Genomic DNA, 271,498 nt, shown 5'->3' with positions numbered 1-271,498 from the left:
CGCCTGCCCGCGGCCGCGCCGCGTTGGACGAAAGGAGAGTGTGCACCTGGGCCTCCAGCGGCCGCGGCAGACACAGGCCTTCTAGTCCCGCCCAGCAGGGAAGGAGACCTGACATGGCGCGTGGGCACCATGGTGCGGGCGGGTGTCACGTCGTCTGAGGGCCGTGTTTTGGGGGACGATCTGAGTTACGGTGGTCTTTTTCTGAAATGTGCCCACCAAGGAACTCGGTCAAATGACTGTCTTTTCACACCACCCACACAGGACCGGTGGCCCGGAAGAGGAGAGCTCTGGTGCTCAGCCCTGGGGAAGGGCTTTGTCAACTCCGCCGTGACGGGGTGATGCCCCTGGTGCCGTCCGTAAGAGCCCAGGCCACCCCCAAAGGCCACGGCTCCCAACCTCATGTGACCGCCTTCTGGTCAGTGGGATGTGAACAGAGAGGTGTATGAACTTCCAAAGCATGTCTGGAATGCACATGTGATGGCAGGCGCTGGGGCAGCCATGCCAGACCCCGAGGCAAAGGCCTCAGGTTAAGGAGCAGAGCACCAGCCTGCAACCCTAAGAACTGCCCTCTCAGATGTGCCCCACCTTCTGTCCCGGCTGCCGATGGGCCCTTCGTTGCAGCCGCTGAGCCTGTATCCTAACAGGCCATGGGTGTCGCTTTGGCAGCAGCAAGCCACCTAGTGGGGAGTGTGAGGGCCAGCCGAGAGGAACTGCAGTGAGAAGCAAGATGACTCCTGCTACGGGGCCCAAAAGCACAGGATAGAAAACTGAAAACAGACGGAGAGTTGGAAGCCTATACAAGGCCAGGTTAGGTCCCCAGGCCCCAGCCTCCCGGCTCCGCTCGTTGACACTCGCCACCCAGCAGGAGGCGCAGGGCGTGACATCCGGAGAGGTTCCTCTGGGAGGCCCCACGCTGCCCAGGGAGGCACGTGACCGCTTCTGCACATGTGGGGGGGGGGGGGGAACGGGCCACCTCGTGGCTGCTGCAGCCAGGCGCTCCCCGTAGTCGAGGCCCTGCCGGGTCCGCTCTGAGGACATCGACTGACGATGCGAAGGACCCTGGCATCCTGACCCCAGGGTGTCCCTCGTCCTGACCCAACCAGCAGGGATGCCTCCCAGCCAAAAGCCCCCTCCACCAACTCTGCCTGTGTTTCCGTGGTGGGTGGGCTCGGTGCCTCACTCTGGGGCGTGAGAGGGTCCAGGGTCCCCACCTGGAGGGACAGCTCAGTCAGAGTGAGGGAGAGGCCGGCAGACCAACGGGAAGTGCGTTTGGGAGAAGAGACGTTGTGGGGAACAGAATCAGAACTACAGTTAAAACTCTCTGGACGACATCAGGAAACATGGCCACCGTGAAAAGTGAAAGCAGGACACTCGGGTAACCGAGACTTCTCGGCGTGGAGTCACAGGCATTCACGTGCATCCCCCAGGAAGCAGGACAGAAGGAAGAGGAGAGGCAGAAACGGGTGGGAGGGGGAAGAGCCTGTCCCCAGGAGCCGCTGCTGACGGCCCCGCGTCCCAGAGAGGCCGGTGGGTGCGGGAGAAGCTGCAACAAGCCCGGGGAGGGAGGGCTGCATCTCCAGGCTGAAGGCCCGGCGTCCGAGGGGCAGCGGGTCCTGAGGCCCCCAGGAGGGAAGGCCGGGCCACGCGGCTTCTCAGCGGGCGGGGTCGTGGCCATCGTCCGAGGGAGTTCTGTGCTCTGACCGGCCACGCTGGGGCCAGCGTGGAAGAAAGGACAAAAGAAGTTACTTCCGGTACAGCCTGTCTCTGGAAGCTTCCACAGAATGTGTGCTGCCAATCAAGGGGCAGACAGAGAGGGGGAGTGTGTGTGTCCGGGAAGGGGGACCCACCGTGTGCGGCGTGGAGAGCCGTGGGGCCGGGGGTCTGCGGGGGAGACAGGCCCATCAGGACTTGACGGGGGAGAGGACACTGAGGGCCACCGTTGGCGGGGCTCAGCGACAGGTACGTAGAAAGCAAAATGTATGTGTTTAACTCCACAAAGAATGCAGACATTTTAGGGGAAAACGTAACCGGGGATTGGCAGAAGCTGGCATTTGCTGGTCAGGACGAGGTCAGGCCGCGTGTCTGTCCTGTGGTGCGTCTGCTCCGGGAATGGGCCTGGGCTGCAGGTGGGGGTCCCGGCGGTGCCCCAGGGAGACAGGACTGGGGGGAGTGAGGGTGGAGGCTGGCACCGCGGACACCGCCACTGGCCAGCTTCCCAGGGCGGAGGCCGGAGGGAGGCTGCTCCTTCCTGCTGGCCACCTGCGGGCCGCCTGCCTCGTGCTCCACGTTGCCTCCTGCTGGCGCAGCAGATGGGCTGAGGCCCCTGGAGCAGAGTCTGCCCCAGATTCCAGCCCCAGGGTTCCCCCCCTCTGTAGGGACGCTGAGTCCCATTTGGGTTGGGGATGGGGCTGCCACCACCCCTGGGGCAGCTGAGCGTCTCAGGTGGGACGGCCACTGGTGGTGGGCGAGAGGGGGCCGCACTGTGGTACTGGGAGGCTCGGTTCTCCTGGTCCCTCTCTGGCTGGCTGTGTGCAGGGACGCCTCCGGGGGGCCTTGGGGGTGGGACTGTTCCCACAAGGGCGGGGCCAGCAACCAGCAGGCACCTCTGGGGGCAGGGAATGGGGCCCCAGGGACAGCAGGCTGCCCCCGCACAGGACAGTGCGCAGACGCAGGCTGGCCCCATCCTGCCTGCCTGGCTAATGTCGTCCCCCCTCCCTCCCCAAAGGCCAGGAAGCTACAGGACGAAGTCACGGAGCAGAAGTCAGGACGACCCTGAGCAGCAGCTCGGCGCTCGGGGACCTTCCGCCAGGCCCACCGGCACCACAGCCTCAGAGTGTATTTTCTAACACAAAGTGTTAAGCACCCGAAACCGTTTATAAATACTAATGAGAAAGCGTCACGTGCACGGACAGAGATGTCTCTGGCCTGGAAGCCAGCCCGGTGCGGGGGCCTCCCTTGGGGGTGCGGGGCGCCCCAGGGCGGGCTCTTCCCCCTGTGCTCAGCGCAGGCAGCCTGCCGTCTTGTTCTTGTCTTTGCTTTTTCTGCCTGTGTTACTTTTTCGGGGGCCGTGAAAGCTTCCAGCCACCTTGAAAGGAGGAAGAGAACTCCGCAAACCAGCAACCGTCACCAGCGTGGCCAGGGTGTCCCTGGCTGTTACTTCCGCGCAGCGGGGAGACCCCCTTGCAGACTCCTGCTGCGAGATGAGTCCACGAGGGGCCCTGGGTGAGCTCTGCCCCCCCCCCCAGCGGTGTCGTCCTCTGCCCGTCCCCCTTCCTGGTGGCGGACCCCCGTCGGGCTCGGCCGCCCCTCCCGTGTTCTCTCAGGCCGGCTGGCTATGTGGGGCTCGGCGGCCGCCCCGAGCGCACGGCCCCGGGAGAGGCGCCTCCTCTGCCCAGCCCCCTGGGCCCTCGCCATCCATGCTGTCGCCATCCGTGCTGCGGGGGCTGCCCGCCCCTCCCCCAGGGGCCCGGCTCCCGTCACGCCGCCCTTTTGAAAAAGCTCTTTGCTCCAAGAAGCCTAGAAACAGAGCGTGGGGAAAAGTCAGCCGTGTTAGATGGTTCAAAAGGAAAAGCGGGAAGAATTGAGTGCAGGCCCCGGCGGGGCAGCTCAGGGGGTGAGCGAGTTGTCCCCACCCACCACGGTGGCGGGTTTGCGCCCCGGGCGGCACGAACAAGAACCAGCCAAGGAGTCGTCAGTACGTGGTGCAGCAGGTCGCGGTCTCTCTCTCTCTCAAATCAATAAAGCATCAGAGTCAGCCTGCGGCGGTGGCAACCGGCTCGAACTTCCTCCCCCCCCCCCACGTTCGCTCATCTCGCTGGCTTGTTTGTGTGGCAGGGACCCCACTTCCCCCTCGTTAGCCTCCGGTTTTGTGCGCCTTTCATTCTGTTGGCGGCGGCGGCCCCTGTCACCTCCTGATCGGGCAGCTGCTGTCGGTGTCCCTCTGCGCCACCTTCCCCAACCCCCTCTGTCCCCAGCCTCCCCTGTGCTGTGCACAGGCCGGGCCAGTCCCATGTCCTTACGCCCGCGGTTGCCTGATGCTGTGCGACAAGCCGCATGGTGGCCCCCAGGGCTCCCTGCGTGCCCCTCCGTGGGGTCCTTCTGCCGGGAGCTGAGACTCGACCGTGCAGGGTGGAAACTTCCAGGCCCTCCTCAGGCTTAGGCTGCAGGCGAGGAGCACAGCAGGGTTGCCTGGGCCGGTGCCCGCACTCCCCCACAGGCGGGCGGGCTGCCTGGGTGCCCCTCGCGGCCGTGGCCGGGCGGCCCAGGGTGGGCACCTGGCCCACCTGCCCAGGCTGCCCGCTCCCTGTCGTTGGCGAGAGAGCTCCGTTTCTGACCAAGCAGTCTGAACCCACAGGGGCGGGTTTCTCCTCTGTGCACGTTGGAACAAACAGCAGCAGACGGCAAAGCGGGCCCGTTGAGGACCTGGCGGGGGCCCGGGAGCCTCTGCATGGGGGCGTTGCCGACACACTGCCCCTGGGCCCTCTCAGTGACCCCTCAGCCGGGGCTCTGCATGTGTGCGCCTTGGCGCGGGGAGCAGGCTCCTCCGTAGAAACAACTGGCACCGAGCAGGGGCTGCAGGGGAACGGTTTTGAAACTAAAGCAGTTACTTGGGGAAAAGATGCCCCACCCTGAAAGTATTCTTGCTCAGATGCCTGCAGACTCCAGGCTCCCAGATCTGGGCCCGCCAGGGATGCAGGGCCACTGCGGGGCACCACCCCCCTCAGGGGATGCAGGAGGGCAGCAATTGCGGGGGGTGGCGGTGGCTCACTAGGCACCAGCCCCCTCCCAGGGCCCCTGAGTGTCTCCACCAGCCCCACGAAAGGCCAGCAGGGCAGATGCCGCACAGGTTGTGGCAGAGGCCCCGGCCTGTGGGTCCCGCTGCCGGCCCAGCGGTGACGGTGGCGGTGGCAGTGCGGGTGATGGGGGTGACGGGGGTGGGCCCATGCACCCCCCCCCGCCCCCGCCGCTGGCCCTGAGCCTAGGATGGCTGCCCACACGTGGCAGCAGGTGCTCCCCAGGCTCTGGTTCTCAGGGGCCTCATCTGTCCTCCCCCTTCCAGCAACTGCCCGGCGTGGCACTTGCTGTGAGGTGGCCTGTGTCCGAACAGGAGGGCCCAGCCCGGTCCTCACACCTGTGGCCGGTGGGCACTGGCTCTGCACCGTGGTCTCTGAACGGTGGCTCATGCCTTTGGACCAGACAGCTTTGGTTCCATCCCAGAAGCACGCGGCCGTGTGCAAGGAGCCGGGCCTGGGCGAGGCCAGCCCAGGTGAGCTCCAGTAAGAGGAAGTGGGAACGGGCCCAGGGATGCGAGGGAGGGGGCGGTGGGGCCGGGGGCGCCAGCCACCCGGCCAGGCGACCGTAGCATCTTCCCTTCCAGACGGGGCCACGGGAGAGACAGAATGGGACATGACAAAGGCATGACGATGTAGCAGCGAGACGACTGGGCTCGGAGGGCTCTCCAGTAGCTTCGGGGGCCAGGACGGGGGACATGGGATGGGGACTCCGAGAAAGTCTCCTGAAAGACTGGAGGAGGCGGGCCTGTGTCCCTCCGGCGCCTGCTGGAGCCCGGGCCTGCGGAGGGCGCAGCTGGCTCTCCTCCCACTCCCCCGCCAGCGCCTCCCCCGCCAGCGCCTCGGCTGGGGCTGGGCAGATGCTCCCCAGGCCTCGCTCCCCAGTCCCGAACAGCTTGGGGCGGTGCGGCGCCTCGAGGTCCCCGTGGCCTCCCTCGGCTCCGCCCCGGCTCCTCTCGGACGGCCCTGCGCCCCGCGGCCGCCTGAGGGCGAACACGAGCGCCGCCGCGGCGGCGGCCCCACGGTCCCAGGCGGCGCCAGGGGTGGCGGCCATGACGCAGGGCGTGGCCGGGCGGGGCAGGGCGGGGCCTGGCAGCGGGCGGCGTCCGGGTCGCCAGGACAACCGGCCGCAGGCCAGCCTCCGGTGCCCAGTCAGGCGCAGCAAGCCCGGCTCAGGGGGCCGGGCGGGGCCGGGCCGGGATCCGGGCAAGGTCACTGCAACAGGCTGGGCCCTGCGCGCAAGTGCTCGCGAAAGTCGGGAACTTTGCGCGGAAGGTGCGCACGAGCAGGTCCTGGGGGGGTTCGGCGTCCACTCGGCGCTTCCATGTCCCACTCCCCGCCGCGGGCCAGCTGTGTTCGCCAGGGTCCCGCTCTCCCTACCCCGAGTCCCCGCACACGGTGAGCGGGCCGCATGGCGCTCCGGCTCCTCCGGCCTCGGCGGGGTCCCATGGAGCCCGCTGTTTCCCCAGCAACCCAGGACGGCAGGGTCGCGACTGGGACTTAGAGGCGGGATCACACTCCCTAATCCTGGGGCGGCCTCCCTGGGCGCACAGGGCACCCAGGGTCCTGCGCGCTCCCTTCCCTCACTCAGGGGGGCCTAGTCCACGGGATCCGCCAAGTGCCCCCTACACTGCGAGGGAAAGACTGGGCCTCGCGGCGCGCACACTCGTGTCCCTTCGGCGCCCGCGCCGCCTTGGCCCAGCCCGGCCGGCTTCCTGCTCGCTCCGCCGGGACTTCCTCCCCGCAGTGCCGGGTGGCCACTGGGCGCCAGACCCGGAGGCGGTGGCCCGGGGTACGGGCATGGGGGGCGGAGAGCGGAGGAGGAGACCTGGGGCCGGTGGGAGGGGCCCCGGAAGGCCCCGGGCAGGGGTGTGGGAGGGGCCCTGGAGCTGGGCCAGGCAAGGTCCCCCACTGCCCCTATGCTCTCGCACTTGGTCCCTTTCCGCAGACGCGCACGGCCCGCGCACCCAGAGGCCGGGCGCAAACCCTGCTCGGTCGCAGGAGCTGCGCAGTGCGTCTGCACGCCCCGCTCTGGAGGCGGCGCGGCCCCCGCGCGCGCCTGTGGTGCCAGGTTCCGGGACAGCGAAGCGGCGGGTGTCCCGCGCGCCCCCCGCGCCCCCGGCCCGCGCTCGGTGGCTGGCCGAGCGGGGCTTTGTGACGTCAGGCGGCCGGCGGCGTCACGCGCGGGCTGACCCGGCGGCGGCGGCAGCGGCGGCGGGCGGGCGGGGCGGCCGGGACGCGGGAGCATGGAGCCGCGCGCCGGCTGCCGGCTGCCCGTGCGGGTGGAGCAGGTCGTCAATGGCGCGCTGCTGGTCACCGTGAGCTGCGGCCAGCGAAGCTTCGCCGGGATCCTGCTGGACTGCACGAAAAAGTGAGCGCGGCGGGAGGCTCGGGCCCCGGACACCCCCTGATCCCCGTGGGACCCTCCCCCCCACCCCCCGCCGTGCCCAGGACTAGACCTGGGTCCCGAGCAGCGCCGGCGCCCGCTTTCGGTTTCCCCAGCCCAGGTTTCGGGGCGCACGAGCGCGACCGCCACTCAGGGGCGAAAGTGGCTCTCAAAGTCGTTGCTACTTTTGGGCCGGGGGCGGGTGGGGCCTGGGCGCGGGCCACGGAGCCGAGTCTCGGCCCGGAACTCACTCCGCGCATCTGCCGTAATTAGCGCACTTTTCTTTGTTAAGGCGCGCTGTTGAATTCGGCTGTTTTCTGAATTGTCATCCGTTGGGGGCGGGGGCCGGGTTCCGATGCGCAGGACTTGCCCTGTCAGTTACTCAGCCGGCGCTGCCCTGTCCGTTGTCACGGCGCCCCGGGCTGCTCGCAGCCACCGGGCGAGGTTGCCATTGGTGGCCCGCAGTCGTGTCTGGCGGTGGCATTTGAAACGTGCGGGGGGAGGAGCCCGGCAGAGCGGGAGGGACGGTTCGAGTTGTGCAGGGCTCCGGGGAGGGTCCCCCGCAGGCCCCGGGCAGGTCCGCGCAGAGCCGCACCTGTGCTGCGGGCGCCTGCTGCGGGAGAGTCTCCTGGATACCGCGTCACATGGTGGCGAGCTGTCGGCAGATCAGTGATGAGGCATTAACCAGGCGCTAATGTCTGGGCGCTGCTGCTGCTGCTGCTGCTGCTGCTGCTGCTGGGCCTCTGCCCGCCCGCCCGCCAGCTCACAGTGGGCGCCGGTGTGGCTCTCCGTCCGGAGGCCAGGCTTTTCCCCGCGGCCGTGGAGGTGGCCGCCACTCTTCCTCGTCACCCTGCTGACATTATCTCTTCAGGAGATGTGCCAGAAGCCATTTATGCACAAGTCATGTGACCCAACATAAGGCCTCCTGGCGACTGTCGTCCTGCACCGAGGTGGCTTCGAAGAGAGTGCCCAGTGGGACCCAGTGACACCTGGGGGCCGCAGTGTGGCGGCCGAGCGGTGCCCTGGGATGTCCCCTGCCGCCACTTTCTCTCTCGGGCAGGGCTGCACCCGGGCCTGCCCCTGGCCCTGCCCGGGGTCTGTGCGGGGCCCCGAGGCCCTGCCCATCCGCCTTCCTGGAGAGGGCGCTGGCGCAGAGGCCCCCCCGGCCCGCGTCCGGGGCTCCCGGACACGGGGCAGGGGGCTGGGAACGCCCTGACTCGTGGCGGGGGCGTCCGTGAGGCGACGGGCACCCTCCCTGAGGCCTGCACGTACCCTGGTTTGGAGACCGCGCTTCCCCACCCCCGTCCCCACCCACGTGGGAGGGAGGCAGGCCCGGCCGGGGTCTGGCAGCTGGAGGCCACGTGGGCGTCAACCTCCTGCGGCCACGCTCCGCTGTAACCGGAGCCACCGCAGAGCCAGGGCCTGGGCCTCGGTGGACGCAGCTCCGCTCCGCGGGGCCTCTTCCTGGCGTGAGCCGCTCCCCCACTGCCCGTGCCCTGTTCTCATGGAGAACCTGAGCTGACCCTGGCCGCCTGGCCCTCAGCCCCCCGAGGCTGGGGCCGGGCCCAGCTGCACTGCTCCGGTGCCGGCCCATCTGCCCCCTTTGCGGGCTCCCCAGGGTCCCCGGCCCACATCTCTACCCGCAGCCTACGAGCTGCGCTGTTCAGGCGGACAGCCTGCGTGTCGGGCCGAGTCCAGCAGCCTGGTGATTCCGACAGTGTCGGGCTGGCCTCAGGCCTCAGCGCCCGCAGCGCCGGCTGGCCTTCCCCGAGGCCAGTTACCGCTCAGTGCCTGGTGCCCCGAGTTGACGTGTGACCATCAGGGCAAGAGCATGTGTCCGCCCCCACTGGGGACCCGCAGGTCCCAGAGCAGCGGGTCGCGCTGGGTGCCCGGGCGCAGCAGCTGGGCAGACGCCAATGACCTCCGTGGGTCACACCCAGACCTGCGGGCCAGGTGCCCTGTGCGGGAACACACCGCATGTCTGCTGGAACAGAGGTTTCCCACGGGAGGGGCCGTTCCCACTGGCTCCTGGGGCCCGGCGACCGGTGTTACTGTCTGAGTGCAGGGGAGGTGGGTTCTCCTCCCAGAACTCTGGCAGAGGGGTGAGGACGCAGCGTCCTGGTGTGCTCTTCGCAGGTGCATGCGCAAAGTGGGCCTGCGCCGCGCGCCGCCTCCTGCCTGGCACCCCTCCCACCAGGAACGGGCTGCCCTGCTGCTGCGTGGCCTCCCCGAGACCCCAGGCAGCTCGGAGCACCCGCCCGCCCCTGTGCTGACCTGTGTCGCGCCGGCCGCGTGCCAGCAAGCGGGCCGCCCGGGTGCGAGAACGGTGCCCTCGGTGGGTGCTCTGCCCCAGCCTGTGGCGGGCGGCCCTGCTCTGTCTCTCCAGGCCGCGGCGCAGGGTGGGCGGGCGTTTTGTGGGCAGTTTGAGGGCGGGCCTCTGGCCGAGGACCTCGGGCGCGGTGGCGCTGGCTGAGGGGTGGCCCGAGGACAGCAGAGGTGAAGGACGGCCTCAGAGACTGTGGCAGGGAGGGCTGGTGGCCTGCCAGGCCGAGCCCGCCCGGGCCTCCCGCCTTGAGTCTAGGCCGGTGTCTCTCAGACCTGCCCAGGGTGCCATGACCACGCAGGCGCCTGCCCCACTGCTGGAAGGGGACCAGGCCCCCGGGCAGGAGAGTGGCCCCGCGCTGTGCTGGGCCTACCCCGGCCTGAGTGGAGGCTGGGCCACGGGGCTGCTTCCAGGACGACCCGCTGGACAGACACCTGGCCCGGCCGCACCGGGCACACACCGCCCCTCCCCGGGAGAAGCCGCAGAGGCTGAGAGTGAGGGGCCCCGTGTGTCATAGGGTGGTGTGACCTGCAGCCAATGGGCAGGTGCCACCCCAGGGGGCTGGACCCACGCATCTGGCTGCAGAGCTTCTGCCAGGAGGTGGTGAGGGGGCATGTGGCTGGGACCTGGCCTCGCATTGCTGGGGGTCCTTGGAGGGCTGAGCGGAATGCGGTCGGCTGAGCTTCATTGAAACGATACTGATGACTCTCAAGCCTTTTGGTCCAGGCCTCCAGGGCCAGCTGCGACCACCTGGCCCCACGGCTCCCCTGGTGACCCTGGGGGAGGGGCGGGCTGCCCTGTGCGGCTCCCCCACCAATGTGTTTCCCCGCCTCCTCGAGCAGAGCGGGCCTGGGGCCTCTGTGCCCCGGCAGACCTGGGACCCCCGCGGGTGCCGCCAGCCTGGCCGGGACCCTGTCCCCGGGTACAGGACAGCGCAGCACAGCCTGCCTCGTGGGGAGCCCCAGTTCCCCCGCGGCGGACAGGCTGCCGAGGCCCTTCCTGGAGAGAGGGGCCCGGAGTCAGTGCAGCTGGGACGTGAGCGCAGGCTGCTGGGCTCCCGGTCCCTCTGAGCCTCGCTCCTGTCCCTGACCTGGAATCGCGGTGGCATGCCCCTCAGGGGCTGGCGAAAGGGCTGAAACCCTGGCTGCCTGGGCACCCGCGCTGGGACCCAACACTGGGAATGGGGCCGTCCTGCCCTCCGGCCGCTGTTTACCCACCAGGCCGGCGTGGGTGTGGCCTGGGCAGGGCAGCCGCCCCGGGAAGGAAGTATGGCTGCCTGTCATGCCCGAGTCACGGGGCCTTCCCTGCCGGCGCGGGGCCTTCCACAGGGCTGCCGCTGCTGTGGGAAGGACCCCCCCGGGGCCAGCACGCCGGGGCCGGGGCCGGGCAGGGAGGGGCCCGCCGCCACGGGGGGCCCACACTGCCCTCTGGCTCAGGCCGGGGTCTCTGGCCATGGAGCCTGTGTTTGCCCTAAATGTGCAAGGCGGCCCCTGAGGGGCATGTATCCTAAGGGGGGCAAACCCCTCCCTGGACTGGAGCTGTGGGGACCTTGGGGGTCGGGCGAGTCACCCCACCCGCCACGGCCCAACCTGTGTGTGGGGGCGGTCGCCCCAGAGCCTCCCCGCCCCGGGCCGGCCGGCCCAGCGCAGGGTCCTGCGAGGGATTCTGGGGCGGGGGGCAGAGGGGCTGCCCAGGCTCCCACTCTGGGGGTGGGGGTTGGCTCCAGCATAGGCAGGCAGTTTGGGGGTACAGGCCAGGGGATGGGGGGCCCGTGAGGCGTGGAGACCAAGGCGGGCTGTGGGCCGGGCCCGGTGGTCTGGGAGGGCGGCGCAGCGCAGCTGCGGGTGAAGGGGAGGGCGTCCCAGCGAGCCCGCCATCGCCTGAACGCCGGCAGCGGCGGGGGGACGGGCTTTCGGGGAGGCCTTGGGAGCGATGCTCAGGCCAGAGGTGCTGGGTGGACCCCCCAGACTATGGACCCCCTAACTGTGGGCCTCCTGGTCTGATGGGAAAAATAAGAAAATTGAAAGCTTGTTGAGAGTCCCAGGCTTTTGCTGCGGCCTTGAGCGGCGCAGACAGTGGCCGCGTTCACAGGGCAGAGGTGCCCCGCAGTGCGCGGCGTGACCGCGTGGCAGTCCGCGCCAGGGAGGTGACAGGCCAGGGCCCAGGCGCCTGCCCCGCGGCCTCGTTGCCGGCTCTGCGTCCTGTCCCCGTGCCCTGCCTGGCCACGCCTCCTGCTGAGGGTCAGGCGCCCCCGGCCCCGGGTGCTCGGGGCGCGCTGGAGTTAGCGACGCTGTGGGCTGTCGGCCCCTCCCAGCACCCCGCGCCCTCCGGCCGGCAGTCAGTGGGGACGCCATCTGCAGGTAGCAAAGCACCTGTCGGTCCGAAAAGGAAGGGAAAGATGCCACGTTCCCAGCCCCGGTTGCTTGTCGCTTGCCTAAACGTCTATTTCTGTGCTGAAAAGTAACACAGATTGTTACTTTTCAATGGGGCGGTCTTACAGATTGAATCACACTTGTTTCAAAGTGACACACGCTCGTGGCAGAGGAAGGCGCGGGCCCCGGGCCTGTTTTCTGCGTTTGGAGCCAGGCCGGTGTTTGCGGCCACCCCACGGGCCGCTCTGAGCCACTGGCCCAGCGCGTGGCCCCGAGCAAGACACGATCGGGCCTGGGGGGCCCAGCGCCCCCCGGGAGAGAGCAGGCCCCTGGGCCGGCAGGTCCCGCGGTGGCGGGGTGTTGGGGCGCTGGCTGTACCTCACGCCGCAGCTGGGCCCTCCCAGGAGGTGGGCCTCCCGCCTTCTCAAGAGCCCTGCCCTTGCTGCTCCCCGTCCCGGGGCCAGAGGCCCTGACCGAGGGGCTGGGGGTCCCCGGGGCTGTGATGGGCCAGGGCGGCTTGGGGACCCCCTGACCTGAGGGCGGCGGGGACAGTCAGGGCCAACTCCCCATTCAGAGCAGAGTGGGCTCCGGCCCAGGGGCCCGGCTCGGCAGCTGAGCCCTGTCCCCTAGATACGCACCAGGCCCCTGGGATGGGTCCGGTGGCCGTCCTGGGCCCTGGGACTGGGGACCCCCCAGGGGCCCACCTGGGGTCCTCCCGCTGGGAGCAGCCGTGGGCTGTGAGCGCGGGCCCTGGCCATGGGCCCGGCCCCCGCGGCGGCCAGGCCGGCCCCAGACCTTCGGGCACCGGGCCTGGGCCCGCGTCCCCTGGCGCCAGGTGTGGCCCCTCGCTGAGCTCGGGGCTGGCCACCTGGCCCCTGCGCTCACCCTCCCCCGGGACCCCCGCGCGGCGGGCGTGGCGGGCCCCTCGCCCTCCTGACCGTCCGTTCTGTCTCCCCTCCAGGTCCGGGCTCTTCGGCCTGCCTCCGTCCGCTCCGCTGCCCCAGGCCGAGGACGCCCCCGTCAACGGCTGCCCGGGCCCGGCTGCCGTGGAGGAGGACCCAGAGGCCGTGCAGCTGGGGGCTGGGCCCCCGCCGTGGCCCCCCTGCCCGGAGCTGCCCCCAGCCCTGGTGCCGCTGCCCGCCGGAAGCCGGCCCCCCTTCCCGCCGTACTTTGAGGGCGCCCCCTTCCCACCCCCGCTCTGGCTGAGGAACACTTACCATCAGTGGGTACCGCAGCCGCCCCCCCGGGCCATCAAGAGGACGAGGCGGCGCCTGTCCCGCAACCGTGACCTGGGCCGGCTGACCCTGAGCCCCATCTGCCTGCGGCCGCGGCGGGTGCTCTGTGAGAAGTGCAAGAGCACCCTGAGCCCCCCAGAAGCCAGCCCCACACCCCCGACCACCCCCCGGCCTCGCCGGAGACTGGGCAGCGGCCCCGACCCAGACAGGGAGCCCCGCAAGCCGGGGGACCCTGAGAGCGGGGGCGATGCAGTGGCCGCAGCCCCCGCACGGAGGAGCAAGAGGGAGCGGCGGGAGGAGGCGCAGGCGCGGGTGGCACGCAGCCCGGCCATCCGCATCTCCTACAGCACGCCGCAGGGCGCCGGCGAGGTGGTGCAGATCCCGCCCCGCGTGCACGGCTCCCTGGGGCCCTTCTGCCCCCCGCCGGCCCCGCCCGGCGCCCAGGAGCCCAAGGCAGCTCAGGACAGGCCGGCCGGTGGGCCCTCCGCCTCCATTCCCAAGCTGAAGCTGACGCGGCCCGTGCCCCCCTGTGCCACCCCGCCGCCCCCCAAGATCCGCCTGAAGCCGCACCGCCTGGGGGCTGGCGAGCAGGAGCCGGTGTACAAGGCGGAGCTGGTGGAGGAGCTCAACGGCCGCGGGCAAGGCCCCTGGGCCGGCCCGCCCGTCCCCCCGGCCCGTGGCCCTGCCCGCCCTGTGGTGGTGGACCTGTGCTCAGAGAGTTCTGGCGAGGAGGACGACAGCGTCAGGAGGAGCCCCCAGGGCGAACACGGGCGCGGCCGCCCGGCCTCGCTCGCCAGCTGCCCCGGGAGCCGAGCCGACTCGGCCCGGGAGTCGGCGAGCAGCGGCGGCGGCCCGGACGGGTCCAGAGCATCCAGCGTGGAAGCGACGTCCCCGGACGCGCGTGACCCGTGCCCTGGCGACGGAGGGCCAGGGCCGTCCTCGTCCAAGGAGGCGGGGCCGACGGTCCCGCCCCTGACGGTCCGGCTGCACACGCAGAGCCTCTCCAAGTGCGTCACCGAGGACGGGAGGACCGTGGCCGTGGGGGACATCGTGTGGGGTAAGATTCATGGTTTTCCTTGGTGGCCAGCGCGTGTGCTTGACATCAGTCTTAGCCAGAAGGAGGACGGGGCGCCCTCTTGGCAAGAAGCGAAGGTCTCATGGTTCGGTTCTCCAACTACGTCGTTCTTGTCCATTTCCAAACTCTCCCCTTTCTCTGAATGTTTCAAACTGAGATTTAACCGTAAGAAGAAGGGGATGTATCGGAGAGCCGTAACAGAGGCCGCCGATGCCGCGCGACACGCGGCCCCGGAAATCAGGGAGCTCCTGTCCCAGTTTGAAACGTGAGTGGGGCTCCCTGGCCAGGTGAGTGTGCGCATGGAGGGCAGCCCCTCCGGCCACCGCGAGCCGCGCCTGCGTCTCTGTCTCCCTGCTCCGGGTCGGGGGGGTGGGATGGGGGAGTCCTCAGCCACTGGCCTCGCTGCTCCGAGGGGCCTTCCAGAACACTGCCCTGCGTGGCGGCCAGGCCACCCGCCGCGCCGAGCCCAGACGTGCTTGGCAGGGGGCCAGCCGTCAGCGGCGCTTTCCAACCAGAGCTGGCTCGAGGGTTGGGGCCATTTTCCAAAGTGCCCTGAAGGAGCGCCTGACCCCGTGTGAGACTTTGGGAGAAAGGGACGCGGTTTTCAAAGAGGCGGTTCAGCTGGTGGGGGCGCGGGGGCGCACGGGTGCGGTCCCTCTCTTGCGACCACTCGGGGCAGCACCGCTTCCTGCCCCCTCCGGCTCGCGCACAGTAGTCAGGCTGGCGGGGGGGGGGGTCCCCCCGAGCTGCCTGCCCTCGGGTGCGGCCCCTACCCCTCTGCCCGCCGCCAGGGTGGGCTCTCCCTGCTTCTGGAGTGTCTCCCTTCAGGAGAACCGCACAGGCTCTCCTGCCACGCCCCCTGGAAGGACGCTCTGTGAGCTGGGGGTTGTCACCATGTGGGGCAGGCTCCGTGGGGGACGTCCAGCAACAGGCCGCCTTCCGAGGACCCCTCCCTGCTGTGGCCTGGCTCAGGCTCCTGGGCTGCGGCCACGCCCTGTGGCCTGGGGACCGTCCGCTGGACCTCCTCTCTCTGCTCTCCTTGCCACCCCGGCCCACCCCTCTGCTCACAAGGCCCCTCCTGCCGTTGGCCTGGTCTGGGGGCAGCGTGGAGGGGCCCCCCCGTGTGTGCCCCTTGGTCATCGCGGGTGTGGTGAGCAGGTCAGACCTCTTCCAGTCACGGCGGGAAGTGACAGGGACAGCGAGCCCGCGCAGCGTCACCCACGTGAAGCCTGCAGCCCTGAGCCCAGCGGGAGAGCCTGGTGCGTGGATCCGGGGCCGGCCGCGGGCCAGAGGCCGGAGGGAGAATCCTCTGGGCAGGCTGGCCGGCTGAGCGCCTGGGCCCACAGACGGGCTTCTCCCGAGTCGTCTTCCTTCCGGCTCTGGGTTCGGGGGCCCCGCCAGGCCCCCAGCAGTGGCGGTGGCTCTGGGAGCACCTGAGCACCCAGTGTCCTCGCCTGATTGGCTTTCTGGTTTTGTGTCTTGAGGACTGGACTGAGCGAGCGGACGCCCTCACCAGCCAGGCGGCCCTGCCAACACCCGCGAGCCCCGGCTTCCTGCTCTGCGCGGCCTCCCGGCGGGAAGGGGACCCGGACTCCCTTTGGCGGGGAAGGCGGGGCTTCCACAGGGGAGGCGAAGGCGCCTCCCCGAACCAGCGGGCAGAGTGCCCCCACGGTCCACGCCCCACAGGCCTGTGAGCAACGCACAGACGGGACGTGAGCTGGACAGGCCCTTGAGCCACCGTCTGGCCTCCTGAGAACCAGGGGGCCCCCACCCCACCAGCTGCAGCGATGGGCTGCCCGTGGGCAGAGGACTTGGGGCTCACACGGCACAGAGCCCTCCTGGCCTGCCTTGAGCGGGGCAGCTCCAGGCGCTGGATTATCTACCTCCCTGAGCTGGCCACTCCCTCGCGGCCAGCCCCATCCCGTTAGCTTCCTGTGGCCTCGGTCTCAAATGACTGCACTCTGGGCAGCTAGAAACAGCAGAAACTTACTCTCGCAGTTCTGGAGGCCGGAAGTCCAACATCAAGGTGCCGGCCGGCGGCGCTCGCCACGGAGGCTCCCCGCGGCCGCTCTCCAGCTCCCGGGGGCGGGCGGGGGGCTGCCGGGCCGTGGCCTCTCTCCTTCCGGGCTGAAACTCCCTCGGCCTCCTTCCTATGAGCACCCCCGGACAGCGTTCGTGGGCCGCCTGGGCGACCTGCTCTTCGCAGAACCCCTCGTGGAACCTCCCCTGCGGCACCTTCCCCGCGGAAGGTCACGGGCTCTGTTTCTGGATTTGGGACCTGCTGTCTCGGGGCGCCACTCACCGCCTGCGTCCTGGCCCTGCTCTGCAGCCCCGCCGGGGACCGCCTGGACCAGGGAGGGGTCAGAGGTGGTTAAGTGGACCGGCGTGTGCGGCGAGGGGGGACCGCTGCTCCAAGAGGACCCGCTGCCCCGCAGGCTGGCCGCGCCCTGGATGTGGGGGTCCTGGCAGCGTGCAGCCGCCCGGCTTTCGGCTCCATGATGGCGGCTTCTCCTGGGACGTGAAGGCACAGCCCCGGGGACACTGGGAGGGCGGCAGGCGCGCGGGCTTGGCCCGGCCTCTGTGGATGGGCGCTCGCCGGCCAGATGAGAGCGGAAGCGTCCAGGCCCTGTCTGCAGGTGCTTTCTTAAATGTGTTCTTTCCCTGAGCTGCACGCCCCAAACTAGCTGCTTTTTTCTTCCCACTCTGAATAAAGATGTATTTCTGCTTCTGAAGACGGTTTCCAACCGACGTCCATGCTGCGTTCAGAGAGTTCAGGTCCCTGTAATTATTTTGTTCCCGAAGGGACCAAAGCCTGTGATTCTGGCCCAACTGTGGGCGCGCAGGCCCCGCTCCCAGCACCGTCCCGCGCCGCCTCCGGGCGGCGCCGCCAGCGTCCGGGAGGGCTGGGCCGCCAGGTGGGCGCGGCGGTGCCCGGGGAGCCTCCCTGGGTGTTTGCGCTTGTCTTCAGGGAAGCAGGTCCCTGGGAGCCGGGGCTTCGGGCTGCCCTTGCCTTCCAGGCCTTCCGGGCCGCCTGCCGCCCCCTGCTGCGGGGGCCCGACCTCAGGACGCAGCGCCCTGCCCGCCGGGTCGTCATTGCCTCCTGGTCTCTACCACACGCTCCGGACTCTCACCGCCGGCCCAGCAGGCGCCTGCCGCCCCTGAGGGGCGCCTGCCCTGGGCTCAGGCAGTCCCAGCGCTCGGGAGGGGCCGGCTGCGCTGTCCTGCCAGTGACCCGTTGTCCCTGGAGGTGCTGCAGCCGTTCTCCACGGTCCCGCGGGGACGCTGGTCACCGCGCCCGTCAGACGCGGCCTCACTGACGGACAGGCTTCGTCTGAGTGGGTCCCCGACGCCGGCCCCGCGGGAGCGGTGCCCTGGGTCCTGAGCACGCGTGCGCCACACCCACGTGGCCTGCGCAGCGCCGCCCCCACTGGGCACGGAAAGCAGCCGCGCCCGCTCTGTCCCAGGGCCGTGCATCCGGGGGGGCCCTCGGCGGCTGCCGGGGACGCCCGTCCGTGTCCCTGCCCGAGGGTGGGGGCGGGCGCCGGGCCCCAGCGCCGGCCTTTGCCGGCCTGGGACGCCTGTCCGTTCTCACTCCCGACCACAGCGGCACGGTCCCTCGCACAGAAACCGCCTGCTGTCACTGTGTCAGGGAAGCTGTGGCTTGGGACACAGGCCCGGGTAGTTCTGCTCTTCAGCTCTGGAAGCAGCAAGTCGGTCGCTGTCTGGGGCCTTGGGCTCGGGCCGGCCTCCCGCCCCCCACCCCCACTGCCGCAGGTCCACGCGGCCCAGGCCCCACCGTGGGGAAGGGGGTCCCCGCCCCCGCCCCCATCTTCTCAACCAGCCCCAGCCAGGGACTCAGGGCTGGGGGGAGCAGCCTCAGCCAGACCTCACAGCGGGGTCCCTGGTGGGGACCTTGGCCACGGGGCACTCCTGGAAGGGGACGTGCCCCTGGGAGCCCGGCGGGGCCCGCGAGGGCCGGGCAGGGAGGCGGGGCCGTGGGCCTGCGTGTGCCCTGGCAGAGCCTCGGGCGCGGGAGGCAGGGCCCTGCTGGGAGGCGCTGGGCCGGGCTGTCGGCCCAGAGCGGGCGAGGCTGCGGGGGGCCGTGTCAGGTGGGCCCCCTGGGCCCCGGCGGAAGCGGGGTACGGTGCCGCCCCCACGGACGTGCAGGGGGCGGGGCCTCCTGCCAGGACGGGCTGAGCACCGTGGGGGCGGCTGTCAGGGAACGGGAACGTGTCCCTTGGGGGCCGTGGCCATGGATGGGGCGCTGGCCGTCCTGCAGACCCCAGGGGAGGGGCGAGGAGGCCTCGCTGGGTGGCAGGGCCGCTTCCTGGGCAGAGGAAAGCCCCTGGAAAAAACAGCCTGGCCCTGAAAGGCCACCTGCCCGGCGTGGCAGTGGGCCCATGAGGGCGGGCGGGAGGGACAGCGGGGCCCCCCGGGGTGTCCCACAGCAGCGCCGTGCGGGGCGGGTGTGCTGGCGTGGGCGGGGAGGGGGGTGAGCCGGCAGAGGCTCAGTCTCACTGAGGGACGTTTCCCGGCCCCTCGGTTCCCAGGAAGGCCTGGGGAAATTCCGGCTTTGTCCGCAGTTTCTAAGAAGGCTGTGTCCTCGGGGAGGCCCCACTGAGCCAGCGCCCCGGCAGCTGGCAGGGCGGGCAGGGAGGGCGGGCCGGAGCCGAGTAGTGACCGGCCCTGCTCCGGCAGTTTGACGGGATGGTTCTCTTTGGGAAGCACCGGGACGCGCCTGTGTGCCGGACGGGACCCCCTCCCAAGGCCCGTGGTGCATCTTTCCCGTGAGGATCACGGCCGACGGAGGCTGAATGCTGTCCCCAGAGGTCGCGCTGCCGACAGAGGACTTGGCGGGTTGATGGCCTCCGGGCTGTGCCCCTCTCTGCCGCCAGGCTGGGCCGCCGGGGCCTGGCGCCCCTGTGAGACACCGAGGCACAGGGTGGCGGGTGGCTGGGCGGGTCCCCTGCGGTGGCTCCCCGTCCAGCGGCCCCGGCGGCGACCCCGGGGCCCCTCCTCGCCGGGCCTTGCACGCAGCCCTGGCCGCCAGGGAGGTGTGGGAGGCCTGAGGCACCCAGCTCCCCGCACCCGTGGGGAGGGGGGCCCCACGCCCGCAGCCCGGAGGCACCCCAGACGCCCTCCCTCCGAGAACACTGGGTGCTTGTACTTCTGGCCCCCGGGGACGCTGGGCCGTGCTTGGCTGGAGGGCATTCTCTCGGGGACCCTGAGTCGGAGCCTCCGCGGGACCAGGGACAGGCAGCTGGTGGCCGGCAGGAGCCCAGCCCTCGGGCACTTGTCAGGGTGATGCTCGCTCCGGCGTCCGCCCTGTCCCGTGGCCGCGGCCTGGTGTTGTTGGAAGGCCTGGGGAGGTCAGTGCCTTGTCCCGCCTCCCCCTTCCCTGGGCGCCCCCTGGGCAGGGCTGGTCCCGCCCGGAGGGCCTGTGGGCGGGCACTGCCCCCTCGGCTCTGGGTGGGCCCCGGGGCCCTGGCCGCAGCGGCGCGGGGTGTTGGGCTTCCCTGTGCGTCCCGCCCAGGGCTCGCCTTGGAGCGGAAGGCCTTTGGTTGCTATTTCACATGGACGTCAGAGTAAGACGTTCTCCGACAGGATCTCTGTCCCCAGAATTTTTACTGTGCCGGTGTCATGCGTGTTCAGATTTTAACGTGATTAATGGGAGGATTTCTGTGCGTAATCCTGGGAGCCACTGAGCCTGCCGTCCCTTGTTTCCTGATTTTCCCACTGAGGCATCGTCTCCCGACCTTTCTCTGTGGAGGTCGGAGGCTTTGCCGCCTTGCACCCCATGTCCCCTGCCAGCCGAGCGCAGTTCAGGCCAGGCCAAGGCTCGGGGTCACACTGAAGACCCGTGGGGGTGCACAGGGTTACCTTTTACGTCTGTGCAACCCTGCTCTCTGCAGAGCTGAACTGGCCTCGGGGGTGGCTGCTGAGTGTTTCCATCCTTATCTCTTGTCTGTCCCCAGCCCCCTAAGAGAAATTGAAATCTGTCGCGGAGGCAGATACGCAAGGCGTTCCTTTCAGTTTATGGTCACTGTGTGAACAAACTTCCCCAAACCAGCGCCTGAAGCTGGTTTGCTGCTCCTCCTGGTCTTCGCGCTCCGGGGCTGTGGTCCTGGGGCGTCCCCTGGCTCCTCCCCTGCCCGAGCCGCCGCGGGGCCCAGAACAGGCTGGGCGGTGGCCGCCCCGCCCCCACCGGCCCCTGCCTGTGGCTGCTGTCCCGCGGGGTGAGGGGGGAGCCCCGGGACCACCAGGATGTTGCCGGGGCAGCTCCCGGCTTCCCAGAGGGCCAGTCGGAAGCGGGGGCTGCCTGCGGGCTGGGCCGGGCCTGGCAGGGACTGCTCCTGCCCCTGGGGGCCTGGCCGGCGGGTGGGGCAGCTGCGGCCCCTCCCCCCCAGCCCGGCCCTGGGAGTGGAGGCTGAGGCCCCTGCTCGCCTGGCCTCTCCTGTCCTGCTTCCTGTTTCCTGGGCCCCCGCTTCCCCGCCCCCGGGAGCCTCCTGGTCACGCGTGGCCTCGCAGACCTGGCGGCCTCCCTCCCACCTGACCGGTGGGGGTGGAGGGTTCGCTGGAGAATGCCTTTCCTGGCCGAAAGCCAGGCTGCTCCCTTTGGGGAAGTTGGCCTTGCGACGCGGGGCTGGGCTGCCTGTCCCTCCCGGCAGCCAGGTCTGCCGGGCTCGCGGTGCCTTCCGGAGACCCGGCGGTCCGATGCAGCCGGGGGCTCGCGGGCTCCCCCAAGCCGTGGGGAGGGGAGGGGGCGAGCCTGGCAGGAGGGCGCCCCCTGGCCGGGGGGGGAGAGTCTCTCTGGGGCGTCAGTCACAGTGCCCCTCGTGCGCACACACCGGCGTCCCTTGGACCCTGAACCAGGGCCACGTGCACAGGCATTAGCTTCCCCAAGCCCCGGCCGGGAGCCTCCGGACCCGGGGCGGCAGGCTCAGGGCGAGCCCTGGGGACCGGGCCCTCGAGCCTCAGGATCCCGCCCCTTCCTCCGGACAGTGCAGGGCCGCTGGTGGGGGGTGGGTCAAGGCGCCCCGGCCCAGGCTGGGAGCAGCAGCCCCGCGTGGCCCCGCCGTGGGCACCCAGGGGTGGGGCTGGGGCTGGGAGGCCGGGGGAGAGACTGAGAAGACACCTGCGGGTGCTCAGGCCCATGCGTGGACCCCGAGGGGCCTGTACCCAGCCCGTGACCCTGTGGTAACCTCTGCCCTTTCTGCTTCCCACAAGGTCACCGACGATGAGGGCACAGCTGTTGTCCGCGGCGTTTGACTTCGGGGCGCCCTCCGTCCTCCACAACCCCCGTTCCGTCCGAGGGACCCTGCGTGCCTCCTGGCCGTCTGTGCAGACACGCGCCAGGCCTGCGGCGGCCGGCGTGGCCCCGCTGCCCGGGAGGAGCAGTCGGCCGGCTGGAAGGACAGAACCCCGGAGCACGCGGCTCCTGGCGGCCGCGCGCCCTTCTCCGGACTCTGACAGCGTTAGTTTTTCCAGGAAGGGCTGCCCTGCGGGCTCTGGGACAACCGATCGCCTCCAGCCCTCGGTGTGAGCGGGGGGGCGGTGAGGGGGTCTCTGTGCACTTGAGCAACGGGGGCCCGCCCTCCCGCTCGCTTCAGAGCTTGGGCCCCACGGGCCACCCTGTCCCCGAGGTGCCCAGAGGCGCCCGGACAGATGCGTGAAGCTGTGACTTTGAAAACAGACTTCACTGTCGAAAGGGAACAACTTCGCTCTGCTGTTTGTAAGAGTGTGTTCCTTTTCCCTTCTTGTCACTTTGAAGACCAAGAGAAGTCCGAAGGAAGAAGAGTGGGCGCTCTTCTCTCTCTTTGTTCGGTGCCAGGAGGACGCGGGAAGGACGCCCTCCGTGCAGGGGCGCTGCCAGGGCACCCCCCCCCCCTGGGGATGCCCCCCCGGGGGTGCCGGGCAGACAGCAGGTCTGATTAAAAGGGAAGGCAGCTTTTTTTTTTTTTAAAAGGCTTTGTGACTATTTCTTTAAGCAGCAAATTAATCATGTTTTCTGTCAGTTTGATTTCATGGCGCTGACACCTTGCCTGGCTGTGTGGTCACCATCCATCCCAGGAGCTGGGGGGGCGGGACCCTGACCTGGGGGACGCCTGGGTGCAGGGCAGCCAGGGGGCTCCTTCCCCTGCCCAGCCACCGCGCCCGAGGCCCGGCACAGCAGTGCGGGAAGCGGGGGGGCTTCCCTGGGGTGCGGGCCCCCAGGAGGGGCCTGGGGGAGGGCAGGCGCAGGCTGGCCTGGCCAGGGGCTGGGGACGGGGTGTCCCTCTGCCAGGGACAAGCATGGCCAGGGCAGGCGGGGCCGGCAGCTCAGCGCGGTGCTGCCCTGGGGGCGGCGTGAGGCCAGGCGTCAGCGGGGCCGGTGGAAGCCGTCCAGGGCCCTCCCTGCCCGGCCCCGCACGCAAGCGGCCCACCCCGCGTCCCCTCTGCGCAGGGCTCTGGCGCCCTAGCCTTCCCGGGCCCTTGGCGGGGGGCCTGTGGTCCCGGGAGATGCAGGGCTGTCTTCTTGGGAGCAGCCCCAGCTCCCCCTGCTGCCCACGGGGAGGCCGCCTCCTCCGCTGCCCTCAGACCCCATGCCCGCGTTCGATCTCAAAGCCCCCGAGAGTCGCCGTCCCCACGGGGCAGGGTCCTGCTGTCCTTGCCCCGCCCCCAAGAACGAGCAGGGCTTTATTAGAGAAAGGCTGGGGATGGGGTGCTGTCCCCGGGGGTCTCACGACACCCCTGGTCCTCCCCGAAGGCCCGGGTGCCTCTGAGCAGCCCCTCGGAGTGGGTGCAGCAGGGAGTCCTCGCTGGCCTGTGGCCATCCCGTTGTGAGGGTCCCTCTTCGTGGCCAAAAGCCCCCGCCTCCCTGCAGGCTGGCGGGGGCCTCTCGGGTGTGAGGTGGTGGCCTGGCCCCCCACCTCGCTGCCCTAGGGGTCGGCCCTCCCTGCCCCCCCCCCGGTGCCCTTCCCCAGTTCCTCAGTCCCCTCGTTCTCACCGCGGGGACGCGACCTAGGCTCGCAATGGCCCAGGAGCGGGGAGACCCTGCCGCCCCTCAGCCCGGGCAGGATTGGCCTGACGTCCCCCCGGGAGCCCCTGTCTGGGCCGAGCAGACCCACATACCTGGTGCCTGTCCCTCTGCCCCTGCTGGCCAGCATCTCTCCAGTACCAGCTGGGCAGGGGTCTCGGGTTGGGGACCGTGACCTGGCCGTTTGGGGCAGTGAGGCAGGGGGAGGGGGCCCTGGGCCCTGAGGATCCGGGGGCTGCGTGGCGGGGGAGGGGCGGCACAGAAGAGAAGGCGGGCCCCGCGCCCCCCAGAGCCTCCCCGCAAGGCCCCCCATGAGGAACCCCACCTGCCTCCTGCTCCTGGGGGAGCGGGGGGCACGGCAGACGCCATGGAGCCCTCGCTGTGACCTGTGAGCTGCCACAGCCCCCGGCCGCCCCAGCCGGCTCCTGACCTCCCGCCCTCTCTGCTGAGTTTAAGACCCCAAAGCCCAGGCACCCCGGCTGGTCAGCACCGTCCCTTTGCTGAAAGTTTCTTTTTCTCGGATTGAAAAGCAACCCCTGTAGGTGGTAGAACATGAGTGAGCAGAAGAGCAGAAAAGAAAGTAAAGGCCCCCGCAGACTGAACTTGCCCCCTGCTCCCCGGGCTGAACCACATGGCTCCGCGCTCCTGGCCGGGCGCCGCCTGGGGCTCCATCCACTGTCCTTCCGTGGCCTCCCAGTCCCGGGGGCGCCCACCTGCCCCTACCGGGCCAGAGTGCGTCCAGCGGCGTCTCCACCCTCGGCCGGGGTGGGGGCCCGGGCCTGGACCTGAGAGGGGCCACCCTCTGTTGGGAGGGTCATCGGCGTGTGCCTCTGCGGCTCCTCCAGAAACCTGCGGCGGCTTCCGGGGCTGCAGACGAGCCGGGGCGGGGCGGCTGCCGCTGCCCTGGGCAGACCGACCCTGGCCCCTCACCAGCCCCCCGGCCCCCGTCCTGGGTCGATGGTGCGGCAGCGCCCGCCCGGCGCAGCCTTGCGGGGCCCCGGTCGGTGTGAGGCCGCCGCCCGGCCAGCCTCCTGCCCCGCCTACCTGCCCGCGCAGGCACCCTGGCAGCGGTGGCTGGTTTATTTTTAGCCCTGCCCGATGCCAGGATTGGCCTTCCCACCTCCGAGGTCAGAAGGGGGCGGGCGTGGCCCTCAGGCCTCTGGCAGGGTGGCCAGCACCCTTGACCTCGGGCTTCTGCGGAATGGCCAGGCGCCGGGTGCTGCTGGCCACGGGGACAGGCCGGACAACAGGCTGCCCACCTTCCTGGGGGCGGCCGGGGTGGGGCCCTCCACGCCCACACGGGGGCGGGGGCCAGCATCTTCTTTTGTAGACAGGGTCCCCGAGGCTGAGGCCTGAGTCCGGCGGCCTCCCCTGGGGGACACGGCGGGGCGGGCGGTGTGTCACCCAGCTTCAGCACCCAGTGCTGCAGACGGGTGCTTCCCAGTCTGCAAGCTGGGAGCCCGAGGTCAAGGCGTGGGCTCACCCAGAGTTTGGAAGGGGCCCGTCTGCATGGTGGAGGGAGGGAACCCGCTCCTCTCCCGAGGACCGAGGACACGGGCCCCCATGGGGACCCCACGCTCCCGGCCTCACCTAACCCTAAGGCCCGCCCCCAGATGCCCTCGCCCGGGGCTGTGCTGCGGCCTGAGGACCGAGGGCACAGGCGTCCGTCGCGTGCGGGCGGGTGCGGGTGAGCTGGGCCCGGGGGGCACAGACGGCGGGCAGGATGGAGGGTGCAGGGGACTGTCCTCCACAAGGAGGGCAGGGGCCTCTGGGGGGACACAGCCAGGGCCCTGCCCAGGCCACCGGCTCCCCCTGCCCTTCTCCCCCAGCCCTGCCCCGGGCCCCTGCAATCCCCGCTCGGCTGCCAGCCTCCCTCCAGGGAGTGGCTGGCCTGGGCCTTCCGACGGAGCCACGCGCCTGTGGGGACCGGGCCTGGCCCTGTCACTCGGCGCCCTGCCTCTGTCCACACTGTGCGAGCGTGGCCGTCGCTTCTTTCGCGGCCGAGCGCCTGCCGCGGCCCGGGCAGGCCACACCTGCTCGTCAACACTCTGCTGGCAGCGTGGCGGTATCCCCTCGGGCTGTTACAGCGACGGCTGCCCGGCCCACAGGCCGTGCTGGCTCAGCCGCTCACGAAGGTGTCACTGCCTTGACTTGTCCCTGGCCCCCAGCTGTGGTCTGAAGAGCAGGACACCGGCTTCTGGCTGTCCGCCCCGCGGCCCCCCGCCCCACCTCCAGAATCTGGCCTCTCCCCCTGTCCGCAGCGGCTGCCAGGGCCGCGGGTGGGGGTGGACTGAGGAGGCCCCGGATGTCCCACCCTGTCCCCCATGCGGGAAAGCCCGAGCCAGGGCCTCTCTCCCCACATCCTGCGGTCCTCCCAGGAACCCCTGTGGCAGTCTGTGGATATTTCTCATAATTAATAAACTTTTATACATGAACAGACTTTCTGTTTAGAGCAGGAGAGCTGGGCTGGGGGCTGAGTTCCTGCCCCCAGCACTGGTGTGGCAGCTGCCTGCCCTTAGGTCCTGAGCAGGCACGGATACCTTGTTACTCATCGGCATAGACACATTGTTACTCATCAGCACAGATATGTTGTTACTCATCGGCATGGATACATTGTTACTCATTTGCTCCAGGTTCCCTGTGTGGTACCCTTAGCGGGTTTTGACAAATGTGAACTCCATCACCTCAGTCTCATAGGCGCTTCGCTGCCCTAGACCCCCCGGACACCTGTTCACTGACGCCCTCGAGGGAACAGAGACGTGGGGCACCGCAGGGGAGTCCAGCTATTCTGGAAGAGGTATCGAAATGCCGTGAAGCGGGTGTGTGCCATGGTGACGGTCAGAGCCTGGCTCCTGGCCGCCGTGGTTGGAGGCGGTGCGAGCGGACGTCGGCACGGTCCCCGGCGGCCCACCGTGAGGCGGGCCACCCGCGCTGGCCACGGGAGGAAACGCCGCGTTCCCCGGGAGGTCCGTTTCTCGCTGGAAGGGGTCACTGTTTCCTGTCCAGGATCCCCGACCCCTGAGAAGGGACCCCAGGCCTGGAAACCACGCTGAAGGTGGGAGAGCCCGCAGGAACGGACAGTGTGTTGCCCAAGCCAAAGCCGCCGGTGCCGAGGGCCGCCGCCCCTCAGCCACCCCGGTGAATTCACTTCTCACGTTGATGAAACGGGTTAATTAGGAGTTGATTAGCCTCTGCTAGAGGGAGCGTAATTAATTACCGCCCATCCTCACAGGAAGATGAAGCTTGCATTTCAATGCCTGGCTGAGACCCTGAGAGCTGGGGGCGGTGCAGGCCCCAGGTGCTGGGGCACCATCAGCTCCCCCACACAGCTTGGGGTCCCTCATGTGCCCCGTGTGGGGGCCACAGTGCCCAGCAGACTCGGCAGAGCCGGGCAAGTATGCAGGGCAGGTGAGGGCTGCCCCAGGCCCGGCCCTCGGCTCCGCCTCCAGCACCCCCAACCTCGTGTGCTCCTTCCATTTTCTGCCCCCCTGGCCTGACCTCCTTCCCCCGGCCTGGACCCCAGAGCTCACAGCAGGCCCCTCCCTGTGGCCCCTTCAGGCCAACAGCTTTCCCGGGTCCCCCTCCCAGGGGACACACAGGGCGTCGAGTCTCCCTGCCAGCCCCCCTCACAGAGGGCTGGGGAGGCTTGGAGGGGCCCCACAGACTCAAGGCAGGAGCCCCAGGGATCCCCCAGCTCTGCAGCTTGCTCTCGCCCCCGAGCCGCGGAGGGTGCCTGGGCTGCGTGGCCCAGAGCAGGGCCGGCCTCGGAGGCGCCGCCGCCGCGGCGGAGGAATGTGCTTCAGGCGCCCTGTCCTCTGCTGGCCTCAGGGCTCCAGTGACGGAGGCAAGCCGGCTTGGGCCTCGGGGCCCTGGTGACCTCAGATCTCAGCCCCGCCGACCCTGGCGCCAGGCGTGCGGGGCGAGGCAGGCAGGCCCGGCTGTCCCAGGCTGGGCCGCCCCTGCAGGGCGCTCCAGGGCCTGGTGCTGGCCTTCCCCCCACAGCCAGGGTCTGGGGCTGGCGCCAGCCCCTCCCTCTGTGCCTCCAGGGCACGGCCGGGCTTCTCACCCTCCGGCCCTCCAGGCCCTGCCTGGCTTCCCCCAGCACGTGGACACTGGCTCCACACCCGAGGGCACAGGGAGGGTGGAGGGGACGCGGCTGCCCGCACAGGGCCTTGGTGGTGGTCCAAGCAGAGGCCCAGGACTGAGCCCGGCGTGGGCAGTGAGGCCTCTGGTTGCCCTTGGGCAGGGGGGGCACGCGGGGCTCCAGCCCTGCCCCGGCCCCCAGCTCTGAGTCCGGACAGCAGGCGGCTCAGGGAGGGGATGAGTGAGGGTTGTCGGCGCGTGGCTGGGGGACAGGAAGGCAGGGAGGGGCCTCCTCCCTCACTCAGGGTCCGGGCGGCCGAGCCTGAGCTCACGGGGACTCCGGTGCGGGTGGCCGGCGTCTGCCCCTGCCGTTCTCTCAGGTCCCTCCCCGCTGCCCGCTGCCGCCCCCCCGGCCCACCGGGCATCTCCCTGAACCCAGCTGTGCCCCCTGCAGCCCACGCCCCAGGCAGGCTCTGGGGGCTCGCCCAGCACATGCTGCAGGCCCCTGAGACTCTGCAATGCCAGGATGGTGACAGCGTTTCCTAGGAAACCACAGCCAGCTGCCAGCAGCCTGCCTGTGTGGGGGTGGGGCGGGGCTCTGGCTGGCGCAGGCCGGGACCGGGCACGGGGCGTGTCTGTGCCCGTGGGGGGCGTGCCCGTTGTTCGTCCGCGAGGGGTCTCTGCGCGGGTGTGGCGCCGGTGTGCCTCCGTGCCTGGGGTCCGCGCGGCCGTCCCTCCCAGCGCCCCTCTTGCCGTGTCCGTGGGTGAGGCTGGCTCAGCACACCCCGGCTGCCCGGCGGGCTCCTGGAGGCCAGCGACGGCAGGCAGGGCTGGGGGCCTGGCCGCGGGGCTCCTGGCAGGAAGCAGGCGCTGCCTCTGGTCCTGGGTGTGGTCCTGGAGGCCCACTGCCCCTTGGCTCCCTGGCAGCCTCCCAGCCCCCCTTGTCCAAATATCTCCTGGGCTCCTGTCCGGACACCTAGGAGGCTGGAACGGCTCTGGGTCAACTTGGGGGGGCAGGTCACCCTGGAGACCCCCGGCCCCTCCTCCACCTCCCTCCATTTGTGGGTAAGTGACTGGGTAGCACGAGGCTGCCCTTCGCTGTGCCAGCTGGGGGCCCAGCGAGGGCGGGAGAGGAGAACGACTTGTCCCGGGGGCCCCGGGCCTGCTCTGTGCCCTGTGGCCTGCGGGCGTGAGGGCTCACCCGGGAGACCGGGAGCCACGGCGGCCCCACAGGGCCCTGCACCCAGCAGGCCGCAGGCCCGGCAGGGGCGCGGCGGTGCCGGCTTCTGTGAGGCACCGAGTCCTGAGTCGTGCCCCGCGCAGGTGGCGGGGGCTCACCTGTGCCCTGCGGCCCTTCCAGCCCGACGGCGCCCACAGAGGCCCGGCGGCCCCAGCGGAGGGGCTGGCCTCCGGGCGGGGGCCCGTCGTCCTCGGGGGGCTGTGCCGCGCAGCGGGCCAGTCTCAGGTTGCCTGGGAACTGGAAGGGAAGGAGCCCCCCCACAAGCCTACACCACCCCCCCACCCCGTCAGTCCCTGTGGAGCCCCGTGCGGCCCCAGCAACAGCCTGTGTGGACAGCCAGGCCTCAAGAGCGACGGCCCCGCGTGCAGGCTTTCGCCTTCGCTCCCTGGAGCAGGTCTGCCGGGGCGGCAAACGGGAGAATGGAAACACGCAGCTCACTGTTGGCGTCTTAAACAAGGGCGCTTTCCCCCGAGCCCGCTGTGGAGGGCGGGGGCGAGGTAGGGTGGCGTCCTGGATGGAAGGGAAGGCGGTGGGGGGGCTCCCCTTGCGGAGCCTCCGCCTGGGCGGCCATGGGGAGGGGGCTGGGCCTGGCGGCCCCCTCGGCGCAGGCGGGAGGGTGTCCTCCGTTCTGCAGGCCGGGGCGTGGGGAGGCTGTGTTGCTGGACAGGAGCTGGCAGAGCCCCATGGGTGTGGGGGGATGGGGCAGGGCAGCGCGCCCCCCTCCCCAAGGATGAGGACAGGCCCTGGGCTCCATGACCTGCAGCGGGGCGGGGCGCGGTGGCAGGACCCAGCACCCTCCCTGGAGGGGCCCGGCTCAGCTGCCGCGGCGGGTCCTGGGCAAGCGGCCTCGCGGGGACGGGCAGGGGGGCGCCCCCCAGCCGCGGGTGGCCGAGCCGCCCCCCCCCTGGGATTCACAGGGCTGGCGGGGCCCTCCCGGGGCGGCCCGTCCCCTCCTCTCCCCCTGCCACTGCCCGCTGCCCGAAGGGCTCCCAGGCAGGGGAGGGGTGAGGCCCTGGCCCTGGCCAGCCAGGAAGCCCCCGCTACCACGTGCAGGCGGGCAGCAGGGCCAGGCAGGCAGGAGGGGGCGGGACCCCAGCTCCTCGGCTTCTCTGTGCCGACCCCCGGCCCAGGAAGGAGCCTGGCTGGGGCGGGGGGGGGCAGGTAGTGGGCAGGGCCCCGCACTGGGTCAGATGCTGAGGAAGCCTCCGGTGCGGAACTTTCTGGAAACAAGGAGGCCTGGGCAGGGCCTCTGACTGGAAGGCTGGGATGGCCTCCCAGCTCCCTGCTGCCTCAGGCAGAAGAGGACAGACAGACAGATTCCAGAGACGCAGAGGAGCTGGGAGCGGGAGGGGCGGGGGAGGGGTGCTGCGGCCGCTGGAAGGGCCCGGGCTGGGTGCCAAGAGCCTCCCTGAGCCTGGACCCTGGCCTGGACCCCAGTCCTGCCAGCCAGCAGGCAGGGAAGAGCCTGTGGAGGGCGGAGGGGCACCTGGGGGGACAAATGGGGGTGCCCAGGGCCCTGCCTGAGGGGCACCGTGGGAATGTCCTCCTCCTGGGCGCTGGTGGGCACTGGGCCCCGGGGTTTGCCAGCGGCTCTGGCCAAACCAGCTGCCTCCCCAGCAGTGCCATGAGAGAGGGGCCCTCAGAGGCAGGGGTACCGGAGGGCGCTGCGGACACGGAGCTGGCCCCCCGGCCTCCTGGGGTAGCGGGGAAGGGGCTGGAGGGGCGAGGGGTTGGGGAGGGGAGCAGGGGGGTGGGTGCTCGCTCTCACTCCATCCAGCAGTGAGCGGGAGGGCCCCGCGTGAGCTCTGAGTGCGGGGGGCAGCCGGGGTCTGCCCGGCCCTGCCCCCACCCGCGGCCTCCGGCTTGGGCCCTCCCCTCAGCCTTTCGTCAGGGACCCCAGGGCGCCAGGGTGACGGCACCGTCCTGCGGGTCCTGCCCTCGCACAGCTCAGGCAAGGGGCGCGTTCCTGCGTCCCCAGCAGGGCCAAGCTCAGAGCTCCAGAAACCTCCTCTTCTCCTCGGCGGCCCCACCTCCTTCCCCTCCCCCCCACCCGCACCCCTGGGCGAGGCCAGGATGTGGGGCGGCTGGAAAAGCCGGTTCCGTGGGGCTCCTGCCCCTGGCCGGCCTGTGCTAACAGGTGGCTCCTGGGCGCAGGAATGCGGAGATCAGCGGCTGCCCCAGGGGAGGCCGCGGGCGCTGCGGGCTCAGCAGGCGCCCTGACCCCAGGCAGCCTTCCCTGCCCCGGCCCTGCCTCGGCAACAGCCAGGGGACTCTGGCCCCCTGGCAGGGCTCCAGCCACCGGAGGTCAGGGCAGTGCCGGGCGGGGAGGCCTGGGCCGGGGACCCTGGGGAGGCCAGGAGTCACGGGGCAACGAGCTGAGGGCCCACCCACAGCGGAGGCTGGAAGCAAACTGCCTGTCAGATTTCTGAATAAAATACAGTGCAAGTGGTGGTTCCCGGGTCAGACAGGGGGGCGGGGGGCTGCTGACACCAGCCACGCGGCCCGCCCGGCACAGAGCAGGGCAGTTCACGGCACAGGGCCGATCCCCAGGCCAAGTTCAATGCGCTCGGAAGCGGGAGCCATTTGACCACAGGAAGGAAGGGGCCCCCGAGAAGCGGGAGGAGCCCCCGGCCCCAGCGCGGAGCCTCCAGGGCCGCCCTCTGCCCTCTGCCCTCTGCCCTCTGCCCTCCGGGCCCGCCCCGGGCCGCCCCGGGCCCCAGAACTCTTCCGGGGAGTCTCCTGGCCTTGTTGGGCACTGCCTGTTTTAAAAATAAATTATACATTTTAATGAAATAAAGCTGCTCAACTGCAGAGAAAGTGAAAACACAAAGCGATGTTTTCACCGGGGGAAAAACAGAGACCAGCACAGGCCCTGGGGGTGGGGGGCACAGCTGGGCAGCCGCGGGGTGTCCGGGCATCATCCAGGGGTCTGCCCACCCACAGAGTGCCAGGGGGACCCCGAGGCGGTGGGCGGGGGCTGCTGTGCGGCCCCGGGCCCCGTGAAGACCTGGACGCGGGGTGAAACAGGCGCAGGTGAGTGCAGGGCGGGGGGCAGCCGGGTGCAGGCGGGGCGCTGCGGCTGCAGCCGGGAGAGCACGGCCCACGCTGTGCCCCCGGACACACCCTGCCTTTGAGTGATATGTGGCCTAGGGGGCGGTCAGCCCCACAGTGGGACCCCTCTTTAGCCTGCGCTGCGCTCAGTCCGCGACACAGCCAGCCCTTCTAAACAGGTGCGCGATTCCAGGTGCCGCTCCTGAAATGCTCCTGTGCCAGGAGCCCGGCCCAGCCGGCACCCCTGACGCGGGGGTGGCCCCGCTGGCCTTTCCCAGGAGCCAGGAGGATGCCGGGGCTGGCCAGCTGCTCGCCCGCCCGGAGCAGAGGCCCTCGTCAGAGGCTGCCCCTCAGCCGGCTTCCCAGCCAGCGCCCAACTCGGCCGAGGGCTGTGTAGGGGCAAAGGCGTCCACCCCTCCCAGCGCCCTGGCTGGGGTCTTGGGGAAGGACGCAGCAGTACCTTGTCAGGCCCCTCCCAGCGCCCAGAAGGCCCCCCCCCGACGCCCCCGGGGGCCAAGCCCCCCGCAGGCACCCTGGGCGGAGGGGAGCCTCTGAGTGTCAGGGGCCCTGGGAGAGAAGGGAGGCGCGGGCCCGCCAGTGGAGCGCACTTCAGCCTTCCTGTGACGTCCAGGCGAGGTCTTTGGTGAAGGGACGGGGGGACCGGTCACTCTGATGCCACCGAGACAGTCACCCCGGGGTCTGGACCTGGAGCCCGGACCGGCTTCCCGTGCGCCCCAGGCTCCGTTCCCCTGAGCCCCCTCCCCAGACAGCGGCTGCGGAACAGAGGGGTCCCCAGACCCTGGGGGGAGCTGAGCACGCCCGGCTGAGCTCTGCTCTAGGGCCTGCCGGCCGCTGAGCCGAGGCAGGGGACCAGCCCTGCCTCTGAGCCTGCCCGTCTGCCCGCCGCTCGCAGGCCTGCGGAGCAGAGTTCACAGTGGCTTCAGGGGGAACGTTGTCTTGGGAGACGGTGCAGAGGGACCACCAGGGCCGCGTGGGGGTGGGGCAGGGCTCTGCTCAGGGCCCAGGAAGGGGGCAAGGGGCAGGGGCACGTGGGCGTGACGGGCAGGGGTGGGGGGTGAATCAGGATGCTGAGCCAGAGGAGGGGGTACGGGAAGGGGACCGGGCAGGCCCCGGGCACTAGGGCCCATCCCCCTGGGGTGTGCTGGGGGCTGGGGCCCACGGAGTTGGCGGCGCAGCACCGGGGGCGTGGAGCCTGCGGCCCTGGGCAGGAAACCGTGAACCCAAAGGCCCAGCACCGAGAGGGGAACCCGCAACCCCAGCCCTCGGGACAGCAACGCGTGTCCCCGGCGACCTGGGCCTTGGAAGCGGTTGAGCGCAGCCTTCGGGGCCGGCACAGGCGCCCAGCGCGCCCAGGGCCTCCGCCACCACCCCGCACGCAGCCCCGGGCCCCGAGCCTCCGCGGGGCGGGCGCCGCCAGGGTGGGGCGCGCGCGCCCTCTGCTGGCTGCGCTGTAGCAGACAGGTGCCACTGCCCGGGGCCTGTCAGGGCCTCTGCGCCGGATCCAAGCCCCTTCGCGTTCCCCGCATCCCCAGGACCAGCCGGCACAGCTGCCCGGGGCCCTGGAGCCAGAGGGGGTCCTAGGAAGGAGGGGCTGAGATGCCAGATGCCACTCGGCCATTTCCAAGCAGGTGGCCCTGGGCCGAGCTCAGAAGGAGGGACGCTTCCTGCCTCAGTTTCCCTTCCGGACACATGGCTCACAGTCCCCGTCCTGGGGCGTGGGGCGAGTCCGCTGCGTGGAGGTCTTGCCAAGGTCATGTGGGCCCCTGCTTGTACACGGTACCCCTCTGGGGACAATTTCCCAGGACCCGATCACCAGCCCTGCCCAGGGACTTTGAGGGCGGGGCATCTGGGTGCTGCGGACGTTCAGACCCATAGCCCCTCCCTGCCCAGGAGCGGCCTGCGTGGGCGGGGTCCCGGGGGAGGGGCTGCGGGTCCGGGCAGAGCTTAGGCCGCGGCCCGGAGGTCCCCAGACAGGCAGGCGCAGCGCCTTCTGCCCGAGCATTTTGAAAACCAAGTAGCATTCGTTCACCCGCAGAACATTTGCTAAATCAAGGCGGGGGATGGCCTCGGGGTGGAGGCCGGGGACAGGGCCTCTTTCTGGGTCTGAGCCCCCAGAGCTGGAGTCCAGGCAGGGACCAGAGCGGGTGTCTCGGGACAAAGGCCAGGTGCCCTGCACTGGGGCCGGTCCAGGGACTGGGGGCTGGAGCAGGAGGCTGGCGGCCGAGTCCCCAAGACACCTCCAGGCCCTGCGCCCAGCGCCCCCTCCTGTGGTCCCTGGGCCCCGGCAATGGCCACACCGGCCTCCAGAGCCTGGGAAGGGGTCCCCGACTCAGGAGAGTCCTGGTGCCGAGTGCTTGGGCGAGGGCATTCAGGGGAGACGCTCAGAGATGCTGAGGCGCCACCCGCTGGTGCCCTTCCCATGGGGGGCGAGGCCCCGTGGGAAGGCCCGGCACCCATGACAGGGCCATTGGCTACGTGGGGCCCTCGGAAACGCGAAGTCCTGCTGAGCAGGCAGCGGGGCCACGAAGGTGAGCGTGTGCGCGGGGATTGCTGCGGGGCGTCCAGGTGGCCGCTGACGGGGTGCAGTCTTGGTCCCCCCAGCCCCTGGCCAGGCTGCTCCCCCGAGGGCCTGGGGAGGGTCTCTAGAATGCAGGTGGCGCTGGGGGGTTGGGAGACACGCCTGCCTGGGGCCCCATGGGGCTCCTTCCCCGCGGAGGGCTCGCCCCCCCGGGAAGGGTTGTCCTTCGGCGCTGGGGCCTGGGGGCCGCAGACCGTGGCTCGCCCAGGCGCACGGCCTCCCTGCACCTCAAGGCCGGGCGCAGCCTGAGGCGTCAGCCATCACCCCGCTCCCTGTTAGCGTCTTAAACAAGGGCGCTTCCCCCCGAGCCCGCTGTGGAGGGCGGGGGCGAGCTAGGGTGGCGTCCTGGAGCTGAGGATGGAAGGGAAGGCGGTGGGGGGGCTCCCCTCGTGGAGCCTCCGCCTGGGTGGCGATGGGGAGGGGCCTGGGCCCCGCGCGCCCCGTCCCAGCTGAGAGCGGAGCGGGCTCACGGCCAGGTCTGATTCGCCGTCAGGCGGGGTGTCCTGTGCAGCCCAGGGCTGGGGAGGGACCGGGGGCAGGTGGAAGGGGCCAAGCGGCAGCGAGGAAGGCATCATGGCCTCCGTGCCTGGGTCCCTCTGTGCTGTCCCTGTGACAACTTGTTTCCATAGCAACCGTGATGCTCACGAGGAGATGGCAATGGGATGGTCCAAGAGCAGGTGGACGCATGTGGACGCACGTGGACGCCCCCCACCAAGAGCCTGTGCTGGGGAAGCTGCCAGCCTCTGGAACCTCCCAGCCCCTCCGTACCCGGCTGCCCGGGCTTCCTGACCTACATTCTAGGGGGCCAGTGGGCGGCAGAGGCCGGCCCTGAGCCCAGCGCCAGCCCAGAGCTCAGGGCCGCATGCTCTGTCCTGGCCGTGGCCTGGTGGGGCCGGCCCAGCCTCCCTGACCCTGGCAGATGGGCTGGGCGGCACAGCCTCCTCCCTGCGTCCTGGCTTCAGAGCTCTGACAATGCGGCCTGTCTGGGGGGCCTGTTAAATGGCCCCCAACCTCTCCAGTTCTTAGCGCTCTCTCCTCACACGGGAGTTAGAGGGTCACAGTGAAAAGCAAGGCGCCTCTTCCCTGTAACAGAAGGGGAAACTGAGGCAGAGCAGCTCACCCAGGATGATGCCTGAGCTCTCCACCTGGGGCCCGTCTCCCTTTAGAACATGCTTCCCTGCTGCAGCCTGAGCCGCCCACCCCCAGCACACACGGCTCCCCGACCCGGTCTCCCCCAAGCGTGGGGGGGCGGGGTGGGCCGGGCAGGCCTGTGGCCGAGAGCTGCCGCCCCGCCAGCCACGCAGCAGAGTGGGCCTGTGGGACCTCGGGGAGGGGGGCCCGCGTTTACAGGCCACGCTGCACGCAGCGTCTGGGGAGCGCCCGGCAGCCCCGCCCCCCCAGGCCCCCTGCGTGGGCCCAGAAAGCCCGGTCAGGGAGCCTTCCTCCTGCCCGCCACTGGGGGCGCCGCAGGGCCCAGGAGCAGAGGGGCTTCCGGCCGGAGCCCCACCCCAGCCTGGTTCTGCGGGAAACGCCTGCAGCCACAGAGGGGCATTTCCAGCCCCGCCCGGGGGCTGGTGAGCTCGGGACCGGGGCCACGCTCGGATGTCAGTGTGTCTGACGTCAGACCGGCAATACCAGCTCTGCTGCGGCCCCGGGGGCGGGGTCACCCGGAGGCCTCTCCGGCGGGCGCTGTGGGCCCCTCGGTGATTAGAAGAGCTGAGGACTCCCGACCCCGCAGAGCGCAGAGGCGGACTCTGCCCACCCCAAGGTGGCAGCCACCCTAACAGCTGCGGGACTCCCCCCTCCCCCGTGGCGACTCTGGAGAGGGCCGAGCGGTGGCCTCAGCGCCTGGTGGGTGAACGGGGGCCACGTGGCCCCATCCCTCTCACTCCCTGGGAGCGGCGCTGGGTGGGGGGGCCTTGCCAGACCGCACGGTGTGCCCCAGTGGGTCAGCGGGTGCAGCCCCGGAAGGAGGGGTCTGTCCCACAGAGCCTGCTGCCATGCACATGTCTGCCAGTAGAGGGCGCCCTGCATGCATGTGAAGGCGCCCTGCAAGCCCTTTTGGGGACACCATGAGCCCCACCTGACCGGGCCTTCCTCCCACGCCCCCAAATGCCCCAGAACCCACAGCACCAAGCCCTGTGGGTGCTGCCGCCGAAGGCATGGGAGTTTAGAGAAAGAAGCCAGTGTCCCGCCCAGAGGCCACCCTCTGGGTCACTTCCGCTCAGGCGTCCTCACTGAGGGGCAGCTTGTCTGCCCTCGGGTTGCGCCTCCACCTCCCGGGGCCCAGCCCCGAGCACTGGGGGCGCCTGGGCAGCGCTGTGCGCAGGGGCCGCGACGGCACCTTGGCCCAGGGCCCCGTCGGGGCGCCGCCTCTCGCCGCTGCCGCAGTCAGCGCTCCGCCCGCACCCTGGAGCCTGAGTGGCTCCGCACGAGGCTTGTCCTCCTGACCTGGGCCCTCAGCGCGGGGACAGGGTGGGGGGTGCCCCCAGCCCGGCCGGGCTGTCTCCGCCCCAGCACGGCTCCCCACGTGGCCACGGCTGTGGACTATCTCCCACTCTGCTTGAGGCCCGGCCGCGCGCCATCCCAGGCCCCGCAGGCCGGCGGTTCTCGGCTTCCCGGGCCAGGACGGCCGGGCTCCCAGGACGGGGCTGCCCTGGCCGCACCTGTGGGCTGGGCGTCGGCCTGGAGGTCCTCTCGCAGGGCTGGGCCCACACCCAGACCAACGCTCCAGACGGCGCCGGGGGCTGACCGCAGATGCCGGGGCTGTGGGCACAGGGGCTGGGGCTGTGCTCCAGGGAGGCGGTGTCTGGAGTTTCCTGTGGCCACTGCAACAAATGACCACAGCTCAGTGGCTCCAAAAATACACTTTGGCCTCTTGCAGTCCTGGAGGTCAGAGGTCCGGCAGGGTCTCCCCGGCTACGTCAGGAGCACGCGTGCTGGCCTCCCCCGCCCCCCCACCCCCCGAGGGTGGCAGCTGCCGGGCTGCTGCCTCCTGGCCTGCGACCCCTTCTCTCCCAGCCAGTGGGAGTCTCTCTCGGAACCCGTCTCTGCAGCCACGTCGCCCCCGAGACTCCCCCCGCCGCTTCCTGCCCTGCAGGGACCCCGGGATGGCCCCGGGCCCACCGGGACCACCCGGGACAGTCTCGCTGCCTTGAAGTCGGCTGACTGTCAGCCTCGTTCCACCCACAACCTTGACTGACTTTGCCGCCTATGGTGATACGCTTTCAGGTCAAGGACGTGGACGCCTTGGGGGCCCCATTTCCCCATGAGGAGGGGTCTCCGCCCTATTCACCAAGCGGGTGTGGGGTGTTGGCCACGCCCCCGGCCTCCCATCTGGAGCTGAGACTCTGAGCCACCTGCCGCCCCGTGAGGCACCCGGGGCGTCAGGGGGCCAACAGCACCTCCGGTGGGCGGGGGAGGAGCAGCGGCGAGAGCACCAGGCTCGGGCCAGACCTGCTCGCAGGTGGGAGCCCCCTCGGTATAGTCCTGTGAGCACCCAGCAGGGCTGCAGCCGGACTCGGCATCAGCACCTCCCCGCCGCCGCCCGCCTCCTCTCCTCCCCAGGCCCGGCCGGGCGGCGCAGGCTGCCCCCGCTGGGGTCTGGGCGTCCACAGGACCCTCGCCTCCCAGGACCCTCCTCCTCAGCCCCAGCCCCAGTGGCAGGGCCTTCCCCAAGGAGGAGGCCTGCCCAGGAGGGACCAGGGGCAGGCGCCACGTTGCCAAAGGCCCCAGCGCAGCGGTTTGGGCCCCGGTGTGGGTTTGGAGCCAGTTCAAAGGCTCGGCAGATGTGCCGCGAGGGGACGAGCTGAAGGCCTGTCCACACCGCGGTGCAGGAAAGCCACCGCGCCTCGGGTCGCCTGACCGCAGGCTGGGCCGGGGCGCTGCCTGCGCCTGCGAGGGGCCCGTGTCGGTCGAGGGCAGCCTGGGCCGGGTGCGGAGGCGCGCAGAGCACGCGCGGTGCTCCCAGGCACCCCCACCCCGGCCTGAGGGGCCGTCGCACTGTCCCTCCGTGTGGCCAGGCCCTTGTCCTCAGGGTCAGCGGGCCCTCCTGCCTTCCTCTCCCGCCTGCGCCTGGCCAGCGTCGGTGGCGTTGGGACAGGAGGGGACCGCCCCACGTCCGTGGAACCTGGGGCCCCCCCGGGGGTGAGCCGTGGCAGGAGGAGTGGTCACGGCCAGAGCCGTCGTTGGCCGCACCGCCCGCCGGGCCCTGCCTGCCCCTTGTCCCCTGTGCGTCCCCTCTGGGCCCAGCGCCCTCGCTCAGGCGCCACGGCCCCCAGACGCCTCCCTCCCCGCCCCTCCCCACGCCGTGGCCTCCCTGCCTTTGCTGCCCTGAGGGGACGGCAGTGCGGGGTGTCGGGGGCGGGCGGGGGTCTGCGAGGGAGCTGGTCGCCAGGCTCGGGTGGGCCTTGTGGCCACGGTGCCCACAGAGCCCCCACCTCTGTCCTGGGAGGGGCGTGTGTGTCCTCGCCGTCCGCTGACACGGGGCTGACGTGGGGCCTGCGCCCCCCTGCCTGGTCGCCCCGGGGCTGGCGCCGCCCTCGCCGGTGGGAGGCGGACGGACCCGGTTACGGAGGCGCCCCCGGGAGGGACGGCGGCGGCCGGTGAAACCAGGGCAGGCGGCAGCGCGTCTCTGGGGGGCTGGTTCATTAGCCACTTCTAGATTAGACCGGGGACGGCGCAGGGCCCTGGGCCCCAGTCACGCTCCAGCCCCGCCGCGCTGCGGCTGCCGCTCAGGCCTGGCCGCCCCGGGGGACGGTGGTGGCGGCTTTGTGGGGCAGACGCGCGGGGGGGGGGGGGGTCGGCCTTCGGTCGGGAAAGGCAGGGCGGTGCGGGGGGCGGGAGCGGCTTGGTCACGGAGACCCGGGCCGGCCCCCCACTCCTGGTGCCTTGGGCGAGCCGGACGCTGGCCCACCCGGGGGGGCCTGGGCTGTCGCCCGCCTCCCGCCGTTCTCCTCCCCCCAGACCTGAGCAGCGTCCAGGGCTGTCGGGGGCAGGGAGCTTGCCCGCAGGGGCAGCTGAGTGCGGGGGGCACCCAGGTGGGGGAGGCGGCCTCTCTCCTGGTTCGGGGCTGCTCCAAGCCTCCTGCTCAGGGCAAGGTGGGGTGGGGACAGGCAGAGCTGCTGCTGCGGGGCCGGGCCAGGGCGAGGACGCGGTCGGGAGGCAGGCGGGCCCAACAAGCAGGCGGGGCCGGGCCTGGGCGGGCACAGCCCCTGGGGCTGACGGGGACACTCGGACGTGAGGCCCCCGGCCCGCCTTCGGGCTGGGGCACGGGGAAGGGTCTGAGGAGACGGAGGCGTGGCCCAGGCAGGCGTCGCTCCTCAGGGGCGCCCCGCCCTGCACCCCAGGGGAGACCCCTCACACTCTTTGACTCGTCTCCTCTGGGTCTCCCCTTGACTGGGCCCGTGCTCCCCAAGGGCAGGTCCTCCTCATCCCCCAGGCTCAGCCCCGACACCCGCAGGTGGTCTGGGCAGCGAGGGAAGCTGGAGGCGGGGCGGCCGGGGGCGGGGCAGGGAGCGCACACCCAGCTGCCGCCCAGAGGAGGGAGGAGCGGGTGGGGGTGCCGCGCCCATCCAGGGGCCACCAGCACCCCACCCTGTCCCCAGGAGGCCGCGCCTGGGCTGCTGGGCTCCTGGTGAGCCAGCTCTGGCCGCCGCTCAGGCATCTGTGCTGTGCCCGCGGCCCGGAGGGGCCGAGGCCTAGAGGGCCGCGTCCCTCGCCTGGGTCACCAGCCCCGAGGCGTAGTGCAGGCCCAAACGGCGCCACCTGCTGTGCCTGGGCCCTGGGCCGCCTGCGGCTGCTAGGCCGGGGCCCAGCGAGAGCCCACACCGGCTCCTGTCCAGCGCCCTCTGGCTCCGCTGTTCGGCCCGGCCGGCAGACCTCCCTCTGGGTGCCCTCACGCCAAGACAGCTCCCCGACACGTGTGCTCCGGGCAGGGTGACGGGGGCCGCCCGGAGGCCACCCAGGCGCCCGCCCACATGCCCTGGAAGCGCCGCCCGGGTGCTCTGCCAGCTCCTCTGGTTTCCTGGCTGTGGTGGAAACCAGCTTGTTCTGTCTGAGCCTGGACCCAGCCCAGGTTTCGGGAGGCGTGCCCCCCCCCAGGAAAGCCTGAGCCTCCCGCCTCCCGCTGGGCTGGGGAAGGCCCCCCTCCCGCGGGGCCGGGATCCTCCGTGCAGAGCTCTCCGCGGGCCCACCGCTGGGCGGGGCGAGAGAAGCTGAGGCTGGCCCCGGGCCTCTTGCCTGGGCTCCTGGCCCCCGGGCCTCGCGGCTGCAGACAAGCCCCAGTGTGTCTATGGCCCTGTCCGAGAGCTGGGGGCTTGCCCCCAGAGCGTGGGAGGGACCGGATGGGGGTGCAGCTTGTGGGGGGGCCCGCCTGGGACCGCCCGGAGCGCCAGGACTCTTTTCCCTGTGAGAGTGGTGCCCACACGGGCCCCGGCGCGGACAGCGGCGTGGGCCTGGCTCTGAGCAGGCCCGTCTGGTTCCCTCCTCTGGCCAGAAGCCCGGGAGCCGGCTGCCCAGCCCCGAGGCGGCCGGCCCTGCAGACGCCCCGCTGGGGGAGGGCCCTGACGCCGGCCTGGGTCTGTGCCACCCGTTGGCCCGGAGCTGGGGCTCGGGCCTGGCCTCCGGGCCTCCGTTCCTTCCTGTGGAACGGCGCAGCGGCCGGCCACGCCGTGCCGGGTCGGGCGCGGGGCAGCGCGGGCAGCGCGGCTGCAGGCCGAGCGGGGTCGGAGGCCGCCCTCCACGCCGAGCCTCTGCTGGCCGGCCCTGCGCCCGCTTGGGCCTGCCACGCTTTCTGCTCCGTGTGTCCAGTCTGCAGCTCGCCGACCCCCGCCTGGGGCCTCATCTGGAAGCCCCCTTGGTCTCCCTGCAAGGACCTCACCCACCCCTGAGGCCCCCATGTGCTGAAGACTCAGGTGCCCCCCGAGGGCACCCGGCAGTGAGAAGAGCTCTTGACGGCAGACGCGAGAGTGGAGGCCGGAACCCTGGCCTTCCCACGGTGCAGCTGGGATGCCCGTTTTGAAATGGTAAACACCACGTCCTTTCTGAAGAAGTTGCTGGTGCTGCCCTGCCAGCGCATAGGGTGCGCGGGCCCATGGAGGGGCAGCCCCGAAAACCCGCCCTCTGCCCTCCTCTGGGCCACGCGAGGCCTCCACCCTCCAGGAAGGAAAGCTCAAGATGCTCCCCGGGAGCCCGCGGGCGCTCAGGCCTGGCTGCCAGGGCTCAGGCCCCGTCCAGGATCTGCCCCGGCCGTGGAGACCGCCCCAAAGATCCCACCCTGTCCTGGCTGGAGGTCCAGGGGAAAGGGGCCTCCCCAAGTGCCCCCCTTGGCCTCGCCCCTCCCCGTGCCAGGAAAGCTGAGGGGTCGGGGCCATTTGCAGTGGGTGCCCCAGGAGAGCGGGTCACTCTTCCTGCCAGGCCTGCAGGGGCAGCACCTGGGTCACCGAGGAAGCCCTCAGCCTCAGGGGCGAGGCCACCTGTCCCCCACACTCTGGACGGGGACAGGAGGCTTCACCGTGTGGCTGGACAGCCCCTCGCCCTCCGCGCAACTTTGACAGCCAGCCCGAGGCGATTCCTGGCCTCCTCTGAACGGCACCTCGTGGCAGCTGGGGACCTCACGGGGCTGCAAGACAGCCCCAGATGCGAGCAAGTGGAAGGCCCCTCCTGCCCGCGGCTGCCACCGGCCCTGGTCGTACCCTGTTGTCCTCTGAGCCGGGGCCGCTGCGGACAGCGGGCAGGGTCAGGGCGCACGGCCGTGACGCCTGGGGCAGCCCTGCTGCCGGGGGCCTCGAGCAGCAGGTCGCGGTCCTGTGCAGGCCGGGCGGTCGCCACGGCGCCCAGTGGTTTTCCTGATGAAGGAACGATCCAGAAGAAGGAGGGCCGAAGGGAGGGGAGGAGAGGCAGCAGCCTGCTGGTTTGGGAGGTGACTCTGAAGGGCGGCTTTCACGCAGGGTCTGCGCCTTTGCCCGCCCCGCCCCCGCGGCCCGGCGCGCCCCGCCCCGCTCCTGCCGCAGCCCAGCCCCCCGCAGCCGGCTGTCGTCCAGCGCCCCAGATTCGGCTTCTGGAAATACACGCGCAATTAAATCCGAAGGCCCAGAGTGCCGCCCGGAGGGAAAGCGGCGACCTCATTACCCGGCTCCCAGCGGCAGCCGCGCCAGCCGGCCTGGCCCAGCCCCCAGCCCGCGTGGGGCAGCTCTGGGAGGTGGCGGCTCCCTCCCAAGCGGTGCCCTGGCTGGGAGGGGGGCCGGGGGGCGGGGCGGCCTGGGGCAGCCTGGAAGCGTCTTCACAGGGGGCGACAGCCCCTCCTGGGGACACGGGTGGCCTGGCAAGCCACCGCTGTGCACCCTGGTCACCGAGGGAGCGGGGAGCGGTGCTGGGCGAGGCCAGCCCTGGGGGCGCCGGGCTCTGAGGGCCAGGCCGTCTGGGCCCTCGGGACTGGAGAGGAGAGGCTGCTCCTGGGAGGCCCGGGCCGCCGGCAGTGGGCAGGGGCGCCTGGCAGGGACCACGGGCAAGGCCCCAACGCGGGGGCAGCTGCAGGGTCAGAGCCCCCCCCCCGGAGGCGAGAGCTGGCCAGCCCTGCAGGGGGTCATGGGCACCTTCTGCCCCATCTGGACGGGTTGGGACTCTGAGGATATTTGTGTCTCAGGCTGAGCCAGAAAAGGGGGAGGGAGAGGAGGGAGGAGGGGGAGGACGAGGGAGGGGAGCCGGGCCGGCACCTGCAGAACTGCACCCTGGGACTTGGGGCGGCAGCTCCGAGGGGCAGGGCCCCGTGGGTCTGCCCGCCCCTGCGACGCCCCGGCCCCGTGAGCCCCCTGCTTCCCCGCGGCAGCAGGGTGTGGCTGGGCGGGCACGGCGGCCGGCAGACATGTCACAGCCCAGGCAGAGCTGGGCCTTTGGCCACCTGCCCCGGGCAACCGGACACTCCCGGCAGGTGTGTGTGGCCCGTTGTCCGGGAGGAGCCGTGCCAGGTGCCGTCCTGGACAGGGCCGGCCCCACGACCCCACGTCCCCAGTCCCCTGCCCTGCGCTGGGCTCCCGGGGCTGCAGCCTCAAGCCGGGCCCCCTCCTTTGCCAAGTGTCCTCTGCACGGCCCCTCGGTGGGCTCGCCTGGCGTCAGCGTCCCTCCTCAGTGACGCAGCTGTTCGTCAGTCCTGCAGAGCGTCTGGCAGACAGACACCACATCCCCCCAACGTCCAGAGCCAGAGTGGCCTGGTGACACATCGGCAGGGCCCAGTTAGCCGGGCCCCGGGACTGCTGGCCGCCAGGCGCCTGCCCGCGCTGGGGGCAGGCAGCGTCCCCGCCCCATGAGGCGCCTGCCCCGTGTGCATGCGAGAGCCGGGTGAGGTGCGTGAGGCGGAGGGTGCTGGGGGCAGAGTCCACACACTGGCCGCGGGCCTGGTGGGGCCGGGGCCGGGGACGTGTGAACGGGACCTGCTTGTCCCAAGGAGGCGCAGGAGGATGTGGGAGGCCGTTCTGGGCAGAGCGCAAAGCCCGTGCCAGGAGAGGCCCGAGGCAGGAGTAGAGGCCGGCAGGGGCGGGTGGGCCGGCGTGGGCCATGGGGGTCCCTGCCGACCCCAGGGGCCAGGGCGCAGCGGAGTTTAGGGCCAGCAGGTGGGGGCGGGGCCTGCAGGGGCCGGCGGGCGCGTCCCGTGGTTCACCTCTCAGCCCCACTGCCCTGGTAAGGATGCCAGGTGGCTCAGGGAAATACTTTAAGGGTCCTTTTGGTTCTGAAAAGAAATCCCAGGGCACTGTCCAGACCAGCGGTCAAGTCGTCGTGGCCCTGGATAAAGGGCGGCTCCCAGGGCCAGAGGTTCGGAAGGCCGAGCTGCGGGTGCCCTCCGTGGCCGGGGGGCGGCGGGGAGCGGGCCCGGCCGCCTGCTCCGGGAGAAACGGCCCCCCGTGCTCGTTGACCGCCTTTGGCGGCGAGAGAGGCTGAGACCCTCACTTGAGACATTTGCTTTATTTTACTTAAATTGTTCTATCCTGTCTTTGGCTATTTTCTTTTGGGATCTCTGTCTTTTTCAGTAGTTTTGGAGCTCTTTGCTGCAAATATTTTTTTCCTGTTTATCACTCGGTTTTTAATGTGCTGAAGGTATTTTTACATATAAAGTGCTCTTTTCTCCAAGTAACTAACCAATTACCCCGGGGTGTTTATTGCTTATTCACTCGTTGTGGAAGAAAGTTCTCCGTCACAGCCACAGGCGTGGGGCAGGCCGGAAGGGAGCCCTGAGGACTGTGGGTCCCCAGAGGCGGGCAGCTGGGACCCCCCGGCCTGAAGGAGCAGAGTCCGGCCAGGAAGTTGCTCCCCAGGCCCCTCTGCAGGACCCAATCTGAAGGTGGGGCTCAGAGCCGCGTGGAGACATGGGGGACCTGCTCAGAGCCGCTGGTGCACATCAAGCAGATGAAAAAAAGAGTAAGGCAATTATTAATTGCCGGGAAAATAGAAGGTGACGTCGCTAAGGAAATACGATCAGGTGGCCTTTCGGAGCTCCGGTCCGAATGGCAGCGGCCTCCTCTAGTAACACAAACGCTAGTTTTGATTCTAGAAAAAGTTGTGCCATAGCCCATAAAAGCCGGGGAAAGAGACATTCACGGACGTGTGTGGTGGCGGAGGCAGCCTAAGCGACTCCCTCTTCCGGAACAGGGGTCAGCGGATTGTAGCTGACGCCAAAAGCCTGAGCAATGATCGGGCACGCGATTTAGAAAGGTCCCGATAAGCACCCGAAAAAGCGTCTAAAAGGAGCTGAGCGTGGCAGCCTCTGGGGAGCTGTGGTTTTCTAGAAATAAGAGGAGTTAAGCAAGGGACACAGCATTTTGTTAGAAAACTGGTCAGTTTTCCCTTTTAAAATTAAATATGTTTTACTCTGGTTCTGGCTGGTGCGGCTCAGTGGACTGAGCGGCCTGCAGACCAAAGGGTCGCTGGCTGGATTCCCAGTCAGGACACAGGCCTGGGTTGCGGGCCCGGCCCCCAGCAGGGGGCGCGCGAGAGGCAACCACATACTGATGTTTCTCTCCCTCTTTCTCCTCCCTTCCCCTCTCTAAAAATAAATTTAAAAAATTTAAAAATATTAAATATGTATTACTTTGATTCAAATGATGGTTCATGGACATTAAGTGGTATCAAATGGCTTTTGTAGAGTCTCATTGGACTCTACAAAATTCCACATTTCCACATTACACATTTCCACAAATGGAAATATGTATCGTATTTCTCATTTAACCTCTTGATATGATGGAATTATTGATATGATTTAGATTTTATCATTTTAACTCGCTCTTGCCTTCAAGGCATAAGCGCAATGTATGTGATGGAGTGTTAATTTAAGGTAGTGACTACATACAATTTGCTGAGAATTTATTTGGAATTCTCATCTGTTTTCATAATCGAGGTTGTCTTATACTTTTTAAAATATTTTATTTACTTGTTTTTGGAGAGAGAGAGAGAGACACTGATGTGAGGAACGCAGATCGTTTGCCTCTTGCACACACCCGACCGAGGACAGAACTCACAGCCCAGGCCTGCGCCCGGACCGGGAATCAAACCGGCGACCCTTCGGTCCGCGGGCGGACGCCCAGCCCACTGAGCCGCACTGGCCAGGGCTGTGCTGTGATGTTTTTGTAACACCACTTTGCCAAGGTTTGGGGAAGCTTTCCATATTTTAAAAAATCAGTTAACTTGTATGGCTTTGGAATCATCTGTTCCTTAAAAGTCGGAAATAACCCATGAAATTGTGCTGATCTGGCACCATTTCTGGGAATAATTCTTTGGCCACCCGTTCAGTTCTTTCCGTAGTTACTCAGATATTGACGTTTTCAAGTTTCCTGTTGAGACAGTCCTGGAAAAGCACATTTTTCTAGAAAATCGCCCCTTTCTTGGAGAAGTACAAATTTATCTTACTAGTGCTGCATTATTTCTCTTATAACTTGTGCTATGGTGCTGTTTTTAGGAATTGTTTTTGAGGTTTAATTCTGTTTGGTAACAATCGTCCAGGCTGCGGGCCTGGGACCGCCAGCGCTGGTTGTCGTGCAGCGTCTGCTACAGGCTGGGGGACTGTCCCCAGCGGCCCCCCGTGTGTCCTGGGGGCCCAAGCCCCAGACAGACGGGGGGCCGCTGGAGCCCTCGGGGTGCAACCTGAGGTCTGCTGGGCCCAGGCTGCGGTGCCGGGACCCGCCAGGGCCTGCTGGCCGGTGGCCTGGCCTTCTGGAGTGAGGGGTCTCTGCAACCTGCAGGTCCCCAGAGGTCCCACCGCGATCCATACGCCGTGCACAGCTGCAGGGGAGGGGCTCGCTGGCAGCCGCGGGGCCTGTCGGTGGAGAGATGGGGTCAGCAGCGACCGCTGCGTCTGTCAGCCGCTGGGTGAGCCCGCGCCTGCGAAGCCCGGCTTCCCCACGACTCTCGACACCCGACATCCATCACGGCAGCTTCAGGTCTTCGTCCACCAGGAGGGGCGTGGGGCTGCTGTCCGAGCCTCCCCTCGCCCACGGAGGCCCCCCGCCCAGCCCCGCTCAGAGCCAAGAGAGTGGACGTGGAGGCGGTCGCCCACAGTCTGGGAGGGGCCGCAGCACCGGCAGCCCCCAAGTGCCAGGCAGCAGACCCCTGGGCCCTGGAGCGGCGTCCGCGCTCAGGCCGGCAGCTGGTTCTCACGCAGCTCTGTTCCCTGCCCCGTCTCCAACTCAGCCTCTGCGGCCGGGCTCCTGGGGGTGTCTCAGCCCCTCTGCCCCCACCTCCGTCAGGCCCCCGCCCCGCCCCGCCCCGCCCCGGACCGTCCTTGTAACAGCACGCGCGACCGACCAAGCGGCCCCAGTGCCCTCGTGGCCTTGGGGAAGCCGAGGCTCCACCGGGCGCCCAGCTGCTCCGGCCCCACCAGCCGGGAGGTGGGCTTCACCTCTGCTGCTCTGGACCCTGCCCCCGACGCCGCCCACTGCCAGCCTCTCCCCGGCCCGCAGGACACGGGCGGGGACAGTCAGTGGGGCTCCGAGAGCGGACAGTGCCCTCTCGGGTCCGGCTTCCCGTGACACAGTCACATGGACGCCCGTGCAGCCCGAGCCAAGCTGGACACCCGAGACACCCCTTCCCACACCCCCCCTCAGCTCCGCCAGCCTGACGGCAAAGAGGCACCAGAGGAACCAGGGGCCCGGAGGCGGGCCACGGCCATCGGGGGCCCGGGGAGGGACGACCACGCCAGCGTGGGCTCGTCGCCCTTCAGGTCACCCCCAAATGTTGCTCCTTCAAAAAGGCCACCCAGACCCCCAGCCGGGCCACATTGCCGTACGGAGCGTCCAGCGCCCCCACATTTATCACGCCTGCTGTTTTGCACATGGGTCTCTCCCCCCGGCCGCCCCGAGCCCCCCGGCGGGACGCGACTGTCGGCTCCGCACCCCGTGGCGGCCCTGCCACGGCGCCGGGCGGGAGGGTGTGTGCTTTGCATTTTCTCGGTCGCGACTGCGGCGCCCTGTCCAGTGCTGGTGGGGAGCCCTGAGCCTGGCCTCCGCAGGATGACCCGGGGCTCAGACGCCCCTGCACGCCTCGGGGAGCGAGCTGACGCCATGTGCCGTTCGGGGAGCGGAGCCCTAGAAGCGTCCCTGGAACCCAACCTGCAAACCCTGAGACGCCCCCCTGCCCCGTCGGGGGGGGGCCAGGCTGGAAGCAGGCCTGTTTCCGGGAGCCCGTGGTGGGAGCGCGTGGCAGCGCTCGAGGCCGAAGGTCCTGGAGGGAGGTTCAGAAACCCTGGCGGCAGGCGGGGGCGCTGGCACCAGGCCAGGGGCCTGCAGGGGGCGCCCGCTCCCTCGCGGACAGGACCTGGGTCGTGGCTCCCAGTGCCTCTTGGGCAGCCAGCGTTAAATCCTTCCTCATAGGAGTTCTGAGAATTGCTCCACAGGAAAGAACAGGGGCCTTGAAAGTCGCTTTAGGCCCGAAACGGATGCGTCCAGCTGGGCCAAAGGTTGTTCATGCAGGGACGTCCTCTGCTCTGAGGCAAGGAGAGGGCGGCGCGGGGGAGCGAAGCCCGCGTCGGCCGCAGCCGGCGGAAAGCGCCGCCCCAGCCCAGAGGAGCCGCCGTGCCAGAGCCCCGGGCACAGGGGCCTGGACGGTCCTCAGAGGCCTGAGTGGGGCCCACGTGCCGGGCGGGCTCAGCACCACCGGGCAGGTGGGGAGGCTGACGCCACCCCCAGGCTGCCTGTGTGCGGGGACCTGTGGGGACGGGCAGGCCCTGCGGCGGGGGGTGTGCGACAAGCCCAGGGGCAGGGCCCCACCGCCCAGTCCGGCCTCTTCAGGGGCCTTGGAGGGATTTCAGAGCCAAAGCCCGGGAAGCGGGGCATGTCCGGCACCGCGGCCCGGGACCGGGCTCTCTGTCAGGTGCACGGACGAGAGGCCGCACCAGTGTGGGGTCTGTCTCCCGCAGGACGGATGGCCCACCGGCTGGTGCTCAGGGGCAGGGACGCTGAGCGGGGCGGCCCCGGGGGGGTCACCGAGCCACCCCCCGAGCCAGGATGTGCGTGCGCTCCGCTTCCTGCACGGTCGCTGTCGGGGAGACAGAAAGCAGATTGGGGGTCGCTGGGGCGGGGGAGGCAAGATCAGGGGAGGGTAAACGAGGGGGCTCTTTTCGGGTGTCGAGGGGTGAAGCCCCTCAACAGCTGGCTGTGAAGAGGGTCGCCCGTGTCCGTGAATCAACCGAGCCCCCGAGTTGTACCCTTTCGATGCGTGGATGGCAGAGCCTGTGAACTATCTTACACGAAAGCTGTTTTTTTATAAAAGAGACTGTCTCAAGCAAAAGGGCATTTTTCTCCGGGCCGGCGGGGCGAGGGCAGGATCCCATGGCAGGACCCCGTCTCCAAACGGCAGCCCGGCCCCACCCCCGGCGCCCGGCCCGACCTCGCCCTCGAGCGAGGCGGCCTGCACGTGGAGGCTGCCTGAGCCGCCGCCTCGCCGGCCGCGGGGGCCCAGCCGGCCTCGCGCGCTGTGCGGGCCCCCTCCGCGCCAGCCTGCGAGCCTGGGGCCGCTCGGCGCACTGGCTGCGCGGAGTCATGGAAATTTCCCACGATATTTAGGCCAAGATGAGTCAACGACAAAGGGAGTCTTTTTTTAGATTTCTCCCTTGTAACTGACTTAAAAGGTCAATTATTAAGAAGAACGTTTCCAGGAGCAAAGCTTTCCACCCGAGGGAGCTGTTGCCCGGTGTCGCTGTGGGGGGTGGGGCGGGGCCGGCTGCATCATCCCTGCACTGTTAGGAGCTGAAAAGGTGTCAGTGGTAATTCTGCGGTTTCCCCCTTTTCTGCCAGGAGTGTCGCTGGCCCTGTACTCCTCAGTCACAGGGAAGCTTCCAGAAAGCGGCCCCACGAACGGCAGCACTCCCTGAAACTCAGGGCTGCCCGCCTGTCCGCCCCACTCGTTGCCGTGACCTTGGAGGCCAGCCCTCTCGCCTCGGCCTGCGTCCCGGGCTCAGGCCCTCCCCGGCTGCTGGGGGCTCTGGCGGGCCCTGCCCGGCCACCCCCCAGGGAGGGCCCGGCCCAGGCTCCGCTCTGGGCTGTCGAGAGGGCGAACTTGTTCTTCGTCGACGTTCTCTGAATCTCAGATAAAAATCAAGTGTGCGCCCCGGTGGGTGCGACTCCGTGGACTGAGCCCCGGCCCGTGAACCACAGGGTCGCTGGTTCGGTTCCCAGGCAGGGCACAGGCCTGGGGTGCAGGCCAGGCCCCCAGCAGGGGGCGCATGAGAGGCGACCACACACGGACGTTTCTCTCCCTCTCTTTCTCCCTCCCTTCCCCTCTCTCTAAAAATAAATAAAACCTTTAAAAAAATGGAATGTTCCAATTTTTCCAGGACTTGGCCTCCCAAGTGCCTGGGTGACCCCTGCGTGGAGGCTGTGAGTTCAGGAGGTGGAGCAGAGAGGTCGAGCGGGGAGGCTGGTGGACGCTGAGAGCCCCCACAGAGGGCGCAGTCCCACCTGGCCGCCTGCGCCGGCTTCCTCCTGGGCCCACGCAGGTTGTGTGGGCACCCGGGGAGGCGCAGGTCTGCGGAGGGAGCCCAGGCCGGGAGCAGGAGCAGGGCCCGCGCGGAAGGTGGGCCCCGGGGCACAGGCCAGGCCCCAGGCCGGGCCCACCCCCAGAGACGACGGCGCTCCCCGCCCCGGTGGAGCCGGCCGTCGGCCCCCGCGGCCGCTGAGCCGGCCGCGGCCACTCCGGAGGAGCGCCGGGTCTTTTCAGGCACATTCCGAAGGCAGCCCCGTGGCCCCGAGCGCGGTGGACAGTGTGGGCCGCAGGGCGGGCCCTGCCCTCCCCCAGGGCCTCGGCACCACCCACGCGGCCGGGGCAGCGATCGCCCCAGCCACCGGACACTGGGCGCGATTGGGCCCCCGAAGGGGCCACTCCGGCTGTGGTCGCTGCAGCTGCTGGCCCCCTCCTGACGCAGAGAGGGCGCGGCTCCCAGGGCAGGGAGACTCCAGCGGCGGGAACAGGGACGTCCTCCCCGGACGGACGGAGGGAGCGCGCATCCCAGGCAGGGCATCCTGGGAGTGAGGTGGTGACTCACATCGCCACCAGCGGGGCCACGGAAGGACCTCCGGAGGCGGCCACCAGCCGAGGAAACCCCGGGAAAGGGGCGTTTACGAAACCACCGCGGCTGGCGCCTGCGCCTGCGCCCTGGGGCCTGGGCGCGGGGCCCTGCTTGGTGCACAGAGGGGCTGCGGGAGGCCCCCTCAGCCACCGCAGACCCTGCCGGGAGGGGGCCAACGGGGAGCTGCGAGCCCGGGCCCCAGCACGGGCCTCCCCCGGCCCTGAGGGTGGGGCGGCCGCCCCTCCCCGCACCTGCGGACCCAGCCCCCCCGCGCCCACCTGCGCTGGCCACGCTCCCCTCCCCGCCCCCGCGCACCTGCCGGGAAATGCTGGCCTCCCAGGAGCCTGTGGCCCCGTGTCATGGCTGACGGCCACACGCCTGGGCCTGTGGGCCCTTCACAGTCAGACTCACCCCCCAGGGCAGCCCTCCCGGGACCGTGAAATGCGGGGCTGGGCCTGCCCCGGGGCAGACGGGCAACATGGCCGGAGCTCCCGGCTGCAGGCACTCAGCCTGCACTCCCTCACTCCCGGACCGACTGCCTGGGCCCACGGAGCCGGTCACGCCGAGATCCGAAGTGATGTAAGGAGGTCAGGGGGACTGGGGCCCCGGGCTAGGCGGGGTCCTCGGTCCTCGTGGCCAGAGCCAGGCCCCCGCCTCCTGGGGCCTCAGTGTCCTTGACCGTCCCGAGGGGACAGGCGAGGCTGCGCAGGCAGCTGCCTGGTGGTGGTCTCGGTCCCGGCCACGCAGGCTGGTTCCTGGAGGAGAGTGACAGGCCCTGAAGCCCAGGTCGCTCCCCAGCCCACAGGGCGGGGCCCAGCCGCTGAGGTCCCCGGGGGCCTCCAGAGGCGCCGCGCTCACTCAGGAGCCCCTCCCGGCCATGGCAGGCGCTGTGGCCGGGCTAGGCCGGGAGGACGGGGAGCACGTTCCTGGGCACCACTCAGCCTGTCTGCGGCTCAGGCCCATTCAGTGCTGGACGCGTGGCTGCTGAGCTCCAGGCCCCGGACACAGAGGACGGAGCCTCGGCCGGGGGTCCGGGGTGGGGAGGTCCTCGGGAACAGCGCCGCTGCCTTGGAAAGCGGCCCCGGCCAGGCGGCCCTGGGGTTTCCAGTGAGCATAGCCCGGCGTCCGGGCGGGAGGCGGAGAGAGGGCAGGCAGGCGGCAGCCCTCCGCCCTGGGCTGCAGGCCCCGCCGCGGCCGAGGGCACCTTCCAGCCGTGTCTGCCAGGCGGGAGGCTGGCGGACCGTCCTGCCGGCTCCGGCGGCAGAGTGGGAGCCTGGCTCCCCGGGTGCTGTGCATTTCCGCGTCTCTCTGCCTCCAGGGGTGCTGCAGGGGAGGCTGAGGAGGAAGCCGGCAGCAGGGGCAGGCAGCCAGTTATTTTAAATGGAAACCTTTTTCTAAGTGATTTTGAAGTTAATGAAAAACAGCACAATGCTTTCCGGGCTAGGAAATGACTTCTATACATCACTTTGTTTTCCCTACTTCGTTAAACGCAGACTTGAGAATAAAAGATGTGGGATCAACAAGGGGTAATTTACTGTTATTATCCATCTTAGGGAGCAACTCTTCCCTAAACAGAGCGGCGCCCCGACAGTTGAAGCCACAGCGCAAGCAAGGGGCACGCCGCGGCCAGGGGTGCAGGATGAGCACCAGCGGGGCTGTCTCTCCGACCAGCCCCGTCCTGGGAGGGGAACCCCTGTGCGCAGCCGCCGATGAAGGCAAGCGCACGCTTGATGGGCACCTGGGAGGAGGGAGGGGGCAGGCCACTGGGGGCGCAGCTGGGAGGCGGGTGCTCCAGGCAGCTCCCCTCCCCGGCATCTGCTTCCTGCGTGTGCCTGGGCCACGCTGGCCCAGCCCACAGTCCCAGGGAGCTCCGGGAAAGGGGCCCAGGGCCTGTGAGGACTGCCCCTTCCAGCAGCATCCTGGGGTTTGGATCTGCCCCCCAAGGCCACCCACGCCCCCAGCTGCCAGTGCGCACTCCAGTCTCTGCTACGGGGCTCCTGGGTTCTGGAGGACGCCCAGTGCCCCCCACCATGCCGACACCAGTGTCCCACAGGACCTCCCTGCTGCTGGGGCCGGCCCGGCTGACCGCCTCCCTCCTGCCCTCTCAGCCCCAGCCTCACAGGGAGCTGGGGGGCCCCGGCAGGGGGAGGGGACATCGCCCAGGGCGTTTCCACTTGGGAAAATGCTGAAGACACAGCAGTTCACTCCCAGGCGCACGTGAGCCTCTACACGTGTTCCTGCACCACACACATGTGTGGGCACCTACATGTGTACCCACACATGTGTAGACACAGCACCACATGAGCACACACGCCTTGGCACAGCTCTCTTGCGGACCCCTTGGCCCGCCCCACTCCTTCCTGGAGGGGCGGGGGGATGGGGCCTGCACAGGGCCCGGGGGCCCAGGGACACGGAGCTGGGCCGGGGGTCCGTCCCCGGCCCCACCTGTCCCCATGACCTGCTCCAGAAGCCCCGCCGGTAACCAATGGAGACCCTGGAGGCCACACAGACCCACCGGGTTGCTGGGGGCGGACTAGCCCGGGTGTTGCTGGGGGGCACTTCGGGGGGCACAGAGCCAGGGGGGCCAGGCTGCACCGGGGGCTGGGGAGGGGAGCAGGGAGGTGGCTCCCCGGGGGCCAGGAAGCCTGCAGGGAGGGGGGCCCGGGCGGCCCCTCTGGACCTCGGCAGCGCGGGGAGGTGAAGGTCGGGCCACATTCTCTGTGGACGCTGGGATTCTGACATCAGATTTTCCGTGTTCCGCTTGGGGGCGGGGCCGGCCGCCAGAAGGGAGCCGCGGGGCCGGGCCGGCCGAGGGCCCCAGAGGGCCCTGTCCTGGGATGTCAGCGGCCAGAGGCCCAAGGCGGGCGGGCTGCGTCGGGCCCCTGGGCCCAGGCTGCCGGAGTCCGGCCGGCCGTCCCCTGTGCAACGTCCTCGTCCCAGCTCCGGGCCCTGCTGAGTCACGTGGGGGCTGGGGTAGGGACTCTAAAAATAGCCAGTGCTGGGGCCGGCATCCAAGTTATTCTTAGCCTGGGACAGAGCCGCTCCTCCAGGCCACCGCCCCTCCCTGAGCCCCCCGGGCAGGCGGTGGGGCCGCCGGGGCCGCCGGCACCCCGACTCACATCGTTTAAGCCGGTCCCTCCCTCACGGGGCCCAGGGGCTGAAGCCCCACTGCCTGGCTTCCTCCCCTTCTCCCACGGGGCCTGGGGGGCTCCTGGCCCACAGGTCAGAGCACCGCCCCCCCCACCCCCCGCCCGCAGACGCGCCGAACGGAAACGTGGCCCCTTGTTTGCATATGATTGAGAATGTCAAGACAGGCGTGGGCTGCTCCGGAGCCCGGTGTCCAGTCCGCTGCCCAAGCCGCACCCCGAAAGCCGGCCCTGCACCCTGTCCCCGCGGGTTGTTTCCCTCACCCAAGGAGACGGGGCACAGCCAGGGGCCTCGGGGCCAGCGCTGCCTCAGGGGCGTGGGTGTGTTTCCAGGGAGAAGGCGCAGCCAGGCCAGGAGCTCTCCTGGTGAACCGGGCCAGTCACGTGGTGCCGGGGGCCCTGGGGCAGCCACTTCTGCTCAGGAAAGAAGCGGGTGGCCCCCAGGCAGCTCCCTAAGGGCCAGGCCCCAGTAAGAGCCTGTGCTGGGGGCCCCAGGACGGGACTGGCCCAGGGGCCTGCCTGCCATTCGCGCCTCCCGGAGCCGGCCGGGCCACCCCCCCCACCCACGGGGGCCGCTCTGCAGTTAAGGCTCCGTCCACAGGTCGGTGCCAGAAGGTGCTTGCGCCACAGCCAGCCTCTGGGCTCAGAGGGGAATGTGCCGGGCAGGCCGGCACGTCTGAAAGGGCGAGCGGGGTCCAGGGCGGCGGCTGGCGGGGCCCCTCCAGTCCCCACGGTCAGCCTGGCCCGCAGGAAGCCCCCGGGGAAACGCCTCCACCGGGAATGTCCCTGGGCCGGCTGGGGGCTGCTGTGACTTCCAAACGCGAGCAAGGTGGGCCTCAAGGCGGAAGCCCTCGAGCCACTGAGGCCGAGGGTGTCCGACAGCCTGGAGGCAGCTCCTGGGGGGGGATGGTGCAGTGGCCTCGCGGTCGCTCCCAGGGGCTCCGTCCGGAAGCGCGGGCGGCGGTCCTGGGACTGGCGGCCCACAGCTGAGCTGCGGCTGCACCCCGGGCGCCAGGGCCTGCCCTTCCCCGGTTTACGGAGGAGGCGACGAGGCGGAGGGCCGCGTGCCCACCCCGGACCCACCGGGGGCCTTCCCAGGGGCCGCCGCCACTCGAAGAGAAGGGACCAGGGCCACCCCTGCCTCCTGGAGCTGGCGGCCAAAGGAGGCTTTTCCTTGTGAAGACGCAATTTGTGGGCTGGAGGGAGCTGCACCCGGGCCCTCGCCTCTCTGCCTGGAAGTCTCCACGCCAGTAGTGAGCCTGCGCCCCTGGCACGGAGCCGTGCGCACATGGGGCAGCTCTCCAGCCGTCCCTCTGGTGAGCAGGTGTGGCTCTGCGGGGAAGGCCGGTGGCATACACTCGAGCTGACACCCAAGAGTGCAGGGCCAGCCTGCGCACCTGGAGACACCAGACGGGCAGGCGCGATGGGGCAGGCGGGGCGGCTGGGGCGCCAGCTGGGCACCATCGGGAACAAGTCTGCCAGGGGCGGGGGCTGCGAGGACGCCGCGCTGCTGGCGGCACGTGTTGGGGGCAGCGGCGTGTGAACGTCCCGCTTGCCCTCGACCGGCTGTGTTCCTCCCCAGGCCTGGGCCTGGGTCCCTGGAGCAGGTGATGTGAGGCCCCCTGGGGGCTCTGGGTGGGGTGGGGGGTTCCGGCCCAGAGCCCGCTCTCCGGGGAGGCCACCGGCCAAGAGCCGGGCCCCACACGGGGGGATCCGGCGCCCAAGGTGGGCAGGTTCCTGGCCGGGGAGCGAGTGGCCGGCTGGCAGAGGAGCTGTCGCGGGCACTGCGGCGCCGCTCTGGGGTCCTGCCTGCTCAGTGTCCCCTTGGGAGTGCAGTCGGGTTGGGGTGTTGGGGGTGCCTGGCCGGAGCCCTTCGGAGGCTGGAGAGGGGCCCTCGGCTCTGCACACACCCCTGCTGCCGCCGTCTGAGCGGAGAGGAGCCTCCGTCTGACCGTGGGGCTGCCGTCATGGTGGGGGGCGTTCATCTTCAGGTGTGAGACCCTGGGGAGCCCCGGGACCCTGGGCCGGGGCTGCTGCGAGCCGGGCACACTCTGCCCTACGGTGCAGCAGTTTCCCTTCGTCCCCACCACTGCCGGCGCCTCAGGTCCAGCCAGGCACCTCCGGGCAGGTGACTTGGAGGCCTGGGAGTGTTGGAGGTTGTCCAGCCCCAGCAAGGACCCTGGTCGGGGTCCCAGCGGTGGTTGCGGGGAGACGAGGCACGTGGGCACGGCAGGCAGACGCGGGAGGCGGGGCATCCAGGACAGAGCTCTCCTCTCCTCTCCGAGTCCCGGCCCGAGGTGGGCCCTGCTGGACACGCACGCCTTGGCCTGTGCCCAGCACCCACTTGGCACCTACATGGCCGGCCGGAGGCCCGGGTACCCGGCTCTGCCAGGGAGGATTTGGGCCGCCTGGCCCGATGGCCAGCCTCTCTGTTCCCTCCCTCCGAGAAATGGCATGTTCCTAAAACCTTCCGCTTCACAGCTGCTTTTACTTTTTAAGTCAGTGCTTAAAATAGCCTGGAGCAGGCCCTCCGCTGCGCTGGTCCGAGGTCAGAGCAGTCGGCCGCGCGCCCTCACTGGGCCCCGGGAGGCGGCCCCTGTGCCCGAGTGCACGTCTTCCCGTGCCGCGGGTCACGGCGCAGACGGTCTGAAAGCCAAGCAAAGGCAGGGCTGCTCCCACGCAGTCACTCTCTCTCCCGTGTGCCTGGGGAGGGCGCGGCGTGAAGATGCTGCAGCTTCCTTTCTGCCGCAGCCGGAGACGCAGCCGGAGACAGGGCCCCGCCGGGACACGGCTGTCCTCAGAACGGTCCCGGGGGCCCGGTCCGCTGTGGCGCCCCACTTCATGGAGGCTGGCAGGGGCCGCGGTTGCCCGGAGTCACCCAGAGCTGAGGGGAAGGCCGCACTCCGCCCCGCCCTGCCAAGGCTGCGTCCCTCGCGGAAAGGCCCAGAGGCCACCGGCCCCTTGGGGGGACACTGCGTCTCCAGAACCCCAGTGGTCTTCCCATCAGTCATAGAGAGCGAGGCCGCCCCCGGGGAGGCCCCGTGCCCCCCTCCGGCCCCAGGGCTCACTTCCTGAGGGCAGCGTTCTGGGCCGGAGACAAGCGGACAACTGCGCCCGGGGATGTGAGGGGCCCCGTCGCGCTTCCTGGCTCCCCTTAGGACACCCCCCGCCCCAGCCAGGCCTGGGCTCTGTGGCTGCAGGAGACAGGCGGGCTGGCCCCTCACTGGGCTGGTCACCCGTGGCCCCTGGGTACCAAGGAGCCTGACTCCCCGGTGACGGGGAACAAGTGGCACCAGGGCCGGCTTAGAGCAGGAGGAACGGGCCAGACCCACGCCAGCTGTGACCGGACGTTGGCCAGATGCCACCGGCCACGAGGGGCCGAGCATCTGCCAGCAAGCGGTCCACGGGCTCACAGCGGGAGGCAGGACGCCGAGGCCTGTGACTGCGGGGGTCTCACGACCCTCCCCTCCCCGTCCAGCTGCCCGTCCTCTCTGACCCCTCGGTGGCGATGGGGCTGACTGCGCGGGGGTCCTGCCCCCTCGTCTTGCTGAGCCACTCGTCCCTCGCCCAGCTCCGCACTGGGGCGGCGCCCGGCCCGCAGTGACCCACCTGCTGAGGCGCGGGGGCTGCCCTTGGGCCTGTCGGGAGAGAGCATGGGGTCCCTCCTGTGACGTGGTTGAGGGCACGCTGTTGGAACCTGGGGCTCTGGAGAGGCACCCCAAGAACCAGGACACCAGAGCACCGCGGGGCAGTCTGACAAGGCGGGCGAGGCCGGCAAACCCCGTCACGGAGCCGAGGCTGTGGCCCCGCCTCTGAGGCCGGGGGCCCTGCAGGAGCCGCCTGGCCTTGGAGCGGGTTTCTCCCCGCTTGAGCGGGGCTCGGTGCTGGCAGGGCTGCTGGACGCCGAGTCCCAGGGACCGAGCCACCTGCACCCCAAACCCCGGGCACGCCCCTGGCCCAACTCCACGGCAACAGCCCAACCTGTTGTCTTCCTGGTAGACGAGTCTTCAGGAAAACAATGCGCAGAGACCAGCTCTTAAGAGTTCCGTCACCCTTCGTCTCCTGCGGGCACCTCGGGGGTGGGGTGAGGCTCGGCTCTGGCTCCCCCCGCCCTCCCTGTCCCGCTGCTCGGCAGGAGGCTGAGCCCAGGCCCAGGGAGAGCAGGGCCTGGGGTCCCTTCCCCTCCCTCCTGCCCTGGGCTGGGTGGTCCTGGCCCTTGCAGGTGGCGAGGTGGCCCCCGGGTCTGGTCCAGCCCTGCCTCCTGTCTCCTGGCAGGACGGGCGACAGTCCCCGGCCCCTAGTGCCACCCCCTGCCCGCACCGGGGCGGCGGGGGGTGGGGGGGGATGCCTGGAAGGACCGGAGCCGACCCCTGCACTGCCCGCCCCCGCACGGCGGCGTTGGCGCAAGTGCGCTCACCCCCGAGCAGGCTCCCTCCCTCACCTCTGCCTCATGCTGCCTGGGTTTTATTTCTGGCCCCATGAATATCTCATGTCGTCCTTAATGAACACGGGCCTCGGCTCCGAACGGACAGATGCACACGGCTCCTCCCTTGACAGCTGCCCTCCGTCCTACCCCTGGGTTCCACCGACCCCCGAAACTGCAAGGTCATGGTGTCGCCAGGTGAGTGGTCAAGGGCTTCGACCCCAGCTTCCGACTTGCGCAGGAGCCCGGGGAGTGGAGGGCCACCCGTCGAGAGCACGGGGTTGAGGCTGGCCTTCCGGGCAGCTGGCCCGACGGCCTCTCCGGCCGGTGCCAACGTGCAGGGGCTGCGCGTGCGGGGCGAGAGGCAGACCCGCAACGGGAACGTGGGCCAGGCTCCAGGCAGGCCCTGGGGCCCCGGTCTGCGTCTGTGTCAGAGACGCAGCTTCCTCGGGCTCGGGTGGCCTCTCTCCGTCTGTCTGTCTGTCTGTCTGTCTCCCGCTTTGCTGTCTTTGCAGGCGGCCTCTTCTCTCCCCCTGCAGACAGCTTGCCACCCGCCTCCTTCTGCCCCACCCCCACCTGGGTAGTGAAGGCCTTGGATCCTGCCCAGCCCTTCGAAAGGGCAGGCTCAGTCCCACTGGAGCCCGCAGAGTAGGGGAGAGGGCCCCCGAGGAGAGGGACCCGGAGGAGTCTGAGCCCGGTGTCCTGAGGGGGAGCGTCAGTGAATCCTCGTCCCTCCTGAATAGGCAGGTGCCCGGAGGCTCCAGGACCCCAGAGGGGCTGGGGGCAGTGAGGGAGTGGTCCCGCCGGCAAAGGGAGGGGGCGCGCGGCCGTGTCCCTGGGAGGAGCCCAGGGCACCCTGCCCAGTGAAGGGCAGATGGTCAAGCGGCCCTGCCGCCTGCCCAGGGTCAGCAGGACAGCGGAGCCCCGGGCGCGTGGCGGCGTCGGCCCGGCAGAGGGCCGGGGCTCGCTGTGTCCTGGGTGGCGGGGAGCAGCGGCGGTGCGCCCGAGGCTCGGATGGGGCCCTGGGCCCCGAGACTCCTGTTGGGGCGCAGGGCCGGGGCCGGGGCCTCTGTCCGCAGCGTGCGTGTGCGCGGCGGTGCGGAGGCTGCTCGCGCCCGAAGGCCCCTTCCTCCCTGACGGCTGGGGAGACCCCGGCTGCCCACATCCAGCCGTTTGTTCCCCACCTGGCCCGGCCGGCGTCCAGCCGGGCGGCCCCCTCTCCTCCCCTGCGTCACCGCCCCGCAAGTGCAGGGGCGGGGGGGGGGGCAGGAGCTGGTTCTTCTTGTCCCTCGAAATGTCAGGGCCGATGCCTGCTCTGCTTTCGGGGCTTCCGCTGGAAAAGGCGGAACCTGCAGTTCCTAAGCTCTGAGCAGTGAACGAATCTTTTAACTAACACGGCTGTTCCACCCGCTGATCCAAACCCGTTTTAAGGTTGAAAGGTGACCGTGGCAGCTGCTGAGTGAGTAATTGTACCACCTGTGCTTCCGGTGCTCCATTTTGGCCAATTCACGCCGGCCGGCCTACGTTAGCATTGGTGGGAGGAAACCAGGTGATCCAAGCAAAGCAAAAAAATATAAATAAAAGCGGGGGGATGGTGCAGGTGAGGGGCTGGGGCCAGGGGGCTGGTCCCGTCACCATTCAGGGACACATGGGACTGGCAGGTGGCTTCCCTTCCTGAAAACATGGCTTGAAACGACTTGTTTCTGAAGGTACATCCCTTAAAGAATCATCATAGGTCATGCGGTAAATATTCAACGGGACTCATACTTCAAAAGTAGTCAAATTAAATTCGTGGTTTGAAAATCATCTGTCATTATTTTCCATTCTCAGGTGTATAATAGCTTAAAGAGCATTGAAAACGGTCATTTTAAACCTGTTAATGTGATTGACCGCCTGAAAAATCCAAGAGAGTGTTTAATAAGTCATTATACAGACAAAGCTAGAGGTGATAGTTTTCACATGTTAAATATACATTTAGATTAGTAGAATTTCTATTTACAAACCACACTAGTTGGAGTACGTGATCGTAGGCAATCATGTTCCTAATGACAATACAAAAGACTAAAATACCCAAAAATAATTTAGGAAGGGTGTGTGACTCTTTTTAAAAAAAAAAGACAATTGCACTGATACACGTAAGAATTCTTGCATTAATAAAAAGGCCTGTTTAAAACATGATATTAACATGTTTTAACTTTATAATTAAAACTTACTACCAAATAAAAGAATGCATCATATACTATCAGAGCTCTCTTAATAGGATTCTCATACTTCTGTTTCATTGAAGAGACCCAACAACCGTAAATCTGTATGAGAAGAAAATGAACTATTGGGATTTTTCTTATTAGACTTGACTCATCCTTGACGCGACCAGCGCAGGCCGAAGCAGCGGGTGCGCGTGCGGAGCGCGTGCTCCTGCCTGTCGTGGTCAGGGTCATCGCGCGCCGGACGCTCCTGCTCCTGGGGATGAGCCTGTTTCACCAGGGTGTTTCCCCGCTAGGAGTAAGGAAAGAGTTTCAATGGGAAGATATTTGAAAACACCCTGAAATAAAGGTGAGGCCCCGTGTCTCCATTTACCATAAAGGGATGAACCACACAGGGGACAAAGCTGGCGTGGCGTTTGGCCACAAGTATGTGGGGCCTGAGTAGTCGTTTCAGAGGCGTCCCCCAGTGTTCGGCAGCGGCCAGTCCCCCTCCCTCCCTCCCTCCCTCCCTCCCTTCCTCCCTTCCTTCCTTCCCTCCCTTCCTCCCTTCCTTCTTTCCTTCCTTCCTTCCTTTCGTCCTTCCTTTCCTCTCTCTCCTCTTTCTTTCTCTTTCTCTCTCTTTTATTCTTTTTTTGGTGGTTGTTCACATACAGTCGCCTCCGTCTTCCACCGCCCCTCTCCCTGCTCCGCCCTCAACCCTTCTCCCCTTTGGCTCTGTCCGTGGGTCCTTTATACGAGCTTCTTGGCGACCCTTCCCCTTCTTCCCCTCATTACCGCCCCAGCCCCCGCCCCCGCCCCCGCCCGCCATCCGTCCGGTTACTGTCTTTAAGTTTGTTCTTTATTGCGATGTCTCTGGTTATATTTTACTTGCTTGTTTGTTTTGTTGATTAGGTTCCACTTTCTTTCTCTCTTTTTCTTTTTCTTCTTTCCTTCTTTCTCTTTCATTTTTTCATCTACCTCTTTTTTCTTTTTCTTTCTCTTCCTCTTTCTTCTCTCCTTTGTCTTCCTTCTCTCCTCTCTCTCTGTCTTTCTTTTTTCTCAGAAAAGCTTGTTCCAAAGCACTGTCCGAGGGGCTGCGCCGCACGCCACGCGCCGCACGCCACGCACTGCGGACCGTGCACCGGCGAACACGCTAGATGAACACGGGGGAAGAGCCAGGTGTCCTGCGGGGAGGGGCTCCCCGATGAGCATGAACTGCCTGGCGGTGAGTCGTCAGCTGGGATCCCCCTGCATCCCCCCGAGCACGGCTGACCTGGTGGGCTGGCCGGTCTTCCCCCAGGGTAAATTGTTCTCCTCGCAGACGTGAGTGACTCTTGCTTCCTGTCACCGGGCTGAGTGCTGCTGCCACTTTGTGCCTGGCCTCCGAGGACCTGGGCCACCTGCTCCCTGCTGCCCTTACACCCTCCCTGCTCCCTGGTGCGTACATTCAGCAAATGCTCATGTTCCTGCTTTCGGGGGCAGGCCTGGCGCACCTCCACTGCCCGGGCCAGCCGGGCGGCCCTGCTCCCACCCTGCGACAGCATGCCTTCCGGTCCTCTCTGGCGACTTCCTGCCGCCCTCCTTGCAGTTCCCGAGTGGAAAGTCTCAGGGAGGTGTCTAACCTCAGGGCTTGCTTCCCCTCCCCCAGGCTGTGGCCGAAACTGAGAAAACCACCCTCAACTGCCAGAGCCCAGCCTGAAGCTCGGCTCAGTGCCGCCGGCGTCCTTCCCAGCCCCTGCAGCCGCTGACCACCGGTGTCCGGCGGCCGCGAGCCACCCTCACTTCCACCACCTTCCTGAAAGCAGGGGCCGCCCCGGGCTGGCAGCACGCTGCTGGCGAGGACCCGCTGAAGCAAGCTGCGGTGGAGGCCCAGAACCACTCACTGCAAAGCTGCTTCTAATAGAAATATGGCCCGTAAGTTGTGAGATTCAACGTTGAACAGGCCCCTACCCCAAGGAGTGTAAACATTCAACAGAGTAGAACGATGCCTTCTCATCAAACCATTTCAGCCCAGTGAGATCATCTTTTCTGGGTCCACAGTTTACTCCCCGCCCGCTCACAGCCCCCAAGTCCCTGTGGGGGCCACCCAGCGGAGCCCCTCTGCCCCAGCTGTGGAACAACAGAGTCACGTGCGTCCCACGCTGCTGCTGACTGAGGGCCCAGATACCTGTGGGCTTGTTTTGTGTGTTTCTTTTAAAACAATGCTAGGCTAAGCATGGAGTCTTAAAGACGTGAACAATGCACAATGAAGGTGGAGCTTTATAAAGCTGATTTCTTTCATGCAAAGCGGCAGCACGGCGGTGGCAGCCGCGTGGGGACTCCTCGGAGACCGTAGGCTGCCGACTGCCGACGCGGCACCCTGCCTGTCGTCGGAGCAGACGCTGGCACGTATTGAGACTCGGGCACCGGGAGGGGAAGGCGGCGCTCGCGCTCTGGCTCTTCCCGCAGGCTGAGCGCTCACGGCCTGGAGCGTTGACAACTGGGAAAGCGCGCCGCCACCCGGAGCCAGATTTCCCTCCTGTGGCTGCCCTGACTCCCTGCGCTGCCGTTCGGGACCCCAGCACTCTGGGCCCGCGTGTCCCTTTGGACACGGAGCGTTTCTCCCTGGCTGGGACAGGCCCCTGAGCGGGGCGCTGCCCCAGCGGGCCTCCTGCGGACCGTCCCCAGTCTCCTGAATCCCGGGACGTGCACCAGCTTCTGTCGCGTGATTTTATGTAAACACACTGCTGACAGCCTGTTCCTGCCAAGGAGGGAGTCGGCCGCCCCACCCCGAAGAGCGGGCCGCGCGCGCTCCCACGTGCGTCTGATGGCCGTGGCGACCAAAGCACCGCCCCGGGGACCCCCCAGTCGCTCTGACTCCCCGCACAGTCCAGGGGATGGCGGGACAGGGGGTGCTGGTGCTGCCAGTGGCCACAGGGTCGGGCTGGCGAGGCCCTGGCCTGGCGGGACCTCAAACCCGTAGGGGACAATTATAGGCTCTGTTAATGCCATGGAGCTGCTTAGGGATGACCCAAAAGGAGGGGCTCTGGGGGCCCCCAAGAGCAGAGAGGGGAGCCTAGTGGGCCGGGCACCCATGTGGGGGCCCCTCTGTTTCTTCAGCTCTAATTGCAGGGCGCCTTGTTTTGCAGTCGTTGCTGGGGGAGCCTTGCACGTACGTGTAACGTGTGTTCCCACACACTTTGATTTCTACGCTCCAGTCGATGGGAATGATTTTGTTCTGTGCCCAGTACTCATTTCTGATATATAAGTATACAAGGAATTTTTGAACATTGACTTGTATCCCCTGACCCTGTTCAATTCATTTAATTAGTGGCATTTTTTAAATAGATTTCTTAGGGGCTTTGCTGCAGATGATGAGGTTTCCTGAAACCAAAGGCAGTTCTGCCTCTTCCGCCCCAAGCTGAGTGCTGTTGCTTCCCGTTCTCCCTTCACGGCCCAGAGGGACCCTCGCTCGGCGCGGACTGGCGGGTGAAGAGGACCCCCGTCCCGTGCTGGGCTCATCAGCAGGCGCTTCGCCAGTCAGCACCGAGGGCGTGGGAGCCGGACAGTGTTCGCAGCGCGCTTTATCAGAGGTAGGAAGTTCCCTTTATTTCTAGCTTGCAGGCAGTTTTGTTGTTGTTGGTGGTGGTGGTGGTACAAAAAGGAGGCTAAGTGTCTGTCCAGCCTTTTCTGAATCCACCGACCCGACCACGCACAGTGCGCAGCAGTCTGCGCTGACACCACCAGGTGCCGTCCATGGGGCGATGTCAGGGGACGTCGGCGCCCGCGGGGAGCCCGTGGGGAGGGTTTTCAGGTGTATCCGAAAGCACGGGCGGCCCGGCAGGTGTGGCTCGGGGGCCTGGGCGCCGGCCTGCACACGGGAGGGCTGCTGGCTCGGTCCCCGGTCGGGGCACAGGCCTGGGTTGCGGGCCAGGTCCTCCGCTGGAGGCGTGTGAGAGGCCACCGATTGATGTATGTCTCGCGTAAGGATGTTTCTCTCCCTCTCTTTCTCTGTTCCTTCCCCTGTCTCTGAAAGTAAATAAAATAAATTCTTAAAAAAAAAAAAAGCATTCACACGATCATGCTGGGTTTACAAAAAGGAGTCAGAGCTGTGTGCTCAGAGCGCCCAGCGAGAAACTGAGTATAAACAGCGCCCGACAGACGCACCATCGAAACAGCGACGGCGTGGTCTGCGCGGGGCGCCCGTGTGGGTGACCGCCCCCTTGTCCTGCTGCGTGGGCTGCTCACGAGTTTTCAAATGTTCTCTGATGAGCACGTGACTCCTACAAGGACACTTCCAGGAAGCTGGCACAGTGCCCCCCAATCAGAGTGACCCCCAGGCCTTTCCCGCCTGTTCTCTTGCTGGAACCTCAGCTTCCCGAGGACACTTGCCTTCCATGCTGGTGTTCAGGGCGGTGTGTGCACAGAGCAGAGGAGGTGCTCGATAAACGTTCACGGAATGAATGCGTGAGTGAGCCAAGAGTGGCTGGGTGCGTGGGTGGGGGTGCCAGCTGCACGGGGCTGTTGGTGCCCAGTGGACGTGGCGCCCTGTCTCGGTCCTGTTCCTGGCGGTGCACCTACCGGCTGTGAACAGCCAGCCAGCTTTGTAACCTGGAAGCCCCGGTGTCCTGACCTGTAAAACGGGTGCCTGCTGGGAGGGCTGCAAACGGCCACGAAACACCCCTCACCGGGGCGGGGACAGCCGACGCTGAGCTGATTAATGAGAAAAGCACTCAGAGAATTCAGAGGGAAAGAAACCTCCCTGTCTCAGATGAGTCTGAGGTCAGGTCTCGGCTGCCCGTGAGCTTCCCGATGGCCACAAGCCTCTGGCTGAAGCCGGCGCGTCCAGCCTCCCGCAGAGAGGATGGGGCCCCGGGCGCCTGTCACTGCGTGTGCAGCCCGGCTTCCCGCGGCAGGAGAGCATCTCGGGGGAGTTCTTTACCTCGTGCTTTTATACACAGAGGGACCCAGTGGGCCCACCTGAGAGCAGTATTGAAAATCGACCATTAAATGATGGGAACACACTTTGCGAGCACAAAGTGCCATCCGTCCACCCACCCATCCCCCCACCTGCTGAAGCGTAACTTCGGAGCATGCTCAGGGATGAGGAGTCCCAGCTGTAAACCTCTCGGCTGTCTGATATCTGGATCCATAAATAAATTGGGTACTGTCTTAAACTAAGCAATTATGTGCTATTCCATGGCCAAAAAAGGCGTCCAGCATGTTGTTGTTTAATAAAAGACTCAGGCCAGCCTCCCTCCTGGGAGCCCAGCGCGTCTGGCTCAGCAAGTTTGGGCGGGGCGGGCCGGCCCCTTCCAGGGAATCCACGTCAGAGCTCTGGCTCCCCTCCTCTGCCCTCCCACACGGAGGGGCTGGGCCCAGATGCGGGGGGTGGGGAGAAAGGCCAGCAGGGCTTTGCAAAACTTATTATTGTTATGATTTTGGCAAAGGTAACACAACAAACATTCCAAAGGTGAAGAAGGGCCACAGGAAGAGCAAGCCACCTCCCCACCCGTGACTGTGCGGATGGGGCTCTCCAAGTGGGTGACGCTGGTGTTCGATGTCTCTCTGAAAGCCGGGTAGCCCCGGCCTGCCACGACGATGCTCCTGCGTGCCTTTGAGGCACGTGACACACATCGACGGAGCGTCCCCCGGGGTGGGCTCCATCACACTGTGGAGGCCCAGCCCCCCGGCTGCCCGTGTTTCCCCAGTGACGTGGGGGAAGCGAGGGAGGCTCATGGGGTACAGGGTGCAGGCAGGCGCGAGGAAGGAACGTGATGGCCCATGGCCCTGAGCTGGCCACGGGTCCCCCTGGCAGCAAGCAGGTGCAGTGGAGGAAGGGGGTGGACCAGGAACCTGACACTGGGTTTGAGACGTCCTTCCCAGTGTAGTGGCTGGCGGGGCGGGTGGGGTCTCAGGTGTGGGCCTGGCACATCAGCCAGCTGGGAATTCCCACAGGGAAGGAGGGACCAGGACCACCCAGAGACCCAGGGCTGGGGGCAGGGCACCGGGAGGAGCCAGGGAAGAGGGCTGAGGGGGCTGGGCGGCGAGGGCGGGACAGAGGGTGCAAATGCCCTTCCCTCCGGGGAAGGCCCAGTTTCCTGGGGGGCGGGGTCAGGTGTGTCCATCACATTGAAGGTCGGGGAGACCCCGAGAGAGGACTGGCCGCTGACACAAGGGCCAGTGGTGGCCGTGAGGATGGTCCCAGTGTGGTGTGGATTAGAGGGCCTGGGGGTAGCCCGCTGGGCAGAGGCGGGCCGCATTTTAGGAGGTTTGCAGCAAAGGGAGCGAAGAGAGGGGTAAAAATCGAGGGCTGGATGGCAAAGGAGGATTTTATAGGCACTGAGACACTGCAGCCTGCGTGTGCGCCGACGACAGTCCCAGGAGGCAGTAGCCGGGCCGGGGAGGCCTGGGGGTCGTCCCACGCCGGTGGGCCTGCCAGTGCAGCAGGGGGGCGGGGACGCAGAGCCCTCCTTGGTGAAGGGCGGGGGCGTCCGCCCCGGGGGCGGCCGTCGGTGGCTTGGAGAGGGGAAAGGATGGGCTGGCGACTCAGGGCGATAAGGGCACACGGGAGAGAAGTCTAGAAGCTCGGCGCCGGGGGGGGGGGTGCCCCCAAGACACGAGGGGCACCAGGGGCTCAGGGCTGGGCGCGCTCTAGTTTAGTTGTGCTAATCCAGGTGCAGTCTTGCAGCGAGCGAGCTTGTGCGTGTGCAGGCGCGTGGGAGCAGGCGTGCAGTTTCTGGCCAGGGAAAGCGAGAGTGTGAGCGAGGAAACAGCCCGAGGGGAGAGGAGGTGGCAACGCTACAGAGGAAACAGGTTTCAAGCCTCCTCGATGCCCCTGCCTTTGGTTTCTATCCAGGGTGCCCCTGGCATGTGCTGACTTTGTGAAAAATGAAAACAAGAGACACCGTAGCAGCCCAGGCGGGCCATAATAGCACAGACTGGGCGGCCTAAACCACAGAGAGGTATCTCTCAGGGTTCTGGAGGCCCGAAGTCCAAGGTCAAGCATCCGCTGGGCTTGGTTGCAGGTGAGGGCTCTCTCTTCCTGGCTTGCAGATGGAGCCTTCCTGTTGCATGTTCACGTGACCTGTTCTTTGTCTTCTGTTCATGGGGTGGGGGGATATGGGGAGCCAGTGCGTGCTCTGGGGTCTCTTACAAGGACACCAACGCTGTTGGAAAAGAGCCCTGCCCTTATGAACTTATTTAACCTTAACTGCCTCCTATTGGTCCCATCTCCATGCACAGCCAAGGTGGGGATTGGGCCTTCAACCCAACCTATGCATTTGGGGGGACACTGTTCCGTGCACGGCCCGCATCCACTGAGTGAGTTAGATGCTGCTTTCTAAATCAAATGGGCTTTGGTATTCAGGCTGAGTGCCACGGTAGGCAGGGTCCTCGGATGGACTGACAAGGAGGAAAGGGCGCTGTTCAGTGAGGGTGGGTGGCCCACGGAGCCAGCGATGTCCCCAGCCCTGTCCGGCTGTTTCACAGAACAGCCCTCACGTCTCCTGACGCCACGGAGCACGGCCATTTACTTTGGAGCTGAGGGCTGGCCTGGCTGGAGCCCCGTGCCAGAGGCTCCGTCTCGGCTCCGGGCCGCTCTCCATCCCTCAGCTGTGCCCGCGTCGCTCCGGGAGCCGCCCTGTCCAGCTGGGCGGCCGCCCGCACCTGGCTGTGAGCACTGGAATCCTGCCCTGCGGGATCCCATGCGGATTCAGTGTCTCAATTTGGAAAGCGTACTTACAATGTTTAAGTATCGGTTACATACGGCTGATACTCGTACCTCTCGGTCAAGTGCACACTAACGTTATTTGCGGCAGTTACTTGTTACATGTTGTAAGTGTAGCTGTCAGGACATTTAGCTTTACAAACGTGAGGCCCACTCGTTTCCAGGGGTGGCGCCCCAGCACCACGCCGCACCCGCGTCGCCAGCCGCGCAGGTCGGGCCCCACCCGGCCACTTCTGCCCTCCTAGCCCCACCTGGGTCCGGGCTGCAGGGTCCGAGCTCAGTCGCACCGAGCCCGGCCTCTACACGCCCTCCCCACCTCAGCCTGGCCTCTTCTTCCTTCCACTTCCGTTGGACCGGACGGGACTCCGGGGGCGCCGCCGCGCTGGGCCGGCCTGCCCACAGTAGCCAGCAGGAGCGAGGGCTCGAGGCCCATCCGAGACGCGGAGCCACGCGCGGCCCCTTTAAGAGATACTGTCCCAGCCGCGGGCCGTGACGTCATAGCAGTGCGGAGGGCGGAGTAGCGCGCAGCGGCGGCGCGAGGGGGAGGGGGCCAGGATGGGGCGGGGCGACCGCCAACTGACAGGAGCGCTGGCCGACGCAGGCCCGGCCGTCGCGGGATCGCCCCTCGCAGGCCCCGCCCCCGCAAGACCCCCGCCCTCCCGGCGCCCGCCTTCCCAACAGCCCCGCCCCGCCAGGCCCCGCCCCCCGCCAGGCCCGCCCCCGGCGCACGCCCCGCCCCGCCCCGGAGCGGGCCTCGCCTCAGAGCTCGGCGGCGGCGGCGGCGCTGCGGGACTCTGGCGGCAGCGCTCCTAATGGCTGCGCGCGGGCCGCGCTGAGGCGCCGGCGGAGAGCGACGCGCGCGGGCCGCGGAGCAGCCGGAGCGAGCGAGCGCGCGGCCGGACCCCGGCCAGGCCCGGCCCGACCCGCTAAGCCCGCGATGCACCCCGGGGCCGCCGCCTGGCGCAGCTGACGCGCGGCCCGCGGACACCGGCCGGCCAGCCAGGCCACGATGGCGGGGAAGGCGGCCGCCCCGGGCACCGCGGTGCTGCTGGTCACGGCCAACGTGGGCTCACTCTTCGACGACGTAAGTGCCGCGGCCCTGCGCCCGCCACCCCGCGCCCCCGGCGCCCCGCCATCCCGGACGCGGCGCCCGGCCCGGAGCCCGCGGCGCCGGGCCTCGGTCTGAGCCCCGCGGTCTGGAGCCCGGGCCGGGCCCCGGGACGCCGGCCCCTGCGCCCTGCGAGCCTGGGCCCCGGCCCCGGGCCCCGCGCTCCGCTGGGACGCCCGCCCCGGCCCGCGGACGGCCCTCCGGAGCCCCGCCCCGGCCCGGCCCGGCCCCCGGCCCTGTCCAAGGTCCCCCCGCGCCGGCCCGGCCCCGAGCCGCGACCCCCGGGCCCGGCTTCTGTGCTGCGGGCCCCCGGCTCCCGGGCCGGCCCCGCGCGGAGCCCGGGCGGCGCTGCCCGTAGGGAGGAGGCTGCCGAGGAGCCCGTCCTGGCCGGCGAGGGCCGCTGCCCGCGGGGCCGCGGACCCGGTTCAGGCCCCGCCGCTGGGGCTGGGCCGCAGCCCCGGGACGCCGCGCGCAGCCCCCGGCCGCCCGGGCGGGAGCGGGGGCCCAGGCGACGCGGGGCCGGCGGCCGGGGGTCTCGCTCGGGCCGGGCGCTGCGCGCGTGTCCCGCCCCAACTTCTAGGAGCCCCGCGCCCCGCCGGCGGCCGGCGGCCCAGCGCCCGGGAGTCCGCGTCCCGCCCTCGGCGCTCTGGGGACGCGCCGCGGGGCCCTGCCCGGTGGGTCGCCGGGGGCTGCGGCCGCGGCTCTGGCTCCGGCGCCGCCGTTGGGGTCCCGCTGCGGGCGGGCGCCTCCGCGGCGCTGGGGCGGGAACTCCGTCGGCTCCTGCGCGGGGACCTGTCCTCTGAATTCGCACCCGTCGTCGGGGCGCGGGGCTCTGGAAGGAGCGCCGGTTGCGGGAACAGCGCGCGGATTGACCCCGCGGGACGCCTTTGGGGGCGGCGCCTGGGGGCGGGGCGCGGCACCGGGGTCGCAGTCGCCGCCGGCGCCCCTGCGAGACCGGAGCCCAGCGCTGAGCCCAGGGGCGGGGGCTCCTGGGGGGGGCAGGTCCGGGAACGACCGGTGTCCTGGTGCCGGAGGGAGAGGGGCGTGTCCTGCCTCTGAGGTTTTGTGTCCCCCCTTGTTACCCCCCACAGGGGGACCGCCGTCAAACGCTGGACGCGGACTGTACATCCCACATCCCGCGCTCACCTGTCAGCCCCCGGCTCCGTCGCAGCCCCGGATCGGCCCGGCCATGTGCATGCCCAAGCGGCCCCTCGTCCTGCGCCGACAGGCGAGGGTGTGACAAACACCCACAATGCACTGGCTCTCCAACTTTTGCCTCTTTCTGTCTTGAAAGTTAGAGAGGACCCCAAAGAGTCCTGGGCCGTGGGGGTGTACCTGCTGGTGTGGACCGCCGGGGTCGGCAGGCACAGGAAAGCTGGGTGGGACGGGCCCAGCAGGCACGAGGACGTGGAGGGGACCGTCGCCCTGTGTGGCTGAGACCACGGCTGTGGCCAGGGAATGCTTGCCAGGCGTCCCGAGCCCTCGGTGCAGGACCTCTGTCCCGCCGTAGCCCTTCCCAAGCCTGCACGGCCATCTCCCTGGCCAGGGGCGCCGGGACTTTTCCCAGGGTGCGGCTTCCCGGTAGCCCCAGCGGGACCCCGCTTACTGGGGAGGGTGGCCGGGGAGGGTGGCTAGGGCCCCAGACCGCACTGTTCTGCTTGGGCCGGCTGGGTTGACAAGGGGGCCGCCTGCCTGGGCCCTGTGCTCTCTGGCTGGCAGCGAGCTGGCGGGTGAGCCCCCGCAGGCCAGGGCTTCAGAGCAGGGCCACCCTTACATGGCAAGGCTGTCTCTCGGGAAGGAGGCCTGGGCAGGCAGCAGGAGACTGAGCGTGGCTCGCTCTTGGGTGGCTGCCTGGGAGGCCCATGTCCTGCTGCCTGCTCAGAGCTCAGCATCGGCTCTGAGCTGGTTTCCCTTTTTGCTCTGTCGATGCCACGCAGCCCTCTGCCCAGGGCTTGCAGGCCTGTTGTGCAACTGGGCTCTGCAGAGCCGCTGGCGAGGCTGCAGCCTCCCAGGGCCTTGCAGACAGCAGGGGTCTGTGGCCCGCTCCCCTGGGATGAGCAGGGCGGACGGCACCGGGGGCACTGGTCCCTCTGTTCCCTGCCCCATTGCTTTGCCCCCCTTGCTCTAGTCCCAGCCCCACCCTGACAACCCCCTGAACCCACGGCCCCTCCGCTGCCCGCTCGCTGCAGGTAGCAGGGATGCTGCTGGCTGCCCTCTGCCCCTTCCCCAGCTCTGCCCCCCCTCCACCTCCGGGCCTGGGGGAGCTGCCGGGACCTCGTGCCAGAGAGCCTCTGGCGGCTGGTCCTCTGCTTCCTCGAGGGCTGTGTTGGTGATGGCTTCCCTGAGGTGGCCGTCACACGCCACACACTTCAGCATGTAGGTGACCAGATGGTGTCTAGCGTGTCCTCCGAGTTGTGCACCTCTCACCAGCCACGTGGCGGACATTTCTGTACCTGAGAAAGAAGCCCAGCACGCCGTGTCTGCCACCCCCCTTCCCCCCCCCGCCCCCCGCCAGGACCCGTCCCTGGTCCGTCTGTAGGTGCTGGCCTGTTGTGGATGTTCCACGCAGGAGGAGTCCCTCACGAGGGCTTTCACGTCTGGCTTCTGTTGCCGGCTTGCTTTCAGCCTGGTTGCGTGTCAGAGCGGCCTTCCTGTTGGGGCCTGAGCACCGTTTCCTCATGGACACACCGGCGGCGGTGACCTGGCGTCGGTGACCTGCTGCCTGTGTGGGCACCTGGCCGGCTCCACGCTGGCCCCTAGGAACCGTGCTGCCACGCACACGCGGGCCCAGCGTTTACATGGACGTGTGTTTTCCTTCTGCCGGGCACAGGCCTGGGCGGGCACGGCGGCTGGGTGGGGACTCCTTGTTGGCCTGGCGAGGAACTGCGACGGCGGCCCCTCCTCCCAGCACTCCTCCTTATCGGTTTCTTTCCAAAGACCCCTTCCTCGGCTCCCTGGACACCCGCGTTTGGCTCTCGTCCTCACCGCCACCTCTCGGCCCTGCCGCCTTCTCCAGCCACGCTCACCTCCCGGAGAGCAGCTAGGCTCAGGCCTCCGAGGGCCATCGCTGTCCAGGCGCCGGGAGGCAGGGCGGGGGCCCAGGCCCCGGGCCCCGCATGCGGTGCTGCCGCCTGGGAAAGCCCAGCGCCCAGCATTCCGAGGCTGGGGAGGCAGCGGTCCTTGCTGCCCGTGTGGCCCGAAGCAGGCCCTGGTGTGGCAGGGGCGGGGACACGGACCGGCCAGCCTCTGCAGGGCTCCTCCCGCTCTCCTGGGCCCCTGGTCCCATGGGGGTGGCCTGTGGCATTGCTGCCTCTGACCTGGGACCTCAGTGCACTTTCTCTGTGGGCATTGGGTTGGTTTGCCCGTGTGTGGGACTCTGGGCTGTAGATGGGGACCCGCCCGCCCCCATGGTGGTAGGATCAGAGAGGACGGTGGGCCCAACCTGGTACAGTGACGGGGCAGCTTTCTCCGTGTCAGGAAACCACGCCTGCACACCTCTGACCCCCGGCACCGTCCCATGCCTGCCTTTGATGTGGCTCTAACGGAGGGCACCGCGGCACCGGCCTGTGTGCAGCCACTCGCCCCAGGCCTCCTGCCCTGTGGCCCGGCCCTCACAGGCTGTGCTCCGCTGCTGCCGGCCAGTCCCTGAGAGCTCGCTCTGTGTCATCTGTGGGGTTTCCTGTTTGTATCGGCTCTCCAGTCGCTGAGGGAGGGTTTAGCTCGCTGGTGGGGGAGGCACTTCTTCAACGTAAAGTATTACATATTTTGCTTGTGTGAACTTAATGGAGTGAGCACTGCAGGTCAGCCTGTTGGACAGCCCTGGAGGACAGGGGCGTGTCCCCTGCCCCTCAGCCTGGGTGACTCTGGGAAGTCCTGTTCCAGTGGGACACCCCTGAGAAAGAAGCCTCCGCTTGGGTTTGGGGTGTCCGCCCGCTCTCCCTGGGGCCGGGGAGGAAGCCGTGCTGCCCTCTGGGGCCGGCTCCGGGGGCGGCCGCCAGGTCCTGGGGAGAGGCCTGTGCTGGGTGGCCGGGAGTGCCGCAGGGTGGCCAGGTCGGCCTCCAGCAGACCGTCCCCGCGGAGCCCCCCGACGGGCAGGGGAGGTCACGGGGCGGGTGGCCGGTGGCGGGGCCGTGGCAGGGCCCCGGGAGGGACGACGGAGTGGTGGCTTCTTAGTCGACCGCCTCAGCTTCTGCTTGGGTGGGTGCGCAGGGATCTCCTGTTGGGAGGCGGACTTGGTCCAGGAGCGGGGCCCAGCAGGCGGGAGAGGTCAGCACAGGGCTGGCGGCCAGTCGGAAAGGCAGTGCAGGGTCTCAGCAGAGTTGTGGCCACCTGTTGGTCATCCCTTCCCAGAACCCAGCCCGGCCGTCCCCTGTCCATGTGCAGGCCTCTCGGACCGGGGAGTGAGCCTGGGGAGAAGGCCCGGGTCTGCGGAGCGGGAGGCGGCGTTGCCGGAGGCGGCATTGCCCGAGGCGGACATGAGGCTGCCTTCTGAGGCTGCTCCTGGGAGTGAGGGCAGTCGGGGCTCTCCTGCCACGACCGGCTCCCCGGGGGGTGGCATGAGGAGCCGGGCTCGGGGCTCGAGGCTCGAGGCTCAGTTTCCACCCGCCGGGCCCCTGGCAGGGGTCCCGCAGCGCGCTTCCTTCTCTGGGGTGTCAGCCTCTGCTCTGAGGGCCCATCCTGCCCGAGGTCCAGGGTCCCCCGCCCTCTGCAGTGAGCACAGAAGGCTCAGGACTCTCGGGCCCCTCCAGGGCTGCCTCCTTTCGGGAGCCTGTGAGATTTCAGGGTGTGTGTGAACCTGGGAGGGTCCCAGACCCCAGGCTCTTTGGGGGGCCAGGTGCTGACCTCGCTGGTGGCAGAGCTCTGAGCACCCTCACGGCCTGACCAAGACACAGGGGGAGGTCATGGCGGCAGCTCCGCTGGCACGTCTCAGATGGGGGACCAGCATGGGGCCCCTTGGCTTCTGCAGGAGACGTGCACCCAGGGATGCCACTGTGTGAGGTCCACGTCCCGCGCAGCTGGAGGGCGGGAGGTAGCCCGCGTTTCCCCCCAGCCTGCAGGGCCCCTCATTGGGCGGGGAGGGCGGGGAGGGCGGGGTGGCCGCTGAGCGTGCAGGTCTGCGAGGCCTCTGTCTGCGGAGGGCGTCTCAGCTGCCGGGACAGCCCAGACTCTTCGGTCAGGGCCTGGCCTCTGCGGGGCCCCGGTGACAGGCGCCTAGAGGGCTCCTGCGCTGCCGCCGCCGATGTCCAGTTTGGGTTTACAGGGGTTGTTCTGGGAGATGGAAATGGCACTGGAGCAGGGTGTCCTTCACAGGAGGGCACTGGGCGGGGCGCCCAGGGCTCCGTGCGGGGCAGGGAGGAGGCAAGCAGGGGCTGTGGGTGGAGCGGCGCCGTCTGCGGGGGCCATGTGGTGCGCACGCGTCCGGAGGCGACATGGAGCTGGCACGGTCGTGATGAGAGACCCGGAGCAGGTTCGGGAGGGACAGGCCCCGCTGCCCCACAGGCCGGTCCTGCTGCAAGCAGGGTGGGGTTTCCTGGGCTGACAGGCAACCCGTCTGAGGAGCACACGGTGCCACCCACACGTGGGGAAACACTGCCTTTGGTTTTGGTTTTTCCTTTAGTGAGTAAGTCCTCACCTCCGGGAACATGGCCTTGGGGCCAGCCTCTTACTGGTGGGTCGTTGTGACCTTACGCTTGTCGTCTTGGGCCATCACGGTCCTGACAAGGCGTTTGGGGGCTCACGTGGGCCGTAGGCTGCAGTCTGTCCCCTGCCTTGGCCGAGTGCCCAGGTGGTTGGGGTAGCTGTCCCCGAGTTGCGGCCACATCTGCGGTGCTCTGTCACCACAGCCCACGCTGGACCCGCCCCTCCCCCACCCGCACCCTGCCCTGTTACTTCCTGTCCACCGGGCCTTCCTGGCTCATCTTGCTCTGGCCTGAGAGCATCGGAGCTGGTGTTTGGGCCTGTGTCCTGGAGGTTGGGGGTGCCGTCCCCCGGCGGAGTCCGGCGCCAGCTCGCGGGCCCGGGCTCGGACAGCCCTCCTTTCCGCGCAGCACCTCCCCCGCCCGGGGCCTCTGGATGACTAGCAGCTATTTTAGGAAGCAGGTCTTGGTGGAGGAGGGTTGGCCTGCAGCGCCCTGTGGGAGGCCACACGCCAGAGTCTGAGCACACACAGCGACACAGGAAGGTTGGGATGCTGGGCTTGTCCCCGCCCGCTGTCGCGCGCGGCTGTGAGCGTGCGAGTTGGCCTCTTGCCGCCTGTGTGCGTGTCGGGAAGGCAGGAGTGACACCTGGCACGGGGCTGCGGCAGGTGCGGGAGGGGACGCAGCCCTGGCAGGTGTGCGGCAGGCGCCTTCCTCGGTGGGCCTCTGCCCTCCCCTCCCTGACCAAGGGTCTCCTTGTGGTGGCGGCCTCGTCCCCACTTGTGTCCAGGGCTGAGCGGCACTTGGGCTGCCCGGCCGGCCCTTCAGCTGTCCCCTGAGCGTGGCTGAGGGGATGGCCTTGTGGTGCCCACCCAGCGCCCATAGCCTTGCCAGGCCTGGACCGGACGTGCTCCCACCCTTGTGCCTCTGCCCCAGCCGCTCTTTCCCGGGGAGCCCCTTGCCTCCGTCACCAGCTCTGTGCAGCACCACCTGCCCCACCCTGAGGGGTGTCAGCTTCGTGCTCCGGTCCCTCAGCCTTCCCTGTTGGTAGGGATCTCATCACACGACCCCCGAGTCAGGTGTGCTGGCCTCCGACCCCGGGCGCAGAGGCGGGTCTGGGCCTCTCCATGGAGGAATGTAAGGGCAGAGCGGACACAGCTATAGGGGATTAAAAGAGCTGCGAGCCTGCCGGGTTCCGGACCCGGCCGTGTTCAGGCCCAGAGACACCCCTGTCGGCACGTGGGGGGCTGGGGGCGGCCAGGCCTCTGGGCAGTCGGGAAAGGCGTGGACCCCGCTGGCGGTGTTGGTCCTTAGGAGCAGGCAGTGGCAGGCAGCGTGCCCTGGAAGGGACGTGCGTGCCCACAGCCTCTCCCCGCTGCCCTGGCCGGGGTGGACACCGACGTGGACTGGGGCCAGGAGGGCCTCTCGCAGGGCAGCTCTCGGCTCCCAGCCTCTGGCCGTGCTGGCCCCTTCAGCGGGCCGTCCCTGCCCCCCTCCCCGCAACCGCTGCCCCCTGCCCGCGGGGTGGTTGTCTGCGGCGCACTCGCCTGGGTACTGGAGAGGGAGGAGGGTTTCTGTGAACAGGCAGCAGTGCTCCTGAAGTTGGGTGGGATGAGGGTTCAGCCTTGCAGGGCCAGAGGGTCTGTCACCTTCCTGACAGGCATACGGCTGTCCCTGTGTGGGCTCACCCTCCAGCGGGGACGGGCGCAGGCGTCGGAGCCGACGCTTCCCGCTGCTTGGTGTTAGGAGAACGGTTCTCCCTGGGGCGGGAGCCTGCGCCTCTTGTGACCGTGGGAGTGGTGGGCATCCGGGCTCCGGGGCGTGCCCTCTGGCCTGGCCGCCTGCTGTCCCTGCCAGACTTGCTGGCCTCGCGGCAGTTGGCCTGGGGAGGCCTTGGCGGTGGGCGGCCCTCCCCTCTGAGCCTGAGCGTCGGCGGGTGAGGGGATGTGCCCAGGGCCCTGTGGCCCGCCTGGAAGAGCCTGCACTGGGGCCTCTTTGGGCCGGCGGCTTGGTTAGCCACACTGCCCGCTGGTCCCAGAGTCCACAGAGCAGATGGAGAAGGACAGGGTCCTAAGGACGAGCGGGGGGCAGCCTCCCCGACCCCGCACAGATCCCGGCTCCGCGCGCCCTGCCTGCCTGCTTAGACCTCTGGGGAGCCTTTGGCGGGCACCTGCTGGCTCTGTCAGAGGTGGGAGTGTCGAGTCAGGCCCGGGAGCCCTGGCCACGCGGGCAAACCTGTGGGCGCGGACCGAGGGCTCGGCTGAGTGGTCCGCGTGTCAAGACCCGCCTGAGGCCTCCTCTGCAGCGCCCTTGGGAGCCCAGAGGCCGGCACGGAAGGGTCAGGCAGCGGATAGACCCCGCCTCCCAGTGCGCCCAAAGACGCCCCCGGGTGCGCTTGGCCTTCCGTGCCGCCGCCGGGCCCCAGGCCTGCCCAGGGGCCTCAGTGGGCGCTGGCCTGCCTGGGCCAGGGAGGGTCTGCTCAGCACCCGCGTGCAGAGCCCCCTCTGGGTTCGCGGCGTGGTCACGGGGTGGTTTGGGACGCACGGTCAGACAGGTTCATTCTGCTAAGGATGACATCTGTCCCACTCACAACCAAATTTGTGGGGACACATGTTTTGCTTTTCTTTTCTTCATCGCTGTTACGGTTTTCAGATCTGTTGCAACTTCCTGTTTTCGCTGTACCGCTGTCACTACCCTCCTCCTGCATCCCGGCCGCGCCTGCCGTGTGCGATCCAGGCAGGAGGCGGGAGGGGGCCGCGCTGTGCGCCGGGGCCGGGGGCCGGGGGTCGGGGCCGTTCTCGATGCAAACAGGAGCTGGGTGAGAGTGGGGACCGGCCAGCTGGGGAAACAAAAGTAGCACCCTGGCGGCCGATTGGGCGACTGTTCAAGGCTGTCCTCGGGACCGGGCCGGGTGTTGCCTAACTTCCTGAGCCCTCCAGGGCTCTGTCCTTACCTGCGTGGCCCGGGGGCCCTGGCGTTGTAGAGGGGATCACTTAAGGTGGGAGGTCTGGGCCCCAGGCTGGCCTGCCCGGGTCCCCCCCAGCCTCCAGGCTCTAGTGGCAGCTCTGCGGTGCTGCCCAGGCTCAACCTTGGCTGAGTTTGTGGGCGTGTGGGCAGCAAGGGCTCCAGGGGAGCTGAGTTTTTGAGTCTGTCGCTAGCTCGTCCCAGCAGCCTTGGGCCTCCCATCCACTCGTCTTTAGTGAGCGCCTCCCGAGAACTGGGCCCCTGCCGGCGCTGAGGTGGAGCAGGGAGCACCCTGGGGCCTCTGAGGCGGTGCCCCCGCCAGTACACTGCCTCTGGGGGCACCCTCTGAGTGGCCGGCAGAGCGGCCAAGCGCCGGCGGCTGCCGTGGCCCCCTGGGGCGAGGCCCCCGAAGCCCCTTATGGGCTGCCTTCCCTGTTTCTCTCCACTTCCCCCACCGGCCCGCATCGCAGGCGGGAGGGGCCCGTAGGGTGAAGCCTGGAGAGCAGGCGAGGGCACAGCACGGACACAGAGAAGGGAGGGTCCTCGGGCAAGGCCGGGGGGGCGAGGATAAGGCAGGGCCTGAGGGGGACGTCGCAGGAAGGGCTTGCTGGAGTGGGAGGAGTGGGGCCCGGGCCGACCCAGGAGCCCGCTCACGGGGTGGACGCGCCTTGCATGCTCTCGGGGTGCCTTCCCTTCGTCTTGCAGGGATGGGTACAGCCCCCCCGCTGGGCCGGGGCCCTTGCACCAAGCCTGGCCCAAGGCCTGTGCTCTGATCCCTGAGCTGCCACCAGCTGCCGAGTGCAACAGGACATGGATGTGAGGGTGACTTAGGACGTGAGACCTGCCCTGGGCGTGGAGACCACAGACGACCTCCTGGAGCAAGTGGCCAGGGCCGGGGCAAAGGCCCTGGAGCGCGGGAGCTGAGCTGGGGAAGTGAGACGTGGCGGGGGGCGCCCACTGGGGCCACTTCGGGGCAGGAACGGAGGCAGGAAATAGGGAGCGGGCCCGCTTGGGAAGCTGCAGGGCTGGCATGGGCGGCGAGGGGCGGAAGCTGGGGACTGAGGCTGCGTGTTCGAGCCCCTGTTTCTTTTGGGTGCTGGGGACTGCAGCTCATGACCCATGTGTGCAGCCCTTGGGAAGCTGTGGCGAGGTGCGGGGGGCCCTGCCCTGGCCCCGCGGTCGTCCTCTCCCTGGTGTGGATCCACAGCGTGGACGGCCAGCCCCCTCCTGCGTGCCCACTCGGGCTGGCGGAGCTGCCTGTGTTCTCTCAGTATATTTAAGCTGCTGATAAGTGAGTCAGCCCGGAAGGGGAAGAAGGGGGGCTCAGGGCCAGGCCGGGGAGGCTGAGGAGCTCAGAGCGCTCAGGGAGGTGCAGCGGGGAGGCCTGTGTCCGTGGAGGTGCACCGCCGTGAGGCGCGCGGGAACGGCCCGCGAATGGGGTTTGCTGTGGACCGACGCCTCCCGAGGCACCGAAGATGACAGACGCGAGAGCACCGCCTGGTGCGCGGTCCAGTTCTGATCGTTTTGAACCCTCACCTGAGGCTGGGGGGTGGGGAGAGAATGTGAGCGAGACGCCCGTCGGTTGCCTGCCCTGCGCGCCCTGACCGGGGGTCAAACCCACGCCTTTCAGCGCACAAGACAGCGCTCCCCCAGCCGAACCACCCAGCCAGGGCCGGTTCTATTTTTTAATGTAATAAAATGTCACTTAGGAAGAAAATTGAAAACTTATCCCAGTTTCTAGGAGAAAATTGGTGTCTCTGACCCTAACCTTGCTAAGTTTAGTTCTCCATAATGAGGAACTCGTGTAGAGCGGCTCTCAGAAGGCCTGGAGCGCCCATCTGCGTCCCGCACGGCGTCCCAGTCCCTCTGAGCGCAGCCGGCACAGACAGGCCTGTCTGACTTCAGTGCTGCCGCCGCCGCCTTGGGACTCTGTACGGGGGTGCAGGCGACGTCTTACCTGGCGAGGGAGCAGACGCTCGCTTCCCTGTGGGGTCTGACTTCGTTCCCGCGTGCTGCTTTTCATGGGGCAGGCCTGGATCCCAGGTGTGTGGCCCTGATTCCGAGCCTGCGCTGCCCTGGTGTCCTGTGGGGCCGCAGGCCTGGGTGCGTGTGCCGGGCCTGCTCCCTTCCGAATGGGAAGTCGCAGCCTGTGCCCAGACATCCGTCGCAGTGTCCCGTGTCCTGGAGTGCAGAGCGTGGAGGAGGCGGACCCCCAGCCAGCCCACCCTTGTCACAGATGGGTCGCGAGTCCCCTGTCCTGACATTACTGAACACGCAGGCCTGCTCACGCACTCTTACGGGCCGGGCACCCTGCTCCTCTCCTGTGCCTGGCATGTCCTAGCACCCTGGGGTCACCTGGCATTTTAGCTGCCAGGAGCGAGAGTGACGAGACGTCTGCACAGAACCCTGAGGGGCGGTGAGAGGGCCTCCCTCTCTTGCTGCCTCAGTGCTGAGCACCACGCCCTCCACTCACCTTCTCAGTGCGTGGGCAAATCCCTGGGTGCCGGCCCCGTGTGTCCACACAGGGTTAGGGACACGTGTGTTTATGTCCCCCACATAACGTGAGCTCCTCATACGAGGTCTGTCATGAAAAAGTCCAGTCATTGTAAATATAACAAGAACAGTTTGCACAACATGGATGTGACCTGGCAGCCAAGGAGAGTGGACTGGAATGCATTTGCGTGAACAGCGACGACTTCACTGTACTCGTCAGTGGGGGCGGTAGACGCCGTTGAGTGCGCATGTGTACTGTGTGGCCATCGCATTAAAAATGACTGAGTGAGTAGAGCCATGAGTCTTCATCAAATTTTGCATTAAACTTGAACATTCCTCCATGGAAACTATTCAGACAATTCAGAAGGCCCCAGACGTGGGCACCTGGTCTCTTTCGATGATGCGTGTAGCTTTCAGTACAAACCTTGCACTTCTTTTGTTTAATTGATTCCTGGCATTTTTTCATTGCTGTAAGTCGCGTCAGGCCTCCTGTTTCTCTGAGTTAGTTCGGAAGGCCCGTCTCTGGGGTTCGTCTTTATGGGAGGTACCCAGGTGGCCACCACCGTTTGTGGTTTTCTCTTCCGACCCTTTCTGTGTCTGTAGGGGTCTCTCTACTCCAAATTCCAGCAGTGGGAGTCTGCTGTTTTTCGTTAGTGTAGCTAAAGGTTCGTCAGCTTTTTGCATCTTTTCGAAGGGCTGACTTTCAGTTTCATGGGTCTTTCTCTGTTGGTTTTGAGTCTTTGTAGTGGCTGCGTTTGCAGTGAAATCCAGCAGGGGCTTCAGTGACGGTCACGTCGCTGCTGTGACTGCTGGTGAGGAAACATCATTCTCTGCCTTTTGCCTGGTTTGCCCTTGTTTTGGGTGACGCCAAGCCTTGGTCTGCTCTCTTCTGAGGGGGGAATGCGTCTCTGCAGCGGGCCGACGGACCACCCTTCTCCTCCGTCACTGCGGCGGCACAGTGCGCGGGCTCTGGTTTGGAGCCACCGCCCCGTACGATGACGCATGAGGTGGCCGGTGCACCGGGCACCGGCTGAGGTGCACCCCCCGCGGATTTGTCGGCTTCGCTGGGTGAACAAAGGTGCAGCGGTCAGGAGCCGGCTCCCGGCCACACGCGCCTCTGAGCACCTGGCCGTCTGAGCGCCCGCCTGCAGCTCCAGGCGCCTGCAGGGGCCTGGCCGGCCGCGCCCTGGCGCCCGCAGTGCCCGCCCCAGACTCCACACGCAGCCGCCGCCACCCGCTCCTGGACCCTCGGCGGGGGAGAGCAGAAGAGCAGCGAGCGCCTGGATGGGCCTCGGGAGCGGGGCTGGCGGTGCCCTGCAGCGGCATCCCACTGAGCCGCCTCCTGAGGCCGCCCGGGCCGCCTGTCTCACGGGGACACCTGGTCAGTCAAGCGCAGCTCCCTGTCTGACCCCAGACGCAACCCCGCCATCAGCCCAGGTCCTGAGGGCCTGCGCACACGGCCCGACTGCAGGGCAGTGTGTCCGAGGCCCTGCAGCGCCAGGGTCAGCCCTGAGCCCTGCTGCCCTTTCCCTGAGTGTCCGTGTCTGCCCCCCGCCTGGCACCCTCCTTCGTGACTTGCTGAGGAAGGAAACTAGTTCTAGCAACGAGTGGGTCTTACAAGTGCTTTTCTTAACCAGGGTGAGCAAGAGGTGGACTTGAACTTGGCAAAAAATGGGGTGTTTTGTGGCTAGCACTGTCCCAACAGCGTCCCCACCCCCCACTGCCTCTGCACCGTTGTCAGGAGCCCTGAAGGCAAGGCCGTGGCTCTCAGCGCACGTGCCTTTTGGAGGTGCCCCGAGGTGGCCTCCTCCCCGAGCTGGAAGCTGTAGCGACGCAGCTCCAGGCTATCCCTGGCACTTGGCCGGGGTGGTGGGCTTCTCCTCTGACCACCGCAGCCCTGGACCCTCCGGGTGGCACACTGGGGGCAGGCCCACAGCTTGGAGGGGTTTCAGAGGGGCCGAGTCGTGGCCAGCGCGTGAGCCTGGCATCCACGTCCAGGACTCGGGTGCTCGCTGCTCCACGGGGGCCTTTTCCGCCTCCTGGAGACCGAGCTCTGTCCTGTGCACCCCGGCGCGCCCTGGGGCGCTGCTCCCTCAGGGGTCTGGTGTGTGGCCCCCGGGAGCGCCGGGGGGAGCCCTGGCCCCGCAAGCTCTCGGTTGGGTGAGGAAGATAACAGCAGGGTTGCCCTGCGGCCGTACCCCAGCTCTTTGTCGGCCGCAGGGCCCTGGCCGCAGCTGACAGAGCGACTCTCGCTAGTCACCAGGGGGAGCTTTCACTGAAGCGGCTCCCGGGGGGGCCGAGGGTCGGGCGCAGCGGGCCCCGGAAGGGGCGGCTGGGCCCAGGCAGAGGGCCCGCCTGGCGGCTGCTGGCCGCCCACACCCCCTGCCCTCCTGCGGCCCTCGCAGAGACGGGTGCCAGGCGCAGCCCCGGCCTGATGCGGGCTTCCAGGGTCACGGCGACAGCACGATGGCGACGCGGGCCCTGCCCGCCCTTGCGAGGGGCAGGCTGGGAGCGCCGGGCCCCTGCCACCAGGCCCCGTCCTGGGGGCGTCTGCTCCCCTCCCCAGCTCTCAGGTGTAGGCCTGTGACGCGTCCAGTTTTAAGGTCTGGTTACTATGCACAACAGTAATACTTTCACTTGAAATATCCTTTGCCAACAGCTTATATTGGAAGTCTGGAAACAGGCATTTGAGGCTGAAGCGTAAGAAAAGAGAAGCTGAGCATGAAAACTCTCCCTTTGGTGACTTCTGTTCGATCAGATGTGCTCTGCTGCCCTCTGTCCCGGTGGCGGGGTGCCATCGGTGACCGCCGCTCACTGCCGCCTCGCTGCCCCGCTGTGTGGGATTGGTTTGGAGGGAACGCAGCGTGTTTGTACGTCCTTGAGATTTTTTAAAACTGCATTTGCTGGAATTCTTAAAGCAGCCAAAAGGGAGACCAGTTGAGTGTGTGCATGTGTCTGGGCGTGTGTAGATTTGTAGATTTAACATGTTTGTATGTAAACAGGCATTGTAATACAACGTACCTACTTTTCATTCATCGCTCTTCCGTACAGTATATACATGTTGGTTTTTAGAATACACAAGGTCAGAGGCTGTGAGTTGCGTGTCAGGTGATGCGGGACATGGAGCCAGCGCTGATCTAGAAGAGGCTGTGGCTCCGAAGGGCTGAGAGGGGCTGGTCTCCTCCGTGTCCGCAGCCCAGGAAGGGGCAGGCGGGGCTGGCGCCCGCAGGGATCACTGCTTCTGGGTCAGACGCCGTGTGGGGACTGGCGCCGTGAGGCGAGGTCTGGACTTTGTGCCCAGGCGGCTGCCCTAGGAGGGGAGGACGCCGGTCGCCGGCCCCTGGGTTGCCGTGCAGAGGTCTGCGGGGTGTGCCGCTCAGTGTCTGGAGGAGCAGGGAGCCCTGCAGCAGGAGCCGTGCCCTCTCCTTGGGACTCTCTGGGGCCCTGCTGGGACCGAAGAGTCCTTGGCTTTGGGGCTCCCCCTGGGCCTGCGGGAGGCTTGGTGTTTCTAGGACACCAGGCCATGAGAGGGGTGCAAAGGGCCACCAGATTCTTGTCCTGATTTGTGTACACTTTTTCTCTCTAAAATGTGTGCTGGCCCCCACTTGGAGGTCAAAACATAGACGGACAATGGATGGCGAGAGCGTGAACTTGGACGTCGGCAGGCCTGGGGAGCAGCTTGGCGTCGCGTCTTGTTCAGGGTGTGGGCTGTGAGGCCCCAGGGCCCCGAGGCAGCCACACCTGGTGCCTGGTCTGGCGGCGCCCGCGCCCTGCACGTCCGAGGCCCTGGTGCGGCGGTCTGGTGGGAGCAGGCCTGGGACAGCCGGGCGGGGTGGCGGTCCTGCGTCCCGGTGGCAGGGGTCTCCGAGCCGAGTGTGGGCCGTGCATTTAAACCAGGGCCGTTGGACAGGAGCACGTGGGCAAGTTTAATGGAGACACCAGACGTCAGGTTTCGGTGAGCGCATGCAGGGCGTGTGCAGGGTGCGGACGGCGGCAGGCGGCAGCCGGCAGCCGACACCAGCGTGCCCGAGAGGCCGTGGCTGCGGGCGCTGTGCTGAACGACTGGAATTGGAGGCCCCGTTGCTCAGGACGGCTAGTGAGAAGGCAGAGTGAGGGGGTCCCACAGGAAGGCTAAGCCAGGAAGGGAGAAGAAGGAAGGATCGCAGCCCCGACTGCCCCCGGCCGTGCGGCCGTGCTGGTTTCCCTGGGCTGGCTGGCTGGGCTGAGTGGAAGGGATGTAGTAGCTGCTGTGCAGCCACTCTGCGGTCCAGGGCAGCTGTCCAGGAGGGGCGTCCTTTGGAAGGTGACCGCATGCCTCTGCACCCTGGTGCCCAGGTGGAGCGGGGAGGGAGGGAAGTCACCTTTGCTTCGCTGGCCAGCATCCCAGCGAGCGGCAGGTTGTCAGGGTCTCAAGCAGCCTGGGAGCTGGCAGCCCCCGGGTACCCCCTCCCAGCTCTGCTGGACCCTCCCCGGCACGAGCTGCCCGGCCTCCTCTCCTGGCTTGAGGGCTTCTTGTTGCCGCCCGCTTGGTGTGGACGGGGAGGGGGCGGCCCGGCGATGGGGCTGTCCTTCACGGGGAGACGGCCATTGGTCCTGGAGGCAACGGATGAACCGGGCTGGCCGTTTGTCCCGGGGCCCCTGACCGACCCAGGCAGCCCTGGCTCCCACGCCTGCCACCATGTGCTGTGGAGAGTGTCTGGAGTGTGTCTGAGAGGCTCTGGCCCTGGTCTGTGGACCCGTGACGCAGGGTGTCCCGCGGTGGCCACTGTCAGGCCCAGGGCCCGCCCCGGTGCTCCTGGGCGGCCCCTCCGCCAGCTAGTTCCCTGTTTAGTCCTCATGTACATCCTCAGGAGGACGAAGGCCGGGAAGGCGGCATTCCTGTAATCGAGAATCAGCTCCAAGCATCTGGTGCCTGGAATAGAACATACGTTTATATCAGGACTCCTTCATTAAGTGGATGAAAACCTCTGCTTAAAGGCAAACTGGTTTGGGAGGAGCGAAGGAGGGACGTGTGACGTCCTCTGTGTAGCTCTTGGCTGTGGCCGCGGTTCCAGGGGTCTGAGTGTTCTTGTCTTTGAGCTGCTACATTCGGGACGCGTGTGTTCACGCACTGAATGTTTGCTGAGTGTCTGCTGCTTTGGCCCCACGCTGCGTGTGGGCAAGCACCCCGGGCTTGGAGGGTGCCAGCCCAGGACGCTTGGGTAAGTGTGCACCCACCTCACAAGGCAGAACGGCTGTGTCGACACAGAGTCGGGGCTGGCCCGACGCCCCTCTGCCGGGTGCCCCCACTGGGTGGCTGTGGTGCGGCCACAGACAGGCACCCGCAAGCTGTTTCCGCAGCGTTGTTTTACCACTTTTGTGCTGAGCAGAGTTTGGAAGGTCACTGCATGGTATAGAGAGTATTTTAAGTGGCGCATATTTGAGAACTTATTTTAATTCCGAACCTAACAAAACTTCAGGAATAAGCTGAAGACGCCTGTGAAACTCCTCGCATCCCCTCCCCGGCAGCGCCTGGCCGTGCACCCTCCGGTGTGGACACCATCAGATGTCAGGGTTGCAGCCGGTCTGAGCGTCGCCTCCCCCGGGAGGTGGGCCGCGGGGGCCAGTGCGCAGGGCGGGGGCGGCACTTCAGCTGCACAGCAACCCCCTCCACTCGTGCGCGCCCGCCCACCGCTGTTTCCTTCTTCCCCGCTCAGAGCCTGGCCGCGGGCTTCTGCTGTGGAGACGGCTTCTGTGGGGGCTGAGGAAAGAAGGCCCGCCACTCCCTCTCCTCACCCAGACTGGTGACAGGTCAGGGGCTGTGTCAGGAACCTGGCATGGCCTCGGTGGCCTGGCGGTGCCCTCAGGCAGGTGTGTAGTACTGGTCTCTTGGGAGTGATCTTAGGCTGTGACTGTCACCTGCTTTGTTGTCCTTGGTCTTCCAAGGAAACCTGTCAAAATTCAGACAGTTTAAAGACATTAATTTGTTCAAATATGTTCAGATAACTTTAAAAAATTAACAAAATGGGTAATTTTCTAGCAAAATGTACTTGGTCACACTGACCCGAGAAGAGACAGAAAAGCTAAATTGCCCCATTATTAGAGAAGAAAGATTGATGGGCCTAAAGCTGCTCCCCCAAAAGCTCCAGGTGTAGCTTTTCCACAGTGGGTGCTGCCCAGCTGTGAAGAACACCCACCGCCTTCCACTTCTGCCACCCCAGCTCCCGGGAGACTAAGGGCGCTTGGACGCAGGGCCGCGGGGCAGCATCGCAGCCCCGGCTGCCGGGCGGTCCTGCTCCGCCATGGGCAGAGCCGCCCCGGGAGGCTGCGGCCGCAGAGGCCGGGGGCCCGTGTCCGTGTCAGACCCGGGGGCACGGCCTCGTGCTGGCGCTGCCGGGGGGCAGGACAGCCTGCTCTCGGGCAGCGGTGGCTCTGCGGGAAGAGCCCTTGCAGCTCATCTCTGAAGGCGCCGCAGGAATATTTGATGAGCTTCAGCATCTCTCCAGTGATTACTCTTAATAACATTGAAACAGGTAGATTTCCCCTCATGTGATTTTAAACGTGGAAATCCCATTCCCATTAGAATCAGTGTTAGGACAGATAAGGGACATAAGCTGGTTGTTTAGTGCGGTGTTGGGAGCTCTAGCTAGTGCGCCTCGTACTTAAATAAGAGAGCAGAGTGAAATATTGGAACGTTAGAATGGAGAGACAAAGCTGTTTTTAGCATTTACCAGTTATGTTACGTAGTTACCAATTTACATATTTACAAATCATATTGCAAAGACAATTATGAATCTGAAAAACTCAAGAGAACCTACCAAGCCCTTAGAAGTTAGCAGTGAAATTAACACACCTCACCGGCAGCAACAGTTACATGTCTAAACAGAAGAGACCCCGTTGTGATGGTCAACACCTGGGCGTGAGCTTGGGCCGTGCCCTCTGTCCGCGGGCGGCCTGGGCCCTGTGGGGGCCGGACCAAGGACCGGCGATGGAGGCAGACACAGCTTGTGCAGGACCCCGGCGACTCTTTTTTTTGGTAGGTGCTCAATAAATGGCATTTATTTTTTGTTGAGGCAATTTACTGTCCAAATTATCCACATTGTCCTCATAGTCTGCCTTGTCGTTTTACTGAGATCTCTGGGTGTGTGCGTGTCGGTTTGGGTTTGATGTGTCCCGAAGTCTGATCCTGTCACGGTGTCTAAGCCCGTCACAGCGGGAGCCACGTGTGAGTGCGCGGCGAGTTCAGGGCGACGTGAGGAGCCCTCTGAGTCAAAAACGTGTGTTTGACCTGGTTATGCCTTTCGAAATCCATTCGTTTCTTCACTCACTCATTCATTTGCCAGATTAAGTGTGAGCGTGACTTATTTTTATGGTGAGACCTGACCCGAGACCCAGGAAGAGGCGTTCCGCTTGGCTGTCAGCGGAGCCAGTCTCAGGGGCTGTCCTTGTCACCTGCCACCACCGGGACAGGAAGGGTACACGGAATGGTGGACAGTTTTGTTTCTAGGCATGAACACCTGTTTCAGTTGGGCACAGCCACAAACAACCTTCATGGTGTAAATGACTAGCTGAAGCTTTCTGGACTGGTGACCGGAACTGTGGCTGATCTTTACATCTGACGAGTCTCCCAGAAACACAGCGTCAGTTCGGATCTCTTACTGACATTGGCTTGAGTTGCCGCTCCGTCCTCTACACAGGGGAGGGCAGGGACGGGAGGCTGCTGGGTGGGCTGGTGGCCCGGCCTGCCCCCGGGGCCCCAGCGCTCTCCTCCCCGACCTGCCCCTCCCTGTGCCCATGACAGGCCCTCTGGGATGGAGGTCGGACGCCCCGCCAGACCCTTGCACCACTCTGCTGAAGCAGGAAGGAAACACATGGCGCTGGGGCCCTGAAAAACCAGGCCAGAATATCCCACCTTTTCCTCGGGCCACTTTTACACAGCTTCTTGGTTTGGGAAAGCTGCAGACCTGCAGCCGGGCGGCTGGCAGCCCCGTGCCCCGGGGCTTTCCCGCGGGAGCACCACGCGCAGCGTGGCACGGCGGCCAGAGCCAGGGAGTTAGCACCGGTGCCGCCCTGCCGGCCGAACTGCAGACTTGACTTGGGTCGTACCAGGTTTTCCCACCGATGTCCCTTTTCTGTCCCAGGGCCCCACTCAGGGACCTGCGTTTGGTCGCTGCGTCCCCACAGCCTCGCTTCCCCGTGTGCAGGGCGCTTGGCAGGAGTGGAGCCTGCAGGACAGGACGGTGCTGGGGGTGAGCCGGGGGTGAGCGGGGTGGCGGGGGAGGCACAGAGCCGGGACCCGACTGCGTGGCTGCAGCCTTCGTAACAAGGCACGCCTAGACCGCACTGGGTTTGTGAAACAGCCGGAGACTGAATCAGCGGGGGGGAAAGGGATGCCGTCGAGACACACTGGGCGCGAGACCCGAGGCTGCCGTGGGCGCAGCACGCTGCCGCTCGTGGCCAGCTTCGTCTGCCAGGGAGGGGCGCCCGGGGGTGGCACGGTTTCCAGGGCAGTGGACGCACTGACCTGCCGCACGGCCGCTTGTCGGCAGGGTCCAGGGCCCCGTCCTGTCCGCGACTGCGCTTTCCACAGTGGGCGGCGTCGCTGCACGCATGTGAAGGGTGCCTTGTGCTGGGGCCACGTTCTCACAGCTGCAGTGTCCCTGGGCGGCAGGCGTGTTTTAGCGTTGCTGTCATCTACGGACCCCGCCGCATGTGCGGTCCGTTGTGGACCTGGGGTCGTTAGGCGGCCGCGACTGTGTATCCGTGTATCCAGTCATCACATCGTGTGCCCTGAACAGGACGAGGTTGTATATCAGTTGTATCTCAGCAAAACTGGGGAAGAAGAGAGAGGTCAGGGAGGCATGCTAGAGCCTGGGAGGGGCCCTGGGGCCCGCGAGGGCCCAGCCTGTGGCGGGGGACCGCAGTGGGAGACAGGGGCTTCTGTGGTGCGTTCTGACACAGCACGGCAGAAACCGCGCGCCCGCCTCGTCCTTACCCCAGGCGGTTCTCCGTGGGTCAGACACTCACTGAGCTCCGTCACACCTAAGGGCCTCTGCCTTCCGCGCTCCGGTGCCAGGCGGCCTCGCGGGGAGGCGCGCTGTCCGAGTGCTTGCTGCCGCTCGAGCTGGCCTGTCCCTGCCGAGGCCCTGCCCGCGGCCCTCCTGGCCCAGGCAGCCTCCCAGCCTCGTCGCTTCGGTGCCTGGCTTAGTTTAGTTTTCTCCAAGTACTGTGTTTATTGAGGGAAAACAATGTGACTTGTACTCCCACTGTTTTTGACTCATCATGTGATAGCTTGGTGCTCAAGTACAACACCTAGAAAAAATCCCCACGCGCTGGGTGTCCTCCTGGCGCCCACCTGGAGCCGCCTCGGCCGGAGCCAGCGCGGTCTGCGCGCAGGCTCCCCACTGGACCCTTTCACACGCACGCGGCTCAGCTCTGGTCGCAGCTCCTTGAGATCAACAAAGCTGTTAACTCTCTTTAATTAAAGCCTTGAGTTTTCCATTTGAAACAAATAAAATTTTTGTGTGAAAAAATAATGAGGATTGAAATGTTATTGCCCCAGATGTGTACATTTGCTGCATATATTTGTAAGTGTGGGGCAATAAATCAAGATTGCAGTGACGTGTTCTTATTCGTGTTCTCTTTTAGAAATTCTTGTAAACATTGGACATCTGAGAACATCTGGTTCATTCTGGCCACAGGCGATGGCATTACACTCAGGAACTTTCTACATCCTTTTCTTCTGGATTGTTGTAGTTCTCTGGTTACAGACTGTTTAAGTTTTATTTAGAAGGTTTTGTTCTGTGAGGCTAACTTGGGAAATTCTAACCACATCCACAGTCATTTGGAAAGTAGTGAAAAGGGGGAAAGACGGGCAAATCCCACTTCCCTCGCCGACCACAGGCATCTGAGTGTATTTACCTCTGCGCTCTTCCCCGCAGAAACCCGTTTATTTGAAATTCTGTGAGCAGTGTTCCTGCCGCGTATGAACCCAGACAGCTGGCCCGGCGGCGCCCTCGCTGCCGTTCCCCAGCCCAGCTCCTGCTCTGGGCCTGGGGCTTTCCTGCGGCTGCGTGGCCAGGGTCCTGGGTGGTTGGGGGGCGGGGGGCCCTGAAATGTTGCCTGCCTGGTGCCCCGCTTACTCGTACAATAGCTTGCTTCTCACACTCGTGGCCAGAGGACCCATCTGAAGTGGTTGGCGTGGCTCCTGTCGGCTCTGGCGACATGCACGCATGCACGCACGCATGCACGCACGCTGCTGTGGGGAAAGGGCTTCTCCGGCTGCCCACCTCCGCTCTCCCCGCTCCCAGCCACCACCTCGCCCATGGCGGCTCCTGAGCTGCTGCCCAGCCCCTCCCGCCCGGCATCCTGGGGTCTGCCATCTCTGTGGCCGCGGTGGTGGCAGCCGGGCTGGTGCACAGCCACGGAGACTGGTCAGGGCCCGGCCGCGGGTGAGGAGGGGCGCCTTGCTCCAGGCGCCTCCCCTGGGGACTGGCAGGCCTCCTGCGCTGGCGCAGCAGGCTGTGCTGGGGCCGCAGGGCAGCTCCAGGCCTGCCACGCTTCGGCTCTCTCTGCGGGGCGTAGGGTGGCTCAGAACAAGGCAGTGCGCTAGTGCTGGGCGCCGCTGGCCTCTGAGACCGACCCAGTGCTGGGCATTTGGGGGACCTGGCCCTGGATGGAGAAGGGAGCAAGAACCATTGCCTTGGCTCCCGGCTGTGAGTTGGCGGCCCAGCACCTAGGGGGCTGCAGAGGGTCCAGGCCGGGACATCACCCTCCTGCCTGCCCCGCGGTCCACCTCCCGCCCAGCGCCCTGCCTGCTCCGGCGCACAGCCTGCATGGGGCATGTATACCTTCTGCTCTGTCGACGAGCAGCATGCGTGTCAGAACATTCTAGGTGGGGCTGGAACACTAGCTGTCTGCATCACCCTCGGTGTTGGGTGCTCACTGCCGGCGTTAAGCAGATGCCCGCAGCTCGCCGGTGCCAGCTGGAGCGCACGCTCCCTGAGAGCTGGGGCTCTGTGCCCGGAGGACACAGGACAGCTGTCCTCCGCAGCCGGGCCCGTGTTCTGGACGGGGCCTGCATGCGCTGCGGGGCGGGCGCTGTGGGGCCTGCTCCCTTCAGCCTGTTGCCCAGAAACGCTGATCACAACCGACCGCGCTGTTGGGAGCCCACTTGAGGGCTGAGAGTCGCGGCCGGAGGGCTGTACCAGGGAGCGTGGTGTTTGGGGCGCGGGAAGCTGAGAGGCGGTCTTGGAAGGGCGGCTCTGGCAGGGTAGAGGCGCAGGGCAGGAAGGAGGCCGCAGGGTGCTGCTGGGGGGCTGCTGTGCCCGAAGGCAAGTTCAAATGACAAAACCGGACCCCCCGCCCCCAGCAACCGCAGACTGGTGGTGAGTGCCACGCTCTGTCCCACACGGCAAGGTTCCGTAGAGATGCGAGGCCAGCAAGGCACTGGGAGGTCCACATCCCACGAGCGTCACCTCTGGGCTTGTGGCTTCTCAGGTTGCAGGTTTATCTGGGGCTGTGCTATACCTGCCCTGAGTCCAGTGACGGGTGTGACTGGGGAAGCACGTGGGCCCCTGCTCGGGTGAGACCCACGTTCGAGTGCTAAGAGAGCAGGTCTGTCCGAGGGGCCTGATGGAGGGGCCTCGGGGCCTTGGTGGAGATGCGGGGGCGGGGCAAAGCGGGCGTGGCCAGCGCCTGAGGAGCTGAGGCTGGGTGGCCCGGTCTGCTGGCTTTGAGAAGGGCAGGGCCGCGGGTCCCCGGAGCGCTGGTCCAGACGTGGGGCAGCGCTCTCCGCCCTCCCGGCTCCGGCTCCCGCACGCGCGCTCCCTTGCTGGCTCGCTTGCTCACGGGCAGCCCCCAGCCCCTGTCTGAGAGCGGCCCTGTCGAGCTAGTGGCTACTGCTTGGGGCGCTCTGAGAAGCGGGGCAGGGCAGTCCTGGCATTGCGATTTCTGGGTGATTTTAGTTGTGGGCTTATTTGTTAAACGTCAACAATTTGTCCTCTTTCAAAATTTGTTTTGAGATTAGGCTCAGGATTGAACTATATTGAATGAAGCTCAAGGTTTTAAAATTAAAATGTTCAGGAAAGAGTTATTTAACCCTTGGGAGATTACTGTGCGCCTATAAAAAATGTTGCCAAACTTTAATATCCATAAAAAAGACAAGAGCCCTCACTTTTTGTGTCTGTTTTGAATCCTGTGGAACCTGGCCTGCTCATGACCAGAGCTCAGTGGCCGCGGCCTGTCCCCGCCACATGGCCTTGGAGGGTGCCTTGCGGTCAGTGACTCTTACAGCGCCAGCAGTGGCCTTACGGAGTCCGCTGTGCCTACGTGGAGCATGTCACCAGCACTTGGTGACAACTTGCTGCTTGTCCCCTGCTGGCTTCTGGGAAGTGGAGTGTGTGCGCAACTCTACTGCCCCAGAACGAAGCGAAGGACACGACTTGTCCCTCAGCGTCCTGTGCCCTGTTTGCGCCTGGATGAGCCTCGGCGGCCTGTGCCGCCCCTGGCACCGAGGGGGGGCCCGGTGGCTGTGGGCGGCGCCTCATTTGCAGGGCACCTGCCGCAGGCGCGGGCCCCGCCTGACCCGCTCCCGCCGCTCCCTGGGGCCGGGCTGCCCTGCGCTCCTGGTCGTGGGGGACACAGCGGAGCTGCCCTGCCCGCAGGCACCTTCTGTGACCCCTGCAGGGGTGCGGCGCAGCTCGGGTCCTGGTGGCCCTGGAGGGAGGCGTGTGGCGGCCGGGCACCCTCCGACCCGAGGGCAGGCCGGGTGCGCAGCTGCCTTCTGCGTGTCCTGCCTGTCGTGCCGGGCCCCGGGAGGGAGGCTGGGGGACCGGGGGCAGGGCCTGTGGTGCGCTGAGCACGAGGGTCCACGGTGAGCTGAGCTCTCCCAGGGCCTGGCCCGGGGAGTGCCTGCCCCGCCCCCTCCACTTCCTCCCATCGCGCTGCCGCCTCTTCCCGCTCTGCTGGGTTCCCGACTCCGCCTCTCTTCTGGGGACCACTGGGTGCTTGTGCAGGGGAGCTGGTGTGGGGGGCTGGCGTTTGTCTCGGCTGTGGGCAGATCACATTAGCTCCCTGTGCAGACCCGTGTTGGCTCCCTCCCTCCGAGCTCACACCAGCCCTGGGGTTCTCAGCTGACCACTGAGGGCGGGGCCCAGGCCCTTGGGAGGTCCTGGGCTTCAGCTGAAGTGAGGGGGGCCAGGGGGCCTGGGGAAGTCCAGTGGGCACTCTGCTTGGGAGCGCGGGCGCCCTGGGGGGGGCGTGGCAAGAGCGGGTGAGGAGGGGCAGCGGGAGGGCGGCAGCTCTTAGCCTGGAGAAGATGTGCCTGTGCCGCCCCCAAGCCTGGCTAGAGCACAGGGGCGCAGCCCTGGGCCCCCCGGAGACGAGCTGTGGGTGCCCGGCCTCCCTGAGTCGAAGATGATGTGGGCGGGTGCTGGCGAGGTGCCCAGAGGCGGGGAAGGGCCAGTTCCCTCCAGGGAAATGCTGTCTGTGCCTCCCGCTGCTGCGGCCGGGCCCTTGGGAGCGGACTGGCTCTGCTCCTGGCCTCGCGGCAGCCTGTGCCACCCCTCCGGAGAGCCTGGGGCTCCAGGGGCGGTTCTGGCTGCCTGGAGCTGGGGACCTCCAGGGACCCCTGGCCTGCCGTCCCTCTCCTGCTGCCTGAGGACCGCCCAGTGGGGCGGGGTGTGGCCCTCAGCCCTGTGCAGGGTGTGGCCCCGCCGGGATTCCAGTGAAAGGAAGACGCTCCTGTTCACTTGACAGGCCCTCCTTTTAGACTCAAGTTACGCTGGACTCGAGTTCTAAGATTTTTAACAATCCTTAGAGACTCAGATTGTGCAGACGGGATGCTTGGGCTTGGCTGCTCAGACCTGCGGCCGTCTTTCTGTGGCTCCAGACTGTCGGTCTCCCTCGTGGGCCCCGCCGCTGCCCCGGGTGACGGGCTGCGAGGGGTCCTCTGCCTGGAGAGACCCCGCACCCGGTGGCGCTGTCCTGCTGCTGGCGGCCACGGAGGTTCCAGGCTGACCCTCGTGGCTGGAGAGCGGACAGCGTGTGTGGGGTCTCTTGGAGCGCGGCCGCGTCCCCCACGCGGCTGTGCTTTGTGGGGAACCACAGGCCCCAGCTTCAGCCTTGTTAGCTCTCGTTCTCACACTCTCCCCCAGCGTCTGCTGCAGAGGTCGCGTCCCCAGAAGGAATAGGACATCACACATCGCTGACGCCTGCACGTCCATCCCCTCGGTTGCCATGGACGTCCTGCCATCGCGTTTTATCCCATGCTGCCCCGCCTCTCCGTTCGCCAGTCGTCCTGGGCTCTGTGCGCCACAGAGTGAGCCGCAGGCTGTAGCCTCCCCTCCGAACTCCGCGGTAGGGATGGCATTAGCTAGAGTTCAGCATTGGCCTCGTTTCTTCTTGTGATGTAAAATTTCACACACAGTGAAATGTGCCGATTGAAGTGCGCACGCACCGAGTTTGACAGCCGCTTGCGTTGACCCCGGCTCATCATCAGGCTGTGGAATGTGGCCGTCGCTCCAGAAGGCAGCCCTGAGCCTCGGCCGCCGGTCGCCGCCGCCGAGGGAGCCAGGCCTCGGTGGCCCCGGGTCCCGGGTCCCGGGAGCCACGCCGCCGGCCCCTTGGGAGACTCCGTGTGTGGCGGACGGTCCGGCAGCCGGCCCGCCCTGCCACCCGAGTCCCTGCCTCTGGAGGCCGAGCCGCGTGGCTTCCGACAGCAGCGGCGCCTGGCTCTGCTCCGTGGGCGCACGCGCCTGGGCTCTCCTCAGGCTGGGGGGCCCCGTGAGCCGGCGGTCGAGTCTCTCCGGGAACAGGCCTGCGTCTCTCTCAGGTCCTTCCCCCGGGAGGGAGGCGGTGAGTCGTGGGGTAGGCGTGTGTGGCTGCCTCAGAAAGTGCCAGAACTTTCCCAGGGTGATGGCGCCGTTTTACATCCCTTCATGTGTTGACGCGCCGTTTGGTCGCTCCTTGTTGGTCACTGCCGTTGGCTCCTCCGGTGTTTGTCACTCTCGTCCTTCTGGTGAGTGTGTGGCCATGTCGCGCCTGGCCTCCTCAGTGCCTCCCCAGCGCCTGGGGCTGGGGAGTGGTGCGTGGTTTCCGGGGGAAGGGCTTACTCCTGCGACTGGCCCGCTGTTGCGCGTCCCTCGGTGGGACAGAGCCACGGGGGTGCGTGCGCCCCGCTCCCAGCTCTCCGAGGTGCCCCCCCCATGTTTCCTGTACCTTCTTAGTGGAGATTTCAATGGCCGCAAGCTTATAGTTAAGGCTTCTTTTTTGAAAAAAGTTTTGAACATTTTACTTACTGATTTTTAGAGAGAGAGGAAGGGGAGAAGAAAGAGAGGGAGAGAAATGTCAATGTACTCACGCCCCCCCAACTGGGGACCGAACCGCAAGCTGGGCCTGTGCCCTGAGTGGGAATCACACGGGCCACCTTCTGGTCCGCGGGGGGACACCCACCCACGGAGCCACACCGGCCAGGGCCAGCTGAGATTTCGTAACGACTGTTGTTCTCTGTGCCCGAGGGGTCTCTGCCACCAGCAGGGCATGGGGATGGTCTCCCATGACTCCTCCATGGTTTTACCTTTTACGTTTCCCTTTGTCTTCCAGCTCAGATGAATTGTGTGCACAGTGTGAGGCTGCGGCTGAGGTTTTGTTTTTCCACGTGAACACCCACTAGTCGGCGACTGTTAAGATTTTGTTTCCTGAGTGGATCTTGGGCACCTTTGTTGAAAAATCACAGCTGAGGTGTGCCTCTTCCTGGGCTCTGTCCTGTGCTATTGACCTGGTACCGGTTCCATGCCAGGACCGCCCGTCTTCACTACCGCGGCTGTGCAGGAGGCCGGGCCCTGTGCCCCTGGAGGTCCTCTGCGTTCCCCCAGGCCTGCTGCGTCCCCGGGGGAATCGGACACCCGTGGGGCCGTCGCAGCCCACGTTGCACTGAACCCTGGCCAGTGCGGGGAGAGTGGACGTGGTGACCGCTCTGAGCCTCCTGCTGACGGAGCCACACAGCACTGTGTTCATTTAGGCCAAGTCCTCTCAGGAGCATCTTGTAGTTTCCAGCATAGAGGTCTCGTATATCTTTTGTTAAAGTATTTCTATGTAACTTATGTGTTTTGGATGCTACTGTAAGTGGTATTTTATTAAAATATTTATTTACTTTTAGAAAAAGGGGAAGGGAGGGAGAAAGAGGAAAACATTGATGTGCAAGAGAAACAATCAGTTGTCTCTCGCGTGCCCCTGACCAGGGACCTGGCCTGCACCCCTGGCAGGTGCCCTGACCAGGAATCAGACAGCGACCTTGTGGTTTGCAGGCCGGCACACGGTCCACTGAGCCACGCCAGCTGGGGCTGTAAATGGTATTTTAAAAGTTATTTTCCAGTTGTGTGCCGCTGTTATATAGAAATGCAAACGAGTTTCTGTGTGTTAGCTTTCACTCCTCTGACCTCGCTAAGCTGTCCCTTTTCAGAGCCCCTCGGACTGTGTGAGCCGGCCCTCAGCGCCTGCAGGCCGCCCGCGTGTGGCGCCCCCACCCCGCCCGGGCGCCCCCCACCCCGCCCTGCGCTGGTCAGGACCCCAGCCTGCCCTGAGCCTCTGCCGAGCCTGGGCCTCTGCCCTGCTCCTCTGGGAGGGAAAGCAGTTAGCAGTCCACTGCCGAGCGCGGTGGCGGCCAGAAGGCGTTTTTCCTGTTTCAGATGTTCTTCCAACAAACTGAGGACGTTTTCTTCCACATCTTACGATGCTGTGAGTTTTTTAACCATGAAAAAATGTCAAAGGCTGACAAATGCATTTTCTGCATCTGTTGGAATGGTCCTATAGCTGTTCTCCTTCAGCCTGTGAATATGGTGAATCACACTGGTTTTTCGACTGAGCCGGTGTTCCTGGGCTGGGCCCTGCTTGGTCTCGCCGGAGCCTCTTCTTACACACGCGCGTTTCTGCACCTGGTTTGTGGGTGTGCTCACGACAGATGCTGGTCTGCACTCCTCTTCCTTTGCCATAGCTCTGAATGTCTTTGTTGGGGTTTGGGTTAGGGTTACACTGGCTTCGTAGAACAGACCAGAACGTGTTCCCTCCTCTGTTGAAGCAGCCGTATGAGACCGGTGGTGTCTCTTCTTTCAGTGGTGGGTGGGGCTCCCCGGTGAAACCTCGGCGTTCTGTGGGCAGGCTGCAGCACAGGTCGGGCCCTCGCCAGGCAGAGGGCTGGGGCCTCGCCGGGCGTCTCGCAGCTGCTGCACCAGCCGCGGGCGCCCCCGGGCGCTCCAGCTGCTCGGTGAGGTCCACGCCGACCGCCTGGGATCCCCGACACTGCTCTGAGTCCCTTTCTCCTTGGGGCGCATCAGTCTTACTGATCTGTTCAAGGGCCAGCCTTCGGGCCGGCAGGGCCTTCATCGTCTGCCGCCTGCACGTTGGCTGCCTCTCTGCCCCCGACTGGGTCCCACCACGGGACCGGGCGGGGGTGCGTGTGCTCGGACCCTCGGCTCTGCCCTGCCCAGGGCACAGCCTCTCCTCTGTCGCTTTTTCATGGACTCTGGGCTGCAGTCACACCCCCAGACGCCCGTGCTGCTCACCCCTGCCACGTCCGCCGCCCACACTGCGCCTTTACACAGTCTTTCTCTCTCCCGGGAATTCGCTCCTCCTTGCGTAGCCGGTCTCCCTCTCCCAGACCCAGCTTCAGCTCAGCCCTTTCTTCATGGACCCCTTTCCCGCCTGCAAGCTGCCTGCGACCCTGTGGGGTCTGGGTGCCCTTTGGGTCACAGCAGAGCAGGCTCACCTCCTCAGAGCCCCAGGTGGCTGCTCCATTCCCTGGAATCAGAGCTGGGAACCTGCCACGTGTCCCTAAAACCCAGCTTCTGCTTTTGTCTGTGGACAAGGGACGCTGTAGCAGTGTGGAAACACCTGACACTTAAGGAGTCCAGTGTGTCATTTGAGAAAGTGGCAGAGGAAAGCGCGCTGAGGGCCTGGACTCACCGCATCTGTGGCCGGGCCTGTGTCCTCCATCCCGGGGACGGACCTCTGTCGGGAGAGGCAGAATCTCTGTTTCTGTCTCTCCCAGGCCTCCCTGCACCCCACTCCAAGCCCCACATCGGGGTTTCATCCCGGCAGAAGGGAGCACCCTCCACGAGGGGAGGCAGGTGCGGGGCCCTCAGGGCTGCTGACAGCTGCTGGTGGCCACCCCCTCGAGGGGACGTCGGGCAGGGTCGCAGCAGCTCCGTGGCGAGCTGCCTGCCTTTCCCCCAGAAACCCCACTGGGGCTTCCTCCTTGAGACGCCGTTGGCAGTGTGCCCGCCTCGGTGACCGGTCTCGCGGGGATTTGGAGCCGCCCACCTGGTCAGCCGCGACGGATGGCCCGGGAGCAGGTGGCGGGCGGCGGCGTGGTCGGTGGCGGGGTAGCGGCGGGGCTAGAGGACGCCAGGGCGGTGGCACTGCAGGCCGCTGTGGGTTCGCCTTCTGCGTCCCCCTTGCTGAATGTCCCCAGGTGTCTGACCTGAGGACGACTCGCTTCTGGAAAGAAGCCGTGTTGGCAGCTGGAAGGAGGGATGTGCTGCACATTGAGAGCCGCCGTGCCCACCGCGGCCTGAGAAGAGCTGCTGGCCCGCCACGCGCGCCCGTCTCCACGGCAGCTCGTCTTGGACGCCTCTGCACTTGGACTCGGGGTTCGACTTCCGTCATCTGTGGGCCTCCTGCCGCGCACGGGCCTCCCCCCGCCACCTGCTCCCGTCCAGGCACTTTTGGGGTTCAGTCAGCCAGGCCTGCCACCTCCGGACCAGGCACGGTGTTCGCAGCCGAGCCGTGTGGTGCACCCAGGTCCGTTTCTTCTCTGCCGCCTCCTTCCTGAACCCACCTGACAAAGAGACAGAGAACCGGTGGGAGGGTGGCAGTCCCCAGGGACCGAAGGGAGATGGGTGGGGCCTTGGCACCGCTTCCCCGGGAGGCGAGGGGCTGGTGAGGAGCCCTCCGTCCTCTGCCCCCCCGCCCCCTCGGGGGTCCTGCCGCACCTGGTCTCATGTCCTGGGCCCACAGTCACGGGGGGGAGGATGCAGCGGCGGGGGGGCACCTCCCAGGAAGAGGGCGCACTGGGGACACACAGCTCTGTTGGGGTGGATGGGGTCTGAGTGACGTGTGAAACGGCCGTGGTCCCTGGCCTCTGTCCCGCTCCGTCGTGCCATACCACACCGGGTGCGGGACTCCCGCCGTACGCACTTCTGCCTGGAATCAGGCTCCCGGCTCGGGCTGAGCCTGCGCAGAACGCGCCTGGCAAGTGGGTAGTACCGGTTTTTAGAGGCTCTTATTTCAAAGTTAAACTTGCTTCGTGTCTTGGAATTTGATCCAGTGTGATGATAAGTTAGTGTGAATATATTATGTTCTGGGACACCCTTTCTGGGAAAATGTTTATTTTGTTTAAGTTCACCACACCCTTTTCCCAGTGAATTAAGGTTTTCAAAGGATGCATCTTTGAGAGGAGTCTTCGCATAATTCAGAGAGAATTAAGTGGACTTTTCCTTCTTCTTTGATGAAAGAGGAGGGTATTTCTAGCTGTCCTTCGCAGGAAGTCCACGCTCTTTTTTTGGCTTTTCTTTCTCATGCTCTTGCTGTGCCCGGCATAGCTACGGGTTGAAGGCCCAGGCAGAGAGATGGGCCTGGGGCGGCCTCTCTGCAGCTCTGCCGGCCTCCCCGCCCGCCCGCTGCGCCCCTACCCCACTCGCACTTGTCGTGTGGTGGAGGGCGGACCGTCACTTCCTTCTCCAGGTCTATTTTTAGCCTCAGTGTATTTCCGACTGCACAGACAAGATTTCCCTTCGCAGGAGAGGAAACGGCTTTCCGCAGGGATAAGTGGGCGGCGGGGCCAGGATTTCCTGCGGATCGCGCGGTGCGGACGGGAGGCCCCTGCCGAGGCCCAAGGTGCACTTGTGTTGGGCGGCCCGTGTTCGAAGGGTTAAGGAACTATTTGGGGAAATGAGGCGTGTCCCACGCACGGTGGCCAGTTTTCTCGGAATGCGGGTCTGCTGTCTCGGCGCCGCTCACCTCGCAGTCAGGGCGCTGCCTCCGGGCCCGGGGCTGGCTTGGCGTCCCCATCTGCCCCCAACGCTGGCCGCACTGCGGCCAGGGCTGAGCAGCCATTGCTTCTCAGCGTCCGGCACCCCCATCCCCGTGTGTGTGCCCCTCACGGCCTGACCGTCAGCCGCCCCGGGAAACCTCTCCTTCCAGATGCCGCTGCGGGTCGACACCACACGCCTGGGGTCCAGCGGGCGTGTCTGAGTGCCGTGTTCCCTGCCCGCACAGGTGCAGAGATGGGGTCCCCTTCTTCGCACACTGCCATTTCCCCGCCTAAGGGCGCAGGCCGGAGAAGCACGTGGTCGCAGGGAGCTCTCCGGCCCTCCCCCGCCTGCCGCCTGGCGGACCGGAGTGCGTGCTCTACGTGGGGCGGGAGGCGGCGCTTGGCATGCGCCCTGCGTCCGGGCGCCCTGCCGGCGCGTGGGGACGTGTTCGCTGTGGGTGGCGGGCTGTCCTCACGGTGCCCCGCAGAATCCTGATAGCGCAGCTCACGGGTTCAGTGTCACTGTACCAGGTTTCGTGGATTCGCAGACGTGCGTTCTTCACATTTTTCATGTCTCTGAATTGAGAAGAGCCTTCAGGGTCCCAGAACTTCCGGGGTGGGTGACACAGTGGCAGTTCGGCTTCAGTGACAAGCAGTTGTCCTAATGGTGAAGGGGCACTGTGGGTGAGGGAACGTCCCAGAGCGGGCTGCACCCTCGTGTGGTCTGGGCCTGCCCTGCGAGACCCTGGTGGGCACCCTGCTGGAGGAGCCGGTGCCTTTCCTGGGCCCTGCAGGGGACTGGGGATCGGGCTGGTCCTGCTGCTCTTCTCTGCGAACAGGCTGCTGAGCAGGCGGTGCTGGGGGGAGGGCGGCAGCAACGGGCTCCGCGGAGCGAGGGCTGGCTGGAGATGGCACGCCCACACGGCGGTGGCGGGGCGCCCGGGCAGTGTGTGGGGCTTGTCCCCAGGGACGCTAGGAGGGCAGTGACTCAGAGTGTTGACCAGTGCGGGCGGGATGAGCCACCAAGGCCAACGTGGCCCTCACGCTGGCCCGGCCACTGCCTGCAGGAGGCCGCTAGGGGCTGGGTGGGGCAGCGCCTGCAGCTGGGGAGAGGGGAGAGGCGGATGGAGGGGCTGGCTTTTCGGCGCGAGCTGCGCTCTCTGCTCTCCCCTCTCCGCCCGCCCGCCCTCCTCCGAGGGCCACGGGGCTCCCGTCCTTCCTGCCAGAACCTGCTCTGCCGAGGCACCGAGGGGCTAGCCAATGCCCCGCACAGGCCCAGCCCCCGGGGGCAGGGGGCGACGGAGGAGAGCAGGTGGGATGGGGGACCAGTCGGAAAGTAAGCTGCCAACATCAGGACGCGGGGACGTCAGGGGCTCCCCCACATAGGGCGTCATCTGGTCTGAGTACGTGGTCTTCGCCCGGCCCTTTGTCCCGAGCGCCGAGGCACCCGCCAGTCCTTTACATGCTGCCTGCAGCCTCGACGGTGTTTCTTACTCCCCTTTTCGAGCACGAGCTAAGGGCTCACACGCTGACCTGGGGGGTCTCAGCTCCACGGTCTGTCACTCCGCGCCCTCCCCCACGGCCGCCTTTGGCCTTTCTGGCCTTGCCAGTGTGAAGAGCCCAGGCCACGCGTGCTGGGGGTGTCCCACTGTGCGGGTCTTTGCTCGCTTTTTCCTGTGTGTAGTGTGTTTTGGGTTAGGCATCATTTTAGCAACACTCCTGGGTGAGCAGGGTGCGCCCTGCGCCCACCCCAGGGCGCCTGCCTGCTCCGACCCGGGAGAGGTGGTGTCTTTTCACACAGAAGCTCCCGGGGAGGCCCTTCCTGTGGCTCCTGTTGGGTCTTTTTCCAGTTTCCTAACAGACTTTTTGTTGTTTTTCCTTGACTTTTAAGAATTCATCAAATGTTAGGAAGAGTAACTATGTGTTATTTATGTTACAAACATTGTTGATCAGTTTGACATTTGTCTTTTGATTTTGCCTCTGGTTTTGCCATGCAGAGGTTTTTTTCCCCTTTTTTTAACATTGTAGTTGAAACTACCGTTCCTTTTAAAAACGGTGTTTGGATTTTGAGTCATAGTGTATTTTTCCATATGACCTTTAGCATCAACCTGTCTGGCTCGGGCGGGGTGGGGCGGGTCACGCACAGGTGGGGACAGTGTCATTTCTGGGCTGGCGTGGAGGCAGCTGGCTCTGCGGCGCTGAGTGCCCTCCTGAGACCCAGAGCTCACCGTGGGCTCAGGCCTGCTTTCCGCCCCCGCCAGGGGCTTCAGACTCTCACGTTTTACCGTTTATTCCTAACTTTCATCTTTCTTTATGTTGTTATTGTAAATGGATTTCCCCCTAAATTCTTTTATCGTTTTCTCAGCTGCATCACTGAGTCCCTGGGTTTCCCGGATGTGCTTTCCTGCCGTGTGCGGACGTGGGCTGCCCGTCCTCCCTCCTGGGCACCGCGCCTCTGTTGGCTTCTCTTTCTGACCTAGTTCCCTGCTGTATTTGAGAGGCGCTTGAATAGAGGTGGGAATAAGGGCGTCTTTGCCTGGATTCCGGCAGGTCCAGCCGCAGTGGGCGGGGCTGAGCTCCTCCCGAGGTGGGGCCTGTGGCGGGGGCCGGGGGGATGGGGTGCAGCTCCCTGTGTGGTGAGTAGCACTTCTAATAACAGATGCTGTGATACTCGAAGTTGTTATTAAACGAGAAATAATAAAAATAAACATTTCACTCAAAAAGCTACATTATAGAACTATGCCATAAACGGAAGGAACATAGGATAAATACAAACCCAAATTTTATTGAATTAAAAAAATTAACAGAAAAAAGCCTATAAAAACAATAAATTAAGATGTAAAAGTTTGAATGCATAAATGAAATACATACCTGATAAGGCTGACTATTTGAGGGAAGGTGGGAGGGACAGACAGTCAGATAGACTGACCACATGGTAGCACCCAGGAGCCAGGGTCTCCTAGTGTAACGGTCTGTTGCAGGCAGCAGGCTAACCATTAGGGCAAAATGGTAATTTGACCCTTAACACCCTTAACACACCTTATGTCAAAATAAAGTTTGAGTGGGGCAAGAACGTCTCAAACAGTCTTCATTTCGCCGCGTTTCGCATGCCGACGCGCGCGCTGGGGCGTGTGCTGGCCTCCCTGCCGCGCATCAGGTCCCCACAAACCCAGTGGCTGGGAACAGATGCCCGCCTCTTGGCTCGCGCCCCTGCAGGCAGAAGCTGGCGCGGCCTGGGGGCTTCCCTCAGCTCAGGGCTCGGGGTGTCAGGGGCTGCACCCTCCCCGGAGACGGGCTGGGGAGGGCGGCGTCCGCACACCCCGGGCTGCCGGCAGAGGCCGGTCGCGGGGCTGTAGCACCGAAGCTGCTCTCCCGGCAGGGCTGGTGGGGGTGGCCTGTCCCCAGGGGCCGACCCTTGGAGCCTCTTCTAGATGAGTCACCTGGCGCCTGACAAGGGCAGACCTGCCCAGGATTCGCCCTTTGGATCCACCTGAGGTGAACTGACTTCGGAAACTAGTTACATCTGTCAAGCGCTTTCACCTTTGCCAGGCGGTTTTACCTGATCTTGGGACCAACATCCCTCCCTTGCCAAGGTCCCACCCCATGGCCAGGAGGGCGCCCTCCGGCGGGGGGGGCGGGAAGGAAGCTGGAGCCCTGCCTGTGCGGGAGTCACTGCCAGCTCCTGGCCCATCCCATTCTTTCGTGAATGGCTGTGACTTTTACTGCAGGACTGCTCAGGTTTTTTTACTTCTATTTATTTCTTCTCTAATGTTCTTCCTTCTGTGTATAAATCCAAAAATTTTGACCTATATAATTTTTCTACTCCATGAAGAAAATTTTAAAGTATTACTTTTAGGGCAGAGTCCAGCACAGCCTCCACTTTGGGCTAAAATGAGAGTATTTCTCTAAGATCTAGTTGTGTGTTTATCTTTTATTCTTATTTTAGTGGCTTTAAAAATAACTCTGTGTTAACCAAACATGGGCTGGGGCTCCGAGGATGCTGGCACCCGTGTGGCCTTCAGCCTTGCCCAGAGCTGCCCCTGGGCAGAGCCGCCACATTGTCACGTCGACACGGAGCCTGTGCACTCGAAGTGCGGCAAGCGTGACTGAGTGGAATCGCAGCCCTGCCACCCGGCCGGGGCAGGGCCCTCTTGGCAGGGCGCTGTGGGGGGCAGGTCTAATTTTATAGAAAGCGGGAAGTGTGTGTGTTAAAAAGTCAGTGTGGGTTTTGGTCTTGGCAGGGGAACATGCCTAAGTGCGTGTGCTCGTGTGTGCACGTGCATGCGAGTGCATGTGCATGCACGCAGGCTTGTCTGTGCCTGGTTGTGTAAGGGTCTGTCTTCCAGAAGTTTGGAGCAGTAGCTGACAAAGCCTTTCGGTACCTCCAGCTGTTTCTGCTCTGGCCTGCGCCCTTTCTTCTGACAGCGTCTCGGGGGACAGTCAGGCGTGCCAGGTGCGCTCCCGCAGCTCTGTCTGTGCGGGCTGGTCTGGAACAGGGACCGGAGGGCATGTGCCGGTTTACCTCCCTGAGGACGTGGGGCTTTGTTGCTGAACTCCTTACCTTTGGTGGGATAAGATTTGAGGGAAATAGTCGGGTAACAGACTGTAAATTCAGTGGTGATCCCAAGAAGTTAGGCTTTTCCTGCGTCTTCGGGAAAGCATGAAGGAAGCTAAACGTGAGGGTTCCGTGCCTGGCAGGCAGAGCGTGCATGCGGAGGCTCGAGGGTCACGCTGGCCGCGTTCTCGGCCCGACTCCGTTGCCCGGCGGCTCTCCCGCGGCGGGCGTGGAGTCGTGGCGTGAGTGGCCATGCTGGGCTGCACGGCCCCGGCATTCTCCGCCTCCGCCGGGTGGAGCCCGTGGGGCCTCCCCTTCCTGGCGCTGGGCTCGAACCTTGCACTTTTCCTGCTTTCATAAAATAAGACTGCAGCGCGGCACCGCGCGCAGAACGAGCTCCCCACGGCTGAGCGGCCGCTGGGCCTGGCGTCCTCGTTCGGGGCCGAGGTGGTGGGATCGGCGAGGGGGGCACCCCGGGCGGCGGTGTCAGCCTGTCCACAGGGTGGGGCAGCCGCCACCACAGCCGAGGCTAGAGACCGCGCGACTGTCCCTGGGGATGCGCCTGCTCCGCGCGCCCCCCAGGCGGAGCTGCACGTGATCGGCTCTTGGCGCCCGGCTTCTTCCCCTCGCGCCGTGTCTTTGAGGCGTCTCTGTGCCGCGGCGGTCAGTGCTGTCTCCCTTCTCTGGCCGAATGCTATTCTGTCTCAGGCCGTGCTGGCTGTTGGGACTACTGCTGGGGACGCTGTGGACGTGTCTCTGTGCAGACACAGGCTTTACCTTCTGTTGGGTGTGGACCTAGGAGCGGGGCTGCTGGGTCACATGGTGACTCCGTGCTCAGCACTTGGAAGCCCTGCCGGACGTGCCCAGCAGCAGGGCCTGGGGCTCGGGCCTCGGGTCTGCGTCCTGGCGGGTGCGGCTGCGTCTCCCGTGGTTTGGGTCTGCGTTTCCCGATGCCAGCGTGTTCGGCATCTTTCCGTGTGCTTGTTGGTCATTCTGTTCAAACCCTCCGCCCAGTGTTAACTGGTTGCTGCTGTTTGGGCGCCATCTTCTCTGCTCCCCTGGGAGGGTGACGACGGAGGCGGCAGTGCCCGCCTCACGTGCCGAGCGGGTCCCTGTGCGGGGTGGGCCCCCCAAGCAGAGCCCCGCCCCCGCCCCGTGGCCGGCTGGTGGGCCTCCGTCACGGGAGCTTCTGCTCACAGCTGTTCGGGCTGTGTCAGTGGACTGACTGTCTCTTCTTTTTTCTTCTTAATTTACAGCCAGAAAACCTGCAGAAGAACTGGCTCCGGGAGTTTTATCAGGTGAGAAGCGGTGTGACGGCGGCTCCTCCGGATGAACTGCCCGTGTGGCGAGCGCTGGGTCTGCGCGGGAGGCACACCTGTCCGCATGGCGCGGGCGAGGGCGGGCCTCACACCTCAGCCTCGCTCAGCCCAGCCCCTCACCCTCCCCAGGCCCCTTTCCGGTCCCCTCCTTCGGGGCGCGATTTAGGGGACTGGGCGGGGCCGCCTCGTTATTGGACTGGGTGCTGCTGAACGCTTGTGGGGGCATTAGGGTGCCTTTTGGGGGGTCCTGGGCTTGCAGTGTGACGTAGACCATGCAGAGGGGCCACCGTGAGGCCCGGGGAGAAAGTGCGGGTGACTCTCCAGGGAGGTGCCGTCGGGACCAGGCCGGAGCCCAGCACCCTCCGCTGAGCAGCAGTGGGCTGTGGCCCTGCCTTCCGAGAGCTGTGCTCCGGAGGCTGCGGGGCCGCTGTGACGTGGCGGACAGGGCTCTGATCCCGGGGACCCGGGTGGCGGGCACAGCCCAGCACGGCCCGGGCACTCCCACAACAGGAAGGACCAGTGCGCGGTTGCACGGTCCTTGGCGGGGCCTGCGCACAGGCGTGCGTGCGGGTCCTGGGCGGGGCGCTCGAGAGGCTCCTCTGGGCGGGGAGGGCTGCCCCGCGCCGGGCTCTGCGTGCTGGCCCGTGCGCAGCAGGGAGGACGGCCCGGCGCGGTCCCAGCCCCTGCGGTCACTGCTGGGCGCTGCGGGGCCGCTGGTGCTGCTGTGCCCACGTCCCGCTGGTGCCCAGGGCCCAGTGGCCGGGCAGCGAGGGCCCTGTCCCCGTTCTGGAGGTGACAGTGGAGACCCAGTGGACGAGGCTCGGGGCGGGCCTTGATGGCCCTCGCCGTCCGGCGAGGCATGTCCCCTGGCGTGTGCGGAGGTGGCGGTCCTTCCGCACTCGTTGACACACGTTGCCTGCCCGGTGTCGGCATTGGTTGTCGGGGGACAGAAGGTGTATCCCTGGGGACCAACAGAGGCCCAGGAACAGGAAGGGATGCCCTTGGGGACAGGGCAGGTGAGCGGCCACCCAAGGGAGGGTCTCGGGAAGTTGGGGGCTGGTTTCCCATCGTCTGGGGGGCCTGAACTCTGCTCTTCCCAGGTGGATGCCTGGCGCCAGGGACCAGCCTGTAACCGCTCCATCAGGAAGCTGGGCTGGGGGCGGGCAGGCCCCCTCTGGTCAGGGTGGCACAGGCTCCACGTCCCACCTCTGTCCCGGCCATGGGGTGGGAGTCCCCAGGCATGGCCTGAGCCCTCCAGGCCAGCTCTCGGCTCCCTGGGTCTGTTAGTTGGGCAGAAACACCTGTGGCGTTAAGCTATGGCCTTTGCCCCTTTGTTTTTCTGTCTGTGTGATTTTCAAAAGTGGGCCTTGGGAAGTCCATGTGCAGCAGAGTCTGAGGCTGCTGGGGCCCCTCCAGGAAGGGCGAACGGGCCGCTGGCCTGGCTCCATCCCGCTGGGAGGGGTCCTGCCAGTGACGGCCCCAAGGGACCATGTGGGAACCCTCTTTGGGTGCGGGGCCGTCCTCGGGGTGGGGCCCTGGGAAGCCGTCCCGGGAGTCATGGAGAGTCGTGGCCGCCCCACGCTGTGACTGCGCCCCGTGGGCCCCCTCGGTCCACTGCCCACTTACTTATTTCTCTCTCCTGCGAGAGGCACACGCGCTGCTCTGCCTTGGACTGCGTGTGCGCGTCCCCCGTTCCTGCTGCAGCTGGGCCTCTGGGAGGTGACAGGGGAGACGAGGTCACACGGGGGGGGCTCCATGACAGGGTCCGTGCCCCTGTAAGAAGAGGAAGAGCCCACCGCGTGGGAGGCGCCAGGCGCTGCGGCGCCGGCCACGAGTGGCCGGGCACCCCTGGTCCCGGGGTGCCCAGGGCGCTGCGGGGAGGCAGGCAGGACGCCTGCGGGGCGGCCAGGGCAGCTTGGGAAGGGAGTGAGCCGCCCAGGGGCTGGGGCTGCAGGCTCACGGGGAGTCGGGAAAGCCCTGAGCAGGCGGCAGGGCAGCCGCCTGCCTCGGGGGTCGGGTCTAACCTCCAACTGCGGGCGAGGTCGCTGGGTTCCACCTTCCCTGCTTCCAGGACGGCGGCCTTGCGCGAGAGCTCTCGGGGGCAGGCACCTGCCTTGCTCAGAGCTGTGTTCTGAGCACCTAGCAGTGCATCTGATGCGTCCTTCGTGCTTAGCGGTTACTCGTTGGATAACACTCAGGAAATTGCGCAATGCAGGACAGTATAAATAAACCCCTCCCCCCGCCCCGCCTTTGGTGCGATGTCCACACCCTCCTGTCAACCGTCTGTGTGGCTGGAGTTGGCAGCCTTCCCCAGCCGGCCATAGATAATGTGTTTCTACAGCTTGCTCCTTTGGGGGGATAAACTAGGAAGTCTTTCTGTGTAAATTAAGACGCACTACCCATGTTAATGGCTTTAGAGTGCGTTATCACATGAATAGGTCATCATTTAAATTAGATTAAAGTTTTCTATCGATGAACCTTCGGTTGTTCAAGTTTATAGTAATTCTATAGATAAATTGCAAAATTGATATAATTTTGGCTTGCATACAAATACAAAATGAGCAAGTATTGAAGATTTTTTTATTGTGATAATAAATATTTATTATTCTATCAATGAGAGGACCAGGAGGATGTTTTAAGTGGCTCAAACAGGACCTCCTGCCAGCAGTGCTGAAATGAATCTGCAGAACAGATGCAAAGCTGGCCTGTAATTACCGCCCCCCTGGGTACTCCGTGTCCCTGCGGTCTGGGGGCATTTGCGTCACTGTTGGCTTTTAGAATTCACAGAATTGTAAAACAACTCAGAGATAAGCCAAGGTGGAGACACCCCAGTGGATGAGTTAAGCAGGATCCTGACATTTTTTGCCCATTTAAAAGTCACAACTTTTTTGTGACAATTTAAAAAAATACAGTGATGAGCAAATCTTCCTCTGCTAACATGGAGGAACAGGTAACCCACTCTCCTGCTTAGAGAAATTAAAAGCACGCCCCAGCTAGTGTGGCTCAGTGGATTGAGCGCCGGCCTGCAAATCCAACGGTCGCAGGTTCGATTCCCAGTCAGGGCACAGGCCTGGGTTGCGGCCAGGTCCCCAGCAGGGGGCGCATGAAAGGCAATGACACACTGATGTTTTTCTCCCTCTATTTCTCCCTCCCTTCCCCTCACCCTAGATACAAATAAATAAAATATTAAAAAAGAAAGAAATCAAAAGCAGAAAACATGGGAACCAGTGGTTTTCGAACCGCCGCCATCAGGCAGGACAGGGCAGTAGCGGCGGAGAGAGGGGCAGGCCGGCCGCTTGTGGCCGGGGGAGGGTCCCCCGTGAGCCGCCAGAAGGGTGCGCGTGACGGTCACGCTGTTCCCGTCTGGGCGCACTTTGCAGGCTGGCAAAGTGGCAGGAGGCGGGGCCAGGCCGGGGAGGGGCGGTCTTAGGCAGTGGGGACGCCTGCTTCCCGGGCCGCCCCTGCCCGTCCCATGGGCTTCGGCCCCGAGGGTCCCCTCCTCCTGCTCGGCTTGGGCTTTGTTTGTTCTCTGGTGTCGATTTCTGAGAGTAGGAGACAAGTGTGGCCAACCTCAGAAATGTGACACGGGGCAGCGCTAAAATGATAATAAGGGAAATACTGTGAACAGGTTTGTTTGAAAACCTGTGTGAAAGGAACATATTTTTTGGAAAAACAAAGCACCAAACAAGAAACAGTGGCCTCAATGGCGCTCTCTCTGTTCAGTTCAAATCTTGCCCAACTTTCCCACAGAAAACTCTCCAGCACCAGGGAAACGATTCTACAGAAACTCTTCCAGAAGCATGCGGCCCGCATGACACCTCCTCAGTCGCTGAGACGCCCCCGCCGGCGTCAGAGGCTGAGACCGAGGTCCTCCACGCGGTCACGGTGGGGTTCACGGGCTCTAACAAGTCATGTGGACGGACGTGCATCTGTGTTATGTCAGTAAACAGGTGACAGACACACCAGCACATGAACAGTGTGTCAAGAGGTCGTTGCCGGTTCCCAGGCGGGAAGGGAGGAGGAGGAGGAGCTGTCTCACTCGAGAGGGGACTCCAGAGAGGAGAGGACTCGGCTGCACCTCAGAAGGGCCTGGGGAGTCTGCACACGCCTCCCGCAGGCAAGCGTCCGCGAATGCACTTAGTGGGCGACATGTGAGGTCGCTTTCCAAACACCTTTTTCCATGTTAGCTATGAACAGTTGGCACTCGGGAAGTAACTTCTCTAAAGCACTGGCGCGGTTGGGTGTCAGTCCAACAGAACACGCTGGCGCCTGTGCACTGGAAACGGTGGGGCGCTGACAAAGGGACTGGGGGGCGGGCCGCGGCCGACGGACACCCCACGGACCTGGGCCGGGAGACGCGCTGTGTCGCCTGGGTCAGTCCGCCGACCCGCCTGCGTCCTGACGCGTTTCCAGCTGGACCCGCCGCAGGCTCTGGGGGGACCGCAGAGCGCTTCTGACGGGTGGGGGGCGGCAGCGGGACAAGGGCCAACGGGGCGGCTTTGAGAAAAGCCAGGGGGCTGGAGGGGCTCACCGTGAAGCGGCTGCGTTCAAGACGCGGTCCTTTCGGCAGAAGGACGGGGCTGCGGGTCACGGGGCAGACGTGGGCCACACAGACGGCCCAGCGGCTGACGGAGGGGGCGGCCATTCATGAGGGACAGGACGGCCTTGTCACCCCTTGGTGCCCGAACAAATGGATGCCTTAGTTGGCAACATGCAAACTAAAGTTTTTTTCTATACTTTGCACCATATACAAATTTTAAAATAGGTTGTACACCTAAATGTTAAAGTTATGGAAGTTCTAGGAGAAAATTTAAAACAAAAATCTTTGTGACTGTCCATAAGGCAAAGATTTCTTAGATACACCAAAAGCACAATTCATAGACGCAAAATATTGGTGATAAACTAGAACTTAAAACTATGAACTTCTTTCTGTAAGACACATAATGAAAGAAAAGGCTGGTCACAGGTGGGGGCAGAAACACCTGCACACCACCTGTGACAAAGAACTGCAAACTCCCAAAAGCCAAGTGTAGGAAAGCAAAGAGGCTGAGGTGGCAGTGAGTGAAACCTGTGAGCAGACATTTTACCAAAGACGGCGCGCAACAGTGAGTGAGCCCGCGGGAAGGCGCTCGGCGGCATCGCTGTCTTCAGGGAGGTGCCCGTGACGACTGCGGTGAGGCATCTGCGCTGCCTGTCCGTGGGGGTGGCTGGAATAACCAGACAGAAGACGGCAGCCGAAGAAACCTCACACCTGCCTGTGGGACTGCAAAGTGGGGCCTCACGTGTGAAGCTACCCGCCCCGCCCTCCCCCCTGTTCCCCACTCAAGTGCGCATGTCTGCTGACACAGGGACTAGAGACGGACGCTTACAGCCGCCTTGTTTGTGAGCCCCCGTGAGAGCTGGGGACTCAGGCCTGCGAGCCTGCCATGGGGGTCCGTGCGTCCTGCACGTGGGGCGGCCGGGCTGCGGGCGCCGGAGGGCCCCGTGCGGCAGGAGCGCGGGGGGATGTGAGCAGCAGGCCCGGTGTTGCTGGCCCGGCGTCACCGGCCCCGGGCCCCACCTCCCGGGTGTGCGGCTCTCCTGTGCCCTCACCGGGGCTGTGGGGCACGGCTGCTGCGAGCTGTCCCCGCTCCCGCTCCTTCCCGGTGCCTTCCCGCCGTGCCACGCTGCGCCGCCGCGGCCCCCCCGGACGCCTGCTGGGCCCTCTGCCCCAGTCCAGCCGCCGCCTCCAGCCCCTCCCCCCCCCGCACCCTCTCTCTCTCTGCCCCCCCCCACACCCTCTCTCTCTCTGCCCCCCCCCCCCACCCGTCAGCGCCCCTGCCTTCCCCTTGGCCGGCCACCATGGCCTCCTCCAGCCTCCTGCCTGCTCTCCCCCGGCAGCCCCAGGAGGGCCGGTCCCCTCGGGCCTCCAGGGTCCCGTGTGAGCTCACGGCCCTGCACCAGCGCCCTGGCTTTTAATGGCCTGGGGACACAGCTCACAGGGCCACGTTCCCTGTAACACTGCAGGCAGCTGTGTTAAGCTCATGCATGTGGAAACGCTGGGCTGCAGGGCTCTAGGGGATGGTGTGTTCATGTTTCCTGTCCTGCCCCTTCTGTTGTGGCTTTTGGGGCTGTGCAGGGGGCTGTGCAGGGGGCTGCCGCCCGCTGCAGCTGGCCTTTCCCGCCCCGGGGAGCAGCCTGTGGTGTGGCCACGCTCAGCACGCCATTCTGCAGGTGAGCAAATTGAGGTCTGAGGAGGTTACAAGAGGCGTCCAGCCCACACAGCTAACTTGGCACTGTCACAAGACCAAGCCCACAATTCCTAAGGCCCTAGTGACGGTTGAGCAAGGGACATGGAGCTGGGGACAGGGCCCGCCGGGGGTGTCTGTTGGGAGCTGCTGAGCAGACCGGACTGTGTGTCCATCGGTGGGGGGAGGGGAGTGGGGCCCCAGGGGAGAGGGGCGCTCCGGGCCATGGCTCTGGGGTGGCCGAGGCCCAGAGCTCTTTGGGGCTTACCTGGGATTCTGGGGCCCAGGGTACGGGCCAGGAGACAGGCCGTCCACTGGTGGGTGAGGCCGGGTGCCCCAGGGGCCAGGGCAGGCCCTGTGGGGTGGGGGTGCCAGGGCGGGTGTGGGGGCCCATGATGGGACAGAGAGGTCCCTGGGGCTGGGGGGCAGGGGGTGGAGCTGAGGGTCGGGGGCCGTGGGGCCCTTGCTGAGATGAGGTGGCGAGCGGCGGTTTTCCTGGCCCCGGAGCGGTCAGTCCCCTGCAGGCGTGAAATGGCCCTGTGGACGCACAGCTGGGTAGGAGGTTGCTCAGCAGGCCGGCTTCAGGGAGGAGGTTCCCATAGGTGGTTCTGAGGCTGCGGCCACCGCTGACCCCTGTGGTCAATGCAAGGCCAGGGGAGCGCCTGAGACACGGCAGGAGGCCCATGTGCTCCTGCCCCCACCTCCGAGGGCTAAGTGCTCCCAGGCTAAGATCCATCAGCTTGTGGAGAGCTCGGGGGTCCCGGAGTCACAGGTCCAGCGAAGCCATCCGAGCTCCATGTTTCTGTCCCTGGAAGAACGCGGCCTCTTGTCCAGCTGCCCAGGCCAGTGTGAACAGCGGCTGCCCTGTCCCCAGGCCGACTGCACAGCTCTTGCAGCCAGCCCTCCAGCCCAGCCAGCGTGCACCACGGAAACCCCAACCCCACTTCAGAGGGGGCACTGGGAGGCACATCCTGAGCATGTGGGCAGGGAGACACCCTCACCGATGGGCGGCCTGCAACCCCCATGGGAGGTCCCAGTGACATGCAGCGTCCTGCGAGAACGCAACGAGGAGGCAGGCCGCCGGCTGCTGCTGCCCTGACCAGTGGCCACGTGCAGGCGTGGCCTCCAGGAGGGTGTCGGATCAGGGGCTGTGCTCCCACAGTGCAGCCCTGGGAAGGGGAAGGGCAGCCTGGTGCCCTGGGTGAGCCCCTCCGCCCCCCGCCCCAGCCCTGGGGCGGGCAGGGATCCGAACAGGGCATCTCCAAAGCACGCTTGGCGGGCGGCTGTCTTTTCCTCTCCAGGAGCCCTTTGTCCCTTCTCTGCCCCCTACCTTGGGGATCAGACTCCCGCTGGGCTGTTTGGAGGATGTGATTCCTTTTTAGGTCATGCAGACACTCCTCTTGGGAGAGAGCCTGAGAGGCCTGGCTGCTCTATTTTTAGAGCTGATTCCTGGCCAGCAGGCGGGGGGGGGGGGGGGGCGGGGGGGGCGCTGTGCTTCCCGGGAGCCCGCCGCTGCCCCTCGCACGGCCACCTGCGCCACGCCAGGAAGGGGGGCGCTGCTTTTTGTTTGGCTTGTTGCTGTGGATTTTTGAAAATTCCCTATGCTTTTTCCTGCCAAAATTTGTAATTCACTCTTTTCCAAAATGTTTTTCTTTAGCCTTCCTATGAAAGAATACACGGTTTTATCAGTTGCCTCTTTTTTCCCCTAAAGTTAGAAGCAGCTCTTCTTTTTTGTAGAATTTTGGTCCAGCAAACGTGCAGCTTTGGCAGCGACTTGCCTGGGGTCCCACGTGAAGTCACGCGACTGTCACTGCCAGGCAGGGTGTTGGCTGCCGAGCCAGGCTAGGTGAGGCGGGGCCGCCTGCCTGGGGCCCGGCCCCCTCAGCTCCTGCTTTACTGAGACGCGGCTTTTGGCTGAGACAGGACCCCACCCCGCACCACCCTCAAGACGTCTGTGCTGTCTGCCCTGCAGGGTTCTCTGTCCAGGACCGTCCAGGTCCCAGACCCCTTCCCAGACCCAGAAGGCCTGCAGCTCTGTCCCAGCTGGACCACAGCCCATCCCCCGGCCCGCGTGCGGGCCGGGACTCACACTGCTGGTCAGGGGCTTCCTGTGTCCGGCCCACGCTCAGCGACCGTCCAAGGCAGGAGTGTCGGGAAGTGGATGCTCAGAGAGCCCTGGGCACCAGGCACGGGGTCCCCCAGGAAGTGACAGAGCAGGAATCCAAGTGGGGCCTCCTGGGCCGCCCTGGGCTGGCCCGCGGGAGCTGGCAGGTGTCGGGCACCGGGAGCCAGGTGTTCGTTGCAGCAGTAAGAGACATCTCACTCTGTAAACCCACAGCTGAGTAGATCCTGTGGAAACCAAAGGTGACGAGCACCTGACGCTCACCACTTCCTGGCGACTCTCCTGCCGGGGTCCTCGCCATTCATGTGCTCGTGTCTCGGCGGGGGGGCTCTGAGGCTGGGTCGCTGAGCAGCACCCCCACCCCGGATCCAGGGCTTCACATCAGGCACTGGCCACGGGCCTCGTGGGGGCGTTTGTACCATGGGATCAGGTTTTGCCCCATGCGCTGGCTGTCAGACACTCCCCAGCACACCGGGCGTGGGGCCATGAAGTTCTGCCCCTTCCCGGGCTGCGGTTGGTAGGAGTCTCCAGCAAGGGGCTGTCCCCCGACGGCCAGCCCCGGAGCCCAGCTGGCTCCTGTCCGCCTCACCGCCCAAGCCTGCGTGGCGGGGGCGCCGCCAGGGAATGCCCCACAGCCTCCCTCACTCGCCAAGAAAGTATTTCCACTGAGAGCAGAGACTTCCCACAGGATGTCACTAAGACTGTCGTCTTCTAACGAGCGGCTTTGGGAGTTCCCCATCTTGCACAGCAGGTAAACCTCTTTGAAAACGAAGCCTCAGCCGCCTGTCTCGGCCCGCCTTGGAGCACTGCGTTACGGGCGCCATGCGCTGGCGGGCTCGCCGTCGGGTCCGGCACTGGCGCCCCGCGGGCTGGCGGCAGAGGGGCCTGCAGAGGAGGCCTGAGGGCGCTTTCCCACGCACCTCCCGCTGGGGGCCAGGGCAACCCAGGGCGGGCGGCGCCCGCGGCGTCCCGGCCCGGCTCGAGCTCCGTGGGCCTGATGGCGCCGCCCTGCGTGGCCAGGTGCTGGGCGTCCCTTAGGGTTCTGGTTTTGCTCCCATCCAGTTAAACAAGGATCGCGTGCAGCGAACTTTTTATCATTACGGATCCAAACACATGGAGGGATCAGAGTGCAGTGCGCTCCAGCCATCGCCCATCGAACCGTTTCCAACTCCCGGCCAGTTTCTGTGCTGCCTCCACCCACAGCTCCTGCCCCTGAACCGGCCACACGAGGCAGCCGCCGGTCGGCGTCACTCAGTGGCGGGGACTCCACTCCGTCTCTGTACAAATTCAAAAGTTCCCTCGGCCTCGCTGCATCCTCGCCGCACCTGAGGCTGCCAGTCCCTCCCTGCCATGACTCACCCGGCCCGGCATCCAGACGTGCCAGCCGCTTCAGCTCGCCGCAGTTGGTGTGCCGCGGTGGCCCGTGCAGTGGGGGAAACTGGCCCGCTCCGTCTCAGGGAGGCGTGGCTGATGCAGCGCGGGCTTTGCGCGGGTGGTGTGCTGTGGGAGGAGCCTGAGTCCGCACCCGGGCCCGTTGTGGTCCAGAGGAGGCGTAGCACGCCTGTCGCCTCACGAGCTTCCTGGTGCCCAGCAATGCCTCCTCTGCGCCTCCCCCGCCCCCACCGCCTGGCAGCCGCGGGCTGGCCCTCAGCCACCCCCATGCCTCTGGATTCGCGCTGCCTAGAGTCCCATGGAAGAGGCGTCAGATGGCACGCTCTTTCTGGGGCAGTCTCCTTCCCTTGGTGTGATTTTGCTTCCACGTGGTCGGGAAAGAGTCCCTGCGGTTCCCCCGTCTTTCCAAGCTGATGGCCCGGCGCAGGGCCCCTCTGGGAGAGGCGGCCTCGGCAGAGCGATGCTCAGTAGTCGTTTCTGGGCTTCAGCTCAGAGCTGTCGACCCTGTTCCGCAAACTGGCCGACTGCGTGTGTGTACAAGTGCATGCTGTGTGCCATGCGTGTGTGCATTTCTGTTTTCAGCCATGCACACATGGGTGGTGCTGTCTTCCTGATGAGCTGTCACCGTCATTATGAAATGTCCTCTTTGCCTTGCAGTCCTTCGTCTCTACTGGAGTCACGCCAGCCTTCCTCGGCCTTACATGTGCACGCTGCGTCTTCTGTCACTGCGTTACATCTGCCCGTGTCTGTCTGCTGAAACTCTGGACAGGCAGTGTGTGCTTCCAGCTCGTGTCCTGGGGATGTCTGGGCGGCACTGTGGGTCTGCACAGGCTTTTCAGACAGGGGATGTGCGGTGTCTGCTGTTCAGCACTGAGCACTGGCTGCGTGTGGCTGTTGACTGCTTGAAACGTGGCTAGTGCTGAACTTCAGGCGGAGTTAACTTTACTTGATTTAAATAGCCACCCGGGCCCCGAAGCTGCCCCCCGCTGGGCGCAGGCCTGGCGCCAAGGTGGGGGGCTGGGTCTGCCGCTCCAGCGCCGCTCTCCGTTTGTGCCCCCAGGTTTTTGTCCTTTTGTTCCTCCGTCCCTGTTTCCTTTTGGACTGTTTCATTTTTGTGCATCCATTTTCATTGTTTATCTTTTTGCCCTTTAAAAATATTTTTAAGTGGTTGCTCTCGGTTTTTGATCTATGAGTCTAAACGTTTTGCCACCTGCTTTGAATGGGCACTGGACCGCATCACGTACAATGTGGGGATCTTAAAGCCACATCGGTTTGTATGTGGCATATGTACGATGTCTGTGTACATTGAAAACCCCAGGAGACAGTATTAGGGGTCAGCAAACCACCCCCACCCCAAGCCACACTCTGCCTGTGGCCTGGCGCATGGCCACCCCCATGCCGGCGGCTTCCTCCGTGGCTGCGGTGTCCACGCTGGCCTAGTGGAGCTGTTGCCACGGAGATGCTGTGGCCGCAAACCCTCAAACATTCATCTGGACATCTGTGGGGAGCGTCTGCCCGCCCTGGTTTCGCAGATCTCTCGGGGGGCTGGCAGGCGCAGGTGCCCTAGGGCTCCATGTGTGGGGGGTGGTGTCTCTATGGCTTTGATATTCGAGGACACTTGGCAGGGTGACCCTTGTTTTGCACTTTGTTTCACTGGGGTTTTCGAAAAGGTTCCTCCATTGCCACTCTGATTTATATGTTGGCTTTAACAAGCCTAGTGCCAGTCTATATATTTTTTGAAATTGTGATGTTAGCCGGTCTTTGTCCCTGGGGACTTGAGGGTTGCGCCCTCCCCCTGAGGTCTCGCGATCTGCCTGGGATGCGGCTTGGAGCCGACGGTGCCTGGGCCGCCCCTCAGCTGCCCCGCGGGCCCCCTCTCTGTGTGAGCGCAGGTTTTCTCCCGTTGGGAAGTTTTCTCGGACTGTAACCCGAGGTGCTGGCTCTGGTCCCCCGCGTTTCCCTGCGGGGCGTGCGGTGGCAGGGGCTCGGTGCCTGCCTCCTGTCTTCATGCCGCTCGCCCCCTTTCTCTCTGCCATTTGTACTTTCTGGCCTGTTTCTCTGGTGCAGGGCCTGTCCGCGGCCGCCTCAAGAGCACGCGGCAGCCCGTTCCCTTTCTCGGCGATGAGTTTGTCGGCTTCGCGCGTCCTGCCCATGGCTTGGCCAGCACGCACCCTCTGCCCACTTCTGCGTTAGTTTGCTTTTCCTCTTCTCAGAGGCGTGTTTGGCTGCCTTTAGTTCTGCTTGCTACTAGGCTGGTGCTTCTATTCTGCTTTGCGATTCTTTTTCTGGGTGGCGCCTTTTCCTCAGTTTACATGTGTAAGTTTTTTCCCTACTTTTTGCAACAGCTTTGTAGGAACTTGTTGAACGTTCCTTTGTTCATCTTAATGGTATTAGAGTGTTTTACAGGATTCCTGGCTTAACAGCACCCTCTTCTGTCCGTCCAGCCAAGTCCAGGGACGTGAGGGGCCTGCTGCTGGGCCTGTCCGTCTCAGTGGCCCGTCTCCCCGCTTCCGTCTTTCCTCCCCTGTCCCCACTTGCCCGTGGTGGCCTCTCCCTCATTCCTGTCTCTCTTCCTCTCCAGAGCTGCGTCTCACCGTGCGTGCGCCCTGCAGTCTCTTCCTCGTGGACGTGCTGAGGAGCCCGGGGCTTTCCTGTGTTTTCAGACCCCAGGCGTTCTGACTGCGCCAGAGTCTCAGGGCCTATCCGCATCTCTCAGGTGCCAGGGCTATTGACCTGTAACGCCACACAGTGTGTTCTCACGCCGGGGGCGGTCAGCGGGGCCTCTGCGACCTCCCCTGTGGGTGACTGGGGCTCTGCTCCCTCCGGGGCAGTGGAGGCGACCAGTGACGTTCCCCCGACGTCCCCTGTGGCTGCTCCCCGATCTTTGTTGCTTCCTTCTTTGTCCTCTCTGCGTTTATTTGCCACGTCTGTCCGGTCAGAGCGTCAGCGGCTGCAGGCTCTGGAGAGAGTGGGACTTCCCTGCTGGCCATGGCGTGTATGCGCGGCCCCTCTGCGTGAGCCTGCCCTGAGGCTGGCGCTGGCTGCGAGATCCCAGGAGCTGACCCCGCTCCCAGCACAAGAAGAGGAGTGGTGGCTGCTCACCCTCACTCTCTGACACTTGGCAGCCGCGCCCGGGGCGCCCCAAGCCCCCCCAGGCCCCCAGCCACAGGCACAGGCTGTCCCGTCTGCGGCGCCTCCCGCCGGGCCCCCGGGCCTGTCCCCCAGGCCCCGTGTGGCCCTGCTTCCCAACCGTCCTCAGCGCCCTTCCCCGGCCGCGCACCCAGGGTCCTGCCTGCTCTGCCCTCGGTGGTCCCCTCAGGGGCTTCTCCCTGCGGCCCGGCTCCGGGCCCTTGTGTCCAGCAGCCCGGGCCTGGGGGCGGTGGTCACGGCGGACGCAGTCCGGGCCTGTGTCCAGCAGGACATGGGGGAGCCTGAGGGGACTTCTGTTCACACCCAGCTCTGGGAGAAGCGGGCCGGGCAGGAGGAACCGGCTGCCCCGCGCGGCCTAAACACGTTTCCTGGTCGGAATTCTCCCCCTTTCTATTGTAGTTGTTGTTGTTGTTGTTGAAGATTCTACTTATTTTTAGAAAGAGGGGAAGGGAAGGAGGAGAGGGAGAGAAACGTCGTCCGGTTGTCTCTCGTGGGCCCCCTACGGGAGACCCGGCCCACAACCCAGGCACACGCCTGACCGGAACTGAACCCCTGAACTTTCGGTTTGTGGGACGACGCCCAGCCCGCTGAGCTGCACTGGGGAGGGCGGGACCTCCCCCTTTCTGAAGAACACGCCCTGTTAGGCGTCGTGTTTCCCTGTCACCGCTGAGGACACGGCGAGGTCTGATCGCTCTCCTGGTGCTGGACCAGCCCCGCTGTCCACCTCTGAGAGGGGTGGCCACTGCCCTGGGAGCCCCCTGGCCACACGGCGGGTCGCAGGCCCCGCTGACCCCTGTGTAGCATGGCCCTCACGGAGCACGGAGGGCTTCCGGCCAGGACGGCCCAGCCCCGTTCCCAGGCAACCCGTCTCCCCAGGGCCAGTGAGACGCGGCCTCGCCGACCGCTGGGCCCTGGCAGTGCTGGACACAGTGGCCCAGGCCGGGCTCCTGGGACTGACGGGGCGTCAGGTGTTGGTCTCCTTGCGCAGGGGGCTGCCTCTGGGAGGGTGTGCGGGGTGGCTTTCCAGGGGTTCGGTGAGTCCTTCAGAGCCAGCCGGCGCTGCTCCGTGTCGGGAAGTGCCCGGGAGGCAGGAGGAGAGGGACGGGGCCACGTGGGTGCCGCCGGCAGGTGCAGGCGTGAGAGGAAGGAGAGTGTGGTCAGTGTGCCGGGCCGGCCGGGGGCGTGGAGGGCAGTGCCGCTCAGCCTCCAGGAGCCCCAGGCCCCTGTGTGTCTCCGCTGCCGCCTGCCACCTTCCAGTCCCCGAGGCCCCCTCACCGGTCCCGCCCGGCTCCCGGGTGGCCCTCCCCCGGCTGCGCCCCAGGGCCGGGCCAAGCCCCTTGGCAGCTCTCCCGGCACAGCTACCTCATCCCCCCAGTAGTGGCCCCGTCGGTGACGCGCTATCCCCGTGCTCCTGCGAGACAGGGCTAGCGCGTGCCCGTCCGCTCTGTGAGCGCGTGCCCGTCGACACCTCCTCACGTGGCCTGGGGGCCACCCCGCTGCCAAGCGAGCCCTCGTGGGGGCCACCCCAGCCATTCAGTGTGGCCGCCGCAGGAGTCAGACATGGGCTCGTGCTGTGACCCAGCCCTGCCAGAAGCCCCGTGGCAGACGTGGGCCTTCCATCCTGCCAGCCCCTCCTCACAGAAGCGACGGGCCCTGCAGCCCCGCCCGACCCCTGGTGATGGCACAGGGCAGAAGGCGTCTGCCCGCTCAGCGCCGGCCGAGCTGAAGGCTGGGCGCCAGGAACGGCAGCAGAGAAAGACTGGCCCCGTTCTCACGGGTGACGACGCCCAGGAGAGCGGGAAGCCAGTGCCCAAGCCCGGACTCCGGGGAGCCTCGGGGTGGCACAGGCGGCGGGGCTACACTAGAGGACGCTGGGGCCTTGGGGCTCAGGTCATCCGGGGAGCCGATCGTCAGAGGTGGGGCGAAGGTGGCGAGCGCCCCTCAGGCCTTGAGGGCTCGCTGGGGTCTGCCCGCGACCCTCTGTCCGGTCTTGTGGGCAGGCTGCCGGAGGCGGCTCCTCCTCAGGGCTCAGGAGCTGCACGGAACTCAGGTCACGAGGGTCTCTGCGGCCGGCAGAGGCCCGGCCCGTGGGACCAGCAGTCAGGCCCGGGCTTCCGTCCTCTGCCGCGTCGGGGGCCTCTGGTCATCGGGGAAAGATGAGGGCTCTGAGGGGCCCCAATTTCAACCGCCCTGCCCTGTGCTCCCTCCGCAGGTCGTCCACACGCACAAGCCGCACTTCATGGCCCTGCACTGCCAGGAGTTTGGAGGGAAGAACTATGAAGCCTCTATGTCGCACGTGGACAAGTTTGTCAAGTAAGTCCAGGGCGCCTGCCATGCCCCCCGCTGTCCATGGAAGCGTGGGCGCAGTGTGGCCGTGGCGGGGCCCGTGGGTGAGCCGCAGCGCTCCGGAGAGAAGAGGCGCGGTGCCGCGTGCAGCAGCGCGCCGCCCGGGGGGGGGCCGCAGAGCGGCAGCGCCGCCGGGACTCAGACTCCCCCGGCCCCCGGTGGCGAGCCCCGCGCGGGGGGACCTTGCGGGGACCCGAGGAGGTCACCCCTGTGGGGTCGGATGGTGCCGCCTGCGGCCACGGACGTGCGGGCGGGCCGACAGCGCTGGTGCTCATCCAGTAGCTCGCAGCTGTGTCTGTCACAGCGAGCGGGGACAGAGCCCCTGTCCTCTTTGGGAAGGGGGACTCGGCTGTTAGGGAGGTGGAGCCAGAGGCCGGCGCACCTGCGCCTGCGCCTCGTGGCTCCACAGAGGAGGCAGGGTCCCAGGCTCCACAAGGACCTGGAAGGGGGCGCCTGGGCGGTGGGCAGAAGCAGGGCAGGGGGCGCGCTCTCGTCCGCGATTCCCAGCCGACGGGCGGCACCCGGTCCGGCTGCGGGTGCTGGCAGCTGCTGGAACACTGTCCTTGCTCCTCTTCGGCCTCCGGCCCCAGTGCCCGCCCTGCCTTTGGGCACCTCTGTGTCCGTCCTCCACACCCCCTACAATGTGGCATTGCCCACCTGCCCCGCGTCCCCAGACTCTGGGCACAGCCACTGCCCCCCGCAGAGTGTGGAGAGGCGGTGCTCCCTGGCTCCTGAGGCGGGTCGCCGCAGGCCTCCGCGCTGGGGCGCTGGGGCAGGGGCAGGGCCGCGGCCGGGTCCGGGTCCGGGGCTGGGCCCTGCGCCCTCCTGGCCTGGCGTCCCGCCAGGGGTGCCTCCAGCCGCTGTCACCAGCCTCAGACCCCCTGCGGAGGTCCTCAGCATCCCTCCTTGTTTTTGAATTGTGGGGAAATTTGTTAAAGGGCAGATTTTTAAAAACTGCTGTGTTTTCCCTAAACTATAATTTTAGAGAATTCCAATCAAAATGTTTTCTTAACGCCCAACAAACTCATGCTGAAGTGTCCGCGGACGAGCAGGGGGCCGAGCCCGGCTGCCGGGCTCCCCCCGCCTGGGCCCGCTGCCCCGCTTCCTGCGCCAGAGACGCCCGGGTGGCGGTGAGGCGGGTGGCCCAGAACCCTCCGCCCCTTGCCCCGTGAGCGCAGGCCCACCCGCCTCCCCGGGCGGGGGCGGGAGCAGGAAGCGTGAAACTGCACACCCCTTCCCGTCACACCCGCTGCTCTCCGGGGCGGGGAGCAGGAAACGTGACCTCGAAGTGCAGGACAGGGTCCTCATAGCACCGGGTGGCTAGGGAGCTCTTTAAAAAGGTGCAGAAATATCACCTGTGAAAGAAAGATTGATACATTTCACCTTGTTCGAATTTAAAACTTTATATATCAGAGGCTCTCTAAATAAAGTAACATTTTAGCTACACATGGGGAAAAATAGCTGCCATGTACTATACTGACCAAAAGTGGCGTTCGATGTGTGAAGATCTTCTGTGTGTCAATAAGGGAAAACCAGCCATTGGGAAACCAGGGCATGTCACAGAAAACAGGGCATTTCACAGCGGAGAGAGTGCAGGTGAGCCGCAGGTGGCGGCTCATCCGCGGCTCCAGCGGCCTGGCCCCCGCGGCACCTTTTGTCCCTGCGGTCCTGTCCTGTCCTGTCCTGTGGGCAGAGGTTTCGCACACAACGCGCATCGGCCTGACTCCTTTAAACAGTCAGCGCCGCTCTGGTGGTCCCCCGACCTGCGCCCGCGGAGCTCCAGGCTCCCACCGGGCGCCACCTTCCGCAGCCCGTGCGCCTCTGTGCTGCGCGCAGCTGCGGGCCCCTCAGATCCTCTCGGCTTTTGTTTCCTGAGAGAGGGTCTTTGCTTCCTGTTTGAAGGGCGTCTTTGTGGCAAACACAATCCCAGCCTCTCCTGTCACTCACCCTGCGAGGCTGCGGCCCCCTTGCCCCGGCCTTGCACTGGTCTGGGCGGGCGGTCTTTGCCCTGCGCCGGGGCCTGGGCCTCCTGGCTGGGCTGCAGCCGCTTGATCAGGTCACACTTGGTCTGATTTTCCCCACGCTGATTGGGCTTGGGGTCCTGGGACTTTTTCAAGCTTAGGATTAGTTTCAGTCAGACTTGGAGGGAGGGTGTCTGTTGTTTCTTTGGGTGCTGTGCTCTCCCCCTGCCCTTCCCTTTGTCCTCGGGCCCGTTTGTGGGTACACGGGCCCTTCAGCCCTCAGGCTTTTTCCAGTCCTTTCCCTTCTTGGACAGTTTCTGGTGCCGTGTTTTTACTCCAGGATCTTTCCTTCTCTAGGTTTTAATCTAGTCTTAGGTCTTGCTGGTGATACTGCTTCTGACGCTGTGTTTTTCAGCTCTGGAAGTTTCTTCAGTGGTTTTCGTATCTGTGTCTTTCCTCATGCTCACAGCTTCCTTTAAACCTGTGGTCGCATCTGTAACAGCTGCATCAAGGTTTTTTCAGTGAATCCCGTCCCTTGTGTTCTTTCTACGTCTGGTTCTGTTGATCCCTTTTCTGGAGCTCACGGGCCGTGTTGTGCTGCTTCTCCACAGGCCAGCGATTTCTGGGGGGAAGAGGCAGGAGTGCTCGGCGCCGTGTGTGTCTGAGGCTCGCTCCTTCCTTAGAGACGTGGGGGTTCGCTCTCTCTGGGGGTCGGGGTCTGAGGGTCCGTTGGGCCCTTTGCAGGCCCTCCTCCCCCTCCCCTGACCCACGCGCCAGCTGTCCCGGCGCAGCTGTGCCCCCTCCTGTGGTCTTGGAGTGGGGGTGGCCGCCAGTGAGCGAGTGCCCCTGCTTCCTGCCCCTGCTCTGGTGCCTGTAGGGGGTGCCCCTTGGGTGCCTGAGGCTCCTGTCCCAGCCTTGTTTTCAGAGACCACAGGGAGGGCGCCTGCGACAGGCTCTCCTGGGTTTATTTGCCGCCGCCCCTCCCTCTGCCTCCTTCCTCCCCACTTTCTTCCCCTCCTCCCACCCTGGCGGGCATATCACACACGGGGTCCAGGCCACCGTCTGGATGTGGTATCTGTGTGGCTCGGGACTAAAGGACCCTTTTCCTCCCAGGGAGCTGCTGTCGAGTGACGCGATGAAGGAGTATAATCGGGCGCGCGTCTACCTGGACGAGAACTACAGGTCCCAGGAGCACTTCACGGTGAGTGCCTGTACCCTGAGGGCGCCGCCACGGCCGTCTTCTCACCCCGGGCGATGGAGGCCCACTCCCTGCCCCTTCCTGCCATCAGGCCTGCAGCGGAGGGGCCAGCGGAGCTGCCACCGGTCGGGGCGCAAGCCCGCGGCCTGCATCGCAGGCTTGCCCGGGCCCGGCCCCGCCCTTGGCGCCCCAGGCGGCCTGTGTCAAGGGGTGTCTCCCTCCACACAGCCGGGGGTGCCTCCTGAGGGCCGGCCACGGGGGAGAGAGACAGTCCCCTGTGGGGCCGGGAGAGCCTTGTCCCTCCTCTGCGAGAGCCCTTGGTCTGGGGGCAGGGGGCGGCTGGGGGCAGCCCCAGTGCGGGGCACCGCGGCAGGGTGTGCAGCTGCGGCGGGGGCTTCTCAGAGGGGCAGGCGTTGGCCGGGTTTTCAGGAGCCGGTTGCTGGTCTGGAGGACAAGCGTCCCAGGCCCCTGACTTCAGAGAAGCCCCGGGGCCGCTGCGTGAGCCGAGTTTCCTCTGCCTTCTGTCCCCGAGGGGCGTGTCGCCTTACCGCTGTTCCGTCACGCCGCCTGGGCGGGTGCCTGCTGGGTGGGTCTGCCCCACGAGGCGGCGTCTGCCAGCGTGTACCTTGTTTCTCGGGTGCTCGGTGTGCAGTGGGTGCTGTGTGCCGGCTGCTGGGGGCGTGGGCGCCGTGGGCCGGGCATGGGGGCAGCGTGTCCTGTGCACGGAGCAGCAGGAGCAGGGACGCCCCCGTCCCTGGGCTGAGAAGTTAGTTTTGTCCTTTGGGTTCGAGAGGCACCTGTCAGTTTTCAGTCTTGAAATTCGGGGTTTCGGTGCCCCTTAGGTGGCGTCCTTCCATCCCTGAGACACTTGCTGTCTCCAGAGTCACGTCTCCACCTTCAGCTGCGCCTGCAGGGTCCCGTGTCCCTGGTGCCTCCTTGGCAGCGCCCCCACCACACTCCCAGGTGGCCTTGCCTCCAGGCTCCGCAGACCCCCCGAGGCCACAGGCCCAGCAGGCCGGTGCTCCGCCCAGCATGCTCCGAGGCCTCAGAGAGGGACAGAGGGTCATCGGCCCTCAGAGGAGGGACCCCCGCACCTGTGCCCATAAGCTGCGGCCTCACGGGGGCCAGTGCCTGTGGCTCCCCCGCCCCAGCCCCGCCGACGCGTCCCCTCGTCCCCCGTGCCTGCCCTCCGTGCCCCGCGTGCGTCCCGTGGTGTGCGCTGCGGTAACAGTCCCGTTCCTCTTCAGCCCGGGGTGCCGGCCTGGCTGAGAAGGGAAACGGCTGAGCGCTGAGGCGCCGCGGGACCACGAGCTCTGTTGGGTCTCACTTGCCCCTTGAGATTTGTCTCAGAACGTCACTTCTCCATTTGCTATGGAGAACAAAAACCTGAAAAGCTCGCGTTTCCATGACTCAGCCACTTCAATGAGGAAATAACTGTTCTCGCCCGTAGTCGTGTATCAGGATGGTCCTCAAAAGTTACTCCATAGCGGAAATCGGAAGTAATTTTAAACACCCAGAATTCAGAGTTTGCATATGGCAGGGCAGCCTTCTGATGGGGACCTCCTCGTGGGTGACGCGTTTGTGCGGCGGCCCCCCCGGGCCCTGGGGGAGGAGGCGGGCTGCCGCCCGCGCTGCCCCGCAGGGTCTCGCCGCCCGGTTCTGTTTTGCAGTATCACACTTGGTGGTAGTATTACCTCTAGTCCGCTCCTCTGTGCCTGGGTTTTCCAACGTAAAACCACTGAAACCACGGTACACCCACAGTTAGAACGGGCAATGGCTTCCTTGTAAACACAGCAACAGCTCCTTAGCTGGGGACGCGGCCAGCTGTGTGGTTGGGGCCTGAGGCGGGGCAGCGCGGAGCCTCCTGGGCGGACGAGACGGCAGAGGCACGCGCCCCAGTCTGAGGCCCCTGCGGCTGCGTGTCCTGGCGTCCGCAGGGTGGGGCAGCGTCTAGGAAATGGGGAGGGGGGCTTGCCTGCCCTGCAGGGACGTGGGCACTGCCAGCCGCCCTCGGGTCCAGCGGTGCCGCTGGCCTGGCTTTCCTCCTGGGAGGCGTCTGGTGGGACAGCGGGGACGGCGGCGTTGGAGGCTGTGGGGGGGCCGGCGAGTGGCAGGCCCGTCTGGAGCCAGTCCTGTCGCTGGCCCAGGGAGGGGGTGCACATTGCACATCCTGTCCATCTCCTGCCTGGGAGGGTGCCCGTTCGCGACGAAACCCCGCGTGACCCTGCGCCTGCCCGCGGCGCTGTGCCCGCATGCCCGCCGTTGCCCCTCGGTGGGTCACGCACGGGGCCGCGTCTGCCGGGCCGGGACACCCTGCTGGGGGGCCTGCACCCCGGGCCCCGGGCCCCGGGCCCCGGGCCGGGCTGAGCACCGCTGTGTCTGAGAAGCCACCCCCCTGCCCCGGCCTGGTGGCCTCGGGCTGTCAGAAGGAGGAAAAGTTAATTTTACAAGATTAATGGTGTTGGATTGATATTTTTAGCTGAGTGTGGTTCAAATAATAGGCCATTAATTGAAAAAGGAAATTGAAATGAATTTATCTTGTACATAAATGCTGTCACGGGTATTAATAGGGATCAGAAAATAGTGGCCTGTTCCCAGAAAGACGCTGAACCTGCCACCGCGCCTGGTGCCTGGACGTGACAGGGGCTTTGCTGAGGCCCAGGAGCGTGGCGGGGGTGGGGACTCTGGGCCTGTGGGGGCTGCAGCCCGTGGGGCTTCCGGCCTGGGGGCTCAGTGGCCTGGAGGGGCTGGGGCTTCGAGGGAATCGGGTCTGGCGGGGCTTTGGAGGGGGGCCTTGTGCCTGGAGGAGACCTACAGCTGGAAGTGCTCGGGCCCCAGGCGGGGGTGCGGGGGGCAGTGCCGTTTTTCGGGGACTGTGAACAGCGAAGGACCCGGGGAGGCTGGAGGCAGCAGATGTGCACTGTCACCAGCAGATGGCGTCAAAGCAGCGTTTCCTGTCCTGAGCCCTTGGTCTGGGGGGTGCTCGGCGGGCAGCTTGTAGGCTTCCGAGTGGTTACGTCAAATTTTGTTTGCTGCCAAGAGCCGTGCTGAGTGGTCATTTACTGAAGCAGGAGGTGTGTCTGGTCTACTTGGGACTGAGAAGACAGGCAGCGTCCCCACCCCCAGGCCTCTGCTGCTGGTCGCCTGGTGGCGCTTTCGCCTGGAACCTGAGGGCCGGATGTCTATTCCTTCCCAGGAGCTGCTGGTCTGGCGTGTTGACGCCAGGGCCCCGTCCTGTTCTTGGGAGCTTGTTTGCCTGACCGTCTGGGATGGACTGAGGTCCCCGTGAGCTGGACGGGACGGCTAGGGGTGCACACGCCGCGTCCGGGGCCCCTGAGCGCCCGCCCCTCCCTCCTGGCAGCGGCTCTGATTCCTCCCCCGGCTGAGCCCGGCCCCAGGGCGGCAGCCTCGCCTGCCCCTGCAAGCCCAGAGCCCGGGTCTTGCCGGCACACGCTGGGAGCGCAGTGCCCACGTCCAAGTCAGCGAGGAAGCAGGGTCCTCGGCGGGGTCAGACGTGGACACCCCAGGCCCTCCTGCAGGGGAGCAGCGGCCGTGACTCCCCCACACCGGCTCAGCGGAGGTGCCAGCCTGGAGGCGAATGTTGAGGCCGTCGGGTGCCGCGGTGTTGAAGACGGTGGGCGGGCTGCACGGGGTCCATGTCTGGGGCCCCCAGAGAGGGAGACTGGGAAGGCGAGGCGGGCTCGTGAGGGGCGTGAGAGAAGGTGGGCCCGGAGGACGGGCTGCACCCCCTGGCCATGGGGCGCCTGCCTGGGGCCTGGAGAAGAGGGCGCTGGCCCGTGGTGGCCGTGCCGGTGCCCTGGGTGAGCGTGCGGCAGGCGCCCTGCTCGGCCTCTCCCCGAGGGGCGATGGCGCCTGCCCCCTGCGACCCGGGCCGGGCGCACGTGGCCCTCGCCCCGACGTGTGCGTGTCAGCCGGGGGGACGGCGGGTGCCAGCGCCCCTCACCTGCAGGTCCTGAGGCTCAGGTCTGCCCTGTGGTAAACAGACGTTAGGGGCTAGTGTTGGCCGTGCCCGAGCCCCAGCAGGGCTGTGCCCTCCCTGTCGCTGGGGAGCCCTGAGGCCCCACTGTCCCTCCTGGGCACCGTGTGGCTGGGCACTGCGTGCCGGGAGCTCCCACACTCAAGGGACGAGACCGGTTGTCTTGGACACTACCAAGCCGGGGGGAGGTCATCGGCCTCCGAGAAGTGGGGGCATCGGGGTTGCGCGCTCGTCCCTCCTCCTGGGCTGCGGGCCCCACTGTCTGAGGGGAGGTGGCTGCCACCCCACTGCACCCTCTGTCCTCAGTGCCTTGCCTTCCCTCCTCATTCCCCTCCTTTCGGTCCCTGGCCTGCCCCCCTAGCCCCTACCTCCTGCCAAGACCCTGCCCTGCCTCATCGGCCCCCTTTAATGAAGGCCCGTGCGTCTTTGCCTGTATGTCCTGCCCTCCCAGGGAGGACGGGCCACCACCCCGTAAGCCGGGGGACTCAGCGGTCAGGTCCCTGGGGACCTGTGTTGGCAGTCGGCAGGCGGCCTCTCATGTTGCGGATGCTGCTCCGTGAACTCCGCGGTGCCCCAGCGGCCAAGGGCCTTGACGCTGAGGAGGCCCTGCACCGTCTCCACGGCTTCCCGTTGAGCAGGGGCAGGAGCACGGGGTCAGGGGTCTCCTGTCACAGGCCCGGGACGGGGCACGGAGCACGCCTCACTCCGGCCCGGAGAGCAGGGGTGTCCGCGAGGCGGCTGCCCTGTGTGCTGGCCTCAAAGACGGCCAACGAGGGAGAAAGGGAAACCTGTGTCCACGCAGCTTCTTGTTGGCTTGTCTCACTGCTGGAGGGAAGCGTCCAGCATGAGGTGGCCATCACTGTTCCCTTCGGACACTTGTCTGGTCCGCGAGGCCACAGAAAGGAGAGTGGGCGGTATTTCTGGGGGAATTTGCAGGGCTTCTGGGGGCTGCTGAAGGCCCCAAGAAAGCACGGCCAGGGGCCGCCCTCCTCCTCTGTGACCTGCAGGGAGGGGGTGGGGGCAGCCTTCTGGCGAGACGTGCAGGCTGACACGGGGACACATAGTATCGGGGGCCCCTGAGGAGCTTGGCCGTTGCAAGTACCCCAGGGGAGCCCTTTCATTTGGGAGAGCGGTGCTGTTGCAGGACTCCGGTGAGTGTGCGCGTGCATCCAGCCGGGGACCCGCGCTGGGCACCCTCGGCAGCGCACGGGGCTGCGGGGCCAGGACGCCCAGAGCCTCCTGAGCTGGGCAGCGGGGCGGGGAGAGAACGGGCAGTCGCTTGCCTCGGAGGGCAGGAGGCACTGCCGGTCCCCGTGAGGCCCGGACAGGGCCGCCTGCCACCAGGGCCTCGCGCCTCCCACGGCCGCGTCTGTTGCGGGACGGGCCCCAGGGGCTGCTGCCTTCGCCAGTCCTTGCGCATCTCGCCGTCCGCCTCAGAGCGTTTGTGCGGCTTGTTGAACAATGCAGTGGCCTTTGGGGCGGTGTGCGCGGGCGGGCCGGGCGACGCCTTCGCACCCGCGGGATGCGGTGGAGCAGAGCTAGGTTGGAGGGGGCGGAGCTCTCGAGCCAGCAGGCACTTGGCGCCTGGGAGGAGGGACCAGGCCGGTGGAGCAGCAGCACCAAACGTCCCTGGGGACTGCAGGGTTGCGATGACACGTGGCCGTGCAGACCGCTCCTCTGAGCTCTAGAGGCGGGGTTCCACCTGGGCCCCTCAACACCTGGGAAGTGGCGCCACCCGGGGGCACAGGAAGGCCTGCGGGCAGCGGAGACATCGCTGCCCCCGGCTCCGTCCCCGGCCTCCCCGAGCCCCAGCCAGCACCTCTGCCTCCTCGGTCCCTGCCGCAGAGGCACACAGGCGAGGTGCCTTCCCGGGGAGGCCAGAAGGACGCAGGCCTAGGGGCGTGGAGCCTTCCTGGGAGGCGCCCGCTCCTCCGGGGGGGGGGAGCCGGAGGAGAAGCCAGGCTGCCTGACTGGGAGGACACAGGCAGGTGCTCCCCGCAGCCTCCCCGGGCGGCCCCGCCCTGCCCTGGCCCAGAGCATCGCTTCGCTAGCACCCCAGTCCCACAGGATCCCGTTCCCAGCAAAATGGGGGCCGTCCTGGTGGTCAGACTGTACGGGCCGCACACCCCCGGGGCTGGCCGTCACCCAAGGGAGCCCTGGTCCTGAGCCTCCCCCTCCTGGTGGGCGGCTCCTGGGCCCAGGGTGCCTTGACTGCTGGTCCCCGGTGACCCGGGCCCTCCGCCCGCCCCCATTTTATCTTGCCTTCTGCGTTGCCATGAGGGGGTCGCCACCTTCTCCCTGGCCACCTGCCTCCCGGGCGGCTGGCTCCCCTTGGAGTGCTGGCCCCTGCTGCAGGGCACCACGGGGTGGCCGGCCGTCCTGCCCCCTCGTGCCCGTGGTGGGGGTGCAGCCTGGAGGCGGCTCCTTCCGGGGGGGGCACCCTCCCTGCACCCCCGCCATCCCCAACCACTGCCATCCCCGTCTCTGCTTTTCTGAACCAGGTTTTAGGGGGAATGATGGAAAATTAATGGAGTTTACTGATGTTCTTTGATCCAAGGAGGGGTGGAAGGCAAATGTATCTCTGATGCGGGAACTAATCTGCTCCAGGAGCCCCCCCGCGCCCATCCCCTGCCCGCACCCTGCCCGCAGCCCAGACAGGCCTGATGAAGTGAGAGGAGCAAGATTGGTTTTCCGAGGGCACCGGGCCCCGTGCGCAGCTAAATCACACTGTCTGCTCGGCTGGCGGGGTAGCGCCGCGCCCCCCTCGGCGGCACCCGCGGCCCCGCGGGACGCGGCGATGTGCGCCGGGCAGCGGAGAGCTGCAGTGAAGGTGAAGCTGTCATATCGATCTTTTTAGCACTAAAATATGAGCCACTTTGCTCTGCTCCCCGCTGCTGTGATGTGAAAAATAATAACTCGGATCCAAATTAAAAATATTGATCTCGGGAAGGTGCTGAAAGTAAATAAACACCTTCCGAAGTTTTCGGGTCAGCGAGGAATGGGATTCAGCAATAAATGTGTCCGCACGTCACAGTGCAGGGTGCTTGATCTGTTTTTCCTTTGAATTGATTTTTCATTATTTACTTCCTAAAAGTGTTGGAATTTGGTCCTCCACTGTTAAACCCCAGTGTTTGGGCAAATTATTTCTTTGGGGCTCACGAGGTGCTCCTAATCCACTCGCTCATTGATTGATTGATTTTTGACTCAATAAGCTCACAGTCTCGGCCTTATTTAGCGCTTCCATCATAATTTTTTATACATTGAGGCCTGACTTTTTTATTTTCCTCTAACAGATGAGCTGACGCCGGGCCACCAAGTGGGGAGGACAGTGGGCACAAGGTTAATTGTATCCGCTCCCGGTGTCCCCAGTGACATCGGGTGTGCCGTGGCTGCAGGTCGGTGGCCGGGCCCAGCCCTCCCGGACCCCTGCAAGCTCCTTTACCAGTGGGGCCGTGACCCCGGGCCCAGTGGGGTGGGCGCCTCAGGTCTCGGGTGCCATGGTTCTGTGTGGGCGTGAGGAGACGCTGAGCCTCGTGCTTCTGGGGCGCTTGTCCTTCAGGAAGCCCCTGAAAGGCTGGGCGCGTCCCCACCGCCGCACCGCAGGTGCGAGGGGCAGTGTGGGAAGGACAGAGGAAAGGGTATGGGCACGGTGGCCACGTCTGAGGGCCCCTGGGACCGCCTCCTGCCTCCAGTGCCTGGGTTGGGAAGCCTCCAGGTGCAGGATCCCTGGGCTGGGCCCTGGGCAGGGGAGGCGCGGGGGCCGGCGCCGGGCTCTGCGGGGACGTCTGCACTCACTGCCCCGCGCTGCGCTGCGCATGCTCCGCGTCAGAGGGGCACCGCCTGCTTGCTGGCAGCCTGCTCGAGAGCCAGGGCGCCGCCCCTGCGCCCCTCCCCCCGTGGGTGCTGCAAGTGGTGCTGACGAGAGGCACGCGGGGCTCCACGCGCCAGCCCCGGGCCCAGCGCTCCCCTGAAGGCCTCTCACGGGCCCTTGTGTGCCCAGGGTTCATGGGCCGCCCCCCCGCCCCCCATGAAGGCAGAGGCCGGGGCAGGTGGAGCTTCCCTGTGGTCTCTCTGACTTGAACCCAAGACAGCGAGCCTGCTTCAGTGCCCCGCACGAGAGCCTGGGCTTCTGACCCACCAGGGCAGGGCAGGGCGGGGAGGGGGCTGGTGGCCTGGCCGGAGGGAAGGAGGGCCTCTGGCTGGGGCCCGGGGGGCCGTCTCTGGTCCCTTGACAGAGGCCAGAGCCCCGGGGCTCATCTGGTCCGTCTGGGAGGGACGAGGGTCCTGGAGGAGGGGGCTGCGCCTGTCCGGGGCTGAGGGCACGAGGACGTGGGGTGGCGCCCCCGCGGCGTGGTGGCCCCGTCAGGAACGTCGCCTGCTCCCCTGCCTAGGTGGGCAGTGAGAAGACCCGCTTTCCCGGACGCGTGGCCCTCCCCTGGGACCGAAGCGACCGCCCTCGGACGGAGGCCCGTGTCCGAGCCCGGCCGTACTCGCCCAGCCCTGCGGCCGCGTCACTGGCTGCGACGCCCGTTTCTGGGGTGCTGGGCCCGCTGCTTTGCCTTGGGATCTGTGCCCGGCCTGAGAAGCGATGTTTCAGACAAGAGCACGTGTCTGGCAAGGATGACCCCCAGAAAAACACACATGGAAGGCTCGCTGACCAACCGCACCGGAAGGTCTGGGACACTGCGACGTGTTTCCTCACCGAAGACGGGGAGGGGACCGGCGGAGGGGCCGCCGTGGGAGGCTCCCAGGGCGCAGTGGGCCCAGGCCCCCCGCACGGATGCAGAGTGAGACCAGAAGGTCGGGAGCCTGCTGTCCGGGCAGGGGTGGGACCTGGTGGGTGCAGAGAGAGGGACGGGTGCGCCCCTTGGCTGCAGGCGCCCAGGCGATGGGCGCACTGTCACGCAGAGAGAGCGGTCACCCCGCCCGGTGTCCTGGCCCCCGTTCCCGGGCCAGCACCACTGCTCTGGCAGGCCAGGGAGGTGCCGAGGGAGCACCTCGGGTTGTGAGCCCCACCCTCGAGGACTGTACACCATCAAAGTCCCCTTAGAGGAGTCCAGAACTGCGAAGGCCAGTGCTATCATTTTCTCCCAAACGGATGCAAGGTTTCATGCAAAACATCAGCCAGAATCAGAGCTTGTGGACTTTGTAGCAGTTGACAAGCTGGTTCTAAAGTTCACGCGGAAACGTGAAGAACCTAGGTTATTCCGAATACCGCTGAAGACAGACACGGGCGGAGGACTCACACTCCCCGGCTGAGGGTGGCTGCAAAGCTGCAGTGGCCAGGGGCCGTGTGGTGTCGCTGTGAAACCAGACAGGCAGGTCATGGGCAAGAGGGAGGAGCCTGGGGACAGGCCTGCCGCGGTTCTGGCGGAGGCGTCGGGCGCTCGGGAGGAGGCTCTGGCCAGCGGCGTCAAGATGGTTGGTGGCTGCGAGCAGAAAGGACTCGGCCCTGAGACCAAGGCTCAGGGGAAGCGACCGTGACCGCAAAGCGCATCATTGCGCTGGCAGAAGAGCAAAAACGGCGCAGCTTCTACGGGAGCACAGGGAGAAAATCTTGGTAACTTTGACTGTTTCCTTTTTTTATTTTTTATTTTTTACTTTATTTTTAGAGAGTGGGGAAGGAAAGAAAACATCGATCAGTCGGCTCTCTCACGCCCCCAACTGGGGACTGGGCCTGCAACCCAGGCACATGCCCTGACCGGCCACCTTTCTGTTCCTAGGCAGGTGCGCAATCCACTGAGCCACACCATCCAGGGCAACTTTCTTCTTATAAAAGAAAAAATTTATTCATTGCACTTTACCAAAATGAAGAACATTTATTCTTCAAAAGACACAAAAAGTCAGTTCGCAGGCAAAGAAAAAACATTAGCACATCCACCCAACAAAGGACTTTATCTCGCTCTCCAACAGCCCAGCATCAACCAAGCAGAGCTTCCTGAAGTTTTAAAGATCTGAGCAGGCACTTCACCGAATAAGGCGTAAATGGCACGTGAGCACACGGAGAGACACGCCCCACGACCAGCCACCGGAGCAGCACGCACGCAGAGCTCACCATGCACAAAGGTCGCAGGTGGCCCGCTGCCAGAGGAGATGCAAAGGGCCGGCCACGCGCGTGCTGGGGCGGTGCGGAGACCGGAACCCTCAGACGTGGCTGTAGAGGACATGTCAGGTGTTGCCGCTCGGGACACACTCGGTGGTTTTCTAGAAGCTGAAAACACAGCGCCCGCGTGAGCCGCTGTCCCCGTTTTGGGTAGCTACCTAAGAGAAAGGCAGCGCCTGTCCACCCAAGAGCTGGGACCCCGATGTCCACCGCACCTTTACCAGGAATACCCCTAACTGCAGACAGCCCAGACTCCCCGCGGCAGGTGAGTGAGCGGCGGGCAAACTGCAGAGCCTCTCAGCAGCGAAAGGGGCCAGGAGGCGCTGTCTGATGGTGCTCGTGTGGCGCGGAAGAAGCTGGACAGAGAGTGTGCGCCACGGGGTGTCACGTGTATCGCGTTCTTGAAAACAGGAGCTGATCGGTAATGGTAGCAAGCGGGCCAGTGGTTCCCTGGGACGGGCCGGAGGCGGGAGCCTGTGGGGCAGCAGCGGGCGGGGCCGCTCTGTGCGGGCAGGTGGGCCATGGCCTCCTGGCCCAGGCGCCTCAGGCCTCCCCTGGCTGTGTGCTGCGCGTGCGTGCAGTTTCGTGAGTGTTGATTGTGCATCGGTAACACTGGTAACACTGGAAACTCTCGTCGACAGGGTGAGCCCAAGGTGACGTGACTTCATTGAAACGGGAAATGTTTCTGTTATCATCTGACTCCATGTAAAAGCTCTACAAATCTCTCTGTGTCTTACAATTAAGGAAACTTAACGTTGTACAAAAATAATAGCAGAGTATGAGTAATTTTTGATTTCATAGACATACTCTATAGATGTCATCGATATAAAATTGAAAATACATTCTTTAGATTAAAGGAGGAGTTGTTGATTTTTCAGTGTAACGTTATTCCGACTCAGTGAAAGTGGCTTTGGTTAATAGAGGCCCACGTTCCACCTGTGCTGTGGGCGGGCAGGTGCAGAGTTTGGGTTCAGGCCTGGCCGGTTGATTGGCACGTGAGTCTGTGCCCTGAGGGGCCACTTCCTGTGACAAGGAGCCACGGCACTTCCCGCCTGTCACCGCCCCTGCCGTAGGGCCCAGAAGAGCGGGTTGCGAGGCCCCCTGGCGCCCCCCGCCCCCCCGGCTCCGTCTGCACCTCGCATATGCCTGTCCTCTTGCTCTGTGTCTGTGGCCTCTCTCGCCTGCTGCTCCTGGGCCCGGAGGGGTGTGGCATCCTGCCCGTGTCCCCGGGCCCAGCAGCGGCAGCCCCGCTGTCTGCTGTCCGGCCCGGTTCCTGTGTGCGCCCAGCCAAGCCTACATCCTGGTCGGGGTGGGCGGTCCGGCCAGCGTGCCCGGGAGCCCACCCTCAGCCAGCAGCCTCACCTCGCCGGTGCTGAGGAGCTGTGCCCCGGTCCCCGCGCAGGGGCGTGGGCAGGTGGCCCGGCGTCACACACAGCTGGGGTGCCAGTGAGAAGAACAGTTCTCACCACGAGCAGCTAGACTCCTGCCTGGGCTCGGCGCTCGGAGAGGCGGCGCACCTTGTGGCGTGACGGAAGGCAGTTGCGTGTGCCTGGCGGGTCCCCCCCAGCCTGTCTGCGCACCCTGCCGCCTGCAGGGCCCTGTCTCACTGAGGGGTGGGGGCTCTGCCTGGGCAGGGGATGTGCAGGGACAGGGAGGCGGTATCTGTGCGGGCAGGGGCGTTGCACGGGCTCCTGGGTGAGGGGAGTGAGGGCTGAGCCCAGAGCCCCGCCTGTGTCGGCCCCCCCCGCTGGTGTGGTGGTGTGGCCCTTGCTTCCCCTCTGCGCCCACGGGCTCTCGCTGCAGGGCCCAGGCGGGAGGGGGCCGGCCGTGCGCGGGGGGCCCTGCCCCAGTGTGGGGCGGGGGGCTGGGCGCTCTGCCGCAGCCTCTGAGACCCTGCCTGGCCACAGCGCCTGCTCCCCGGGAAGTCCAAGCCGGGCGCTGGTGGCAGCAGGGTGCAGGAGCTTGGTGGCCGGCTGATCTGTCAGGCAGGCAGGCGTGATGGAGTGCCGTGTCGCCCGCGGCCGGGAAACAAATGCGCCGCGGGATGTATTGGTGAACAAACTGAAAAATTGTAAAGCTCTTAAGGACTTTCACGCTTGTTAGCATTTTTTGACAGAAAATCACTGAAGCAGTGAACATAAAAAAATAGTCATGGTTGATGCGCAGCTCAGCTTGTCGCTGTATGCGTTTGGCCTCGGGCGACACTTCGCTCCCGGAGTCGGGCCCTGAGCCGCCGGCTCACCAGGTTTCCCTCTGCGGTGTTTTCTGTGGGGACCCTCGGCCTCCCCGGAGACCCGCCTGACGCCGGAGGGAGTGCGAGGAGCCTCGCAGCGGAGACGTTCTCAGAAGCGCCCGCCCCCCCCCGCGCCCCCCCCTCCTGACTCAGCGGGGGGCAATCATGGGCGTGTGTGCTGACGTCCTTTTGGATTTATATCTGTGAGACACATTCCCGTCGGATCGTGCTGCTCCCTGCTCTGCTGTGCTGAGCAGAGTCATGTCGGCGTGAAGGGGAGGCCCCAGCTCGCAGGACTGCGGTGACGCTGGCTGGGCAGGGCTCCGGCCCTGCCCCTGGCTCCCTCTCCCACCAGGCTGCAGAAGGCTGGCGGTGGCCGCAGTGGCTGGTGGCCGCGGCGTTGGTTCCCCCCAGTGGTGGTGGCTTGTGGCCAGTCCCCCAGACGGGGCCACCTGTTGCTGCTCAGACAGGAGGGAATGGAAGTGGAGTTTGGAAGCTACATTTATGTTTATGTGACGTGTTTTCAGAAAAGGGTGACGTCATGCACCTGGCTACTGTCACCTGGAACACATACTCCCAAATACCTCACGGCTTGAGGTGGCACTTGGAAATGCCCTTTCCAAAGGCTTCTCCTGCCACAGTTCCCCTCGATTTGTATCTGTCGCCTTTCAGGAGAAGACCTGAATTCTAACTGACAAAGTGGTGTTGAGACGTGGGGTCTCCCTCCCATGCAGGCGTTTTCCTGGGTGAAGGGAGGGCGCCCCGCCGAGCCTGCCCCCAGCCAGGCTCTCGGGCACCGGGCCCTTGCTCGCCGTTTCCCCCGCGTCGCGAGGAACTTCGGGTGCCTCGCTGAAACCTCCGTCCTGTCCAGCATCTCATCTGTGAGCGTGGGAGAAGGTGTGCGCGCAGGGCGTTTGCGTGTAGAATGCCGCAGAGGAGAGCGGCCTGGAGGGGACGGGCCACTTGTGCAGCCCCCGAGGACAGGGAGCTGTCACACTCAGCGAGCAGGTGACAGGCGAGGCGCCTCCCGCCACAGGCCTCCACCCGCTGTCGAGGGCTCGAGGTTCAGACAACAGCAGCATCCCCCAAATCCTGCCAGATCCCCCCCAAAACCAGTGAGAGGTGCGTCTGCCAGAGGCCCTGCCGCTCTGTGTGGCTCCCTGCCCCCGCGCCTTCCGAGAGCGACTGTCTGTGGCTGTGGGAGAAGCCGCCAGCATCTTTCAAAGGGAAGTTGTTACACTTCACTCTTCATCTTGAAATTAATGTTGGGCTGTCGGTTTTTATTGCTCGTCTGATGGATGAGGGACAGCGATGGCAGCTGCTCCTTGGACAGCCCTGTGAGCGCTGGGTGGGCCGCTCCGGGGCCCCCGCCCCCGCCCGCGGGAGACCCAGGTGGAGGGACCCCTGTTCAGAGAAGCCTGGCCCACACTGCGCATGTGGTGCCCCGGGGGCCATGGAGGGGTTTAGTTTTCTTTTATCACCCCCACCCCAGGCTGCCGCTCGGGAGGAAGAAGAAGGCCGGGTGCGGCTCTCCGGGCCGGGGTGCTGCCCGCGGCCGGCGGGCTCCGCGTCCCCGCAGATGGGGCCGGCCGTGGCGGTGGGTGGTGCTTGTCCGGCAGCCGAGCCGGCCAGCTCCGGGGAGCGGGCGCCCCTCCGTGCCCCGCGGCAGCTTCGCGGCAGCCCCTCGGGGTAGAGCTCAGCTATTTAATAAAGGTTGGCTGCTCTCCCGCTGTCGTAATTATTTAAAGGGTTTTCAAAAGGGAGAGGACAAATCGAATCAAACCATAACTGTTGTATCTCATTCAGAGCTAAGTGTATTTTTTAAAACGTGGGCCTGTTTAGAATCCCCTCCCAGTTTTCATCTATTATCACAATAATTGAGTTTGTAGCTGGAATTAAATTTACCAAATTGCGTTATCCTCTTCAGAAATTGGATAGGGCCCGGGGGCGGGGAGGCAGAAGTTAATCCGCTTTGCTGAAGCCCGGTGGCTCCGTGCAGCCGAAGGAGGGCTCAGACGTCTTCCTGTCACCCGGACGCGATGTAATTTCTCCTCAATCCCTTGTGCAAATAATGACATTTGAATCGAGCATTAACAGGCTTAATTACTTTAAAATTGTCATTTTAATTTACACTGATATAGTATTGATCATACAAGCAGAGATTAAGCTGTTCAGCGGAGCGGATGATGGGGAATTAAACATTAAAGGGGCCTCCAGGGGCCGCGGCTGCCCAGCGAGAGCCGGAAGAGGGATGGTATTTCTCGGTAATGAACTGGCGGCATGCGGGGACATGAATCTTGGGCTCCTGGAAAAGGGGAAATAATGGGGTTTGGGCAACATTTGCAGGTTACTCATTCGCTGCCATGCACCAATTCTCCAGTGATCGGCCGCCTCACCAACATTTATTTATCCAGCAAATTCCGCGCTTTGACCTTTTGCTAAGTACATTGAGCGGAAGTTCGAGTGGAGATTTTTCAGGTGTAACTTTTATAAGTATTTGTTATTTTTTCTTATTTCTAGGCAACATCAAACAAAATCATTCCGTTTTCCTAACGTGCTGGTGTCCCCAGGCCCCGGCGGCCGTCTGCCGCGTGCTCAGAGAGCAGGTAGCGGGAGAGGCCGGCTCCGGGCCTGCGTGCTCGGAGGGGGCGGGGGGGGGGGCGTGCCCAGCTCCCACGCCACACCACGCGCTCCGCTCGGGAGCAGCTCCAGAGGCAGGTCCCAGGCTGAAGTGGCACTGACCCCTTTTTCAACAAAATGACATGAGAGTCTCACATTTCGCCCTGGACATAATGGTCCTCTGTCCACCTGCAGCTCATTGTTGAGAGTCCTGGCGGCCTTCGCGCAGAGCTGCGCCCAGCGGGGGCGCCACGACGGGCTTCTTTCAGCCACTGTCAGGCACTGCGGGCCTCTCGCCGCTTCCCTCTTAGAGGTTACGTAATGCAAACTTTGGTGATTGATTTTATGGCTCAGCGGGGACCATGAAATTCTTGCTCCCCGTCCGTAATGGCTCTGCCTTAAACAGCGGCCGGAGCTTTAATGACGGCACGGTCAGGCAGACGGGCGCGCTGTGGCCCCCGCAGGCGAGGCGCGGGCTGGCATGGAGCGTGAGGTGGAGGCGCGTCACTCCTCCTCCGCGTGGCCCGGAGCCCCTGCCCGTGTTACCCGCCCTCTGAGCAGCTCAGTCGTCCCTGTGCCCAGGACAGCCCTTCTGGTCTTTGTGCGTCTGACCTGCTCCCGACGCCGCGGCAGCTCGGTTCGCTGGGCACCTGCTGTCCGCCGGTCGTTCTGTCGGGGAGCCGGGGTCCCAGGGACCCAGGCAGACAGACCCCACCGCAGCGGGCCCAGAGGGGCCAGCCGCCGCTGGGCTCTGCCACCCGGGGCTCTGCGGCCCTGGGACCCGAGACTGGCTGAGCACAGAGGGACCGGAGCCTCGGTGGCGCGCCTTCTGAACCGGAAGCCATGATCCCAGGGTGCCTGGGGCCACTCCCGCTGGGCCTGGCCCCGCCTCTTCCGTGAGGGCCGCAGGCTGGCTCCTCGCCTGTGCTTGCGGTGCCGTTAGCCCAGCCGCGCATGGGCAGCTCACAGGGCATGAGAGCGGCCCCGGGGGGCTGCCCTCAGGAGGGCTCCCCCGGCCTGGGCGTGGGCCCGCGCCGCCGGGCACCTGAAGATGATCGCACGTGGGGAGACTCGTGTCCTCTCTCCGCTGTATTCGCGCACCTTTTTGCACGTGGGCATCTCCCTGTTTCACGTGGGCCTCCGCTCTCTCCTCCTGCCCTGTGCCTCACCAGCGGTGGCTCCCAGCGTGGCGCTTCCGCCGCAGCGCGGCTCGGGCTGCCTCACACCGAGTTCCGCGGGGACGCGACAGGCCTTCGCACACGAGAGTCTGCCTCCCTCACAAGCGCTCTCGTCCGCCGTCCCTGCCGGAGCCGCGCCCGCCCTCCCTCTGCCGTCTTGCCAAAGGGCTCTGCCTGCCTCCAGCCCTTCGTAGCCCCCCTCCTCCCCCCAGAGCCTGGCCCCGCTGGACCTGGGGGTCTCAGGCCTCTGCCCCACTGCACAGGCCTTCCCCAAGGGCCTCCCCTCCCTGCGGCCCTCGCCCCAGTGCCCTGTCCCCTCGCCGCGCCCAGTGCCCCCCACACCCCTTGCCTGCAGTTACCCAGGTGCCGGTCCCTCGGGCTGCCTCCTGGCTGGTCGTTCCTCCAGCAGGAGGCAGGGCGCTGGGGCCCCAGCCCCCAGCACATACACGCCAGCGTCCCCTTCTTGTGTAGCACCTCTCGGCCCCCCGCCTCCCCTTCTCCCTGGTCCTGCAGAAACACGGGCCTGCCCTCTCCTCTCCCACGCGGGCAGGCAGCAGCCTCAGGGTGGGTGGTTGACGGGTGTCGCTCCTCTGCGGCCTCGTCAGCGGCTCTGATTTGCATCAAGGCGCACAGAGGGAGGCAGCCGTTCCCGGGAGGGCTCCTCGGGGCACGGCCGCAGCAGCGAGGCGAGGAGCCAGGTGGCGGGGCACCGGCGCCGTGGAGCCTCCTCCTGGGGCCGCAGGGCCGTGTGGGCGCTAGTGGCCGGGCACAGCTCTCGGGGTGGTGGCCTGCCCCTGGGGGTGGCCGGAGGCAGGCGGACACGGTGGCTCCTTCTGCTGTGCCTTGTGGCTCTGGTGTCTGTCCCTCTCATGTGGGGAGGGCACCGCGGTGGCAGGATAGAAAGCAGAGCATCGCCAGCCGAGCCTCATCAGCACTGAGCTGTCCCGGCACCGCCCTGTGCGCTCCCCCCCACTTGGAGCAGGCGCTGTATCTTCCCGAGTAGCAAATGGAGAAACTGAGGCACAGAGAGGTCCGTAGCTTGGCTGAGGCCCTCAGACCAGGGGGCAGAGGCCGGACCTGAGCGCGGCTCTGTGCACTGGGCAGCAGAGGAGCAGGGCTGTGGGGCGGTGGCCAGGCTGGCTGTGTGGACTCGGAGGCTGGTCCCAGACACACGGGGCTTCGGAGCTGGAGGACAGGTGCTTTGAGGTGGGGAATTGGCAGCACCCCGGTTCAGGGCCCAGGGCGAGAGCCACGCACTGGGTGGCCCCTATCACAGACACTGCGCTTGGCGTGTGTCACCTCCGGACGACCTTCCTGTGGGAAGAAGTGGATGACGGGGCCCCTTGGCAGACAGGGAGCCGGGGTCTGCAGACGTGTGTGTGTGCCCAGGTCGCCCGCTGGGCACGGCAGGGCCAACGCCAGGGCGACCTGCTCGCCGGCCTGAGCCCAGAGTGAGCGAGGCCTGAGAAACAGGGCGGCGCGGAGGGACAGGCAGGCGCCCTCGAGCCCTCTGTGACCAGGGCCTGAGGGGCGGGGGCCAGGCCAGAAGTTGTTTTTGAAGAGATCGTGCATTTTCCAGCGGGGTCCATGGGACCGTATCCAAGGCTTTGTGGCCCAGAGCAGGCGTGGCAAGGACCGTGGGGCCGTGGGCCGGTGCCCATCGGCAGCCGGGTGAGCGCCGCTGTGTGGGAGCCTCTGGGAGGGACCGGGCGCTGAGGTTCGCAGTGGAGGTTGGTGGCGGCCTCCCGACGTAACTGAAGTTTAAAAATCAGTTACGTCTTTTTGGTGGCGTTTCCTGTGCCCTGCGCTTTCCTAATGGCAGAGGGGTTGGTGACAGCACATGCTCAGGGCTGCCATCTCCAAAGTGCATTTTACTTTAATTACTCTCTGTCCGTAATGCAAACGACATGCTTCTCAGGGACATTTATAAGAATGAAATTGTAATTGAAAAGCTAATGATTTTTGGAAGACAAAAGATGAAAGTCAGAGCTGTTTTAATTATGATACAAACTCTCCACATAATTTAATTGGCATAAAAGTTTATTGATTTACTTTTGTAATCATTTAGACATGGAAAATATGATATAATACATTTCATAATTCAAACTAGTTGTTATTTTAAAGCTGAAATATTTCTTTTCCTATTACTGAAACATTCCATTTGCAAAGTCTGTTATTATCGAAAAGAGGGCCCACATTGCAAGCGGATCTCACTTTGAGAGGGAAAGACCCGACGAGCAAATTGGAGATGACCTGGGTGCCTGCACACGGGCCCAGGCCTCGCCACTCCTTTGGCTGCCGGGGGTACGCGGGGCACACGGCGCGAGCTGTGCGGCCCGGCCCCTCCCCGACCGACAGGCGCAGGCGGCCGGGTTCCTCCCCACCTGCTGCCAGGCCTCAGCCCGCGAGTCTGCTGAGTCGGGCAAGAGTGGGTAGGGTCTCCCTGTCGGAAAGAAGGCCTGGGGCAGCGTGCGCAACGCTAGCAGGGAGAAGGCGCACGGAGGAGTCGGAGGTCCCGACTGGGGTGGCCCGCTCCGTCTCCACGCTGTCCCTGCTGGACAGCCTTGCCCGGGTGCTGCCTCCCCGTCAGCCCGCCCGGCCCGGCTGGGGGCCTGCTGCTTCCTACACCTGCCTCTCGCTCTCTGTGGCGGCACCTGCCACCCTCTCTTTGGCCCCTTTGTCCTTGCACGCGGGCGGGTCTCCAAGGGGGTGGGATTTGGGCACGGCTGCTCCCGTAGGGGTCTTCTGTCCCCATGTCCTTGATGTGCCCTGTGATCCCACTGACCGCCCCGTGTCCCTGCTGGCCGCCCTGGCGTCTCTGTGGGCCCCGCCCCTGCCCCCCGGGCCCAGTCCTTGGCCGCACCCCTTCTCGGCTCTAGTCAGGCCTCAGCGAGCTCAGCATCATTGGAACAAAACCCCATGTCCCCCCTGTGCATCTGCACCCTGCTTCTGCCCGGGACCCCAGACCCAGATGTCCATCGGCCTTGGACGCCTCCCCGCAGTGCTTTACGGTCGTGTCAGCCTCAGCGGGTCCAGGTCGGACGCCTTCCTCCACCCCCATGTCCCCCACGACGGCAGCACCCACTTCCCTCTGGCCCCACAGATGCCCTGGGGGCCCTCGGCGCCTCCTGTGCTCACGTCCATTAGGGGGTCCTGTGGGCAGCGCCTCTGTTCCGAAGCTGGCCCTTCGTGTGAAGCCCCCTGTCACTCTCCCACGAGTCACACATGTCACTCTTGGGCCATTTACCCAAGACACTGCTGGACGCCTGCCAGCGCGACCCCGACCGGGTGCCGAGGATCATTTGCAAACAACTGAGTTCTCAGCGAGCCTGCGCCTGGCCTGTTGGCGACCTCGCCCCTGCAAAGGGGTGGTGTGAGTGCCCCGTAGTCAGCAGATCCGGTGTCACATCGCGTGGCCCCTGGCAGCCGCAGGCGCTCCCGCCCACTGTCGTAAGCGGGCCGCCACAGGCTCCTCGCCCCCGCCGCTGGCCTTCACCGCGGCAGCCGGGACGTTAGCAGGCACATCCGTCTGCTGGATTTACGGTGGCCGCGCGCGACGTTAAGTGGCTGTTGCTCGCAGTGCGCAGCCTCCCTGTGACGACGGCTGTGCTCTGCCCGTCCCTCTGCTGGGCTGCCTAATTGGGGACACTACAACCAGGGCCGTGACAGGGTTCAGCACCCGGTGCACGCGTGCCAGCTCCCAAGGCGCGCGCTTATAAAATGCTCTTTAATTCAGGAGCAGAATATCATTAACTTTGTAAGTAGATGAACACAATGGACAGCCAATTTAATTAACTTCTGATGTCGGCTGTCGGACGGGGGACAGAATGAAATTACACGGGCATCTCCCCAGCAGGCAGCCAGCCGGGGGAGGGGCCTGGCGGCGAGGGTCAGACGGGGCCGCTGCGCCGTCGGCTCGTGTTTAGCCCAGGAGCCGAAATTGGAGAGTCAGTACTTTGTGAAGAAGTCAGCGCTCATTTTCAATAGTTACAAAGCAGCTCAGAAAGGTGGGGCAGCCCCCTGACAGGGACACACTGAACCTGCCCCTCCCACTGCAGCGGCGGGGGGTGGGGGGCGGTTGGGAAAACGGGCGCGCGCCCATCCAGTCGGCGTGGCCGGCCGTGAGTTTATTACGCAGGGAAGATCAATGAAGCGCTGCATTGATTTAAACAAAAGCTTTGTTTCATTTATTATTGTTTATAATCTAATGAATGTTATTGTAGCTTAGCTTTGATTTATTACTCAATCTATTAAATTTTATTAAAACCAGGAGTCTCAGGGCTTACTCTTGTGAAATAGTTGTTCCTCCTCATCGTAAAAAGTGTGTTATTTTCTGCAGTCATGTTCAGGTTCTTGGAAGGAAGCGATGCATTAGGCTGCCCTTTGGGCCCTGAGTGAGCAGTCCTGCCCGTCACCTCCTGAGCCACTTAGCCCGTCTCTCCTGTGGGTGCCCCGCGGCTCCACACGTCTGGCATTGAGCAAGGGCTCAGCACCCTCCTGCCGTGTCCCGAGCATTGCGCCAGACCATCCTCCAGAGGCTTCCTCCCACCCAGTAGGGAAGCCAGGTGGCAGGAGGGAGGGAAGCGTGCAGCCAGGGTGGGCACCCCTGCCAAGGGACAGGGCCCTGTGGGGCTGGCGAGGCTCTGCACGGCGCAGTCTGCGGGGGCTGCTGCGCGGAGGCAGCATTTCCACAGAGACCTCCAGCAGCAGAGGGCTCGTCCGAGCAGAGGCTGCGAGGGGAAGGCAACGCAGGGAAATACCCAAACGATGGCAGCCCTGGGCCTTCCCTGGGGTCAGGGCCAGTGTGGCGGGAGCTAGGTGGGCTGGGGTGGGCCCGAGGGGCCTCGCGTAGCAGGCCTGGCAGCAGGTGTCTGGAGGTGGAAGAAGGACAGGGTCAGATTTCTGTTTTTAAAAAGGCCCCCTAGGCCTCTGGTGGGCAAGAGGCCGGGGGCAGTCGCGGTGGGGAGCAGGGGCCCGCTAAGGAGTCCAGCCAGGCAGGGGGTGCAGAGAAGTGGGCGGTCTGCACAGGTGGCAGCTGGGGCTCCGCAGACGTCTGGGGAGGGGTGTGGTGGGACGCAGCTGGTGGTGTCCAGAGAGGGGGACAGTTTGCAGGGGGGAGCAGGAGGGTGTCCGGGGGGGCGGGGGGGGACCCCTTGTGTGAGAGAAGTCCATGTGGGGACCACTGCCCCGGAGCTGGGAGGTGGCCTTGAGGGCCCGGTGCTGTGTGTGCGGGGCTGTCACCTGGAGAATGGGGCGGGGGGCACCACAAAGAGGTCGGGAAGGCTTCCTCGGGGACCGAACGGATTCAGCACGTCATCGTCACACAGAGGAGGGGACTCGAGAGAGGCAGCGCAGCGTTGAGAAACCGGGAAGTGAAGTGGGGACAGGGCCGGGCCCCGTGCTGCTGAGAAGCTGAGGGTCACGAGAAGTGTCCTTGGGATTTGCAGCTGGCGTGTCACTGGGTATGTGGCCTAGAACCACCTCACCAGGTGGCTAGAGGGGACACTGCTTTGGAAACAAGGCGGAGGTCCTAGACACGGTGCTGGTGAGCCGCACCCGGTGCGGGGCACGCGACAGGCATCACGGTCAGGTAGGTCCGGGCCAGCCATCTGAGGCTGGCCCAGCACTGTCCACCTGCCAGAAGCACTTCGCTGCGCCACTCAAACCAGAACAGCCTGTGGCCGCCTGTCCCTTCCTCTGGGCCAACTCTGCTCTCTGTGCTCTGATGGGCCTCACCGCCCAGCCGCTCGCCCATGCGATGCCCCAGACTCGGCACGAGGAGGCGGCTTTTCTCCATGCACGTTTGCACAGCTTCACACGTCAACCGTCAACAACAAATCAAAAATGGCCCTTCTCACTCAGGCATGATGCTGATCTCCAGGCTTAGGGGTCCAAGGAGCCGTGTGCCATCCCCAGGGGGTGTCCCGCAGGCCCCCAGCAACGGGTCTCCCCCGGCCCCCTCATTCTCCTCCAAATCCCATGCACTCCCTGAGCCTGCCCTGCCTCGGGGAATGGCAGCTCCCTGCCCCTGCCCCCCGAGGTGCGCCCGCAGACCCCCGTCCTCCCCCGCCTGCTCTCAGCTCGCAGGCTGCCAGCCTGAGCCACGTCAGGCTTAGGTGGGCCCGCACCCCTCACCACAGCGCCCCGCCCCGGACACACTCGGCACAGGCCCGCGCTTTCAGTTCAGCGCGGAGCCAGGACATCTGGCAGGGCAGCAAGATGGAAAAAAAGGGAAAGAAATGATGCAAGAATTGTGAAAAAGAAGAAACAGCCAAGAGTCATTACAAAGTGTTAGAGAAAGTCTATAATTGGTAGAACTGAGTGTAAGCTGAGCAAGGTTGCTGAGGATAGGATTAATAATAAAAATCAGCAGTGTTTTTACATACTAGGAACAAGTGGTTCTAAACCAATGATGGTTTAAAAATTGTATTTTCTAGTAGCAACAGAAACTAAAAGATACCTAAGAATAAATCTAACAAAGGATCTTCAAGACCTTTAAGGAGAAAATCACGAGCCATTGTAAAGCCTCCGCAGACCGCAGCAGACGGTTGAAGATAACGCTTACGGGAGGGGAGACGGGTGCCACGCAGACGCCGTCTCACCCGCAGCCCAGCCGGGTGCTCCGGGTGTGAGTCTCATGTGGAAATATGAAGGGCCCGAAGTAGCAAAAGCAGTTATGAAAAAAAACAACATGGGGCACTTGTGCTGCTAAATACCAAGACTTCCTGTAGAGCCAAAGAGGAAAAAGTGTTATTGGAAATAGAACAGTGGCACCAAATCGAGAGCTCAAGGAACAGAGCCCCCGCTAGACGGAAATGCGGTGCGTGAGCGGGAGCGCCGCTGGCGCTGAGACCGGGCCTGCGGGGTCCCGGTGGGAGGAAGCAACAGGCAGGCCCGTTACTGCTCAAACCTGCAGTCCTGTGGCCTTTACGTGGGCATCTGGGGGAGCCCATCGTGCCGTCAGATTAGGAATCTGTTCTCAAATGAGACATAAAGACATAAACATAAAGAAATACATTGATTAAAACTACTTTAACTTGACTACTTTAAAACTAAAAATTATTATTTAATGAAAGATGCCATAAAAAGATTGGTGAGATAAGCCTGTAAGTGGGAGAAGTTCTTTGTAACGCAAGTATTCGAGAAATAATTCTAGATTATATTGAAAAATTTAAAAGCCAAGAAAATGAGAAAAAGATCAATAGAAAATGGAAAAAAGATATGAACAAGAAATTTACAGGAGATACTTAAGTTGTCAAACTTTTTTTTTTAATCTTCACCTGAAGACATTTATTTTCCCATTGCTTCTAGAGAGATGAAGAGAGACAGACAGACAAAAACATTGATTGGTTGACTTCTTGTACACACCCCGACAGGATACAGAACCCACAACCTGGTTACACACCTGACCAGGAATCGAACCCGTGACCTTTCGGTCTACAGGATGCTGCTGCAGCCAACCGAGCCACACTGGCCAGGTCCTAAATTGCCAACACTCTTAAAAACTGATGCTCACCTATTAATGAAAATTCAAGTTAAAACAACAGTGCTGTGTAACTTCACGCCCATCCAACTGGCAAAGGTCGAAGTGGCAGCAGGCCTGGAGGGAGGTGGCGCGTCGGGCACAACCCCACGCTGCTGGTGGCGGGGCGGGTTGTCACGGCAACCTGGCGGCCAAGCACATCTTCGTAACCCAGAAGCTCCAGCCGAATGTCATTCCGTGCATGCACCTGATACACACATGCACACGTGCTCAAGGACATCTGCGAGGGTGTTCATTGCAGCATCAACTGTAACAGCAAAGACATTGGAAACAGTCTCCACATCCAGTGGAAGAATGGATAAATAGAATGTAGTATTTTTGTATGTTGATTATTATGTAGCATTAAAAAAAAAAAACCTAAAGTTAGATGTTTCAACATCAAATATCTCTAAGATATAACTATGGGTGGAAATCCAAGAGGAAAGTAGTTCAGGGCGTTAATAAAGTCATGAGCTCCGCGTCCTGCCAGGTGTGGCCTCTGGCCTTGATCATCACCGTGGAGGATGGCGGCCCCTCGGGAGCGAAAGGCCAGTGGCCGTGCGGTGCAGTACCCGTGGGCCCCCGGAGTCCCCATGCCACCTCTGGTCTTCAGGAGCAGTGCCTCTCCTCTGCCCGAGGGCACCAGGGCCAGCCCCGGCCCGGCCGGCGCCCTGGTCCCCGGAGAGCCCTTCTTCCTTGCATTTACCATTTTATTCCTTTTAGTGTACCGTCTTAGCATCACAGTTTTGTTTTGTTTTAGCTCCTTCTGATAATGCCTTGTCTTGGCATCATGCCACATGGCATGTAAGGAAGGACCTCTCCTTTTTCTTGATGTTTTTTGCGGGGCCTGTCTGTGGTGTTGCGTACAATTTGTTTATTATCTGTGCTTATCGTGTTCCGTTGTAGGACCATTTCACTTCATACTCACCTGTCTTCATGGCCTTGAGGATTCAGGCTGTTTTCCGTTGTTAGTGGTTCCGGAAGCGCTGCCCTGGGTTTTTGTGTGTGTCTCCAGAGGGCCCTCACGTCCTGTGAGCAAGCTGTGTGCACACATGCATGTGCAAGTGTGTGTGTGTGTGTGTGTGTTTACAGGGGTATTTCCCTGGGTATAAATGGGCTGTGAGCGTGCGAGGTGTAGGTCCAGGGGCTGCGCCGTGTCTCCCTGTGCTTGCGTCCTCAGTGCTCTTGGGTCATGGGTACCTCAACGTGTCAGCATGTCTCTGTGTCCCGGGGAGACAGCCCTCGTGGCAGGGACTCCCGTGCGCTGTCGGGGGGCGGCCGCGGGCGCTGCGCCGAGTCAGGCTGCGCTGGGCCCCTGCTGCTCTCAAAGCGGAGACGCCGCAGCCGGCCCTCACGGATGTGCAGACGCGGCTCTGCGCCGCTGGGCTTCTCCCGGGCGACCCCCCCGTGCCCCGCACGGGCACGTATCCGCGGGCAAGCCCTCGTCCCTCCCCGGGCCGGCCTCGGAGCCCATGTGCCCGGGTTGGGGGCAGTGTGGGGGCTCCTCGGCCCCCTGTTGGGGGCTTTCTGGCTCCCATTCACTCTGCTCTGTCGGTTCTAAGTCAGACAAGCCAATGGCTGTGCTTTGTCTCAGACTTGAAAGTCAGTTCCCAACAACCTCTTCTGAAGCTTTTTTCTTGTTCGTTGCTCCACTTACGTATTTTTAATAACGAGTTGAAAACACTTTAACATAGAAACAACATAGTATGGTGCCATCTCGGAGCAACCAAGAGTCACCATGTTCTGCGCGGCACATGACACACGCTGTCTACCTTCCTGGCAGCAGGACTCCCTGCTCTCTCCTGCCTGAGGGTCAGGGCAGCCGCTGGCCTCACGGCAGACCCAGCCCCCGGTCCCTTGGGGGGACGGAGCCCGTCTGCTCCTGTGACTTGGGATGGGAGGCCCCTCCGGCCGTCCTCTGCAGGCTACGGGGCTCAGGCCTGGCCATCCGCACGGCACTCCTGGAAATGCGCGGCCAGGCTACTTTCACGAGGATGCTGGTGGCACAGGTGAAAGTGGCTGTTCCCACCTGGGCTCATCCGTGAGGACACTTATGTTTTCTGCTTGCATAGTACCTGGAGGAGAAAAATGTGTTCCCATGTGCCCCTCACTGCTAAGTCGACTCGATTTGAGTGTTAGGAATTTTCTGTCTCATGAAAACGCCAGCCGGAGGCAGGGGGCCGTTAGGTTAATGGTATGTACTTTGGCTGCCAACCCAATTGCGGAAATGATCAATCATTGGGCATTTGATCTGTTTGCAAATAAAGAGTGATGGAGGTGTTTCTAACAGGGGCTGTGTTCCTGCTTGGCCCCACGCCTCTCCAGGAAGGTGGGAACGCCGGCAGCCGGTGTTTTGCCACTGCGCGTCACTTTCTGTCCTGGCGCAGGAGCGCTCTGCACCGGGGCCTTCGAGCAGAATGTTTGCAGAGCGGCTGCCGTTATCAGGGTTCTTCTCCAGACGCAAACCGGGGGTCAGGGTGCGGCCACGCTGCACGGGGTGGGCTGCGGCGGAGGCCCAGCACTGGTGGGTCACTCTGCCGACTCCTGTCTTCCCCACGGGCCTGGTGAGCTGCTGAGCCGCCCGAGGAGCAGCGTCACCCGCCGTGGGCACTGACTCCTGCGGACGCCCAGGAGGGCGGGGACCTCAGGCCGGTCACAGCCGTTTCAGAGACAGTCCCTGACCACGTTCCGTGTTGGCGCGGAGCTGGCGCCTCTGGTGTGGCCGCTCTGCTTTGCCTCTGGTCCGCGCCCAGGCCCCTCAGAGGGCTTAGCTCTGTGGGGGCCTGCCGGCCTCCTGCTGCTGACGAGGAGCCCGCCGCAGGAGGGTGGAGAGCGCCGGCCGGAAGCGCCGCAGTGACTGGACTGCGTGCGCTGATGGAGAATTGATAAGCACTCTTGACAGTCAGGTTTATAAATATGTAAAAAGTGCTTTAATTGTTTTTAGCAAAACAGGCAAGGAGTCGATATTCTCCGACGCGTCAAGCACACTGTTGACAGGCGCTGTGGCCGGAGCACCCGGAGAGCGGCCGGGCGCCCTCTGCGCAGATGTCGCCGCGGCCGTGATGAATGAGGGCCTGAGCCGCGTCGATCGAGCAGGCTAAACACTGGAAAAGTTGGCTGAACTCTGACTTTAAATATTCATTAGGGCTAATTATGGATTTTCTGACTCTATGAATTACAGTTTCTATGCCTGCACTGGCAATGTATTTTCCATTTATTTGTTGTAAACTTCATAATTTTATATTAGCTTTATCACGTTCAATGAGGTAACAGTTTCAATGTTCGCTATGACATTTATTTACTTAGGCTGCTGCCGAGTGCCTTCTGCCCAAAACAAGCCAAGATTCCCTGCGACAGGCGGGTGGGGGCGGGGGCGGCTCTGAGGGCCGCAGGGGCAGCCCCGTCACCGCCTCCCCCGGCCCCCAGGCTGCTCGTGCCCCGCTGTCCGCCTTCCGCGGCGGGGCCTCAGCTGCACGGTGTCAGAGAGGAGCCGTGCCCAGGTGTGTCGCCAGTGCGCCGGCCCTCCTTCCGCCTGCCACGCCTGGGGCAAGTGAGCAGCAGCCTGCGTGCCCAGCTTGTTCAGGATCCGGCGGTGTCGTGAGATAGGTCCAGGGACAGGCCGGGCAGCGCGCTCCACTGCTGAGAGCGCTGTGCTGCAGATGTGGAAGTTCTCACTACAAGAAAACAAAGTTGTAACCATGTGGGGGATTGGCTGTTTCGCAATATATGCAAACACCAAATTATTACATTGTTCATCATGAACTTATACGGTGTTGCAGGTCAGCTGTATCTCAGTAATGCTGGGAGGAAAGAAATGCTGTAACAATATTTCTGTGTTGAAAAAACAGGCCTGGAAGACAGCCCCCGCCTTGGAGCGTGGCCTTGGGCCAGGCCTCACAAGGGCCGAGGGCGGCCAGGCTCCGGGCCCGGGGTCAGGCGCTCCCGCATACCCTGGGGGCAGGCTCGCTGGGCCCCCCTGCGAGAGGCGGAGGTGCTCGTGGGCGGCGGAGCCCACTCAGCAGCAGGCGACAGTGCATCTTGCAGGGGCTCCTCCCGTCCCCGCAGACAGCCCTGCCGCGTGTCAGCTGGCCTGAGCGGCTGGCCTTCCGGTGGCTGTCCGAAGAAGGACGGGGAGGCCAGCCGGGCGAGCTGTGGCTTTGGCCCTCCCCCGCATCCGTCAGACACTCAAATATGTGCGTGTGTGGGGGCGTGTGTGCAGGTGTGAAGTGTGTGGGGCCTGGTGAGGATGGAAGGCACGTCGCCGCGCACCTGTTCTGCTCCAGCTCCCCTGCCGAGTGCAGCAAGGACAGTGGAGCCAAAGCCGGGCCCCAGCCAGGCCTGTGTGCAGCGGCATCGCACACACATGCACACAAACCTTAACAGGTGCCCACGTATGCACACAGACATCCAGGCACACACCCACATCCATACACATACATGAATACATGTGTGTGCACAGACACACATGCACACACGCCGATGCATATCTACACATGGGTGCACACACATACACACATGTACATGCACACACGTGCACACTCACAGACACAGCCACGCGCATCAGAGACCGCCTCATCCAGCCTGAGTCTCAGCTAAGCAGCGCGCGGCTCTCAGCGAGGAACCCTGTATGCCCCTTCCCCTGTGGGCTGTCCCTGCCCCGGCCTGGCCCCTGTGGCTTTGCCTGTTCCTGAACGGGGAGAGCAAGGCCCAGGCCCTGGGCGTCACCCGGCCCTGTGTTCCCGACAAGGCGGTGAAGGGGAGGGCAGCGCGTGGGGCCTCGGGCCGGGTGGGGACAGCGTGTTTCCGGGACAGCGCCCCCGTGGGAGGCCACGCCGCTGACAGCCGGCTCCGGCTGGACCTCCTGGCCTTCAAAGGCGGCGCCCTCTGTGGAGGCCATTTCTGGCCTCCACGCCCGTGACTGGGAAGCAACGGGAGCGCCTCGCCCTTGCCTTCCAAGCATGTTTTTTTTGTGGCCCGGGGCTGCGGGAGGAACACCCACGTGCCACATCTCACCTGGCCTCTCTTTTTGCTCTGCAGGCTCTAGGAAGCTTTTATTTCCTTCACGAATCCTTGAAAAACATCTACCAGTTTGACTTCAAAGGTAAGAGCCCGTGCCATCAGTCACCGAGAGGCTCCGGGGCTTCCTGCCTCCTGGAGTCCCACCCCCTGCCCGCGGATCTGGCTTCTTCGGGTCCCTTCTGCCCCGTGTCCCTGCCAGGGGCTGGCGTGGTCTTGGTTTGAGTCACTTCGTGGCAGTTAGTAGCCGGGGACCTCGCACGAAAACCTGGCTTTGTGGGTCCACAGAAGTCGAGGCAGCGGCCTGCCTCCCCCCGGCCCAGCCACTTCGCGCCCCGCCGCCCTGCTGGCCTCTGCAGCCAGGGCGAGGCCTGGCAGGCGGCTGGGCCTGTCCAGGGCAGAGGTGCGAGGACAGGGGAAGAGCTCAGTGTCTGTGTCCCCACCGAGTATGGAAAGTGAAAGCAGAACGAGAGGGCAGTGCATTCCAAAACCGGGAGCGAGAGCCCGTGTTTGTGGCCAGGGGCAGGCGCCACCCATGTTTGCTGGGCGTGCACTGCGAGCCTGCACTGGGGAGAGGACACCATGGTCCTTGTCACTGTGTCTGGGGGCACGTGAGGCTGTTTACCCCGGACCTGTTGCGCGTCGGTGTCACCCCGTCCCATCAGGCACGTTGGCGCTTTTATCTTCCCGCTCAGTGTTCTGTCTTCAGGTTGTATGTAAATTCTTCAGAGCTCCATTTAGGCTGTTGAGCCAGATCACATTAATTCGAAATGTCATTAAAGTTGTAATAACTGTGGGGAGCCACTAATTATGTCAGTGTGCTCAGATTCATTATCTTTGCTCACTTGGGAGATAGATCGCCTCTTACGAAAGGGAGAAGCCGGCGGTTTCATCCGGGCCGAGAGCAGGGTTCCAGCCGGCAGGCGGTTGTCACCAGCCCTGTCCCCTGAGGGACCTTCACATGCTTTTAAACACAAGCATCTGGCCTTCCCACCAATGAACCTGGTGAGAGACGGGCCACGGCTGCTCTTGCCATGATCTTAACAGGCACGGGGAGGAGCGCATCGCATCCCCATGCAGAGGAGCCACAAGGACGTCCCGCGGGGGCTGTGGATGTCCCGAGGCCTGACCGTGGTCCAGCCTGTCAGACTTGTCCTTTCTGTACGTGACTGTCTGCCTACGATTTCCCTGCTAGCTCAGGTCGGTCAGAAGGCGTCTGCCGGCCCACAGAGTGCGTGACGCTGTGTGTCGGAGGGGCGTGCGCCTCCAGCACAGCTCGCCTGAGCCCCCACCAGTCGCTGACGAGGGCTGTGACAGCAGTGGGCGGTGCACACGCTCGGGGTGCTTGGGCGTGTCCCCCGAAAACACTTGGGGCCCAGCACGGCGCGTGCTGCTGCTGTCCCGCTGCGGGCGCGGGGAGTGGGGCGCGGGGCGCAGCCAGCATCCAGGGCAGGGAGCGCGCCTGCGCCTGCTCTGCCCAGCCCGTGTGTTCCAGGGCTTCCTCTTCTGCCTTGAATGAGTTACAGCAGAAGCAACACAGAATTTGTGAAAAGTTTGAATGCCCTTGCATAAAAAAAGTAGCCCAAACTTTAACAGATAAATACCTAGGTAGAAATTTCAGGATCCCCGAAAGGTACAGATGAAGAGATAAAAGCAACTTCCAGTTCTGGGTTCAACATGTGAAGAGCTTGGAAGACATCACTTCGGCCCTCAAGCAAGAAAAAGCTGGACTGCTCTTCCGAGAGCCCCAGCAACGCGAGGTCACAGGGCACACCGGCCACCGAGCCACCGAGCCGGGCACAGGCCCGTGCACAGCGCTCACCAGGCAGAGACGGGTGCTGCGGCTGCAGGGGCACGTGCTGGGGCCGTGTGCGGGGGCTGTCTGGGGGCCCAGCCAGGGGCGCCCCGCTCCTGTGGGTTTCACCAGGAGTCTGGCTACATTCTCAGGGTGGTGATCAGGGAAGAACCCCCTGAACGTCTGGCAGGGGAGGGAGAGCCGCTGCTTTGAAGTGCGGGGCGGGCACTGGGGAGCACGTGGCGGGACGCATGCCGACTTTGAGCCTGAACCACCCCATGGGACACAGAGCAGCTCCCTCCACCCAGACCTCAGCTCCCCAGCTTCTGGCCGGGGCACTGGGTGGCAGGGCCCGCAGGCTCAGAGCCTCCGTAGGTGAGAGTCCCCAGGAGCCCCGTGACAGCCGGGGGTCAGGGGCAAGGCCCCGGGGGGCGCCTTAGCCTGGGAGCGTGCAGGCAGCGCGGCCCGGCTCCCCGCCAGGTGGCCATGAGGCCTGACGTGAAAGACCTCTCTGCCTCAGTTTCTCCCACCCAATTATTTACGTGCTGCTTTCAACAAAGACCGTAAGGCATGCGAAAGGTAAAAGTGCACCCTGAAGGGAAAAAGCGTGCATAGGCCCGGGTGTCACATCGATCTGGAACTATCAGAATGGATGGGAATTAAAAGTGGCCGATGCATTTGCTGAGAGGTCCCATGGGAAAGTGGGCATGCGAGAGCAGATGGGTGACACAGGGGGAGAGGTGGGGACGCTAAGAAAGGGTGTCGCGGGGACAGAAATGAAGAGAGCCTTCGGTGGGCTCGCCAGTCTGGGCGTCGCCGAGAGGGAACCGGCGACCTGGAAGATGTGCCAGTAAAAATGTTCCAAACTGCAAAGGCAAAGAGGGCAAGGAAGGAACAAATGTCTCAGCACCGTGGGACAACTGCAGGGGGCAGTGTGTGCGCAAGGGAGACACCGGCAGGAAAAGTAAAACACAGACAGGAGCAGGAGAAATGCGTGAATGGCCAGGAATTCTCCACAGGCAACCGCGGACACGGAGCCCCAGACCCTGGAGCCCCGATGGGGGGAAGGGGCAAAGGCGAGGCTTCCCCTCGGCCTTCCTGCAGAGGCCACGCAAGCAAGGGGAGCAGTGCGGGGTGTTTGCGTCGCCGGGGGAGGGCCGCCTGGAATCCTCACTAAAGCAGGCAAGGTGTCCTTCGAAGGCCAGGAGAAACGAAGGCTTTCTCAGACAGACCGAAGCCGAGGACCTTGGTTCCAGGGGCCCTGCCCGGCAAGACATGGAAACCAGCTGCCAGGATGGGGGTGGGGGCGGGGGTGATGCAGGTGAGCGACCGCACAGGGCGGGTGTCAGAGAAGGGCTCAGTGAGGGCAGGACAAAATATTTCATTCTTTATTCTCTGCTGATCCAACAGATAACTTGTTTCAAAGGATCCACAGCAAGAATTTATTGGGTGATGGTAGCTTATGGGTAAGTGAAATGAACGGCATAGATGTTATAAAGTTTGGAGGAATTGCGGTGACTTGTTATAAAGAACACACACTATTTGTGAAGATATATAGTGTTATTTGAAAAGGGGCTTGGATTGGTTGTAAACGTATATTGTAAACTCTTTGGCCACCACTAAAATGTTTTTAATGAAGAATAACTGATAGTCTAAAAGAAGAGAGAAAGTGGAATCATGTAAAATGCTCAGTGTAACCAGAGAAGTCAGGAAAAGAGTGGAAGGCAAGAAACAAAGGACAAAGGCAATAAATAGGAAAGTTCTAAGTATGGAAGGGTGTGACTCCAACTACCACAATAATTGATTTAAATGTGAGTGGTCTAAATGCACCAATTAAAAGACAGACTGTCAGAGTGGTTAAAAAAAGACCCATGATCCAGCCATGCACTGTCTGTTGTAAACTGTCTTAAGATGTGTACAGGCCCAGAAAGATAAAAAGGGAAGGGATGGAGGAGGGGACACCCTGCTGACACTAATGAAAAGAAAGCAGGCGTGGTTGTGTGGACCTCAGACAGGCAGACTTCAGAGCGAGGGGCGTTTTCAGGGCTGGAGAGCGGCTGACAGGTCCCCAGAAGACATGGGACGCCTAGCAGCAGAGCATCCCAATGCAGGACACGAAGACCGACAGACCTGCAGCCAGAGACAGACGGACCCACTCTGGCAGCCAGAGGCTCAGACTCCCTGCCTCAGATGGGGCAGGCCCAGCAGGGCCGCCCGCCGCCCGCCGCCTCACCCCGTTGGCACCTGTGGGGACAGCCCAGTCGGCAACAGCAGAACGCGTCCTGCCCTAGTCACATGGAATAGTCACCAAGGCAGACCACGGTCTGGCCTGTGAAACACACCTCGCCAGATTTGAAAGGATAGAAATCATACAGAGTGTATTTTCTGACCACAGTGGAATTAAGATAGAAATCAGTAATAGAAAAATAACCAGAAAACCCTCAGATACTTGGGATAGTAACTCACTTCTAAATCACACGTGGGTCAGAGAAGTTTCAGGAGAAATTTGAAAAATATTTTGAGCTAAATGAAAAATGAAAACACAACTTATCAAAAATGTTAGGATGTAGTGAGAGCACTGCGTTGGAGCAGCAAACGCATGTATTAGAAAAAAGTAAGATACACAGTCGATAATCTAAGGCTCGGCCTTAGGAATTGAGAGGAGAGCAAGGTAAATCCAAAGTGGGCATAAGAAAAGAAATGATAAAAATTGGAGCATAAATCAATGAAGTTGAAAACAGGAGCTCAATAGAGAAAATTAACAAAACCAGAAGTTGGCTCTTTGAAAAGATCAATGAAATTGATAAACCTCCAACCAGGCTGACCCAGGGAAAGGAGACAAATCACTGGCCTTAGAAATGAGCGAGGAGCCATCACTACCGAGCCTGTGGACACTGCAGGGCAGCAAAGGCACCTTACGAACATGCGTGTGCTTCTAAATCTGGTAACTTAGACCGATTCCTTTAAAGATACAATCTACCAAAACTCATACAGATGACCAGATAATCTGAATAGGCCTTTATGTATTAAAGAAATGGAATCAATAATTAATAGCCCTCTAAAAAATAAAGCACTAGGCCCAGATGATTTCACTGGTGAATTCAAATAGACATTTAAGAAAAAAACTATACGTGCTCTCTATAATCTCTTCCAGACGATAAAAGCAGAGGTGATGCTTCCAAGCTGATTTTATGAGGCCACATTACTCTAATGCCAAAACCAGGCAAAGACATTACAAAAAAAGAAAAACTAAGACGAGTATCTGTCATGAACATAAAATGTAGGTATTCTAAAGATAAAGTAGCTAGAACTCAGCTGTGTAGGAGAGGAGTTACACTGTATGACCAGTTGAGATTTGTTCCAGGCGGGCAGGGCTGGTTCAACATTCAAAAACAGATTAACATCATTTATCACAGCAACAAGCTAACAAGTAAAAGTCACAGAACCCTATTAATAGGTGCAGAAAATCATTTGACAAAATTCAACACCCATGTATAATGAACACTCTCAGCCAACGAAGAATAGAGTTTATAAAGAAAACTACAGAAACCTACCCTAATGTAGAACTTAATAGTGAGGGACTAGATGCTTTTTCCCCTAAGATTAGTAACAAGACAGGGGTGACCCCTCTCAGCATATGTCTTTAGCATCGTACTGGAATCTTGGCTAATGCAGTAAGACAAGAAAATGACATAAAAGGCTTGTCAGTTGTGGGAGGGAGCAAGAAAATTGTCTTAGTCTGAGAGGACATGATTTTCTCTGTAGAAAATCCCAAGGAATCAGCAACAACAGAACTGGTACTAACAAGCAAGTTTGCAGGATGTGAGTTTAAACATAGCAGTCAACTGTGGTCCCACATACCAGCAGTGAATGAGTGGGATTTGAGGTTGACAACACAATACCATCTACATTAAACACACAAAAAGAAGCACTTAGGAATAAATCTAACAAAATGTGTACAAGAGCTATCTGAGGAAAACTCCACTCTGAGGAGTGAAAGCAAAGATCTAAATAAATGAAGGGACATGTCCCATGTTCATGGACAGGGAGACTGAACATGGTCAGGAGGTCAGTTCTTCCTGACTTGATCAGTCAGTTCAGTGCAGTCCCAGCAAATGATTTCGTGGGTATCAACAACCTGTCCTAAATCTGACATGGAGGCAAAGAATAGCCCACACCGTGTTAAAGGAGAAGACACTGCCCAACTTCCAGGCTGACGGCGAGGCCACAGGCATCAAGCCAGCGTGGTGCTGGCAAAGGGAGAGACAGACAGGCCGGTGACAAAGGAGCAGAGACAGCACAGTGGAGCAAAGACAGTCTCCGTAACAAATGGTTCTGGGACACTGGACAGCCACGTGCAGAAAAATGGATCTAGACTCAGACCTTACACCTTGCACAAATCAACTCAAAATGAATCATAGACCTAAATGTAAAACAAAACTATAAAACTCCTACAAGGTAACAGGAGAAAATGCAGGTGACCTGGGGTTTGCAGAGGAGTTTTAGACACAAGAGTAAAAGCACAGCACATGAGAGAAAGCATTGGCCAGTGGGCTCCACTGAAATGGGAAACTTCCGCTCCGCAGCAGACACTGGAGGAAACGCGAAGACGAGCCACGGGCCGGGAGAGGACGTCTGCAGAAGATGCAGCTGATGGGGGGCTGTTTCTCAAAATAAGCAAAGCGCTCTTAAAACTCAGTAAGAAAACAACCTAATTAATAATGAGCCAAAAATGTTAACAGACATCTCACCCAAGAAGATACTCAGATGACACGCGGACATGTGAAAAACACCGAATAGCGTGTGTCGTCGGGGAGATGCAGGCGGCAGCCGTGTGATGCCGGACACGCCTCTCGGGATGGCCCACACCTGCAGCGCCGAGAACGGCGACTGTGGGCGCACCCGTGGAGCAGCAGGAGCCCCTTCGCTGCCCAACGCAGGCCGGTGCCTGCGGGCCACGCTGGGGGACAGTGCGGCGACCGCTCACCAAGCCAAACATGTTCTTACCGCTGGAGCCCGCAGTCACGCCCCTTAGCATTCTCCAAACGAACTGGCAACTTACGGCCACACAAAAACCTGCACAGAAACATTTGTAGCATTTTATTCTTTATGACCAAAAATGGAAGCAGCCAGAATACCTCCCCCTCAGCGCGTGAGGGTGTGATCAGCGGCCCCTCCATTGCAGTGTCGCTCAGCAACGAAGTAAGGCAGGCTGTCGAGCCCCAAAAAGACGTGGATGAAGCACAAATGCATGCACTTGACCCTTGAACAGCGTGGGTTTGAACTGCACGGCTCCTCCTATGTGGACTTTCCAGTAAATACCTGGACTACTTTGGACCCACGTGGGAGTCCGTGGGTGCACAGGCCAACTGCGTGCATTGGTCCACCCCATTTTACACGAGGGGCTTGAGCATCCCTGCGTCTTGGTACCCACGGTCTTGGTATCCATCTTGGAGACCACCAGGGGGTCTCCCTGCGGCGGATCCCGACATGGCAGCCGTCCACTGGCCCAGGCCCCCGAGAACGTGAGGGACAGATTCACGCGTTTCTTCACCAGACCCTCCGTGGCTTGGAGAAAAGAAACCACCCCAGACCAGGGTGTGAAAGAGCCAGGCCAAGCCCCGTCTGCTGGGGGTCTGCCCGGGGCCGGGGTGGGATTGGCCCAGCAGGGCACCTTGTCCAGCGAGGTGACAAGGTGCTGGGCAGGCGGCCAGGAGCTCGGTCCGCGGTGCCCCCCTCTCCCCGTCTCACATAAAAACCCCTTGTCCTTGGACATGAGTGATGTTGGCTGGATGCGAGTAGGAAATCGATGTTATTAAATAAATTTGTATTAAGGTATGAGCGAACGGCAATTCCACGGCCCTGTTAAACATATTCACGGCTTTAGCGGAGGACGCCAATTAGCCCCTGTAAATCTGCGGGCCGGGAGCTGCTAGCGGGTAATGAAGTGGAGTGTCGGAGTCCGGGGGGGCCACGATTTACGAGCCGCGAACGTCGCCGGGAGCAGCCGGCCGGCCAGGTCGGCGCCCCCGTCCGGCCCCCAGGGGCTGCCTGGCTCCTCGCAGGCTGCACGGGGGGACACGGGTGGGACACGGCCCCGTGGCCTGTGGCCGGTTGGATGGGCGTCAGGCCATGGCTAGTCACACGGTGCTTCTGCTCTTTTCCAGCCAAGAAGTATAAAAAAGTCACTGGCAAAGAGATCTACTCGGACACTCTGGAGAGCACCCCCATGCTGGAGAAGGAGAAGTTCCCACAGGACTACTTCCCCGAGGTGCGTCCCGGGAGCCCCTGGCCACCGCCTCCGAAGCTTTTCCTCCTCGGGGCGGGCACATCGCAAGGGAGATGCAGGGCCTGCCGTGTTCATGCCCGTGGGAGGGCTCACATCTGCTGCCGCCACGCCCCAGGGCTCTCTTTCCGGGAGGCTCCGAACTGTGCGTGGGCTCACCCGGGCGGTCCCAGCTGGGTGCCGAGAGGATATGCAGGGTTTACAGTTCAATCAACCAGTACATTTCCTAATTACTATTTCCCGGCAAAGGAGCCGTCCCACAGATGCAGGAAAAGAATCAGTTCACTCGGGGCCTGGCGGGTGAGCGGGTCAGTCTGACCAGCGGCCTGCCGGGCGCAGGGACACACAGGGTGTGTTCCTGCCCCCAGAGCGCTGGGCCTGGCCAGTGAGAGGTGTGGCCAAGAGCCTGGAGCTGTCCCCGTGTCCCAGGCAGTGGCTGCTCCACGCAGACTGGGCGCAGTCGGGCGGCGCTGATCCCTTCCTCTGGGCCTGAGGCCCTTTCCGCAGTTCGCACGCAGCCGCTGCAGCTCGTGCGGCCTCAGACCCTGCCTGCGGCTGAGTCCCCGGATCCCGCGCAGTGCGGGCGAACCTGGAGCTGGCCGCCCGGTCGGGCGCGAGTCCGTGGCGGACGCCCTCGGGGCAGAGGTGGAAGGCCTGCGCCCCCGCCGCCGTGACAGCGGCGCTGCTCGGCCCCCAGAAAGATTGCTGCCCGGCCCCTCTGTGCGGGGGCCCCCGCCTGCGCTGGGAGCAGAGCTTCAGCAAGGCCGCAGCTTTATTAACTTTCTTTATGGCCCAAGCCCCGAGGGACGGGTGGCGGCCGCCTCCGTGACAGATGGGCCCTCCTGTCAGGCCTGGCCCTCCGCGCCTGTCGTCCCGAGCCAGGGGCGCGGCGTCAGAGGGCCGGCTCCCGTCCCACGACCCTCGGCCCTCCACGGCCCCCCGCGCCCTGCGGGGCTGGAAGAGGGCGTGCCTGGAAGCTCTGGGGGCCTCAGTCCCCCACCTCCCGTGGTCACGGCCGCTGCTGTGTGCCCCGGGCCCCCCGAACGCGGGCCGCGGCGGCGTTCCATCCGGACCGCGTGGCCGCAGTGCCCTCGGAGGTGCCGAGGGACGGGACGTCGGTCTCAGGGCCCCGCTGGGGCTGAGCTCCCGGCCCTGTCCCAGTTCAGACCCGAGGCCCACGCCCCCGCCACCGGGGCCCTCGCCGAGGGTGACCCCTGCTCCAGCGCATGGGGGGGCTGGGGGGGCTGGGGGCGGGGCTGCCGCAGCACAGGGACCTCAGCCTCTCCCCTGCGGGAGGAGAGCGCGCCTGACCAGCGCCTCCGGGGCGGGGGGGGCACAGCCCTGCACTGGCCAAGGAAGAGGCTCGCGTCGTCCTGTGACGCCCTGGGCGCCACCCAGGGTCCTCGCACTCCTTGGGCGGTGGTCCAGCACCCACTGGCCGAGAACCCCCAGGGCCACTGCCCACGCAAGGCGGGGCTGGGGACCTGGGTCGTCCTAGCTCTTCGATCTTCTCCTGGGGTCCAGCCCCAGCCCAGAGAGGGGCTTATCCCACCCGGGACAGCTGGGGTTCCGCAGAGGAGGTGGCGGGGGCCACGGGCCCCTGGGCGGCGGCGGGGGCAGGGCCGGCAGCGGAGCCGTGAGACTGCGGGGGAGTTGGCTCAGCCCCTCGCGGCCCTTAGAGATGGCGCCCCTCTCTCCCCAGCCCCCCTGCATCCTGGGCGCCCCACCCGGGATGCGCCCCAGCTGCTCCTTCCCTCGCAGCAGGCGCTTCTCCAGGTCCCACCCCTGCCAGGAGGGCCCCCGGCTCCTCCCTCTACCCCAGGAAGCCCTGAAGGGGACCCCCGCTCAAAGGCCGGCACCACCTGGACCCCGTCGTGGCGTGGCTTTCCCAGTGCACGCGGCCCATCTGGGCTCCGCGCGTCCCCGTCGAGGGCGGTCTGTCCTGGCCAGGCGGCTGGGCACCACGGCAGGGGGCGGTGTCGGGAGGCACGGGCGGTGGCTGCCGCTGGCCACCCGCTCTCCCTGCGCAGCGCCTTCAGGCCAGGCGTTCAGCTTTATTTGAACACATTTTGGAGCAGGGAATTAGTTTAAGATGGATTTCCCTTTCTTTTATTACCATCACTTAAGGATAATCTAAATGTAATTACCGTGATGGAGGCAATTCCAAATAATTACAGCCCTGCATCTAAAACTAACAAAACTCTCTGCTGATTTATGTCGGGAGCCTCAGGCGCGGCTTGCGGACGCCGCCTCTAAGCAGCACTCCAGGTACCGGGAGGCCGTTTTTAAAGAGCAGGACTGTGTAGTCGATCAGGCCAAGGCATCTGTCCTTTGCCCGCGGTGAGAAATTGGTTGTTGCCGTAGATCACAGCCCTGCGCCTGGCTCTTATGAAAGATGAATTAATTTCGCTAATGCTCCAGAGCGGGCCTTTCACGGGGAAGGCTGTGTGGTGATAACCTTCCCGCAGCCTCCCTTTCTCGGGGTGATTTATGCCGTCTTTTAGTAGATGAAACCGCTGGTATTCGCCATCCATCTGCTGCCTAAAGGCATCCTATTAACAGGGGATCTGAGCAGAGACTTAATATTGCGAGGTGAGCGACGCGGCCGCCCCCACTCCCCGCCCAGGCGTGACGCGGCTTTCACTGCGTGGTGACAACCTCTCTGAGAGCCGGGTGGCCACCCCAGCCGCTGCCGCCCCGTCCGCCGCTGCCAGGCCCTCGGCGGGATTTCCAAAGGGGGCCGATGCCCAAGGAGCTTAGCGTGTGGGCGGGAGCGGAGCCCCCGCCCCGCCGACATGCACTCCGCCCGGCAGTGGGCTCTGCGCCTCCCGCACCGGCGGCCTGTGGGCTGTGGGGCGCGGGTGCCCGTCCCTGCGCTTGGGGGCAAGGAGGTGCCTGTCCGCCACTGAAGGGGAGGTGGTTGGGTGGCGGGAAGGAGCCGCAGGAGCCCCGGAAGTCTCTGTTTCTGAGACAGAGGAGGAAAGGGAACCGCCCTGGGGCTGATGTGCTGAAGGGAGGGGTCGCGCTGGTGAGCAGGGGCTTCGGGACCAGCTGTTCTTCCCACAAGTCACGGAGCTGGAGGTTATGGCCTGGAGGTGTCCCCACATTCCACAGTTGGGTCCAGAGTCTGCCGAGGAGGGAGAGGGGACGCAGGGGATGAGGGCAAGAAGGGGGGCAGCCTCACGGGACGGCGTCCTCTGCGCCCAGGGCCTGGCTCCCGCACAGACAAGGCAGCGCCTGGGGTGGGAGGGCGGCCTGGCCGACAGCAGGTGAGCGTCACGGCCCCTCCCCACCGAGCAAGGTGGCTGTTCGGGTCTGTTCTGGACAGGTGTCCCCGCTTCCCGCTGTGACCGAAGAAGGTGCGGGCCTCACCAGGCGAGGGCGCGTCTGTCCCCACTATGTCCAGTCTTAGAGCACCAGCCACCTGAGCCCTGAACCCTGCTCCTCCCAGCCCCTCACTCGGGGACCCTGAGCACAGTTCTTGGCTCCCAGCCCAGCGTCCTGGCCTGCAGAGCAGGCGTGGGCGGCGGCCCGCCTGTGGCTGCCGTGGGGCTGAACACACTCGTGAGCATCGGGCGCGAGACCTGTCAGCCACGGGGCGCGGCCGTGTCCGACGAGGGGGTGGGGGCGGGGCCCCCGGGCCTCGTGGGGGCGGCATCGGCACCTGTCGCTGTCCCTGAAGATAGCAGGCTCCAACCCAGACGCGGCCCCACGGGCGCGTCAGAGGGGCTGTTGAAGGGCTCACCCAGTTCCGCCGAGAGACACGACGATGCGGGGCTGGAGAGGGGGCTGGGACCCCGGAACCAGCGCTGCAGGGGCCGTGTCTCGCCTGGTGCTTCGGGGGGTAACGGAATGGGCGGTGTGGTCGTGGGGGCCCGGCCGCTGCTCACGGGCGAAGGTGGCGGCGGCCGGTCTGGGCCCTTCCGTTGGCGCAGGGGCCGTCGTCGCCCAGCCCCGCTCCCCGCGGGCCCCCCGCAGACGCGGCCACATCCCCGCGTGGGCGCGCCCGACCCCCTGCCTCCGGGCCTCCGCTGACCGGGCACCAGCAGCGGGCCCGGGGCTCCTCTGGGGTGTTGGAGGGAACGGGATTTCGCGTCCAGCTCACACATGTTTGCTACCACGGAGTTTGCGGGCGGGGGCCTTGGCAAGGCCTCCCCCTGTGTCTCCAGGGCTTTGCAAGGGGTCAGTGTTGCTATTTAAATCAATTCTGATTGCGATAGGGCGGCAGCATTGCCAGGGCTTCCACCCAGGGGTCTCTGACCGCCATGGCTGGGGACCTGCGCGGTGGGTGGGGCCGCGGCCCCTCCGAGCTGGAAGAGCACATGGTCTCCTCGGCCCCCACTGATTGCTGCGGCCTGTTTGTTTTTCAGTGCAAGTGGTCCAGAAAGGGCTTCGTGCGGACGAGGTGGTGCGTCGCCGACTGGTACGTGTCTCCTGCGGGCCGCTCGTCTCTCCTGCATGAGGTTTCGGGGCAACCCCCTTCCGTGCCAAGCGCAAGGCATGTGCGCCTCTGCCCTGTCCACGGCTGGGCCACCCGAGGGCCCCGGCCGCCCCACTGGAGGCTCCCTGAGTCCCTGAAGACCCTGCTGCCTCCCCTGGGTGTGACATTCGACTGCAGCCCCTGACAGCAGCCTGGGCTCCTCCTGGCAGCCCCTGGCTCTGTGGCCCTGCTGCGGCCACACTCCACTGCAGGAAGGCGGCCCAGTTACGTGTCCTTCGGGGCTTGGGGCACGGCAGCAGTAGAGCTGCTCACCCAGAGACCCAGGCCAAGCCTTCCTGCAGGCGGCGGCTCCCAGTGGCCCAGCAGGAAGCCTCAGACCCCGGCCCGTGTCCCTGGCTGCCCGTGGAGACCAGCGCCGCCCCCCCACCCCTGCCACTGGGCGCCGTCTGAGGCGCCGACCTGGGGCCACGGTCTGCAGTGAGCACTTGCAGGCAGCGTGTCCTGCGGTGCTGCTGACGGGCAAGCGCCCCACTGTCGTGGGGAGGAGACAGGGCAAGGCACGGCGGGGCCAGCAGCCAGCTCCTAGCCGCGCCCCCGCCTGGACCTGGACTGCCCCTCAGGCTGCTGAGCCGGCCGGCGACCCCCGCCGCTCATCCCTCTCCTCATCCCTCCTCCTCCACCCCACCCCCCACCCCAGACTCTTCCAGGCTCGCTGGCGGCTTGAGAAAGGTTTGTGTGCCCTGGCGTCTGCAACGATGCTTAAAGAGGACCCTTCCCGCCTCACGTGGCCCCTGGGCAGAGGCGTCCTGCCCTGGGCCAGCCCGGAGCACTGAGGAGGACAGGAGGCCAGGGCACAGGTGGCTCTGCCCACCCACGACCCTGGGGGCCCGGCCAGGCCTTGCTCCACCTCCCCAGGAACTCGGATGGGGACAGCGTCAGAGGGGCTGCACCCGGGGCCCTGGGGCTCTGGCCTGTTGTCACCGAGTCTCCTCTCTCTGTGCAGCGCCTTTGACCTGGTGAACATCCATCTTTTCCATGACGCTTCCAACCTCGTTGCGTGGGAGACAAGCCCCTCTGTGTACGCGGGGATCCGGCACAAGGCCCTGGGCTACGTGCTCGACAGGTAGGTGCCCCCAGGGAGGGAAGGGAAGTGGCTCTTTTAAGCCACTTTTCTTCCATGCTTGCTTTTCTGTTTACCAAAAGTGTGAAACTGGTTAATGTTGACCTGCTGACACCGCATACAAATCTCTACCCGTGTCCCAAGGCTCGAGCAGTCCCCCCAGGCGAACGTAGGTGGGGGCGGCCTCACGCCTGGTCCTCAGTTCTGTGGGAGAGATGAGAATCATGCCCGGAGCCGTGGGGGAGGCAGACGCCAGCCGGGGCATCTCGCACCCGACCCGTGAGCGGTGCCCCCCGTGGCTCCGGCCCACTTGCTGCTGATGGAGCGGCCAAGACGGGGCCTGGGTCCCTTGAGTGCCCCCAGCTGCCTGCCGTCGACCAGCGAGGCCCGGCCCGCCGAGCGCCGCCCTTCTCCCAGCGCCGCCCCCGCGGCCCTGCCGCCAGGCCCTGCTGCCTGGTCCTGGGCCCCAGGCCCGGGGCTGTGCACCTCTGGTGCGGGGGCGGGGGGGGCGTCCTCGGGTCTTCAAAGCAGGGGAGCCACTCCCCGCCCCCGCCCAGGCTCCCAGCAGCCTCCCCTTGCTCCCCTTGCTCCCCTCTCACAGCTGCCCTTTGGGGCCCTCTTACCCTGGACCCCGTGGACCCTCCCACTGTGCCCGGTGGCCAACGACCTTTCCAAGGGCACCAGCCGACAGGCTGCCCTGGACAGGACGGCGGACCCTCCAGCTCCACAGGGGGCGGGCGAGCCTCTGGCTGGAGCTCAGCCCCAACGCCGTGTCCCAGGGCTGCCCGCCTGCTGCCCAGCCCTCTCCGCCAGCATCCCGTGACCCAGGTGGCAGCCAGCCATCCCCTCGGGGCTTGGGGCAGCCACAGCCTCGCCCACAGCACAGCGGTCTCCCCGTTTCTGCCTGGTGGCCTCAGATTTCCCCAGAACCCCTGCACGGGGACACCAGCCCACGGCCACGTGCTGAGGCCTGTGGCTGTCCTGCCCTTCGGCCCATCCCGCCAGCCAGCCCCTCCCTGCAGGCTGCTGCCTTCTGGGTCCCTTGCAGCAGGCGCACCCACCACAGGGCCAGGGTGTGGGGTCCACCCCTGTGCTGCTGTTAGCCGGGTGTGTGGCCGTGGTGCTGCTTCACCCGGGGGCCCCAGTGAGAGCCTGCACCTGTTCCAGGCCCGCCCAGAGGCGGCAGGAGTCGGGGACGCAAGGTCTGGATGTCCTGCCCAGCGAGGGCCTGGCCCTCAGCCTCCGACGCAGCCTCCCAGGTGTCAGCTGGGCTCAGAGGTAATGACCCGAGGCGATGGAGGGGCAGAGCCAACGTGAGCCCAAGCCAGAGCTCTCCGCCTGCCCGGGCAGCTGGGGCCGCGGCCACAGGGAGCCCGGGGCCTGTTGCTTGGTCCCAGTGCGCTGACCCATCACCGCCTGTGATGGGGGCTCCCGTGTTCCGGGGCGCTGACCCATGACCGCCTATGATGGGGGCTCCCGTGTTCCGGGGCGCTGACCCCGTGACCCCCAGTGATGGGGGCTCCCGTGTTCCGGGGCGCTGACCCCGTGACCCCCTGTGATGGGGGCTCCCGTGTTCCGGGGCGCTGACCCCGTGACCCCCCTGTGATGGGGGCTCCCGTGTTCCGGGGCGCTGACCCCGTGACCCCCTGTGATGGGGGCTCCCGTGTTCCGGGGCGCTGACCCTGTGACCCCCCTGTGATGGGGGCTCCCGTGTTCCGGGGCGCTGACCCCGTGACCCCCTGTGATGGGGGCTCCCGTGTTCCGGGGCGCTGACCCCGTGACCCCCTGTGATGGGGGCTCCCGTGTTCCGGGGGCGCTGACCCCGTGACCCCCAGTGATGGGGGCTCCCGTGTTCCGGGGCGCTGACCCCGTGACCCCCAGTGATGGGGGCTCCCGTGTTCCGGGGCGCTGACCCCGTGACCCCCTGTGATGGGGGCTCCCGTGTTCCGGGACGCTGACCCCATGACCCCCTGTGATGGGGGCTCCCGTGTTCCGGGGCGCTGACCCCGTGACCCCCAGTGATGGGGGCTCCCGTGTTCCGGGGCGCTGACCCCGTGACCCCCAGTGATGGGGGCTCCCGTGTTCCGGGGCGCTGACCCCGTGACCCCCTGTGATGGGGGCTCCCGTGTTCCGGGGCGCTGACCCCGTGACCCCCTGTGATGGGGGCTCCCGTGTTCCGGGGCGCTGACCGTGACCCCTGTGAGGGGCTCCCGTGTTCCGGGGCGCTGACCCGTGACCCCCTGTGATGGGGGCTCCCGTGTTCCGGGGCGCTGACCCGTGACCCCCTGTGATGGGGGCTCCCGTGTTCCGGGGCGCTGACCCGTGACCCCCTGTGATGGGGGCTCCTGTGTCCCCACACAGGGCACCTCGTCTTTTGTCGCCCGTTGTCGCCTGCAGCAGGCCAGCGCCGGCGTCGTGTGTCTGTGCCGAGGACCCTGGGGATCAGAAGCGTGAGCCCTGCCCCTGAACTGGCTCGTGCTGTGGGCGGTGGCAGGACCGCGCTGCCGTGGGGCCTGGCGTTGGGATTTGGGAAGCGGCGAGGCGGGCAGGAGAGCGCTGACATCGGGTCGGGGGGGCGGGGTGGCCCTTGCAGTGGCCGTGGCTGGCCTCCCCGAGGGCTGCCAGGCTGGGGCGCTGTGGGCAGAGCCGTCATCCCTGGGCCGGCCACCGTGGCCAGGACAGGGCCTGGTTAGGGCGCTGCGTGCGGTCTCCCGGAAGGCTGCACGGCTCTCCTGGGACCCCCCACGGAGCTGGGCTGAGTCCGAGCCCTGAGCAGCCTGGGCTGGGCACCGTGGGCAGGCTGTCAGGGGCTGTGGCCTCAGAACGTGTCATCGCCCCAAACTGCCATGCGTCTGCGGCCTCAAGGACGGCAGCCTTCCGGCTCCGGCCCTTTCCCGCGGCCCCGCATTCCCACGCACCGCCCCTGTGGGGGCTCGGCCAGCCGCAGATCCGGCTCTGCGCCCAGCACAAAGGGCGGCTCTGTGGGAGCGGGGGCCCCGGGCCGCCCTTTCATCGGGGCCGCTAACCTTTTGGCAGCCACCAGCGGGCTGCATTCTGTTCTGCTGAGTGGAGGACAATGCCCGGCCGGCCCTTTGAATGGACGCTGCCACCAACAGCGCCCCAGTCACTCTGGGAACCTCGGGGCGCATTGTCTGTAGGCGGTGGACACAGGGACCAGCCTGCCTCGCCTGCTTCGTCTCCCAGGAAGCTCTGTGGGGCCGCGTTCCTGCCAGCTGGTGGCGTCAGACCGGGAAGGCAGTCGCCGGCCTGCGGGCCCCGCCTCAACAGCGGTTGGGACCCAGTGTTGACACTGAGTGGTGCCCAGGGCTACATTTGCCACATTTACTTTCCTGTAAATCTAACGTCATTCCGAAAGAAAAAGCTTATTTAAAAAAATGGAAAGACAGCTCTTTTTCTCTCAAGTCTATAAACTCTTCAGAAGTGGCCAATCTCCCAGCAGCGCCGGGCGTGCCCCCAGCCCTGGGCCCCCGGCCTCGTGCGCAGGCGTGGCCACAGCGCCCCTCCCCCAGGCTGGGCACGAGGGGGAGGCGCGGGGGGGGGGGCTTCCTGATGCTGGAGACACGGAAGACGGGTTTTCAGGGATAAAGAGCAGCGGGGGGACTCCTCTGGGGGGTTTACTACAAATAACGTTTATGTTTTTGTGTGCAATTTAATTTTTGAATTTTTTAGTTTTAATCTCTTGTAAAACTTTTAAAAAGAAGACAAACCGCGCAGTGACGCTCGGGGCACACGGCCCCGGGGTGGTGGGGCCTCTGTGGGTGGGCCCGGGGACACTGGGAGGGCCTCCGCGCAGAGCCCGGCACCTCGACGCCGGAGGTGGGGACCTGTGGGCGTGTCCCAGACACACGGCCGAGCTGGCGGGAGCACTCGGGGAACCAAACTGGCGGCAGGGGCCCCGGCGCGGTGTCCTTCCTGGGGCCGAGGCTCCCTCACACCTCCGGGAGTGGAGGGCCGTGAAATGAGGTTTCTTCCACAAGTGACAGGGCTCTTCTGTCTCCCCTTTGAGATGTGGCCTGGCCTAGTTCAACAGAAACATTTTTACATTACAACTGTGAAATCTTGGCACAAAGCGCCCCTTTGTCCCCCCATTATTTTCTCACAAATACAGTCCATTGTCACAGCGCTGAAGTTAATTTGATCAACATTGGGACATTTAACTTTTATGTCCAGTCAAAAGAGTTGTTTCATGCTCATTTCGGGCATTCAGAGGAGATGATGGCCAGAAAAATAATGGTGCGGCGAACAATCCAGGGCAATTAGTTTCCCAGGGAGCGGCGGTGTGATGGCGGCCGCCCACAGGCTGCCCGCGGCCCCTTTGTCATGCCGGGCCGGTCATCCGTCAGCTGTCAGCCTGCTCAAAGGCCCGCGACCCGAATGTGCCTCTCCAGGCCGTTCCCAGAGCTCGCGGCCGCTTGCGAGCAGAAGAAAGGCGGCCGGTCCCCAGGCAGGGCCGGCTCTGCAGACCGGCCTGGGTGCTCTCCCGCCTCCTGCGTCCTGGGCCGTCCGCTCGGGGCCCTCAGCCCAAAGCCCGGGCGTCTGGCGTCACGTCTGTTTGGAGCCCAGGCTGCACAGGCTCGCGCCCCCCGCCCCCACGCCCGCATTTGCAGGGGGTCGGGCAGGATCGCGCCCCATTAGGACCTGTGGAGTCCGGCTGCAGCTCCAGCAGTGAGCTCGTTGTCCCTCGCACCTCAGGGCTGAGGGCACCTGTGCCGGGCCCTCCGCTGAGAGCTCGCCCGCACGTCCAGGAGGTGGAGAAGGTGCGGTGATGGCCACGCGCCTCCGCTCGGCTCTGCCCGGGTTACGGCGCTCCGCCTGTCTCGGGGTCCTCTGCTGGGAAGTGAAGTGTGGATGCCATGACGCCCCTGTGGTCTCTGTCGTGAGCCCTTGTCCTGCCCGCCCCTCCCCGCCTCGACGTGCCTGCCATCCCTGGGCCCGGGGACCGCTCTTGGGGCTTGCTGTCCTGAGCAGACGCACGGGCTCTGTGTGCGTGCTTTGTCTTCAGTGCCAGAGATGCCGCAACACGCGTCCCCCTGCATCACGCTGAGCGCCAGCTCCACGGTGTCCCCGGCTCGGCCCGGCCCTGCTGCTGCGCCGCCCTCCGCGGGCCCTGCTTTAGGCCGTCCGCGGGGCGCTGCTAACGTTCCCCACAGTGTCGGGGCCAGTGCTGCTGGCTGCTGGTTGCTGGCTCTGCCTGCTGCCCGGCACCATGGCGGCCGTCCTGTGCTCCCATGGCCCGCACACCTGTGCCAGGCAGGGCACGTGGGTGGTCGGCATTCAAGAACCTGTGACGGGGAGCACCGGCTCCTGTGTCGGCTGGCGCTGGAGGTGCGAGGGCTCGCTTGCGCGGTCGGGCTGCGTCTCAGCACTGAACGCGGAGGCCCTAAGCAGCTGAGGCGCTTCAGGGCCTTCTGTGCCGGCTGCCGGGCCTGGGGTGGCGGCTGAGCGTCTGAGGCACGGGGCTCAGAGTGGGAAAGCACATTTAATGTCGTGGTGCTATTTAAAGGACGGATGGACATGAGGCTGCTGATGGCAGCTCAGCAGGGCCCCAGCCAGGGGCACCCCGGCATCTCCCGCGGCCGCTCGCCAGAGAAGGTTCTTGCGGGGACGGCGGTCACAGGGGCGTGGTGTTAGACGGTCGGCAGTGAAACACCAGCGGCTGAGAAACACCACCGTGGCGCCTGGGCCCTGAAACCTGCTGGGCCCTGGCTCCCCCACCCCTAGCGGCCGTCGCGCGGGCCGGGGCCGTCATGGCCAGAGCCGGGCCAGCGCCGGGTCAGCGAGGCCCCGCCAGAGCCGGGAGCAGCCTGACCGTGCTCAGCTGCCACACGGAGGGACAGCCGTTCCTCGCAGCTCTGCCGGCCAGGCGCCCAAGGCCAGGGACGGCCCGTCCAAGCCTGCTGGTGGCCCCTTCCCACTGTGTCCTCCCGGGCACTGCGGAGCCTCTGGTGTCTCTGATCCAGGGCCCTTGCTTCTGTCGGATCAGGGGCCCCTCCGTGACCCACCCAATGGGCACCCCCCCGAATAGAGGCCCCTCTCCAGCACAGGCACGTGGGGGCAGCCTCGGCCAGGGGCTCGGGGGGGCAGTGCAGCACAAAGCAGGGCCCGAGCCTCGAGCAGCCAGGACAGCGGGCAGCCATTCGGGGGCGTGAGCGGTTCGCGAGGGACGCTGGGTGGTGGGGGGAAGCAAGGGTTCTGGCGAGCAAGGCCTCAGTGGTGGGACACCTCCGGCCTGAGTCTCGGCGTGGCCCCTCCGAGGCTGTGCTGTGCCCGAGGGAGGCGCTGTGACTCCCAGGAGGCCAGGTGTCGCCTGCGACTGGGGGCCTGGGCACACGGTGGACGCCGCTCAGCCAGCCCCGCCGGGGGGAGCGTGTGCTGGGGCCTCGGCGGGTCGGCCCCGAGGGTGCTCTGCTGCCCGGTCAACGGGCTGGCACAGGGGCCCCTGGCACAGGTGGTCGGGCCTGCACCTGCCTCCCAGCAGGGCCAGCACGGGGACGTTCGGGCACGGCATGCTGGCACTGACGCTGGGGCGGGTCTGTCATTAGGTTTGTCCTTCTTGCCTTCACACGTGGCCCGCGGTCCTTGTCCCTGTCTCAGGACAGACTGCCTTCCGCAGGCCCCCTCCTGCCGGCCAGCATCAGGACAGACCGTCCACAGGCACTGCAGCCCCGCCGGGCCAGAGCCTGGGCGGTGTCGGCCAGCACGAAATCAGCCCGCCCTTCCCAGGATGGCAAGAGAGGGCGGTCAGTTTATTTATGGCCGGCTCAATGAGACGTTTACGCTTCGGGCAGACTTTTAGGAACTCTGAAACAGTCTGCCTCGTTTTACTAGTTTATGTTGTTGGTGTTTTTGCTGATAAAAATTGTTAGACAGAGGTCGTGGTCTCCACCAGATCTGAGAAACAAAATCCAGCGTTCACCGGTTCCTAATTACACGTCAACGCCACGCTGTCCGGTAGGAAAAGGGGCGTGGACAGAAAGAGGAGGCGCCGCCCCGCCGCCCAAGGCAAGGGCGGGAGCCGCCGTTCTTGCTGGGCCTGTAAGCTAGACCCCTGGGGGAGGCTGTCCCCTTCCTGGAGGTCTCTGCGCTCACTGGGCGGGGCCTCGGCAACGCTGGCAGTGTCACTGCGGTTTGTCCCATGATGGAATCACCCGTCAAAACAGAAAGACACTCCGTTTTCAAGGCCCAAAAATTGATTTTTATGGCTGTTCTTGTAATTCCCTTTTTGAATTAGGCACATGATATTGATGTGGACCTACTTTTTAATCATAATAGCTCCTGACAAGGTAATTAATTTTAAAACAACGCTTTTTTTCTCCTGGTCCAAATGGCACTCTGTTGAAATTAAAAGTGAGGCCGCGGGCCGGCACTCAGGCGATTGCCTGGCTGAGGCGGCCCCTCCCCCGCCAGCCACCACCTCTCAGACCCCGCTTGTTATTGATGGGCGCAGGCCATTACCTCACGGAGCGCGGAGCCCAGGCAGATGATAGAGCTTGGGTTTCTAATGACAGCGTGACAAGGTTCCAGACGGGCCGGTGAGCCCCTCAGCCACCGCCCTGCGCCCCTGCGGGCGGGGCGCGCGGGCCCTGGGAAGGAGGCGGCATGTCCGCTCTCTGAACACTCAGAGGTTTTTCAAGTTTGTTGTCAGATATTAAGTTTGAAATTCGTTAGCTCTTAGGAAAGGAGTTTACCTCAAAATGGGCTCTACCGCCTAATGAGCCAAAAAGGTGTTGGCTTCCTAATTCACAGGCAAGTAGGGGGTCCGCTGCTCCCAGCTCTGTCGTCCCCGACCCCTCTCCGTCAGCGGGGGCGACCTCAGTGAAGGGGACGCTTGCGCCATTTAATCAGCCGGGGCCCAGCTCCAGCTCCTGCCCCGGAGCAGCAGCGCGTCGTGGGGCGGGAGGTCGCCTGGTGTCCGGTGAGTGCACCCCGGGCTGTGCTGTCCTGCGGGCCTCTCTCCGGGCAGGGCCGTGACGCCCTCGTTCCGCACCGCTGTCCAGTAGCCTCCATGTGGCCGCCAGGGTTTTGCGCGCATCCCTTTCCTGGGACGCGAGTGATTCTCCGCTGTCCCACCCAGTACGGCGAATTCCTTAGAGCTCAGGTTTACTGGAAGTGTGTTGGCTCAGGAACCAGTTAAGATTAACGGACACGCATCAGCTCCCTGCTTTGCACGCAACCCTGCCCCTTGCACCCGTCACCATGGGCTCGCGGGCCAGAGAAGAGTGTCTGGGGGAACGACCCTGCGTGACATGCTCTTACAGCCGTGTGGGCTACGGGCAGCACCACGCCCTGCCATGGCCATATGTGCGTTGGCTCAGCCTCAGAGGCCGTGGCACCACGAGACGCAGCAGTGCTGGCAACCGGGGGCCGCCGCAGCCAGGCGGTTGGGACCTGTGCCGCCTTCTCCGGACCCGCCCGGCGCGCAGGCCCTGTGCTGTGCAGTGAGCAGGGCCAGCCAGTCGTCAAGAGGAGCCGTGAGGACGTGTTGGCGCAGAGCCTCTGCAGGGGCGGGACGGCCACCCCCGCAGCCGAGCCAGGCCGCGGGGCAGCCCCTCCAGGGGAGAGAGGGCGCGTGTGCCAGCCAGGAGACGGGCGCTGGGGGACGAGGCCGCGGGACCGCCGGCGGCAGCCGCCCTCGCAGGCTGCCCCAGCCCTGGCCCCAGGTGCTGTGCTAAGGCCCTCGCCACACCCTCCGTCCCTGCTCCCCAGCGACAGCATGGGCATCGACGCTGCGTGGCAGAGGCGTCTCTGGAAGTATCGAGGGCTAGCGCTCTCTGACCCCCGGGGACACCCTGACCGTCCCTACCCCCGAGCCTTGCTCCTGCAGCCTTGCCAGCGGAGGCCAAGCAGGCCAGTGCGGGGCAGCCAGCAGGCGCTGTGGTGGGGCAGCGGCAAAGCAAGAAGAGGAAGCGTGTCCACCAAGGGCCTCCTGCCCGGGGCATGGAGCCCACGTGGCCCTGGCCCCTCGGTCCCTGCCGTGCTGCCGAGGCACGAGGCAGCCATCGCGGAGCGGAATGGATTTGCCCGGCCCTCGGACCCGGGGCAGCGCGGACGGGCGGGGCGTCGGGGCAGGGCTGCGTCCGGAGGGAGTGCAGAGAGCTGAGGCCGTGCCGGCAGAGGATGGACACGGGAGCCTGTGAGGCATGGCCGGTGAGCGAGCCCGCGCCTGCCTCCCGTGGGTGACTCTCCTTGTCCTGCGGGCGCTGGCAGGGGCGGGGCAGGGCAGGGCCGGGGCCGAGGGAGGCCGCACCACCCACGTCTTCATCCCTGAGCCGTGTCTGCTCCTCAGAAAGACTTAACTTCAAAAGAAGCCAGTGAAGCTGCTGGTCACGCGCACCGTTAGCAACACTCTGTGAAAGTGTGTTCTTTCTTTTCCAGTTAATGGAAACATTAAGCATTACTTCAAACTCTTTATTAAAAAGGAAGACGAGGCTCTTCACGGAATTCAGACAGACGGAGAGCAGCTAATATGCGATGGAAGTGGGCCAACAGCCGAGGTGGTTTTTAAGGGTCCCTGACAGGAGGGGTGCCCTGCAAAGTCAGATTAACTAGAGTGTCCAGGGTAGGTAATGGTCCACCGGCGAGAACAGGGAGCCTCTAAAAGACCCAAGCCGTCCGAGGAGTTCTGTGCATTGCGAGCTCTGCGGGAAGAACGTCGGCATTCACTGGGTGGCGCAGTTCATCGGCCACCGAGCAGTCGGCGCCCTCGGACCCCCGCTTCCCGCCACAGAGACCGGCGGCGGGGGCGCAGTGCACAGCCTGGGCAGGGAGGCCTGGGGAGCCAGCTGTCCGTTGCAGGCAAACTACAGCTTCTGCGCACGTGGCGCGAAAGGCCCGCAGAAGACGGAGCGCGGCCTCACCGCTCACCAGGGAAACGCTGGAGTTAAAGTGGACAAGATGAGGGTCCGGGAAGAGAACAGGGGCCCACCCAGGCAGGAGCAGGGGAGACGCAGGTTCTGACGGGCACACGGGAGGGCAGGCTGCCTCCTGGCAGTCACGTGGGTTAAAACAGAAACGGCGTCTCCCTCAGATCGGACATGTCGCGCAGAGCACAGCCAGTCCGCCTTCCTGGCCCGCGTGGCTGAGCCATCCGCTGCGGCCGCCTGGCGGCGCCTGGGAGCCCGGCCCGCCTGCCGCTCAGTCCTTGTTTCTCAGGCTGACGAAGTGAGTCAGAAAAGGCCGAGCCGGCGTCACGCAGCCTGTCCTGCCCGGACCCTGCAGGCCGCCCGGACCGGCCTCAGGTGGGCTGGTTGGGTCAGGGTCCCGGTGAATGACTAGACGCTTCCGAGCGACTCTGGCGCAGGCGTCCTCCCTGGCTTTGCCGCCCGCAGCTCCGCCCTGCAAGCGGATCGGTGAGACCGCCCTGGGCCGCGGCCTGGCACGCGCGGCCCCGGCTTGCCTCTCCTCCTGCACAGCCGACGTGGTCCGGCCGGCGACTTGTTGGCAGGGGCTCTCCTGCTGCTCTGGGACCAGGAGCAGCTAGCGCTTCGGCGGCCCCCAGGGCAGCCGCCACCACGCGATGGCGGCAGGGCGCGCTCTGGGAGCGAGTTCTCGGCTTCCGCGTCCGAGGGCCGAGGCTGAGGCCACGCTTGCCGCGGGCGCGTTTCTGTGGAGAGCCCGTCATGGACATGCCCTGACAGGTCTGACACATGGAGGGAAGTGTGTACAAGCCGGGCTCGGAGAGGCGACGTTGCCATTACCTCTGACTTGGAAACGTCCAAGAGCAGAGGACGCGTAAACACTTTCAGAGCAAGTCCAGGCGCCCCTGCCCCCCTGGAGGGACCGTCCACGGGCAGGCGAAGGCGGCCAGGGCCACTGGGGGCCGTCTCGCCCACCCGCTCCCTCGAGGCTGCCAGCCCAGCCCTCTGTAGCCCCGCGAGGGCTCACTGCGCGTGGCACAGGAGCCAGCACTGTGGCGCCGGCCTCCGAGAACAGAAAGCTTTGATGTGGGAGCTCAGCTGCATCCAGGGCTGCGGGCAGGTTTAGGGGGTTTCGGCACTAGGTCTTCCTGAACAGACCTTCTAGAAGGGTCCGGGTGCCCAGCTCCGGCTGTGCCCTGCCTGTGGCTCCGTGGGGGCACTTAGGGCTCACGATGTCACCCACAGTGAGAGGGGTGAATCGGCGCCGGGTCTTGCTGGAAGCAGGCAGGGCCTCGGGCCGGGTCTGCCCCAGGCCCCATAGGCGCCGCCACGCCCGGTCCCGGCAGCCCCCGAGGCCCGCGCACCCGGTGCGAGCCTCCGTTCCCCAGCGCAGGCTGCTGTGCCACCCAGGGTTTCGGCACCGCCCTGGCCCAGTTGATGAGGATGTGTTGGCGGCACACGCGTGTGTGGGAGGGAGCCCTGTGCTGCGAGGGGACACATGCGGCTGTGCTCATTGTGCTAAGTGTTGGGGTGGGTGTCTGCCTTCCACGGGGGACGGCAGAAAACGTATGGCGGGAGGCGGAGCGGGGCGCTGACGCCTGGCCGCGGCGGCCGGCACGCACGCACGCATGCACACATGCACGCACGCACCGTGTGACTGTCTCCTCTCCTCCCAGGATCATCGACCAGCGATTCGAGAAAGTGTCCTACTTTGTCTTTGGCGACTTCAACTTCCGACTGGATTCCAAGTCCGTGGTGGAGGTAGGCGCCCCGTCTGCGGCCCACGCGTGTTTAGTGGGGTGGGGGGGGCGGGCACGCGTTGTCCTTTCCGGGCCTGTTCAGTGTCGTCAGTCCCACCAGTCCCATTCGTGGCTAAAGCTCCCGATAGAGAAACGCCTTCCCGTCGGCCGGGGGCCGTCCTGGGAGTCGGGGGCAGGCTGCCGCTGCGCCCCGGGCGCTGCCCTTCCGGCAGCCCGGCCGTCGCTGCCACGACGGGGCAGGAGCCCCCGAGGGCTGCCCTCGGCAGCGTCCTCCGCCCTCCCTCCCCGTCGCTCGGCTACCCCACTCGGGGCTGCTTCCCGGGGTAAACCGTCACTCCGGCTTCGGGGACTCAGAGGCCATGTGTGCCCCCGGACACACCCACAGGGCCGGGGCGGGACCCCCACGGGCCCGGCAGGGTGCCCCGCCGAGGAACGCTGCAGACGGGAGCCCTCGTCCAGCGGCTAGCGCGTGGCGGTGCGGTCGGCAGGCTGGGCTCGGTGTGGCCCTGCTGCGTCCCAGCCGCGTGACCTGGGAGTGTCCCCTCCCTGGCTGGGAAGCAAGGCCAGCGGCCCAGGTGCACGGCCGGCGTCTCCCAGACGTCACCCACGGCAGGGGCGTGGGGACGGCGGGACGGGGCCCTCACGGTGTCGGGCTGCAGCTCTGGTGCCTGCCGGCTCTCCGGCAGCGGTGAGGGGAACGCCCACGCGGGGCCCGCAGCTGCGCGGGCAGAGGTGGGGGGCCGGCAGCCGTGTGCCAGGTGGGCTTCCCAAGGGCTCGGTCCCACGCCTGGCGCGGACCTCGAAGTCTGCGTGTGGCCACCATGGTGGCACCAACAGTGTGAACATGCGGTGGCCCCTGTGAGCTATTATTTTCCCATTAACAGCCTCGTTACAAATACCGTCAGACATTAATCTCCACCTTTGGTGGAAAATGATTTCTTAAAGACGGGCTGGGCAGGCTTTGATCATCCCTTGTCTCCTCTTGGTTGACAGACATGAGTAATGCTGTATTGAAACCTTCTTTTGTAATTAAATTAAGCTGGCAGCACCTCACCAAGCTGGCCTCACATGTACGTCTGTGAACGTCCAGCAGCCACCAGAGAGCACGGCCCCCTGACATCACGGGGCCGCTGCTGGGCGCGGGGCGAGGGCTCCAGCCGCAGGGGGCGTCCGCAGGTAGACCGGCGAGCTCCCCGGGGACCACGGCATCCTTCCTTTGGGGCTGCTGAGCTTCCGTTCCTTGTTTTGAAGGTGAAGAACCAAGCAGTCAGGTATCAGGGGCCCCATCCAAGGCCCTGAAGCCCTGCGCTCTGTCGGGAACTCAGGAGTAGCTCCTGTTGTGGTGAGGCCTGCCCCGGTGGGACCCCGCGCGGCCCCGAGGCCAGCGCCCTCGAGGACAGCCGCTCTGCGGGGCTGGGGAGGCTGCCTGGCTGGGAGATCGCAGGTCCCGGGCAGCCCCGGGGGCCGGGGCGGCCGCTGTGCTGGAGGAGGCCCCCAGCTCCGCGGCAGGGTCTCCTCAGAAGAGCAAAGGGGGCCTGGGGCGACCACGGCCGACCCGTAGGCGCCGCCCTGCAGGCGGCGTGTCAGGGTGGCGAGAGGTGTCCCCCAGCTGCCTTCCCGTCCCATGAGAGCCCGCGTCGAAGAGCTCGTGGGGGCAGCGGGCCTGGTGCCACTGAGGCAGCTCGTCCGACCGATCTGGGAGTCCTTTCCCTTCCTTGCCGGGCGCCTGGGCGCGACAGCAGGAGGCCTGGGTCCTCGGCGGGGTCGCCGCTCCGGGGCCACAGCCCACAACGAAGCCGGCTTGCCCGCCGCCCGCATGTGTGCGCCCGGCGCCCTTCGCCCTCCTCCCATGGAGCGCAGCCGCAGGTGGAGCTCCGAGTCCCCAGGGCCCCAGGCCCCGAAGGTCTTCACTTCCCGCCTCCCTCCACGAGGAGCGTCTGCTGGGGATGCGCTGGGGGGATGCAGGTCCCTGGGCCGGCAGGGGGCGGGGCCTGAGCCCTTGCCACATGGCACCCCTGCAGGGCCCCAGACGACCACACGGACAGGGAGGGCAGCCCTGCGCAGGCGTGGGCCATGGGCCACCGCGTCTGGCACCACGAGTCCTCAGCGCCGGCACGCCGCCTCCAGCCCGGCACTGCCTCTCCTCTGCGGGGCCAGCAGGGACCCCTCTCGTGACCCCTCCTCAGATGCCCACGTCACTGCCCGCAGAGTGGGTCCTGGGGACTGGAGGAGGCCTGTGCTCTCAGCTCGGGGTCACGCCCAAGCGGTGTTCAGCTCGCCTAGGGCAGCATGGCAGGGGCCCACCCGTGTCCTGGCCCGTGCTGGCGCTGGGCGTGGTGAGAAGGCCCAACAGAGGCGTCGGGGTGGGGGCGCGGCGGGGTTGGTTCATCTCGGGGGCAGGGGACCTTCCCCCGGGGAAGGTCAAGGTGACACTGTGGCTCAGCTAGAAGCCACGGCTCTGCCTGGGTTCCTTGCTGGCCCTGCCAGGAGCGGCGGGGCCAGCTGCCCTGGTCCGGGTGCCGGCCGCGGCTAACCCAGCCCCTCCCCTGGGCAAGAGGGGCCAACGAGCTGGGTCTGGGTGGCAGGGAGTCAAAGGCAGCGGCTGTCCCGCTGTGGCCACAGTCGCCGGGGCCCCAGGAGGGGCGGGGCACGGCCCTGGAGCGCCACGGCCCAGGGAGGCCTTCTGCTGTCCTAGTGGTGACGGGGTGGGGGGCCGCCCCCCCGGGGGAGCGGTGAGCCCAGGCGAGCCTGTCCCTGGGCCGCAGCTTCGCATTTCAGATGCAAAGTAATGCGGGCGAGCTCGCCGAGCAGAACTGCGAGGAGGTGCTGGGGTCCCATTTGGCGCCGCCTAAGCCGTAATTAACACACACATAGATTAAACACGGTGATCATGTGGCGTGTGAGGGGCCACACGTCAGGGGACTGATTAATAACGTGCCCCCATCAGCCCCGCTGGCGGGATCGCACAGGGAGTATGTTTCCTGCCTGCACAGTGGCAACTGGCAGCTGGGGTGCTCAGCTGGCCGCAGTGACAGAGAGTGACAGCAGTGCCAGGCTCTCCCGTCTCCGCGCGGCCCAGCGAGCGCCCACCTGCTCTCCGTCCCGCTTGACAGCGACGGTGACGGATATGTTTTGGAGGCTGGCAGCCATTTTCAAAAACCAGTTGCCAGTTACTGACAGGTACACGTGTGGTCAGGTGCCAGGCGGGCCTGGTACGAAGCGGGTCCCGGGAGGGCAACTCCGAAGCAGCAGCTGCCCAGGAGCTCCCAGGGCCGCGGGGGACCCGGGGGGACCGGGGGGACCGGGAGGGACCTGGGCGGAGCTGCATCAGCCACGCCATCCTTGCCTATTTTTTGGTTTGGGTTTTGTTTTGTTTTTTAAAGAGTCTTGGTTTAAAACAACAGAATTATTAATTTACATCACTTATTTTAATTACTGTCCTAAAGAGGCCCCTCTTTGATCTGCCTTGACATGGGGCCTGTGAGAGTTAAGCAAAAATGAGGTGTGATTTTGTCCTTAACTGGGACGGCTCTGCTGGTTTTTTCTTCGAGGGTTTGCTTCCCGAGAGTTTGCTTTGTAAACATGGGCCAGCATTTCCAGACAGTAGATTGATGTCAGAATAATTATTCCCATAATTACAGGAAAGGAAGAAAAAGAACGCGTCTGTGGCTCCCCCGCCCCCGCTGCTCTAGGACTGAGACTCTGCGTCCTGGGCAGCCCTGTGCTCAGGGGCCTTCAGTGCCCGTTCCGGGTGTTTCGCAAGGGCCAGCGTGGCCCACGGGCTGCAGGGCTCAGGGGTGTCTCCGCCTGGCCTGGCGGCGGCTCCCCGGGCCACTGTCCTGGCTGCCTGTGCGGGCCCGGGCCCCTCACACACGCTCTCACACGCTTATCTGGCCAGGCCAGAGAGTGGCAGGTCCCCGGCAGGGCCTCTGTGGGCAGAGCGCCCGCTCTGCGGCCGTGCCCATGCCGAGGGGCTGGTCCTGGGCCGGCGGCACGTGCCCCGGCACCTGCTGGACCCACGCCTGAGGGAGCCGTGCCGCTCCCTGAGCGAGAGCTCAGCTCCGTGCTGGCTCTGCACCGAGCACTGGGGGCGCCCGCGGCGCCGGGTGGCCGGGAGCAGGCGTCGCCGTCTGCAGAGGAGATGAAAGGGCCTTTGTGGCGCGTTGTTGCTCTGGACAAACAGTGGACAATGTAACACACGGAGGAGGAGGCAGGCGCCTCCGCTGCTGGCAGCCCGTGACTGCGCCCGTCCAGGGCCGTCAGCGCCGGACTCGGCACCTGGGCAGAGGTGTCCTGGGCGTGCCCGCTTCTCGGAGGACGGGTCTGGGTCTCGGGCTGGTCCTGCCGGGCAGCTCTGAGGCGGCGCCCTCCCTGCCTTGTCCCCGCCCCGTCCCGGCCTGGTCTGCCTGTGGGGGCGTCAGTGGCAGCTGAGGGGGTGACGGGCCAGGCTGAGCTTCTGGGCTGAGCGGGGCCCACTATGCGCCCCGCTTGCGACGCGGTGGCCGAGGTGCTGGCCCGCGGCAAGCGCCGGCCGTGGCCCCCGGTGGACTCAGGCCAGTGGCACGCCTCGCCAGCCACCCAAGACTGAGAGGGCCCGCGGGGACCTTGTCCTTCATGCAGCAGGCGGGCAGCCTCAGCCACCATGGACCCTTCGATCCCCAGAGAAAACACAGGCGTTCTGTGTGCCCGTGGGGCAGGCGCCGGCGGCCCGGCCCATGCCCCGTGGGTGGCTGCCAGCAACGAAATAAGTTTCAGACGGCCTTTCAGGCACAGGCTTTTGGGTACCTTTTCTCCTTTCAAACGAGAAAAGTCCCCCACCGCCCGTCGTCCCCCTGTCCGCCCGCCCGCCGTCGGTGCCGAACCGGAAGGCCGGCTGGCGCGTCTCCGCAGGGGCAGCCCACTGTGGTGGGGGCTGCTGGTCGGCCTGGCAGACCGGGTGTTGGGAGCCTGCCTGGAGGGGCCAGGGAAGGCCGTTTCCTAAACCGTTTCCAGCGGAAGCCTTCGGGAGGAGACCCGTGCTGTTCTTGAGTCTGCCCTGCTGGGCTAGGGCGGCTGCCGGCTGCCCCAGCCGGGCCCCTTCCTGAGAGGCGTAAGCCACTTAAGCTCATTAGCATCTGGATGGCTCTGCGCCTGGAGGAAGCAGGGCCAGGGCGGCCGCTCTGCTCGGGACTGTGCCAGGCTAGTTCTAATCCCACTGTGCGAAGGCCGCCAGACTGATTTGTGACACAAGAGTCCAAAAGCCACTCTGGGGGCCTGACCGGCTTAGCTGGCCGTGCTCGGAATGTCAATGGCCGGTCGGGAGCCGCTCGCGGAGCCGCCCGGGCCTGCGGGGGCGCCGCCCTCCCCGGGACGCTGCTCGACGGCCCTCGGCTCCCCGGCCTCCGCGGGAAGCGTGCGCAGTGGGTGCTCGTCGTTGGGCCGCGGCGGTCTTTTGTAAAACAAGCGTTGCCTAACCCATTTTACAAGCAGCTCCATTGAGGCGCAGTTCACGTGCACGCCGCGACCGAGCCCGGCCTGGCCCCGGGCGCCCGCCTGCCCATCGCAGCCAGGGCCTGTCCCCTCCCGCCCACACGCGCGCACACAGGGCGTCGGCCCCTTCAGAGCCCTGCCCTGTCTGCGGCGCGTGTCCCGAGCGCCCCGTGCACCCCGCGTCCGTGCCCCTCAGGACCGCACGTGGGCGAGGGGCTCCGTGGTCCGTGCCCGTGCGTGTGCACACGGACGAGAAGACTTTTCTAAACAGCCCGGATATGATTTCATTTTTAGCCAACCAGGTGGTAGCCCGGGAGGGTGACAGCTCCCGTGCCTCCCTTTCCCCTCGGCTGCCCAGCTGCTGCCCCTCCCTCGGGGCTGCCCCGCCCCCCGTGTCCCTGTCTGGCCTTGTCCAGCCTCCCGGGCCCCTCCGAGGCCGATCTCACGGCCGTGTGCCCCCAGCTGCCGTGGCCACTTGTGACTTTGCCGTCCCCCATCCCTCCACTCAGGCTGTGCTCGGGAAAGCCTGCTCAGCCCTTCCTGGGCCAGAGCCCAGGAGCTGGGGGGTAGGGCGCGCCGGCGCTGTGGCCGGCAGCCCTGGCCCAGGACATGGGGCGGCACAGCCTGCCTGTGGCACCGCTGGTCGGCCGGGGGCCCCACAGCGTCCTGGGGGCCCTTGGCTGGGAGGTGTGACGTGGGCTTGGGCGGGACAGAGGCCGGGACGAGCTGCCCGCTCTGCGGTGCCATGGCCGCACAGGCGGGTGGGAAGCCCCACTCCTGGGACTGAGCTCCTCCGTGTCCCCCAGACACTCTGCACGAAGGCCACGATGCAGACAGTGCGCGCCGCCGACACCAACGAGGTCGTGAAGCTGATATTCCGCGAGTCGGACAACGACCGGAAGGTAAGAGCTGGTGGCTTCGGGCCAGCGACACGCGGTGCTGCCCCGGCTGGGGGCGCGGGGACGGCCCGAGCTGTGGGCGCTGCCCCTCCTGCGCTGACAGCCCCGCCCTGGCCAGGTGATGCTGCAGCTGGAGAAGAAACTGTTCGACTACTTCAACCAGGAGGTTTTCCGCGAGGACAACGGCACCGCGGTGAGTTCCGCGGTCGAATGCATGCCCTCCCCCCACCCGGCGCCTCCGTGGCCTCTGGGCCACCGGGCCACCGGGGCCACACTTCCGGGTGCCGTCGCAGCCCGGGCACGGCCCCGAACGCTCGGCCTGCCGTCACTCCCCGGCTGGGCCAGTGCAGCCGCGCTCCGGTCCGCCCCTCCCCGGGCTCCGCCAGCTGCCTCTCTGTCCTGTGGACGGGCGGCAGGCCCCCAGCCGTGGGCCTCGGAGCCGCCCCCAGGAGAGGTGGACGCAGGCATCGCGGCTCGGGGCCCACGGGCCTGCGCTTCATTCAGAGCGGGGAGAAACCACAGGTGCACGGGGACCGGGCAGCCTGCCACCACGCTTGCATGGGTGCGTGCTCGCACATGCATGGCTCGGACCTGCCAGCGCCCCCATCCTGCCACAAGGCCTGAGCGCAGGCCCACTGCTTGCCTGCGGGGAGGGGGCACTGCGGCCTGTTTCGTGCAGTGACCGTGCAGCTGGCACATGAGCGAGGGACCTGTGACCTTTGCATGTCTCCCTGGCAAAGAGGCCTTGCTGGGGCTGGTCCCGCGCAGGTGTGGCGGCAGCGCTGAGCCAGCACCTCCCAGACCCCTGCGACCGCGCACGCATGGGCCCCCGGGGCACCGGTGCTGGGGGGCCGGGTGTGCGGGCGGTGCCCTGTGGGCCCACTCCCATCCCAGCAGCCCCCGGGCGCCCTGGGCTCTTCCAGCCGAGCCGCACCGCCCTTTGCAGCCGCCTGCCCGCCCCCTCGGCCCTGCCCGCCCTCCCTGGGCGGTGCCGCTGGCCCCATCCCCAGGCCCCTGTCCCCCGGCCCTGCAGCCTGGCCGGTGCCACCAAGACCGCTGGCAGCCCTTGTGAGGACACCTTTGCCTCACAGCGCAGGGAGGTGCTTGGACGTCAGGCCGTGCCCCTCAGGGGTCCATCCCTGGGCCCCCACTTCCTGCTCAGCTCTGCGCTCTAGGTGCCCCGTCCCCCCGGGTCTCGAGTTCCCGGCTCTGGACAGCACCCCTGTACCCCCGTCTCGCATCTCCCTCGGGCCCCTCAAAGCCCCAGGCCCCGCGCCGAGCCTCCGATTCCCTCGGGCACGGGAGGGTTCCTTGGGTCTGCGTGTGACCAGTGGTCGGAGGAGGGCCGGTGGCTCTCCGACCTCCCAGCAGACTCTGCAGGGCCTGTGTCCCTCCTGCAGACGCCGCGGCAGCGCCTCAGCCCCACAGGCACCGCCCCCAGCTCCCCGCGTCCCCTTCTGGAAGTCACAGCAGGGTCGAGCACCTCTCTAGCCAGGCAGCTTCTGAATCCGCCCCCCTCGCCGGCCCCTTCAGCTCTCCCACCTGGCGCCTGGCCAGGGCCTTGCGGGGGGCACAGCCGGGACCTCTCGCGTCCCCGTAGGCCTGGCCTGCAGGCCTCAGCACTGCCCTCCCGCCCGGCGGCCTCCCTCCAGGGCCCCACCACACTGCGCTGCCCTGTCCGCGCCACAGCCTGCCGCCCGCAGACCCTGTCCCTCCGCGCCGGCTGGTGCGGCTCTCACCTCCTCGAGGGGCGCCGGGCCCTGGTGGGTGGGGCCCTGCATTCAGCACACGGACGCTTTCAGCTCAGCCACGCTCCGCCAGACAGGAGGCCCTTAGGGGCAGGGGCGGTGCCCAGCTGCTACCTGCGCTGCCAGGGCGCCGTCCGCGCCCAGCAGGGCCGGGGGCACTCGGGGTGGAGGTGAGGGCCTGGGCTGCAGGCAGGGCGGGGCAGGACCCGGTCGGATGTGCTGTTGGGGAGGTGCCACCCGGTCCCTGGGCAGCTGGGTGGCCGTCTGAGTTGGAGAAGGCCAGGCAGGGCTGGGCTTTGTGGCCCCGAGGCCCAGAGACAGCTCCCGGAGCCTGGGGCCCTGAAGCCACCGGGGGAGAAGAGAGTGGAGGTTCCCTGGGAGAACAGCGGGATCAGGGGTGTGGCCCTAGGACAGCTGGGGGCCCAGCACATGCTGGAAGGAACAAGGAGGCTGGTGCGGGGAGGCTCCGTCGGCCAAGGCAGAAGCTGGGCCTGCAGCGGGTGGCGCAGGGGGCAGGGGACGAGGCCGCGTGTGCACGCCGAGCCACGCTTAGGCATCCTCTCTCGGCGTCAGACCGGGACGCCGCGGTGCCGCTGGACGTAGCCAGTACTGTTGCTATCAGAAGTGACGAGAAATTGTTTTCTCAGATGGAGGAAACTTAGTATGAACACTCAGGGGAACTTCCAAATTTGATCCTAAGACGCAAACGTGCAGTGGAGCTGGGGTAGATTCCCACGCGGCCCCTAATGTCATGTCCAGAGCCTCGGGTGGCCGGGGACGGCCTGCGGGCCTGGCGCTCGCGGAGCTGAGCTGTGGTTTCCCCGAGAGCAGACCCTGCGGCCGCGCCTGTAGCTGCGGCGGCTCTGGGAGCGCGGAGGCCCACACGGGCATGCGCACTCCCCGCCCAGGCCACTCGGCACATCATGGGGTCGGCCTCACGTCAGTCACGCACAGGAAACGGGGTCACTTGGTCCCCCAGGGGAATAAGATAAATGGCGTGATGAACCACAGAGAGCCTCTCCGCTCTGCGGCGAGACGCACGGCGGCTCGGCCGCTGGGACAAACCACCGTCCGCAGGATGGATGTGCCCGCGCCGGACACAGCCCCAAAATCCATCGCATCCTTCATCAACCGCCGGTCTTGTACCCGCCTGACAGAAATTTAATTCAAGCTGGCTCCTGAAAATAATTATTGTATTTTAAGAGTAGTAATCATTGGCCAGGACATGATTGAATGTGTCCATGCCTATTGACTTTTTCTATGATTTATGGCTTTGTTTAGTCGATATTCCCATCGAAATTGTATAATTAATTACACATGTGCTGTCAGGCCGCAGGATGGAGCGCCCTGGCGAGGATTTGGAGAGATTAAATTTCGCTGGGCTGTCCCGGCTGGCCGGGGTTTCCACGCGGCCCGGCCTGCTGGACGGCAGTGTCTGCTGCGTGTTCAGCAGCTGCTGCAGCTCTGGGCGCATCGATTTTCCGGCTCTTGCCTTTATCAGCGCGGCGTCTCTGCAGCAACGGTGGAATCTGTGCGGCTGGGAGAGCCCCTGACAGATACGTATGACCGCCGGCTGCTTTATCATTGTCCACACACGCCCTGCGCTGTTTTTCACTCTGTAATCAAGAAGAATGTTTAAGATACAAGCGGAATTGGTTATCGTGTTTGTGAAAGATCTCAGAGATACAAATGATCATTTCCACAGGCACGCAGCGTAACTTCTGATCAGAAGCGCCTCACATCGGTGTCTGGTGCCAGCAGCCCAGCTCCTGGACCACCCTGCTGGGTGGGCACAGGCTGTGACAGTCCCCAGGCCCTGGCCCTTGGGCACCGTCTCCGGGCTGGCCCCCGGGGGAGGGCCCACCGGCTGTCGAAGCAGGGCCGCGGGCCACACACAACCCGGCGCTCGGGCCGCAGTTGGTACCGTGAAGGTCTGCGTCTCTTCACACGCACGTGGGATTAGCCGTCGCCTCCCCACACCGGGCAGCCCTGGAGGGCGAGGGGCCGCGCGGTGGGGTCCACGTCCCCGGGCAGCCCCTGGCCGAGCGGAGGCTGAGGGCGCCTGCGTGGGGTCGGAAGGGATGAGGGCGTCGGAGCAGCCCAGGCCGTGGGGGTGGCCGTGCTGCGGGGCGGGGCAGGCAGGCCCGCGGCGACGGAGCAGCTTGGTTCTGCTCCTGCTGGAGCAGCTGGGAGGTTCCGGCTCATTCCAACCCACGCGTTTATTTGCTGTGTTTTTTACTGAACACCTTTAACAAGTGGGAGAGAGGCGACACTGGAGTCGCTGCACCCTTGGACGCTGCCGCCCAGCCAGGACAGCGGGGCTGGTGGGCCGCGGGCATGTGCGGCAGCGCTGGGGACGGGACGCGCCCGCGCTCAGGGCCCGCCAGCTGCCGCTCCCGGAGTCTCCGCGTGCCCGCCGTGCAGCCGCGGGAGATGGGCGTGCCCGTGGACCGGGCCTCGGACACCCCTGTGTGCGCGCGCACCGCCTGGACGGGTCCACGCCCCACAGGCACGCCTGCCCTCGAAGGGGCGTTTCAGTCCCCAAGGGGCCCCTTGCCCCGAGCGCAGCGAGGGCCCAACTCAGGGACTTTCCAGAGTCCTCCTGGCCCCCTGAGGTGAAGCAAATGTTTCAGGGGAGCCCATCTGGGGCTCGCTCCCGGCCCTGCGCCCCACCCCGGGGGCCCCAGTCTCCTCAGTCCCTTGGCCTAGCCGTTGGACTTGGCTGTTGGGCAGCGTTGAGCTGGTGAGGTTCCCACCACGTGTCTCAGCGGCAGGTGTGGGCTCGCGTGTCTCCGGGGGGCCCCGGCCTCCACCCCTGGGCTCTGAGCCTCACCAGGCAGGGCTGGGGCTCCCTGCAGGGGTGGGGGCGTAAGACGGGAATCTGGCAGCTGTGCGGACAACAGTCCCCTCGGTGCACAAGGAGCACTGGGCCGCCCCACCCGAAGTGCGAGCGCCGCCAGCCCCTTCCCATGCGGGCTCCTCTCCGCTTCCCTCTCCCAGCCCGGGGGCCGGCGGGGCGCGTGGGCAGGGCGGCCGCGGTCTCAGGTAGCAGCCAGCACATGGGCGATCGCTGTGCACACGGCGCGGCCATCGCACGCTTCAGGGGTGACGGATGAGGCGGCTCTGAGGGAGCCCCTGCGTGAGGCCGCGCCCACCCGGCTGCGAGGAGACGTGACTAATGAACGCGCTCCAGGGGCCCGCGATGTGGCCCCTCGCAGCCCGGCATGGCCGGAGGCTGCGCGGCGCCCCTTCCCTTGGGTGCAGTGCGCTCCGTGGAGTGTGCGAACTTTGGGCCGTTGCCTTAGCTCCCTGAGTGAGGTGGACGCTGCTTCCCTCTGGCTTGGCCCGAGTAGAGCAGGAGGGGCGGCCCCTTCTGGGGGCAGAGCCGGCCCTGCCCCTGCACCGTGGGGCGTCCGCACAGCAAGGCTCTGGCTCGGCCCCGGCTCGCAGGTTGCAGTGCCCGCAGCGCCCCCGGGCCCCTGGGACACGACGGGGCGGGTCTCATGGTCGGGTCCGCCTCTCGGCTGCGGAGCCTGCTCCGGGGAGCTGCAGGGCCCCCACTCTGACCACCGTGTCCCCGGGACCTCACGGTGCCCCAACAGGCCCAGCAGTGACTTCATTTTCTCTGTTTCTTTCTTCAGCTCCTCGAATTTGACAAAGAATTGTCTGTCTTTAAGGACAGACTGTATGAACTGGACATCTCGTTCCCTCCCAGGTAAGGAGCCCCCACCTCCTGGAGGGGCAGGTAACTGCCCCCCTCTGGGGCAGCCAGCGCCCCCGCGCACGCCAGCCCTGGCCCTCCTTGCGGTCCGCAGCAGCGGCCCGCCAAGAGCGGCGCGGGTGCTTTCTTTACAAAAGATGTTCTCCCAGCAGCGCATGGCCTCGGGCCGTGCGCCCTGGAGCCGGCGGAGGCGGCCAGTGCTGCGGGCTCTCCTGGCAGCGTCTGCATGGGTTTGGCCACGCCCGCCGGCCTCCAGTGTGTTCACTCTGATGCTTCAGAGTCCAGGCGTCTGCAGCATCCGCCACCTGTTCATTCCCTCTGACCGGCTGCACTCCCAGGGCCTCCCTGGGGCCGCAGCTCGACAGAGAGGAGGGACAGGCAGGGAGCCACCAGGCCCTGGGCCTGTGCCCCTCTGACCTCAGGGTGCCGGCTCTGGCTAGGAGGGCGGGGGCTCTGAGCCCACGGTCAGCACCCAGACCAGTGGTGTGGGTGTCAGGGAGCCCGAGAAGCAGGGACTGGGGGCCCCACTCAGCCCTCGGGCCGCCGGGCTGGTGCGCAGGCCAGGCCGAGTCTCAGAGGCGCCCACGTGTGAGCGGGTCAGCGGGCACCCAGCAGGCCGCCCAGCTCGGGGGCGGCGTTCACGGGGCAGCCAGTGTGCACTGAGCCCTTCGGTGCGTTCGGAATCTGAAGACAGTGTTCCTGGGGGTTCGCCCAGACCGCCCTGTCCGGGCACCCTGAGTGTCCCTTCTTGTTGAACAGACTCGGGGACCCCTTCCCCGGGATTTTGCTGAGCAGGCGGAGGACAAGGGAGGCCTGGGAGCCCCCGCGGGCCGGGGAGCAGCCTTGCTGGATACCTGCGTCCACGCTGGCCTCTGCCTCTCAGGTTCCTCCCCAACCCCGCGGCCTGAAGGACCCTGCAGAGGGATGGAAGTGTGGCAGGTCCCGAGCGGGGCGCGGGGCGCGGGGCTGGTGGACCAGGGCCCCCCGGGAAGGCAGCCGTGCTCGGCGGCCCCTGAGGTTGCCCCTGGCCACCCGGGGTCTTTTCTGCCCCGGGAACACAGAAGGGGTTGCTTCGGGGCTTCCTGGGTGTTGCTCTCTGTGCGTCCCTGCCGAGCTCCAGGGACCTGCCTGCTCTCAGCGAGGTCCCAGGACGGACCTGCCGAGCAGGATCTCCACAGGCCTCTCGGGTCCTGTGGTAGGAGAATGGTCCCCAGAGGTGTCCCCACCCTCTTCCCGGCACCTGTGAAGGCCCCCCGCGTGGTGACAAGAGGGACTTGGCCACATACAAGTGCCTTAGAGCAGGGCGCACCCCACCCTCGGGCGAGTTTCAGGGCAGGGGTGGCCGGCAGGGCGGCCTGACCAGCTGACTCAGTTTTCAGGCGGTTTCCCTGCCGTTTGGCAGTCACGTGTGAAGGCTGTGGAGTAGACGCAGGAAGAAGGAAAGGGGGGGCACCGCCCGCTCGCCCCCTCGCGCCGGCGGCTCTCGAGCCGGGGGCCCGGCTCCCAGGAAGCACTGCAGTCGGCCTCCCAGCCCGGCCAGAGCAGGCGCTCGGGCCCCCCGAGGTCCTGAGGCCAGTGCCCCCACAGCCCCCGCAGCCTGGCCATGCCTCTCCCACAGCCTGGTCACACCTGAAGTCCTGCCTCCCTCCCTCCGGTCCTATTGTATTTCTTTAATCACGCCTGACCCCCAGACAGAGCTGCGTCCCCGCGGATGCCACGGTGGCGGGGGGGCGGGGGGCGCGCAGGGCTGCTCCAAGCAGGCAGGGCGAGGGCGGCAGCTGGGGGGCCAGTGCCTCCCTGGGCGTGTCCTCTGCCTCTGCCGCGAGATACAGGGTCCGGGGGGAGGCCAGTGAGTGTGTGCAGAAGGTGCACACAGACAGGCGTGTGCCCCGCGTGGGCGTGCCTGCTGTGTGAGGGGGTGCAAAGGGCTGTGCGCGTGGGTGGGCTCGTGTGTGAGCTATGCAGCTGCATGTGCGCCCGTGTGCACGTGGTGGGTGTACACGCATAGGTCCCGCGTGTGCAGGATGTGTGCGTGTGCAGTCCATGGGCTTGCATGTGTGTGTGCAGTATCCATGCACGCAGAGTTGGTACACGTGAGCATGGTTGGATATGTCCACGTGTAGGTGTGTGGGTGTACACGGGCATGTCTTGGGGGAGTGTGTACACAGGGGCCTGTGTACGTACTCCCACGTGCTCCCCGGGGGCCCCCCAGAACCTCCTTCCCTGATGCCAAGGAGCTCAGAATCCCAAGAAGGGCCCCACAACAGGACAGCACCCCTTCCTGATGCTACTGGGCTGTGTCCGCGACAGGGGCTGACAGGGCCCCCTCGGGCCGCGGCCTCTGGTGCCCGACCGGGCTTCGTCCCCTGTGTCTGTTGGAGGTGACGGCCGGCCACCTGTCACTGCGACCGGGCTCACTTCCAACACGGCCGAGTGGCCGTGCCGGTCCTTGGGCAGCGAGGGGGCCGGCACCCCTGCTTACTAGGGAGAAGAACCGCGCCCCCCGCGCGGCTGGTGTTGGCTTGGGGCACGGATGCCCTGTGGCCCCCAGGCCCCTTACGCTGTCACAGTCATGGGGCCTCCCAGAGCTCCGCCCCGCGGCTCGCACTGCTGGCAGTTACCGCAACTTTTAAATATTTATTCACGTACTGTTAAGTGATGATGATAAACCATTGCATGTTAACATAACATTTTTATGAAAAAGAAAAAAAACTATTTTCTTACCAAAAAATAACTTGCAGGAGAATGGGACAGTTTCACATTTAAGAGAATCTTCTCAGAGTTCAGCCTAACCCAGGACAGCAGGGGCCTCGGCCCCCCCGGCCCCCCCGGCGGCCTGGGAGGCGGGTGTCCCGCAGGAGGGCGAGGCCGCGGCCTCAGGCCGCCTCTTCCCCCCCACCGCACCCCAAGGACCACGTGCGTGTCCGCGGCCTGAGGGCCCCGGCGGGGCTGCCGGTGCAGCTCGCCCAGGGCAGGGCCTGCGTGCCGGCCTCCCGGCCCGGACTCTCCTGCGCGGACGGGACGTTGCTGCGCTCAGTGGTTTCCGTGTGGTCGTGCCTCTGCTCAGACATTTTTCTTTCATTATATTCTTGTTTTGGGGGAACTTTTTACACCAGGCCTCGGAGGCCCCCGGGGGTGCTGGCGGGAAGATCCCTGTGACCCGCGCACGCCCCCACCTTGTCTGCGCCGGACCTGGCCTCCGTGCGGGCGCCCGCTGCCGCTGTGCAGGCTCTGGCTGGGGGCGGCTGCGCCCTCGCCCGCCCGAGCAGCGCGGCCAAGCCCCATCCCTTGCGCTCGTGGTGGGGCTGGTTCCCGAGCCCCCCGCACCGCTTCCTGCTGAGTCCGGGCGACCCTGCCGATTCCGGCAGACTCGGCCTGGCCAGGGCAGCGGGGCGCCCTGCCCGCTCACAAGGGAGCCTGGGCCTTGTGGGCAGGGCTGGTCTCCCAGCAAAGGGGCCACGGCCCACATCCCGAGGGGTGGGGCGGTGGGGGTGGTGGGCCTCGAGGACAGGTGGGGGATTGTCAGCTTTATCACGAGGCCATTCGTGATGGCCACTTCCCCTGGCTGCCCCACGGCCCGCCCCGCATGGGGTTTGCTCTCAGATAAGCCTGGGGGCACTGCAGGCGCCGCGTCACTTGGTGTCGCCCCCGGCCTGCCGCTGGGCCGCCCGGGGCGGGGGTAGGCCGTGGGGGGCGGGAGGCGGGGGCGGGCCCCGCACGGCGCACCTGAGGGCCTTCGCCGCCAGCGCCGCATGGCAGCCGGCTTCGGTGCCCTGCTCACAACGGCGATGCCTGGGTTCACCCTGCGCTGGGACCTGGGGTGCGTCCCCGGGGGTGGGGTTGCGGTGGGGCCGCAGACGGGACCCGACCATGGGCACATTGTGGGCGCGGAGGCTCCAGCCGTGGAGACCGCTGGACAGAGACGCAGCTGCGGGAGCAGGCGGACGTCACTCTGCCTCCGTCCCCGCCGCGTCTCCCGGGGCGCTGGGCGGCCGGCTCCTCCGGCTCTGGCGCACACCTGCCCGTCGGGGCGTGGCTGGGGCCAGGGAGCCACGCGGCCACATGCCCCTCACAGCGCCCGGCGCGGCGTCTGGGGGCAGCAGGAAGCGCCAGGCTCACAACACCGGCACAGAGGCCACCGGACGGCGCTGGGCTGCCGGGGGCAGGCATGGCAGGCCGAGGGTGGCGGCGGAGCGTCGCCGAAATGACCTGGTGCTGCAGATCCCCTGGGCAATCTTGTCTGGCAGCCGCTTGTGGCAGAGGCCCCCCTGCTCCTCACAGCCGGCAGGACCTTCTGACCCTCGCCCCTGACCTTTGCCCCCCGTGGTAGGTGTTGCTCGGTGACTTAGGGCGCTGTTCTTTGGAAAGGGGAAGGCCTGTGTGGGTCCCACTGCAGGTGCCCGGATCGGATGGCGTGTCCCAGGCAGGGCTGGGCCCAGGCGGCTTAGACCGAGGAGCCCGGGGTCGGGCGCGCGCCCGGCTGGCCCTGAAGGGACAGGCGCGCGGGGCCCAAAGGAGCGGCGCGTGGACTGGACGGCGCGCCCCTTTGACCGCGTCTGCTGCTTCAGGGCTCCGACCGCGTGAAGTGGGGACCCCTTGCCCAGGCCGGGGCCACAGCCAGGCTCTGGTGGGGGCCTGCGGGGCTGGAACCGGGGGGACCGCCGAGGACGGGCCCGACCGCCCGTGAGGTGCTCGAGGCCCAGGGCCCCCAGCAGAACCGGCCCAGGGGCCAGAAGCAGCCTCTTCCTGAGACAGGACAGTCTTAACCGGGTGGGTGCCTTCCACAGCAAATGCCATGGATACTTCAGCGTTGGCCTACAAAGGCCCTTTGGACTCTTTTGAGGAGAAGTTTTCGTCTTTATTGGAGCCCACGGCCCAGCGGGGACACGCAGCATGGCCGCCCCCCAGGGCCAGGGCCTTCGTTACCACAGCAGCAGCGCCCCGTCCGCGTGTCCGCCCGGGCGGGGCCCGCAGCTTCACATGCACCAGGGGGGCCCCCGAGCCCGGAGCCAGAGGCAGGGCTGCTCCGGTGCCACCCAGAAACAGGAGGGAGCGCCCACCGTGGGGGGACGCGAGGGGCCTTGGACAGGCATTCGCAGGACACTGTGGACAGGCGGCCAGTGTGCGGGACGGGGGGACCGTGCCGGCTGGTGGCCGCAGGCCCAGCCTGGCGGCGGGTAGCACCCCCTCTTGCTTCCCACCCCCCCGAACCAGAGAAGATGTGAATGAAAGTAAACATGTTCTGCTGGCGCTGCTGCTGGTCAGTGCGCTGCGGAGCCTCCACGCCTGAGTGGCGCCGGCATGGCCAGGGCAGGGGCGGTGTCCACTGCAGCGGTGACCCAGGCCGCGGCCTGGGCACCCAGACGCCTCCCGAGGGGAGGACTGAGGTGGGAGCAGGCTGTGGGGGCCCGGGCGTGCAGCCGAGCCGGGCCCCCGCCGGCCCCAGGCCCCCGCTGGCTCGCCCCTTGGCCGGGCACAGGACGTCCCGAGCCTGCCTTTTCCCAGGTGGGTTTTATTGTACTTTCAACCACACCCAAAAATAAAGCAAAGTTTAATAGAGACTCATTTCTTTAAAGGGACTGTGAGTTTGACTTTATATTCTGGAAACTGCTATCTACGCATTCTTCCTGAGGGTGCCGGCTGTCCCGGGGGACCCGGCGCGAGCCCCCACGGCCGTCTGCGGGACGCGGAGGCGGCCGGAACTGCGTGCCCACCGCCTGTGTCTTGCCTCCCCAGCTACCCCTACAGCGAGGACGCCAGCCAAGGCCGGCAGTACATGAACACCCGGTGCCCTGCCTGGTGTGACCGCGTGCTCATGTCCCCGTCCGCCAAGGAGCTGATTCTGAGGGTGAGTCATGGGCGCGCTCTTGCCCATCCAGGGGGAGACCCTGGGTCCGCGGGGAGCCGGGCACCTGGGCCTGCGGGGTCTGAGGTTGGGAAGCTCTCGGGTGTGGAGCCTCTCGATTTTCTAGGGCCTTTCGGTTCCCACATTTTAACACAAAAGGAATGTTTTCAAAAGAATCAATGTCTGAGTTGGTTTTGTCAACCCCATTAATATAACAAAAAAAAAATACAAGAACGACCAGCACCAGTTCACACAGGGCAGCGGCCTGGCGCTTGGTGTGCCGTGGGCAGTGGTCAGGAGGGGCAGGGACGTGGTGACCAGCAGCCCAACCGCAGCCCCGTCTGCCACAGGCTCCCGTCCACGCCCCCAAGGGCCCCGGGCTGCACCAGGGTCCTCTCTGTGCCCCTAGGCCGGACCCGGGGCCTCGCTCTCGGGGCAAGAGGGGCTGTAGGCAGGAGGGCGGAGCCCCCACGTGCTGCCCTGAGTGCACAGCCCAGGCCACGCCCCGCTGTCCACAGGCCCCTTGCCCCTGCGGGCTCACTCGGCCAGGGGCAGCACGCGTGGGCCTGGCAGCCCTCCCCAACCTGTGCACAGGGCCTGCTCGGCCCACGCCCGCCAGCTCTGAGCACACGGGGCCAGCCAGGCACAGGCTGCCAGCCCGGGCAGGTGCCTCCAGGGACGGAACAGGGGCCACCTACCTGGGAAAACAGCAAAACCCGGGAGAAGGGCGTGCATGCTAAGAGCGCAGTGCCTCGTCCCACGCCTGCGGCGGGGTGGGCGCTCAGCAGGAGGCGGCGTTTGAGGCCGTTTTTCTGGTTGGGGGCGGGGATGAGATTCGATGCTGCAGTCATGGGGGGGACCGAGCTGGGACAGGCAGGGGTCCCCGCAGGCCCTCCCCTGGGGGATGCTGGGCGGCGGGCGTCACAGGCCCCAGACGCGCCAGGCAGCCTCCTCGGGCTCAGCCGTCTCACCACGCTCGGTTTCCTGCTGTCACGTTCTGTCGACTTCCTGCCTGAAACGCCGGCAGCGGCGGGGCAGGGCTGCCGGCGGGCGGTGGTGGCCGCCCCGCGAGGCGTGCCGCTCCCGCGGTCGTCTGTCCGTGTGCCTCAGGATCGTGCAGCCGGAAACCCGCAGGCTCTGCGCTCACCCTCGCCTCCCCACGGCGCGCCCGGCCGCAGCTTCCCCCTGCACTGGAGGTGATTCGGCTTCAGCCCTGCAGTCTCGGCGCTTCCGCTGTGGACGGGAAGTCCTGGCCCGGTCGGAGCTGACCGATGGCTGGGAACAAGCCCTTCAGCCTCACACCCAAAATAAGGTGTCTGCCAGGCACGGCGGGCACCGCGGTGGGTGACAGCGAATGTCACGCCTCAGCTCGGGGCGCTGAGCCACCTTGCCTTCGGGGCCCGGGCTGCGGCGTCCGCTGGGAGCTCCCCCGTGGGGCCTGCGGCGTGGGGGACGTGCTGGCTCATGGGGCCGCGGCCGTTCCTCCTCCCACTCTGGGGCCTCTGTTTGCTTTTCCAGTCGGAGAGCGAGGAGAAGGTCGTCACCTACGACCACATCGGGCCCAATGTCTGCATGGGAGACCACAAGGTGACGTGGCCGGGCTGGGTCCGAGGGTGGGCGGCCACCTCCCTGCCCCTCCCTGTCCGCCCCGCGAGCCGGCCGCGCAGGACAGGCCGCGCTGCTTTTAATTTTAATGAAATGCCAGGTGGGAGGGTGGGAGGTACGTGGGTAGGTCAGAAGGCAGCAATGACTAGTCCAGTAGAACAGAATGCACAGTTTTACCATTTGAATAAAAGTGCCTGTCCCCGCAGGTGGTTTGAGGCCACCTCTCTAGTGTGCGCTGGAGGTGTTTTATTGTCCTGAGGCCCAGACGGTGGGGGGAGGGGGTTAGGGGGTGCGGGTCCCAGGTCCACGCCGCGGGGACTCGTCTGCACAGTACTCAGCCCCTACGCCTGAGCCAGGCGTCCTCGCCGAGGGTCCTGCCGGCGACGGGCGGTGCCCCGGGCCAGCTGGAGGCTTGTGGGGCCGAGCCCGCAGGCGTCGCCCCCAGACGCAGCCCCGCGCTGGCCAGGCGGCGGCTCTGTCCCTCCCCTGGTCCCTGGGCACAGCCAGGGTCTCTAACCCGTCTCCCTGTTAGCTCTCCTCTGGGAAGAACTGTCTGCAGAGCAGGGGGCCCTTTGCCTGGAGGCCCCGGGCCGGCTGGGCTCCCTTTCCCTTTCCAGTCGGCGGGGCCCTGTGGTGGCAGGGGAGCGCGGCCTTGGCCTTCGGGTCCGGCTCCCGGGCCCAGGCGCCCCGAGGGCAGGGGCGAGGCCGGCGGCCGCTGACGCCTCCTCTTGTCCCGCTGCAGCCCGTGTTCCTGGCCTTCCGCGTGGCGCCCGGGGCAGGTAAAGCTCACGCACACGTGCACAAGTGTTGTGTCGTGCAGTGACGTGTGGTAAATATGGCTCCTTCCCTTGAGTTCACCTTTTCTGAGCTTTTCCCAGTGTGTCGGTCCCTTTAACCGACCGCTGACTCCGTGGCAGGGCGGCGATGCCAGCGGCAGGAGCGGACGCCCCGCGAGCCCTGCCTGTAGCGCGGAGCAGAGGACGCCGCCCCCGTCGGAGCCCACGCTCAGCCGCCGCATGGAGCATCGCGCCGAGCCCACCGCCTGCCGCCGGCCCGCACTTCGCTTCCGCCCCCGGCCGTCCCGGGGGCCCACATACCTCACTGTCTTGTCTGTTCATGTGACATTAAGTAGAAATATTGGGTTTTTTAATAAGTCACAGTCTGGTTGCCAAAACTCTAATAGACAGCGGAGATTCTGTATTTTAGACTTCACGGTTTTCAGTTTGCGATCGTCGTCCGCGTGGGGACCCACGGGTGGCAGCTCCCCGCGCGTCCATGGTTCTGAATCACACTGCAGCTGCTTCCCGGTTTTATATATAAATATATATAAATGTATACTTTTTAAAGTAATTTATAAATCTTACCAAACTTACGCTAAATGTACTTCCCGGTATGAATGCGCGAGTGCCGCACCCGCGAGCGAGCCGGCATCTGGGAGCGCGGTCCCGTGAGCGTCGCGCGCACCCTCCAGGGCCACGGGGGCGCCCGCCTGGCCCCGCTGGCAGCCGGGGCTCCGCGGCCTCTTCTGTGTCAGATTCAGACCCGAATGTGAAGTTTATCGCCGGCTTGGGTGCACCTTTTAAGAATTTTGTAAACCGTTTTGTCTGTCTTTTGTTACTGTTCTATGGTGCCAAGTATTATACATAAAACAATAATGTCGTGGGGGGAATAAAGATAGCCTAGTCTGCTTCCAGTAGAACCTGCTTTTAACACGAACTGTATATAGAAACGTGAAGAGAACAGAGCTGTGCAGGGCTCCGCGGCCAACGCCCGGCAGACAGCCCGGCCGCCCTGGCTCCCCCGCCCTCGGCGGCCGCGCCGCGGGGAAGGGCGCCCGCAGACGCCTCTGCTCCAGAACACTACAAGGCCCGGGCGGGGCCGCGGGCAGATGCCCGCGTGTAGGTCAGTCACTACGGCCTGTCCGAGTCCTGGACAGCGGGGTGGGGCTGCGGCCCCGGCGCTGTCCACGGCCGAGCGGCACTTCTGGCCCCCAGGGTTTCGGCGGCTGGTCGCTGCGGAGGCCTTTAAAGAGGGTCACTCGGGTCCCTAAGCAATAAAATTGATCCTGGTGAACACAGTCCTGCCTGGCTTTGTTTCTCTTCCTTCCTGCGCGCACCCCCTTTGAAATGCTAAGCGGCGGGGCTGTGCTCCCGCCTGCTCCCCTCCTTGGGACCTGGAGCCCCCGCTCCCCCAGCCGCCTCGCAGGGGCCGCCCTGGGTGTGGGGAGCGGAGAGGATCTTCGGCGGAAAGCCCGCTGGGAAGCGGTGGGCCCCCCTGGCGTTTTTAATGAGATTATGTAAATACGGCGATCCTCCTACCCAGGACGGGAAACTCCTTTGCTCTTGAGCTAGGAGAATGCTCCACTTGCAGAAATAAAATAAATCTTCACATTGATCCCTTAAAAGAAAACAAAACCAGCCGCTAGTGCCTCAGAAACTCCTGGGTCTTCCCTTGGTGGTAGAGCCAGGCGGCGGCAGACAGACAAGAGCTTCAGCTGCTCCCTCCTCTTCAGCACCGAGCGAAGTCGCTGAGCCCCGTCTCCACGCACGGCTGGTTCTTAGGACTAACGCTCGGCACCTGTGCCTGTCGGGACGCAGCACCACGGGCCCGGGCGCCGAGTCTAGCCGCCGGCGGGCTGTGGGTAACGGGGTGGGACCGGGCCCAGCACTCGGGCGCGGGGGAGCCCGCGGCGGGGAGGGCGTCCCGGCCCCGCGGACGCGCTTGGGCAGAGCTCGGGCGGCTCCCCGCGCGGGAGGCAGGCAGCTGCGGGAAGTCTGCCGGCGGGGCTTCTCCTTGGTCCCAGGTCGGGTTAAATGGCGCTTTCTCTGTCGGGAGCTGAAGGGCCGGTGCCGAGGAATTTAAAACCCCTCTTCTCTCGCCCGTAGTGCGCTCAGGGCGCACATGCAGATACCACACAACAGGGCGACGGCGCTTTCAGCCGCGAACCCAGCTGGACGCGCCCGCCGCAGCCGGGCGGGAGGGAGCGGGCCGGGCCCTCGGCCACGTTTCCGTCCCCCGACCCTTGCCTGCCTGCGCTGGCGGGCCGCCCCCGCCGCCCCCCCCCCCCGTCTCACCTGCCGGCGCCGTGCGCCCCACTCCGCCCGGCTCCTCGGGGCTCCTCCTGTGCCGCCCGGCGGCTCCGTCCCGCCGAGGGTCTGCGGGGCCGGGGCCGCCCGCACACACTGCGCCTCCGCTGGCCCCCAGCTCCCACCGCCGGATCGGCCGCAGCCTCCGCTCTGGGGCGCGGACTGGTTCCGCCGGCAGGACCCGCGCAGGACCCTGGCGGCCCGGAGTGGGGACGGGAAGGGAGAGACACGCGGTGCGGCTGGGAGCCGCGGCGCCGACGGGACGTGTTAAATAATTTATTGATGATACAAAGTGATTCCGCCGAGCCCAAGCCGGCCGCTCTATAACTTATTCTGTAAAAATATATGTACACCTCCGGCCGGGGGGCGCTGGCTGCGCCCCACGCTGGCCCTCCGGCCTCGCGCGGCCTCACAAGGCGTCCCCCGCGCCGCCGCCGCAGGGGCTGACCAGCGCCAAGTTCGAGGGCTTGTGCTTCTTGAGCAGCCGCGTGATCTTCTCGTCGTCCGAGTTGGGGTCCAGGGGCCGGTTGTACTCGTCGTCGTCCTCCGCGTCCGACGCCCCCACCTTCAGCCTCTCGGCGTCCGAGTCCTGCTTCTTCTTGGCCGACGCCATCTCCGCCGCGTGCCGCTTGCGCCACTTGGTTCGGCGATTCTGGAACCAGACCTGCGGGCGCAGGAGGACGTCAGGCGGCGCCCCCCGGGGGCCCCCGCCCGCTGTCGGCCCCCCGGCCCCCCGCCCCAGCCGCACGGCAGCGGCGCCTCTGGGGCTGCGCCAAGGCCGGCGGCCGCACGCGGGCCGTTCGCAGGACGCGGGCGGGAGGGCCTCCCGGGTGCCGCGGGACCCGCGAGGGGCCGCCCGGCCGCGCGCCCTCACCTTGACCTGGCTCTCGGTCATGCCCAGGGAGTAGGCGAGGCGCGCGCGCTCCGGGCCCGCCAGGTACTTGGTCTGCTCGAAGGTCTTCTCCAGCGCGAAGATCTGCTGGCCCGAGAAGGTCGGCCGCGAGTGCTTCTTCTTGCCGTCCTTGTCCAGGACCCCGCCGGCCTGGGCTGCACAGGAGAGCGGGTGAGCGCGGCCGCCGCCCCCGCCCCGCGCCCCGCGCCCCGCGCCGACTCCCGCGCGCGCCACTCACCCGGGCCGGCCAGCCGCGGGTCCCTCCAGGGCGAGCCCTGCACCACGCCGGGCCAGAAGATGGGCGCGCGCCCGGGCAGCTCGGCCAGCGGCTTGGGGTAGCCGCGCGCCACGGCGGCTGCGGGCCCGAAGTAGACGCCGGCTGACGAGGCGAGCCCGTTGAGACGGGGCAGGCCGCCCAGGAGGCCGCCGCCCGCCGCGCCCACGGGCCGCCCCAGGATGTCGCTGATGCCGTGCGGGGTGCCGAGCGGCAGCTGCGCGCCCAGGCCGCCCAGCGCGGGCGCCTTGAAGCCGGCCGGGCCCTGCAGCGCGTACGGGAACAGCGACGTCTTCATCTCGGCCATGTTGTGCAGCGCGGCCAGCGGCGCGCTGCTCAGCACGAACGCGCCCGGGCGGTTAGCGTCCATGGGCGCCGCCGCCGCCGGCCCGGGCGCCCATCCGGCCCGGGAAGTTCGCGCGCGGCCCGGGCGGGCGCCGCTGCACGGAGCGCGGGGCGCGGAGGGGCGCCGACGGCCCCGGGGGGCGGGCGCGGGACGCGGGCCGGGCCGGGGTCGGCAGGGGACGGCGGGCACGGGCGGCGGCTCCGGGACCGGTCGGAGCGGCGCCGCGCGGGCCGGAGGCGCTGATAACCGCGGGGCCCCGGCGCGGCGCGCGCGCTGATTGGCTGCGGGCGCCCGCGGCCCGGCCATTGGCCAGCGCCCCGCCCGCCGCGCGCCCCCGCCGGCCGCGCACTCCATGAAGGGCCCATTAGCGCCGCAGGTGCCTTCCGGGCTGTAAATTTGCCCGATTTATCTCTCCCGGGACGAAATAAATCCCGTTGGATGGGAGTTTAGTTAGGCAAAGGTTTTAATGGGAAATCAGGAAAAAATACGAGAGCATATTTTATCGCCCGAAAGGATGCAGATTTGAGGGCCCGCCCGGCAGCTCCCCTGCGCCCCATTAGGTGCGGCGCCCCCGGAGCGCATGTGCCGACGGGGAGCTCGGCCAGCGCCGCGTCCCGAGGCTCCGGGCACCCCGCGCAAGGCGGGGAGGACGGCGACCATCTCCGGGGACCCTCCCGGGGGTCGAACGGGCGGCGGAGGAAACCGCGCTCAGGCCGCGAGGGCCGAGTGGCCAGGCTGGGCCCTCGTGGAGCTGCTGTGCCGTCGCTGTCGCACAGCCGGCGGTGGCGGCGAGGCCGGTCGGGGGCCACGTTCGCAGCCGGCAGCTTCCCGCCCTCAGGACCGTCCTCCGTCGCCCCGAGCGCGGACACGGCCCGGCCTCCCGACCGGGCGCTTCGGGTCTGAGCTGCAGCTCTGTTCCCCGTAGGCAACCTGAGAGCCCCGACCTCCACCCGGGCCCCGCGACCGAGCCGCGGGCCGTCCCCTCGCGCGGGCGCAGCTTGAGCCGGGGGCGGGGGCCACGCAGCCTCAGGACCCTGAGGCCCACGTTGTACGCGCCGCGCCCAGGGCCTCCCCGTGGGTTCGTCCGAAGCGCAGCGCTCAAGTCGCGGCCTTTAGACAGGCGGGTGGGACCCACGGGGTCCTCTGGGCACAAAGGCCGCCTCCCAGCAGCCGCCGGGGGCTCAGGCGAGACGACGGGGAGCTCCGAGCGCCGGCGGAGAGGCGCAGAGGAAATAAACGCAGGGATTCGGCGTTTCCGTTCTTTCGGGTGGTGGCACGTGTTAGCGAGCGGAGGGTGTTAATACTGTCCTCTGCCCTGAGAAGCTCCGACCCGAACGTCCGCGACCCAACAGCCGTTTGGCGGCGGCGGGAGGGGCTGCACCGGCCGGCCTCCGGGGCCTCCGGCGGTCGGCCGCAACGACTGCCCCGGTGCCCGCCGGCCTCGCGGGTCTCGGTGGCGCACACGAAGCCGACCTTCGCGGCTCTGCGCGAGGACCCAGCGTCCGCTCGCACCGCCACCCTCCGGGGCCGTATTCGTTCTGTTCAGTTAGTGGAGGAGCCTGAGCCCCTACGACGGACCGCGGCTCAGGGAGCCGCTGGCCGTGTGCGGGGCAGGCGCCGGACGCTCGCACCTGCCTCGCTTGCGCACACGGGGACGGAAGACTCTCTCCCGGCCTCCTCAGCCGGCGCCGCAGTCGCGGGACCCGGGCGGCGCTGCCCCGCGAACGGTCGGCCCCCGCGGAGCCAGGCCCGCGACACCGGGAGCGCCGTTCCCGGGACTCCCGCTCTGCGAGCGGCACGCGGTCCGCGCGGCCCCGAGACCCGCCCCGGCCTCGCTCGCACCCCACTTTCTCGGAGGAAACGACAGCGGGTGTGCGCCCTCAGACGCGGCCGCAGGGAGGACCCTCCCCGCCGTGTCCGGGCCCCTCTGGGCTCCCTGGAGGCAGCGCCCAGGGTGGGCAGGTTCGGCTCCGGCGAGGTCCCGACCGGAGGGCTCGGGGGCGGGGGCGGGGCCGGGGGGGGGCGGGGGTTGGACCCCTCCTTGGCGCCACCCAGCCCACCCAGGGTCGCCGCGGCCTGAGGGGCGCGCCTGGGCGGGACGACAGATCGGCCACCCTCCCGCAGGGTCCCTGCGACCCCGGCTCTAGGCAGGAAGGACGCCCAACTCCGGGCGCCGCGCTTGGCTTCTTCACTCCTCAGCGGGAGCCTCCCGGCCCTTTTTTCCCCCGCGGAGGAAGGAGCCGGCGACGCGCTGCCCTGTGCCCCGGCGCCCTCGGCCCGTCTGCGTAGCGGGGCTCTCCCTGGCTGCGGCAGGAACGCTTAGGGTCGCGAGTGGGTCCCCATCGGTCGCGGCGTGCGTGGCCCTCTGCCGGGGAGTTTGTGCCAGGGGTGCGGGGTGGGGGGTCGGGGTGCGTTTTTGGAGGAACTGGGTGAGTGGGGGCGCGGGGAGTGCGGCCTGAGGGCGCTCTCTTCTCCACGCTCTTCTGGCCGTGGGCGCCTTGGCGCACGCCCCCGGCGCCCTGTCCTGCCCTGCACGTGGGGTGCCCGAGCCCGCGCCCCAGACCCTGCCTCGCACCCCCGGGTGCGCTGCCCAGGGCACCCGCTCCACGGCCCGACCCGGATACAAAGGCTTGTGGGCTCGTCTCCCCGGCGGGCCGCCGCCTCGGGCCCTTCGGTGCTCGCCCCCACCCCCGCCGCTGCCCCCGCTCCCCGGGCTCCCAGCGCACCCTCCTTCCTGCGCCCCAGGCGCCGCCCCTCCTTCTGGGGAGGTCCAGGGGCCGCCGGCGGGAAGGCGCGCCTCCGGGTTCGCACTGCCGGGGGCGGGGCTCCTCCGAGCGGCCAGAGGTTCGAGAATGCCCCCTCCTGGTCTTGGCGCAAACGTCCCGCCAACAACCGTTCGGAAAAGGAGCGCGCGCTACTTGGCAGGAGCCTTATCCAAGCAACGTTCATTCCCCGGGCACCTGCTCGGTGCCGGGCGAGCCCCGGGAGAGCCCCGTGAGCGCAGCCAACTCCGGCCCCCAGCTCGCTGCGCGGGAGCGGCGGGGCAGCGAACAGGGACGGAGGGACCTGCCTCGCGCCTGCAGGATGGAGCCCAGACCGCGACTCTCAGGGGGTGCAGAGGGGTCGGGGATGGTGCCCTGGCGGGAGACTGGCCAGGGCAGCAGGTGTCCATGTCCTGGCGGGTCAGTGCGGGGCTCGGAGGTGGACTGGGCAGGCGGAGGCGGGGACCTGGTGCCGGGAAAGGAGGCAGGTTCGCGGCCTGGGAGCGCGGAGTCCCCACAGGTCTTACCAGTGAAGTGGAGATCTGTCCCTGAGGCATCCTGGCCACACCCTCGCTGGGCTGGGGTCTCTGGGCAGCACCCCCCCACTGCCTCGGGAAGGGTCCTGGCTCCCCCACCCACCTGTGAGCCATTCTCTGAGTCGGATTCAGGGGTCAGTGGGCCACTGGCGTGACCTGGGTGTAATTCTGAGGCCCAGACCCCAGGGTGGGGAGGCACCTGCTGTCCCGGGGCCTCGGAGACCCAGGGAGAAGAGGTGGTTCTGGGCCTGCTAGGGGCGGTGGGCGGGGGCGGGGGCGGGTCGCTCCCGGCCCTGAGCAAAGGCCGAGTGCTGTGGGCAGGAAGGCCAGGCCGCTCCCTCGGAGCCTCCCGGCGGACCCCGCTGCAGGCGGACCCTGCGGGAAGGGCGGCCAGCAAAGGCGCGTCCCTCGCTGCCCGGGCACACGAGTGCCAGCTGACAGCCCCGGCCGCGGGCCTTGCCGAGGAGTGAGGGGACAGTGCGCTCGTGGGGGCCCCTGGCGTGGGAGGGGCACGGGGAGGCGGGCCGAGGGGCCGGGCGCTGCCCTCCCCACCGGCGTCACCGCGGGGTCCAGCCTCCGAGCTCCAGTGCGGCCTGTCCCCCCTGACGACCAGGGCGCATCCGCTGAGGCCCGCGTGGGAGGCCACCTCCTCCCTCCGCCACCTCCCCTGGCCCTGCCCGGGCCCCTGGCTGCGCCTTCTGCCGGGGCCACGCTCCGGGCTGCTTCCCATGGCCCCCTGCCTCCGTCCGGCCGTGGCTGGGCCCCCACACTCAGCCCCCGCACCTGCAGGGGCGCCCGCTCTGTGCCTCTGCCGACCCGCCTCTTGGTGTCCCAGGGCAGCGGCGGTGTGTTCTCGGGGCGCCTCGGGGACCGACCAGATGCTCCCGGATGAGAACATGAACACGCACCCCACCCCAGGCCTTACAGGGCTTTCCAGGGCGGGTGCAGGGGGTCTGCAGGGGGTCTGCGCCTCCACCCAGAGAGCAGGCTCCTCTCGGGGGCCTCCAGATGCCCGGGCCCAGGGCGTGCCGCCCCCAAAGGGACTTTGTGAGCCAGGCATCTTCCCCACGGAGACTCGGGGCCGGGCCTGGGGGGCCGGGACACCAGCAGCCGGGGGGACGCCCGGGGGCGGTGAGGAACAGGCGGAGCCGGCGGGGCGCTGTGGGGCCCGGCCGCCCGGCCTCCGCGACAGCACGCAGCCCGTACAGCCGCCCCGACCCGGGGCTCAATGGGGGGCGGCCGGCCAGTGGGCCCTCGGCTTCCTGGGCGGCCGGCACCTCCCACCTTTGCAGGGCCCTCTACTCGCCAGCGCCTTCATCCCTTTACGAGGCGCTGACGTCCACAAATGCAGCACCCACAGAAAAGTAGGCAGAATCACACCACACGTCCTTGTCCCCCCACCTGCGCCCGCTCTGTCCCTTTGCTGGTGTCACCCTTCTCTGAGGGCGCCTGTGACCCGGAGGCCTTCCCTTGCGGGCGCCCGCGCACTGGCACCCAGACCACGTCGGGGTGCGGGGCCCTGCCGGCTTTCCGGCCGTGGCAGGACACCGGGTCGTTCTCTGCTCGGGGACTGGTGTGCCCAGGACCGAAGGGGCTGCTGCAAGGTGCCGCTCACATGCGGGACACACACCTCGGTGGCCTTCCTGGGCTGCTCGAGGGGGCATCTTGGGAAGGGTGGGCGTCTGCCCTGCGGGCTCCCCTGGCGGCCCGGCACTGGGTCTCCCTGGGCTCCTTCCAGGCCCCCCAGGGCCGCCCCGATGGCGACCTCCCCTCCCCACCCCCTGGGGACCCAGGCTGCGAAGAGCTGGGCCTGTGAAGAGCTGGAGCCGCCCGCGAACGACGCCCCCGCAGAGGCAGCTCCCCGAGCTCCAGCAGGAGAGGCCCCCGGCCGACCCCAGGCCCGCCCGCTCTCCCCGCTCTGGGGAGCTCTGCCTGCAGGTGTCTGGAGTTCAACCTCCCTGCTTCTGAGAGGAGGCCTGTGCCCGCCTGTTGCCTGCGGCCGCACCCACACGCTGGGCCGGCTCCCAAACCCAGACACCTGGCAAGCAGGGCCGAGGTCCCTGCTAAAGTCACCCCCGTCCTGTGGGACGGGAGCCGGGCAGGGGGCACGTCGCAGCTGCCGAAATCAGGAGGGGCTCCCTGGAGGAGGCATCCGCCCGGCTGCAGAGGCCCAGGCCCTTGGGGCACCCACCCCACGGGGCGCCTCCCGCCCGAGATGCTGTCTCCTTCAGGAAAGGACAAAGGGAGGCGCCGTAAATCACGGCCGGATCCGAGGCCCGGCGGCTCCAGGTGTGCGGAGGCGCGTAATGAGCTCTCTGCGGGGGCCTGACCGCCTGCCAAGTACGCTAATTGAGCGCCCGGCGAAAGATTTGTGTCGCGGCGCCTGCTCCGTGCTTCTGCGGTGGACAGCGCGGCACTGGCCACGTGGGTGCTTCCGGAAGGGCTCCTGGCTGCCGTCCAGGCCGGCTCGTCCCGAGCAGCGGCGGAGGGCCGGGCCGCCCCCCCAGGCCCAGGGGCCCCTTCCTAACGGCGCCGTCGGCGGGGCTGTGGGCCGAGTGCCTGGCCGGAGCCCTCTGGCCGGAGCCCTCTGGCCTGGACGTCTGTCCCCTGCTCCCCGGTCTGGGAGGGAGGGAGCTTCCCTGAGGTTGGGTGACGTGGGGGGGGAGGGGCATAGTGCAAACTGATGACTGAGTGTGACAGCTGCGTCCTCAGTTGAGCGGTGACTGCGGAGGGTCCCGTGTCCTGGGAGCCCACAGGCTGGGAGGGAGACGGGGTGATTTGGGGCCACCTAGGAGGCCCACGGGGGCGGCGGGTCCCTCCACTCTGGCCCCCGTGTGCCCGAGAGCAGGCGCTACCTCCCTTCCCCGAGAGGCTTCCTGAAGATGCGTGAACCCCCAGAGTGAGACCAACAGGAAGGGCCCCGGCAGGCGGGGCGCGTGCGCGGCTTCAGCCACCGGGCAGGGCCTCCGGGGGCCAGGCGGCACCCCAGGACGCCTGACGCTCGTCCCTGCTGCTCCCGACCCGCTCCCGGCCGCACGCCCCGGTGGCGCGGCTTCCTGTGCCTGGACCCAGACTCCAAGTGCCCCCAGGGAGGCCCCGCCGGGAGGGTGTGGGCAGCGGGGGCTCGGGGTGGGCGCAGGCCCGGCCCGGACCCTGTGCGCGGTCGCTGGGGTTCCCCTCCGCAGCCCCTTTCCCAGGGCCCAGAGGCCCGGGGGGCCGGAGAGGGGCCCCCGAAGGAGGAGGACGGAGGGGCGCTGGCCTCTGTTTGGGGAGGAGCTTTGGCCGCTCGGGAAGCTGCAGGCCGGCCGCTGACTCCTGTGTGCGCAGTGAGCTCCAGCCGCCGGGGCTGAGGCTCCGACACAGGCCCGTCCCGCCCGCGGAGCGGCGGTGGGCGCGCGGGACGGGGCCAGGCCCCAGACACCAGGGGGCGGCCTCTCGGAGTGACCCGTGAGGCTGCGGGTCACATGGCTCCCAGCCTCGCCTGTGCCTGGTCACCTGGGGGGGGGCCCCCCCAGGCAGCCGGCCAGTGGGGGTGGGATGCAGCGGGGGACCCAGGCACGGGCTGGCCTTCTGCGGTCCCCTGAGGCCCCCACCCTCCCCAGCACCAGGTGAGTGGCTTGGGGCTGCCCTGCAGGCCTGGGGGCTATGCCTCTGTCACCCGGAGACCAAGGGGGTGGGGCTGCGAGCAGGTGTCCTCAGCCCCTGTCCCCTGTCCCAGGAAGCGCATGCAGAGGTTTGGGGGGCGGGACCCAGCTGCCATGGGCCTTGTGCAGGGGGCCCCAACCCACCAGGGCCGCGTGTGACAGGCCCCCGGGGCCCTGCCGCTGCGGGGGGGCGGGGGGCACTTGCCCCTTCAGCCGCCCAGCCCCGCGGTGCCCGGCCAGCCCGGGCCTGGCCTGTGGATGGGGGAGGGCAAGGCCAGCACCCCCCAGGGCGGGTCTGGCCGACAGAGGCCTCGTCCCAACCCCGGCGTCCGACCCCGGCCCCTCCCCGGACCCACAGCCAGCCCCGCTCGGCCCGTCCTGGGGGTGGAGGCCGGACGGGTGCCGGGACCAGGGACCCAGACGCTCCGCCTGCGCCCGGCCAGCGGCGTCCGTCCGGAGGCCTGGACACCGAGTCACGGGGGAGGAGCCCTGGTGCCAGCGGCTTCTGTCTATGGGGCGTCCAGACCTGCCCCGTCACTGAGGGTCCCGGACACGCGGCGCCACCCTCCGGGCGAGGACGCAGGTGGCGGGGACGCTGCCCCCACCCCGGCCGCCCGCCCCAGCCCACCGCCCGCCCAGCCTGCTCGTGGGCTGGCAGGCCCCGCCCCAGGAGTCCCCAGTGGGTCCGTGGGAGATGGAGGCCTGGCACCCCCACCCCCCGCCCGGCCACCCTCCCCCGCGGCCTCGCTCTGCCTGCTGCTCGGGGCTCTGCCCATGGCCTCGCCTTGAGCATCCCCCGCCCCCCTGCCTAGAGCCTGTGCTGCTCCCCGGAGGGGCCCCAGGCAGGAGACGCCTGGGCGGCCGGGCCTGCCCAGCAAGGTCCTCAGCGACGCTCCCCCCCGTGCACACCCCGGCCTCTCCCAGCAGCCTAGGGCGCAGAAGGACCTCTGCAGGGCCTGCAGTCCGACCGGGACCCCCGCCGAGGAAGGCGCCTGGTGGCTGGCGTGGGGGCGGGGCCGCTGGAGACAGGCCCGCAGGCGCGTCGCTGCCCGGAAAGTGGGAGAGGGGGCCGGGGGCGGGCGCCCGCCGTGAGGAAGGCCCACGGGGACAGGGAGCTGGGAGCGCAGTCTCGGGGCCTGTGACAGGAAAAATCCCCGCTCCCGTCACACCGAAGACTGGAATCAATGACGAAGAGGGAAGGGCAGGGCAAGGGCGAACGGGAGGCCCACCGGCAGGAGACGCCCGTGGCCACCGGGCTCCTGTCCGGCCCCTCAAGGGCCGAGGAAGCACCACAGGGAAGGGGCCGGGACGCCCCGGCAGCCCAGCCAGGGCGCAGCGGCCTCTGGGGGGCGGGGGCGGCAGCCCAGAAGCTTCACTTCAGGGGGTGCTTCCTCGCGGCGCCAGCAGAGCGGCCCCCGTCCCCGCCCCTGCTCTTTGAGCACCTGAGTCCACCCAACGCCCCCAGGTGACAGCCGGGAGGGCCGGGAAACAGGAGGGGGCCGCCCCGTCCCTGGGCACCAAGCACGGACACCCGCCCCCACCCCGTTACCGCAACATCCCCTCTCGCCTCTTGTCACAAAGAATTGAAATCTATTAATGAGAGAACCGACCAGCCCCCTGTAATTTGGCCCATCAGTCCCATCCGGCCGCCGGCCAGCAGCGTGGAGTATTAATCTAGTCGTCGCCCCTGGTCCCGACGAGTTGTGATAAAAACGTCAAACAATTAGATTGCACCGGCCAACGGCGCCCGCCCCCTGAGGAGCGGCGGGGCGGGTGTGTCCCTGGAGTCGCCTGGACAAAGGTGAGGGCCGCGGGCTGCCTGAGGTCCCCCCGGGACCCCTCACTTCCACAGCCGCACTGCGGTCCAGCAAGCAGGCCGGCCTCGGGGACCCGCTATCGGGGGGGGGCAGGAGCCCAGGGGGGACGGGTCCCTGCAGGGCACCCCCACCCCCAGGAACCCTCTACGCAGGAGCCGCCCAGAGTCCCGGTTAGGACCCCAGTGTGCCCTGGGCGGGGGCGGGGCGGGGCGAGCCAGCTGGTGGGGGACAGGGCCCGCGCCCCGCGCCCGCCAGGGGCAGCGTCCTGGCCGCGCTGCTCGGCCTGCCCCTCCCGGGAACTGTGCCGCCGCCTTCTCCACCTTCTTCTTTCTCTTTCAGGGTGAAGACGTGTCGCAAATTGATTTCACTGTTGGAAATGGGATAATTAAGCAGGTTGTTTCCATCTTCATCATCGTCGTAATAAAACGAGAGGACAGGCGGGCGCGAGCTGCCGCTTCAGCCGGCGCGGGGGCGTTAATCGCACACAGACGGCCGTCCGTGCGGCCGCGGGGCCATATTTCAGGGATATGGGATAATGATGCAGGTAAATCACTTTTACAAGATATAAAATTACTGGCTCCTCTAGAAAGATCATTAAGGAAAACAATTGCTCACAGCAATTGAAAATAGAGTTTTAATTATTTAATACAGAAGTTAAACTATTAGAGACCAGTGTTGGATGAGGGAACTTAATAGAAATTTATATACAAGGGTCTGTGAACATTTTAGTTTATTAACCCACCTAATTTCTTCCTCCAAATCAATCTGAAGCCTGTTTGAGCTGTGCCGCGAGCTCGGTCAGGGCTCGCGGGAGGCCCGGCGGCCCCCAGGCGAGCAGGGGCGTCGCTGGCGTTGCCGGGGAGGGACCCCGGGGCCACAGCACCACGTGCGGAGGCCGGGCCTCAGCCGGGCCGGGGTCTGGGTGGGGCAGAGCCCACAGCACCGCCCCCCCCCCGCCCGCCCTGAGGAGCAGCCCGAGGGCCGGTGTGCGTGGGGCCTGCTGGAGGGGGGGTCCTTGACAGGAGGACCCTGATTTTTGAATCTCGAAATGGGAAATTTCCAGCACGTTGAGTGGAGCTGCGGGGACCTGTCCAGACGCCACCGGAGCTCGTGCGTCAGAACACAAAGGAAAGAAATCCTTCAAACACTGACCTTCGCTGTCGGCTGAGAGGCCTTTATTTTCCAAATTTCCTTTTTCTTTTTTCTTAAAGATTTATTTATTTTTAGAAGAAACATCAGTCTGTTGCCTTGCACGCGCCCCCTGCTGGGGACCTGGCCCGCGACCGAGGCAGGTGCCCTGACCCGGAATGAACCGGTGACCTTTTGGTTCACAGGCCAGTGCTCGGTCCACTGAGCCACACCAGCCAGAGCTATTTTCCAAATTTTGTACAGTAAAAACATAGTGTTAAAAACACTATTTTTAAAAAAAATAATGGATGATTCTTTTTTTAAGAGATTTTATGTTTAGAGAGAGGGGAAGGGAGGGAGAAAGAGAGGGAGAGGAACATCCCTGTGTGGTGGCCTCTTGCTTCCCCCACACGGGGGACCTGGCTCGCGACCCAGACCTGTGACCTGACTGGGAATTGAACCGGTGACCCTTGGGTTTGCAGGCCAGCGCTCAGTCCACCGAGCCGCACCAGCCGGGGCCTATTTTTAAGACATGGACGTCACTGTTTTCAAGATGATTAAGAAAACAAGTCAAACTTTCAAAAGGTGCTTGGTGGTGAGACACCGCCAGCCAGGGTGGGGGGTCGGGGCGCGGGACCCTCGCTGCGGACAGGGCGCCTCGCGCACACGGGGCTGTGTGTCGAGGAGCTGAGCGGGGCCAGGCCCCAGCGCTGGGCAGTCCCAGGCCAGAGAGGATGAAGCTCGGGGTCACAGAGCCCGGCCAGAGCTCAGCGGGGACCGGAGGGACTGCGCCCCTCCCAGCCGCCGGCACGGGCCCCGCCTGCAGCCTCCGTGGGACGCGTCCTGAACCCGCAGGCCCAGTTGCCTTGCCTCCGGGCGCCGTCCGCCGCGCGAACCACATCTGTCCCTGTTATTACCAATAAATCCGAAGTGATCTTTCTTCTCCTTACAGTTTTTAGGGTTACATAAATTTCACCCACGTAATTTTTTCACGCTTGGATCTATTACAGAAAGCCACTTCTGTTGTAGAAGTTAATTGATAATGTGATTTGTTATGTTGCCGGGACATAATTCAGAAAGTTATTTTAGCGCCTCCGAGACGTGAAACCGCGCTCACGTGCGGAGGCACCGGGCGGCGGGCGGCGCAATGAAATATCTCCCGAAGCTTTTACCCCCGGGGCCTGGGCGCCTGCCAGCACCGCGCCGTGGGAGGGCCCGTATTTCCAGCGCCGCTCCGATCTCAATTTATTCCTGGCCATTAGTTAACTTAAAAAAAACACTGGAAAACTGTGTATGTACACCCTGCCCCCCTTCGAAAAGGGGGGAAATATCAAACAAAAAAAGAGGGAATCTCCACCTTTCACTATTATCCGAGATGAGCTTTAAAAACCTTCTTTTCATGGAATTAATCAGGGACTCACAGGAAGGTGCACGAGCAGGGCAGGGAACCCTTCACGCCGCCCCCCGCCCCCCGGCCACCCCTGGGTGCAGGCGTGTGCGCACACCTCTGTGTGCGTAGGCGTGTGCGCGTGCGCGTGCGTGTGTGTGTGTGTGTGTGCGGGCAGCGCCGTGAAATGTCCTCTCCTGTACCGACCTGTGTCACTGTGCAGCCAGCAGACAGAACCGGCGGCCGCCCCAGGGCGCCCCCGGCCCGGCCTCCGCCCCCACGGCCTCCCCCGACGGCTTCCGCCGGCAGGTCGCCCCCCAGCACGGCGCCCCTGTGGCCCACGGGTGCCAGCTGCACGGCCGTTCCTTGGGACTCCCGGACAGGGTGCGGTGGGCGCGGGCCGTCTCCAGCGTTTCGCTACAACAAGATAAAGCTGCTACAAACATGTACGCACATGACCGTGTGAACACACGTGTCCACTTTCCCGGGGTCAAAGCCGGGCACGCGGTGGCCAGGTCGCGCACCCACCGCAGCTTCCCAGAGGGCTCGGCGCCCGCCTCACGCCCACCGGCCGGCCCGGGAGCCTGCTTCCCACGGCCGCACCAGCCCCCGGCGCGGTCCCGGCTTCCGCGCCGGCAGACACGGTAGCGCCTTCTCACCGGGTCTCAACCGGTGCTCGTCCCCTGCTCGACTCACAGGCCCGAGTCCCGGTCCCTCTGCACGAAGGGCAGGGCAGCCCTGGCGCTGGGACCAGCCTGGCCGCTGGTGCCGGGCCACGAGGTCGTCGTGCACAGACGCGAGGTGACCAGGGGTCACTTGGCCTGGCAGCATCTGGCCCTTGGGTGGCCATCAGGGGCTCAGAGGCCCGGGACGTCTCCTGCGCGGCAGGCAGGGGACAAGGCTCTGCCTGGGGACGCGACTTGTGCTCAGAAGCCGCGGACGGCGCTGGACCGCACCCGGCGCCCCTGGAAGGGGGCGCCCTTCAGCCCTCCAGTCCTGGCGACGACCATACCGCCAGGACCGGGGCAGCGGTCAGCAGGCAGGACAGGCGCCTCCCCGGGGTCCCTGGTGCCGTCGACCCTGCATGTGCACCATTTCCAGTCCCTTATTCAGGGGAGACGAGGTCCCGGCCGCTTGTCCGCTTGCTGGCTCTTCCTGCCCGGGCCCAGCCTGCACCCCCGGCTCCTCCCCTACACGGGTCCCTTCAGCACCCACGGGACCTGCCGTGGGGCTGGGGACACAGGGCTGGCCAGTCCAGGGCCGGCCGTTCGGCCCGGAGGCGTTTGGGGAGAGCGGGCGCCCCACTGGATCCCGCCGGCCCCACAGACACCAGGTCCCCCTGGCACGTGCCGAGGTCGGGGGCCGGCGCGGGGGCCAGAGGGGTGGGCGCTGGCCCGGCTGGCCTCTGCGCCGCCGATTCCCCCGTCGCCGCCCCTGGCACTGAGGACGCACGGGTGGACAGAGAAGCGGAGCCAGGTGTCCGTGTGCCCTGCAGTGCATGTCACGCAGGGTGGCTCCGCCGCCCCGAGCGTCTCGTTTCAGGTCCCAGCTGAAGACACAGCCCCACCCAGACCCCGTGGGGGCTGGGGACAGGGCCTCTATCCCCTTGGGGACCAGCCCTGCAGCCGCCTCCCATGGCCAGTGGGAGCCGTGGCGCCTGCACCCCTCAGAGGCCGGTCCCTCCCTCTGCAGGCGAGCCCCCGCGTGGGAAGCTGGGGAGGCCGGGGATCGGCTGCCATGGCCGAGCCCCGCCTCCAAGTCCTGAGGTGGGAGGGGCACCGGTGTCGCTGGGGCGCCCAGACCCACCCCGTCACCCCAACCTCTGGGCCCCAGGAACCACTCGAGGAGGCTGGGTGGGCGGGTCGTTTACTGAACCGCTTGCAGGGGACACAGGGGAGCCCTGGGACCCGGCACGTCCCCCCCCCCCCGCCCCGGGGCCAGGCCGCCCGGGCACGCCCGCTGCCGGGAGCGTGGGAGGCAGAGGCGGCTGCTCCTCCAGGCCCCGGGGGCAGGCGCGGCTCCACGCCCGGGCACAGGGCTGGGCGCTCACCCTGCCTGCCGGGCGTCCGCCGGGGGAGCCGCAGAGCAGGCAGAGCCCCGGGCGGGGCGTGGGGGGGCAGGAGGCCGCCGGCCGAGGGGCCCGGGTGGGGGCGCCGGGGGCGCGGACGGCGTCACAGAATGGCCAGGTGCGGCAGCCCGTACAGGACCAGGCCGAGGCTGAAGGAGGGCCAGTCGGCACCGCGCGGCGGCTGAGGCCGCAGCACCGGCCTGTCTTCGACGGTCTGCAGAGCCTCGTCTGAGGAGGGGACAGGGGCTCAGCGGGGGCAGGGTGCTCAGGGCCCCCCGAGGGCCACCCGCTGGGGAGGACAGGAGGCCGCACTCCTGGCTCCTCCTCCGGACCCCACCGCGGGCAGGTGCCCCCGCGTCCTTCGCAGATGGGGACCCTGAGGCCGAGGACGTCTGAGCTCCGGGCCTCCTCCTGCCGCCGGCCAGCTGCACCCCAATCACGGAGGCCCCGCCTTGCGGCGGCACCCGCGTGCACCGCGGTGGACACAGGCGCCCCGCGGCCCCCTCTGCCCGCGGACTCGCCCCGCCGGCGGCTCTTCCACAGCAAAGCCCGAGGTTTCCCGGCTGTCCTGCCCCTGGCTTCTCTTCCCGGGACCCTGGAACCCGAGGCGCCCCACCCGCAGGGGACTCGGGCCCACTCGTGACTCCGTCACGTGCTCTCTGGGGCGCGTGCTCAGGTCTCTGGCTCCGAAGGGGCGGGGCCCCGCCCCCAGGACCCGCCCTGGGCTCTGAGAGTTCGTGTGGCCTGACTGGGTTTAAAGACAGACCAGCAGGTCTGCCGCCCGGTGCGTCCCCTGAGGAGCTGAGACACCGGCCTCCCTGTGGACCCCCATCCGCAGGAGACGGGGGACACGCCGACGCCACGGCCGCAGAGCGGCGGGCGCAGGGTGGCCGCGCGTGGCCGGAAGAGGCGCACGGGCAGGTGGACGGTCTCCGCTTACCGTATCCGGCCATTTCATCGGCCTCCATCCTCTGAAGGAGGCGGACAGCCCTCCCGACCGGCTTCCCGCCTGGCAGCAGATCTGCGAGGAAACCCCACCTCAGGCGCACGCAGACCCCCGGGGGGCTTCCGGAGGCCCCAGGGCGCGGCCGGCCGGCGCCACTCACTCTCCCACAGGACGCGGGCCCGCAGCGCGTTGTCCCGCAGGGGCGTCCACCACTGGTTCGCCAGGACGCTGCGGACCCCCACCAGGCTCAGCAGGGCGGCGGTCTCGACGGGGTCCTCCAAGGACAGCTCGAGCGCACTGCCGGGGACAGGGCCCGTGGGACAGGGCCCTCCCCCCACGAAGCCCCAGCGGCGCCGGTGGCCCTTCCAATGCCCACCCCCGACGTCTGTGCCCCCCCCAGCAAAGGCGCTTCGGGGGTCTCTGCGCCCCTGCGCCTGCCACAAGGGGGCGCCGGAGCCGCCCACCGGGGCCTGGGGGTGCGCCTGCCTGGCACCCTCCGCGCTGCCGCCCGCTCCTAGGCAGCCCCCACGGCCGCAGGGACGGCAGGGAGGGCTGGGAGCGGACGATGGAGGAGGCCGGTCCCGCCTGGGCGCTGCCCGCAGCGTGCAGGGCCCTCTGCCCCCCTGCTCCCCGGGGGACCCATCCGTCACGCCTGAGCCCCAGGCCACTGGCCGGGCCGGGCAGGGACATCGGGCACCTCTTGCTCTCCAAGGCCTCCATCGTCCGCCGCGCGCTCTCGTGGGACCGGCTCCGGTCCAGCAGGACCATCAGCTGGCAGTCTGCAGGCCACGGGGGCGGGGTTCGGGCTGGCGTCACCGGGCACAGTGGGCCGCGGAGGTGCAGCCACCCTGCCCAAGGCCGGTTTCATCCGTGGGACCCTTCCTGGGGGCCGGTGGCCACACAGGCACTTTGGGATCCCCATGCCCTCCATACCCGGGTGTCTCAGGCACGAGGCCACAAGTGGGTCCCCTTGGTGCCCGGTGGCCACTGAAATGGGCCAGTGTCCACGGTGAGCCAGGGGTGGGCGTGCAGGGCGGCCACGCTCCCCACAGGGGCCTGGCTGGGCCGGGCCTTGGGGTCCCGGGGGGCAGGCGGCCCCTCCCGGCTGAGGCGCGCCTTGCAGCGCCCATGACCCGGCTCGTTCCGTGGGCTGTGCCGGCCGTCCCTCCTGAGAGCCTTGGGGTCAGTTCCCAAGAGGCCCTGCCTCTGCCTCCCAGGCGACACGCTCACGGGGGGCGGGAGGGCCCTGTCCTGTTTGGTGTCACAAATGGGGGGGCTGGAAAGGAGGCCGGGAGCAGGTGACCGCGGGACAAGTGTCCACGTGCTGCCATCGATGGGCACACGCACCTCGAAGGAGAGGGCCTCCTCGAGGGTCCCTGAACATGCCGCCAGCCCCCTGCACGGTGCGCTGGGGTGGGGGGCGCCTGGCAGCCTCCTCTCTGGCGGGAAGGTCAGCCGGGGGGGCCGGCGGGGGGGTGGCGACCAGCACCCATGGGCGCGGCCCCGCCTCCCTGGCCCCCGCAGGCCGAGGGGGAGGGCCACCTGGACAGCGGCCACGGCCGGAAGTCTGCCCGGAGCGTCCGGGAGACCGGGGCGGGCGAGGGGCTGCCCCGAGGCCCTGCTGCGCCCATGCCAGACAGCGGGCTCCTGAGGGGGACCCCAGCCTCGGGGCGGGGCGGCGACCGAGCGGACCGCTCACCTCCGAGGTTCATGGCCGCCACCCTCTCCACCAGCAGGTGCGACAGGAAGCTCTCCAGCCCGTAGAAGAAGAAGCCTTCGCAGCTGCCCAGGACCTGCTCCCACTGCGCCTGGCTGCCCGTTGGGGGTGGGGGCTCAGGGGCGGGGCCACCAGGGAGGCGCAGGCGCCCCCGCAGGTGGCCGGCCGAGTCTGCCCTGGCGGCCCCCGGGCGGCACACGCCCAGGACATGCTCTTGGAGCGGAGGTGTCCTGCGCCGGCCGCGAGCACCCTCCCTGGCCCGTGTGGCGTCTCCCGCGTGTGACGCGGGGCCTGTCCCGCTGGCTGAGGCCCTGGAGCGAGCCGGCAGGACACGCCCCCGCCCAGGCACGCCCAGCCGCGGCCCCTGTGCGGCGCGGACCAGGGCAGGGGCTCCCCGGCCGGGGCGGCCCCAGGGCAGAGCGGGGTTCAGGCGGGAGGGCGCCGGAGGCCGAGACGGGGGGGAGGCTGGCGGGGACGGGGGACGGCAGCCCCCGTGTGGGGAGCACCCACGACCGCCACGCGTGACCCCTCAGGACGGCCTGGCGCACCTGGGGAAGGGCCTTTTGCCCAGGTGCCCTGCCCATCGCGCGGTGAATGTGTCCTTGAACTTCTCCAGGGTCTCCCGGGTTACGGAGACCGGAGTCAGCGTCTCTGCGGGAGGAGGGGAGAGGGGCTGACGTGGGGGCTGGGCCGGCGCCCGGCGCGTGGCACCGTGGGGGCAGCACCAGTCACTGCCGAGGAAACGCTGGCCACGCCCGCCCCTGGGGCGGGGGGGGGGGGGAGACGCACAGAACCCTGGGGCGGGACCCCTGAGCGCAGCGCCTGTGGCCGGATGTGGCCGCGGGCGGGGCGGGGAGGGCAGAGGGGGCGCGGGCCCGCGCACCTGCTTGGTGGGTGTGGCTGTGCTCACCTGGGCCCCTGGCCTCCTCGTAGGGGTCCACGATGACTGGGCCTGGGTCAAGGAGCACCGGGACCACGGGCTTGGGTCGGGGGCGGCGGGCGGGGCCCGCAAAGGATACACTTGAAATTATCCGAGTCAACTGTGATGCAGTCCGCGGCGATGACCCGGGGCGCGCCGGCCTGCGAGAGCGGATGGCCGCCGGGCGTGAGCCTCTCTGCGGCCCCGGCCCCGCCCCCGCCCCCGCACGGGCCGCACACTCCCACCTTCTGGCCCCTCTTGGCCGGGCCTCGCTTCTTGAGCTCTTTGCCTTTGCTGTCCTTCGCCCTGGTCGCGTCTGTGGGAGACAATGAGGACAGGCGGCGCCGCGGCCTGAGACAGAGGGCGCGCGCTGTCCCCTTAGAAGCGGTTGGTCTGGCGTTCTGTGGACTCCACCTCAGTGAGAAACCAAGAAGCGGGGAGAACCGTTTGTTTTAAGTTTCCAAAAGTTGAAACCACAGTAGTATCTCAATTGTGAAGGCTCATAGGCCGGGAAGGGCCCGGGGACCTCATGAGGGGACAGTCGCCAGGGCCCCAGGCCCACCCGCCAACCCGCCACACCGCGCGCGGCACCCACCGGGGTGCCGAGCCGGCCGCCCTGCAGGCCCCCCCGGCCCCCACAAGGCCGCGCCTCCCCCGGGCCGGAAGCCCTTGACCCCTTGACCGGGTCCCGCCTGCTTCCCCTTCTGCTGGTGGCCCACATGCCCACGGGGCCCCTCCTCTGCTTTCTCTACGGTTTTCTGTTCTCGCTCCAGCTCCTTGAAGGAGACGCCGACTTCCAAGCCTCTGGCCGCTTCCTTTCCCAACACGAGGCCCTTCCACAGGGGGCCCCTGGGGGGGGGGGGCGCACGGAGGCAGCACCGCGGGAGGCCGGACCCGCGGCCTCTCTTTTCTGTCCTCGATTTAACCCCGTGAGTGCCCTTTGACTTAAACGGGTTTCCTTGAGGCGCCGCGTCGGGGTCGTGCCCGCCGTCCACGCAGCGGGTCTTCGCCGGGAGCCGGGCTGGGGACCCGCCGCGCCGTGGGCTCCGTGCCTGCGTGCGTCCCGCCTCCGCTCCGCTCTCGCTTTGCCGCCTTTGCTGGGACGGTGTCTGCTGCCCTGGGCAGCTCTGCCCCTGGCTTGGGGGGTGCCCTCGCTCTCTGTACTGACCAGCTCCCTGCTGAAGACACGGGGGCCCTCTGCAGACCTCGGGACCTGCCCTGCAGACTCTCGTGGCGGTGGGTGCCCAGGCCCCCCCCGGGGGACGTGAGGCTCTGCCTGGCCCCTCCCCCAGGGATGGCGGTCCCCAGTGCCTGCTCTCCAACGTCTGGAAAGTATTACTCCGTGTATCTGGCCTGGGTTTCTCCTTGTTTCAAACCTGGTTCTTGTGGTTTCACCTTAGACGGCAGCAAAAGCCTGATGTGCTTACCCTTCTTCTACCCCTCACCCGGGAACACGCTTACGGACGTGGGAGGGGGAGGCGCCCGTCGGTTCCGGCCCAGCCTGGCGCGGGGCCTGCAGCCTTTTGCCACCCAGGGCGGCGCTCCGCCCGCGAGCACGGGCCCGGGCCGATCCACTTGTTTTCACTGTGACTTGGTGTCCGTCGACGGGCTGCGTTCACGCGGATACCCGCACCGCGCCCAGCGTGGAGACCCCGCTGCCGTCTGCGCACCCAGGCCCGCCGCGGAGCCTCGCCGCCCCGGCCCCGGGACCCAGTCTGCGAGGCCACAGCCCCCGGCAGAGCCCTGGGCGCCCCCCCAGCAGGCGCCCTGGAGGCGTCTTCCCGACGGCCGGGCCCTGACAGCAGCTCGCGAGCTGACGTCGCGGAAGCAAACAGCCCGGGTCCGCAGCGTCAGCCACGGCTCTCACCTGGCTCCTCCCGGTGCAGACGGCTGCACAGCATCTGCAGGGAGAAGTCCCGCGACACGGAGGAGGCCGGGCCCTCCCTGAGCACCGACAGGCCTTCCAGGGGCAGCTCCAGGAGCGGCCTGTCCACGAGGAGGACCACGCTGTCTGCGGCCTCGGGCTGGACTGCGGGTGGGAGACGCCGGCTCAGCCAGGGACGCGCCGCGGCGTGGCCCGCCCTGCGGTCACGCGTCATCGCAGACTGGCCCCCGGCCACGCCGGGCTCTCGGGCCGCTCGTGTGGGCGACACTGGATGGGAGGGTGTGGCTCACCCGGCACGGGGCATCGGGTCCTGGTGGCTCTGAGGACCGGCCCCGGCCTGGGGGGCCTCCCAGAGGCCGGCCCCGGAGCCCCCTTCACTGCGGACCTGTGGCCGCTCGAGCCACTCCTTCCCGAGGAGCCCACGGAGGGGTCACGGCCTCTGGGGACAGCCCCAAGAGGACCTTCCAGCAGGAGGGCTCCTCCCGGTGACCGGGGCCCTCAGAGGGCCCATCAGCCCTGCTTCCTGCTAGCGGACACCTGCTCCTCCAGGCTGCGCGGCAGGGCCCGGGGCCTCTGCACACCCGTGGCCTCAGGGGGCCCAGCCCTGGCGTCCGGGCCGGCCTGCGACCCACGCCCTGCCCGGCCTGCGACCCACGCCCTGCCCGGCCTGCGACCCACGCCCTGCCCTGCGGAGCCCTGCGTCCTGTCTGGTGCGCGGCGCCCGCAGGCACTCGGGCCCTCGGCTTGGAGCACTCAGCCCCCTTTTCGGGGTCGGAGCTCTTCTGACAGAGGGACCGCGTCTCCCTCCGCCCACCAAGCCTTCGCGGGGAGAAAAGCCAGTGAGCAAACCCCTTCAAAGAGCTGCTTCCAAGTCCGGCCCCGCACCCCCGCCCCGCCCCCGCCCCGCTGCTCCTGGCAGGGGGGCCAGGCCTCCGCCGCCACGCCCACAGCCACCGGCCACACACCGCGGAGGCGGCGGGCACACCCCTTCCGGGACCCTCCGAGGGGGTTCCAGGGCCTGTTTCTGACCTCCCGCCCCCCCCCCCCCGGCCCGCTGCTCACAGAGGTCGGGGTTGAGTCCCAGTCCAGCTTCTTCTCCATCAACCCACCAGGGAAGCCCCTGAGATCACATGACCTGGTGCCCCCCCACCCCGCTGCCTGCCGCGGCCACTCACCTGGGGGCGACAGGGACATCTTCCGCTCCTTGTCTTTGCCCTTTGGTTTCCCCAGATCCGTGGCGACCGTGGGAATCTGTATTCTGAATATCAAAGGCACATGCCCAGGTTTTAAAAATACATGAAGAGCACACGCAGCAGGAACCTCGCGTGCATTGCTGTGGGCCGTTTCTCCTCCACGCAGCGAGCGCCAGGGACCCTCCCCGGCCCTCGGCTGGAGACCAGCCTCCCGCCCCCCACCCCCACCCCCGCGCCAGCAAACAGGCTCCAGACCCGGCTGGGCCACGGGCCGGCCCAGGAGGTCCCAGGCTCGACCCCTCTGCCCGCTTTGCTGCCAGAAACACGTCCAAGGGCCAGCCCCCCGGCCTGGCTCCCCATCCCCCACCCCACCAGAGGGGGCATGAGAGGTGGAGGTCCAGAAAGGTTCCGCAGAAGCCGACTTCCTGACGGCGGACAGACGGACGGAGCCAGGCGCTCAGAGGTGCAGGGGCCTGGCAGAGCACGGGGTGCGAGCGGAGGCAGGAACAAGGGCAGAGGGCAACGCTGTGCCCCCGCAACCCGCCCCTGCCAGCCACTCGGCTCCACGGGGCTGCCGAGCCCGGCCCTCAGGCACCACAGCCAGCCGGCACGCGACCTGGCCTCAGAGCCTCTGAGCAGCGGGAACAGCGGGCGCAGGTACTCCTCGGTGGCCTTCAGGACGTCGCCGAGTCTCGGGGGAGGGCACCCCTGCCTCTCGGGGTGTGTGTGTCTTGCTTCCTGTCCCACCGAGAGAGCCCACGATTGGAGGGTGCCAGGGGCCCCCACGGGATGCACTGGTTAGGGCAGAGGAGCCGGGTCCCCCCGCACGGGGGCCCCCAGGGGAAGGCCGCTCCCGGAAACAGCCTGGTGGCCAGGCCTCGCTCGGCAGCATGGGGGGCCCCTTGCAGCCACCCGCCTGCCCTGTCCAGCAGGGAGGCCGGCCTGAGCCTGGGGTCCCGATGGCTCGTGCCCCTCGCCCGCTGTGGGCACCCCTGCCCAGCCCTCCCCGCCCCGGTCCCCCCGACCAGCTGGCTGGGGCCTGGAGTCTCACTGGGCCGGGGCTCGGGGGCGCGGCCTCGCAGCACGCCGCTGCCTGTGTCTGCTCCCGGAACCGCTGGGCGCTGGCCAACAGGCCGGAGAAGGCGGCTGGGCTCACGGTCACCCGGGCCACCTTGCAGGAGCCTGCGGATCAGACCCCACCGATGTTCCACAGGCGGCCGCGCAGACCCGCCCTGGTGCGCGGGCCTCGGGGTTCTCGGGCAAGCGGCGGGCACAGGGCTGCTCCCCGAGGAGCACCCACCCGCAGGGGCCTCGGAGCCTGGCCAGCCCCGGGTCGGGGGCGGCCAGCCCCACCGGGCGGGAGGGTGGGCCTCCAGGGCAGGGGTCCCCAGGGGCTGGGAAAGAAGGGAAAACGGAAACGAGGCATTTAAAATGGGCCCAGGCTGCAGGCGTGGCACGAGCTCAGGGCAGCCAGGCGAGTCCTCTGGGACCGGGGGCTGCCCCAGGGTTTGGTCCTGGCCCTGGACAGAGGCCGTGGTCCCTTGGGGTGAGTTTCAGGGCCGTGCGAATGGCCTGAGGTCCTGAGCAAACAGCAGGGCTGGAGCGCGAGCGTTTCCGCAGCGGCGGGTGAGGTGCCGGCTGAGTTAGGAGCCTGAGCGTGAGGGAGAGCGGGTGCCTGCTGGCGGGCGCAGCGGGTTCCGCCAGCCGACAGGCTGCAGGGCGGGGACCTGGGTCTCTAGGCCAGGGGCGCGCCCTGCGCCCAGGATGCTGCGGGACAGGGGCCTGACGCTGGGAACTCACCGCCCACTTGGGCCACCTTCCCTTTGGTGGGGACGAGCCTGGGCGTCTCGTAGGCAGCACCGTACAGGTGGGTCCTGAGGGGAGGAGGCAGGACGCAGGGCAGGCTGAGGCCCAGCTCGTGGGGCACGTGCGCCCCCAAGATGCAGATTCTGTGAGGCGCGGACGCCCCCCGCAGGAGCCCCCCCCCCCACCAGCACGTGGCTGCTCAAGGCAGAGCTGAAGCCGGGGTCTGTGCGCACAGGGCCCCGCACAGCGCACCATCCGCGCAGGGGAGGAGGCTGGGTGGGCCGCCCCCGCTCCAGAGAAGCGCATGGGTCTGCGCCACAGGGACAGCGGCCCTCCGCCGCGGCCCCCAGGGTCCCCCGCAGACAGGAGGGGGCACAGGGCACCCCCATGCTGCTGTGCGGGGAACAGGCCTCACCTGTCAGGCGAGTGGTGCAGAAAGAGGACCCGAAAGGTGGGAGGAACCTCACTCAAGAGGTTAAAATGTTGCTCTGTCACCTGGAGATTCTGCCAAGCCTGAGTGACAAACGGATCCACGGACCCACGCAGGGTGAGGGGCGGGTCGCGCAGGGTGAGCAGTCGAGGGCGGGGCTTGCAGGACGCGCGGCCGCCGCACGGGGGCAGCAGAGCGCGCGGAATTCCGGGGTCCCGAACCGCAGCGCGACGCTCACGGGCGGGCGCCCCAGTCTCCGTGCCCCGCCCGCCGGCCCGCGCGCGCAAGCACGGCCTGGAGGCTCGCCCCTAGGCCCTGGCTCCCGGGGCCCGCGGCCTCCAGCGGCTGCGGTCCAGCCTGCGCCCGTCCCCCGCGGCCCCGGGCGCAGACAGGGGTCCCTCCCTCTCCGCGGGCCCCACCCCCCGGCCGCCCCGAGAAAGCCGGCTCCCGCTCCCCGGTCAGAGGAGCTTGGAGTTGACAGCGCGCGCCGGGCTTGGAGAGCGCCGCGGCTTGCTCACCTTGGAGACGGCGGCCAGCCGCTGCTCCACGCCGGCGAGCAGGCGGGCGGAGGTGTGCTCCCGGAGCCGCAGCCCGCGCTCGAGCTGCAGCAGGGCCGCGGGCTGCGAGCCGCCGGTGTTGGCTGTGGCCGCGAGCAGCACGCCCCGCATCGTCTCCGCTGCACAGCAGCTCTGGAAGAGGCGCGGGCGGGTCCCCGGGGCGTGGGTGAGATGGGCTGGTGCTCAGCGGCCCCCCCGGGCTTGCCCCACCTTCTTCCAGGGACCCGCGGCCCCGGCGGGGGTTCCCGGGCCCGGGGGCCCCGCCCTGTCCGGGGCACCCGCGGTGTAGAGCGTACCTGCGACAGCGCCAGGAACTGGCAGGCGGCCTCGGGGTCGCGCGCGCCAACGCACTCCGCCGCCTGCAGGCTGGTGGCCGCCGCCACCTGCAGGAGCCCGCAGCCCAGGGCGGCCTGCAGGCCCTGAAGCAGCACCTCCGACGCCTGGGCCAGGTACCGCCGGGCCAGCGCCCTCCTTCTCTGCGGGCAGGCGGGCGGGCTCAGGTGGGCGCCAGGCCGGGCCGGGCCGGGCCGGGCCGGGAGGGGCGGGGCGGGCCGGGAGGGGCGGGGCGGACGGGTGAGCGGTACCTTCAGGTCGGAGCCCTTCCGGCTGCGCTCCTGGTCGCCGGGAGGCGCCCTGCGGGCCCGCTGGCTGCCACCTCGCTGCTCCCCGGCTCCGTCCTCCCGGTGGATCTTGACGCCGCCGGGCTCTGCCCCCGCCTGGGGACACACCGCCAGTCAGTGGCCTTGGCCAGGGTGCAGGCGCCCAGCCCAGGAGGCCTGTGGGTAGGTGTCCGGCTGTGGCGCCCCGAGCTCCTTTCCTTCAGTCCCGAAAAGCTAAGCCTCTGGGCCTCTGCGCGCTGCAGCACCGTGCAGGGTTGCAGGGAGCGATCGACTCGGGCCTGTCTGCCCCGGGCCGGGGGCTGAGGCGGGGCTGGGGACCCTCGGGTCAGGGCAGGGAGGGGCAGGCGGGGAAGGGCTGGGCCGGCCCCCTGGGGGGCAGCGCGAGGTCCACGACAGCCCCTCGCAGGAGGGCGGTGTGAGTGCCGCGGGCGGCCACCCCCACCTGCCTGGGGCCTCTTGCCCCTGCGGCCCCTGCTCTGTAAAGGGGCGGTGGCCGCGCAGCCCGCCCTCAATGACCCGCCTCTCCTCCTGGCCCGTCCTGCCGGGGGTGCTGCCTCCCCCCAGCTCTGGCCTGCGGCCCTTCCTCCCCGGGGGAGCCTGAGGCCGCGCTCACGGGCTGGTTCTGAGAGACGCGATGCTGCCCTTGTTTAAGCCCAGGCGATGGCCTCGCAAGAGGCAGGGCACGTACCGGGGGGCCCTCCTCCCAGCAGGAGGCGGGGGGCACCGGGTCCGTCCGCAGGGCCAGCAGGCGCAGGGCCTTCCCCGCCAGGCCCAGCAGCCGCGCGCGGGTCTCCGCGCGGCCGGCGCTCAGCGGCTGCAGGCTCTCGAGCTGGGCCAGCGCCGTGTGGGGCAGCGTCCGCTGCAGCGCCCGCCATTTCTTCAACACAGACCGCGGGCGTCACTGCCCCGCCCTCGGAGCCCAACGGCCCCCCTGGCCCCGGGTCCGCCCTCCCAGCCCTGGGGTGGGGGCCTGGGACCGTCTGAGAAGTGCCCCTGCGGAGGGGGGTCACTGGAGTTTGCGTCTGTGGCCTCAACGGAGGGCTCCAGGACGCACGCGAGCTCGTGTACGGCTCCCTGTTGGGACGGTCTGATCCGCCTACCGTCAGGTTGACGCGATGCGTCGCGAAGTCTAAAAATGCCTGAAGTGGCAGAACGTGCCCTTCGAAGCAAATATTTTGCACATTCAACTCTTTTTTTAATCCAACGTGAGTCGCCGTATGGACTTTTTCATGCGCTGACGTAACTGCCAGCGCAAGCTCAGGACGTGGGGGAAGGGCTGCCCTGTGCTGGGGGACAGCCCCGTGTGACCTGGTTTCGCGAGCCCATCAGCCTCAGACGATCGGGTGAGGCCCTTCCTCAGCAGGGCCTAGACCCCCGCCAGCGGCGGGGGAGGCAGCAGGGCCGCAGGAGGAGGGGGCCTGCAGGGCCCGCGGGGGTCCCCGGGGCAGAGATCTGGGGGGCGTGCCTGTGAACGCGGCCCCGGACTGGCTGGCGGAGGCCGGGGCGCCCCAGGATGGTGCGGAGCCAAGAGCCCCTGGGCCGAGCCCCGCCCGTGCCCCCCCCGCCCCCGTTACCAGGCCAGCGGAGGAGTCGGCGCTGGAGCTGTGCAGGTCGTCGGCCAGCAGCTCGTCCCAGGGGTGCTGCCCCGGCCGCGGGCCCAGCGGCCCCCCCCAGGCGAGCTGCAGTGTGTCCAGGGCCACCTCCACCAGGCTCAGCTTGAGGCGCGCCAGCTTCCTCATCAGAGGCGTGTTCACGTTCTGCACCTGACACGTGAGGGGGCGCAGTCAGAGCCCGGAAGGTTCTGGGGAGGCTCAGCGTCCCCTTGAATCGGCCCTGGAGAGGCGGCATCGACCTCTCGCTGTGTCCTGACGTGCAGCGCGGCAATGCCGCAGAGCCGCCGCCCTGGTGGAAACGATGGGTGTTCCCTGCCGTCCCTTCATGCTCCCTCCCTCCCACCGCCTCCGGAAGGTCCCCCTTCTGGCAGGGTGCTTGAGTTTGCGCTTCCAGGAGGTTCTGGAAACGGCCCCCGGGGCACGGGCTTCCTGTGCCTGGTTCATCTCGCTTGGTGGCGGCACGAGGTCGTTCTCTCCGCCGTGTGGACGGACCACGCCGTGTGTCCACTCAGTTCGGGCATCATGGATGCCCTCCGTGAACACACGTCGGTGTGGGGACATGTGCCTTCCTCTTTCTGGGGCAAATTCCAGGGACAGGGCGGCCAGAGGGGGTGGCGGGCCACTTGGTTTTCCGAAGTAGCGGTGGCATTTTACTTCCAAAGTCACCGTGCAGGTGTGCCTGCTTGTGTTACCCTTGGAATCTGCATCTCTCTGATTCACTAACAGAGCCTGTGATCTCTTCACCCAACTGTTTACCTTCCATGTGTGTTTTTTTTTTAGAGAAATGTCCGTTCAAACACTATGCCCATTTTTATCGGGCCGTTTGTTGTCTCTGAGGTTGTCAGGCCTGTCCGTGTTTCCTGTGGGCAAGGCCTTTGTCAGGGAGACGCTTCTCCCAGCCTGCGCCTCGCCCGCGTCCTCACGATGCCGTCCTGACGGGCAGTGGCCCGTTCACCTGTTTATCCTCCTGTGGACTTGCTTTCGGCGTCGTGTCTAAGAAACCTCTGCTAAACCTACGGTTGCAAAGGTCTTTCCCTATGTTTTCTTCCAGAAGTTTTATAGTTTTAACTCTTACCTTTATAGGTCCACGGTTCATTTCATGTTGGTTTTTGCAGGTGGCGTGGCTGTGAATCCGTTTGCCTCTCGGACACACAGTTGTTCCAGCGCCATCGGTCGCAGGCCAGCCTTTCTTCCCCGAACGGCCCTGCGTCGCTGTTGAAAATCAGTTTTCTGTCCACATGTGGGCCTATGTCTGGGTCCTCTGTTATGTTCCATTGGTCTGTGTGTCTAATTTCACACTAAAATCACAGCCTCTTGATTCCTGTAGTTTTGTAACAGGTCTGAAAACCACGCAGTGTTGGGCTTCCAACATGGTCTTTCTCTTTCAAGGTCGTGTTGCCCTGCAATTCCACGTACATTTCAAAACGATCGCGTCGGCTGCTCTAGAAACGCCCGCCCTTGTTTCGGGAAGGGTGGCAGGCAACTACGGAAGGAGTGGCATCTGGATACGATCAAATCGTGTGACCCACGAGCTTGATACACCTTGCTGTTTACTCAGGTCTCTTAACTGTTCCTCACAATGCTCCGTGGGCCCTGACCGGTGGGGCTCGGGCCGGGCGTCGTCCTGCAGAACGGAAGGTCGCCGGTTCGACTCCCGGTCAGGCACACGCCTGGGTTGCGGGTTCAGTCCCAGGCTGGGGCGCGTGTGAGAGGCAGCCTATCGCTGTTTCTCGCGCATTGATGTTTCCCTCTCCTTCTCCCTCCCTTCCTCTCTCTCTAAAAATAAATAAATATTAACGAACAAGTGTTTTGTGGTTCTCAGGGTACAAGGTTTCATGTTTTTGTCAAACTTCATTTTTAGGCTGTCATAAGTGGTATTTTCTTTAAATATTTAATGTCTGGTCGTTTGTAGTAGAGACACAGAATTAACACTTGCATAGAGTTCTTATATCCTGTGAACTTACTATAAACTCCCTGGTTAGTACTCGTGGCTTTGTTATGCTTTTTTGGTAGATGGCGTAGGATTTTCTACATTGAAGGTCACGTTATCTGTGAACAAAGACTGCACATCTTTTTTCCAAATTGGGTGCTTGTGACCTCCTCTCCTCGCCCCCTGAGCTGGCTGGGACACGCTGGCGCCCAGACGCTCCCTGCACAGACGCGGCGCACGGTCGCCCGGCCACAGGCCTTAACCAGGGGAGGGCCCCCGGTCTGTCCCCGCGCCGCACGAGGTCGGCTCTGGCTCTCGCCTTGGATGCCCTTCACCGGGGCGAGGGAGTTTCCTCCTGTTAATAGTTTGCTGAGAGTCCTCTTTTTAAAATTGGGAACAGGGGTTGCAGTTTATCAAATGCTTTCTCTGACTGAGATGACATGTGAATTTGTTTAAATGTGGGGAACCAAACCGGTCAACGTGTGAGCGTCCAGCTGCTCCTGGGCAGCCCGGCTCGGCGTGGACGCACCGCACGTTTCCTGTACAATGAGGTTTCGTTTGCCGAAACTCCGCCTGGAATTCTGCGTCCGCGTTTGTGAGGAAAAGGGCCTGCCAGCTCTGCTCCGGAGCCGGGCGGCACAGGCGTGGTGCAGCCGGCCGTGCCCCGTCCGCCTGGAGCCTCCGGACCAGCCGGGGCCGCGCTCGTCTGCCTGTGCCCTGCACAGCGGGGCCTCGCTCAGCGCGGGAGGGAGGCCCGCCTTCGGGGGAAGGCCCGTACCTGCGAGCTCCGCTTCTCCCGCGCAGAGGGGCCGGCTCCTCCGTGTTCCCGTGGCCGGCGGCAGCCACGGCCGCGTGCCCTCCCCTGCCTTGTGCCGTCGCCAGGGCTGGCAAACCTGCCGGCTCAAGGCTGCTCACGACGCTCCCTTGTCAACGCGGGCAGGAGAAGTGGGTTTGCAGTTGTGACTCCGTGAAACACGGAGTTTACTTTTGTACGGTTATTCATTCATTGTCATATTATTCTCTACATGAGCAACTCCAAGCCTACTTTTGCCCCATGGCTTATTGATACTCTCTAAGTTTTAAAATTATTCTCTTTTCTCTGTTTAATTTTTGAGTTTCTGTGGCTGCCTTTAACATCTCCGATCTTTTCTTCTGCAACGTCTAACCTGCTGCTTCTCCTGCTCTGCAGAGGTTTCATCTGGGTCTTCAAAACACCTGCCTAAACGGGGGTGCAGTTGTAGCAACTGTTTGAATGACCTTGAGCTCCAGTTCAGCCCTGGGTTGGTTCTGATTGATGGGTTATCCTCCTTGTTATGGGTTACATTTTCCTGCCCTTTGCATGACTGATAAACTCCCAGAGACAAACACTATAACGGCTGGTAATTTTTGACTGGCCGTGAGATGTGCATTTACGTTGTTGGGTGTGGCGTCTCATACGACTCTAAGTTTCTGAGCTTTGATGGGAACACGTGTTTGCAAACAGCCGGTCCTTTCAAGTCTCCCTCAGAGGCTCTCTGGGCGGCAGGCTCCCCAGGGCTGGTTGTGCATCTCCGCGCCCCTGCGCCGGCCCAGACGGGCCCTGCATCTGCCCCCCAGCCCGGCCGCGCCGCCGCCCGGGCTCCCCCGGGGCCTCGTCCTCCCTTCGGCGACGCCTCCGGGCCTCACGTGCTGTCCGCCCAGGGACGTGTGCTCGTCCTCAGATGGGCACTCCGGTCCCCTCCCTTTCTGCTCCTCTGTCCTGCAAAGTCCAGCCGCCCCCTCCACTCGGGCAGGGGCGAGCCTCCCCGGGTGCCCCCGCCCCGCGCCCGCAGGGGGCGTGGCCCGTGCCGAGGGTGCTGTCCGCCTCGGCTGCCCGCGCGGGGCCCCCGCCGGCGGCCCACACTCACGTCGTGCAGGGCCAGGAGGTGCTGGACGCCCTGCAGCAGCTGCTCCGCCTCGGCCACGGCGCGCTGGGCCAGGCCGTAGGCCTCCTGCTGGTGCGCGGTCCGCCGCTCCCCGTCCGGCTCGATCTGGGCACACAGCCTTCACAGGACGGGGGGCCGTCAGCAGGCGTCGGAGCGGCCGCCGCGCAGCGACGGAGGGCGCAGCGTGCGGTCCCGCCCACGCGGCCACGCGGGGCCCCATCAGTGCTGCCCCATCTCGCTCACACGGGCCCCGGGGACCCAGGGCTGCCCCCCGGCCCGGGGGCCGTGTCCGCACTGCAGGATCCCCACGGCCAACGGCCACGTCTGTCGCCGTGGTGAGACTGAGTGACGTTCCACCTGTGTGCAAGTGGCTTTCCCTGGTAAGAGCCGTCTCCGCACGTGACCCGTGACCTGCGTGTTGTGCTCCGCGCTGCGCGCCCCCGGGCAGGTGGGCGTCCCAGGGTGGGGAGGCGGCCGTGCCTGTCTCCCTGTGGGGCCGTGTGCGCACGCGTGTGTGAGCAGGGGTATGCGCGCGTGCTCGTGACGCACATCTGCGCGTGTGAGGTGTGGCGGGACCTGTGTGCAGGACCTGCGCGTGAAGCCTGGGTGGCGGGGCAGGCCCGTGTCTGGGGCTGTGAGAGGCGTCTGCCGCGGAGCCTGCGCGGGGGACCCGGCGGAGGCAGGGCAGGCGTGAGGACGCCGGGCCGAGCTGCCCGTGAGGGCCGCCCCGCGTGGCTGCTGCCCCAGGGTGGGTGTCCCCAGGGGGACGCGGGTGGCCCTGGGGCCGGGGCCAGGAGGGTGCCCCGCAGGGTCGACGACGACTGGGGGAGGGGAGCGGCCGCGCGGGGGCTGAGCGAGGCCAGTGGCCGCCACGGAGCGCCCGTCAGGGGCCCCCCGAGGGACAGCCGCCCCCCGCCCGCCTCCCCGCCCCCGCCCACCTCTTTATCTCCACACGCTGCAGCAGGACATCCACGCAGCTCTCCCTGCTGCCACACTGCGCAAACTTCTTCTCGACGGCCAGCAGGCAGCCGTCCAGTTCCTTCAGCAAAGACGGGAGCTCCGAGGGCCCGCTGCCGACCGACGCCCGGGCCGCCTGGGTCCGGAGGCTCAGGCACCTGGGGGCGGGGGCTCTGCTTTAGGTTCCGAGACGTTTTCTAGAGGACAGGTCCTCAGAGGGGTGGCCCCAAAACAGGCCGAGACCCTGCGACGCCAGCAGCCCTGGAGCAGACGCCGGCTGTGGCCGGACGGGCCCAGAAGCCCTGGTGCCACCTCCTGGGGACAGACCTGTGGCTCCGGAAAGCAGCCGGGTGGGGCGGGGAGGCCGCCGGGCACCTGGCCGGGCCGGGCCCTCTTGGGGAGGGAGGGTGCCCAGTAGGCGCAGGCCCTGCCTGGCGGGCAGTGCAGGGCACGCCCTGAGAATGTAGGGAGGCGGGGGGGCCACCAGGCTCTCTGGAAAGAAAGACACGCCGCCCAAGGGGAGGCGCCCAACCGCCTGGGGCTGCCTTCCCAAGTGGCTGTGACCGACGCGCCGTCCCTCAGAGGCAGGAGGGACAGGGCGGACTCCGGGGCAGGGTGTGCTGCGCCGCCCCCCGGGGAGATCCTGTGAACTTCGGAGGTTTGGTAGGCAGCACAGGAACGAAGCGGCGGCGGAGGGAAAGCACAGCTTCGACGGTTTTTCCTGCAGCGCTACCTGGCTTCCAGGTCCGTGGCCATGAGCTCCAGGTGGGGCGCTCGGTTGGGCCTCTCCCTCTGGAGCGCCCGGAAAGTCTCCACGAGCGCCTGGAACAGCTGGCAGGCCTGGGGCGGAGGGCCCTGGCGTCAGCGGGGCCGCGCCCACGGCACCCGCCGCCCGGGCACCCGCCCCTGCTCACCGCCACTTCTCTGCCCTCCTGCTCCGTGGACAGGAGCGCGTCGGCCAGGGTCAGGGTGGAGCGGTACCAGAAGGCCTCACCGCCGCCCAGGCGCTGGGCGCGCTCAATCATCTTCTGGGCCTGGCTGTAGTTTCTCTCCTTGTTGGCCAGCTGCGCCAGAAGGTGCAGGCACCTGGCTTCTGCACAGGGATCGCCAAGCTCCTGGAAAGGCAGACGTGCACGGAGATGGGATGGGGGCAGGGAGAGCGAGCAGGACGGACAGAGGCGGAGAGGGACGGAGAGGGACAGGCGGGCAGGCGGCGGCTCCGGGAAGCAGGCCTCTCCACGCCGTGTCCATCGGCCGGGCTCCTCTCGGCCCTGGAGGCCGCTCTGAGGCCCAGGTCGGGCTCGCGGCCCGTGTGTGCTGGTGGCTGCCGGCAGGGTTCTGGACGCTGGTCGGAGCTCTGAGACGCCCCTCCCTTCAGCGGCAGCTCCAGCAGCCCCCGCCCTCCCAGGACACAGCCCGAGGGCCACGGAGGCCGGTGCGAGGCGGCCTCAGTCCGGGGGCTGCTCCGGGGCTGCCTCCGCGTTCCCTTCACTGCGCGGGGGGCCGGAGCGGCTCTGGGCGGGGCCTTGCCGGCCTCCGGACTGCGCCCAGCAGGAGGACGCAGGGCCATGAGGCAGAGGGAGGCCTGGCGAGCGTGCCTCTCGCCCAAGAGCCAGGGCCCCCTGGCACCAGCACGCCCGGACGCGGGCGCAGCCGCCGTGGACGGACGTGACCAGAGTGGGGAGGGCAGAGGTGGGCGCGGAGAGCAGTGGGGCCCCCTGGAGGGACAGGGGGCGCTGGGCTGCTGTGGGGACGTGCGGTGGGGGCAGTGCACTGCTCCCGGGAGTGGGCGGGGAGGGGACCCGGTCCCTGCGGTCACCCCGGGGGAGGACCCCAGCGGAGCAGCAGCCACCGGGCTGAGCGCTGTGCCTCGGGGAGGAGCCAAGCAGGGGCAGAGCCCCAGACGCTCAGAGCGACGCGGGGGGGCCGGCTGAAGGGGTGGCCGAGGGGAAGACGCTGAGACAGAGCAGCCGAGAGACACCCGCACACACCCGCCCCCGCTGCCTGAGGCGGAGCAGAGCCTCCCGAGGCTCTGACGGTGCTGCTGAGCCTCAGCACCTTCATCAGGGACTGTGCTCCGTCTGGGGCTCCTCAGAGCCAGGGAGCCCCCGGGGGGCGCAGTTCTGAGAGCCGGACGGGACAGACGCGCCGTCCGCAGCACGGGGAGCAGCCGGCGCGGGCGGGAGGGGCGCACACACGGGGCCCCACCCCGTCCCCCGGGGCATCCGTCCTCCTGGGAGACGGAGCCCGGGAGGAAAAAGCAGCCCCGCTGGGGAGTGAGGCCCCAGAGAGGCCACGGACACCCGCGAGGACGACCTCCGAGCAGGGAGGACAGGTGCGCGGGGAGGGGTGGGGGGGGCGTGGCACACCCCCTGCCTCAGGAGGAAGGAGACCTGGGGTCTCTCCAGGGCCTCGTGCGCCCCGTGAGGAGACAAAGCAGGACCCCGCTGGGTGAGGCAGCAGCCCACGGAAGCTGTGGGACCAGCCCTTGAGCTGAGCCGGGTGGAGGAGTTCCAGGCCACAGAGGAAAAGCAGACAAGGGACAGCAGGGCCTGTCGCCCAGAGACCTGGCTTCTACCAGAGAAGCAGGCAGGCGTCCCAGACCTGGAGGCCGAGGACCGGCCTCGGGACAGAAGGCCCGCCCACACAGCTGGCCGCGGCGCAGGCGTGGCCCCACCTGGAAGGCCTGGCGGGCCTCGGACAGGAGCAGCCTCGCCGGCTGGCACAGGCCCATCTCCAGCAGGACTTCTGCCTTGAGGGTCCACAGCTGCGGCAGGGACGTGCCGTCCAGGCCTCTCCCGGTCTCCCCGTTGATCCGCAAAATCTGTGGATAGGCCGTGTCCAGGGCGTGTCTGCATGAGGCCCGCTCTCCTCTGGCCTCCCTCCCCCGCCTGCGCTCCGCACGCTGTGTCCCTCCCCCGAGCGGGCAGCGCCCCAGCCACCGACGCGGACACGTCACTGAGCCCTCGCGAGCCAGCAAGACCGCGAGGGACCCCAGCGTCCCGGAAGCAGGCCTCCCCCCGGGGCCTGCCCCCAGGAGGAGCCCACATGCCCGGGGCCAGGCTGCCGCTCCCGCCGAGTCTCCCAAGTGCTGGCTGGGGGCTCCCGACGGGGTCCCGGGTGTGGCTCCCCCGAGGGGACAAGCGCTCTCTGACAACAGGGCCTCTTGGCCGGGCAAGCCCCCCGAGGGGTGCCCGCCAGCAGAGGGGAGCCCGGTGCCGCGGCCAGGCAGGCAGGCGCGGGCTCCCGCTCCAGGGCCTCACCGCCCCCCACCCCGTGCCGGGGTCTCCCCGCTGGGAGCCAGCCGGCCTGTCTCCTGGGAACCGCTGCTCGGGTCCTCGCGGGCCCCTCCTGGGGTGGTCTGCCGTCTCGCCCCCTGCCGGGTGGGGAGCAGGGCCGGCGGAGCGTACCTGGTCCTCATCCACGAGGGGCTTCGTCTCCGCGGGGGGCCCGGTGCCCATGGGCTCGCTCAGCGTCCACGAACCTTCTTCCAGCAGCGGCTCCCTGTTCTTCTCCCTTTTCAGTGCGAGTTCTTTCCTGCAGCTGATGCAGGTCAGAGAGGCGGCTAAGGAGCACGCGGCGGCCAAGGAACACCCGGAAATCGAACGACTGCGAGGGGCCTCTATTCACCCGCGTGCTGACACGGGTGGAAGGTCCCCGAGCTCCGGCAGCACGCAGGGCTCCCGGATTCGCACTTTGCGGCCCTCCCCGGACTGCAGACCGGCGCACCCAGCCGCCGGCCTGCTGTCCTGACCTGGCCCGTTACTGCTCCTGAGAACGCCCGCCCAGACGGAGCTCCGCCCACCGAGCGAGGTGGGGCTGCCCTTCAGGCCTGCCGCCCCCTCCCCCGCCGGTGCAAGGCTGTGGACGTTCTCAGTCCACGGAGTGCCCTGCCCTCGCTCGGCCCCAGCCCAGGACGCGGCTGCACAGGCAGGTCAGGCAGGTCAGCAATGAACGGCAGCCCCGCCCCGCCCTCCAGGCCCTGGCTCCTGAGCACGGGGCCCCCCGGGACCCTCCCAACACGCCCCTGCCTGGCCGTGCCGGGCGAGGGGGCCTGGGGCGGGGAGGGGACGTGGCCCAGAGCCACGAGGGCCACACGGGCCGCAGGGCTCCCCCCAGCCTGCACCCCCGCACGAGTCCCGCTGGGGCAGCACGCACCTGGCCTGCTCCGCGTCCCCGAGGTAGGCCTGCCCCACCGCGTCCTCGTGGGACGCGGCCGCGTCTCTCAGCTTCAAGTTGGAGCAGACCAGGGCGAGCCTGGGGGCAACAAAGGGGCAGGCTGTCCCTGGGGGGGCCACACCGCGCCCAGGGCGCCCGGTGAACACGCGTGAACGAAGACACATGTGTGGTCTGACGATCTTTCCAATAATCGTTCAGGCTAAGCAAAACTACTAGGGGAAGCTAACAGGTGGCTGTATCGAAGCGCAGGTAGAAAAGCGGTCGTGTTCACTCACGGCGCCGGCTCCCACGTCCCCGGTCGCCCGAGGGCGGGGCAAGGCGCCCCGGCCGCTCCTCACGGCCACGTCCTGCCTTAGTTCTCACGGAATACGGGAACACACGCGTTGAAGCGCCGCTGACGCGCGATGCTGTGTGAGTGCCAGGGGTGCCCCGTGGCGAGTCGACGCCGGTCGCCCTGTGATGCGACCCCCCCTGGAGCCACCCAGCCCACGGCCTGTCGCTGTGCCGGCCGGCTCTTTGGTTTGAGAGGGTTTGAAGCCCACAGACAAGTCGCACGCACCCTCCAAAGAATTTACGTTCCCGGGAGAGAAGCAAGCAGTACCGACCGGAGGTGGTAGAGGTCTTCGAGGCTCTTGCTGTGCACCACGCAGGCCGAAATCAGGGCCCCCAGCTGCAGGGTCGGGACCGTGAGCTCGTGGAGGGACAGCTCCTGCAGGGCCTCGACCAGCCGGTCCAGGCAGTACAGCGTGTGCGTCTGCGAACACACAGGAGGCGGGGGAGGCTGGGCCGCCAGCTCACAGGCTGCTCCGCAGGGAGCTCTGTGCCCCGCGGCGCCGGGCGCGTGGGTGGGGGAGGGGGCGGGGGACTCCGCCCCGTGAGCGAGTGAGCCAGGCAGGGACAGGCGGACGACCAGGACTCCTCGTTAGCGGCTTCGTTCGCCTCGGGCATCGCCTCCCACCTCCAGGACTCGAGCACAGCTACAGAGTCTCAGCAGAAACAATCCACTTAGGAGGTTATGCAACACTGTTTTTGTTTCATTTTTTTCCACTAAAAACTACCAGTCCATTAAAAGTCCAATTTATTTGTGTACACATGCAACTAATACTTCTTACGCTTTTGATTTAAAAAAATTTTTACTCTTCAGTGGAAAATTAAAAAAGTTGGAGGAACTGCTTGAAAAATATGCTTGAGCCCTGGTTGGTGCGGCTCCGTGGACCGAGCGCCGGCCCGTGAACCAAAGGGTCGCCAGATCCATCCCCCGTCAGGGCACCTGCCTGGTGGCGGCCAGGCCCCCAGCAGGGGGTGTGTGAGAGGCAACTGCCCATGGAGGCTTCTCTCCCTCTTTCTCCCTCCCTTCCCCTCTCTCTAGAAATGAGTACATAAAATCTTTAAAAACAAAACAAAAAAGAAATACTTAAAAAAAATTAAAATAAAATAAAAATCGGCTTGAATGCACTGAAGAGCAAACAAGGCGTGGGGCCTCCCGGGCCAGAGCCTGCGGGGTGACGGGGGTCAGCGGCCCCCAGCATGTGGGCCGCACCCATCACGGCAGCCGAAGAGGCAGCTGGGCGGCTGGGTGGTGCTTCGGTGGCCTCGCCTGCGTGGTGGAGGCCACCGGAAGCTCCCCGCCCAGCTGGGACCCCGCGCGGCTGCCCAGGGCCGGGGCTCCCGAGGGATGTGGCCTCTCCGGACGCCAGCCGGGCCCCGCGGTGTTTGGGTGGCCTGGAGGGACTAGTAACAGGGACTGCTGTTGGGGTCGGTCAGGAAAGGGGGGAGACCCACGGGCATCTCTGCAGACCCCCTCCCACTAAAAGATCATAAAAGGGTGTTAAGTGATGCCAAAAACTTTTAAATTTATATTAGGTGGAAACACCCAAGAAAAGCACAGCCCACCAAGACTGTTAGACCGGAGACTGTGCCGGGAGCCCTGGAGCGATTCACTTAAGGGGACCCCCGATTTTAAATCCTCCCGAATGAAAGATCTGGGCCCAGAAGGTCTGCCTGGAAACCCGCCCGCACGCTTCGGGAAGACGTAACTGACCTCACGCACAGGCTCCCCAGGGGTAGCAGAAAGGGGCACCTCCCAGGGGCCCAGGAGGCCAGGGCGCGGCTGCCCCTCAGGCCACGGCCCCGGGACCGCGGCCGGGACAGCCCCCTCAGTGACCCACCGGCCTCTGGATGCTGGAGGCGTTGACAGTGAAGTCGCTCCTGTCCTGCGTGAAGAAGGCCGTCACCGCCTCCGGGCAGAAGTAGGAAGCCCACGCCTCCACGCTGGCTGGCACGTCCTCCGGCTCCTCGCTGGGGACCCGGGGCGGCGGCTGTGCAGCAGGGACGCAGGGTGTGGGGTTGGGAGGCGCAGGGGACGCGCCGGAGCTGGGGGTGGAGGCCCGGGAGCCGCCCGCGCCGCCCTGCGCCCCAGGCCCCGAACGAACGCGCCGCCCCAGAGCCACAGCCGGTGCCACGGCCAACGCCCGCCTGGACGGCGCTCCCGGGCGAGCACGCTGCGTTTCCCGCCCTGTGCACCGAGAGTCCCCGGGGTCCCCAGGCCACGGCCCGGCGCCCCCGCCCAGCCGCGTGCCGCGACCACTGGGCGTCCGAGCGCAGGCGAGAGCCCCACTCGGGGGCTGCAGGGCCGGGCCGGCCGGCAGACGGGCAGCGGGCGTGCGGCCCCGAGGCCTCGCAGGCGCTCGGTGAGGGGTCAGGGGCGCAGGACGGCCCACGGGGAGGGGGACTCAGGGCCGCACCCCCCCCACGCCCCCGGGCCCAGGTGGGCCTGTGGGCGCCGGGCAGGGCCTTTGACCAGAGCCTCGCTCCTGCCTGGGATGGCCTCCAGGGAGCGGCCAGACCCCTCCCTGCCCCCGTGGCCCTCCCAGCACCCGAGGTGTGGGTGTGTGTGCGCGTGAGAGAGAGAGCGCACGCGCAGGAGGGCGGGAGAAATCGCTGCCCCCGTTTTACAGAGGAGGAAACTGAGGCACAGGCAAGCCATTCCGGCCCCGTGGCCTGGGGGTGCCGAGCGGCGCCCGCGCCCAGCCGTGCGGCCCGTCTGGGGCCTCAGCCCCCCGTCCCGCCTGCGCCTCCGGACAGATGCGTCACCTGCTTCAGGTCTTTGCCCTTCTCTCTGTCCTTGTCCTTGACCTTCTCCTTCTCTTTTTTAGGCAGCAACACATGCGAGCTCGCTGCTGCTGGAAGTTTACTCTCTGAAATGGATTTTCTTGCTGTTAATAAAGAAACCTGTGAAGAGGAAATAAAAATTTGCAACGTTAGGGAGAGAGATGTGGCCCCACCTTCCTCCCAGACACTCCGCCGCCAGGGGTGGGTCAGTGGCCCCAAGCCTCAGAGTGGCAACCCTGTGCCCGTTCATCCGCTGTGGCTGCCCTGGCGAGTCGGCCGGGCTGAGGTGGCTGCAGTGTCCCCGGGGTTGGGACATGCGGACTCGGGGACACTGGGTGAGGGTGACCGTCAGGGCGGCTTTGCCGGGAGTGAGTGTCCTGAGGGTCTTCCAGATTCCGGGGCGGGGCCCTTTCCTTTCTTCTTGCTGCCCAGGGGGCCAGGCTCTGCCCGCAGGAGGCCCCTGAGACACCGGCCACCACGAGCTGCCGGGAGGGGCTGCGGAGGGTGGGGGCAGGGGCAGGGGCAGCCGTGCGAGGGGCGGGGGATGGGAGTCCCCGAAAGCCAAGCCGCAGGAAGGACACTGGCCTCCGCCGACCCTGTGACCTGCAGCGACCCTGGAGGGCGGTTTCGGGGGGGGGGGCGCCGGGAGACGCTGCGCACGCCTCGAGCCGAGAGCGCCTTTGGGGGCAACCACGCGGCCCCGCGGCCTCGCCCGGGAAGCGCGGAGCCCCCGCCCTGGGCCCCACCTGCCAGATGCGCCGCAGGGCCGCGTAGGCCACCAGGCAGTAGTCCTGGTAGGCGGCGGCGCTGGGCGACACCACCAGGGCCAGCAGGATGTGGGCGCGGGCCAGGCCCTCCAGCTGCCGCACACTGTGGAGCTGCTCCAAGGACACTGTCCCCGCGTCGTCCGCGGGCCCCGGTCTCTCCGCGGCCGCCTGTGGGGGCGGGTCCTCCCCTGCAGCGGGGGGGGGCGGGAGGGAGGGGGGCTGCTGGCCTGGGTGGCGCTGGGGGCGCTTTGGGGTTGGGGGCTGGAACCTCCCCTCCCCTTGTTGCCCAGACCCGCTGCCCGAGCCAGAGCTGGAGGCTGGGGGCTCACGGGACCCAGAGCCGCCCTGGCCGCGGTGCACACCTGCCGGCGGAGGGGCGCCCCTGGCGGACGGCGCGGCCAGCATGATGTCGGCCGCCCAGGTCAGGTGGAAGACCACGTCGTCGACGGAGAACTGCCTGTGGTAGAGCCACTCGCCGAACTCCAGGATGTAGTCCACCTTCTGCCACTCGCTCTCGGGCCTCTGGGGGTCGACAGCAGAGGGCGGCCAGGACGCAGCCACACTCCCCGCCCAGCACCCCCGAGATCGGCGGGGCGATAGGCGCGGCGGCTCCATCGCCTGGCGTCCACGCCCACCCCCACCCTAACCTGCCTGGGACGCACGCCCACAGGAGCTAAAAATGGAAGCAGCACCAGCGCCTGTCCCCACGGGGGTGCCACTCAGCCGCGGAAGGGACACGGCGCGGCACGCGCCGCGAGCCCGGAGACTGTGCCCAGGGAAAGGCCGCAAAGGGCCTGCCTCGTCTGATGGTCTGTCTGTGACGTGTCCAGAGCGCACAGACCCACGGGGACAGAAAGCAGGCTGGCGGGCGCTGCCATGGGGCTGGGATGGGGCCCGGAGCCACAGGGCCTGGGTGTTTGGGGGCGGTGACGGCTGCGTAGCCCGGAGGCTTTGCTAAAACACGTCCTGTACCTCTGAGAAAAAGGAAACAGCAGAAGACAGGGCCGAGGGGCCGGCACGGACAGCGGGCCTTTGCCGACCACCCAGATGGCCCACCTTCTCCTGTGGGGACCCTGCTGCTCTCTCTGATGGAGGCGGGTCCCCACTGCCGGGTCCCGGGAACCCGGCAAGCCCGTCCCCAAGGGAGGACTTGGCCTCTGGCCCTGGGAGCAGGGGACCGCCCCTGCACTGGCCCCGCTGCGTGACCCACACAGGAGCGGCAGGGGTCCTGGCCCGGGGAACCTGCCCTCCGCATGCGGCCTCTGCCCCCGCCGAGGGGAAGCGCCCCGCTGAGCCGAGAGCTCCCCGGCACCTGGGCAGGGCTGCCTTCGGACGCCCTCCGGCCCCACGGCCCGGCCTCTCTGTCCGGAGCAGGTCCCACCTGCTCGCGCCTCAGTCAAGGCGCCCGCCCTTCCCTTCTCCCACCCGCCCACCCACCCAAGGGCATCCCGGGGAACCTCTGTCCCATCTGCTTGGAGGAGTGTGGCCCTCAGAGCCCAGAGCCCAGCCGCTGCAGAGCCCGCTTCCTCCACAGCCGCCCCCCCGCCCCCGCCCCCGCCCCAGGGCCTCGGCCCCTGCCATCCCCGCCCCACCCCCGCCGGGGCCTGGGCGCAGGCGCCAACTCTCGCGCGCACGCACGCACGTGTGTGGGTCTCGCCCCTCAGGCTGCAGAGGGTGCCGTCTGCGGCCCTTGTCAAGGGAGTGAAGAAACGCGCCCCGTCACCCCCGGGACCGAGCGGGGCGCACCTGCAAGGCTTGGATTGCGTTCTGGTAGCAGGTCAGTTGTACATAGACGTCCTTTGAGTTCAAGGCCAGGCGGTGCCACATGTGGGCCAAGTAGTCTTCGCTCTCGTCCTTGAACTTGTGCATCTCCATCGTGAAGTTCAGGCCGAGCTTGGCCTTCACAAGGACCATGTGCTTGAAGATCAAGCTGAAGGAAAGCAAGAAGCGGCTTGCTTCTTGAGTCGACGGCAACATTTAAATTTGTGTAACTCATTCAAAACGGAAGTATTTCTCTGTTTTCCTACTTACAAAGAGACAACAAAATGGCCCCGGCTGATGCGGCTCAGGGGACTGAGCGCTGCCTGTGAGCCAAAGGGCCGCCGGTTCGAATCCCAGTCAGGGCACCTGCCTGGGTTGCGGGCCAGGTCCCCAGTGGGGGGCACATGAGAGGCAGCCACACATGGATGTTCCTCTCCCTCTCTCCCTCCCTTCCCCTGTCTAACAATAAATAAATAAAATCTTTTAAAAAAAACAAAACAAGATACAACAAAACGGAACCTGAGTTACTTGGGTTTTTGTGCTGTGGCCTGTCTCTAAATTACACTTCTAATTTACATTAGCGTGCATGCGCGCACGCGTGTTCCGTGCTAAATCCCCACACTTCTCGTGTTGGGTTCTCGTGGGGACAGTCACCAGGAAAGGGCGGGGGAGGCCTGGCCGGGAGCCCGCAGCGGGCGCTGGGGCCCGGGCGCACTCACAGGCGATGTGCCGTCCGCGGCAGCACCTGCACGGCCTCCTCCAGCACCTTCAGGCCGCCCTCCCAGTCGTCCTGGTCGGCGTGGCAGTGGAACAGCAGCCCGTAGAGCGCGGCGCGCAGGGACAGGTCGTCCTCGGCGCCTGTGGGACAGGCTCGGGCGTGAGGCCCCAAAGGGGCCTCGGGCAGCAGGGAGGGAGCGCCTGCAGAGCCGGTGCGGCCGGCCCGGCCCGCAAGACACCGGGCGGGCTCTGGACGCCCAGCGCCGCCCACAAGCTCTCCCCTAGGCTCAACCCCACTTTCTGGTTCTTCCCAGAATCTGAATGTTAAAACGACGACACCATTTAACCTACAGGGTTTTTTTCCAGCGCAGGGAGCAGTGTGGGTGGGACTTCCGCTCCGCCGCACGGGCGCCACACAGGCCACGCGGGCTGGCCGTCCACCACGGCCCTGCGTGACCGGACGCCTGCCGCGTCCCTGGCGGCTGCTGTCGACCTCTCTCTGTGCAGCCGTTCCGACAGCTGAACTGCACTTAGTATCTAACTACGCAGGGCCACCTTTTGTTGACTTTAAATCACGTTTGCGTCTCTCAACGAGACTGTGCAGCCCTCGGGGCGCACCTGCAAGGCCCCCCGCGTCCCCCCGGGAGCCACGGCTGCGGCCCGCGTGTTCGCTCCCCGAGCAGGGGTGCTGAATTTCTAGCAGATAACCATCATCCTTCTCCTTTAAACGTGGAGTCTAAAATACGGTTTCCGTTGTTCTAAGGGCGGCATTTTTAGGTGCGTGTCTCCACCTTCTTATGAAAGCAGATTATGACTCACCCATCAGAATAACCCAGAGGCTGCATTTCAGGGTAGCCGGGAGGCCCTAGACAAGGGGGCCGTCGGGCCTTGGGTCCTCGCGCGCAGTGGGGGCCCCACGAGGTCCCACGAGCAGCACTCCCAGCGCCCGTGACACCCAGACGGCGGAGCGGCCGTCTCCCGGGGCGGCCGTCGCGATCGCGCTGGGCGGGCACGGGGATTGGGGCCGAGGGCGCAGGGCCCCCCACGCCGCGCCGGCGCTCTGTCCGCCACGTCCGCGCACCTGGGAGGAAAGAGATGTCCGACGTGCCTCCGCCCTGGAAGTCCGCGGTCGGCCACTGGTGCAGGCGCTGCGTGCTTCCTTTTTCCTGGAGGAGGCACAGACGGGCGCGGGCTTGGCTGTTGTGGCGGGTCCTTCCACCACCTGGTGTTTCTCTTGGCTCAGTATCTAATTACAGAAACTGCAGCCAAATTTCTAAAATACTAAGTCACATTTCGTCCCTAAGAAAAGGCCGCCCGGCACGAGTCAGCCACGGGGGAGCGCTCCAGGCCGCCCCCCGTCCACAGCGTCTTTGGTGACAGAGCACGGAGTGACATCCGTCACTTTAAATCAGCGGGACCCAGCCCTTGAGAAAAAACGCGGGGACGCAGCGAAGGCGGTGCTCAGGGGGACGCTTCTACCTGCAAATGCCTCCACCCCCTCCTTACACCGCAAGGACCCGGGAAAAGACAAACTAACCCCCAAACTGCAGAAAGAAGGGACTACGAAAGATTACAAAAGAGAGAAAGAAAATACAAAGAATATCAACAAAACCAACAGTTGACTCTTTTTTTAAAAAATCAACAAAATGGACAAGTTTTAGCTACATTGACAAGGAAAAAAAGAAAAGACACAAACGGAAAGAAAGTAGGAGCGCTCCGACCCAGCCCAGAGAGACACAATGGATTGTCGGAGGGCCCTTTGACCAACCGTAGGCCAACCAGTTAGACAACCTACGAGACTCAGAGCGCCCCTGAGCACAGTGAGTGGCCTAAGCTGCTGAAGAAGAAATGGGAAATCTCAACAAACTTCTGGGAGTCTGGACGGAGCCAGTGATCAGACACCTGCCAACAACAGGAAGGCCCGGGCCCCGCGGCTCGACAGGTGAGTTCCACCTTTACACGCTCGACATAGACCCTCCTCAACTCCCGAAAACACTGGGAAGGAAGAGATACTTTCCAACTCATTCCATGAGTCTGGAATGATTTTTATAGCAAACCCAGATAAAGACATCACAAGAAAATTACAAGCCCCACATTCTTTACAAACACAGATGCAAAAAATCCTCAATAAAATATCAGCCAGGCACATCCGTCGGCATAATGGAAACATCGCCCCCCACGAGCCCGTGGGGGGCAGCCGGGAGCGGGAGGCTTTAACGCTGAGAAGCGCCATCCATGCGAAAATCACAGCGACGGGACGTGGGACACCGCAGGATCGTCCCAGCCGGCGGAGAGAGGCATTCGAGGAAATCCAGCCTCTCATCCTAAAATCCCCGGGGAACTAGGAACAGCGGGAGGCTTCCACGGCACGACAGAGGCCGTCCGGGGCGAACCCCCAGCAAACGCGGGAGACGCAGGCGTGACAGCCTGCGACGTCCCCTCCGAGGGCAAGGACGGGGCAGGGCGCCTGTCTCGCCACTGCTGCTCACGCTGCCAGAGCTACAAGACGCGAAGAAGAGATCAGCACATGACAGATGCTCGACAGCATTAGTCTTTAAAGAAAGGACAATCGAAACCCCAATGAGATGCCGTTGCACGCCCGCCAGGGTGGCCACGGAAAGCGGTGCCGCCGCTGTGGGACAGCCCGGCCGTCCCCGCCACAGCTCAGCACCGGACCCCGCGGGGCCCGGCCATCCCACCCCCGGCGGCCCCAGAGCCCACGGCAGGCACCGCGCCCGCACACCCGCTCACGCCGCCGAGCGCGCCCCAGGGAGCAGGCGTGGACAGGGGTCTGCACACCACGGGGCGCGCCCAGCCTCAGAGAGGAGGGCGAGGCGACCTGGGCTCCACGGGGCGGGAGCGGCGCTCAGCGAGTAAGGGCTCGGGTTAGGGACGGTCCTCCCTCCGGGAGGCTGGTGGCAGAGCCGGGTGGGGACGCCCTGGCTGGCAAGGCCCAGCCCCGGTGTGGGCCCTGCCCGGCAGCTCCTGTGGTTTCTCCTGAGCGGACGCCTGAGTCTTGCCCCCCCGTCCCCACGCCCTTCTTCCGGCGCTTCCCAGGGAGGGGCTGGGTGCTCTGGGAGGGGAGGGCAGGAGGGGGCGCGGGGGAGGTCAGAGCTGAGCGCTGAGCTCCGCGGGGCCACCGCCACCCGCAGGCCACCGTCCCTGTGCCCGGCTTGAGCAGTCCCAAGGGGGCCTCCCGGGGGCCGCGCCCGCCCCTTCTGGAGGAAGAGCCCGGGGGGCAGCCGGGGCCCCGGAGGCCGCGGGGCGGCACCTGTGTCTGGGCCTCCGTCTTGTTGATGACGGCGATGACCTGCTGCACGGCGCTCTTGGCTGCCCTCCTGCTCGCCGCGGAGGACAGCAGCGGGAGCTGGGTGTTCCAGTAGTGCCGGGCGGCCAGCATCACCAGGGCGCTGCTCTGCGCGATGCCTCCGAACCTGGGAGGGGCCGAGCCAGCGGCTGCAGACGGCCCGACGCCGCGGCTCCTGGGCCCTTCCGGGGCGGCTGAGGCCGGTGGCTCGGTCAGAGCCGGGCTCAGCCCCGCAGGACGCGCTCCTGGGCAGCCCCTGCCCTGCCCCCACCTCGCCGCGGAGCCTCTGAGGGGCGGCCTCTGCGACAGGCTCTTGGCTGCAGGCCACGGCCACGGCCGCGCCTCCCCCACACGGTGCGCGCCCCACGCGACTCACCGCACGCTCTCCGTGAAGGCCTTGGCGGCCGCCACACGCAGCTGCTTCCGCCCCTTCAGGTTCTCCACGATGCTCCTGCCCTGGGTGCAGGCGGTGATGCTCAGTGCCTCCGCAGCCAGCTGCGCCTGGACCCTGCGGGCAGAGCGCCCTCAGCTGGCGGCAGGGGCGAGGGGCGGGGTTCCGCAGGAAGGTGAGTGTGCCCAGGACGCCCGGAGCAGCCCCCGGAGCCCCAAGCCAGAACTCACTGGCCAAGCGCAGCCAGCTCATGGAACCCCAAGGCCATAGCCTCTGGCGTGCACACGTGTGTGTATTTTTAAAGGTTTTATTTATTTTTAGATAGAGGGGGGAGGGAGCGAAACATCCACGTGTGGTTGCCTCTCGTGCGTCCGCTACTGGGGACCTGGCCCACAACCCAGGCCTGCGCTCCAACTAGGGATCGAACCGGCGACCTTTCAGTTCGCAGGCCGGCGCTCACTCCACTGAGCCGCACCTGCTGGGGCTATTTTACTTTAATTTTGAGAGCGCGTTTATTAACACTGAGGACAGTGAAACACAGGGCGGGCTTAGGACAGAAGGGGCAGCCGGAGAGAGCCCGGCGGGGCCGCCTCCGGGACGGAGACGGGGGGGCCGTGGAGACAGACGGGCACGGGGACTCAGCCCGGGACGCCCGCCAGGCTCGGCCGTGCTCCGGGGAGGCGGCCCCGCCGGGGTCTCCCATGGCTGATTTGTCAGGCACTGGGCCTGCGCTCGCTGAGCAGCTGGAGCCCTCGGCGGGCCGGCAGGGACGGCGCGTGATCCCCGCGCCCTGGACGCGGACTAGCCTGGCCGGCCAGGCTGAGGCACACAGGATGCAGCTCTCACTGAGGCCTCACCTCCGTTCCGCGCTGGACGGGTCCCCTGCCTGCGGCTCCGCTCAGGGGCCGCGGGCCTGATTCTGAAACACGCCCCTGAGGACCAGACCTGCCTGTGGCGCGGACGGGAGCCCCGCGGCCCTCGGCCCCTGCATGCGCGGTCAGGTCCCGCTCCCGGGGCGGGGCGGGCCGGGAAGTTGCCGGTTTCCCTGTTCTTTCAGCTGCGCGAGAGGCGGCCGGGGACCCTGGTTCCAGCTGCATGCGCGCCTCATCTCTGCCGCCTGAATTTGAGGCGCTGCTGCTGCCCCGGGCGCGCACGTTGAGGGTGTCTGTTTTCTCGGTGACTGGACCCGCGCTCGCTGGGGACGCCCCCTCCCTCTCCAACGCGGCCACGCCAGCCGCGAGTGTGCGCAGGGTGCGGCCTCGCCCAGCCTTGGCGCTCACGCGTGTCTCCACCCTGGAAGGGGTCTCCTGGAAGCAGCTGCAGCTCCCGGCGGCCCCTGTGCGGCGTCCGGGGGACAAGCCGCTCTGGCCGGAGTGCTGCTCCGTGGACGCCGGCCGCACGCGCCGGCGTGGCTTCGCCCCTCGCCTTCCTCTCCTCCCGCAGGGCCCTTGTTTCCCTCCTGGGGTACTTTTCAGGGTCCCGTTTGACCTCCGCGATTGGGGTTTGAGTGAGTTTAGGGCTGGCCCGGGGTTAGAGCGCTCGCCCGGCACAGGTCAGGGCTGCCGCCGATGAGGTCACCTCACTTCGCAGGGGAGGCCCGAGCCAGCAGCAGGCTTCCCCGTGGCTCCTCCCCACCCTTCCCTTTACGGTTTTCACCCATTTTCCTTCTGCTTTCGTTCGTAACCCACAGCACCATGTGTCTCCTGTTTTGAGAGGCCGATGTCTTCTGCGCATTTGGGTGCGGAGGGGCCAGCCCTGCCACGCCCACGCTCTTCCCCCTCCTCGGATGACATGTCCCCCGGTACCGCCTCCTCCGGCGTTTCCTGGTCTAATGGGAAGGGATTCTCTTAGAATGAGTCAGTCAGTCTGAAAACGTCTTGGTCTTGCCTTCATTTTTTGAAGGCCGTCTTGGGTGGGTGGAGGATTCTCGGCTGACAAGGTCTCCCTTTTCGCCTTGTTTCCGTTGAGCAGTCGGCGGCCCTGCCCTTGTTTCCCTGCGTTAAGTGCGTCTTTTCCCCGCTTCCAGCTTCTTCCCGCCACGCTTGGCCCTCAGCCGTTTCCCTGCAACGGAAGCAGGTGGGGTTTCCCTCGGGCTGCCCCGCGCTCCCTTCACTGAAAATGCTGGGTCTCGGGTGATGTTTAATTCCGCGTGAGGACATTTCAGCTGCTACATCCTCAAGTGCTGCATCTCCGCCTCCCTCCCCACCTCTGTCCCCTGAGCTGCAGCCATTTTGTCCCTGAGGCGTCCGCTTCGACCGCCTGCTGACCCGCGTTCAAAGGGACCTGTGCTCCTCCGTGTCGTTTCCATGACGGAGATCGTATTTTTCAGTTCTAGAAATTCCGCTTAGTTCTTTATTATGGTTTTCATTTCCTTGTTGAAATTCCCCACCTGCAGGTTAATCCGTCCTTTAAAAACCTGTTCTGTATTTAGTGTGGCTTTTATTTTTTTTAAGGTTTAATATTTACTTCTAGAGAGAGTGGAAGAGAGAAACATCCATGTGTGGCTGCCCCTCATGCGCCCGCTGCTGGGGACCTGGCCGCCGCCCAGGCCTGTGCCCGGCCTGGGGACCTGGCCGGTGACCCTGTGGTTCGCAGGCCGGCGCTCGGTCCACGGAGCCGCACCCGCCGGGGCTGGCGCAGCTGTTTTCGGTGCCCTGCGGTGTGTCGGCGTCTGTTGGACAGTTTTCTATTCTGCTGGCTGAGGTTTTCTCCCGACACGGACCGGCCCCCGTTGCAGCTCCGCCGTCCGCCAGCGGGGGGGCCGGGCCGCTGCCTTCGTGGGAACGGCTGTTTCGAAGACGGAAGGGGGAGACGCGTGAGGAGCCCCGCGAGGCCCCGGCCACGGGCCCAGCGACCCCAGCTTCCAGGGAGCCGGTTCAGGACGCGCGCTGAAGAGGAGCCCCTTCAGGGAAACAATGTTTACTGCAGAAATATTTACATTAGCAACAAACTTTTTAGAGCCTCACTTTCAGAAATGGAGGAAAGATTCAGTGCGACCGTCACCAGTCAGCTAAACGGCACCTGGGAGCAGTGAGTGAACGATTAGAAAAATGAAGCGCCCGTGGCCCCCGGGGCCGACCCTGCAGGGCGTGAGCGGCCGGCAGCCCTCGGGCCGGGGACATTCTCCTTCCACGGAAACAGCCCTTTAACCACGTCCTCAGACGTCTGGGGTCCTCAGGCGTCTGGGGTCCTCAGGCGTCTGGGGTGCCTGCCGCCTACCCAAAGCCCGGCACAGCTGCATGTCCGCTGGGGCGGGGGGCGCGGCGAGCCCTTCCCACCTCGGTGCCTGCTGCGCTGGTGGCCGGCGCGGCCCGAGCGGCCTCAGGGCCCGGCTGCGGGGCCGGCAGACAGAGGCCGCACGGCGCCCGGACAGGGCTGCTGCCGCCCACAGAGCCGAGCGAAGGCCTGGCCAGGGCCGGCGCATGGGCCACTGCGGTCACTGCGTGCGCCCTGCAGGCAGACGCGAGCGCTCCCCCCGCCCTCCGGACCTTGGGGGAGCCGGGGCGACAGCCACATCGCCGGACGCAGGGGCCAGGAGCCGGGGAGGCGACTCACGGACTGAACTTCCTCAGGCACTGAACGCCCATCTGGATGGCCCTCTGCGAGCACGCCATGGTGACCTCGTGGTCGCGGGCCGCGTATGCGAAGTGGCTCAGGCGAGCCAGGGTCTGCAGCTCCACCAGGGGCTCCGCCCAGCTGCACGCGGCCGCCATCTTCACCAGCTGCGGGAGGCGGGAGCGAGGCGGGCGCTCAGCGCGGGCCTTCCCGGCCCCCGGCCACGGCCACGGCCGCTGCAGGCACGCCCTTTGCTAAAGCCTTACGCTCGCTGCAGGCCAGCGTGCTATGTCATTCCAGACAGGCCTGGGTGGCCGAGGACCCTCTCCCCGTGAACGCCATGAAGGCTGAGTGACTGCGTCACTGGTCGCAAACCTAGGCCCAGGCTCGGGCTCAGGGTCGCTGCCGGGGGACAGACGCCCCCCTGTGTACCCTGCCTCAGCGCCCCCAGGGGCACCCTGCCCTGCACGGAGCCACCGAGGAAGCTGCCGTGTGAAGCTGCGCTCGGGGCCCGGGGGGTCGGCAGCCAGCCAGGCCGGCAGGGCCCCAGGCCAGCGCCTCGGGCCGCGCCCTCAGACCCTCTGCACGGCGGGACTGGAACAAGCGGCCCCAGGCTGGGAGGCCTTGTCTGTGCCCAACCCCTGGCCTGCCAACCGGCACACTTGGGGACCCCCACCTGGGCCAAGGGGGGCACGGTGAAGTCCATGAGGCCCAGCCCGTTGCAGGAATACATCTCCAGGGCGACGAGGACTCTGGTCACGGAGCTGATGTCCTCGTTGGTGCTCTGGTAGAAGGGACATGCATGGCTTCCATGAGCCCCAGGGCCCCAAGGGGCCGGGACACGCAGACTCGAGTCCCGTGAGGCACCCGAGCCCTGGCAGTGACGGGGGCTCCGGCATGAGCGTCTGGCTCCAGGCGGCCTTGCGGGTCACGGGGCCGGACGCGGAGCCGCCCGGCCTGGCTGCGGGGCGGGCCGGTGGCCAGCAGGGGGCGGGGCCGCACTCGGCGCCCGACCCCAGGCCGCTCAGACGCCCCCCTCACCGCCTCTCGGGTCTCCCTTTCCGCCTGTCCTGGCGCGTCCTGCCTCTGGCCAGCGCCCGCGCGAGTCTCCTGGTGGTCTCCCCCGACGGCCACGCCGCCCCTCGCCTCTCCCCTCCCGCCCCCGCTTGCGCCCCCAGCCCCCCCCCACAGCCTTGTGTCCACAGCCCAGGGTCCCCGGTCCCCTGCCAAAGAGGGCCCCTCTCTGGCCCGAGTGCACCTTCCGATAAGCCACCGTGAGCGTCTCCTAGGGCGGACAGCACCCCCAGAGGCCCGGCGGCTTGGCGAACACCGAGAAGAGCAGCCGGCGGCGGGAGGAGGGGGGCCGGTGCGCCTGGGCAGGGGGTGGGGCCCGCGGGGACGGCCCCTTGTCGGGGCACCCTGCCCGCTGCCCGGCAGGCCGCACCTGCTCCTCCGGGCCCAGCCTCGGCCCGATCTGCTGCTGCAGCAGCTGCTTGGCCTTCACCCAGGTGGCGATGAGCTGCTGCCGGGCTTCGACGGGCACAGCCTCCTCGGGCGCCGTCCCGTTGGTCAGGCTGAGGGCGAACTCGCAGACCTGAAACGGAGGCGTCCTCATTCCTGACACTGGAACTCTGAACGGAGAGGCCCGAGCAGAGGTCCGAACCGGCGCCCTCAGCAGCCCAGGCTCCTGTCCAGACCCTGACGGCGGCAGGGACGCAAGCAGCCCAGGCGCGTCGGTGGCTGAGACGGCGGTGTGTGGCTCGTCCTCCCACGCCCTCGGCCCCCAGCCCCGTGTACCGGGGCCGGCAGCACGGCAGCCCCCCTCGCTCTCTGAGGGCGCCGGCCTGTCCCGAGCAGGGGCAGCGGGGCCTTCCTCGCCCGCCTGCCTGCCGCCCACCCTCCTCACAATCGGGTAGGCGGCAGGCTCTGGCCGCTCCCCTTAGGGAACCGTTAGGGAACGTGCTTTGTCCCACACTGACTGAGACACTTCTGAACTAGAGATGGGCGAGAGGTCATCAAACGCTCCTCCACGCCCCCCCCCCGGGCGGCTACAGCGAGGGCCACGTTGGCCGGGAGCTGCCCCTTGAGGGGCAGTCGCCCCTGCCCGCCCACATCACCGGTGTCTGTGCGCGCTCGGCGAGCTGGCGGGAGTCTGTGCTTCCCTCCGCGCAGGGGCGGCCTGTGAAGGCGCCACGCCCTCCCGCTCAGGAAGATGTGCGCACCCCCCCCCAAGGCCCGGTGCCCGCGCCCGCCCGGCGGGCTGCACCTCCACCGCGGTCCTGACTTCGGAGGCGGCTTCCGGGTCCAGGGGCGCGTGAGCCACGTTCGGACGCACGGGCCTTCTCGCCTTTTCTGGCGTCTGGGCCGGGATCCAGCTGATGATCAGGCCTCGAGCCAGCGCGTTGCAGAGCATCGCCAGCATGACCGGGTCGCTGGAAGGCACGGCGCCGGCGGGTGAGGCGCGGGCTTGCGGCGCTCGTACCTCTGGGGTCAAACGGCAAGGCGGCCGCCTGCCATCGGGCACCAGCGCAGGGCACTGTTCCCAGGCCTTGGGGGAGGGCGCTGGCTGTGACAAGCCTGCTGGGCCGACGCTCAGGGGCACTGAGAGGGCGGCAGCGGGCCGCGCAGGCTGGACAGAGAGGCCCCCCGGCCACGGGGCCCGGCCAGGGCGTCCCGCGGGCCCCGGGCCGGGTCTGAGAATTTCCGTCAGCCACCTGAGCGCAGGCGCTTATACCAGGAGCTTGGTGCTCCGCACCGGGGGCGTCGTGGTGCCAGAACGCTTCCCGTGCCCACCAGCGACCTCCACGCGCCGTGGCTCGCGGGAGCCGCGCCCCCACAGAAATGGGCCGGGCCGCAGCCCTGAGGCGCTCAGCGGGGGGCCCGGCCTCCGCAGCCCCTGGGGGCTGACGTCAGAGGCTGCGCCAGCCTCGCGCCCGCGGGGAGGGGACGGCGGCGGGCGTGTCCTCGTTTCATGGTGGTTTTCTTTATTATTCGTAACTTTAAAAACGTCCCTGTTACATGTTGCTACACTGAGTCATTCTTGAATTTCTGCTTTAGCATCCAATGAAAATATTTAAATCGTGTCGTTCAGACTAAAAGCCAAAACAACAGAAAACACAAGGAGAGTTTTAAAATTTCATCCTAGTTAGAGAAAACTGCGACCCAGCTTGATGTTTTCAACTTTCCAGCCGCAGCACGTGAGGGTGGGGGTCTCCCACAAGCTCCCATCTGGGTAAGACGACCCACAGACCCCTTTTCAACCCCCCCCGCCCCCCGCCACAGCGAGAGCCGCTCTCCTCCTCCTCTGTCCCCCTCGGTGACTCGGGCTCCGCAAGCCTTTCCCACAATCATTCTGTTTGCAGCACAGACTGAGGGGGCTGCGGGGGGCCTGGGAGCCTCACCGACCCCCACACGCCGCCCGTGGCTCAGGGGCGCCCGGCTAGGTAAAGGGAGCCTGGGACCGTGTGAGCAGCCCCCCGCGGTCCCCCGGGCTGGCCGCGGCCCGCCACCCCCGGCCCCAGGGGACGGCAGCCCCACCTCTCCCTGGAAGGGCAGCACTGGAGACAGGGACCCAGTCTGGCCCCACGGCTCCAGCGCCGGGACCCACCCGTTGTGGCCCGTGGCCTTGACGATGCTCAGGAGGCGGTACAAGGTGTCCACCAGCTCCTGCTGCCGCCCGGCCGTGATGAGGTGGTGGTTGTGGTTCAGGACGTAGACCACGGCGTTCTGCACGATCCAGGCTTCCTGCATCTCCTGCCCGATCTCGGCCGACCGCAGCCAGTTGGTCATGGCGTACTGCGAGAGGCTCTCGACCCAGGTCCTGCGGACACGCAGCCCCGCTCCCCTCGGACGCCGGGCCTACCCGGCCCGCGACCCCAACACCCACGCGAGGCCTGCCCAGGGCCCCGCCCCGGCTGTGGGCCGGCCCAGGGAGGCGCCCTGCTGGGGCCGCCGACCACGTCCCTCCTCAAGGCCCCCAGGCCCGCCCAGCTCCCCGGCCCCCCCAGGGACGTCACACGTGTGACTCAGGCCCTCTCGCTCTGTCCCTGGCCCGCAAACTCCCAGCCCCGCTGGTCTGAGGACACAGTCCTGCCGGAGGCCAGCCTGCTGCCCGTCCCCCTCTGCGGCCACCCCACGCATCCAGGCCACTCCCCTCAGGGCGATCGGGTGCTGCTCAGCCCCGCGCGCCAGTGACAACTGTGCGCCAGTGACAACTGTCCGCCCGGGGACAGGGCGTGGAAAACCTGCTCTGCAAAGTGCCAGGCCGCTCTCGAGCCTTGCAGCTCCGTGTGGTCTCTCCCGCTTGCCTTCCTCTATTTATTTTACAAGCCCCTGAGCTGGGGGGCCGCACACGGCCGGCTGTGGGTCCCAGGGGGCCCGGGCGCTGGTTCGTGACCCTCTGCCACTGTGGGCTCCTGGGCCCGGGCGGTGCCCCCGCCCCCGCCCAGCCACCAGGAACAGGCAACCTCGCAACGCCACGTCTCACTATCTGCACAAAATGGGCACGCTCTCCTCCCAGAGGCCCTGGCAGCGGGGGCGGCCCCCACGCCGTGCCGCGCTGCCCGCAGGCGAGTCTCCCAGGTGTCCGCAGGAGACGCATTGTCACTCACTCGGGGAGCTCTCCGGGCATGTCCCCCACACACCTAGACAGCATGGCCTTTCCTCTGAGCAAACAGAAGAGCTGCCCCTTCCTGTATTCCCACCGTGGACACAGCCCCCTGACCCTTACGTTTACTGACAGCGAGGGAGCTCCAAGCAAACACTAGTCTGAAACACCGACCGGATAGGCCGCCCTCGCGCCCGGCACCTGCCAGCCCGGCCGGGACCCAGCCCCGCCCCCACCCACGCCTCCCAGGGACACGCAGCCCCGCCAGCCCCGCCAGCCCCGCCAGCCCCACCTGTAGGTGACCCACTCCGAGTTGTCCTCGGGGTTCTGGAGCGCGTAGCCGGCCGCGTGCTGGCTCAAGTCCTCGGGGGGGTTGGGGCGGTCGTTCAGCTGCACACCCTCCAACCGCAGCAAGTGGACAGTGGCCTGCAGAGCGAGTGTGGACGGCAGAGGTCACGGGGGCACCCCAGCGCCAAGCACAATTCAGGAACTATTTCTAACGCAAGTTTACAGCAACACACATCGCATCTTGATTTCTACTTTTCTCCCAGCAAATCCCCCGGGTGCCCGCGGCCACCGCAGAGGACCGAGGGGCCGCCCGGGGACCGCGCCCCCTCCGACCAGCGCCCGGGACGCACCTCGGCGCTGATGAAGCCCACCTCCGCGAACTTCCGCAGCAGGCTCGGCGACGCCGGCCTCTGCAGCAGGACCTGGGACTGGCCCCTGGAGTCATACCCGCCGCTGTCCCCGCCCCGCTTCTTCCTTCCTGGGGGGACAGCGGGGCCTCAGACGCGGCCTCGGGCGGCAAGGCAGGCCCCCCCCCCGCCCGCCGTGACCTCGGTGCCCCCACTCAAAACAGGCCCCTCCCCTTATCTCAGCCCCCGACGACCCCCAAGGGACTGGGAAGGGCAGACGAGGTGGCGCCACAGGCACCGGACGCACAGAGCTCGGGGCCCCCAGGACTCCGGTCCCCGCCCGCGGACGCCTCCCTCGCTTCCGGACCGCACCGGGCCTCGCGGGCACGCACCTCTCCTCTGCCGCGACAGCTTCTTCACCTTGGCGCTGTCGTACAGCAGGCAGAAGCGGCAGGCGGCCCGGCAGACGTCCCACACGCCCTGCTTCCGCGCGACTTTGGCGAGCTCCGCCCAGATCCGCACCCTGCTCACCCGAGGCCCGGAGAGGAAGCGTGGGCTCGGACGTGGCGCCGGGGCCGCGAGACCAGCTCGCTCGCAGCCGGGGCGCGGGCGGCGGGGCGGCCCTCTGGTCCCGCGTCCACGGTGCCGACTGAGAAGCGCCCGCACGCGTCCTTCCCCTGGGACACGCCTCCCTGCGCCCCCAAACGGGCGGCTCCTGCGGCTGCGCTGACCGCACGCACCGCCGGCCGCGGGCCGTCCACGGGGCGTCCGCGGCGTCCGCACGGTGTCCCCTGAGTGCGAGCGCCCTGCCCCCCGGCCCGGGGCTGCCCGTGCCCGGGGCGGTGGGCGTCCCCCGCAGCTGTGTGCCTCCTGCCGCGGCCTCTGGGGCGCGCGCCCCTGCGACCCCGCACGTGGGGGCGGCGTCACCCCAGCCGCTGCCGCCGGATGTCGCCGGGGTCGCCGCTCCCCGGGGCGGCAGCGCGGAGTGGGGGGCGGGGGGGCGTGGCCAAGGCCGCCTCCCCGGCTGGGGGCGTGGCCGCGCGGAAGCCCGCCCCCCGCGGCCCGCTCACCTCTCCTTGTAGTTCTCGCTCCCCAGGCGCCACAGGTGCCCGGTGGCTTTGTCCACGCTGACGGTGTGGTGCCGGGCCCTGGCGAAGAGCGGGGTGAAACGGCTCTTGCTCTTCCCGGTGGAAACTGAGGGAGGCAAACGGGGCGGACGTCACGCAAGGGGTCCCTCCGTTCACGGGATGATCGGTGTCGTCCGGGCGCAGCCCCACGTCACGGCAGCCCCAGGGCCCCGGACTCGGACGCAGCGGAGAGGGCCCTCCCTGGGGCGTTGCTGTCTTTGGGCGGGAGCCCGGCCGAGCCACCTGCCACTCCGCCCTGTGGCGGCGCCGCCCGGCCGCCCACCCGCCCGGGCCCGTGGGTTGGCTCTCCCTCGTGTCGCCCCCGCTCGCAGGGCTGGGCGTTTGGTGGGCTCCCTGCTGGAGGCCCCTCCTCCTGGCCCGGAGCACAAACTCGGAGACCCCAGCGCGACGCCGGGCGCCCGCGGGCCGCCCCGCACAGCTGCCCTGGGCCCGGCCGAGAGGCGCCCACCGTCCGGGGCCGCCCTGGGCGGGGCGGGGCTGCCCCCCCAGGGGGGGAGGCCGCTCCCGCCGGACTGTCCACACGGACGCGCCGAGCAACCTGGCCCGTCCTGCGCCTCGGGTGCCGCTGTGGGTGGGAGCTGCCCCCAAAGCTCTGATGAGGCTGAACCCCAGCCTCAGAGTGTGACCCCACTTTGAGACAGGGTCCTCCCTGGATGACGGAGAGACAATGTGGTCACGAGTGTGGGCCCTCGTCCACTGTGAGACCTTAAAGGGAGACCCAGACACAGACACGGGTGTCGAGGGAGACGGTGTGAAGACGCAGCCAAGGCGAGGGCCTCGCCGCCCCGAGGAGCTGGCCGCTGGCCTCCGGCCTCCGGCCGAGCGGGGGCTCCGCGTGTGAGCAGCCCTCTGGGCGCCGTCCTGCGGCTGCAGCTGCCGGGCAGGCGCCTCCGAGGCCACAGGCCAGACGCCAGGGCCCGTGTGACAGGTCAAGGGCGGCCGGGTCCCAACCTGCCCGGGGGCCCGGGTGGCCCCCAGGAAGGGCAGGCCGGGCTCCCCTCACAAAGCGGGGGGGTCGGGCGCCCACCCTTGGCCTCATTCTCGCTGTCGAGCACGATCTGGAAGGCGTCGGGGGCCAGCGCCAGGCCTGCGTTCACCAGGAGGGCCCGCTTCTTCCGGACGTTGTCCTTGGGGATGGCTTTCTTGGCCTGCGAGAGGAAGGGACGGGCGGGCCCGGTCCTTCCCAGCACTCGTGGGCTCTGAGGAGTTCCCAGGCGGCCCCGGGGGCCCCGAGAAGGCACCTGCTCGATGGCCATGACGGCCTTGTCCTCGGCGCGCTCGGGGTTCTGGTACAGCAGGGAGCAGAGGTGCAGCCGGCCGAAGGCCACCCGGAGCCTTTCCTGGTACAGGCCCTGGCTGTCCAGCAGCATGGCCTTCTGCAGGTGCTCCATGGCAGGCTCCAGCCGGTCCTCGTCCTCCTCGATGTGGGCCAGCTCCATGTGCACTTGGCAGCGGAGCAGGACCATGAGGCTGCGGGCACAGTGCGGCGTCAGAGCCCAGGGCACAGTGCGGGGGGGCCCCAGGGGTCGCGGCTTTCCTGCTCCCTGCAGGCCCCGCCCCGCCCTGAGGACTCCCTCGGGGGACAGAGGCAGGAGGTCCCCGCAGGGTGAGGCCTCGGCCCCACCGACCGAGAAGCAGCGGCTCAGCAAACCGAGCCCCCTGCCCGGGGAGCTGCGGGGAGCGGCACGTGGCGCTGGGGCTCCCCCTCGTGCCCTGGCACCATCGCCCATCCCTCTGACGGCGGCGCCCAGCGATGCCGAGGAGCAGCCCCGGCCTCTCCAGCCAGGGAGCCCAGCAGGGCGCGAGTCCTTGGCACCTGCGTGCCCACACCCGCTCGGCCCCGCCTCCTGCACCCGGCCCCCGGTGCCCGGCTGGGCCCCGCCCCTCCACTCCGCCCATCACCTGTCGCCTTTGCCCACAGGCCGTTCTCTGCGGTGGCAGGGCCCTCACTGGACGCCTGAAGCCCCCTCCCCTGCCTCAGCTCTCAGACCCCCCGCACTAGGAGACCGCGCGGCCCCAGGGCCCTGACGAGCTCTGGGCCCGGCCGTCAGGGGGCTCTGCTCCCAGGCCTCCTTCCTCCCCAGGGCCCTCCCCGCTGTCTGGTCTCCGATGAGGTCAGTTTCTCAGTGGCTCGGAGGCCGACAGGAACCACCCTGCCACCAGCTGCATCCTGCAAGGTCTCATCCCCACCCCCGGCTACGAGACTCTTCTTAGCACTTAGCTGGCCTGCGAACGTGTGGTGCGCGGTGGGTGCAGGAGTCCATGTGGACATGGGTGTGCCTAAGTGTAAGTAAGGGCACTGGGGCAGGGGCAGGTGCGGATGCAGGTGGGTACAGGTGTCAACAGGGTGTAGGCGCAGGCACAGACTCAGGTGCAGGTGCAAGTGCGGATGCAGGTAGGTACAGGTGTAGACAGTGCAGATGCAGGTACAGACGCAGGTGCAGGTGCAGATGCAGACTCAGGTGCATGCATGCAGGGCTGTGCTTCGGCCACCACCCTGCGCTGCGCGGCTCTCCAGAGACTGACGCTCAGCCCGTGTGATGAACGACTCAACCCCGAGGGCAGAGGCACACGGTCCTGAGCGTCACGCTGCCCAGCGAACCCCGCGCCCGCCCTGACCGGCGCGCATTCGGGACCCCAGGTGGGTGCACCCTGGCTCGTGGCCAACCCTGGGCCACGGGGGCCTGCGGCAGGTCCCGCCTCTGGAGCTCGTGGAGCGCAGGGGACGCTGTGCCGGCTCGGGCTTTCAAGGCCTGACCTGAATCCAGTCACCTGCCTGTCGCTGAGGGCTTTCAGGCCCGGCTGGCCCTCGGCCGGCGCGAGCAGGGGGCGAGGGCGGCCTGACCCTGCTCAGGGCAAGCGGACGGCCTTACCCCTCCGCAGCCCCTGCTGCCTTCTTTACGGACAGGCGCGTGGCCCTGCCTGCGGCACTTCTGGGGGAAACGAGGCGGAGTCTCCCTGTCCCCGGTACGAGGGCTCCCGCCCTCTCCCGCCACGGGTCGCCTTTCTGAGCCGGCAGCCCAGGGCGCGGACGCAGGCGAGACCTGTCCAGCTTCTCCAGGGTCTCCGCGATGCCGGTCAGCGGCTTCCGCAGGTGGTGCCGCAGGTTGTGCTGCAGGAGCGGGAGGCACAGGTTCCACTGGGCGGCGCACACCACGTGGGCGGCGTGGGGGTCGCCCAGGCAGACGGCTCGCTGCAGCGTGCCGTCCAGCCTCTGCACGATGCTCAGCTGGGCCTGCAGAGAAGACGGCGGCCAGCATGGGAGCTCGGACGGCGCGTGCCGGGCACCTGCCTCCAGGAGACCCCAAGCCGGGGGAGCTCGGGGGCCGGGAGGCCGCGAGCGGGCGGAGCCCGGGGTCAGAGCATCCGAGGCCCTGGGAGGACCGCTCGCCTCAGAGGCGCTTCCATGCGTCCCGTGGGCGGCCGTGCCCCCCGTGGGCCACCTCCAGTCTGCTCGCCTCCGGTCCTGCCCGTTTATGGGGGCTTGTGCCCTCTCGTGTGTGCCACCCAAAGGCCACGGCCTTGGTCTGTGCCACCTGCGCTCAGCCCAGCACACAGGTCTGGCCGCGGCCTTCCGGACCTGCGGACAGGCCTCCCCGCCCCACCCTCTGCCAGGGTCCTCAGGGCCCCCTCACGCGGCTCCTGAGCCACGGGGCCAGCCCAGCTCAGCACTCCCGGCCCCATGCCGCCTGGCGCCGGGGCGGGTCCTCAAAGCCCCGCAAGCCGATCGGCCCCTGGTCCCTGGCCCTCGGCAGCGGGAGGGAGTGGCCACGGGTGGCCCGTGCAGCCCGGCGCCGCGGCACAGCCGCCGCGGCTGTGGTTCCGTGATCCAGCGGCATCTCCCCTGTGCCCCCCGGGCGCCAGGCACCGGTGCGGGGCCGTCCTCAAGCAGCCACGCCCCTCTTGGGAAGGCCAGCGCAAGCGGGCACCTTCGTCGCCGCCCGGCGGACACGCGTGCTCCTTTTGGGCTCGTTCATGTGGATGCCCCCCCAGCCACCCCGGGGTCCCCACCTGCCTCGTCCCTGCAATGACCTCACCACACCCCAGAGCCCCTCGGGTGTCTGGGCCCAAGGAGCCGATGGCCCTGCACTGGGGCTGGGGGTGACCTTTGTCTACCCAGACAGGGGTCAGGATGGGGACGCAATGGCCTTCACCAAGGGCGCGGGTTATCAGCGGGGATGGGGGTGGGGCCCTAGGAGGGCCCGGCCAGGGACGGTCTCTCCCCAGCCCCTCGCCCACCGGGCCCAGGGGCCCCGGGAGCCACAGGGGACTCTGCGTGGAGCGTAGAGACGCCTGGCCCGGGTGCCGCCCGGGCCCCCCCAGCTCCTGCCAGAGGGGCCACATTCACGCCCGGCGCACGAGCCAGGGGCCCCGCCAGGCCCCCGGCGCCCTCCCGCGCGCCCGGACTCGGCCCCCCGGCCGCGGGAAGGCCACACGCACGCAGCCGGCTCCCGCGCACCCCGCCCAGGCGTCACCTCCACAGCCGTTCGGACGTAGGTTTTGATTTTACTCTCCAGTCTCAGCGCTTCCAGCTGACACTCCAGGCACTCGATTTCAATGAGCCTCCCGGGGTCCTGCAGAGCCCAGACACGAAGACCGTCAGCGCGGCCGAGCCGCCGCCAACCCCGAAGGCATTTCAGGTGGTAATTCACGCACTAGGCAGAAATTCGACAAGTAAAATTCCCAACAGAAAAAGTATTTAAACACTGAAAATGCTTCCAAAACATGCACGGATTTGAGAAAAGTAAAAAAAAAAAAAAAAAAAAAAAAGGATCTCCTTAACAGAGAGAAAATAGAGTTCATGTCACTGGATGTTGAATTTCAAAACAAACTCTGCTCTGAGCTTTGGCAGCCGGTCCTGGGCGACTTGCTCCCCGCGGGTCAGGGTGAGCGTCTGCAGGGGGCGGGGGGTGCGGGGCGGGCGGCTCCACCGCCTGCCCACCTGCCGCAGCGTGTTCCAAGGGCTGTGCCGCCGCGCCCCGCCCGGGCACACGAGTCCGTTGCCCCGCCAGCCACGGCCAGGCGGGACGTCGTCGCTGTGGGGCGACCCGCACAGAGGCCGCTGCCTGGCACCCAGCACGGGGCCGTTTACGCCCCATGCGCCCCGAGGTGCCTCTGGGTGGGTCCTGGGCGGCTGCTGGAGGGGTCAGTCCCTGAGGGGGGGGCAGGCAGCGGTCAGAGGCCGGCCCCTTTCAGCCTGGACGGCGCTCCCGCGGCAGGAGGCGCCTCCGTGGAAATCCCGACAGCTGCCGGCCGGGCAAGCGCGCACACGGGAGGGCGGCACCCCGACGCCCCGGGACCCCGCTGCGCACGGGCCCTCCCAGGCCTCCACAGACGGCGCCCCCCGGCTGTTCCTCCTTGTCCTTTGTCCTTTATGACACGATAAACCAGCAAAGGTGCTTCTCCTGCAAATGAATCCAACCTGAGGAGGGGCCGTGGGAAGCCCCCACTTGGTGCCGCGTCCGACAGAAGCTGGGCGGCCTGGGACCGCTGACGTGGACTCTGCGCCTGGGTGGAGCGGTCCCGGGCACTGAGCCCCCCAGGGAGCCAGCGTCGGAGCCGAGTTCAACCGCAGGACGCCGGCTGGGGTTGCGGAATTCCTGGGTGAGAGGCAGCGACGTGTTCTGTGTGGAAACAGCGGCGGCGGCGCACAGGAGGCGGCCCTGGCTCGCCCGATCCGGCGGCGGCCGTTGCGGCCCCTCCCCCCCGGCCAGCGCCTGGTCTCTCCCGACGTCCACGCGTCTGCTCAGACCTCCTGTGTTGCCTCAGGCCGTGGGAGTTCCGGGGGGCTTAGGGTTCTCGGCGTGTTCTGGGCACAGGCCGCTCATCAGATGTGAGACTTGAAAAAACCTCTCGGCCTCTGGCTTGTATTTTCGCGTTCTTCCCAGGGCTGCTCGAAGGGCAGAGAGCTCACGGCCACGAAGCCGAATTCACCCCCTGCAGCGGGCCCGGCCCCCGGAATGAGCCGCCGCGGCGCCTCACACCAACAGCAGGCAGCCCTGCGGCGGCGCCCGGCCGGCTCCTGCCTGTGAGGGGCAACCCTGGGGTGCGCACCGACGAACCCCAAAGCGGGAACCCCTGGCATTACGACGTCACGGCCACACGCCCAGGGGAAACCCGAGGGACGTGGACGCCGTGTGTGCTGCGGCCCTCACGCCCTGGGCAGCCAGGAGCAGGGCTTCCCCGTCCAGCAGCAGGGCTGGCGAGGCAGCTGTGGCCGCGAAGACCGGCGCCTCCGACGACCAGAGAACGGAAGGGGGCGGCGTGCGTGCTCACCCCTCCCTGCGGAAGACGCTCGGGGAAGGCGGGGGACACGGGCCTCCCGGGGGTTCCAAGCCGCGGTCTTCCCGCCTTGTCACGTCCGAGCAGCCGCTGGCCCCTCACCTTGCTGTCCATGTTCTTCAAGTCCGAGAGGCAGCTGGAGCAGATGCCCTCACACTTCAAGGTCAGAGAAAGACCAGCGAGTTCAAGGAGCAAAAGGGTTCTGAAAACCAAGCAGAGTCGCGGGGCGTCCGTCGGCGGGGGCGCTGGGCGGGGAGCGAGGACAGAGCGCAGAGCCCGGGCCGCGTGGCCCCGCCGGTCGGAGCGCCATCCCGGCAGCCAAGGCCGGGGGCCGACCCCCGGTCAGGGCGCAGGCGAGGACCAACCAGTGACGGCGCCAGAAAGCGGGACAGTGAACCGATGCCTGCCTGTCTCTCCCTTCCTCTCTCTCTCTCTGAAATCAATCAATCAGTAAATTTTAAAAAGAGCAGCACACAGTGGCTTCTCCTGTGCTAGCCACTGTCCCTCCCTGGCTGGGACAAGCAAGCTGCCACCTGGAGAGGCCCCCCGGGCCGCCCACAGGTGCTGGACGCTGCCAGCCGCCGCCCGAGCCTGGCGCGGGGCTGCCACGGCCGAGCCCTGCGGACGTGGTGAGGTGACCGCAGCAGCAGGCAGCAGGCCCCAGCGGGGTTTTCGGTGCCGCTGCGACACATGCCCAGGGACTAGGCCTGAAACACCAGGAAGTCAGCCTCTCGGTTCTGGAGGCCGGGAGACCGAAACCGAGGGGTCGCGGGGCGGCCCCTCTGAAGGTGCCGGGAGGAAGCGCGGACCAGCCGGAGCCCCCCACACCCCCGGCGGCACCTCCGTCCTCGTGCGCTCTCCTCCCCTGAGGGCGTCCCTGTGTCTGAGATGCCCCTTCTCGCGAGAACGAAAGTCAGCAGGTCAGGGCCCAGCCTGCCTCAGGGCAGCCCCCTTCTGCCTCGACCACATCCACAAAGACCTACGTCCAAAGGGGACAGCGAGCACTGGGACCTGACCCCGCCCTTTGGGGACACACAGTTCAGGCCACGACACCCCAAATCCACCATCAAATGACACACTGACAATATCCCGAAGCCGTTGTTGCAGGCGGATGGCCGAAACGCTGCCTGCATCAGGAGCGCGGAGGAGCCGGCCGTCACCGGGACCCGAGAGGCGAGTTCTCAGGTGGACGCCCAGAGGCCCAGGCGGGCAGGGCGCGGCTCCCCGGGGCGGCCAGCGGCACCTGACAGAGCGCGACGTGGCCATGTCAGCCAGGGGCCAGCTGTCGGTCCCCACCCCATTCTTGCAGACAAACTCTGGACAGTGGGACGTCCCCGAGCTGGGAGGCCGGCCTGTGGCCTCGCGGGAACGCCCCGGGGGGCGCCCAGGCTGCTGCTGCAGCTCTGGCTCCACTTCCCGCTCCCAGGAAACCCGGCCAGGACCACCCTACACTCTGAGCAGGCTCGGGGGATTCCGGCACCAGGACCGCACAGGACCGAGAAGTTAACGGGCCCCGGGCGGGGGCGGGGGCAAGACGCTCCTGTCTTCCACGCTCAGGAAGGTGGGAGGTCTGGTAAGAACTTGAAAAGTTCTTCTGCCAGAGTGAAATTTGATTTTCAAAAGTTACGTGTCCCAAGGGCTCCCTGAACAGCACAGACCTCAGGCGGAAGGGACGAGAGGATATCACCAGACGTGCACGTGGCCAGCACGCGGTGGGCAGTTTGGTGCTTTTCCAACTTTTCCCTTCCCCCGAACCTACCAAATTTTGCACCGTCCTATGTAGCTACGAAACTGGGAAAAGGCAAACACTTACTTTTCCTCCATGATCGAAGGGGAGCGTTGGTGACTGTAATAACCTAACTGTTTATAGATGCCCTTCAGAATTTTGTTGACGTCTTCAGGTAAATCATTCCTATCCAATTTCCTGGAATTAATCCAAACATTAGACAACCCAACTCCTGTCAGGTTTCTCCAAATTACCCCCAAATCCTCTGCGTCTGTGAAGCGCTGTTTCCCGCTGGACAGAGACCTCGAATGAACCGCCTCCGCCGGCCCCAGGCTCTGCCGGACGGCTCCTCCCACACCGTGGCCGCCCTCGCTCCCAGCCCTGGCGCCCGGCCCACGTCCCCGAGGTTGGACGCACCCAGGCCCCTGGGCACCAGCCCCGCCAGACGGCCGCACACGCAGGGCCTGGCCGTGGGGCGCAGTCCCTGCCCCGCCCCCGGCCGCCTCCAGCGCGGCTTCGCCCTCAAGCTGCTCCAGTTTCACGCTGTTCCATGGCCAAGCCTCAAACCCCCTCTGGGACAGGAGCCTCGTGGCCGCTCCACCCCGGGGCGCAGCCCTGCCCCTCGCAGACAGAGGGCACAGGGGAGCCTCCTGCCCCCCCAGCACTTACCCTTGTAGCAGGTTCATGTGGAACGTGGCCGAAAGGCTGACAGAGGCTCTCTTTTCTTCCTTCAGCCGAAGCTCGTCCATCAGCTCATGTCGCACCTGTCACCAGATGGGACGGGACAGCGACTCAGGCCTCAGGAGTCACCAGGCAGAAATCCAGACGCTGCGTGGAGCTGTCCCTTGGCAAATATCCCTCCCTGAACGCTAATTTCAGAATTAACAAGTCTCTTTTCATTAGTTACGTACAGTATTTAGCTTCTCACATAGAGCTCGCTTTCCTATACACAAAACGTAACGAGTTATGAACGCTCTCCGTACGCATTGTTACTGTAACACCTTTATCTTTACAAACTGCCGGGTGTTTTTGAAGCTTGGGCTCTGCCCCGCCTGTCGGCACATCTCCGGCGCCGCGGCCGGTGGGCCTGCGGCGGCTTTCACAGCTTCCTGACACTGCCTCCTCACACCGACGTCGAACAAGACCATGTCTCTGCGCCCCCCCCCCCCCACGTTTCGCCGGCCAACCCACCATGACAGCAAACATCTGCCGGTATCTGTGCGGTGCGTGGGCCTTCACGAAGGGCGCGGCCGTGGCGCAGAGCGTCCGGGCCTCCTCCTTTCTCCCCGCCTGCAGGCAACACTCCAGGAGCTCCCTGCGCCGCACAGACACGGAGAGGAGCCTGTGGCGACACCGCTGTCCGGGGCGCAGTCTGAGCGGCAGGCGCCTGCCGTCCCCTCGCTTCCATTTCTCGGACTCCACTCCCGGCCCCTGGCCCCCGGCCCCCAGCCCAGGGAGGGGGCGCAGCCGGGCCGGGGGCCGGGCCGCCCGCAGCACCGTCACGGGGGCACTTGGGAAGGTCACATTCCTGGGTCAGAGGCCCCCCACCCAAGGGCCAGAGCAGGAGAGGAAGCCTGCAGCCGGTGTTCCAGCCTCGGGGCACACCCGCTGGGTCCCACGGGTGCCCCGCCTGCAGGAGCGGGCCACCCGGCCTCTCCGCTCCCCAGCACGAGGGCCGCTGGCCGACACCACTCACGGTGGCTTCTCGGGCCGTCCCCGGGGCCACGGGCTCCGCGTGCCCTTCCCGCTCTGGCTGAGCTTTGCGCTAAAACGCCTACTATGTTCCCAGTTGACTGAACTAAGTTTTTAAAACTGTGAGCCAGGACTACGGCTCACGCTCAGGTTTCCTGGGTTTTGAGTCAAAACACGCGTCCTGTTGGGACCCCCACGGGATGTCACCTGCAGTTCGGACGACGCACACAAAACCACGCTCGGCGGCTGCGCTGGGGCGCTGCCCTGCGCCTGCTCGGTGGACAGCTGCCCGCGGGGAGGGCATGGGGGTGGGGCTGTGGGCGCGAGGGCGGGCGGGACACCGCCACTCACAGCATCAGCTCTGCCTGCCAGTCCTTGTCCTCGTCCTCGGTCTGACTCAGCACGCTCACGATCTGGGAGAGGCTGGAGATCAGGTGGTGGTGATACCCAGGCCTGAGGAAGGGCCTGGCCATTCGCCAGTGGAGGACGGACGCATTATAGACCAGGAAGTGGTACCTGCGCAGAGGAGGGGGCGGAGGGCTGAGGCGGGGGCAGAGGCACAGCGCGACCCGGCCTCTGGGGGAAGGCAGCCCGGCAGCCTCTGTCCCCAGCAGGTGGCAGCAGTCCCATCGGAGACACACGGCCCTCCCTGCCCAGGCAGTGCCGCCCTCCAGCTCGGCCCTGCCAGACTCCTGGTGACAGACGAGAGGTCTCCTCACGCATTCCGTCGCTCTACGCCGTGACCAGCTCCCCATGAAAATATACCCCTGAGCAAGCCCTCCTTTGGCTTCCAAGGGATAGACAAGAACAGGCAAGAGCAGGGGCAACCAAGACAGGCTTCTTGGAGGAGGTGACATCCTGCTGAGACCCAAAAAGTGACCAGGAATCTGCCAGGGGCGCAGTGCCGAAGAAGAGGCTCAGGCAGGTGGGAGAGGGAGAGCAGGGCCTTCAGCGGCCGGCTCCGGGCCGGCCCAGCAAACGCACAAGAGGGAACCGGAGGCCCGGACGCAGGGAGCAGGCAGACAGACAGCGCCCAGCAGGGTGGGGGAGGGGGACGTGGTGGACAGAGGGGAAGGGACCAGTCAAAGGACAGGGATGAATGAGCCACGGACACGGACAGCGGAGTGGGCGCTGACTGTGGGGTGGGCTGGGCGGAGGAGGGCACAGGGGAAAACCTGGGACACCTGTAATAAAATTAATACTTTTTTTAAAAAAAAGGCATGCAAAGTGTGGGGGGTTAGGACACCCCTAGGAAGCCCGGCTGCGTCCTGCAGGCTGCAGGGAGGCCAGGTGGGAATCCCAGGGGCCAATTTGCTCTCTCCCTGCAGGCCCCCCCATCCGGAGGGCTCTGCCCGCAGGGGCCTGGGAGCCCGGCAGCCGTCCCCGCTGGCCCTCCGGTGGACGAGCGATGCTAATCAGCGCCATTACCCAGGGAGGAGGACCCAGGGCGCTGGCAGTAAGACAAGGCTGCCGGATCCTTTGCGGGTTTACGCAGAGCCCCGCGCCTCCGCCTGGCTGCACCCAGGCCTGTTTTAAAGGTGGTCCTGCCAGCCCCCGAGGCCCCCGGTCCCCGGTCAGGCATCGTGCAGGTGTCCCCGACCCCTGGCGTGCAGCCGTGACTGGGCCCTCCCCGACGATGCCTACCGCCCCAGCGCCGGCCATGGCTGCAGGGCATGGCCCCTGGAAACGCCCACTGTCCTTGGAACGTCTAGCTGGAGGCCACTGGGCTTCCCTGCAGGCAGGGCCCGCTGCGGGGGGCCGGGGGCCGGGGGGGGGGGGGCCCTGCACCCCAGCACCTGTCACAGGGGCCACGAATGCCTGGTAGTGGGGCCACGAGGGAGCGAACCCAGGGTCATGCTGGGATCTCCTTTAGGTGTGTCCTGCCTAGCCTGCTGTGTGCAAGCTTAACACTCTCCGCAACATTTGTTTTCGATGAAGCACAAGCGTTAATGAGGCAGAAAACTGCGCTGGGTCTCAGCCGAATCACTTTCCAGAGAGAAGGCCCTGGCCGGGGGGAGCCAGGAAGGACAGGCCCGTGGGCGCAGCACAGCGAGGGAGCCGGGATGCTGAACTCCCGAGGGGCTGGGACCGATGAAGGGAGGAAGCTGGTAGTCGCCTGCCGGCCCGGGCCACCGCCGGCCAGAACAGACGGGACAGCGGTGGGAGGCACCCGCCGCCCCCCGCCCGCCCGCCCGCCCGCCCGCGCAGCCCAGCTCCACAGGAGAGACGCGCGACGCCGACGCGCATTAAACACGGAGCAGGGGCGCCCCCTGCCGTCCGAGCGGAGACCGCTCAGCCGGCTCCGCGCCGAACCTCGGACACCGCGGGCGAGAAGGGCAGGCCCGCCGCCTACCTGGGCTCCCCTTTGGCGAAGTTAATCGCCTTCATGTACTGAGTCACACAGTTTTCAAACTCCTCCTGCAACATAAAGGACGCACAACGCAATCCCACTGGCCACTGACCCACCGGGCCTCGCTCATGGTCACGCCGCGCACGCCAGGCCCGCCAGAGCCGGGCGGCCGCTCAGGGCCTGGCGGGAGTGGACGAGCAGGGGCTGCTGCTGCGTGGGCTCTGGGGCAGCCCGGCCTCCGCCCCGCAGGTCCCCTCTGGGTCGGGGTAGGGTGGGAGGTGCTGCTGGGGGCGCGGCCATGACACCAGAGGCACAGGCCACGTGTCCAACGGGGGTGCAAGTCAGACCCCAGTGCTCAGGGAACGCAACCCGCGGTGAAAAACGCTCCAAGACTCGTGTGGCCAAACCCAGCTCTGGAAGGCGGGTGAGACAGGAGCTGCCGCGACGTCGAGGGGCGTCAGGCAGCCTCGGGGGCTAGAACAGCGGGGCGGACGCCGCCGCCGCGCGTTCGGAGGGCGAACGCCCCCTCTCGAGGCGGTGCTGAGGCGGGGCCCGGGGGCGGGGCTCATGGGAACCAGGGCGAAGCCGCGGGCGGGGCCTCGGCGCCGGCGCTCACCAGGTCGTCCGTGGACTTGGGGGGGCAGAGCTGAGCCCTGCACAGGTGCGCGCGGCCCAGGAACTGCGTGACCGGGCCCTTCACTTTGAAGTACATCTGGATGCAGTCCTCGCTCACCGCCGGCTGCCCCATCTGCGGAGAGCGCCGCCCGTCGCTGCGTCCCTCCGCGGACACGCAGACCGGGCGCGCCCGGGGACGCGCGGAAGACGAGGGCCCCGGCAGTGCCCCCCTTAGGCCCCCCCGTCCCCCGCCGCTTCGGCGGAACCCCAGCCCGGGCTCGGGACCGCGACCTTCAGGGCCTGCTCCGCGCACAGCACGAACAGGTCGGGACTGAAGCTCTCGCTGGGGTCGAACTCCGACTTGCCCAGGTTGGCGGACTTGATGAGCTCGTAAGCCCTCTTCAAGGCGGCGGCATCTGCCGGGACAGCCGGCGAGGAGGCCGGTGAGCCCGGCAGCCGCGGGGGGCAGTGCAGGCGGTCGGCAGGGGCCCGGGTCAGGCCGGCGGCCCCGGGATGCGCCCCCGGGAGGCCGCCCGACCGGGTCGCCCCCCGCGACCGGACGCTCCCGTCACGCCCCCTGCCCCAGCAGCGCTCAGGGCAGCCCCCCGGCCGCCGCCCCGGCCCCACACGCCGCGGGTCAGGCGTCTCTCGGCGCCCCGGCCCCGCGCACCCTGCTGGCTCTCGGCGCGGGCCAGCTCCTGCGTGATGGCCAGGTCCATGGTGCCGCAGCCCAACCGCTCGTCTATCCCGCTCCGCGGCCGTTGCCTGGCGACAGGGGACGCGAACTGCCGCTACGGGTCGGCAGCTGAGCCATACTTATCCGGAAGCGAAGCCCCCCGAGCCCGGCACGGGGTCTCTGCAACTCTGCGAAGGTGGCCCGGCTCCGCGCAGCCGAGGCAGAGACGAGAGGGCGAACGAGGCGCCGACATGGCACCTGCCGCTCTCTGATGCCAAGGTAGCTCTACAGGAATCAACAAGTTAAACAGAAAAGAAAAGGAGACCAAGACGTTCCCAGAGATGGCAGCGATCATAAAATCCTTGGCCTGGGATTGGGTACGTGTGACCCAGCGCCCGCAGACTATGAAAGCAAGACCAATGGCAACCCATAAAAACTCTAAATGTGAAGATCGCCTCGAGTGGCCGTCGCAGAGGACTGAGCTCCCCGCAACCCCGCAGGCCTGCGGGTGGTGCTTGAGCACCGGGCACGAGCGCGCAGGCTGCGCTTAGCCTGACGATCTCCTAGTGAGGAGGCCGTGGCCCGATGCACAGGCCGGCGCCCTCCATCTGCCGGTGTGGGCAGGGACAAAGGTTTGACGGACACTGGTTTGGGGAGGCAGCGGAAAACGGGAAGTCACATGCTTTGGAGGGAAGAATAGCCTGGCTCCCCCTAGAGGGGGGCCGCTTGGAAACCCCCGTGCACACTCCCTGGGCCCAGAGTCCGCCCCCCAACTGCTGCCAGGCTCAGGGCGAGCAAGATGGATTCCCTGCCTCTCTGACCTGCAATCTGGCCCGCCTGGGGACCCCGGCAGCAGCTCCGGGGGGCTGTGGTCAGGGATGACATCAAAGTGCCCCTGGGATCCAGGACCTGGGGGCCGGAGGGGCACCAGGGAAGGCCGACCTGTCAGAGCAATGCTCTGACCCTGCTCCCCAAGAGCCGCTGGCCGCAGGCGCCGTGAGGCTGCAGCCAGCGCTGAAGCGTCCCCCCGGGGGCTGGTCCAGAGCAGACGTGTAAAGAGAAAGGCGTCATGAGCGGTGAGAAGGGAAAGGAAAAATGGCACAGAGGAAGGGAGGCCTGGCCAGTGGCCGGGGCCAGGCTGGGCCTGCTGGCCGGAGGGGACAAAACAGAGGGTGCCCACAGTGAAGGCTGGAGGCCGGGACCTGGCCACCTGCTGCCGCCCCAGGAGATAAGGCTGTCATCGTCCAAGCCACAGGCCGGGCACAGGCCCCAGGGGGTCACTGTGGGGGGGGGCGGGGCGTGGGCTCTGGAACCAGAGCCCGAAGGTCAGGCCTGGCTCCGTTAGCTCCTCACTGACCAGCCGGGGGCTGCGGAGCGCGGAGCCTGAGCTTCTCCATCTGGACGGGTAAGTCAGGGACCCATCCATGTCGGGGGCGGGGCTGCAGCACACACTGAGCTGAGTGGGGAGCCCCAGGGCGGGTGTGTGGTGGAGCTCGCCCGGCGGTGCCCGGGGGCTTGAGGGTGTTTCCGCACCCAGCCCTCCGAGCTCGCCTGTGGGGCCCTGCCAGGGAGGCCCCGGACTGCGGAGGGGCATGCTCTCTGCCTCCTTCCTGCGCCGGGCCCTGCAGCTCTGCCCCCTGAGGCGCCGCTGGCATTTTTAGCCACCTGTTCTG

At 66.5% G+C, this 271,498-nt stretch overlaps 5 protein-coding genes across 6 annotated transcripts in view; 3 read left to right on the top strand and 2 right to left on the bottom strand.

Annotated features, from left to right (window-relative positions):
• Positions 1 to 5,280, top strand: part of LRRC27 (leucine rich repeat containing 27) — an 18,996-nt gene extending 13,716 nt beyond the window's left edge. The window contains exon 11 of the mRNA XM_054585084.1: positions 5,060 to 5,280. Coding sequence (XP_054441059.1) covers positions 5,060 to 5,280 — 221 coding nt within the window. The remainder of the gene's footprint in view (positions 1 to 5,059) is intronic.
• Positions 5,281 to 7,036: 1,756 nt separating this feature from the next.
• PWWP2B (PWWP domain containing 2B) lies at positions 7,037 to 14,450 on the top strand. Its single transcript, XM_054585005.1, has 2 exons — positions 7,037 to 7,161; positions 12,833 to 14,450. The coding sequence occupies exons 1-2, from the start codon at positions 7,037 to 7,039 to the stop codon at positions 14,448 to 14,450; spliced, it is 1,743 nt and encodes a 580-aa protein (XP_054440980.1).
• A 54,488-nt stretch (positions 14,451 to 68,938) lies between these two features.
• INPP5A (inositol polyphosphate-5-phosphatase A) lies at positions 68,939 to 199,961 on the top strand. 2 transcript variants are annotated; one of them, XM_054584997.1, is made up of 16 exons: positions 68,939 to 69,260; positions 106,197 to 106,238; positions 121,363 to 121,463; positions 124,571 to 124,658; positions 153,345 to 153,408; positions 161,286 to 161,389; positions 165,775 to 165,827; positions 166,849 to 166,968; positions 178,520 to 178,604; positions 184,879 to 184,974; positions 185,090 to 185,164; positions 190,361 to 190,434; positions 196,177 to 196,288; positions 197,804 to 197,872; positions 198,633 to 198,669; positions 198,808 to 199,961. In XM_054584997.1, the coding sequence occupies exons 1-16, from the start codon at positions 69,186 to 69,188 to the stop codon at positions 198,855 to 198,857; spliced, it is 1,245 nt and encodes a 414-aa protein (XP_054440972.1). In that variant the 5' UTR covers positions 68,939 to 69,185; the 3' UTR covers positions 198,858 to 199,961. The 2 variants fall into 2 exon arrangements, with proteins under 2 accessions (XP_054440972.1, XP_054440979.1); XM_054585004.1 differs by having other exon boundaries at positions 198,633 to 198,719.
• Positions 199,962 to 201,385: 1,424 nt separating this feature from the next.
• Positions 201,386 to 202,512, bottom strand: NKX6-2 (NK6 homeobox 2). Its single transcript, XM_054584928.1, has 3 exons — positions 202,107 to 202,512; positions 201,851 to 202,023; positions 201,386 to 201,640 (listed from the first exon to the last, which is right to left on the bottom strand). The coding sequence occupies exons 1-3, from the start codon at positions 202,510 to 202,512 to the stop codon at positions 201,386 to 201,388; spliced, it is 834 nt and encodes a 277-aa protein (XP_054440903.1).
• A 13,421-nt stretch (positions 202,513 to 215,933) lies between these two features.
• Positions 215,934 to 269,868, bottom strand: CFAP46 (cilia and flagella associated protein 46). The gene is made up of 58 exons (XM_054585074.1): positions 269,820 to 269,868; positions 269,441 to 269,565; positions 269,151 to 269,282; positions 268,538 to 268,602; positions 266,536 to 266,700; positions 265,684 to 265,807; positions 265,162 to 265,256; positions 264,580 to 264,690; positions 262,869 to 262,968; positions 260,960 to 261,058; positions 259,529 to 259,719; positions 257,726 to 257,954; positions 257,512 to 257,632; positions 256,407 to 256,530; positions 255,729 to 255,859; positions 255,340 to 255,467; positions 254,994 to 255,127; positions 253,703 to 253,915; positions 252,362 to 252,527; positions 251,540 to 251,689; positions 250,772 to 250,879; positions 250,096 to 250,262; positions 246,526 to 246,657; positions 246,114 to 246,276; positions 243,924 to 244,008; positions 242,845 to 242,983; positions 242,111 to 242,294; positions 240,727 to 240,886; positions 240,344 to 240,552; positions 239,580 to 239,717; positions 238,655 to 238,804; positions 237,092 to 237,240; positions 236,466 to 236,564; positions 235,718 to 235,850; positions 234,985 to 235,131; positions 233,222 to 233,422; positions 233,041 to 233,147; positions 232,289 to 232,465; positions 231,333 to 231,468; positions 227,478 to 227,666; positions 226,592 to 226,780; positions 225,868 to 225,999; positions 225,580 to 225,759; positions 225,245 to 225,415; positions 224,712 to 224,809; positions 224,291 to 224,364; positions 223,542 to 223,672; positions 222,473 to 222,548; positions 221,280 to 221,441; positions 219,658 to 219,728; positions 219,513 to 219,573; positions 219,404 to 219,439; positions 219,042 to 219,144; positions 218,476 to 218,588; positions 217,474 to 217,555; positions 216,937 to 217,073; positions 216,771 to 216,851; positions 215,934 to 216,058 (listed from the first exon to the last, which is right to left on the bottom strand). The coding sequence occupies exons 1-58, from the start codon at positions 269,866 to 269,868 to the stop codon at positions 215,934 to 215,936; spliced, it is 7,647 nt and encodes a 2,548-aa protein (XP_054441049.1).
• Between the last annotated feature and the right edge of the window lie 1,630 nt (positions 269,869 to 271,498).

The sequence above is a fragment of the Pteronotus mesoamericanus genome, unplaced genomic scaffold (assembly GCF_021234165.1).
Source record: "Pteronotus mesoamericanus isolate MK-2021 breed Mesoamerican mustached bat unplaced genomic scaffold, CSHL_Meso_final contig_1201, whole genome shotgun sequence".
Classification (NCBI taxonomy): Eukaryota; Metazoa; Chordata; class Mammalia; order Chiroptera; family Mormoopidae; genus Pteronotus; species Pteronotus mesoamericanus.
This window is presented reverse-complemented; position numbering and strand designations above follow the sequence as displayed.

Bases quoted from the DNA above. Each gene is read 5' to 3' on its own strand.
- PWWP2B (XM_054585005.1), top strand. From the start codon at position 7,037: ATGGAGCCGCGCGCCGGCTGCCGGCTGCCCGTGCGGGTGGAGCAGGTC. The intron at 7,162-12,832 runs GTGAGCGCGGCG...TCTCCCCTCCAG, and splicing joins CTGCTGGACTGCACGAAAAA to GTCCGGGCTCTTCGGCCTGC.
- INPP5A (XM_054584997.1), top strand. From the start codon at position 69,186: ATGGCGGGGAAGGCGGCCGCCCCGGGCACCGCGGTGCTGCTGGTCACG. The intron at 185,165-190,360 runs GTGAGTTCCGCG...TTCTTTCTTCAG, and splicing joins GCGAGGACAACGGCACCGCG to CTCCTCGAATTTGACAAAGA. The intron at 198,670-198,807 runs GTAAAGCTCACG...ACTCCGTGGCAG, and splicing joins CCGCGTGGCGCCCGGGGCAG to GGCGGCGATGCCAGCGGCAG.
- NKX6-2 (XM_054584928.1), bottom strand. From the start codon at position 202,512: ATGGACGCTAACCGCCCGGGCGCGTTCGTGCTGAGCAGCGCGCCGCTG. The intron at 202,024-202,106 runs GTGAGTGGCGCG...TCTCCTGTGCAG, and splicing joins CCCGCGGCTGGCCGGCCCGG to CCCAGGCCGGCGGGGTCCTG. The intron at 201,641-201,850 runs GTGAGGGCGCGC...CTGCGCCCGCAG, and splicing joins TGACCGAGAGCCAGGTCAAG to GTCTGGTTCCAGAATCGCCG.
- CFAP46 (XM_054585074.1), bottom strand. From the start codon at position 269,868: ATGGACCTGGCCATCACGCAGGAGCTGGCCCGCGCCGAGAGCCAGCAG. The intron at 261,059-262,868 runs GTGAGGGGCCAG...TGGGCTCTGCAG, and splicing joins TGAAGAACATGGACAGCAAG to GACCCCGGGAGGCTCATTGA. The intron at 252,528-253,702 runs GTGGGTCCCGGC...CGTGCCTTCCAG, and splicing joins AAGGCCACGGGCCACAACGG to CGACCCGGTCATGCTGGCGA.